Below are 248177 nucleotides of genomic sequence, written 5' to 3'. Positions count from 1 at the left end.
CAGCTTGCTCCTCTGAGCAGGACTGTGAGGTTCCACTGCATTGCTCTGACTCTTGACAGAGTGATGAAAGGAAGTTCAAACAAGTGGCATTCTGCAAAGCCACCCGGCCTGGTGTGACTCTCAATGCCAGTCAAGTTTGACTGGGAGAATATTTTGGACCCTCGGAGTTACACAACTGTGCTTTGTACACTCTGTGTCAGTGATGGAAAGGTATCTATCAGTCTCTCTCACCACCTCAGGAAATGTGCTTTTGGCTCACAGAGGGGGTGAGAAATTCTTTTGAACCACACAGTGTATTGAGGGCATCAGCAGCGCCTTGCAGTAAAAAGGTGGGTGGAAACGCAGCTCTGTCAACCTGCCATGTGAACCCCGGTATGCTGCAGACCCACTCGGTCTGAATTTTCTTCTTTGTAGAATGGGAATGAATATGTGCCCTTCGTGGGATTGCTGTGATGATTAAATGCATTTCTAAAGAGCTTATTAGCAAAATGCCCCGTTTCATACTAGGTGATCAAAAAATGTTCACTTCCATCCTTAAGTTTTCTTCTCCTTCTTTCCCTCCTGCACTACAGCCATGCGTGTACATTTAATCCACGTTCCGTGAGTGCATGAACCGTGTAATGTTTATCCTCAAATCAACAAGTATCCACAGGGTACCTAGGGCATGCATTGTACACACTTTAGAGGAGGTTTTAAGAAAAGACAACCCCTATCTCCAAAGGGGCTTCCACTCTTCCCTGGGTAACAAGTAACACACACACACACAAAAGAAACAAAGGACAGGACCTGATTAATAGGAAAGGGTCCCGTTTAAGTAGGAGTTAGCTGAGCTGGATTTTAGTCCCATTTTGTCACTGATTCTCATTGCAACCCTGGGTAATAGTCATGAAATTTATTGAGGGCTTCATATGTCCAACATCATGGATTCTCTCACTTACTCCTTACAACGACCTAGTAAGGTTGCTCTCACTATAATTCCCATTTTACAGATGAGAAAACTGAGACTTAGAGGCTAAGTCACTTGTCTGAAATCACAGTAAATACACACTGGAGCCAGGATTTCAGCCAAGCAGTGTGATTCCAGAGCCAATAGCCTCTCACTTTGCGTACTGTATGGGGGCAAGTCACTTAGCCTCTCTGGGCCTCAGTTTTCTCATCTAAATGAAAAGGAGATCAGATAGATGACATCTGGGGTCCCTTCTAGCTCTGACTCTCTGTGACTAATAAGAGAATTACAGGAAGACGATAAATAAGTTAGGCCCAAGGTGCTTTTAAAAGAGCGACATCCAGTGGATGTAGTTGCTTCATTTCACGTGGGTAAAAAGCCTCGAAAATATTTCTTATGTGTCCCTGGTTCCAATTTGCTACTCAAAAGCCACACAAAGAAATCATCCTCCAAAGCTTCCTTCTAATTGATTTAGAGCTCTGAAGCTAATTTTGACCACATTGGAAGGAGAAGCAGAAGGTGAGGATTGAGAAATTCATGGCTCCCTGCACAACAGATATACATGATGGGAAGTCTGCACGCGCGCACACACACATACACACACACGCACAACAGTGTTTGCATCGTCTTCCACTGAAACTCAGTACCAGTTTCTCCAGCCCAGTTGTCATGGCAACACCAGCTGCCAATGAGATCATGGAAGACAAGGTTATAATGGCAGTGGTGCCTTAATATTTTACCTGGCAAAACCACTTAGATAATAAGCTGAATAACCATAAATCATAAATCCATGGGAAGCCCAGGCACTGCTCATTGTGTTTAGTGTGCACTTGGGGGTGGGGAAGAGAAATGAAAGCGAAGGAAAGGGAACAAAAAGAAGGAGGGTGAAGCAGGGGTGGGGTGGAAGGTCTCTGATGCTGATCTCTGTTATTCCTCAGTGTCCTATCTGTACACGGATTAAGAAACTGATGTCTTCCACATTGACGAGAAAAAGTGGGGGCTCTCAGCCTTAATCTCAAAAGGCTTATAAGAAACCCAAAGCTACTGTTTTCAGAGTTCATACTAAGGGAGGAGAGAAACAGAAACAGCCCAGGGACAACATGGCAGATGATGACCCACCTGCAGGGTCACCCAGCAGGAAGCAGGACCCCACTTCTAAACATCTTGCTGGTGGCCTCCCCAAGTCCCTTGATGCCACCAGCTTTTACAGACAGGCTTTCCCTGGGCAACTGTCTGCTGCCCATCTGAACCAACTCCCTGAAGAGCAAATCCATTTGATTTAAGGGTTTCCTTCCTTTCACAGGAAATCAAACACAGTGGGGAGAGGGGAGGAGGGTGGTCTCTGGTAAGAACTTTGTCACTGGGGAGGGAGATTCTGCTTCACCAAACAGCCTTTTATGCCTTTGAATTTTGTACTATGTTCATGAATTACTTACTCAAATTAAAAAACACTAGCTGTGTCCACCTTCCAAGAACTAGACGTGTTGGCGTGATGGGTCAAGGGCAGGGCAGTTGTGACGCCTGGGTGGATCCGTCACCCTGTAACCAAACTGATGGAAGAAATGGTCATTCAGCTCTGCTGCTTCTCTAGAAGGGGCACTCCACCTCTGCAGTTTCCCCTCTGGATGGCTCTAGAACCGTCCAGTCCTTAAGGCATCCTCAAAGTGAAGATGAAATGGAGGACCTTTTCTCTTACTGAACAAATACTTCTACTCCACTTTCCATGTGCCAGGCGCTGTTTTAAGCTTATTTCAAATGAGCAGACTGAGGCACAGAGAATGTCAAGGTATGACCACGATCACACTAGAATCTACCATTACCAGAGCTAGGATTCCAACCTGACAGTCAGGGCTCAGACTCCACACATTTAACCCCTTTTCCGTAAGGATGGGACACTTCTCCTGGGGCTTCTCCTCAGTTTCTTCTTTTAGTCACTTCTGTGCAGCTGGAAACTCTATCCTCTATCATCTCCTTCCTCATTCCGCTGGGTTGATTGTTTCCGGTGTTCACCTGGGTGGCTTAAAGTTCCCATGGTTCCTTCCACCAGCATCCCTCCCCACCCCTAACTCTCCCCTCATCCCCCTCCCGCTAAGTCCAAGGAGACCAGTGACCCGAAGGTGGGGCACTAAGACCTCAGTCAACTAAGAGTGAGATTGGGTTTTGGGCCTGTGAGCTTGTGAACCCTGACATATGCACGGAATGACTGAATGGCCCAGTCCTTGCCAGTTGTTTAATTCTGGGCAATTCCATCATTCTGGGGAGGCTTGAAAGGACTGAGGAATACGTGATTTTATTTATGTATTTTAAAATTGTGCTAAAACACACATAACATGAAATTTACCATTTTAACCGTAGTTTCAGCGCACAGTTCAGTGGCATTAAGTCCTTTCACATTGTTGTGCAGCCGTCACCACCTTCCATTTCCAGAGCATCTCATCTTACAAAACTGAAAGTCTATTAAACATTAACTATCTCTTTTCCCCTCCTCCAGCCCCTGACAACCACCATTCGACTTTCTGTCTCTATGAATTCGAGTCCTCCAGGCACCTCCCGTAAGTGGAATTATACGGTATTTGTCCTTTTGTGACGGATTTATTTCACTCAGCATAACGTTCTCAAGGTGCCTTCATGTTGAGGCATATGTCAGAATTTCTTTCCCTTTTAAGGCTGAGTATTAGTTCACAGTATGTGTATGCCACGTGTTGTTTATCCATTCCTCCATCGATGGACATTTGGGTTGCTTTCACCTTTTGCCTGTTGAGAACAGTGCTGCTGTGAACACTGGTGTACAAGTATCTTTTCAATTCTCTGCCTTCAGTTGCTTTGGGTATAGACCCAGAAGTGGGATTGCTGGATCATATGGCAATTCTATTTTTACTCTTTTAAAGAAACTCCATACAATTTTTCACAGCAGCTGCGCCATTTTCCACTCCCACCAACAGTGCACAAGAGTTCCAATCTCTCTACATCCTCTCCAACACTTGTTATTTCCTGGGTTTTACAGCAGCCATCCTAACGAGTGTGAGATGGTATCTCTTTGTGGTAAATTATCATTTTTGTTTTGTATCTTAAAACACATTTTATAGTTTCTGTGGTATTTGGGTGCTGCCTCCATCTGGTACTCACCACCTAATATATCTTAGTTGCACACATACGTTCACACACAGGTGCGCCATTGGAAGGACAGCTTGCTTCCTAGGTATGTGGATTTGTGGATGTGAATACTGCAGAATCAGATCAACTTCTTTTCTCTCATGAGCTTGAATCCATTGCTGGGGACCACTGAGTTGCCCTCAGGTGAGTCCACATGATCTAAAAGGCTCCTCGATCATTTCATGGGCAGTTGGGGTTCAGTCAGGCTCACACAAGTGGGGAACTGACAACTGTCTTTTCAAACTAAGCTCTCTGTTATTCATTTGGCAAAATAAAATGTCAAATGACTAGTTTTAACATCCTGATTCACAGAAATGATGGACCACGCCAGTTTACAGAGAATGTGCCTCTGTAAATGAGTCTTACGAATGTTGGTCATTTTTGAGGCAGATCTCTTTGCATTGATAATGGAAAAAAGTTCACGGTATATGAGTGGAGAAAAGTAGGTTGCAGAATAGCATGAATAATGTGATATAAGCCATGTAAAATCACATATATTTATGCTTAAATATACATAGGCACGTTCAGAAAGGAGACTGAAAAGTGAACTCTGCTGATCTTTTTGGGGCCTGGGGCTCCAAGATGGGGTTTGAAACTTCTACATTTTTATACCCCTTGACACTCCTTAAATTTTTAGCCATACGCATGTGTCACTTTTATAATGAAAATTATAAAAAGTTTTTTAAACAGTCATTTTGCGGAAATAAAAGGGCTTATAAAAGGGACTAGCCTATTGATTTATCTCCTGCCTCCAGCTGTGGAGAAATAGACTGGTCCTGGGTCAGGTTCCCTGGAGGCAGAGCCTGAGGTGCAGCTTCGTGTAACGTGATTTCTTCAGGGAGTGGTCTCAGGAGACCCTGGGATGCAAGAAAGGGAGGAAGAACAGGGAAAAGGAAAATGCTGGGAAAGGATGTGGTTTCCGTGAAGTCTGGCCTGACCCCTCGGGGAGCACTGGAGTTTGGCCCGCCCTGGAGCAGGGGTGCCCTCTTCTCCACGCAGTCCTTAGCAGTGGATAACTGGCAGAGTGTGTGTGCGCGTGCATGCACGTGGGAGTGATAACTCATGCATCTCCAGGCAGGAAGGCTCTACCCAAACAAGCCGGGGGTGGGGGGCAGGGCCCAGGAAGGGCTGCAGGTGTGAGCCTTTAGCTTCAACACCTGCTGCAGCTGGGCTGGGCCCGCGGGGCTGGTACGAGGGATCCCAGGGGAATCCCTGGGCTACATCCCCTTGCCTCTGTGAACTAGGAATTGAACTGAAACTGGCTTCTTTATAAACAAACTTACAAACAATAGATTGATTTGTGAAATGCCGTGTGTGTGTGTGTGTGTGTGGCAAAGTACAGGTTACAGGACCTTTTAAAAGCTGAAATATTCAAATGAAGAGATAAAGGGTTTTTTAAAAATTGGCTTGGAAGAATCCAATCAGACTGCAAGATTTTTGCAATTGTGGGGAAAATCCTTAGAAGGAGCTCAGGGCTGCCGACCAGGGGCAGAGCTGGCTCAGGAAGGAGACAGTGAATGTTCTAACCCGGGGATCGATGCTTTCGGGGGGCAGGCGCTTTTTTTTTTTTAAACTTTACGGACACTGTATATCTCACCGTTGATTATATCTCCGTTGCTGCTTTGGTTGTTGAGAAAGTTCAAAGCCAGACTGGACTCCAGGACTAAGTAACCCAGGGAATACGGCCAATTAATAAAGGCAGGGATTAATCTTGGAGGATGCATTTATTATAAAGCCTAAAATTTCATGGGCTGCCTTGATATCTTTGAGCTTCACAGGGCCCCTAGCTGTGAGTCCCATGCTTGCAGCATATCTGCCTCTACCCAGCGGGGAAGGCTCCTTACCATCTAGTTCCCCGATCAGTCAGCCTGGCTACACCCCACCTGGTCCTCAACCTAACAGGTTTCACCTCCTGGCCAGCCTGTGAAACTACTCAGGCATACCAATCACGTCCTCCTGCAGAACCAGAGGTTACCCCGTTGTCTTGTTATTACAAAGCATGACCCCTTGCAGCCCTGGTGGTTCACTCTGTTCCCGCGTGTGACCTCCAAGTGGCCCTGCATCCCACGTTGTGTCCTCCCTGGGCTGTGAGTGACTCAGATGTGATTCATAAAATGCTGCCAGTCTCATTGGTTCAGTGTCCGAGGCTGTGTGTTAAGCCACCCTATTTAGGGCAGGGGACCCGTCCCTCACCACTGGGATGAATAGAAAGCGATGAGAACAGAGGGATTTGGAGTCGTGAGCCTTTCCAGGAGCCTGATTAGAATGTACCGTATGTGTGAATCCTTAAAACCACACCTGGTCTGGTCCAAGCCTGCAGAAAGTACCAGCTGCTTTTTCTTTTCCTCTGAAGTGGCACTTTACTTCCATCCAATGCAGTAAGAAAGTTTTAAACTTTAAAAGCTAACTGATCTAACAAAGGACGTGTTCTAGAGAAAACAATACAAGATGTATGTGAAAACCCACACCTCCTACCTCCCTTCTGCTGAATAGCAAGATGCTGTCTCCCGAGATAGCCGCGATCCCTCGGCTGCTCTGATACCTGCTGATCTGAACGCTGAATGACTGAATTCGATCTCTATGAAAGAGAGATCCATTTTCTTCTCAGTTCTACACTCAGAAAAAGTAAAATTACCACTAGAATCATTAAGAAGGATTTTCTGTTAATTCATTTTTCTAGACTCTTCACAACAAACTCATCTATCCACCTGAGGATTATGAGTTCTATGGAGCAAAATCTGCCTGGAACAGGCCCCTGATGGTCCGTGGCTTCTGCATACAGTCTGCCCCTTGGGAATCCCACTGGTTTAAGAACAAGCAATGCCTAGAGGAGTCTCTCCCCGAGGGCCCTCAGGGAGGCACCAAATTTACTTCAGCAAACTGAAAGGGCCCACGAGGAAATGAAGCACAAGATTCAGGCACACGAAGATGGAAGTTACTGACCACTTTGCCGTTCTTATCCTAAAACAGACAGAAATAACAGGAAATACTGGCGGTAACATATTGCCTTCATGGTTGCCACCAAGATGGGACCGTCCAGGGTCAGTAGGTGCCTCCTGTGTGGCCTGAGGGCACAACACATGGTTCTCTAACTCACGGAATCAGAATCAGTGGGGTCCCACAAATCAAAATACCTGCGGGCTGGCCGCTGCATTTGAAGCCCACCCGTGGGTGGTTCTGTTGGTTCTCTGAGGTCCGAGAAGCACTAGTGTGGCTGACCCCGCTGGAACAATCCCCTTTCACTGCGTTCAACAGCAGTTGGAACTGTAGAGTCAGGCAAAGAATAGGATCAAGGTGGTTTTTAGCACAGTGCCCAACATAGCAAATAAAATTAAGTGACTTCAGCATAGACTTTCTTTTTGATGCAGTCTTTTCTCAGAAGGGAACAACTGATGACCCCTCCCAGCCGTATGGGTCTGTTCTTTGAGTTTTCATACCTTCTGGAAAGTTCAGCTGTTCCCTTGTTCATTCCCCCAGAACATCACTACCTTAGGACGTTCTGCAGAGGAGGGATGGCCGTGTTTTGGGCAGACTCGGCGCTTTCTGTCTGCAGGGGTACGCAGCCCACTGGGCATCGTTGTGGAGGGGTCCGGGCTCCAGGGCAAGCTCACAACTGTGAGCTCGCGATGCCCATCTTCTATCAAAAGCCCAGGTGGGGGAGACAGTGTGACAGAGTCACACCGAGGGCCCACAGCCCATCACTCCCTACGCACTTCGAATGTCAGCCCTGGATTAAGCCAGACCTTCAGAGAACCACAGACATGGGCCATTTGCCTTGGCCCTGAACTTCCTTCCTGAAATGTGCCTCGTCATGACCATGTCACTGTCCCTTTGAAGGAGACCTTGGTAAATTACCATTCAAAGCCTGCTAGCGTGTTGGTGTAGCATGCTGATGATGTCACCCCCTGAATCACCCAGTGTCCCCTCCCTGAATGAATGCACATGCACACGGCCTTTTAGAACTGACCTGTATCTCTCCTGCGGGGGCATATTTTTTACTCCTTGGAAACTGCAAGTCATAGCTGACCTTCATATTTCCCTTTTTGCTTTGGTGGCAAGGAAACTCAAAGCTGACGATTTAGTCCAGGTTTTAGCAATTATTTAGGACCTATGCCCTATATGCTCCACTGTAAGGAGGGGGGGGGCAAATGAGAATGAGCTCCCTTCTTCACCACTCCCTCTAGGGTGAGGGGAGGGAAAAAAAGGTTGAGAATCTCTGGTCATTTTTCTTTTCCTATAGTTCCATTTTTCACTATATATTTTCCCTTTATTTTATTGTATCAAATAGAGTGTTTAAAGACCCTCCCCAATTTGTTGTGATATAAGATACAAATACAAACAGAGAAAGGAAGGAAGGAAATAAATCCTTTTCCACCAAGCCACATTTGGGACAGGGGATATTCTGCTACTTTTACAGGCATATTTGATTAGACATCACCTCTACCAAGAAAAAGATTTCTGCAACACTCCAGGAATTGTCACACGTATCAGAAACTGGGCATCGCCAACACTTGCGACCTGGCCACTGATGGACCCAAAACACTAGGCAGTATCCTTCATCTGCCAACAGCTGTGCTGATGCCCATGATTTTCTCGCAAGCTCTTTCCAACTTTGCCAGGGCGCTGTGAACAAAGCCTCGGAAGCCCTGGCATGGGAGGTGCCCGGGGCCCGGATCTCTGCTGCCCACAGGCGAGAGAGAGGCAGTGATGTTCTCCCTCACGGTGGAGAGGAGGCAAATGTGCAGCCTCCACGTCTCATTTTCTCTCCTCAGCCAGACTCCTCATGTAAGTCACTCACAAGGCCACCAGCAAAGTGTCTTAGTGTCACTCTGAGGTGAGGAGAGTGCTGAGATGCACCTGTCCTCACCGCATTTATTCTGTCTTCAGAACCCCAGAGTCACCCTCCATGGGAACATCTGGACATGTCTGTCACGGCACAGCTGTCACCCCTCCCCTCCCCTCCCCTCCCCTACCACAGGCAGGCAGGCTCTCCAGTTCCGGCACTGTGTGTCTCAATGCAGCCTCAGAGTCACTCCCAACCCAGCGGACAGCCATGACTCGAGCTAGCAGGAGAGAGCAAAGCTGCTTGCCAGCCTCAGCAACAGCGTGCCCAGGCCAGCGGTGTGGCCCCTGTGCTCCAGGGGGAGCCTGCCTCTGCAGGGGGGTGCCAGGCTGTGAGCACGGAGTCCGGCTTTTCCCTCTCTCTGTAGGCTTGGCTGACTTTTTTAGGCTGCAGCCTGGACATTCTTTTCAAATTTCCTGCTCAGGAGTCAGTGTCTGGGACATTAGCGGATATGTGGCCTGGGTTGACCTTAGACATGGGTTCCATTGGCTTTCAGCTGTGTTCACTTGTGTCCAAACATTAGCTTAGTAACTGGGAGTGACTGGCAAGTCATCACCTGGGGAAAGCAGGGTGAGGGCGCCCATGGAATACCTTGACTGCCCCAGAGTCTGAGCCTGCAGACCTTCCCTGGCCCCCATCACGGAGAGGGCAACGCTGGGGCACAATGAGAATGGCATCAGGCATCACAGATGAGGGCATGATCTGCAAGTTGCAAACCCTCTGATCTTCCATGGCTCTAGTGAAAAGGAAACCAGAAAGTACCCAGAGGGACAGGGGCAGGATAAGGGCTATCCCCCCTTTGCCCAGCAGAGGGCGCAGCCAGCACCTTCTTCTCACCTGGGAGGAGACCAGGACCAAACGTGACTCCAGGGGACAGATGCCTCCAAACTGAATGGTGACTTTCCATGGGACTTATGGGTCCTTTTCTCTTAAAGCCATGAAGAGGAATAAGCCTCTCTTGGTTTGAGCTGACAGTTCTGATAAAGGAAGGTGCCCCACACTGGCCGCCAACCGCACGCACGTGCACACACACACACACATGCAGCCCAGCTCCATCTGAAAATATACAGAGGCTGTGCATGTGGCTGGGATAGAAGTACAATTACCCCAGTGCCACACTCCCCCGGGCACTGCCCCTAGAAACACACATGACAGTCTTCATCCAAGATTCTAAGGTGTAGCCCCTTCCCTGCCGCCCAGGGGCTGACACCCTGACACAGCACCACAGCTCCCAGGAACCTCATCTCACAAAAGCGGCGAGAGGGCATGACAGTGGTGGCTATCATAGACATACAGTCATCACAGACCTCCAAACAAATGGATTTACAGAAGCTTTCCAAACCCTAACCTGCTGTTAAGTAGATTTGCTCCTGTATAATATTTAAACTCAGGGACCAAAAGCACCTACATTAATGACACTGCATGCAGTCTGGTCAAAACACACAGAACTGGTTTATGCCATCAGCGAATCAGAGAGATGTACACAGATAAGCAGGGAAAGAAGCAGACTCAAGGCCATGCAAAGAATCAGCGAGAGTACCATTCAGAGCTCACTGTGACAGGAATGCTCTCTCTGCGATGCCAGGCAGGTGGGCCGGACCACAGCCCGGACGGGAAATCTGCTTACTGACCTTGGCAGATTTTATAACTGTCCTTGGGATACCTGCCACCTGTCAGAGCGAACCCAGCTGATCTGGGGTTGGGAGAATGTGCTTCTTAACTTTCCCCAGAGGCAGCTGGACTCATTAAATAAGAGCACCTTTCTCCTTTTCATAACAAAAGCCGCCCTGGCAAGTAAAGCCAAGATGTGTCTGCGCTCTTTCTATAACTTCAAGGTTCCCTGGAGCTGAATGACAGCCCGGTGGTAGCAGCGGTAACAAGAACAAACTTCGCTCTCATCAGTCACTGGAACTGCAACGGTGATTTGAAAAGCTCTCCCATTCTTTGCCTCGTCCCCTTAAAAAAAAAACAACTGTGAAAACGCTTATGAATACAAAATCCTGGCTCTGAAAAGAGCAAAAGGGCCTTTCCCAGGTCCAGGCAGGCAAGCGCTTCTCTAGTCTGCTAGAACACTCAGAGCATTTTGGTGGTTTCTTAAATGCCTGCAGGGAAGGTTTTATTGCCTTTACAGCATGCCTCTCTTCTGCAACAGTGTGTGTATTTGTGCATGTGTATATGTGTATGCATGTGTATTTTGCATGTGTGTACATGTGTGTGCATGTACATGTATGTGTGCATGCATGTTTGTGTGTGTGCATGTGTGCATTTGTGCGTGTGTACATGTGTATACGTGCATGTGTATTTGTGCATGTGGTGCGTATTTGTGTGTGTGCACCTGCATGCACATTTGTGCATGTGTATATGTGTGTATGTATTTGTGCACATGTATGTGTGCATGTGTGTATTTGTGCATGTATGTGCATGTATTTGTGTGTGTGCATATGTGTGCCTGCGTGTGCCAGGGAGGGGGACACTTTTCAGTCTTCCTCGGCCACAGACCTCCACCTGGACCACACATAGACACAGCTGCTGCCCAGGACGAGTAGGACCAGCACGGTGTGGCTGAGCACGAGGACCCCTACCGCAAAGAGGTACAGGGTTTTGTCACAGTACTCCTGAGGCTGCTGGAAAGGGGGAATGAACTCAGGCAGGTAAACAGAAAAGACCCAGTAATTTCCCAGAAGGAACCAGAGGAAGAGGAAGAGGCTGAGCAGCAGGTGGAGGTAATACTTGTGCGCGTTCTGCCTCCAGGGGTACTCATCATCGTCATCGTCATCGATCACCACGGCCTTGGACAGAAGCCGCCTCATCCGGGTGGAGTCGTACAGCAGGAGAGACACCTGGGTTGTGCGGGGAGCCGGAGCCGGGTTGGAGGGCACAGCGGCAAAGTTGGGGAGGGAGGGGATGGAAGGGAGGAGAGAGACAGAGGGGGAGATTTACTAAGTGCACTCTCTGCAGTTGGAAATGCCACCAAGGAGTGAAATTTCATTTTGAAGAGTTAGAACTGGCAAGAATGAAGGCATCAGTCCTTAGCATCCTTGTGGCTTTTTTTTTTTTTCCAGATGTGTCAGTTGCTTTGGACAAGGGATTCATTGACTGAAAGTCATCCCTGCATCCAGAATTTCACGATTGCTCTGGTTTGCTTCCTTGGCCTTGAGGTCAGTTCCCTGGCCTCTCTGACCCCAGGGACCTGCCCTTCCTCCTCCCATGACCACCCCCTGGATGTGGTCGTCAGCTGGAAGTGCCCTCCTCCCTCCCCCGACCAAATGTCAGTTGTTTAAGCGGCTTGGTCTGTAGCATCTTGTTAGGGCAGCCCGAGCTGACTAGCACAGGTACAAAGTTCTGTTAGGTATGTTGCCTTATTTAAAACGACCCTATGGGATGCATATCACTTTCTTCACTTTAGAAACAAAGGAACAGAGAAGCCCCAGGCTGGCCATTCCAACAGTATGGAAGGTAGAGATGACTCATCCAGGGAGGGCTTCCTGGAAGAGGGGGTATATTCCAGACCCCTGTGAACAGGAAGAAGTGGGAAGGGGAATCCCCTTTGGAATGCAAGTGGCCTGGCAAAGGTGAAGGGTGGTGGGTTCAGGGAAGAGGAGAAAACCGACTGGAAAGAGCAGGGTGGCCGAGGAGGGCTGGGGAGTCAGGCAGGCGTGGGGTGCACACAAGCTCTGCCATTTACTCCATGTGAGTAAAACCCAAGAGAAACCACCCCTACGCCTCGTTTTCTCACTTGTAAGCTGGAGCTGACAGCACAGCTCAGGTGTAGGTACTCAGCACCCACTTCCCTTCCTGGCAGGGCCCCATCCCCTGGGGGGGATGTGTAAGGAGGGTGAATCCCAGGGCCTGCCCTCCCTGGGGGCGCTTCCCCATGCTCTGGGCACACCAGGAGCAGTCTGGCACCCAAGGTCCAGGGACCGGGACTGGTCCATGGGCACGTGACATCAGGAGAGAGGAGCTCTCTGGGGTTAAGTCATTTCACAGCTGGTCCAGGAGCAACTGTCCGGGTCCTGCTGCCCAGGCTTTCTGGAACAGGCTCTCTGGTCCCTTCCTCTTCCATCAATCTTTGGCATTGTGAGTTCTTCTACTAATCACCTCTTAGGTGAGCCAGAGCTGATTTTTTGTTCCTTATATTCAAAAAGTCCTTTCTGATAGAAGTACCTGCCTCAAAGGGGTGTTGGAAGGACTGAATGAGTTCACAGTAGGGGCCAGACCCTTAGACAGCACCTCATGGGGTGGCAGCAATTATCACTAAGAAGTGGGATCTTGGAAGATGAGGTGGAGGGTGAGGTAGATAGACGGCCGCTAAATCAGTGTTCTGGGAACTTTCTTCCAACACAGCCTTCAATAACAAGTGCACTCTACATCATGGGCTAGTAGTTGGGCGACAGTGTATCCTCACGGGCTCAGAGAAGTCCTGGTTTATGCTGTGTTTGCTGCATGATTATTATTAGCACCCCCTTGTACACCCAAAAGTGTCCCAGTTGGGATGAATAAATTACATGGTCAACTTCCCCAAACACACATGTGCATCACACAAGACTTGCTAGGCACTCCAATATTGTCTATTCTGTTTTTTTTAAGTGGTCACAACCTAACTAAATTCATTTCATGCTCTTTTAATGAGTCATGACTGTCAGTTCTCTTAGGTAACCCTGGGAAATGTCCACTCACTCCTCCTCCACTTTCTCTTCAATAAAGAGCAGTACGGTGGTACCACAGATGCACTGCAGAAAGGATGCCAGGCATCACTATGCAATGTTCTGAGGGGGTTAAATAGGAAACACTGGCCTCACTAGGAAACCTCTCTGTCTGGGGATTCTAGAAACCTGTTTGCTGTTGCTCTAATGGTTATGGACTCACTGTGTATTACCTCGCTGTGATGGGCACACAGATTTCATTTGGCTTCAAACAGTTTTAGATTGCCAGGAAAAAAAAATCAATGCTGTTTATTAGGGCCCTGGCTTGTCCATTAAAATAAATTACCTTTGGGTTCTGGGCTGGCTTTCATAAAGGAAAAATTCGCTGTTACTAAGAGGAGCAGACCCCATGGACAGTAACATCTCTAAAGGAAAAGTTCTGCCTCACAGCCTGATTATGAGATCGTCTAGTGAGAGAGGGTGGGGCAGGGGTAATTACTGCTGAAAACTCTGCCCTTGTTTTGGGCATCTCTATGGCATTCAGTCCATCAGAGCTTTCCCCTAACACTGTGGGGCCACAGGGGATACACAGCCCTGTTGATCCAAGAGCCTCTGGGTTTCCTTGGCGCTATATCCCACTGGGATGTTGTTAACAGAAAGGATCACATGTATTTGTACATTCCAGAACACTGCCCACAAGACCACCGCCAAAAGATGAGGGCATTTAATAGTGAGGTGATCTCAGACACAGAAGGCTCCAAACACTTGCTCCAAATCATACATGTTTCCCAAGACAGAACAGAGCTTGTGGCTACTGACTGTATATGAGAATAGCCATCTTGAAGACATTCCTCTGATGTCTCAGACCAACATCGTGACCAACGCCACTGGCTAGCCTCTTTTGAAGAACTCAAGAATCAGAAGAAAGCTGACAAAGAAACCAGACAGTGGGTCCAAATGAAATTTGATATATGACACTCTTCATTCTGTTTTTTCTTGAGTTAGCCCATCATTTTTATGAAACCAGTTTGGAAAAATGGACGCGTGTTTTCTAGCTTTTGATACAGAAAGCTTTGAAATGGGCTTAGATGGCTGGGAAGGGTCATTGATAAATGAAGGCAGACCTAAGATGTTTTAGACCTAAGGCACTTTCGGCAGGTGTGATATTTCTGTGGGCCAGGGATTTTGAAAACTTAATTGCAGGTTATGTGGGAACCTTGGTATTTCTTCTTCCATCACTTCTCCTGTTTCGACATATGTCAGCACAACCCATGAGCCAATTAGCTCCCTCTACTGACATTCGCTTGAGAGTCACAGAGAGACAAACATCACTCCCAAACATCAGAGTTGAACGTTCAGCTGATGACTACAGCTGATGAATTCTATGCTAGTCAATTGAGAACTAGGAACTGTGGTTAAAAACATAAATAAGAACTGCTAAAATCAAACACATTTTAACCAGATGCAAACGCTACTGCCCTCCACAGGTAACATTTTCAAAAGAATCACAGCCCAAGGCCGGGATTACACTGGCTGAATTCAATGGTATGATTAATTGGCAGTCTTCGACTCCTCCGTATCAGCGGTTGTCAGACCAATGCCACAGCTTGGCACCTTGAACTCAGGGCAGCAGGAGGGAGGCTCTGAGTGAATACTCCTCATCTGGAAAAACCCAGGTCTCCGCGGTGGCCTCAGGATCCACCCGGCCCCGTCGTTTCAACACCCCTGCGCTTAGAGGGGAGCTGTTCTGTGAGTAGCCAACAAGCAAAGGATGCCTGTGAGTTAAATTCCAACAAGAACTACAAACAACTGATAAATAGTCTTACCTTTAAGGCCCCGATGATCCCACCCACCAGCAAATATAGAGGGATGAGGGGCTGTATGGGACAGTCCTCCAGAAACTTCATTCCTGCAAAGGGGAGAGAACAGAAGACTGAGAGAAATTCAAGAACACAGTGTCAGCTGGGAAAATGAAGTAAACGTTTTACCAAAGCCAAAATATTAATCACACAAACTGCAGCTTGAGCTCCTGCTTGGAGAGCCCGCTCAGTCTCATGAGCCACCCAATCTCCAGGATGCTTAGTGGACCGAATGGCAGTGCATCAAACGTCAGACAGAGCTGGGATCAGACGTCACTGCACCGTCTGGGCACTAACTGGCTACAGGTGTGCTCGCTCTTATGACAAGCCAGTGTATGACAACCCATGTTTTTAATGATTCATTTGACCAGAGCTTCCAGGTCCTCTTTAAGGATCCATTTGACCAAGGATCCAGTTTAAACGTCCAGGTGTGCGATATGCTTAAATAAGATCCAAGTCGCTTAAATAAGATCACATTTCCAAAATGCATCCACAGTTTAATGGAAGGCCCCCATTTACTTCACTTCCAGGGTCCACGGGGCAGAGAGGAGCCAGCAGGGAACCTTTCCTTCACGTGCAAACCCTCTGCTGTATTCGTCTCCAGTGATCAATTTACTCACCTGACCCCAAGCTGGGACACGTGTTTGCTGACGTACCCTTAGCCACCATATTGGAAAACTATCAGATCCATTGCCTCAGACCCACAGCCTTTCTTAGGGAAATTTTTCTCCCTATAGCAATGCTTTATCTCCATTTCCTAGGTCCTTGTGTCTAGGCATATTTAACCAATGGTGACATGATATATTATTTAAAATCTAAGAAAGAAATGCCTATCTCCCTCAGTGACCAGTCTGGCTCAAATGACCAGGCTTCGGGTGGGTCCTAGCACATGTCTTGGCTATGCAGCGACACTGACGATTCAGAACATGCCTCTCCTTTTTCCAGCCCCTTGTGGGGACCCAGGGCTGTGGGACAAGTTCCAGCCAATGGACTGTGGAATACTTTGGGGCCAAAGAATTTAAAAACTGACCCATTGAGACAGGAGGGAAGGGGGCAGGGCACAACCACTGAAGGAATGACACAGAAATTGAGGACAGGACGAACTGGTTAGAACCAAGATGGCAGAAGATTCGACTTCCAGTAGACCTTGAGCCTCATGGTGCGCCCACAGGTGTCATGACAGGTCCTAGGCTGACCACGAAAGGACAAAAAGTAGGTGGGGGCCCAATTCCTGGAAATCCCTACCCCTTCCCCATAGTAGTTGAAATAATCTTCCTGCTCATTAGCATGTGCAATTAACCAGCCCTAAAACTAACAACGCTGCACCTCATGGTGGCTCTCTCTCTTGCCTCCTGAGATGCTGGCACTCTGTCTGTGAAGTGTGTACTTTTACTTCAAACTAAACACCCTACACCTCTCGGTCTCTCTCCCTCTTACCTTTTGAGATGGTCCACATTCTGCCAATGGAGTGTGTATCTCCTAAGCGGCTCTCCCTTCTGAGTCAGACGAACTGCCCTCTGCTGTGGAGCGTGTATCTCCCTGAATAAACCTGCTTGCACTTTACTATGCCTCGCTCTTGAATTCTTTCCTGCACGAGGCAAGAACCTGCTCTCTGGCAACAGCATGATCCTTGTTTTCCTCCCCTGCTTTGACCACCTGGACTCCAAGGGCTGAGATGATCAGGGCTCAAGACTGAAGCAGCTGAGAGTGTGATGTCATCGCATTGACTCGAGGAGCCCCGGAGAGGCCCTTGATCCACACTGGAATTCACATGAGCGAGAAATAAACCTTGATAGTAGTAAGCCACTGAGATTCCGGGACTGACTTGCTCCTGCAGCATAGTTAAGTTACCCTGGCCAACACGTTTGTCAGCAGAACCCAAGAAAGGGGATTCTCACTGTAGAACTAACATCTTCTGTTTAAATGACACAAAGTTTTTGCTTTGATTTGACATTTTACTTCCCACGAAGGCCTTGGGACTTAAACAAAGGAAGTAAACCATTTTCCTATGACTACGTTATTTTCCATGGAAATTAATAAAAATTTCCAAGTATAGAGAGACCTACAAAGTCAGGGCCCCAGAGTAAAACCAAATATCCTCAGCCTATGGAGATGTTTCTAGACACCCCTGATGTTCAGCTGAATCCGTTATTAGCTGGAAATACTTTCCAAGTCTCAAGACAACCTTTTCACACAAAGACCTTTAAATATTTGATGCCAAAGTTGTTGGATAGGAACTGCCTTTCCACTCAAAGCCCAGCTGTGAGATGCACATGAGTAACGACTCCCACACCTGCTCATTCCTAGTGAACAGAACCAGCTGCTGCTCACAGGAGTCAATCCGCGCACAGATGGCTTAAAGGGATCCTAATAAATTCAGTGGAAGTGTCCTCCCCTCTGTGTTCTTCGTGTACTGCTAGGACTGACTTTTCCCACCACGTTTCCTTCCCGTCTGACCTGTAGTATCACAATTGCTCTCTTCAGGCTTTAGAATTTCTCCCCAATACTGTTGGTAAAACTACCAGACATAGTGATTTGGGGCAGGGGGAGAGGGGCAATCAATATTATGGAAGTTTAAAAATTACTTTGTTTTAATTGTTTAATTGTTTGAATTATTTAATGTAATTTGTTTAATTGTTTTAATATTTTTGTTGTGATAAGACAGACATAACAAAATATGTTGCCATTTTAACCATTTTAAGTGTATAATTCAGTAGCATTAACTACACTCACAAACATGCACAACCGCCATCACTATCTATTCCAAAAGGTTTTCATCACCCCAAATGGAAACTCCAAAACCATTAAGCAGTAATTCCCCCAACATCCACTTTTTAATATCACACCTACAGGAACTGGCCTTGACCATAGCCCAGGATGCATTTTCACATTTCTCATGACAGGCTTCCACCTGGGGACATGCGGGCTGGGAAGGGTCCTTCGGAATTCACTAGCCCGGTGGCTCCCAACCTGGGCAAGAGGTACCAGAATTGTCTGGGGACAGATTTTTAAAAGCAGATGTCTGTCCTTACCCCAGACATGCTGCACCAGTATTTCCCAGGGCAGGGCCCAGGATGTTTTAAAATGTCTTTTTAAAAAGTTCAGCAAGTAATTCTGTGCAACTAATATGTGTCTGAAAATCATCGGACTGTCCAGCAAGTCTCAGCGCACATTTTACATTTAAAGCTGCAGGGCCTTGGTCCCGTGGCCACAGTGGCTGACCTGGGGCGCCCCGCAGCTCGGCAGCCAGCTCACCTGTGAAGGCCATGGACAGCGGCAGCGCCAGGAAAGTGAAGAGCAGAACAATGAAGCAGGCTGTAAGGAGAAGGAGGGGCGCCGGGTTAGAACACGGAGACTCTCGTTTCCTTTCCCCTGCAGTTGACTTACACATCCTGTGAAGGCTGACCTTCTCTCAAGTCAGCAGATGGCAGCGGGAGGTCACCGCTTGCCTGGGGCTTGCGCAGGAGTTGTGGGGGGGGGGGTGCAAACCACGACTTGCATCTCTGAGAGGGCTGACTGTCTCTTCTGATCACGCTGCCAATTCTAAGGCCCAGATTTCCCACGCGACCTCTCCGAAGTCTGACCAGCTTCTGGGAGTTGGTAAGCTGCTGCTCTACCAGTGCCAAGTTGCCAGGAGCCACCGGCATTCACGCCGCCAGGCAGGATCTACCCCGGGCTTCCTGGGAGCCTAGACCCCCGCAGGTGGCTCTTGCCTTCCCTGCACACGGTGCACTGACGGCTCGCTCGATCACTTACAGAATTTGGTTGTATGCCCCATAGCATATATTAGACAGTCTCCTAAAACTTCCTACCGATACACAGTGGAGCAGAGCTCTGAACTGACTTGGGGTCTTTCTTCCTGCTCACGCCACCAATTCACCCACTGCTGGTGGGAAAGGACGGGGTGTGGGAGTTAGAGAGAACTGCGGCCCACTCCTAGCTGTCACTCATGAGCCGTGCGGCTTTGAGCAAATTAGCTGGCCTCCTTGAAGCCTCGTTATCCTCTTCTGGAACATGCGTTAGCAGACGCACACAAGAGCTCGGTGTACGGCACCCATGACGAGCAGGCAGTCACTTCCCCTGGTTGGATCTTGGTTTCCCTGTATGTTACATGCCCTGCAGAGAGAGGTTTTGCTTGGCCAGAAATTTTTTTTTTTATTATGAATTTGAATGCCTTTTGGTTAGGCCTACACTCCTGTTCCCACTTTGAAAGTTTAGACAGCATCAACATTTATGATTTCTGCTAGGTCCTGATGCCAGCCCTGAGAGCGGAGAGAGGGTCTCTGAAGTGATGGCGCTGTAGCCTCCTGTGTCCACTCCGTGCTCTCTAAGCAATCACTCCACTTTGTTCCCGTCTCCCCACCTCCCCCCCAGCCCCGTTCTCCTATGCAGTTTATGTGCTCCAGCACAAGCTGACTCCCCCCCAGGCTTTGGAGAAAGCCATGAGGTTTAGCCCTAAGTTACCAGCAGAGCTGCACTCATTGGATATGTTATTGGTTGGTAGATGGGCTCATGGCTCATCTGGGGTCAAGGATACTCAAAGGGAGACCGACTGAGAGAAAGGAAAAAAGCTTTCTCCCTCTTCCAATAGAATTTCCAGGAACAAGGCTTCTCTCCCTCTCTGGACGTTGGAGAGGAAGCAAAGTGCTCTGGGGGCTGTTGGTCACCATCTTGCCACCACGAAGGGAAACCAGCCTGAGAATGAGGCAAAGAGGAGAGGCAACAAGCAACCAGCTCCTCGGTGGCGTCTGTCACCCACTGAATCACACCGCCCACGAAGCTAAACTACTCCTGGACTTTCCCTTGATATGAACAGATAAATCTTTCATTATTTGAGCCACTTTGAGTTGGGTTTTCTATTACTTACACTGAACCCACTTTAATTAGTTTAAATTACAAGGTCCACTCCAGTTTCAGATGGTCAAAGATCTCAGGTTTATTTGTGAATCTCAGTCATCTCCAGAGGAGGAAAGATCTAAGGCTGCAAGTGTTTGCACCTGGGACCCCGACAGTCACATCACCAAGTCAAGCTCTGACCCTAATTCTCCAAGCAGAGCAGGATGGATGGGGCAGGGTACAGCCCCTCGCCTTCAAGAGGCCCCTTTAAGGTGCCCTTCATGTCAATCTTGACCTTCACCTCCAGGAAATACAAAAAAGGGAGGGGGGCAGGCATGCAGACTGATTTTGCCCCAATTTTCACTCTTTTCCTCTGAATTAGCTGGAATATTTATTGATTATCAGATTATCTTCCTGGACACACAACCCAGGCAGTCCCACGGGGCCCTATGTTGAGGAGGACCTTGCTTTTGGTTTCATGCTCTGTTGCTGCTGTCTTGAGTGTCTTATTGAATTTTTCTTTGAACTTGTATTTTGTAAGTGAGTTTCGATAGGTCAACAGAGCATGTGTGTTCTGCTGTCAGACTTTGGAGAGGTCACGGGCATTCAGGAGGACTCAAAATGAATACAAGGTAAGTGTTATGTCTTCAACTGAGTAAGCAGGGACGCTAACAACCTGGAGAGGCGAACTTTTTCATCTGGACCAGGACTTGCTTCAAAGAAGGCAGTCGTGTTCAAAGTAACAAAAATGACCAAGGAATCCACTCATAGCCTTTCTTACCCAGGACACTTCCCTGTTTCAGCGAACAGCTCCCCCCACAAATGATGACTCAGCAGAAAGGGAAAGACAGCCCTGATCCGTTTCCTTTCAGCCCTTCCTCTCTCATCAGTCAGCAGAAGGGGCAGAGGAGGTTTGGTAGGAAGCACACATGTCAAAAAGCGAAATGAAAACTGTAGCATTAGTTTTGTCTATTATTTCCACTGTTCTGATAAAAACCAAGTACACATGCGCGTAAGAGCTATGAAACACAAATCGTGGGATTCTGGTGATTCTACCTCTCAGTTAAATGCTCGTATATTTGAATTTAAAACTGTCATTAGATAATATTAAGACAAAGAGTAAAATTTATGCTAATAATTTTAAGTTATTAATTAAAATCATTTTCTTTCTTCTTTACTTAAAATAACATCAAATGTGAAATGAAAAATACTATGACGGATCAAAAGAGACGGTGGGAGAAAGAAAAAAGCTTTCTGTTTCAGTACCTTGAACAGTTCTTTTCCTCTGAGTTTTTGAACAAGCATTTTCATTCGGCAACCTGGCCCTGCAAGTTCTGTAGCAGGCTGATCTGTTGATCTTGGTGACACAGCACGGCTGGCCATGTGGCCGTTTTAAGGGAGCGTGTCAGTCAATCTAGCCACGTCTGTTTTAATTCCCAGTTTACAATGGGGGTTGAGGAAGAAATTTCTTGCTAATATGTGATAGAAAAGCAGGAAGCTGATAAAGCCCACCTCTATTTCTAGCCTTGAGCTTGTCATCAGGATGATAAAGTGGTCAGCAACCCGGAAAACTCTTCACTGCACCGTGAGCTTGTGACAGATGGCGCCACCTGGCCGCATGTGTAATCCAGGTGTTTAGTGACACAGAGGCCCCTGCCACGCAAGCCTCCTACCTCGGAGCAAGGCTGAGAGGGAGGGCTGGGGCCAGAACATTCCTACAGACCCCCTGGAGGAGAGCATGATTCACCACCTGGAGCCAGACCGGCTGGGCTCACATCCCACTCCATGCCCCACGGTGTGCATGGCTGGACTCTTAACCCCTGAGGTTTCAATGTCCTCATTTAAGACATGAGCATAAAATTATAAGACTTTCCTAACAGTCTTGCTAAAATGATCAAATATCCTAACCCATGTAAGGCACTAAACACAGCACTGGCTACACAATAAATACTCTGTAAGTGTTGGCCATTTTCACCATCAATAGTATTATTGTCTCTTCATGATGGAAGGAATGTGGCTTCCCTTTTATCTCAAACAGCCCCCCGCCCACCTCTAAGGGATCAGAAGGAGAACTGAAGAAACAACAACCAAGGGAGACCCTGTGGTTCCCGTGGATTTTGAAAGAGCCGGATGGGATGGCTCTAAACCTGACTCGTGCCCTGACCCCATGTGCAGCCCGGGCCCCAGCCTCATTAGAGCCAGCCTCTCTGCAGCCCCACTGTCAAGGTCTCAGTCTCACCTCTACCCTCAGCCTTGGAGACATCACTCTCAGATTCCCTTCAGCCGCTGTGGACCTACGAAATCAGAGTCTCTGCAAACATGACCCGGGAACCTGTGTTTCAAAGCGCCTCCCAGGTGTGAGTGACTGTGAAGTAAAGGGTCCATGAGCCACCCTTGTACAGCAGGGCTGCGGATTCTTCTGCCAGGACTTCCTCAGGGCCTGTTTGCTCAGGGAGGTGTGAGGCGCTGGGGCTGCGCTGGGCGGTGGGATTTCACTGGGATGGAGGTAACCAGCAGTTACTCACACGGGGGCCTCTTTACCACTCAGTCCTAATAAGGACCACCCAAGCCACAGGCAGGGACTGGAAACCACCGCTGCCCCCCTGATCCCCCTGCTTCCTGGGAGAGCCGGTTATGCACTCAGTCTGGGTGATGAAAGCTGAGACTGGCTGAGTTTCCGCCAGCCTCACTCAGGCCAGGACTGGAGTTTGATGGAGATGACCACTGCCAACAAACCCCGCCATGCCTTCAAGTTTGCTCAACACCGATCCCAGCGTGGCTCCGAGGGCTGCATCCTGGCTTCTGATGAAAAGAGTTTCTATCAAGTCCATTTGAAAGAGCTGAGTGAAACCACTAAGTCAACCAAGAGTCCCAGAGGAGAAAATAATTCAGAATTAGAGCAACGGTGGGAGGGCATTAGATTGAGAGGTTGGTGCTGAATCATTCTTCATGCCAAGAACACAGATGAACTGATTCCTGACATGGAAAGCTGTGAAAAGAAAGAACCCCTGGAAGGTGGCCTCACGGGGCGGCGCCAGGATTAGCCAGCTCGGGGCGCCTGCTCACATCCTGAAGTGGGTTTATCTCTGCTGCTCTCACTGTTGCTTCTTAAAGACACAATAGCATCCAGCTATCAGACGAAATAGGTGGCCAGAATTATCCAAAGCATTTTTAAAAGGGGGAATCCTGGTAAGAGAAGGGGGTGGCTTTTAGCAGTCTGCTCTCCAGAACCTGGTTCCTTTAAATAGCAAGTGTATCCCCTATTCTCTTGTTTAAATAGTTTAACGGGGAAACTGAGACCAGGACCCAGTAGTATTTCCCTTTGGGGGTGCCACTCAGCTACCAAATACCCAGGAGGCAATTGGCAAAGAGTCCAGGAGGATAAATTCAAACAAAAGTCCTCTTTCTAGACTGCTCTCTACACTTCCCTGCATCTACCAAAGCACCAAAACCCTAGTCCTCTGCGCCACTTCTGCCCTCTCCTGGTACATCCAGTGATTCTGTCTCTGCCTCCTTTTTCACATCCTTCCCTCTTCTCCATCCCTGTATCAGCACCTGCATCACCCTCTCACCTGGACTGTTCCACAGCCACCCACTAAACTCACCCACACAGACCTCACAACCCATAAGGGAGATGAGACGTGTACCCAAGGGCCAATATGAATCAGTGCGTAGGGCCACCAGAGGTGCATGAAGCTAAGGAAGCCCAGAGGAGGAAGGAATCCTGAGGAAATCAAGGAATGCTCCCAGGAGGAGGTGATATTGGCACTGGGTGTTGATGGCTAGGGTAGGGTTTTGATGGGCTGGGTGGCTTTTCAGTCAAAGGGAAAATCCTACACGAAACAAAAGATTCAAGGAAGAAAAGCCAGGGTGGTTTTGGAGACTGGCAAATCCTCACATTTAGCTGAGCACAGGTCATCCATAACAGATGAATGGGAGATAAGACTGGGACCAGGTAATGAGAACAGAAGGCGTCTCCATTCTACATCAGGGCATCTGGATTTTATTAGGAAGATAAAGGGAGTTGTAGGATTTGGAGCTGGGAAGTGACATACTCCAAGTGGGGTGGTGATGGGGGTTGAGAGAGCAGTGAGGGTCCCGGCCCATCACAGCCTGGACAGCAAGCATAAGGTGGAGACTGGGCAGGGCCTCGAGTACCAGTTAGAGGCAGTGATGAAGGAAAGACAACAAGATGGTGAGGGCATTGGCAGGAACTCGAGGGATGGAAAGAGGAGGAACTTCCAGGAAAGGACGTGTGTTTGGTTCAGAATTCACTGCAGTCAATGTGCCAGGTGAGCCTGCAGGAATCTGAAGGCCCAGAGCTCCAGGATTTTCTAAAACCACTTCCATTGTCCATGTTCTTGACTTTCCAAAGGTCTACAGCTTTCAGATGTTCAGCTGTACAAGGTAAGACATAGTAAGAAGTACTGGACTGACAGGCTGTTAGAATCTCTTTTTCTGATTCCCTGAGGAGATGTGGCAAATTTCGCTCCTTGGAGCTCACTGAGGGCAATTCCCCAGGATTGTCCCAATGGAAGGGGATAAAGGAAAGTGCTCGAAGGGGAGGAGCAATGGATGGGGAGACCTCTGAAGCTGATGAGGAATGGCGTTCTTGGATGGAACTGTGGCTGGTAGCCCTCTTCCTTGTGGTGCCCAGAGGGAATTGCTACCAGCAGCATCTAGGAAGGGGCCACGAGGCTCCTAGGCTGGTAAAGACCCCAACATCCCAGGCCTGGCACAGGTGCTGGCCCTGTAGTAAGGGCATAGTGTACTGCTGGGCAGTGTGTGCAGGAAAGAGGGGCCTGGGTGAGGCTAAGGGCACGTGAAGGTGGAAATCCCTCTTGCCTGGAGGAAGAGATGCCCTTTTCTCCCAAGAAAAGCATCTGCTCCTAAGCTGTGTGTCCTTCAGGCGGCTCCTACCAGGAGGGCACTTTCTACAAAGGGTCTACCTAGGCTCACGAGGGCTGTGCCCAGAGAGCAGGAGCCTTCCTGAACCCCGCTCCCAAAAGACGTAAACAAGATCCCCAGCCCCTACAACCTGAATGACCGCAGTGCCCCGGACTGATTTTCTTGCTAGTTTGGCAAATGGGAATATGAAGTCACGTTAATTTTACCTACAAAAGGAGAAGTTTTAAAGTTTTAAAAGCACATTAAAAATCAAACAAAATAATATGCTATTTCTCATAGCCAGAACTGTAGGATAAAATTGCTGCTTGACAAGTCAGTATGTTGACTTTTGTGAGCCTCTCTGGGGGCTGAAACCCCTGGGGTCACGGTCCTTTGGTCCAGTCTCAGGGTGGAAGTCCTCTCTCTCAGGGATCCCCAGAGCGTGGCTTCACTGAGCCCCTTTTTGGCTACTGTCTCCGTGTGGAGCTAAATAGGGCTTCTCAGGGCACCCCAACAGGTGCAGATGACCTGCGATCACCACACTCGTTATGTTTAATCAAGTCATCCTGTGATGGCTGGAGGCCGGCTGCACACACCATATACACGTGCGTTCATCAAGATTTCATTGCTTCTTAGTTATTAAACTGGTCTGCCAGGCCAGCACCGGGGCCAGGGAGCAACGGCACTGCAGCAGAGTGGACGTGATGGAAAGAGCATGAGACAGAGGCTGCGCAGTGGCCCGGGAGAGCTCCGGACAGCTCTTCCAGGGGGGTCGGGGGGTTCTGAGGCTATGACAGAGCCTGCCCTGCTCCCTTGAGGGACAGACAAGTGGAAGGGTCACTCCTCCGAGGCCTCAAACCCCTCCACTCCCCTCCACTCTTTAGCTAACTTCCTACGTGGACGGGGGCCAGCTGCAAACCAACCTAAAGGGAGTATCTGAAGATTGTTCTTAAGACAGAACTTCTCTTTCTCCTAAGTATGTACTGCTTTACAGGAAATGTGGAAAATGTGGAGAACCATATAGAAGAAAATTTTAAAGTCATTTGAAAGGAAAGCACTGTGGTTGTACATGCCTCTAGTGCAGCATTGTTTCTAAGAAATCCTGGATAAGCTCAGGGAGGCTTTTTTCCAGTCTAAATTCTAAAAGCATTGTTCATTGCAAAAGATTCTTAAACATTCAGAAAAGCAGAGAGTCACAGAGCGAACATTCAGATACTTACCACTCAGTTTTCTGTCTGTATGTTTCTTGTATTAAGTTTTAAACTTTTTAGTTGGAAATAACCCCATTGTTTATTTCATAAGGATAAGGACATTCTCTTATATAACTTTAGTGTGGTTGGCAACTTCGTAAACTCACATTGAGAAAATGCTTTAATCCACCATCCATGTTGCATTTTGGTTTGACCCAATCTAAGTTCAGGTGCTGCCTTTTGTTGTTGAATTTACTGGTTCTCCTGAATCGAGCACATTTCCACAGCCTTCGTTTTATATGATGCTGACATTTTTGAAGAATCCAGTTGTTAGAGACTGAATGCATCATCTCTAAATTCGGGTTGAAACTCTAACCCCAAATTAGGAGGTGGGGCCTTCGGGAGGTGATCAGGATTCGGTGAGGTCATGAGGGTGGAGCCCCCGTGACCGCGATTAGGGCCCCTAGGAGAACCTAGAGAAAACCTGCTTCCTCTCTGTTCTCCATCACGTGGAGTTACAGTCAGAAGTCAGCAGTCTGCGACCTGGAAGAGGTTTCTCATTAGAACCCAGCCATGCTGGCACCCTGACCTTAGACGCCCAGCTTCCAGACTGTGAGAAATAAACCTTTGTTGTTGACAAGCCACCCAGTCTATGGTAAGTTGTTACAGCGGCCAAAGGACTAAGACAGCAGTCCCCTGCACCCTCTCTTAGAAGAACATTCCTCACTGTGGGTTTGCCTCCCTTCCCTTGTGTTTGGATTAAGGTCGTGTCTTCTTGGCCAGATCACTACACCGGTGACAGCCATCTGTCCCTCGTTGGTGATGTTAATTTTGTACCCCAGTCAGAGTTTTCCCCAATTTTCCACTTCATAATTACTAGTGTTTCTCCCTTCCAACCAACAATGCACTTTGGAAGGCCCAGGGGACAGAGGGAGCCTGGAGTTTTTGGAGAAGCAAAAATGTTGTCCGGCTGCATTTTCCAGTGTGAGAAGGGGAGGAAGAGGAGACAACATGTGAGGGGAGCAGGGGTCAGCTCACAAAGGGGCTTCTCAGGGATCTGAAGTTCATTTCTCTTCTGCAGGAATGGGCGTCACTGGGAGGGAGGGACTCTGGCCACATGTGGGGGCTGTGCTAAGGGGCCCGGACACGAGGCAGGGAGAGCACATAGGAGGCCCTGCCAAAGTCCCAGCTGAAGGCAGAGTCATTTGCAAGATGGGGGGTGAAAGCAGAGGGGAGGTCAAGGAGACCACAGATAGGGCAGGTCAGCCAAAAGCTTCCTATCACCTCTCAAGGGCATTTGAGGAGCTGAGGACCAAGACTGGGGTCTTTCCTGTACAGCCAGGACACTGCCCCTTTCCTGGGAAACCTCGAGAGTCATGCCTCCTCTCTGGCCAACCTGCCAGTGCCATCAGGGCTCTTGCTGCGTCACCAGGTGAGACGTGTGGAGGGTCGGAGAGCGGGGAGTTCATTTCAGGGGGATACAGAGCCACAGTACAGCCCACGGTGTCTCCTCCCCCTGAGAGCAGTGAACAGGCCCTTCCTGTCAGAGTGTCAGAGACCCTGTGCAGACGACCAAAACCACTGCCTCCACTCTGGCCCCCCGACAATAGGGGTGCGCCAGAGGTGAAGGGGACCGTGGGTCCCAGAGCCATTCTGGGGAGTAAAGTGTCAGGCTGTGCCTGAGGAGGGTGAGATGTGGGCACGTCGGCTAGAGGGGAAGTTCGTATTAGGAGCTGGTGTTTCATTCATCCGCCCACCTAGGCACTCAGTGGCCAGTGACTGTGCTCCTACTATGTGCTGGGCACCACTGGAGGTGCCGGGATGCAGCAGCAAGTGAGATGTCCTGGGAGGAGTTGGGGGGGTAGTTAGTGACCTGACATGGGCGTCAGCATGTCAATGCCGTAGTCACCAGGCACCCATCTGCCCTCTCCTGTTCCCCTGACCTTCTACCTTATTCCACTCTACCTGCCCCTGCTGTTTCCGATTGTTACGGCTCTAAGATAAGTTGCGTAAGGCTTCCTACAAGGCTCCCTTTACTCGCATTTCATCTGTATCAGAGGTAGACCTCACATCTCACCATGAGATAAATGCTTCCATCCCAAGGAGCGCAGCACCTAGGATTTGCTTTAAGGATGTTCCAAATGTCATGATATAACTGGGCCTTCTGTAATGGAGCCCAACCCCTCTGGGCACTAAGGGCCCCCCAAGAGCTGATGGGGGAAAGTCCAACGTGGCAAGGAGATAAGGTAAGGTGAGGGTTGGGGAAGCTACCCCTATCCAAATCCATTCACATCTCCCTGCATATCTCCCAGCTCTGCTGCCATTATACGTTGGTTCTATCAGTGACTCCATTCACGCAAACATTTTTCAAACGCTTATTATGTTGAAAACATGTCCTGTGCACTACAAGAAGCCTCAGTCATAAGCAAGGAGTGGATGTCGGGGCATCAACAGAGGGCAGCTGTCCTCCCAGCTCTGCCCTGGGGCCACCCCGAGCCACGTACTGACCATCCACATGGTTCGCTCTGGGCTTGAACAAGTCATGTGATCTCAGAGCCCCAAATCCTTCAAAACGAGGGCACTTCTCAGAGCCATGACTCACCATTGCTGGCAATTTTAGAAATGCACCGATGACATGCCTTCTCCACACCTCCTGGCATTGCTCTTGCTCACCGACAAAGTTCTGGGGAATCAAACATAATTTATTAGAAAACCTGTGGCAGGGCCGACTCGGCTCCAATTAACCACTTCCCTGTGTGTCATCTGCACCTGCAGGTGGCCTCAGTCAGCCTGGACTCTGGGTGCCAGCTTCAAGGCTGGTCAGCCTCCAGCTGTGGCCTCGTTAGCCACTCCGAGAAACACCCCTCATTTTGCAGATGAGAGAACCAAGCTCAGAGAGGTCAAGAGGCTTGCTCACTGATGCACAGCTAGGAAAGCACAGGGTTTAGAGGACAGGGTAATAACAGGTGTCCCTCACTGAGCACTTGCTGCGTGCCAGGTGTTGTGTTAGCGCTTCATTTACATCTTCTCGTATTTAACTCCCCCAAACCCTGAGAAGTACTATTAACTGTATTTCACAGGTGGAGCCTCGGAGACTTAGATAGGTTAACATTCTCTCTGAAGCCAGGGCCGGCAGCTGGCAGAGCCCAGATTTGACAGAACTGGAGCCCTTCTCACTGCCGCTCACACATGGAGCCTCCTCTGTGACAACACCACCCGCCGAGGTCCCAGGAGGAAGGATAAGCGTGGACCTGACCACAGCAACCTGGACAGAGACCGAGGAGGCCTGGAGACCCATCCCAGCTCCACTGTGGACCTGCTATGATCTGAGCAAGTTGACACTGGGAGACAGAGCTTCCCTTCTTTGGAAGAAATAGCTATAACTTTCAAAATACACAACAAAAATCCAACCAATCGAGTAGGACAGCAAATTCTCCCGCCCAGGGAAGGAGGTAGCCCTGCAAAGACATTAGGCTGGGGGATGGGGAGGGGGGCTCTGTCCCTTTGCCCCTAATGCCTGGGTGTGGGAGAGTTCTGTAATGTTCTACTGTTTCGTTGCTTGGGAGAGTTCGGCTCCCGGGGGTGCTGGCTGATGCGGTCAGGACCCGGGGCAAACATCCTCGCTTCGTACACAAAGTCCCTCCGGGAACCTGTCCTGAATGGGCACAGCTCCATTTGCAAGCAGGCTTTCTAAAAGGCATCACTGCTGGTATGCCGTGGCTTGCAGACTAGGGCGCTGCTTCATTCAGCAGTGCTGCCTGCAGGCCCTCCTGGTGGGAGTGCCTTCGTGCAGAGGATGCTGGCAGTGGCGGGGTATTTGTGGTGCAGGGACAGAGGTGGAAGTGACGATGGAGGAGGAGCACACACCGTCTGCAGCTGCGCTCACTGAGATCTACTCCACTGCCATCACCCAGCGTGGGCCCGTTGGCAGAAGGCCCCCTGGCAGGCTGCCCTCGCTCCGCCAGCTTCTCTCTCCCGCTGATCTCTGCTAACTCACAGGGAGGGTGATTGAGCCGACGCCTTCAGCTCCAGGGATTACAATGAGATATGGGGCTTTTATTCCCTATCACTTTGCTTCTAGGACATATCACACTCAAAACCCGGCTCGGTGTCTGCAGGAGCCCCTTGACAGCAAATCAGAGTCAAGGTGATGGGAGAGGGGTCAGTGTGAAACCAGATGCAGGTCACCAGTGCCCTGCCAAGGTCTTCCAGAGTCACCTCATTTCGTCCTCCCTGTTCCCCAGGAGGCAGGCTGGCTGTATTTTACAGGCAGAACTGGGATTCAGTCAGTTCACATGTTCAAAGCCGCTCAACTAATGAGTGGAGAACTGGGATTTGAAGTGAGGTTTCTGTGACTCTGTTTGAAACCTTGTCTCTGTGACTTCCAAGCCCAGTCTCTCCTCCTTACCATGGAGCGGGAGGAAAGGGGAAGAAACTCAGAACAGAAAGGCTTCCCAGGGAGAGTGAGAGGCTGCACGGAGGTCGGTGTGGCTTCTCCATTAGTCCTGGGGATGCGAGATCAGATTTCACCAGGTAAGGAGTATCAGCCCATTTCACAGATGAGGAAACAGAGAGTCAGAGGAGTTAAGAACTTGCCCAAGGTCACACAGCTAGACAGGAACTCAGGGGTCATAAGATCTGCTAAACTTGAGATGCCTGCTCTCACTTGACCAGAATTGGCCTTCATAGTTTTGATTGCAGTGAGAAAATGGGATACGGAGTTATCAGAGCTGAGCACGTGGGTGTCACACACCCTTTCTTCCCCACAGAATGCACAGAATGCAGTGCTGGGTGATTCCCAGCTAGCCCCCTGACGATTCTGCCTCCTGCTGCTGCCTTTCTGGAAGCAACTGTGGTAGATGGGACTGTGGCACAGAGTAGGTCTTCAATATATACTTAATGAATGATTCTGCGAACTACTATCCAAATGTCTCTTCATGAGGATGCTTTCTTTCTACAATGTGCAAAAACTGTCGCCTTGATGTCCCTACACGCAGAAAATCAGGGAAACTGCAGCCTCCTTCCCATCATTTATGTGGCTTTTCACAGACATGAAACTGGACCAGTTCTCTCAACTGATGGGGTTTGCCAGGTGCACAGCCTTCTGTTAAACAGGAGGAAGGCCCCTAGTCATGGCCAACTGCTTACTGAATGAATTACAGGTTTTTTTTGTTGGTGACACACTTTTTGAGGTCGATTACCATGGGTGTGCCACGTAAGCTAAGCCACTAAAACCTCATCTAGAAAAACATTCATCCTATACCCGAGGCCAAGCCTGGTTACCTAAAGGGCGGGAGGGGGTTACGGCCCAGCAGGGCTCCTAAGGGTCTTTCCTAACCTCACTCTTCCAGGTAAAGGACAGGTGTGTCCCCTGTTATGACACCAAGCACGCACTCTGTGCGAGTCTCATCACCTGCTGGGGTGTCCGAGGGAGAGAAACCTGATCCCCGTGTCCCTGGCAACACTACAGAACATAGGTACCTGCACACCTCACCTCCCATCTCAGTTCCAGGCACCCTGCACCCCTGCCCTCAGACGGCCCTCTGGAGTTTTAGGACTTGTGAACTTTAGTAACACAGGCTCAAGGTACCAGGGATGCAGTATGTAAATATCCTTTGGAAGCCGGTGGAATCTTCTTCTCAGGGGTGGTGTGGACCTCACATCTGGCCAGGGGCCGCAACTCTTCCCTCCTACATCAAGGAAGGGGAATAACAGAGCAAGGAGAAATAAATGCGAACGGTTCACACTTGTGTGACGGAGTTGCCACAAAGGCATACATTTCCTTTAAAATCACACATTGAGTGGTTCCTATCATATCTACAACCCAAGATATTCCAGTGTTTAAATCCACAGATAGTGGAAACCATCTGTACTTGTCTATGTTACATCATAACGCAAACATTTGTACCTTAGGCCACTAACTGGGGTAACTGCTTTAGTTTCCTGTGAACCTTGAAGGAACCCCCCCCCAAAACCTGTGTAGGGATGCAGAGAGATTTTTTAAAATTTTAATATCAAATTGACTGCTTGCTTTAGTCACAAACTGCAAATAATGGTAGAAACACCAATTCTGAAAAACCAGTGATACACTTCTTGGTAGTAACATCAGACCCAGTGAGGTGGCATCTAACAGGACAAACCTACACAAGCTACAGGTGTTATTAGATCTGTCCTATAAATGAGGCCATTCTTATCCCTGCAAGCCCCTTATTTTATAAGCTAGCAAGATGGATGAGAAGTAAAAAAGAATGATATGCTGCTAATTCTGTCATACCTTAAAGAATTGTAAATATTTATGCAGCCATCACAGGAGCACCAAAATATATAGAGGAAATATGAACAGGCCTAAAGGGAGAAACAGACAGCAATACCATAATAGTAGGAGACTTTAATACCTCACTTACATCAATGGATAGAGCCTCCAAACAGAAAATCAATAGCAAACATGTGCCTTAAACAACACAGTAGGCCACAAAACAAGTCTTGATAAATTTAAGAGTATTGAGATCATATCAAGCATCTTTTCTGGCCACAATAGCGTGAAATGAGAGATCAGTTACAAGAAGAAATCTGAAAAATTCACAAATATGTGGAGATTAAACAACATATTACTAAAAAACCAACAGTCAAAGAAGAAATTGAAAGAGAAATAAAAGATATCTTGAGACAAACAAAAATAGAAATATACTAAAATTTATGGGATGCAGCAAAAGCAATTCTACGAGGGAAGTTCATAGGGTTAAATGGTTACCTGAAGAAACAAGAAAAGTCTCAAACAACCTAACTTTACACCTTAAGGAACTAGAGAAAGAACAACAAATGAAGCCCAAAGTTAGCAGAAGGAAAGAAGTAACATCGATTAGAGCAGAAATAAATGAAATAGAGACTAAAAAGATAGTAGAAAAGCAATGAAAGTAAGAGCTGGTTCTTTTAAAAGATAAACATAGTTGACAAACTTTTAGCTAGACTCACCATGAAAAATAGAGAGCAGATTCAAATAAATAAAATCAGATACGAAAGAGGAGATGTTACAACTGATAACACAGAAATACAAAGGATAATAAGACACCATTATGAACAATTATACACCAACAAACTGGACACCTTAGAAGAAATGGTGAATTCCTAGAAACATGCAGCCTACAAAGACTGAATCATGAAGAAATAAGAAATCTGAACAGACTGATAACCAGTAAGAATCAGTAATAAAAAACCTCCCCCACTAAAAAGTCCAGAACCGATTAATTCAAAGAAGAATTAATACCAATCCTTGTCGAACTCTTCCAAATCCATTTTATGAGGCCAGCATTACCCTGATACCAAAATCAGAGAAGGATACCACAAGAAAAGAAAATTACAGGCAATATCCCTGGTGAATATAGACACAAAAATCCTCAGCAAAATATCAGCAAACCAAATTCAACAATACATTGAAAGGATCACACACCATGACCAAGTGAGATTTATTTTAGGGATGGAAGGATGGTTCTACATTCACAAATCAGTCATGGTGATATACCACATTAACCAGATGAAGGCTAAAAATCATATTATCTTTTCAAGAGATGCAGAAAAAGCATTTGACAAAATTCAACATTTATGACAAAAACTCTGAATAAAGTGGAATTAGAGGAAATGCACCTCAACCTAATAAAGGTCATATATGACAAGCCCACAGCTAACATCACACTCAATGGTGAAAACCTGAAAGCTTTTTCTCTGAGATCAGGAACAAGACAAGGAAACTCATTCTTGCCACTTTTATTCAACATAGTATTGAAGTCCTAGCCAGGGCGACTAGGCAAGAAAAGGAAATAAAAGACATCCAAATTGTAAAGGAAGAAGTAAAACTTCTTCAGCATTCAAAAACTTCAGTATTTGCAGATGACATGATATCATATATAGAAAATCCTAAAGATTCTATCAAAAAACTGTTAAAACTATTAATAAACAAGGTGAGTAACATTGCAGGATACAAAATCAATACACAGAGAGGAGGGCATAGCTCAGTGGTAGACCCCGGGCTTAGCATGCACAAGGTCCTGGGTTCAATCCCCAGTACCTCTGTTATAAAAAATAAATAAATAAACCTAATTACCTCTCCCCACAAAAAAAAAAAAAAGAAAAGAAAAGAAAAGAAAAAAAGGGATGCAAAATTAATATACAAAATTCTGTTGCATTTCTATACATTAATAAACTATCAGAAAGAGAAATTATGAAAACAATCCCATTTACAATTGCATCAAAAAGAATAAAATACCTAGGAATAAATTTAACCAAGGAGATAACAGATCTGTATACTGAAAACTACAAGACATTAAGAAAAGAAATTGAAGAGGATACAAATAAATGGAAAGATATTCCATGCTTATAGATTAGAAGAATTAATATTGTTAAAATGTCCATATTACCTGATGCAATCTACAGATAAGGCAATCCCTATAAAAATTCTAATATCATTTTTCATAGAAACATAACAATTACAAAATTTGTATAGAACCACAAAGGACCCCAATAGCAGAAGTAATCTTGAGAAAAAACAAAGCTGGGGGCATCACATTTCCTGATTTCAAAGTCTATTACAAAGCTATAGTAATTAAAACGTAATGGCATAAAAACAGACACATAGACCAATGCAGCAGAATAGAGAGCCAAAAATAAACCCACACATGTATGGTCAATTAATGTATGACAAAGGAGCCAAGAATATACAATGGGGAAAGGACAGTCTCTTCAATAAATGGCGTTGGGAAAACTGGACAGTTACTTATGAAAAAATGAAGCTCAACCACTGTCTTACATCATACACAAAATGAACTCAAATGGATGAAAGACTTGAATGTAAGACCTGAAACCATAAAACTCCTAGAAGAAAATGTAGGTGGCAAGCTCCTCGTAGATGATTTTTTGAATCTGACAACAAAAAAGCAATAAAAGTAAATATAAATAAGTGGGACTACACCACTAAACTAAAAAGCTGCACAGCAAAGGAAACCATTAACAAAAGGAAAAAGCAATCTACAGAATAGGAGAAAATATATGCAAATCATACATCTGAGAAGGAGTTAATATCTAAAATATATAAAGAACTCATACAACTCAAGAGCAAAAAAGAAAAAAAATATGATTAAAAAGTAGGTAGATTTGAACAGACGTGTTTTCAAAGAAGACATAGATGGCCAACAGGTACATGAAAACACGCTCATCAGCATTAATCATCAGGGAAATGAAAATCAAAACCACCATGAGATATCACCTCACACCTGTCAGAATGGGCTATTATCAAAAAGACAAGAAATAACAAGTGTTGACGAGGATGTGGAGAAAAGGGTACCTTCATACACCGTTGGTGAGAATGTAAATGGGTGGAGCCAGTGTGGAAAACAGGATGGAGTTAACCTCAAAAAATTAAAAGCAGAACTACCATACGAACCAGCAATTCCACTTCTGGGTGTGTATCCAGAGAAAACAAAAACACTAACTCAGAAAGATATATACACCCCCATGTTCATTGTAGCATTATTTATAATAGCCAAGAAATGAAAACAACCTAAGAGTTCATCCGTGGATTAATGGATAAAGAAATTGTGGTATGTGTGTATATATATGTATATATATGTAATAGAATATTATTCAGCCATATAAAACAAGGAAATCTTGCCATCTGTAACAACGTGGATGGACTTCAAGGGCATTATGCTAAGTGAAATAAGTCAGATAGAGAAAGAAAAATACCGTATGATCTCTCTTATTTGTGAACTCTAAAAAAAAACCCCACAAGCTCATAGATACAGAGAACAGATTGGTGGTTGCCGTGGTTGCCAGAGGTGGCAGGCATGGGGCTGGCGATATAGAAATGAGAAATGGCTGAAGGGGGTCAAAACATAAAACAGAAGCAAAAACAAAATATATATGTTCTGAAAGACCTATTTACTATTATGGTGGGAACATATGCAAAACCCACACAATCGAACCACACACACCCCCTAGCCCTTTAAAATGGAAGCTCTTCTAAGAGAGGGTGGACCCCCTATATAGAGGAGATGCTCAGTAGAGTAGATCCATGCTAATGATGGTGGTAAGGACCATTTTAGGCAACTTTTAAACTTTCTAACTACTAAGAAAATGAATATACTTCTTGCTTAGTAGAAAGTTTTCCTATCTGGTAGAAACCTGAAGCAGGAAGAGATTGGGGGAGTGGGCTAGGCAGCCCCTTCTCTCCAGTAGGAATAAACAGTGACTTGTGTTAAAACAGTGATGGGTTGTCTCCTGTTGCCTTCAGCATCAATAAGACGTGATAATAGCCCCTGTTGTGCTCTCCCCTAGAAATTTAGTGATAATAAAGGCATTAATTGATAACAGGGAATTAATTGATAATAGTCACCAAATGACATTCTTAACATACTTTCAACTTTCAGTCCACTTGTTGTATCTCAGTAGTCACCAACCAGGGGTAATTTTGCCTCCCAGGGGACATCTGGCACTATCTGGAGACATTTTTGATTGTCATGACTGGGGTGAGGGGGTGGCTAGTGACTAGTGGATGGAGACCAGGGATGCTGTTAATATCCTGTAAGGGTCAGGACAGCCCCTACAACAAAGAATTACCTAGTTCAAAATGCAATCATTCTGCATTTGACCCTTTTATACCTAACATGCCTAGTTTTAGTGTTCACATTTATAAAATACTACTTTACCTTAAACCTCTGGTTTGTGTCCTAATTCAACAGTGAGCCTGTATCTAAAGATGCCTAAGTTTTTCTTAACATTTAGCACTGCATCAGTATTTAGCATTACTTGTTTTCACCTCAGAGCTCCAACCTGAGCACATCTTTGACATTGTGATTGTGGTTTTTAGTGATCGACTTGGTAAATTAGACAGTTTATTTCTAAAATAGATACGAGAGGAACCCCAGCTCATTGCTTGGTTTTGAACAACATTAAATGTTAAACATCAACCATCTCCATACCTATTCCCCCAAAGGCAGATGTTAATCAGAATCGCTGAATATTTCCAACAGATGTTTCAGTTGCCCAGGACACAAATCCTTTATTATCTGTAGCTTTTTATGTATCTGATGCTCCATTTTCCCTCCTAACTATTCCATCCTGCATGAATTCCGTGGAGGTTAGGGCATACTTACTGGGTGCCTGAGTGACCCCACCACTTCCCTATGTGTCTTTCATCGTTTGGTTCCTATGAAATGGAAAATGTACTTCCTTTGAGCTCTGCCCCAATAGATGATCGCTCCTCACTGCCCTGTAGTTACCAAGTTGTTTCTAACAGCCCAGCATAACTTGCTTTCACCTGAAGTTCATTGTTCCATTACGACTATTCTCTCCACCAGAAAAACCATTTTCCTTAGACTCAGTGAAGATTATGATTTTCTTTCCCTCCGCACAATTAAGAAAAGCGCTTTCACGATGCAGTCATTCCCTTTCCAGGAAGCACACATCAGCGCGTTGTCATCTGCCTGTGAATGATTCTGAGAAACCATCTGCTAGGATGATTTCTCCGACTTGAAAGGCTGCACAGGGCTGTCCCGACTCACCTGAGCTTATGAAAGAGCCAGATCCCGAACTGGGCCGAACTCGGCCACTGTGGGGTCAGCGGGGTTCAGGGCTACATCTCACGGGCTCCTCTTCACTTGTGGGACCCCTGCTCCTGGCCGCACGCTTCCTTTCTCTGTTTCTCGCCTCGGATTTCTCTCCCGCAGCACGACAGCAACTCGTGGCTTTTCCCCGGGAGGGACGGATTATCTCCCGTTCCCACTCCTCTGTGCGGGGAGAGCACAGCCCCACCGCCGGCGCTAACGCCCGGAGTGCATCGCGGCGCCGGAAGGGGGCAGCAGAGCAACCCCTGGAAGTTCTGAAAGGTGGGCTGTTACAGTTCAGCGCCGAAGTTATAATTTAGTGGAGTTATAAATTACTCCATTTTGGAAACATTTCATTTCAGTGCCGTGACTTTTTTTAGTCGCTAGTGCAAGCCTGTTTAGCAGCCTCTTCTCCGTTCTTGCTCGCTCTCTATGCTGGTGGCTTGCGAGGAAGAGTTGGCTGAGCGGGGACTCCAGTAAGGAGGCGTAAGGTCCTCGAATGGGCTGAGGACCTGACAGCCGCCTTAAGTGCTTGGAGACTGCAGTGTAGAAAAGAGATGGAACCTATTCAGCGTCATTCCAGACTCCAGATCTGAGTGAAGTTACAGGGAGGCAGAATCGTGCCCAGGACGATAAACTCTAATTGTCGTTGTCTTTAACCTGAAGCAGCCTGCTTTGGGAGGCTGTGTTGCCTGTGACAAGTAAGCATCAAGCAGAAGTTCTCAACCATTGGTTTTTGGGTACCTGAGGCTCTGTATTAAGATGCAAATTCCTGCTCCACCTCCCAAAGATTCTGAAACTCTAGGTCTGGGCTTAGACCCAGGAATTTGCATTTCAGAACCTGCTAAATTCTCCCTGGACCACACTTGGAGAAGCAGTGACGCCCTATCACGTTAAAGGCATCCTCCAACCCTGACAGTCAAAGTTTTGTTTTGTTTTAATGGAAAAGAATGGTCTACAGGGGTGAGACCAGGTGGGGCAGAGAGGTACCTATTGTACATAATGTCAGGAGGGGCTCCTTTTAAACACTGACCCTGCACTTGCATGGCTTTGATGGCCCTGAGGGTAACGTCTTCTTCAATCTTGTGCCCCAGGTGCCTCTCTTGTTTCACCCTAGTCCTGGCCATGCCGATCTCCAACCCTGAATCCAGGCTGCTGACTTCACACCACATGGTGGGGTGGGGTGGAGGCAGGAGGACCTCTCGGAGGAAAGGATGGCATGTAAGGTGACCTGAGTCTTCTCTGCAACGTTTGGCCACACCTCCCCCTGAGCCAGTTGAAGTGTGGGGATTGTGAGCAGGGAGGGCAGAGCTTTAAGACTCCCTGACCCACCATCGCAGCCTGGAGCCGGTCGAAGGACAGCAGCCCTTTCTGAGCATGTTTCAGCCCAGGGGGCAAAAGAGACTAGACTTCAGGTTATAAGGCAGTCCTCCTGGGAGGTCAGTGAGAGAAGGAATCATGGCCAGGCTATTGGTAGCTTTTTCCGATGCCCCTGTAGTTATAGCAAAGGGTCAGATAATGTTTTCTCCTAAATCAGATATATATTTACAGAGATAGAGACATTTTTTGAAAAAGCAGGAGTCTTTGGAAAGTGATTATGAGATTCAGAGGCTAAATGACAGTAATAATAAGAATAGCTTTAACATTTAAGAAAACAGAGGGTATTTAATGTGGGGAATTAGTTACAAAAGTGATGGAAGAATGGAAAAGTTGAACAGAAGATGAGGTGGGCAGCCCAGAGATGAGCAACAGAGTGGAAGGAGCTACTGTTGGAAATGAGTGGACGATCACTCTTGGAAATACTGCCCAAAGCAAGGTATGTGCTATTATTGTCCCCATTTCACAGGTGAGTAGAGTGAGGCAAGGAGGGATTAAGTGACTACCCCAGGTCACCTAGCTACTAAGTGTATAATGAATTTGAACTTAGGCAATGTGATCCAGAGGCCACGCTCTTGACCACTCCAGTCATTGCCAGATGAATGAAGGCCACATGTTAGTAGAATTGAGTCAAAAGTTGAATTTAGAGCATAAATTTTATTATGCGTGTTGTTCCGTGAAAGTCTTGAGGTGACCTACATAACCGGTCCCTGCTGGTAAAAGTGAGCTCAATCATTCATTGAGTAAGGAGTGCTCACTCCAAGCCAGACACCAGGAGTAAAAGGATTATTTCAAAAAGTCCAATGTATCCCATAAGGAATTTTAATTCAAAAGAGTAATGAGTTAATGAGCATATGCCTGAGTTTAATTACAAAGGAGCCTGTGAGTTAATGAGGGTATGCCTGACTTCTTGACAGAAGGCACGGAAATGAAGGGAGGTATTAAAATTGGCCGAAGACCAAGTTGTGCACCACATAAAGAGCGATCAGGGAACCAATTAATACTGACTCCCCTGTTACCGAGTGTTTGTTCCTACCCTCCTCCCCTGACCGTGCAGAAGACTGTCTTTTATCATGTGTTATTCTCAAACAAACTAGATCTGTGTAACCATTCTCATTCTTGTCGTGCTTTTCCTTAGAGAACTTTCCATCCTGATGTCACTCTTCTATTTGAGTCACTTTTTCTATATTTACCATCTACTAATCCTGCCGGCTTCCTAATTTGGGAGAAAATGATCAGGGTCCCTCCCTTCAAGTTCCACCTGAATCAGAAAGCATTTTCAATAGACTTTCATTTTCTTTTTGACTTTCCTCAGCATTACAATTTTCCTGAAGATAATTTAAGAAAAAGAGAAGCAGGCTGTCTCCTGAACTCGTTCAAAGAAGAAGAAGAATGAAAAGATAGTCAACTCTGACCCATGCTGCAGCCTGGATGAACCTTGAAGACATTGTGCTAAGTGAAATAAGCCAGTCACAACAGGACAAATTCTGTATGATTCCACTTATGTGAAGCACCTAGAATAGTCACATTCACAGAGACAGAAAGCAGAATGTGGTTGCCAGTGGCTGGGGGGAGCAGGGGATGGTTTTTTTAATGGGTACAATTTCAGTTTTGCAAGATGAAGAAGTTCTGGAGATGGATGGTGGTGATGGTTGCCCAACAATGTGAATGTATTAACCAACCAACCAGAACAGGTGCCAGTGGTGAACAGTTGGTACAGCTATCAGTGTGCAGTGACACACATGACAGGCACACGGTAGGCCCTGAGTGTTTTCTCATCAAGCACGATGTCATTTGTTGATTTGCAATAGATTTTAAATAATATTTTAATTTTATTTTACCAAGAGGATTTTTCAGGAATAGAGTCAAGGATGTTCATAACTTGGTCTCAACCTATCTTTCCAGCCCTTTATTTTTCAACATGCCTCCACATGCACCCGCCTACTCAGAATCCTTCAGCAACTGTCTAGCATCCATAGGGTGCTGTGAAGTCACACAGAACAAGAGCTTCAGGATCCCAGCATTTCCTTCCTTCTCGTGGGCTGCTCTCCGTCTGGGCGACACTCCCCACTAACAACCTGGAAAACCACCCCACTTTCAGCCCAGACCTCCTCTCTGAAGTCTCCCTCGGCTGTCTCCTGCTTACTCCGCACCTCCAATCAACAATCAAGGAAAAGCTGGCCCCTTTCTCCTCTGTGCACCCCCAGTGGACCCTGAACACACTTCTGATGCAGTGCCTTTCACATGACACTTGTCCTTGTGTCTTCACATGGTCTCTGCTCTGTACGTATTTGTGTCCTAATTTACTCTTCTTATAAGGACCCCAGTCAGTTGTACTGGATTAGGGCTCACCCTAATGACCTCATTTTAACTTCATTTCCTCTTTAAAGACACAATCTCCAAATACAGTTCTTTTCTGAGGGGTTAGGATTTCAACGTATGAAATTTGAGGAGGTGCACAACTCATCTCATAATACCCACCTTCATGGAGGTTACATTCTGGGACCTCACATGGTGCCCTCTTACCAACACGGCGTGGCTGTGGCCATGGAAATGGTGGCATGCAATGCCCAGGGGAAGCCTGCAGGCCTTGACCTGGACTTCGGGGCAGGCGACCCCTGTGGGACAGTTCATGCTCCCCAGCTCCCACTGGATCAGGCTGTTGCTACTCTCCTTTCCTCCTTCCCTCATTCTCCTTTTCTCCAGAACTCATCCCCGATGGACCTCAGGCTCTGCTTCTAGACGCTTACATATGTAAGACAGTCACACTGTATTACATCTAGAGGCATGTGACATATGGTTGACCCACACTTTATGGTGCTAAACTGACCGCTAAAGAAGAAAGCCTGTCCTCTCCATCATGTATTGGTACATTTCATTTAGACATAGAATCTGTGGCGTTATTTGGAGCAATACAAATGTCTAGTTCCCCATCAATCATTCATCTATTGGTTTTGAAAAATACATACGAAAAATGCGAAAAATATCCTTAGGAATGTGAAATAGTGGCTTCTCTCTGATTTCATCTCTCCTTGTGCATATATTAGCCAAAGTTCGGCAAAGCTTTTCCACATCAGCTGGGGCTGTTTGGTAATTTGGTCTACAGTTTCTAAATGAAAGCCAGTATACATTGTTCATTCTTTAAATTGCCCTTTAATTTTCAAATATTTCTTTAATTTTCAAATTTTCAGAGATGTTAATAGCCTTAATTGTACTTTCAATGGTGATCAATGAGTTTTTCTGTCTTTTAAAATTGTTAGTATCATTATGGAGTCATGGATTTTAGAGATTGAATAGATTTCAATTAACCACAAATGTTATTCTTTTTGATGGTCAAGTTCTCACAGTTTTGGTCAGCGGGAACCTACTCAGATTGGCTCCTTTTGACATGACAAGACAGTGTCCTTGATTTCTGGAAAACCATGTCCCAGGTTCAGTTTGTACCTTCCTTTTCCTAGACCTAGAAGCAGTCATTTATCAGTGGACCCCTGGTTCATTTCAGTAGAGGATAAGGGACTAAGACCTGTGCACAGGGATATTCGTGGCTTCTGGGATATTGTTGCTCTCAGTCCATTACAATAAGCAGAGGTATGCGATGCATACCTTTTAAAGTCATGAGTTCATGAACATTTTTTAAATTTAAATGTAATATTATATAGCATTTTATGTGTCTTGCTTGATTTTATAATTGTAATTCCTTTTCTTTTACACTGAAAATCTTGATTCTGAATGTTATTACCACAATTACTTACATGCTTTGTCATATAATAAAGTTTCAAAACAACAATACCAGCACTACTGTAAAAATAAAACTACCAAGTTGAAATTCAAAATTTCTCTGTAGTCCTTTTTGTCCTTAGATTAAATCCTCCTAAGGAGACAGAGTCAAAACATATTACTATAAAGTTAGTTGAAATAAACCCTTCCTCCTCTGTACTGATATAGTACTATTTGATATATGGTTATGCTCATGTGTTTGTTCCCAATTTTAAGAATATTTTTTCAGAATAAGTAATGTATTTACATCACTCAAAGACCAAAACCTCCTAGAAAGGTATTCACAAAGGGGCCTTGCTTCTACCCCTGCCTCCTCCATTGTTCCCATCCTAAATAACCATTTTATTAACTTGATGTTTTTCATCAAGTATTTGTGCAAACATAAACAAGTACATAGGTATATATTCTTCCTTCTTATACAATATGTAGCAATACTCTGTACCTTGTTGTATTTCACTTCATATATCTTGGAGCTCTCTTCATATCAGCACGTGGAAACCTTTGCTCAGTTTTTATAGCTGTGTAGTACTCTGCTGTGTGGATATGCTGTAGTTTATTCAAGTTGTTCCCTATTGCTGGAAAATTGGATTATTTCCAATCATTTGTAGTTACAAAGGGCACCCTAATGAACTGAATAACCTTTGCGAGCACCACTGTTTACCTGTAGAAGTACACCTGTGGGGCAGACTTCTAGAAAGGGAATTGCTGAGTGTATAGGTAAATGCATCTATAATTTCGTTAGACACTAACCAATTCACCTCTCTAGGGGCTATGACATTTTGTGCTCCTACCAGCACTGTATAAGAGGGCTTAATTTCTTAGAGTTTTGCTAACAGAATGTACTGTTAAAATTTGTGTTTTTGCCAAGCTGATAGGAGAGAAACACAATATTTATTTTCATTTGCATTTCCCTATCATTGAGGTTGGAATTTTTTTCATATGTTAAAGGGCCATTTGCACTTGTCTGCAATTAATTTATTCACATTCTTTGGCCATTTGTTAGGCTGTTGATCTTTTTCTGCTTGATTTGAGAAGCACTTTGTAAAATGAGCACAGTGGGTTTAGCAGGAACAAAACAGAGTCTGCCTTCCAAGGCCGACTTCCCATGAATGATCCCTTTCTATGACTAGTGCTTCTAGAAAGAATTCTCTTCTCTCAATACAGAGACTGAGGCCACGGGCCGTGATGATTAATTATGTTGCCACTGTCTTCATTTGTGAGCAGTTTTCCAATTTGACCTACTCTTCCAGGGAAATAATCTATCTTCCTAATGGAAGAAATCAATTTCCAAAAGTAGAGGGATGTGTACTCTTGCAGTTATAAAAAAAAAAAATCCTGCTCTCAGAAATATTTAGAGAAATGGGGAAATTTTTGTGATACATTATTACATGGAAAGGCAAGCCACAAAGATTATGCACAACATAAAACCAATTGTTTAGAATATATCTACCTGTAAGGGAAGGAAAAAGATTGGAAAACTGTACCCCAAAATGTGCACTGTGGTTACCTCTGAGTGTTGGGATTACGAACGATTTTAATTTTCTTCTTCTTCTATTTTCCAATATTTTTAAACAATGAACATGTATTGCTTTGAAAAGTAACAAGAATGATAACACTATTTTTAAAAATAATAAGTATTGAACAAAATTTAAGTTAAACCCCATATCTTGAGTGAACAGAAGCTGTTGATTTGGTGCAAAGTATGGAGCGGGAAGCTTATCCTTTCCAACTCTGTGAGCTCATTAATGCTGAGGACCAATTTATTTTCAGTGCCCGATCACATTTAGCAACAATAATCTCGTTTATTATTTCCTCCAGAGACTGTAAGGTTTCCTTGGAGTAGCAGACATTTTATGAATTGTGAATCACTGAGGATCCCAAGATTTGAGGTGAAAATATTCCACCAACTCATCTAAACCAACTCCATTTGAACTTCAAATTTCTAATCAGGGCACAATCACTTTCTAGGCACTTAAGACCTGTCCTTACTTCCCCCATCTTCATCCCTTGCCACCACTTGACCACCTGCTGAATCTCTCTTGGAAATACTCCTTGTGGCTTTCTATTCCTCCCTGACTTCCCCGCGACAATACCAGTCACGACTTGGACTATCTGCTGCTTCCATTATTACAGCAACCTTCTGTGTCAGAAAAGAATGGCTAAAAAACAAGGAATTAGGACACTTAGAATGACTAAGTAAGGGGACAGATGGATTTAGAGCCCCCCAACTCCTCATCTCCAAACAATCGTCAAGAGTTGACTTGTCTGGCAGTTCACTGAAACGCTCCACCCCCGGGACTTGTCTTTATTTGACCTGACTTAATGCTGAGTTTGTGCAAACAGGGCTAAGCCTCAGGGCATTTGTCAAAAAAAAAAAAAAATTAGTGGTAATTGTTTATCACAGCTGCCTGGGGCCGTGTTACCAGCTGGGGCTAATAAGAGGCTGACCAATAACTTAAAAACTGGAGAGTAAGATGGAGGCTTTGAAGAGTTCTGACATATTTCTGGGAATCTGGAAGGTCACATGCATGTGAGTGTCCACATGCCCAGAAAGGCCAGAGGAGGCCATGATTTCTCACCTCCCGCTGACCTGGAGGCCCTGCACAAGGCAGAATTGTAAACTACCTGCATGAGCACTGAAGGCATGTCCCGACACACACAGACACACACACAGACACACAAGGCCCTTCAGCAAAGGGGGAGACCTACTAGTTCAAGGAGCACTCTTAATTCATCATTAGCTGACCACCAAGCTAACGCAGCAGACTTCAGTGGCCGCTCACAACAAAAAATACAGACGTTGCAGAATTAATCCAGGCAAGTCACTAAACAAACGGCAATAACTAAAACAACAACAAACCTGAGGAGGGGGAGTCTCATTCCCAGAGTTGCCACACTGTATCATTTGTAATATAACTATATTATTTTAAACATCTACTTTTAACAAAAATGTATGAGACGTGCAAAGAAACAAGAAAGAATGGCTCGTACACAGGGGGGACAACAGCCAATAACTATTTTCTGAGTTATCTTCTTTTTGGTTAAAGACTCTGTGAGGAAGTACAGATGTTGTACTAAACCAAGATATTGCATCAGTTATAAATATGATCAAAGGACTGGAAGAAAGCATGCCTAAAGAGTTAAAGGCAAGCATGAGAATGCTGTATCACCAAACAGAGAGTATCAACAGACAGAAATTATGTTTTAAAAAGAACCATATAGAAATTCTGGTGTTAAAAATAAAAAAGAGAGGGGCTCACAGCAGCTTTGAAGTGGTAAAATAAAGAATCAGTGAACTTGAAGGGAGGTCAACAAAGACTATCCAGTCTAGGCAATAGGGAGGAAACAGAATGAAGAGAGATGAGCAGAGCCTCGGAGACCTGTGGGGCACCAGCAAGCTGCTAGCATACGTGTACTAGGAATCCTAGAAGGAGAGGAGGGAAACAAAGAGGAAGAAGCAATATTTGAAGAAATAACCAAAAACATCTTAAATTAGAGGGAAATTTGTATCAAATCTGTACATCTAAGAAGCTCAACAAACTCTAAGTAGTATAAACTCGAAGAAGCCCACATTTAGATACATCATAGTTAAACTGTCAAAAGACAAGAGACGAGAGAGAACCTTAAAGCAGCAAGAGACATGATTCCTCACATAGGAGCCCCCACTGGAAGGTGATTTCCCAGAAGCCTGCTCCTGGACACAATCCAGGTAGAATGTGAGGTGACAATCATTTGTGAGTCATCAACAGGGCCAGCCTATTGGTGAAGTCAAAGATGGAAGACGAGGTCTTTCAAACCCTTCAAGTTCTGTTTCATTTGGGGCCCCACCTTGGCCCTCTCCACCCTGTGAGTCAGGACTGAGAGGGGACGGGGGTGGGGTGGGGTGGTCATTGCAGACAGTGTTAGGGGAGCCTGTGAAAACGACATCACTAGGGATCTGATGTGACAATGACTGCCTGCCCTCTGCAGGCTGCAGGACTTGCCCAGTTGGGAAACAGCTAAGCCGTAAGTAACTGTTGGCTTTAGACTGGATAGTACTGGTTCTAAGCATAGCGTGATACATAACATTTCCTTTAAAAATTAGTTCCTAGCTTTGGAATATAAGATTGAGGATTAAGCGTGTTTCTTTGATTCATGCTTTTATATTTATAGAGGTACATTAAACAGTAAAAACTGTTTAATGTTTACTTTATATCTAAATACTTACCTACATATTTGATATTGTACTTATTTTACCTCTTTCTCAAAGATAATTTAAGTGGTCACGAGAAAAACTTTGGAGATAAATTTTTTCCAAAATTCTAACCCAGAATGCTTGCCATTCATTCAGCTGACGTTTACTGAACATCTATTATGTACCAGACATTGTGCGGGATGCTGGATACAGAGATGGGAGATGAAGTGATTTTAGCCGGACAGGAGGGGCATAAGCCCAGTCTGAACTTGGTGGGGGAGTTTCAGGAGAAGCTGCCTTGGGAGAGGAGACTCCTTATCTGAGTCTTGACGCATTAACTGGAGGAAGTGGATTTAAGCAAGACTAGCCGGAGAGAGAGAACAGCATGGCATGGAATTGAGGAAAACTCGGCACGTTTGAGGAATTCCAGGTGGCCAGAGTTTAAGGCATCAGGGGAGACGGCTAAAATGGTTTGTAGGGGCAGGTTGTGATTGTCCTGGCATGCACATACAGGAGACTGAAAATGACACAAAATGGAATTATTCCTATTTATTGAGCACTTGCTGTGTGCCAGGCACTGTGCTAGGCACTCAACATACCCAATTTATTCCTCATAGGAGCTCTGGGAGGTAGGTACTGCATTAGATGATAAAGTATACTCTGTTGGGGAAAAGAGTCCACAAAGAGACTCAGAAAGAACCATTGGGGAGGCAGGAGGAGAACAGAATGGCCTGGTGTTATAGGCATCAAGAGGGATTCATGCCAGATGCTGCCGAGAGGTCAGTAGGATAAGGACTAAACAGCTAGCAGGTCACTGGTGATCTCAGCAGGTTTCAGGGGAGTTGGGGGGTTGCTGTAGGATGAGGGTGCATATGCAACCCAGGAATCGTGGTCAGATTGTAGGCTGCTCTTCTAAGAAGTCTGTTTAAGGAGAAGAGGGCTAGCAAGCAGCTAGTAGAGGGAGTTAAAGGATTCTGTTTTGGGTTGAGAGGATGAGAGAGACCTGGGCATGCTTGAGTGCTGAGAGCTGAGAATGAGCAGAGGGAGGAGGGGGAAGACCCGTGAGTGAGGGACCACGGAGGAAACAAGGTCACCCTGAAGCGGGGAGGAGACAGAGGGCCTTGGCCAGGAGCCCAGAGGAGGGCACTAAAGATGGATGTGGGTGTCAGGAAGGTGAGCTGGAAGCTGAGGATGTTCCTGCTTGTTCTGTTTTCTCCCCAAGTAGGAACGAAGATTCTCTGAGGAAAGGGCTGTCCCTCAATACTTGACTCATAATTTGTGTATTTCTATGATATATTTATTCAGCAGGTGTCATAAGCAGATTTCTCCTACTGCTGCCTAAGCGGGGAGTTAGATCCAGGGGAGAAATTGTATACGGTGAGATCTGAGTGCTAACTGACCCACAGCTTGTAGTTTGTCCTGTTCTCAAGGGGCTCCATGGCCTGAGCCAGTGGCCCTGAATTGACTTCTCCACTCAGCTCTCCTCTTGATAAATGCAGACACGCGCTGTTCCTTTGTGGGGAGCAGCCCTAAAAAGAAAGCCCGCCCAAGGCAACAATCGGTGTTATACCTGCGGAATATGTGAGGCCACAAAAGGCCAGAAAAACCTGGACAGGGTGAAATGTAGAACTGGGCAATAGTTGGTATCTGTGACAAAAGGAAAAGGGAACTCACTGAGTTCCCTGGTTAGAGCAAGCATGCTAACGGCGTAAGAAATAAAGCTTCAGCGTAATTTGGAAGGTGGTCACTTTGGGCGTTGGGGTATGTCCAGGAACCACTGCAGGAGAAAGTCAGAAGCCTGCACAAACGTTTCCTTATTGTGCAGGGGACACGCTGGGGACAGACAGGTCTCACACATGAAAGGGGACTTTCATGAACCTTATTTTGTTGTTTGTTGAAAATATATAGTTATTACCTTTAGTGATAACATTCAGTGTTTTTAAATTGCTTTTTAGTGTGGGTGTCTGTATAGTTTCCTCCAGCAGGAGGGGTGTATGAGGAGAGGAGAGTTTTCATTTCAAATGAGTGACCAAGTTGCTAACATTCTCAACCAGTCCAGTGCTTGATACAGATTCTCCCTCTTAGACACACACACACACACACACACACACACACACACACACACTCACAGTGAAAACATCAGCCCGACGGTGTTCACAAGTAGCACTGCTTGACTGCACAACATACTTCTAAACATGACCTTTGCCTTTCCAAGTCTTGACTTAATCTACTTAGATATTTTTATAGGTTTTTTTTAATTGCAGTAGAAATTAACACAACGTTGTATTAATTTCTAGTGTACAGCATAGTGATTCAGTTATCCATATATATATATATATATATAAATATTCCTTTTCATATTCTTTTCAATTATAGGCCATTACAAGATATTGAACATAGTTCCCTATGCTATACCGTAGGACCTTGCTGTTTATCTATTTTATATATAGTCATTAGTATCTACAAATCCCAAACTCCCAATTTATCCCTCCCCACGTCCTTCCCCTCTGGTAACCATAAGTTTGTTTTCTATGTCTATGATTCTAATTTTGTAAATAAGTTCATTTGTGTCTTTTTAAAAAATAGGTCTTTAACTTACTTATGTAATAAAATGGGGTTGATCAGGGTCCCTACCCCGCAAGGTACCTATCTTACAGTGTGAAGGGATTAAACAGGTCACACAGGTAAAGTGCCCTACATTAAAGGGCTGAATAAATGTGCAGGTAGGAATTGCTATTACGAATTATAGTTAGAGGGCTGGCTGTTGCTGACGGCTATCTGACAACTCTAGTTGACCCTGAGGCTTTGTTCACAGCTACCTAACCCACTTCAGCAAACACTTGTGTTCTCACAGCAGAAAGAAAGAAATGTGAGGACATGAAGGAGGTGCTTTCCCCCACCTCAAGATACTAACAGTCACATAAATAGCAGGAATAAGACAACCACACTACACTGTGAGTAGTCAAAGTTCCAAAACTCAACAAAACTCAGTTCACGTCAACCAACATTTTTGTCAATGACCCCAGATATGCACAGCTTTATATTAGATGCTGGGTTACTGGGCGTCTAACAGCAGCAAGGCGGGTCCACATCTGATTTCAATGAAGTGTGACACGTAAACGTCAGAGTGTGCAGGGACAGGTAGCATCAAGGAGGTGGTGATAAACTTTGACTGGAGGGTCTCAGGAGCTTTCAGAGGGGAAGGGATGAGCAGGAGTTCAAGCCCACAACAGGAGGGGGTCATCTCAGCAGAGGACTCAGCATGTCCCCTGGTGTAGACGCTGCAAACTGCAGGTCGTGTCCAGAGAATGAAGCTACTGAGGCTTAGCTGCAGAGCTGAATGGACACTGGGTAGAAAGTGAAGGGGGAGAAAGCAGGGGTCAGGCTGCAGAGGGCCTCAGTCAGACGTTTGGATTTGGCCTTTGGGCCAGGGGGTCTTCGAAGGTTTGTGAGCAGGTGGGATGTGACAGGCAGTGTTTTAGAACCACCCCTGGGGCTACAGTGTAGGGATGGATAAAATCAATACCATCCACCAGTTAGGCTGTTACAGTCATTCTGGCCTGAGCTGGCTGTGGTCAAGGAGATGGAGCAGAGGGTGTGGGTTCAAGAAATGTTACAGATCCTAAGGGGGAGGACTTGATCATTAATTGGAAGTCTTTGAGGAAGGAGTCAAGGTTGAGCTCCAGGCTTCTGGCTTGTGTGACTGGCTTGTATGACTGGGTGGATGGTGATGCCACCAGCTGTCCACAGCGTAGCTCCCATGTCTTCACTGTGCGCACACACACACACACACACCCCAGCTGTGCGTCCTTCCTTCTCCCCGACTCCCTGCTCCCAAGTCAGAAAGTAGAAAAAGGAGAAAGCCAGGAAGTCTGAAGGTGCTCCACAGCATGGTACTTGGTGGGACCCACTGAGAGAGGCCACACCCTGGCAGCTGCTTCCAGAAAGCTCAACATGCAAATTGATGCCCTTGCCATGTGTATGTACCCCTTGTCCTCCCCGCACTCTAACCACTGCCCCACCTCCAGAATTCTTCCTCATCTCTTAACCCACCTTTTGTTGTTCCTGGAATTTTTGTGGATGGTTCTGATATCTGATACCTCAGATAATGGCAATGGTTGGAAATCTCCCTCCCTCCTTCCCTCCTTCCTTCTCTCCTTCATTCCTTCCCTCCTTCCTCCCTTTCTTCTCTCCTTTCTTTCTTTCTTTCTCCCTAGCTTTTATTTTACTGTGAAACACAATGCATTTACTGGAGCACATAAAACATCCATTTCCAACTTAGCACATTTTTATAATGAACACACATGCAACTGCCACCAAGTAAGGCAACACAGTCCTACTCGCCCCTCAGAAGCCCCTCTTGTGTCCTCACTGAATCACAGCCCTTAGTCTCCTACCTCCCCACCCCATCCCTCACACACAAGTAATTACTCTCTTGACCTAATGGGACTCACTTACTTGCTTGTCTTTTTTGTGTTCTCACCCAAGTATATTTCCTTGAACAAGAGAGTTTCATTTTGCCTATTTTGGAACTCTTTCTTTCGAAGTCATTGATCCTGCTTCTTTCTTTCATCATTATGTTTACAAGATTCACCCACATTCTTCCACGTGGCTATGCTGTCCTTGCACGAATACACCCCCACATTTTAATTCCGTTCTATTGTCATGGTCATTGGATTGCTTACACTCCCAGATACATACCCGGTGGAAACTTTTGAACTGTGACCAAGTTACAGGCACAGGAATGTTCAGGCCGCTCTGTTCGTAAGAACTCAGTGGGTCTCATCTTCTGTTTCCCATGTGGCTTGTTAACAGAGGACACGCACACATTCCCTGCTGGGAGCATGCCCATCAGAAGGTTATAAGCAATTCCCAAGTGAGAGAGCCAACACTTTCAATGTATTTTGGTGGATTTAACACACATCACTTTGGGGCTGTGTACTTGATTATTTCAAAGCAAAACATAACTGTGACACATCTCAAGTGGTCACGTCACACTCGTCTGTTCAGACACCCTCGTTGAGAGCCACTACCCTTGTTGGCTGATAGTCTGTTATTTTGGCAGCCTTGAGCATGAATGTATTGACCACCTCTTCAGCCCAAAGTGATGACCACCCAGTGCCTTTCTCTACCAAAGCTCGTCCCTCACAAATACCACCAAGGGGACAAAGAGAACAATGGTTACAATTTCCCAAGTTAAATGGTGCCAACTCCAGGGCTTGCCCTCTGGGACATGCTGTTCACGGACGTGTTCTCTCTGGTGCCCCCACAGGGTTGGACCAGCTGACCTGCACTTGGCCAGCGCCCTGTCTTCCATCGCAGCCCCTCCGCCATCCTGGCTGACTAGGATGATGTTTCCCTTCAAGGTGAGCAAATGGATGGGGCTGGCTTGCTTCCAGTCTCTGGTGGTCTCCTCATCCAACATTCGCCAGAAGAAACTAATCCACAAGCTGCAGGAAGAAAAGGCGTTCCGGGAAGAGATGAAACATTTTCGTGAGAAAATAGAAGACTTCAGGGAAGAGATGTGGAATTTCCGAGGCAAGATCCATGCCTTCAGGTGCCAGATCTTGGGCTTTTGGGAAGAAGAGAGACCTTTCTGGGAAGAGGAGAAAACCTTCTGGGAAGAGGAAAAAGCCTTCTGGGAGACGGAAAAATCTTTCCGCAAAGAAGAGAAAGCCTTTTGGAATAAGTACCGAATCTTCTGGAAGGAAGATAAGGTCTTCTGGAAAGAGGACAATGCCTTATGGGAAAGAGACCGGAACCTTCTTCAGGAGGACAAGGCCCTGTGGGATGAAGAAAAGGCCCTGTGGGTAGAGGAAAGAGCTCTTCTGGAGGAGGAGAAGGCCCTGTGGGAGGATAAAAAGTCCCTCTGGGAGGAAGAGAATGCCCTCTGGGAGGAGGAGAAGGCCTTCTGGGTGGAAGATGGCGGCCACGTTGCTGAGGAGCAGATGGTGGAAGGCGGGCACCACAACGTCAATGGGGGGCCACAGTCGCCGGCCGCCTCCCGAGGCAGGGCCTGAGCGCAGGAGGTGCGGGCCACGGGGTCCAGGCTCTGCAGGATTGGGACGCAAGTCCAGGGTGACCCCAGGTGCTGAAGGAAATATGCTCTTATTTGTCTCCTGGCTTCAAAAGATCTAATAAAGTCCTGAGGAGAGGTTTGGAAAATCAGCTTCTTTAAGGAAGGCCAGCTGTAGTTTCTCCAGGTTTGGTGACTCTCTGAGGTCATGGTCCCATCCTCCAGTCTGTATTGCTGTCCATGGAGCTTGGGATGGGGCAGGTCATCGCGAGCCTGGCAAGTGTGGGTGGGTGTGAGTGGAGACCCTGTGGCTCCTGAAAAGACTCAGAATGGGAGGTGGGGGGGGCGCTCAGACAGTGCCAGCGAGAGACAGCTAGGGCTGGAGAGGGGAGGAGACATCTCTGCCACTGTCCTGCTGTGGGGCAACCATTCTCCTCCACTCTGGGCAGTCCTGGAGGACTGCAGGAGGCTGACAGCATTCCAGAAAAGGCCACAGTGTGGTTAACAGGGCATTTGTGGCTTGTCCTCACATGGCAGGCCATTTAGAACACATGGCATAATCCCCTAATGGTCCACAAGCTCACAGTTCTAGGTTTCCACAAACTTCTCAACTGCCCATTCTGTGTAGCGTGAGAAAGGGGCGTGGCATTAGAGCTCCACCCACAGAAGCACTTCCCTTCCCTGGTGATGGGGTCCTGAGGACTGGGTAGGGCCATCTGGGAGGTGTGAGGGAATCTTCCCTGCCCCGAACACTCCCATTAACATGGGTCTCACACACCTACTCCTCTGCATTATCAGTTCCTTTCTCTGTGTTTCCCTCCTTCCATCCATTAAAAATTAAAGTGCCCCAGGGAGGTAATGCATTAAATGAACGTATAGGTGTGTGGTCAGCAATCTAGCGCCCACCTTCTCTTCTGTGATTAGACCATCTATAGGGGCATTGCTATGGAAGGAACCACAAGGTGGGAAGTAAGAGATGTCAAGCCAGCATCTCCTGCTTTCCCTTCTCTAGAGCCTGGCCCACACTGTCATTAACGGAGCCATTTACCCCGCCTTTGTGCTCCCCTCACTGCATCACAGCACGCTCACCTCTGCCAATTCATGGACCCTTCACCACAACTCTGTGGGTTGACAGGGAAGGGACACAAACCCATTGTGAAGAAACAGAGACCTGGAGAAGTGGAAGGACTGCCCCTGGCCAGGCAAGAAGCAAATGGAAGATCTAGGACTAGAGTCCATATCATCTGCCTGTTGGTCCTGTTCCTTTTCTAGTGCAGCCTCTGGTCACAGGATTTGGTTTTCCAGCAGCTCAGCCAATAATGATGTCAGGGCTGGAAGAGCCTGAAAGCCCCTCGGGATTTCACCGTGGTTTGGGTTGGCGGTGGAGAGACGGGGAGAGGAGACGACAGGGTCCCCCTAGGTGTGCCGAGCAGGTGTCTGGGTACCGACTTCAGGAGCAGCCCCTATGGCTCCGTATCACTCTGGGAAAGTTGGGGTTCCTTGCACGGCCTCTGATCCTCAGGGGTCAGGGCTGGGGCCGTGGGAGCACTTTCTCCTCTCACTCACCCAGCCTGGTATCCTCCGCTCCCAACAGGCCCCTGGGCAACAACTTCAGCCAGCCGATTAACACCATACTAGTGTGGAAAATCAGAATTCAGGGGGAGACAGTGGGGGCCCTCACTCGAGAAGACCTGTCCCATGGATGGTATGGAGGATGGTAGGCAGCAAGAGCTGCAAATTCCACGATTCCAGTGATTCTACCACAAACAAAAAGCAAATCAATTGTTGATCTTAAGCCCAAAGAAATATAAACCAGAGGGAGGCTGGGAGTGGGCAGCTCCCCCAACAACAGTGTCTCCTAGAAACCACTGGGAGAGACAGCTGTCATTTGAAGGACTGGAAGAGGACAGGTGGGGCCGTCTGTGATCCACCCTTCATCCAGCAAGCAGCTGTAGACTTCCACTGCCCCCAAGCTGTCCTCCTAGGTCTCGGTGGTAAACAGACCAGTGCATCCCAAGGTGGTGAGGGCTGCAGGAGACAGCTCCAGGGAAAGCTCCTTTGGTGTCTTTTAACCAACTCTGGCAGTGCAGGGTGAGTGGCTGGGATCTGGGAAGTTTGTCTGGAGGTGGTGATGTTAAGTGAAGCCCAACAGTTCAGTGGGAATTATCTAAGAGATGGGGGCTGAGAGGTAGGAAGGCATTCAGACAGAGGGAACAGAGTAGGCGCACAGAAGAGCAGAGCAATCTGAGGAACTGAGAAAACTTCAGTGAGCACAATGGGGAATGCAGACCAATGAACTGGACAAGAAGGCAGGAAACTGATGGCATAAAGTCTCAGGGGCAATAGGGAGCTACTGAAGACTTTTAAGGAAGGAATGACGTATTAAGATTTACATTTTAGTAATGACATCTGACTACTCAAAGTGTAGTCCATGGACCAGCAGCGTTGGCCTCACCTGGGAGCTTGTTGGAAATGCAGAAGCTCAGATCCTGACCTACTGAATCAGGCTCTGCCTTTTAACAAGGTCCTTGGGTGACTTGTATGCACTTTAAAGTTGGCGAGACACTTCCACGGAGGAGTGAGTGGAGGAGGCCGGAGTAGACGAATGTGAGATCATTGGGCAGGTGGTGTCAGTAACCAAGGTAAGAGGTGCTGGTGCCCTGCCCCTGGCGGCAGTGGGGTGCGGAGGAGCAGGCAGCTTGCAGAACTACTGGGAGGCAAAGCAGAGTCCACTGGCTGAGGGATGGGTTGGGTTTGGGTGGCGCAGGCAAGACTGGTGTCAAGGATGATGCATAAGTTCCGACTGAGACACTGAGGGGGGTGGTTGTGCCCATTACTGAGAAGAGGCCCAGGAGGAAGAGGAGGAGGGGGGCTTTCTGGGTGAGGGGAGATGAGGAGTGTAGTCTGGGACATGCAAGATGGCAGGTTCCCTTCACCTGCTGTGTAGGGCAAGCTCTCCAAGCCTTGGGTAAGGTCAGCTTTCCCCTTGTTCACCCATCCAACAAGAAGTTGTGCAGCCAGCATCCCTTTGTTACATAAGTCTTTTACTCATCAGTTAATTCACCCTCCCTTTACTCATTCAACCACCACTGTGCCTTGCTGGCAAGATGCTATGTCTGGGAACATGTTGGTTCCCACCTACATGAAGCCTGAGTCTAGTGGGGGAAACAGATAATCAAATAATCATAATGTCATTATTTGTAAAATTCAACAAATGCTGGGAAGGAGGAGGGTACACAGGGTTCCCCTCCGAGTGCAGTCCAAACATGCCCCACATTCCTCTCGCTTACGTTAAACACAGAGCACAATCTGTAGAGATAAGGAATAAAACCAAATTTTAGGCAAAAGGAAATTAACCTAAGGATAAGTAAGCTGTGTACAACTAATAACTGGGCCCTCACATTGGTTCAGTTGAAGGAAAGAGGCAGACAGTTGTCCATGAAAGTATCTTCCAACTTCTGAGTTGTTATTACTTCTGTACCCTTAGCATAAATGGAGATGGATTTCTCTGCAACCTCAACAGTAGCCAAAGCTGGTTTCCTCCTTCAGACGGCACCCAGGAGAAGGAGCATCATGGAACTCCTGAGAGACTTCCTGGGTGTTTCATGACTTCAGGTGCTAATTATCAGAGACACGCAAATCAAAACTACAATGAAGTATCACCTCATACCAGTCAGAATGGTCATTATTCAAAAGTCCACAAACGATAAATGCTGGAGAGGGTGTGGAGAAAAGGGAACCCTCCTACACTGCTGGTGGGAATATAGTTTGGTGCAGACATTATGGAAAACAGTATGCAGATTCTTCAAAAAACTAAAAATAGACTTACCCTATAATTCAGCAATTTTACTCCTGGGCATATATATATGGAGGGAACTCTAATTCCGAATGACACCTGCACCCCAATATTCACAGCAGCACTATTTACAATAGACAAGACATGGAAACAAACTAAATGTCTATCAAAAGATGACTGGATAAGGAAGTTGTGGTATGTTTATACAATGGAATACTATTCAGCCATAAAAAAGAGTAAAATAATGCCATTTGAAGCAACATGGATGGACCTGGATATCGTCATTCTAAGTGAAGTAAGCCAGAAAGAGAAAGAAAAATACCATATAATATCACTTATATGTGGAATCAAAAATAAGACACAAATGAACTTATTTACAAAACAGAAGCAGATTCACAGACACAGAAAACAAACATGGTTACTAGGGGATAAAGGGCATGGGAAGGGATAAATTGGGAGTTTGAGATTTTCAGATACTAACTACTATATATAAAATAGGTAAAGAACAAGTTTACACTGCATAGCACAGGGAACTATGTTCAAGATCTTGTAGTAACCTATAATGAAAAAAAATGAAAACAAACATATGTATGTATATGTATGACTGAAACATTATGCCGTACACCAGAAATTGACACAATATTGTAAACTGACTATACTTCAATAAAAAATATAAATTTTAAAAAATTTAAAAAGAAATGGATGGGAAGATAAAATTGAGAAATTCTCTGAGAAAGATAAGCAAAAAGATAAGAAAATCAGTTAGTGGAAGTTAAAAAAAGACAGAAGTAAGACTAGGGCCTAGGACTTCCATCTTCCAAATAATGAGACCCAGAAAAGAAAAGTAAAGAAAAGGAATGCAGGAGAAGAAATCATCAAAGAAACAATTCAAGGCTACATTCCAGAACATAAGTTTACAGATTGAAAAGTCCCAAAGTGCCCCAAACAGTGGGTGAAAACAGATCCAACCAGGAGATATTACTGTGGAATTCAGAACCCTGGGGGCAAATAGAAGGTCCTCAAAGCTGAGAGAGAGAGGAAGACTAGAAACAGGAGTATCTGCCGATTTCCTGCCGCCACCACACAATGGCACATGGAGGACAATGGAACAGTGGGAGAGAAATGATTTCCAACTACGGGTCCTACACACAGCCAAACTATCAATCAAGAGTGAGAGTAAAATAAAGGCATTTTCAGGCACCCAGGATCTCAATTTACCACTAATACATTCTTTCCCGAGAAGCTCCACCAAAATAAGGGAGCGGATATGGAAATCAGGACACAAGGGTTAGGAGGGGGGAAGACCCCAAGGTGACAGCTGTGGCCCAAACCCAGACAGGATCCCAGGACAGACTGGAACAGGTCTGAGAGGGTTAAAAAAGAGCTGTAAGTGGTGGAATGCTTAAAGTAAGGGAATGGATTGGGAGGATATTAACACAGCTGGGGAAGAGCTGAGGGTGAATAAGTGGTAAGCGGGGAGAAAACTGAGCAAGTGGGAAGAAAGCAATAGTCACACACTAGTGTAAAACACAGTCTCGCGCAGAGAAGGAAAACTAGCGTAGTGTATTACATGCTCGGCTATGCATACATTTACACAGTTATGTAAATATAAATACTGATTGTGATCCAAGCAAAACTATGATACACAACCTTGGAATAAGAAGGGAGGATGGGAAATCTCTTTGTTTTCCATTGTGAGAAGTCAGTATGGAATGGCTAATACTGAAAATGCAAAAAATAGCGATACCCGCGTGTTACTGAGAGCAATGTTTCTCACACTTTAGCCTACGTCAGCCACACCCCTTCTCCAGCCACTCAGAAGTCTCTCCTTCCCTGCTCTTGAGCCCCTTGGTGACTCTGAGTTTTTGCACTTGTCCCTCCTGTAATCAGGAGTGCCCTCCTCCCCTCAGCCTTCACCTTGATTGATGAGCTCACACTCTCCCTTCAAGTACCAGCCTCCTATCACTTGCCCTGGGTCTCCTCCCCTGACCCCACCATCTGGGCGCGGATCCTTCTGTGGGTCCCCTCCCATCTGTACTTCCCGGGCACAGCACTCACGGTTCACACTGGACTGTCCTCTCTAGCTTATTTGCCCGAATCCTCCAGCACACTGTCAAGGTTGAGAAGGCAGAGACAATGCATATCCAAAAGCTTTGTGGCGTTCCTGGATCCCAGGATCCCAGCACCTTTGGAAGACCCTTTTTATGTCTGGGGAATTTCTAACCTTCTAAGGGAAGGCCAGAAGTTTATTTCCCAGCCTCCCTTGCAGCCGGGCTCAGACATGTTACCCAGGCCCCGCCAATCACATGCATCCACGCCAGACTTCAGTGAAGAAAAGGATGCCAGGTGGAAGTCGTTGTGTGATGGTAACAGGAAACGAGTTCTTAGAGGCAGCAGGACTGAGGCCCCGGCAGAGAGATTCCTGCCTGGAACGGTGGCCGCAGAGCCCAAGCCCAGCCGCAGGGGCCGTAGGGGCTCCTCTGGGGCAATTTGGAACTGTGTTCTGGGCAACATTCCTAGCTGTGTAGCCCCTAGCCCCAATTCTCTGGCTGTTGGGGAAACTCTGTGAGCCACCTAGTATCTTTCAATAAATACTTTATCTCATAAACTAGAGTGTGTTTTGTTTTGTTTTGTAACTAAGTACCAGGACAAGGTGGAGAGAAACGGTCTTGCTTAGGCTTTATTCTCAGTGCCTAGCAAATCTTGGGCACTAAGTACTCAAACATATTTAATGATATAGATGAATGAATGAATGAGTAAGGGGAGAACACGTCCCCTGAAGTCAGTGACCCTGACCCTTGACTTTCGGAATGTGGACCAGCGTAAGTGCTTCCAGCCCTGCCCCTTCTCAACTTGGAGCCACAGTTCCCAGGCCATCCAACCCCAGGCCTCAAGGGGGTGAAGGAGAGATACCCCCTTGTTCTTCAGGGACTCTCTGAAGACGTACAACAATCTCTTTAACTCCAGAGAAAGCTAAATCACACGGGTGACTTCTCTCACTCCTGCAGGCGGGTGCAAGCGCACATCACCACTTGTTTTCTTATTTTTTTTAATTTTCTTTTTGCCTATTGTGAGCCCCTCCAGTTGGAAAGGTTGGTTTTGCTCATACTTGATGACGGTGCTGTCTGCACTGCCTCCTCCTCCCCCACATTTGAAATGAGTTTTAAGTAACATAAAACAATGCTTAGCAACAACCTGACTGGGGCTCAGTTCCTGGAGGGGTGGTCACTGCACACCCAGCTTCACTTTTTGCAGAACTCAGAGCTGGTTGCTTAGCAACAAAATGAGATGCCAGTTTAACTAGCTCTAGATCTACATTTTCCTAATCGATGCAGAAGAAAGACCCAGCCAAGCCTTGAGAGGAGAGAACGATTACTCACGTGGGTGAGCGCTCACTCTGCTGTAAGCACTGTGGTAAGTGCTGCCCACTGTGTTCATTATGGTTCAGTTAATCATCCCAACAAACCGGTGAGGTGGCACCAGTACAAGCTTCAATTACAAATGAGGAAATTGAGGCATAGGGAGCCCCGGGGGACACAACCGGCAATAGGTGAAATGGGAATCTGGACCCAGCTTGTCTCTGCTCCAGAACCCAAGTTTCTGCCAACTAAATTAAATGCCCCCATTCAGTAGGCCATCCCAGACGACTTTCCCTTAAAGCAGCTAAGGCGGAGAGCTCTTCCAATGGACCAGATGAGCATTCTTCAGCCACATAAAAAGTTAAGCTAAGCTCAACAAACTTCTTACATCTCAGGAACTCTCATCAATGAATGACCTGGTTTTGATGGCAGCCCCTCCCCATGACACATCACCAAGGAGATATTCTGATGACAGTTCCCTTGACTCTCCACCCACCTGCTCCTCTCCAATCTCAGCAGAGTGTCAACCAAATTCTGACATGGCCCAGGGGAAGCATTTCTTGACCCACTGTCCCAGGGGACTAGACCTGGTTCTGGATGATGGGAGGCTGGCCTGTGTCGGGGTTGGGGGGTGGGGGGTGGGTGGTACTGGCTGGGAGGAGAATTGGGAGAAAAGAATCTCCTTGCAGGGGCTACTGACCTGGGGTGATCACACCCCTCTCTGATGCCAACCTACACATCCTTTGTTTATTACATCCCAGTTAAAAAAGAGCTGTTGGAGGGAGAAATACCAGAAGAAAACAGAAGTGAGTATTTGTCAAATCTAAAGTGTTCTATGGAATTAAACTATATTTGGTACAGGGAAAGAGGTAAGGACCAGAGATATGTTTCTGAATTGCTAAGTAGGAACTTCCTCACAATGTATTAAATAACTCTTCCTTTTTCTGTGTGAAGGCTCCTTAGTTATAAATTTATATGCAATAATGATATTTGTGTCTGTTACTTCTATTAATGTTTTAGTGTGTTAGTCAGAATTTCCAAAAGGGCAGATATAAAACTGGTTAACATTGGGCTTCATGGTTTGGTTTTGTTTCTAATAATGTGTTGATCTGAATTTATTCAGAAATTCTGGGAATTGAAGGCTCACAGCGAACCTCCCTTAGCTGAATAAGAGAGGTCCTGGTCCTGGACCTCACAGATCACAAATGCCAACAGACAAAAATCGTTGTTATTGTTTTCATTTCAATCTTGTTAGAAAGATTCCTGAGTTTTGTGACTGCTTTGGTCAGTGGGAATCACAGGACAGGGAGCTATTGGCAGAACTGGGCCTCCCACGGGAGGAGATGGTGAGGACTGCAGCCTTAGTTAGATGGAAGAGTAACTCCAGGGTTTTCGGCAAGGGGCATCTCCCGTTCTCTGGGAAGCAGAGAAAACCAGCCTGCAGCTTACGGAGAGAAGCAGGGTGAGAGCCAGGGACAGAGACTCCTGGGCTCTGCAGAGTACACTGCTTTCTGGTTCCTGACCTTCCATGATTAGGCCATTCTATGAGATTCTCTGGTGTTCTCTTAAGACTTTCCTCTTGCTACTTACATAGTGGTTTCTCTTTCCTGAACCTGAAAAAGTTCTAAGGAACAAGAATCGCCTTTCTTGAGTGACCAAAGGTTTTTCTGTCTTCATGATGGACTGGACAAGCTGTCTATGGCCACTGTTTGCAGAAGCAATCCACCAAACGAGGGATGGGGAACACTGCTGTGATGACTCTAAGGTGATCCTTGGGTCATTTGAATCCCACGAACAGAGAATGTAACAATCTAAAATTTCTAAAATTCAGAGGAAGACTTGGAACCGGGGTGAAGTTAGGAGGAGAGATGGCAGGAGAGAGGCAAGTGAAAAATGTGTCCTTCATCTTCCCACCCCCCCACCACTGCACACACATACACAACCCTTCTAGTTCCATCAGGAATTTCAGATCACCTGTTTCATGCCAGGCACTTCGGAGAGTGAGACTTAATTTCAACAGATTGTCCTACATGATCAGAGAGAGCTTTGCCAAGGATGCTTTGGAGTATGGAGAAAGGTCATTTAAGCCCAACAAGGGGGTCAGAAAGGGCTTCCTAAAGAATAAAAGGAAGGAAGGGATAAAACAGGGCATCAAGTCATTAAGGATGCCTCAGGCTGACAGCCTCACTGACAGCAAAAAGGGTCTGATACTCCAAACACCCTCTTGGCCTGATGGAACGTGCAGTGAGGGATGGGTGATCAACAGAGCTGTTTTCAAGCTCCGATTTGGTTCGAGAACATTAGTAATAGAACAGGCACAGGTAATAAATAATAGTCTGTAGTCTTCATGGTAATTATTTCTGGGAGGTGGTAGGCGGCAGCAGTAATTTTGAAGATCCTAGATTGCTGACTTTTAAATTCAATTCCTTCTACCCCAAAGAAGTAAGAATTCTAAGCTGAGCTGTGAACAAAGAACTGAAAATCAATTGAAACCCTTGAAAAGACCGCTGTAATTATTACCCTCCTCCCTGGATGTTTTTACCAGGAGGGATGGGCCTGTAATATTAAAATAGTTGGCGATTAATAATTGGTTGTTCTTTGGAACCTGACTGGGATGTCTAAGACATTAAGTAAGGATGGTACACATGAGGGAATAATTTTGTTAAAGTAATAAAAGGTACTTTTTGTTATCCACAGTTAAACAACAAAGAAGAAACAGGGGGAAAAGTCAGTCCCCACTCTACCCCTGCATAGCAATCCCACTCTAGTGGGAAAAAAAAAAAGACAAACAAATACAGTCCTCCTTCAGTGTAGGGGTGTGGGGAGGTTGGTTCCAGATAACAAAATCTATGCATGTGCAAGTCCCTTATACTCGGGTTCCACATCCACAGATATGGAGGGCGGACTGCCCTGATACAAGAAGAGATCTATATGTGTAAATGCTTCAAAACTGTATTTTTTGTTCACTGGGGTCACATTTTTTAAACTTAGGCAACAGGCTCCACAGCCCACAGCTGCCACGAGAAAACCACAGGTCCTTCTGGTTAATGGGATCCAAATTCCAGCCAAGGTCCTGGAGGAAGTTGGGAAGCAGGGACTACAATGATGAAGGCTTATGCTGAGAGGTGAGACAAACTGAGATTGCTCTGCCTGAGGAGAAGGAGGCTGAAGGTGACCAAGTAACAGTCAAGAATCTGGGTTGTGCTCAAGTGACCACTCACGGCAGCGGGGAAAGTTGTGGGAGCAGACTTAGGTCCCACAATGCTTGCGCTCCTACCTGGATAGTTGTTCTCTCCTGGGGAGGATGCAAAATCCCTTCTCTGGCCCTTCAGGAACAGAACGGGTTGTCAGTCACAAGAGATAACTGAATATCAAGGGCCTGGAAGGGTATAGAGAATATGACACTCCTTGATAATTTATCCCTATTTTTCCCAATGTCTTTTTAAAAAGCAATCAGAGAATAAGAAAGAAAGGAAGGACTAGAAAAGTTGGAGGAGGAATGGGAGAATCTGGAATCTATCTTATCAAATGGAGAAAGATTGACAGAAAGAGAGAGAGAAGACAGGCCTTTTGGAGAGGGAGTAAAAACTTGCCAGGCTGGATCAGAGCAAGAGGGGTGCTAAGGAATGAGAACCTCCTAAGAGTCAGGGTACAAAAGATTTGGGAGAAAAAGAAAAGAGGATGTGAAGTGTTAGCAGCGGTTGTCAGGTGTAAGCATGAGTTGTCACTGAATATTTCATCTAAATAATGTAAAGAAAAATTTACATCATTTTATGCCACTGAACTGTCTTTCAATGTGACACTGTTCTAGGACTGAACTGTGCGAGTCTATGACCTCACTGGGGTAAGCAGCCACTCACTTAACTCATCAAAGCCTCATTAGATGTCAAATACGCGCTGAGCACTGTGCCTGAGATTCTGTGATGATGTAATTTAATGACCCTTGGCTGTATACAATAACTAATATACACATTGTCCTGTGTATGCTTAGCAACATTTTGGAATCTGACAGCTGGGTCTTTATATTGCTGGTGCCTCCTAGTCTCCATTGAAAGTAAAGCTGGATATATTATCCCCAAATACAAGGAGAATTTGTTGTCTGATCTTAAATAACACCTTGCAGCATTAGCATCCCAGACGATTTTCCTTAAATTGTCTTACTCTCTGGTTTTATACATTGCTAAAGCAAAAATTAACTTCCTAAGAATTAAAACTCAGATCAAATTCATTCTTTTTTCGTGGCGGCATGGTCTCTGGTGATGTGTGTCTCACTGTAATTTTTTAATCAATCACCTCCCATCAGTGGACATTTACGTTGTGTCCAGGTGTGGCTGTTTGCCACTATGATGGCACTGCGGTAGCATCTTGGACATACGCCCTTTCTTACCGGTGGTTTTCAAGCTATGGGATAATTTCTTAAAGATAAAGTGCTGAGTAGAAGAGTATATATAAATACACACACGTATATATATGAATACACACACACACATATTTAATAGACATTACCAAATTGCTTTGCTAAAAAGCGATACTATTCACACTTTTCCTCATATCCCCCCTGTTTCAGGCTAAATTGTGCCCCCTCTTCAAATCATATGTTGAAGCCCTAACTCCCAATGTGACTGCATTTGAAGACAGGCCTTTAAAGAGTTAATTAAAGTTAAATGAGGGCATAAGGTGGGGCCTCTTCTCTACAAAATTATTTCCCAAGTTCCTGTGGGTGTAACATTCCCATCCACTCCCTGTTTAGCACTGCCTAATCAAATTGATTTTTTCCAAATAAACTCTTAACATTATTAATATGCCTCAGTTTATCTTTTAATGATATTAATCAACTTGTTCATTTTTCTCTTATAAATCCATCTTGTATTACAGGGGGTCTCAGCCCAGAACTCAGAAGGTTAAAGGGAAAATTATTTTTCCTCTCCTACAATTCTTACTAGCCAGAACCTCGAGAAGTTAGAATCCAGATTTTACATCATGATGTTAGAGACTAGATTTGGGAGGCATTCTTCCCCACAGCTCCAGAGAAGGAGACTCAAAACAGCGTGAACTTGAGTCTGCGAAGCCCCCAGGAGAAGCCCGCATCTGGCAAGCTGCCGGGGAGAGGGTACCAACAGAGAAGGAGGGGTGCAGATGGAGGGGTCTCCCACAGATTGCCTTCCGTGCATGTCATGTCCCCTGGGGTGGAGGTGAGGGCCCAGGGAAGGCGTCACTGAGGCCATGTCTCTCTCAGGAGGGTATTAACGAGGGAAGTGACTGGGTTACTGTTCAGACATGAGTAATAAGTAATGGCCCATGTTTGGGGCTGACATGGAACATGCTGGCATTTATTACCCAGTGATCATTCAGCAGCTTAAAGCAAAGGTTCTTTCATTCTCTTTCACTTCAATCTTCTCGGAAACTTCTGTCAAGGAAGGAAAATTACCAACGGAAAAACCTTGCTACCTGTTTAGAGTTTACAGTTGGCAAACCATTTCCAAACTGATTATTTCATTTGATTCTTTCCCGCAAGCCTTGTCTGGTGCATAGGGAGTGCTTGCCTCAGCAAAGGTCACACAGATCGTAAAATTTAGCAATTTTTGTGGCAAGTCTAATCTATGTTCTTTCTGTCTGCTAACAGATTTGCTAAGGAGTTTCTGTTATTTTGCAGATTGCCCTGGAGTTTGCAATGGCCCAGGGATTCCAAGAATGTGCTCCAGGGTCCCCAAGTTGGGAGAGGTGGGAAGGGGGTGGGGGAGCACTGAGGCTTCTGTGCTTTGTTTTGTGTATAATTTTCCTCAGGGAAATGCCATTGGCAGAGAGGCTTCTGCAGGGGTGGCTTGGGGAGGAGGACCAACTTCATAGGGAAACAGGAGAAAGAGGCTGGGCTGCGCCTCATTCATTTTTAAACCCGCAGCTTCAAGTCCTTAGTAGATGCTCAATTAACATTTTGGGAAAGACTATTTGGAGGGGGAAAGGGTGGACTTGATCATCTCTGTTGAAGAGGGACAGTCGACGGAATGGAAATGAAAGTCAAATAAAAGTTTTGTAAGGTCAGTGATACTTGTAAAATATTTGTAAACTTGGGTTAACGAAAATCTGAAGATCAGGTGGATTAGTCATGTTAGGGATTTAGTTTTCTCCCAGCGGTACTATGGTCTTTCTTTTTTAAGACCAATAATGTCTTATTTTCATGCCCAGAGTTGGAAGGAGTGAAGGAAATTGGGGTCAGGGAGGGAAACTGAGAGACTGGCCTTCCCCTGCCTCATCTGAGCCCCTGCAGCAGCGAGTGGCTGTGGGGAAACTGAGGAAGAGGAGGATTCATCTTGGACTCTTGGGAGATTGGGATCTTTTATTCCTATGAACCATCTAGACAGTCTGTGTCCCCTGAAGCCTGGAAGCAGGAGCATCCACTCCCCAGGACACTGCATTCATCATCACCACCGTCATCTCATTTCGGCCAGGGGCGTCTGCTGGGCCCCCAAAGTACCACAGACTTGTGTGGCAGGAAATAGCTGGCCCAGGTAGGCAGCTCACCTGCCTACTTGCTTTCAGACCCATCCTTCTCCCGCTGTTGCCCTCAGATTGTGGGGGACTGGCCCCTACAACCTACAGTCCCCAATTTCCTGTGCCTCCTTGCTGTCGGTTGGGTTCAGCCAATGGGAGGCGCGGGTGAATGAAGGGGAGATTTGGTGTACACCGGCCCATCGCACCTACCCGCTTCCCCAGCCTCATCTGGGGCAGTGGCTACATCTCTGGCAGTGACCACTTTTCCTCCTTGGACCCAGGTCTGCTACGCAGCCCTTGCTCTGCTTCTGCCCCCCGCCACCCCCATGGCCTTTCCCCCACGGTGGCCGCACCTGCCTGGCAGCCAAAACCACAGGGCCCTCAGGCAGCCCCTAGTCCATAGTTCCAGCCTCCAGTTCCTAGGCTCTGAGGGCTCAATCTCCTCCCTTTGTTCCTCCAGCCCTAGGAGTGGAAGCAGCTTCCTGAAGTCGTCCATCTCCGGGTTCCCTCCCCCTCCCCTGGTTTCAGCTCTGGTAACCCCCTTGTCACCAACCTACTGTAGTAATTCCTTCTCCTAAACTCCCTGCCCTGGGACCCGCTTTCCTGAAAGTCTACTTTTCAGATTAGAACACAGGAGCCCTGAGACTCCGAGGCTCTTGCTACCAGTCTCTCTCAAGGGCCCCCTGACCCTCCTCCTTTTTGCATGTTACATCCCTTTCCTGTGAATGGTGCCTGCTTTAAAGCAGCTCTTTTCATCAGGGAAAACAAAGTATATTAAAGGTCTGTGAATATTCAGCAAACGCTGGGGCGGCACTACAACCAGCATAAGAAATTCCAACATTCCACCTCCCAGGATGAGCCAGCCTGTGGGAAATCTAACCCAGCACACGAGAAAGTGTCAAACTTCCTTCATTCTCCAGCTCGTTCCAGCAGAGCCATCGGGGACAGTCTGGGAAGGATAAAGGTGTTCAAACCCTATCACAAGCCATACAGCTCTACGTGTGTGTGTGTGTGTGTGTGTGTGTGTGTGTGAGAGAGAGAGAGAGAGAGAGAGAGAGAGAGAGAGATGTATGTGACATAAATAGAAGATTTTTGCTGTAAATATTGAAACTTTTTTTTATCATTTCAGGGACTGTTTTAAATTTGAGAGGACTTTATCAGCAGCAGCACTTCCAGGAGAGCGAGCCCTTGCACAGCTTGGCTAAAGCACTTGGGGGCAAGTCCACGGTCAGCACCATCACTGCTCTCTGGGGAAGGCTGTTCTCTGAGAAGTTGCAGGTGCACATTCCCCACCACCTCACCTGACCCGATGCCCTGAGAAGATATGAGACTCCTGGGTCAGAGACAAAGGACTTGATCACTCACCGCACAGCAAGCAACACAAGCTTCACGTTCCAGTTGGTTCCCTTGTTCCTCGAGTACTGCAGGGTGACACCGAGTGGCGCAGGCGAAACTGGGCACATAGTGGGTTTGTGTCACAGCAGAGGAACGCCACGTTTAAGGAACCCACATCTTTCAAAGGGACCTCAAGCGAACCTGCCCCACTTTGACACCAGATTGAGACATTATCTTCATTATCCTAGACACCAAGCAAATCTGCCCTCTGCCCTGGAAGGAGACATTATTTAGGTTTCCCAAGGCAATTTAATTATAATCTTCCTTGAAAGGATAGTCTAGAACAGAAGTGCAGTGCTCCCAACTCAGAAAACATGTCAAGACACAGAGACCCACGGAGAACTTTCCCCTAACACACCCCTGGTTAAGGATCATTGATGCAGGATATTATTTCTATATCTAGATGCTCTACATGTTTCAAACAACAAATTGACAAATGAGCTTTTCTGATCCTGCCATATGGGTGGGGAAACGGGCAACTGCCTTATGGTTGAGCTACCACTATATGAATATATTTTATTTCTGTATAAAAAAATAACCTGATTCAAGTTTGCAGTGTAGGAATCCAGCGAGGGTTAAATTAAATAATACATGCAAAATGTTGGTACATAGCAGGCAATACAACTGGGTTCTTCACTCTCTTCTTCTATGCTTTGCCTGCTTCACAGCCTTGCCTGAAACTCTCCTGGCTGCACATCAAGAATGGCTTAGATTTATGTCGTTTTCCTGCTACTGGTAGCAATGCTTAAAGGAGTCCATTGAATTCTTTAAATGTGTCCCGGGGGAGGCACCCAGCTTACAATAAGGGCAATAAAAATGACTGCGCTGTCGGCAACCTGTTATCTGTAATTTTATGATCTGCCACTCACTTGATTCTACCATTTCTCCTGATTTCTCGTCCTGCCTCCATCCCCATCCCATTCTGTTGGCCTTTTCAAGACCACCTTCTAGAAACTGTCTACACCCTGTGTTTTCTGCAGCCACAGCTCTTTTGTTTATTCACCTAGTAATAATTTGCTGATGACATGATCTCTTATATAGAAAAGTCTAAGGAAGTCCATTAAAATAATTATCAAACCAATAAACGAGTACAGTAAGGTGACAGCATACGAGATCAACATACAAAAATCAACTGTATTTCTGTACACTAGCAGTGAACGATCTGAAAATGAAACTGAGAAAACAATTCCATTTGCAATAGCACCAAAAAGAATCCAGTACTTGAGAATAAACATAACATGAGAATCACAACGCTTATACAATAAAAACTATAAAATACTGTTGAAAGAAATAAAATAAGGCCTAAATAAATAGAAAGACATTCATCTTCATGAAGCAGAAAACTGAAGTATTGTCAAGACGCTAATACTCCTCCAAACTGAACTACTGATTCAGCAAATCCCCTCAAAACCCCAGCTAGTACTTGGCAAGTTGACCTTCAAATTCACATGGAAATTCGAGGGATCCAGAATAGCAAAAACAATCTTTAAAAAGAAAAAAATCTCAAGGGGGAGGATATGGCTCAGTGGCAGAGCACATTCTTAGCATGCTCTACGTCCTGGGCTCAATATCCAGCACTTCCATTTAAAAAGTAAATAAATAAAAATAGACCCAATTACCTCCTCCCCAAAAGAAAAAAATCTTTAACAAGAAGGATAAGGCATGGCTTCTAATGAATACCAGGATTTGGCGGGGGGGGTGTGCGGAGGGACTGAAAATGCTGTAAAATTCAAAAGTGGTTATGGTTGTACAACTCTGTGAATACACTAAGAAACACTGGATTGATTATAAACTTTAAAAGGCTGAATTTTACAGCAAGTGAATTGTATCTCAATAAAGCTGTTACCTACAAAAAAAAAAAAAAAAAAAAAAGCAAGGCTTCAGACTTCTGAGATTTGTGATACTGATAACGAGGTAACCTCCCGTGTACTCCGAAGGTTGTGAAGGGAGAGAACCTGGTTCTGTTACACACTGACACGCTTTAATGGAGCATGATTCCTGGGTGTGGTTGCATCCAGACCAACTAAAAAACTGTGCCTGGCACTTGACCTATTAAGAAGTCAGGTTCCACACGGGGTTATTTCTGGGCTTCAGTGCAGAAATAACCCTGGTTCTATAAGGAAACCACTTCAGCTGGAGAAGATGGTACCCTGGTAGAGCTGTGTACACCCATCTCGCTCACCCACATCTCACACCTCGCTCAGCTGTCGATGGCCTTGGAACAGGTACTCCTAGAAGTTAATATAGCCACAGAAACTCAAAAACAAAGAATAACCCAGTAAAAACCACAGAAGCACACTCGTTTATCCGGGTAAATGGCATCACCAGCTGCCCAGGGAGAAATCTTGGACACGTCGCCAATGCCTCCATTTTCCTTACTCCGCCCCCCCTCCCCCCCCAGTGCCTGCTCCATCTAAAACATCCTTCACGTGCTGTAAGTTCTGTAGTATTTTTGCCTAATCAGTTTCCAGAGGCCCCTGATTTTTCTTCGCTAGGTACCAGTTTGCTGCTCTGAGACTGGGCCTGCAGTCTTAATAGTGGGGTCCTATTAACCATGTTAATCGCATTAAACATATTAAAGTCACACCATGTCTTGCCTCTGCTCAGACTGCCACTGCTCCTTGTCTCACTGAGACTCAGAACGACTGAGGTTCCACCCCACTCACCACCGCACCCTACCTTCACCACCAGGCTCCGTCCCACACGCCTGCCTCCCAGGCCTCTTTGCCTCTCCCTAAACACGACAAGCGCACTGCTGCCTGGGCTTCTGCACTTACGGTTCCCTCTGCCTGGGCCCCGCTCACTTCTGGGACCCACATGATTGGCTCCCTTGAAAGTTTGCCCAGTGTCACCTGCCAGTAGGCTCCCCCATCCCCACTTCACCCTGCACTGGCTGCCTCATTTCCTTTGTCTTTCTCCATCACCATCTGACAGACCATAGATTTACTTGTCTGTTGATTGTCATCCTCTCCCCATCATTACATGAAGGCCCAGAGTTGCATTCACTGTTTGTACTTCCAGAGCCTGGACCAGTGCATGTAGCAGATATTCAATTCATACCTACAAGTGACTGAATGAACGAGAGGGATGTAAGGCTCCAGGACCTGAGCTTTCATGCATTTTCTCTGTGTTGCTGCCTGTGACTTGCCTGCAAGCAGCCTCCTCTGTCTCATGTTGGGACAGCAGCCTCAGGGGTCACCCACACCCTTCTTGAGGCAACAGTCAGCACAACCTGTGCATCATGGACAGAACTCCCAGCCCACAAAGCCCTCCCGGGAAATGGATCTCTAACTAAAGACTCTGGGGTGGGGGGACTGGAAAGAGGGTTTCCATGAAGCAGAGTTTACCTTAATAAACAATCTCCCTTTAAACGTCTTTGTTCTTTCTCCAAAGCTCCTTTCTAGGCAGCCCTACTTATTTATTAAGGTCCCTTCCAGGGAGCCTGGTCTGTACCCTCTCCCAGATCAAGTAGGTGCCCCAGACCCTGGGCATCCCCCCAGAGTGGCACTGACCATGCCATCCACGTGTCTGCCTCCCACACCAGCTCATGAGCCACTGGAAGATGGGGGCAGTATCCCCAGTGCCTGGTGCCATCCTGACACACAATCCACATTTAATAAATGCTCACTGAATGGATGAATGGGTACATGAGTGAGTGAAGGAGAGGATACTTTGGGATCTGAAAAGCAGACTGATGGAAATGATTATGAAGAGGATGTTCAGAGTTACGGAATTCACCCTCCTGAGCCCAGGGTTCTGTCTGACATTCAGAACTAACCGGTGTCCATTAAATAAAGCTTTCCGAGGAAAGAAATTTCACAACTTCCCCTCTTCCTCTCTCTGGCCACAAAGGCTGTTGATTCAGACACTGAATTAAGAAATAGATAAGCAGACAAATTGCATTGCCAGGGCTCGGTCTGTGCTCTTGTTGTCCTGAAGCTAATGTTTCCACGGGATACAGTTGAAGTCATCTCCTCCCTCTGCTCTTGGACTCCCCTCTTCCCCCCAAAAGGCAGGGCCAGGGGCCTCAGTCCATTGCAAAAAAATTCTGAGATACATAAAATCCTAAACAGATAACCAAGAAGCTAAGGAAAGCAGTTTGCTTTTACCTGTAGCATTTTGAAATTTACCAAGGAGTTCTTTCTAATTGTACTGGCACCAAAGAAATGGGAGGGCTGCCCCCTAAAGGGGCAATTCAGCAGAATGAATCTCTTGGAATGACTGTAATTATATTGTCTGCTTGCTCTCTCTCTGCCAGTGACAGCATGTGCTTAAGCGAGCTGTTCCCTGGTGAGCAGGTCCTGCGTTCTTCTTTCTCTGGATTTGCAGCTGCATTGCAGAGGCAGCTTAAAATAACCCAAATTGAGGCCAGGCTGCACCCTGATGTGGAAGTCAGACCCTCAGGGCTATAGAGCCTGAGGCAGGACCATCCTGAGTCTGCAGCCATTACAGTGCATGTCCTTCTGGGGGGCGGTAATGGACAGAAGTCTGCAGAGGACTGGGACCGCGAGGAAACACAGCCCGCCCCTGTTTGTTGGCATTTTCTCCTGGAAAATGTATCCACAGGACAAACTCTGAAATCTCTGAAAAAAATCTTGCTACATGTGCTCGAAAGACAATAAATAAAATCACCGAGGCGTGTTGTCCTCAGGTAGGCCCGTGGTGATTAAGCAGCGGAGCTGGGATTTGGGGAGCATTTGGGAGATCGGAAACAGGAGGAGAATGCCAGAGGCTGTCAGCCTGCCACACAGCTGCAAACACGCTGAGAGAGTCAGACAGGAAAACTGACATCTGTCAGGGAACAGTTAGCTGCCGTCAAGCCCTGAGCCTCTGCTCGGTGCTCTGCAGGGTTTGAGAGGTTTCCAGATGTCCTTTTGTTTCAACACAGTCTCTTCTTAACACACATCAGGAAGAAAGAAGCCCGGGGTGCAGGCTGTAAAAAGCACTGAATTGACTGTCGAGTTCAGCTTAGCCCAGGGACAGCAAGGACCACTTCCAAGGTGCGATGAGCCAACAGGAGTAGGGTGCTGGAACTCGTCACACAATGCCTCATTTAATCCAGTAAAAATCTGCGAGGTGGGTCACTTTAAGCCCATTTAAGGAACAAGGAAAATGACACTCAGCAAGGCTAAGGAACTCTACCCCAAGAGGGAGAAAGCCAGGTAAGAGGGGTCAGCCAGGTACGTCTCTGACAGTGGAAATGCCAGTGCTCACTTGCTATCTGGCCTCTCTGGAGGATGCACGCAGCACCCAGGGCCAGTCCCAAGGTGAAGAGGACTGGGAGGGAAGAGAGGTGTGGGAGGCTCCCCGCCAGGGAAGGTGGCTGGGGGGGTTTCTCAGGGACACAGGCTGACTCCTGGGTTGCTCACGTAGCACACCTGTCACCAGGTAAGGGAGGCCCAGAGACGTGCGTTCAACCACTGACCCTGCCACCTTGAGCAAGTCACATGACCTCTCTGAAGGGCAGTGTCCTTGACCACAAGAGGGGGATGTGCCCCTGGCCGCCGAGTGGTCAAGAGAGTTAGTGACAGTCTACGGAAACCACTCGGCCCAATGTAGGACCTCCATCAAAACATGCAAGGGAAGTTGGGTAATAAAGCATGTTAAAAAAATTTCTTGCCATAGATGTCTCCAGGGCTGGAGAGAGGGGAAGGGGACTGTTAGTGAGGAAGTCAGGTGAGACATCCTGTTCGTAAAGAGGCAATTACAGTGACCTAATCATGCTGCCTGAGAGTCAGACGGGTCTTGCATTAGCTTAGAGACCCTGCTTCCCCAGACCGTGGCCCACAGAATAGTAGTGGTGCCACCTGGACCCAAGCCCACTTCTACTGCACCAGAATCTGCACCTAAACAAAGCCCCAGGTGAACAGGTGCGTGCTGGGGTCTGAGGAGCGCCGTGAGACCAGCACTTGGACTCAGGATTCGGATCCTGGTTGGGCTGGATCCATCCCTAACAGAGCAGTTAAGTCACAAGATGAAGCTACAGTCATTAAGTGGCCCAACGTGCTCCTGAAAGAGGCGACCGTCGCCATGGACCTCAGCAGGGCATCTTTCCTTCCTCCTCTAAAGGCTTTGTGATGGATCCGCTACACCTGTAGGCCTCCTCTTTCTAAACACCTGGCCACAAGCTGGTGGGGATGTGCCGCTTTGGGCCAAGGGCAAGGTCAACTAACCCCGGTGTAGGCGGAGCCCAGAGAGGGCTGTTTGCTCCAGGAACTTCAGATACAGCAAAGCCTCAAGGTCAAGGATGGAAGGACATTCCTAAGCTCCCAAATCCCGAACCCCCGCCACCTCTGTCCTGCCCGGGCTTCCAGGTGCCTCACACACCTGAGCCAGCTCAGCCGGCTGTCTTCTGGGAGATGAGCGGTACCGCGGGGAGCCCTGTGGTTGAAGGACAACGGCTCTGAGGGCCCTGCAGACGAGCCCTGCGGTAAGAGCAACTGTTGTTTACTCAGTGATGGGGGGGGGGGGGTGGCAAGTGCTTAACATCCCTGAGCTCACCTCCCTGAGCTGTGCAGTGTGTGATGAGGATCAAATGAGATCAGGAACATGTCTGCCTTGCAGCAGGTACTCAGTAAATCACAATATAATGACAGTCCTGGCTTGACTCCTGGCCTCTTGGCCCACAGGGAGTTCCAAATTCTCATGTTGCAAACAGACACTCAGTGTCCCCCCAAAATGTCAACCCTCCTTCCTCCCACTTCTAGATGTTTGAGTAATTTCATTCCTGTTTACTGAAAAAGTAACCCCACTATCCTCTTTCTCCCATTCACTTCTGCCCATCCAGGAATTGGCTCCACCAATTATGCTGCCTTTTTCTTATCTGTCACCTGAGACACTAAATTTGATCTCTCTCCATCCTGAAAATACTTTCCTCATCCCTGCCACCCTCAGATGGCATCCCTTTTCTCCTCCTTTTCCCCATCGCAATTCTCAAAACGGTGAGCTGCATTTCTTGCACCTGCTCATCTCAAAGGCCTCCCATTGCCCAGCAAAGCCACCGGGGCCGGCACCTCCTCCTGCCACCTGGCACCCTCAGACACGTCCGTCCTGGCACCTTGAACTTTCACAACAGCCCCTTGGTCCTCTTCTCTCTCAAGTTACCTGCAACATTTAATGCTGCTGACATTTCCCACCTTAAAACTCTTTCTCAACGTCTGGATAGTTTAGAAAGGCACACCGCAGTAGGGATGGAAAGGCGTGATGTCTGGGCTGTGCTTTAAATCACTTCAGCCAACCAAAACAGTCGGGGGAAAACAGAAAGCAAAGAGGAAATGGAAGAAGCAATCTGACAGTCTTGACAATTATTTAGTTCAAGGAGAGGTTCAGGGCTGGGTGTGGGGATTCCCTGTGCTATTCTCTGTATTTGTACACACTCTCAGCAGCCGACATTTTTCATTATAACTTTTTTTTTTTTAATTTCTTTCCTGGGCCACCGCATCACATACCCCTCCTGGCTCTGTTTCTCCTCTTGCTTCATCTCCTCCCTTAAAAATAAGTGTTTCCCGAAGTCTTTGCCCACTTTTCCTGTGTCAGGACTCAGCGTGCAGGGCCTGCTCGCTGCTTTACCTGAGCTCTCGGCACAGATGCCCTGACTCTACCCTCCAGTCGTGGCTTCTCTCCAAACTCCAGACTCACATATATTTTTTAAAAATTTATGCATGTTAAAAAATACATATAGAGAGAGAATAATATAGCAAAAGTCATGTACCCAACACCCAGATTTAACCAGTGTTGACACTTCAGCAAATTTCCTTCATAGTTTTAGAATCAACATGTTACAAATATAGCTGAAGAACCTCACACCCTAACAAACCTCTCCAGCTCTGCCAGTTCTCTTCCCTTTCTCCTGAGAGGAAACCCCTGTTCTGAACTCAGGGTGTATCTCCAGACCATATTTATACTTTGACTACTGAAGCCTGTGTCTACAATATATGGAACAATGTTGTTTTTTAAATTTACATAAAGCAATTTCACTATATGTGTCCATCTGTAACCATTTTCTCTCAACACTGTGCTTTCCAGAGTTACCCATATTGACACACAAAGACCTAGTTCGTTCATCTTGAAAGCTGCAGAGCATCTTGGTGACACCTAGCACAACTTTTCTCCTTACTTCCCTATTGATGGACATCTTGGCTGTTTCCTATACAAACAGTGCTGCAGCGACAGTCTTTTGCAGGTCTCCCTGTGTACACATGCGTGAGCATGCTGCTTTCCTCTGTGCACATCTACTAAAGGCCATACAAAAACTACTAGAGTTGATAAAAGAATTGGGCAAGGTAGCAGGGTACAAGATTAACATACAGAAATCAGTGGCATTTATTTACACTAACAATGAAATATCTAAAAAGGAAGGTAAAGAAACAATCCCTTTTAAAATTGCATTCAAAAAAATAAAATACTTAGGAATAAATCTGACCAAGGAGGTGAAAGACATACATGGAGAACTACAAAACATTGACTAAGGAAATTAAAGATGACTTAAAGAAATGGAAAGATAGCCCTTGTTCTTGGACTGGAAGAATTAATGGGATCTCTATCAAATTAACCAGGACATTTTTCACAGGACTAGAACAAATAATCCTAAAATTTATATGGAATCACAAAAGACCCAGAATTGCCAAAGCAATATTGAATAAAAAGAAAGAAGCTGGAGGAATAACCCTCTCAGACTTCAGACAATACTACAGAGCTACAGTAATCAAAATAGTGTGGCATTGGTACAAAAACAGACCTATGGATCAATGGAACAGAATAGAGAGCCCAGAAATAAGCCCAAAAACTTTTGGTCAATTAATCTTTGACAAAGGAGGCAAGAACATACAATGGAGTAAAGACAGTGTCTTCAGCAAATAGTGTAGGGAAAACTGGACAGCTGCATGTAAATCAATGAAGTAGAACACTCCCTCACACCATGCACAAAAATCAACTCAAAATGGCTTAAAGACTTGAACATAAGACAAGACACTATAAACCTCTTAGAAGAAGACAGGCAAAACATTATCTCACATACATCTCAGCAATGTTCTCCTAGGGCAGTCTACCCAGGCAATAGAAATAAAAGCAAAAATAAACAAATGGTACCTAATTAAGCTTATAAGCTTTTGCACAGAAAAGGAAACCATAAGCAAAACAAAAAGACAACATACAATGGGAGAAGATATTTGTAAAAGACAAGACTGACAAGGGCTTAATTTCCAGAATATGTAAACAGCTCACACAACTTAATAATAAGAAACAACCCAATCCACAAATGGGCAGAAGACCTAAACAAGCAATTCTCCAATGAAGACATACAAATGGCCAATAGGCACATGAAAAGATGTTCAATATTGCTAATTATCAGAGAAATGCAAATCAAAACTACAATGAGGTATCACCTCACACAAATCAGAATGGCCATCATTCAAAAGTCCACAAATGATAAACGCTGGAGAGGCTGTGGAGAAAAAGAAAGCCTACCACACTGTGGGAATGTAGTTTGGCGTAGCCATTATGGAAAACAGTGTGGAGATTCCTCAAAAAACCAAAAGTAGACTTAACCTATGATCCAGCAATCCCACTCCTGGGCATATATCTGGAGGGAACCTTAATTCAAAATGATACATGCACCCCAATGTTCTTAGCAGCACTACATATAATAGACAAGACATGGAAGCAACCTAAATGTCCACTGATAGATGACTGGATAAAGAATTTGTGTTATATTTATACAATGGAATACTACTTAGCCATAAAAAGAATAAAATAATGCCATTTGCAGCAACATGCATGAACCTGGAGAATGTCATTCTAAATGAAGTAAGACAGAAAGAGAAAGAAAAATACCATATATCACTTGTATGTAGAATCTAAAAAAATAAAAGACAAACAAACATTTACAAAACAGAAACAGACTCACAGACATGGAAAACAAACTTATGGTTACTGGGGTTAGGGGGATGGGGTGGGAAGGGATAAACTGGGAGTTTGAGATTTGCAGATACTAACTACTATATATAAAATAAACAAGTTTATACTGTATAGCATAGGCAACAATATTCAATATCTTGCAGTAATTTATGGTTAAAAAGAATATGAAATGAATATGTTCCTATGTGACTGAAGTATTGTGCTATACACCAGAAATTGACACAACATTGTAAACTGAATGTATTTCAATAAAAATATTTTTTAAAAATATATACATGCACCCCAATGTTCATAGGAGCTCTTTTTACAATAGCCAAGATGTGGAAACAACCTAAATGTCCATTGACAGATGACTGGATAAAAAAGCTGTGGTATATTTATACAATGGAATACTACTCAGCCATAAAAATAATACAATAATGCCATATGCAGCAACATGGATGGACCTGGAGATCATTCTAAGTGAAATAAGTCAGAAAGAGAAAAAAAAAAAAAAAAGACAAATGAACTTATTTACAAAACAGAAACAGATTCACAGACATAGAAAACAAACTTACGGCTACCCCTGGGGGTGGGGTGAGGGTGGGAAGGGATAAATTGGGAGTTTAAGATTTGCAGATACTAACTAGTATATATAAAATAGATAAACAACAAGTTTATACTGTATAGCACAGGGAACTATATTCAAGATCTTGTAGTAACTTATAGTTAAAAAGAATCTGAAAACGAATATATGCGTGTTCCTGTGTGACAGAAGCATTATGCTGTACACCAGAAATTGATACAACATGGTAAACTGACTATATTCAATAAAATATACATATATAATATATATAAATATAGATATAGATATATATTTTTATATATATATTATATATATAATAAATATATAAAAGACTAGGCAGCCAATGGCATTATTTTGTGGAAATACAGGTAGAAGTTGGTAGTGAGGAGTCCAAGAGGCATTTTAATAGTGATTTGTATGCCTGCGATCAAGGAACACACTCCCAGCATGCTTTTTACTAGGTAGAAAAATAAAGCCACTGTCTGTATTTTGCTATAGTACTTAAACAGGCTTCTGATAAAAGCCAGTTAAAAACTATTTTGTGTAGTTTTTCAGATGAAGTGAAACTACATTGTCTTACGCCAGCTAAAAGTAGACAGATAAAACACAAGACTTTGTCAATTTTAAAATAAAATAGGCAGTTATCTTACCAGCTCCATGAGTTTATCTGGGAATAGCAAGAGGAATCGAAATTTGGGAAAAGAAAGCTCCAGCTGACCGTGGGCAAATCCAGAGAAAAAAAGGAAGAGAGCTCGCTTTTATAGCGGAAGGGGGTAAGTTGGAAGGGGCTGCTCCAAATGAAATGATTTCACTGGAGGAAATAGAGTTCAGGGTGGTGACAGCTTCTCATTGGCTGAACTGCAGCACTTCTCATTGGCTGGGCTGTTGCTGGGCGAGGAGAAAAATCTTCCTTCCTCATGCTGGGGTAACCTTCCCGCCCAGGATTGTAAAGTAAGCTGCGGTAGATGGTGTGTGCCTTCAGGGCTTCCCGATTCCATTTGAAATGTGGTTTGTCTTTATGAATTTTCACAACATTCATGGTCATTCATGGGCCTCGTTTAAGAGACCAATTCCTGGAATCCCTCCCGCAGTGGTTTTGCTCTTCCTCGAGGCTAAGGCAGAGCAGTTGCCACCCTTGCTCACCTAGGCAAAACCCAGCTGCAACACCAGCCCCTTGTCTGGAAACTTCCCAGGCACCAGGGGAGGCCAAGGTTCCTGGGAACCCTCAGGGAGAACCACTTTCCCGGTTAACGGCCCAGCACCACGCGGCCGGGAGATGACCTAGGAGAAAAGCAGTAGATTTAAACTGAAAGCCCTGGAGGCTCAGTGGTTGCCTAAAAGTTTAGGCTCAGAAGGAAGGGAAGGGCACGTAAGAGGCAAGACAAAACAAGGACTCTTCCTAGTTTGGGTGTGTGTGGGAGGGTGGTCGTGAGTGTGGCAGGGAAGTGCGGGGAGGCGGCTGGTGAGGGGTGAACGGCGAGGGGGCTGGAGTCATTTGCACCGAACATTCTTTGGGGGACAGGGAAGCAGGGATGACTGATGAGGAAGAGGCAAGTTATTAAACATTCCCCAGAAATGGGTGGGGCTTTAAATGGAAGATGAAGCCTCCATCCTGAGGCATCTAATATTTTTTGTACTTTACAGAAAACTCCACTGATCCAAATTTAAGTGTCTCTAACTAAAGTCAGAGACGAGCAGCATGTGTCTCTTTTGGATTCCTAGAATAAAGTTCAAAATTTAGCTGGGTTCTAAACACATATGGATTTAGCCTTAACCCTGATCGTTAAGCAAGGAGAATACAGAAGTTTGTAAAACATCCATATTCCTCCAGACCCAACAAGATCCTCGCTGAGCACTGCTCCCCCCAGTGCCCTAGTGAGGGCAGGTGTCCCCGTGACTAAATCTGCATGACGTCAGGTCCAGGTCGCCTCCACCTGGGTGATGGAGACACCACACCTCTGTGATGGGGATGTATTTAGCCCCTAGGGCTGAGTCATCAGAAATAGCCGAGCACAACTGTTCCGCTTTAATCAAATGTCAGTGCATTCTCTAGGAAATCATACCTAAAGTGACGGAATTCTACCCAGGAGAGAAGGGAAAAAATCAAAATAGATTTGTGAAAATAATCACATTTCTAAATATGATGCAGATAAATTGAGTGAGACAAGATCTCGCCCTCTAAACCAGACTGAACCGACATGTTAGAGAAACCACCTTACTTTTCACAACTTCTGTGCACTGGCACCCATCGTGGTCATTTCCTAATTCCCACTGGGCACCTGCATCATTCATTCAGTATTTTCTAGGAGCCTGTACCCCATTGCAAGACAATCCCGGAACCTCTCAGTCTCATCACGTCAGTGTCATATCACATCAGTGTCATTCTAACAGTGACGTCTGCCGGTCAGTACGCCAGGCATTCACGTCCACAATTTCATGCAACCTTCACAAGTTTCCTTCTACACCGATCTGGAAGCTCAGAAAGGTGGAGTGACTTTCTTGAGGGGGTAGCATCAGGTTTTGAACTCAAGTCTGCCCAACTCTGATGCCGATGGATGGAATTTCACTGATGAGTCATCCCAACAGTGTACTCTGCACAGCTAAATGCAGATTCGGAGCCCTGGGCTGCAAGCACAGACATAAACACATTGTAGAGGCACCCTGGTGCCAGGGCTGGACTCCAGCCTCACACTCTGCCCCATCGCCCATTTCATAATGATGAGTTTGTTTGAGTTTCTAGATGTATTAAACACACACACACACACACACACACACAAAACAAAAAAACCAAAAACAATCAAGAGAATTTGGTCTGGCTTCAGACTGGGAAGTTGTTTTGGTCACAGAGACTACCTGGTGGCTCTTGAGTTCAACCACACTGTCCTGCCAGAGGACAATTCTCTTGCCCCAAGCACAGCACCACGGGGTGCCAAGGAAGCCCTACTTCTTCTGAGGAGACCACGCAGTGTCACCTTTGCAGGGAGGTGGGTGGCCCGGGGGGCACATTGGGTGGGGGCTTTGTGGTTGGAGCAAGCAAGTGTGGACACCCACTCAAGCTGTCTCCTGGACAGTCAGCTTGACTGTGAGGACTCGCTGAGCAAGAGTGATGGACCCAAACTCAGCACCCACAGGATTTGAACGTTGTCTGTTCCTTGACCTACCGGGCCCTGGGTGCCCGTCAGTTCACAGCCGGTCCATCCTGGGGCCCATTACAGCACCTCTGTGCTCAGATGGTTACAGTGTGGCCAGGGAGATGGGTCCCCCATGGGTAGGCAGGCTCTGCTCCCTCAGTGCCCCAACGTGGCCCACCACAAAGGACACCCCTCCATGAAACCACATCCATGGGGCTTCCTTTTTGGGGGTGGGGCTGTCTCTTCCCCCTCTTTATACACTATTATATGCTTAAATTTTTCTCTATGAGTTTCCTGTTTATATTAAGAAGAAAAAACAGCCATCTCCTTTTCAGAGGAAAAAAACGTTAAATTTCCATCAGTTCTTGTTTTCATCTCAGCCAGCCCTTGGATGATTTTTCCAACTGTTTTTTTTTTAATCTTTTCAAACAGAATAAAGGAGGCTCTGGGATTTTGCAGTGTTAACATTCTCATATTCTATCCTGTAATTTCAGCCACTGCCATTGTCTTTACACAAAGGAAAACGGCAGACAAGCAGACATCTCCCTCTGGAAGGAACCCAAACAATGGTGTTCACGTCCCTGCCCAAGCTGAGGTCCAAATGAAGAAAGCAGAGTGGTTTCGTCCCTCCCAGCTCCGCAATACTTTCCAGTACCAATTCAGCCTTCCCACAAGCCAAGGAAATCTGAAAGGGAAACAGTGTCAGCGTGAGGGTTGCTTCAGTAATTCCTTCGTATGTACGTGCCTTACCTTTTTATTTTTTTTTAACAAAAGACGCAGTTAAGAAAAAGCTGTATGCAAATAAAACTTTTCTAACTCAAAAAGAATTTTATATGCATTAAGAAATTTATCTATTGAAATATCATCATGAATTTTTTTAAAGCCAAAACAAATCCTTCTGTAATTCAAATAATCTTTCTCTAATTCATCTATTGGACTGGCTGATTTTGGCCTATGCTGGATTTCCTTAAAATAAAAGTCACTTTTATTAATCTTGGTTTCTTAGTAAACTGGCAGAACAATTTGGGGACCTATTTTTTGACATGTTAATTTCCAGATGGTATTTAAGGAAAAAAGACACCTACAAGTGTTACATTCATTTACTATTAGGTGATTCTATCTCAACTCTTCACCAAGGTCTTAAATACTGAAAAGTTATCAGGAATGGACAGATACTATGATTCATTCTGGTACATGTGGAATCTTTTCAGAGAAATTTGCTCAAGTTTTAGAAAGCACCTATTTTCAAAAGAAATGGACTCCTTTCCTAAGGTTGTTATCAAGCCTCCCTTTCCACAGCGGAAACTCCCACAGCTGGGCATCCAGGAAAGGAGTCCAGCGCACCTGGAGTGAAGTCCTACCAGGTGTGCCACGGGGCACTGGGCGCACCAGCAGGTGGCACGGTCCCCACTGAACCACAAGATAGTCACCTCAGTGACTACAGAGAAGTGTTGGTGTCAGGATGTGACAAAGGGGAAAAATCTCCAAATCTGATAAAGGACTGTCACCAGCATGTCTGCGGAACCTACAATTAGAGCAAAGTTCTAACGTGCTAACAGTTTGTGTTGGTGACGAATGCAAAATGTCTATTTCCCCTTTAAGGCAGGTGACCACATGTCCCAGTTTGCCTGTGTAGTCCCAGTTTAGGCCAGCTGCCCTGGCATCATTAGTAATAGCACCTCCTTTCACTCTTAAAAGTATCCTGGTTTGGATGATGAATTACACTGTCACCTCACTTAGGACTATCCTCCAACTGCCCCCCCCCAAGATGCCCAGCAGAGTCTTCCGGTCCAGACTCTTCTACTCCTCCTCCCACCCTACTCCTTCAGGGCCAAGGATCCCAAAACATAGCCCTCCGGATTAAACGGTGTGCACTGAAAACAGCCTTTTGTAGACAATCACTCTCAACCAGGGATGTGCATCTGATGGGGCCATGGGGTCTAGGTCCGTGTCTGAACCAGCAGGACAGACACCCCAACGGGGGTGCTTTCCAGAGTTCTCCCCACACACCACAGAGGCGGGCATTTGGGAGAGGGGCTCACGCAGTGCAAGGATGGCCCATCAGAGGGCTCTGGCCACCCTCACAGCCTCCACTGTTAAAACCCCATCCTTCTCTCCCCTGAAACCTGAAGAGGCACCCAGCAAAACCAGCCCTCGAGGTTCTCACTGTAGACGGCGCTGCCCCAGCCCCCAGCAGGTTTCTCACTCAGAGCCAGCCCAAGGCAGACTTTTAGATGAATAAAAAAAGAAAATTTATTCTACTATAGCATGGAAAGTTTCTGAAGTAGGAATTCTTCTTTTCTGACCAAAAATTCCTTATACTTTGAACATCTAAAAGGTTATTTTCCGTACAATTATATAAATATTCTCGTGTCCCTATAAACATGACATTTATGGTCCTAAAAGCTTTTTGAAAAATCAATACAATTAGATTCTTCAGACAGTGATCAGCCTAGTTACAAAACAAGAAACACCCCCAGCACAGCCAAGAGTAAAGAGAGGACAAGACTGGGGACAGAGCAGGAAGGGGCTGGGAGGGGAGGGAGGACTGGAAAGTAAAAACACAACAAAGCGCTGTGCATGGATTTTTAGAGGGTAAGACCCAGCAAAAACTAAACTGTATGGAAATGGAAAGGAACCATCCCAAGGGAAGGTGATGCGACCTTGTGATCGAATTTCACTCCAAGTCCATGAATCTATCACCTGGCAGATCCCTTCTTCCAGGTGCAAGGGCCTTTTTCTTGTTTATTCTTATCAAGCAAACTATTCAAGTAGAGGCCAGTTGGAGAAAAGACTTCAGAGCCAACAGACGTGGATTCAGACCCCTGCTCTGGCCTATACACTGGCTGTGTGATTCTGGGCAAGATCACTAGCCTCTCTGAGCCCGTTCCCCCCTGTGAAACGTGGACATTATCTACTTTGCTGGTTTGTTGGGAGGATTAGAGGTAATTTATAAATAGTGTTTGTATCCCCCTGGAAAATAGCTGACACTTAATAAATAACTCAAATGACTGTGTGTGTGTGACAAGGCTTCATCTCAGAACTGGGAACAGGCTCTGCTCTGCCTGTTCTAAGACTCTGATCATACTAGTCTTCCCCCGTGTGGTCTGCCAATCACCACCGACCTCAGAGTCTACAATGGCCCTGTACCTGCCCCTCCAATGTCACGCAACCACAAAGGCCACTGCAAGTTAGAAAGACTCTCCCTTGGGAAGTTGTGGTCACCCCTTTCCTAAGGCACCAGCTCAGCGTGCAGAAGTCAAAGTGTGTGGAGGACTAGGGTGTCCTCTCTCTTATTTGGGTACCACTTCCTTGGAGCTGCACGACATTGGGGTACTACCTCCATGAATTCTGTATTGGACCCTGTGAGGCCATGTAACTGAAGCCCCAGGAACTGGGCCAGCAGGTTCCTGCACCACAGGCCTCCCGGGGTCCGTCTACCTGGATCCCACAGGAAGACAAATTTCTCAAGTCTCAGGTTCTGAGACCTCACTCCAGCTGGGCAGCGACAGTCAGCAACAGCACTCGGTTCTGTGGAGTGAGAAGCCACGACTCCACGGAGAAGAGGCTTGGCAGCAAGAAAGAACTCTTCTCGCCCTGAGGACGCGTGGCGAGCTCTCCAGCGGGCGTGTGAGTTGGGGGTGCAGGCAGGAGCACTCAGGCCCCTCGGAGAGGCACCCGAGAACAGCAGCGGGGAAGCGAGGACGGCAGCCCTGGCCTCGGATGATGGGGTGCCACACCCCCAGTGTCAAGGGCAGAAAAGGGAGAGGCGGTGCCAGCAGAGCTCAATGGGTGCACTTGAGGTAAACTGGTCTCAGATACACGATGCACACGGGTGTTGTCAAAAAGAGCCCGACCCAGAGGTTTTTATTAGCTCCGTGGAAAGGCCTGGCTAAGGTTCTGGTCCTGATAAGGTCTTCCTCGTGTCACGAGCAGTCATCCCAAATGCTAAAGCAGAGGCTGTGCAGAGGGCTGGCTGTCCCAGCAGGCTTCTGACAAGCCCTGCCACAGCACGGGGGAGGACGCCTCCCCTGAGCCCGTGGGGCCGGGCAGCACCATCCACATGTCCAGGACGGGATGATCAAGGAGGCCCGGGGAGCGGGAGCACCAGGGCTGGAGACGGGCCCCACGACCCTGCTGCCGGCCGCTGGTGTCGCGCCTGCTGGACTCGAGCCTCGGCCACGGGGAGAGGGGCCAGGCCGGCTGGGGTCTGCACCTGCCTGCGGCTTTCAGATGCACTGCTCCTCATCCCGGTCATTCAGGAGCAGAGACCACTTGTCCCCTCTGTCATTGGCCGCAGTGCTGTGCCGAGACAGCTTGTCGGACTTGAGGGAGGACAGGGACACCTGGCTGATGTAGCTGACCTGGTCCCAGGGTGTGGCCCGGGGGGAGTCCCGCCGCCGGTCGTCCATGCCGATGTGCACGCTGACCTGGGACGCGGTCAGGGGCTTCATGCGGCCCTGTGCCTGCGCCGCGTACCACTCCAGCTCCGGCTTCTTATAGCTGTAAAGCAAGAGACCAAGAGCACGTGGGCCATTCTGGACACACAAGTTGAACCCCGGAGAAGGCCCCTCTTCAAGTCTTTCAAGAACAGGCAGTATCAAAACTTCATGGGTTTTAAATGAAAGGCCACTGGACTCTGAAGGTTCAGGCAAAGTTCGCCCAATTGAGAAACTTCCTATCCAAACACCTGTACACGGCAGGCTGTCGTTAACTTTCGTTAAATAAAAGCATGAATAAACAAACATCTATTTTTAAAAAGGAAAAGTGGTAGCATACAGGGATCCTACGCCTACATATTTACATAAACAGCCCTTGAGCGAAATAACTGGAACCTCCAGAAGCGTGGTGAGCTGTTTGCTCCAGGCGAGGATGAATCATTACACCAGCACACGCTGGGCTCTGCTCCGGGCAGTGCTCTGGGCCCGGGAGGCCCCTGTGCTCAGAGGACGACACCGGCTGCTCGGGGACTCACCACTTGAGCTGCAGTGACGAGAGGACCACAGACACGGAGGAGGCCGCCATGGCTGCCGAGCCCATCCATGGCTGCAGCACGACGCCAATGGGCATGAAGACACCTGGCCGGGGAGGACGATGCTCAGGCCGCAGCCCAGGGCGGAGCAAGGAGGGCCCAGCCTCACCGCCCACCCAAAGCTCTCCTTGTCTGGGTGGCTCAGACCATGTGCCAGCAGGCCTGAGGCTGGCTGTCTCAGACCTGGGCAGTGAGGACTGGGGTCCCCCACCTGCCCTGACCTTCCTGGGACCGTCCACAGGTGGCATCAGCTGTTTCGAGGAAGCTACAGAGGAGCAGGGCATCCTACGGACCCAGATGGGCAGCACCTCGGACTGGGTGGCCACGGTCCCCATCTACATGGACTGTCCGCCCTCAAGGGCATCAAAGCATCTTGAAAAAGGGCAACAAGACCAGGTCCCAGGACAGAGCCAGGAGACTCGGACCACTTAAGGGCAAAGGTCCATGGCAGAGGCACAAGCATGAGAGGGACTCAGCCCTGAGCCAGCTCTGGGGCCGGAAGGACACCGGCCTGAGCTGGGGCTGAGGCCGACACGCTGGTCCACCATGTGAATCAGCACTGACCGCTCGGGCACAACAGGAAAGCCTAAGGTGGGAAAGTCATGTTTAAAAATAGGTCTCAGCCCAAACGGGAGCTTTCTTTGCTGAAGTGTCTGGAACTTTTATCTCTCTGGTGACACAGATTCAATGGGGGAAGGAGTTAGGAAGCAGAAAACATCCGTCTCTTTTCCTGGTTTATTCCTGAGCCAGGGTAAAACCTGGGCAGGATTAATTTCTAAGATAAGGCTCTGAAGCATCAGGCCCTGTGCCTGGCAGACAGCAGGTGCCCCATAACTGTTAATAATCATTATTCTTCAGACTGTCTGTCTTAGTAATGTTTCAGAACAAAGGGCCACAGTAAAGAGTGTCAAGCATCTTGGCCAGCTTTGCAGAGAGGCCTGGAGTGAATGAAGGCTTGAGTCCTCTCTGCAGTTTCTCATTCAACTTTAGAGGCTTACAGAGCAGAACATAATAAAATCAACTCTTTATACAAGGTTCTGGCCCCAGTTGGGGTCAGAGGGCACAGGGCAGTGAGGGCCCACCTGCTGCGATGGGTATCCCGACCAGGTTGTAGATCAACGCCAGCACCAGGTTGAGCCGGATTCTCCACACAGTCCTCTTGGAGAGATGAATGCTGGCCACCACGTCGAGCAGGTCGTTCTGCAGGAGAGGAACACGCGGTGAATCGGGAGCTGCCCTGCGGCCCTCACCGCTCCCGAAACGAACGACGGGGTGAGGGAGACGCAGCCGAGCTCACTCTGATGAGGACGACGTCAGCCGCTTCGATGGCGACATCCGTGCCCGTCCCGATGGCAATGCCCACGTCGGCCTGGGCCAGGGCTGGGGAGTCGTTGACCCCGTCGCCCACCATGGCGACCCTCCTCCCCTCGTTCTGGAGCTCCTGGACCTTGGCCACCTTGTGAGAAGGCAGCACCTCTGCAAAGACTTTGTTGATGCCAACCTGAAAGGAAAAGAAAACAGTCAAAAAGTAATTACATGAGAATACCCAGTGTTGGCAAAGGGTAGGAAGAGGCGGAAAAACCCACGAGCCATCCCACCTCCCCTCCCCTCCCCCTCCAGGTTCTGTAACCAAGCCCTGCAGATTATGGGTCACATAGTAACCAGATTCCCTGCTCCCATCCCAACGCCCTGCAGTGGTCTGGGACCCTCACTGGCCTCCTGCCCACATCCCGGCCTCCTGACACTTTTCTCCAGACACTGTCCCAATGATCTTTCCAAACAATGATCATTTGGTCACCTTACACCTGCTCGAAGACCCCACTTCCTGTAGGACAACATCTGAACTCCTCCGTCCATCAGCTGAGGTCCCCCGAGAGCAGGGAGCTGGGCAGGAATCTGACCTGCTCTGCCCGGGCCCAGCTCCCTGCCCTGGGGCCCAGTGGGTCCACACTGCCCTCTCCAACTCACCGCCACTTTGCACCTGCTGGCAGTGCTCATGCTGCCTGCTCTGTCTTGCGAAGGTCAGTGCTCCTACCACAGCCCTCCCCTCTTCTTCACCTGACAATCCTGACTCAGGCCTCCTGTCCCCAGGGAGTGTCTTGGCCCCTGCCATGCTGAGGTTAAGCTGGCGGCCCCCATGCATCCTGTGCACTCTTCCGCTAGAGCACCCAGCACTCGGTTTGTACTTGGTCCCTGGACCACCCTCGCCACGGGACTGTGAGCTCCTTGAGGGCAGTGTCCTCTTCACTCCTCCCCGCCTGTCAGGGGGATGACTCTTAATAAGTGCTTGCTGAATGCACAAATGAGTTTTAACTAGGAGGGGAAGGGGCTTCTCAAGAAGTCCATCATTAGCAAGGATGGCTGAGTAAAGAGAGGGGCTGCTGCTCCCCTCTTAAGAAGCAATTCATTTCCAAAGGCCAACAGCCTTACACACACTTTTGGGAGGGGTGATACATAATTTTCAGGAGGTTGCACTGGAGCCATTCCCACGGGGCAGGCCAGGCAGACAGCAGTGCCGTCCTCATGCCCAAACTCAAAACCAAGGGCCGCAGGAGAACTGCCAGGATCCAGTCATCTATCCAGTGCAGAGTGATAAGAGCTGGGCCAGCAACACACTCCTGTAACATAAGGGCTACAAGGTTGTCTATTTCAGCCCTCAGCCACACTCTTTTCCTCACGGCAGAGACTGGGAAATAGAGAATTTAGAGCTGCTTTTCCAGGGCTGCAGCCAGTTGTGCACGAATGACGACACACAGGCCCCAGTGATGTGATCTTTGTGGCAGCAGCAAGGTGGCCCCCTGCATGGTGCACATAGCTCAGAGCAGATCAGAGCACAGGGGGAGAGAAGCCCCCAGAGAGGGGGAAAGACCAGAAGCAATGCTGAGGGCTGGCCGCACTAGGGCTTACTTATTTTCCTCAAACTGTTTCTGCCAGCTTGCAACTGCTTGTAATTTCAGAGTGGAAGACATCCCTGGCCCCCGGCCGCCGGCCCGTACCTGGGTGGCGATGGCTCTCGCTGTCTTGCGGTTGTCCCCCGTGATCAGAACCACGTCCACACCCATGCTCTTCAGCGTGTGCACGGCCAGGGCGGCCTCCTGCTTGACGGCATCCGCGATGGCGATCATCCCACAGAGCACACCTGCAGGAGACGCCCCCAGGTAAGTGCAAGCAGAGCACTGCGCAGCCCAGGCCGAGCAGCAAATGAGTCCTCAGAACGGGAACAGTCTTCATTGCATCGCGTTACATGCAAAACCCAAAACACCAAGTTATATGACAGAATATGGCTTTGATTTTTTTCTAAATTTAAATACATTTATAGATGCATACAAAAGTTTGGAAGGACTATCAAAAAGTTAATAGTAGTTCTCTGAGAAGTAAGATAATAAGGGATTCCATTTGCTTTACAGTTACTGAAATTTTCCAAATTTTCTGCAAGGAAAATCTGTAACTTCACAGAGTACCTGGCTTGTAATAACTCAATACCTGTTTGCTATTGAGATATGAGAAATATAACTACAAAAAACACTACTTAAAAAGTGACAAACGTCCAAAGAGCTAGAAAGTCAATCCTTCCTTTTTGTCTCTTCCTACAGAAAACACCTGTGTAGAATTTTTTTTTTTTTGAGTGAATCTTTAGATACTGACAGGAGGCATCTGAGGACTGAGGTGTGATGGGAGCTGCGAGGGTGAGGATGTGTAAGAGGCACTTTGTGCCAGTGCTGGCATGACGACCTGAGGGACTATGGGTTTACAAGGACTCAGGAGGTGTGGTGGGCGGAAGCAGGAACAAAAAGAGAAAATGGGAGAGGAGGGGCATTCAAAGTACAGCAGCTAAATTATGTCTTATTTACATGTAGTTTTACTTCTCTTGGCAGAAACTAATGTTAACAAAGTGATATTAATCTACCTGAGACGTAGAGCCCAAGATATGCCCTGAGTTAGATCTAAGGCACACGCGATCCCGAGCAGCTCTGTGAAAACTGCAGGGGATCCCGGCACGCAGATCACCCTAGAGTTTACACATCTTGGAAAGGCGACTACTGTTTCGCCTGCAGTGATGGATGAGAAGGAAGGCTCTCAACTGCCAACGCAGACAGAAGCAGACGAAGACGGTGAAGACAGTTTAGATTCCAAAGAGTAAGGAGGCAATGCCACCTCTACTCTGGTGGTAAAGACGCAGGGGCAAGAGGGAACTTGGGACTGCGAATCAAGTGAAAAAGATGGCGAGACCCCCTTTTTCCAAAGAAGAACTAAAAATTAACAGAGGGGAAGGTTTATTTTTAAAATAAGAGGACTCTCTTTCTGCTGGACACCTCCAGCGTCAGTGGTGGGCGCACGGAGGGTAGGGCAGCAGGGAGGTACCGTCGATGGCCACCAGGATGGCCGTCTGGCCCTTCATCTCGTGATCGGTCATGGCGTCGCTGACGTCGCTGGTGACCGTCAAGCCGTTGCGCCTCATCCACTCCCGGTTTCCGATCAGCACAGAGAAGGTCTGCGGGGCCGCATCTGCTCACGAGAGTGTGTGGTTATTCCCAAAGAGCCCGATTTCACTGTGAGAAAGCACTGAAAACCATGGGATCCTGTTAACAGCAAAACGTCTACTTGACCACTCTGGAAAAGCTACAACCTATTAAGGGCCTCTTGGAACACCATCCTTAAAGGACCAGGGGAAAGAGAATAATTAACGGGCAGAACCGTGGTGTGAATTAAAATGTGTGAAGATGTTACAAATGTATTAAACACAGCGTAGTGTCCCTATTTGCCTTTAGAGGCGCCACCTGCTGCTGCTTCTACAGGGTTTAGAAGCCGCTAGTTATTTGTCCAGAACCAAAAGCGAGTGTTGACTAGATTCATCACTGCTCGGTACAGGTGTCCTGAGGTGAATCAGCAAATAATCACACAGCCTACACGTATGAAATGCTTTAAAGCTATATGTCCTAAAAGGCCTGGTGAGTCTTACACCTGTCACCTCTAGCTACATGTGCCACTAACTCAGGCGTCACTGCACACAGATCAGTCCCCGACAGGCAAATGAGACACCTTCTCCGCGGCAGGGAACCACGGGGCGAGCCTGGCGTGGCGCCCGGTGTGGCTGGGCCCAGCACCCGTGGGCTGAGCAGTGGAGATTGAGGCCAGGGGTACCTGTTTCCACGGGGATGCTGCTGACCCCATTCAGGTGAGCGGTCCGTTCGTTCTGCAGGCGCTCGCCCTGCGCCAGGATGCCCTCCACGCTGCTGACTTTACAGCCGATCCCACAGCCTGGCACCGCCTGGAAGTCCGTGCAGTATCCCATGGTCTCTGTTCCAAGTTCCTGTGCCAAAAGGGAGCAGAGAGGAGGCAGAAAACAGAGAGGTGAGTTGAGGGGGTCAGGACAGAGACCGGGGTGAGGGCAGGGGAGAGAGCAGCAGCCACTGGGAGTTAGGGGGGAAAGGAGGGTGGGAGGCAAACTCCAGGGAAAGGTGACGAGACTGACTATCAAGTCAGCAACTCTCTCTCTTGTCTGACACAGACATTTAAAACATCCTAAGCTCGTCTCCTGGAGTTCAGATGCCTGGTGATACTGATGTGAATTGTTTTTCTCCTTTCTAGACTGCAACCTGTCCAGTATCACCTGGCATCTGCATCCCCACCTGCTCCAGAGGGGCTTGTTAAGTGGTTTCCAGACCACACAAACCAAGGCCTCCAGGGGGCCAGTGACTCGGATGCCAGTGGCAGCAAGGAGGAAAGTCCTGGGAAGAGGAAGGAGTCAGGAGGTTTCCAGCCCAGCTGGCGAGAGTGGGGAGGGCGGGAGGGGCAGGGCTGAGCCACACCCAGGTCCACCTACCTCTTTACAGTATCTGGTGACTGCCATGCCCAAGGGGTGCTCACTGCTGGCCTCCGCGGTCCCCACCACAGCGAGAACCTTCCTGAGGGGCAGTGTGGCCATGTCCACGAGCAGGAGGACCCGCATGACTTTGGGGACCCCATGGGTAATGGTGCCAGTTTTGTCAAACATCACAGTCTTTATCTGTCAAAACAACCACATCTCAGTGACCAAAAGCCAGATGGCAGGGACTCTCAGAGTCCACACAACTGTCACTTAACCCATCCCAAACAGGGAACAAGATTCCTTCATGATACATAACAGAATCCCAAGGTTCAGCCACTTTTGCTGCAAAAACATTGTTTCCCTCTATTCAGTTAAAAGAATCCACACTCCTGTGGCTTAACCTTGACCAGGCTGAGCCAAGAACTCTCACCCTGATGTAACAGGTGATGGCGTGGCCTGTCCCCCGGACAGGAGTACCATGCAGGTTTCTCCTCGGGTCGGGTCGGTAATGCAACCCTGGAGTCTGCCCATCTCCCTGTCCACTGCTACCTGCAGAGCCAACCTCTGTTTTCTCTGGCCTGCATCAGTGCTAAAGCCTATGGAGGACAGGGCTCCTGACCTTCAAGCTCAAGAAGGAAGGGAGAGCTCCTTGGCTATAATAACAAGCAACCACAGAGCAGTTTGGGGACCCACCCAGCTTGGTCAGAATCCAGAGTCCACCAGTCCCTGAACTTCATGCTCCCCCAAATGCTCTGTGGGGTCAGCGGCTCACTGTGCTCAGACTGTCCCACAGCCTTGGCTCTCCCATTTAGCAAACCACAGACTCAGCTTTTGGTCCTGAGTGGGGGTTTCAACGCTATTAGCTGGCTTGCCTCCAACAGTTCTCGCCTGCTTTCAGTCCAGCCCTCACTCTGCCGCCAGGGTGCTCTTCCCAACACATGGGGTCACACAGGTGCTTCAGACCCCTCCGTGCAGCCCTGATGTTCTTTGGTTAAGTTCCGGATCCTTTCCTAAACAAACCTCCAAGGCCCTTCGAGGCCCACTCTCCCCTCCTTCCTCCCTCGATGGCCTCATCTCCTGTCAGTTTCTCTCTCGATGGTTTCCTTTCTGTTCCTGACCTCCATGTGCCAGGCACTGGGCGGAATGCTGGGACACGGTGGTGGGGAAGTTCATGGCCTCCAGTCCTGTGGAGTCTGAGGCTGGGTGGCACAGCCTCCCCGGGTCCTTTCCATGTGCTGTTCCCACCACTAGGACACTCTTCCCAGCCTCCACTGTCCGCTAACGCTCGCTCCACTGTCAGATCTCAGACTAACCCTGTGTCTCCCTCCCTGACCACTGCACCACCCCTACGCCGTCCAACACACACAAGTCTACGTCAGGCTTTGGTTAAATGGCGCCTGCTGTTTACTTGCTCCATGTCGGTCTTTCCCACTAGGCTGTAAGCTCCTTGAGAGCCAGAGCGCACACAATAAACGCTCAACAAAGACCAGAGACGTAAAGGAAGTAACGGGAAGGATGGAAAGCTGGGGACTGCTGGGAGTCCAGAGGCTGACCCTTCACACACACTGCCACTCATGACTCCACCCTGTGCTCTCGGGCCCTCCCTCATCCCACAAAGGCAGCGCTGCTTCCTTCCGGGGAGCCCGGCCACCTGGGTGTCAGCCCGGCTCCGCAGGCCTTTGGCAAGTTACCTGGCCTCCTCCTGATGGAGTTCCCACACCCGGAAAACCACTGTTCATAAAGCACTTAATGTTGTTCCTGTGGCCACTCCCAGTTAGTCCTGCTTCCTGTTTTACTGAATTAGCACTGCTAACCCCCACCCTCTTTCAGGTTTTCCTCCTCATATGAAATTTAAACAGATACTACTTTCCCTGAGACTCTGAGGTAGATACAAATCGCGCAGCACACAGCTGCAAGACCATGCCAGCCGAGACCCCAAAGGAAGCCGGGGCCCACCTTGTGGGCCATCTCCAAGGGCTTGCCTCCCTTGATGAGGATGCCATTCTGGGCGGCCACACCGGTGCCCACCATGACGGCCGTGGGCGTGGCCAGGCCCAGGGAGCAGGGGCAGGCGATGCACAGCACCGTGATGGACGTCTGGAACGCAAACCGGAAGACCACCTCCACCTGGGAGATATGCTTGTTGGGGGTCTGACAAGAGGAAAGAGACGGGTGCAGGTTGAGCATTAGTTGAGGCGTCACGCAGAATTCTGACCACGTAAGAACATGCCAGGGCAGGCAGGGGACCCAGGATGGCGTGATGAGCTGGGGTCTAGAACACGCGGTGTGCCCCACTCTGCTCTGGTGGCATCGTGTGGTTCACGTCACTGTTCTGTATCCCACGTCTCCAACCTGATGCTGCAGGCTTTCCCCGGGGACAGGCATTATGAGAGGAGAGAGTCACTTAAAAATCCCTGCTCCTGAAAGGAGCAGACTCTAGAATGGGACCGTGCAGGTCCACACTCTGGCTCTGACACTAACTTAACCTCTCCGTGTCTCAGCTGCCTCACGTACGAGATGGACATGAAAATATCCATCTCACAGGTGGTGGTAAGGACTAGGTGAGATATATATAAACACATATGAACATACAAATATACTTAGGGCAACACCTGGCATAGGAGAGGCGTCTGAGAAATTTTAACTATTACATTATCATGTCTTTTATGTTATCATTATTATTTTTAATTATTATGGAAGCTATAAAAAAAGTATAGGTCTCCAAGGAATCTACTCTAAGGTAATAATAATACAAGTGGGAAAAGATACAAGGATATTTATCACAGTGCTCTTCCATAATGGCAAAAAACTGGAAACAACCAATAAGGGACTGGTTAATTAAACTGTGGGCATGGCATGCATAATGGGATGTTATGCAAATATTAAAATGATGATGTATACCTATACTTACTGACATGGAAAGATATCAGTAACATTGCTGGAAAAAAAAAAACAAGCACAAAATGGCACATGTTATGATTTAATCAGTGCAAAATTATCTGCCCTTATCTGTATATAGCTTTCCAACAATCCTGGAAAGATGTTCACCAAAGTGCAGAAAAATGCATTGGAGGGGTGGCATCTGGACCCATCTCTTATTTTCTTCCATTTTCCACCATTGTTTTCTTCATAAATCCAAAACAAATGAAATACAGGGCTCCTTCCCAGTTACCTGGTGGCACATACTGGCATTATTATTTGCATTATGACATCCTGAGTTATCTTGGTTGATCTTTCAAAACAGCTGGCGTCTCTGGAGTACAATGGAGAGACGCTATATTCACTTAATTACAGTAAGAAGCATGTTTTCCAAATCAAGGCTACAGACTGCAATTCTTTTCCACCTACCCTTTGTTCTTTGACTTTGAAAGGCAGGATTCTAAAATAAGATACATCACTTGGGGTCATTTAATTTTTATGGAAACTGCTGGACTGAGGTAGAGGGACATGCTGTCTAAGTCATAATGTGGTTTTTAGAAGTAAAGAGGAAGTGACTTTTTTTTTTAAACCCAGAAATTCTTGTCAAAATGACACCTGGCACTCTGAGGGGACGGGGTGGACTTCCAAAAGCTGACTCGAACCCTGGCCCTACAAGCGATGCTCCCAGAGCAGAGTGGTAACAGTGTCTTAAAGGAACATGCGGTACCTCTGTTGCCAGCATCCTCCCTGATGTTGTGGAGAAAAACAAAAGAAGCGAAAGTAAGATGGAAACGCAGGGAACAGCAGGAAGACATGTATCCCAGCTTGCTTAGGACAGAGTTTCCCACAGCCACGTGCCAACGAGCTGCTCTCCCACAAAAGCCACAACAATAGGCAGTCAGGTGCCGTAACAGCCCTGGGAAATTCTAGGATCACAGGGGGACTCTTAGAAGCACTGAGATCTCCTTAGACATCAGAAAGTGTTTAACTTGGGCATTTTTCATTTTAAGATAGGAAATCTGAGGGAGAAAATAACATTTCAGTGAATGACATGCACCCTAGGAATATATGATGTGCCTTTAATTATGGATAGAAATTTTCTTAAAAGGAAAAAACTATCCATTCTGTATTTGCAGTTTCTTATTTTATGGCTCTAAGGAAAAATACACATTAGATTGGGCTAAGGATGAGATATTTTTTAAAATGAGGTAAAACATTGTTCCTCTCAGTGGGCAGTTATCGAACACTACTACGTGGGCTATTAGCTCTTCATGTCCATCAAGGGGACACCCTCAGCACTACTGACATCTGGGGCCGGGTCATTCTTCGCCGTGGGGGCCTGTCCTATGCATTGCAGGATGTTTGACAGGGTCCCTGGGCTCCACGTGCCAGATGCCAGTAGCACCCCCTTCTCAGTCATGACAACCAAAAACATCTCCAGACACAGCCAGACCAAAATCCCTCTCAACTGCGCAGCGCTGAGGTACAGTTCTTGTTTCTGAAGCAGAAAAGCTTTTTTGCATTTTTTTGAAGTTTTATAAAACTATATTTCCTAAGATAGTATTCTACGCCCACTTCTTAAACTCAAAAATGTATATTCTGTTGCCTCATATATAATGTTCAATAAATAATTATTATAAAAAATTAGCATTACTTGGGAAGCTGCAAGGTTAGATGGTATATATGCACATAGACAACAAAAAAATGTATTTTTTTTCTTAGAACTGGTTAAATATTATCATGCCATCAAAATTGTGACCTTACCTATCTTCCATGATGTGTTCCCCATAACCTCAAAAATAGCCAATAGTGCAAAATGCAAATGCTTTAAATGTTAGAACTAACAGTCAATGGTGTCTGAAATTATCAACCTAGAAAGCAAATGGCATCTTTAGTAAAAGCCTGCAGGGGAAGAGTGACTGACTGTCCCACCCTGGTTAAGATTTTGCTGCCAACAAGTGAAGCAAGCAAATAAAATGTAATGGGTAATTAAAGCCCAGTGAGTCTCAGACATGAAAAATATAGGATTAATGGCAATCGACTGTTTAAAACCCAACAACCATACTGCCCACAGCGTTCAACTTACAGGAAAGTATTTCTGAACAACACCAAAATCGATAAAACCGATTACAATCCATACCACCGACGTCAAAGTTGAAATGATGATGATAAATGGGACAAAATATCCACTAAACCGGTCAGCCAGTTGCTGAATGGGTGCCTATGGAAATAAAACACCAAGACCGCGGGAAATTACTTTCTCCAAAGAAATAAAACACCACAAGCCTGGACTAGGACTTGGATTCCTAGCTCCCTCATTAACTACGTTTATTAGTCAATAAAATCTGCCTGATTCTATGGGACTCTTGGAATGACTTCTAAAAAGAGGAAGCTAAAGTTATATTAAGACTCCTTAGTTACCTTTGACATCTGAGCCTCTTCCACCAGCTTCACGATCTGAGCCAGGGTGGTGTTGTTGCCCACGTGGGTGGCAGTAACGAGCACAGAGCCGTGGGCGTTTATGGACCCGGCGATCACCGTGCTGCCAGGTTTCTTGGTGACCGGCATGGCCTCTCCTAGCGGCGGAGGGGAGACCAACACCCCGCGCTCAGCCTCACTTGGCACCCTGGGGTCTGGCCAGGGGGCTGACACCCACTCCGAGGGATGTGCACTGGTGGCCTCACCTGTGATGAGGGACTCGTCGGCCATGGTGCTGCCTTCCAGGACTTTCCCGTCCACCGGGAACTTGCCCCCGGGGATGACCTTGATGGTATCGCCGCGCTGCACCAGCTCCATGGGCACCTGCTCCTCCCTGCAACAGCCGCCACCTGGTTACCCCCGGGACGGCGCACGGCGCTCACCCTCCCAACAAATCGCCGGGCTGGTTACACTACACTTGCTTTGCACTGAGTGGCAGTGGTCATTTTTTCTGCCATTTACAGGCTGAGTCGATATTAATACTGTGTAGCTGCTAAGTACCAGGCACCATCCTCAGCCCTGGGATACAGCTGTGAGCAGGACAGCCAAGTCCCAACCCTCATGAAGACAACTGTGGAGGAAACAGACAACAAGCAAGACACTTTAAGGCATCAAATAAGTGCGGTGAGGACAATACTGTGACTGGAGGGCTTCTCTCAGTGGCGGGGGAGGGGAGAGAAGTCGGAAGGCCTCGCTGGAAGATGACATTTGAGGAGAGACCTGCACACCAAGGGGGTCCAACATCCAGAGAAGGAAAACTCCAGGGAGGAAAAACAGCCAACGCACAGGCCCTGCAGCGGGAAGGAGGGCGCCCCTGGGCGACAGGCAGCTGGTGAACACGGCTGGAGGGACCTAAGTGAAACAGGCAGAACCCAGGTCATATCGGGTCTTGCAGAGTAAAGTAAGCACTTCGGATGTGAGGTTTTGGTGGGAAAGTGACACAAGCCGGTTCACATCCTCACGGCACCTCTCCGGCTGCCACACGGGCACGGGCTGTAGGGGCAGTAACAGGAGCTGAGAGAGGAGGGTGGCTATGGCAGGAGCCCAAGCAGAAGAAAGCAGGGCACGGGCTGGGGACGAGGGACGGGACGCCGGGACCTCTTTAGGGCAAGACGCACCACGGAGATGCGCACACGCGCTGAACATGTGAGAAGAGATGCCAGTGCCAGCTTTCCTATTTCAGTCTGAGCAACTGGGTGGATGAGAGGACATTTAATGAGATGGAGACAACTGTGCAGAAGTGGCTGCAGGAGAGAGAAGAGAAGGAGGGAGATGAGATGAAGATCTCCATCCCAGCACGCCGGGTCTGGGATGCCCACCTGACTGCCACGCAGACACGTCAAGCAGGAACTCGACAACAGGAGTCGGGCTGAGGGAAGAGGTCAAATCTGGGAGCTGTCAAAACATCGACGGTTTCAACAGCCTGAAATGGTATGAGCTCACCCAGGTGTGCGGCTGGGGGAGACCTCGGCCCTGGGGCACTGAGCAGGCGGAAGGGCCAGCCAGGGCTGTGGAGGAAGAGAGAGTGAGGCCCCGCGGGAGGGGCACCCATCCCAGCGAAGCAAACACGTAGATGTCACTACGCGGACGCAAATACACGTTAACTTTCATCAGGTGCTACTCCAGGGATCTGTGGACTTCAGTGCAGGGAAGCTACATCTTAATAAAAAAGAAGACAGGTTTTAAAAGGGACAGAAAATGGGGGAAATGTTGGTGAGAGGCTGAAATGAGGATTAAATAAAAGCAATGGAAATTACTTGATGTCTCTGGCAAAAGTGATTTCAGAAATCAGTGGAGGAACAAAGCCAGCGAGGAGAGCACGGGAGGGGAGGAAACAAGGCAGCAGCTGAACACAACTTACAAAAGAAAGTTCTGCTGTGAAAGGGAAGAGAAAAACAGCAGAAGAGGGCGTGGACTAAGATAGGAAACTGTGAACTGTGCATATGTGTGAAGTGTCTGCAGGGGAAATGGTCTCACAGAGAGCGAGAGACAGACGGGGGACAGAGGGGAGGGGTGACAGGAACGGAGTGATCCAGGGAGCAAGGCTGGCCTCTCTCTGAAAGCAGCACATGGGCTGAATTTACTTACTTATATAAAGAACATTGGCTCAGGAACAAATGGTGATAAAGTCAGAAAAGTATGCGTGCAGAACACGTAGGGCTTCAGGGTTATTTTACACCTTCCCTCCATTCTACAAAGACTACATTTAAAGGATCACAGAGAGGAGTGCACAAAAAAGCCACCCTATCTGAGAAGGACAAAGATGCACATCTCCTTGTCCTCAGATCAGTGGAGTAGCCTGTGCCCTGGTGGTCCTGCCGTCACAGGCACTTCAAAATGAAAGGCAGAAAGTAAAGGCAGTCGCCCACGGCTTAATTTCCAATCTGAACGTTTTCACATCTCAAAAGCTCTCATGTCACTAATTTATAAGAGGAAAAAACAGCCAAGATGCACAACCACTGAGGAGTGACTGAAGCAATCACATCCTGAGGGGGCCCTAAAGCACCCGCTGCCCGGTCACACGGGGTCCTCCTGTCCAGGAGACAGTTTAGAGCGGGGCTGAGAGCACGGCTCTGGGTCTCCAGGGGCCCATCCCTGCTCTGCCACACCCCTGCCATGGACTCTGGGCAACCAATTTCCCCTCACAGAGATGTGGGCTCCTCCTGGGAGGGGCACGGTGGCACCCACCTCATGGGGCAGTGATCAGGGTGACATCAGTCTATTTGCAGTGCTGGGTAGTGTTCCTGGAACACAGCAAGCTCTCTGATCTCAGCTATTACTACCATAGTTCTGATTCTTATTTAAAAGCCAGAGTCTAGGCAAAACGCGGTGCTGCTGCGCTTGGTCAGCCTGTGCCTCATAAACTCACTCACTCACGTCTCACTCACTGGTCCATGGGCTCAACAGAGGCTCACTCAGTGCCCATGGGCGCAAGGGACCTGCCTCGGCCTCAAAGGGCCGTCTCTCGGAGACATGGCCAGGAAGCCGGCGACAGTGTGATGAATGCGCAGCACACAGTGGGAGGGGACACCAGTGGTTGCTCAGCGGCGGGAGAGCTTGGAGCATATGTCGCACTGGATGGTAAGAATCAGCAGAGACAGGGACACTGGAGATGGGTGAGAGTTCCACAGAGGAAGGCTCCTGAGCAGAAGCCCCAGAGAGAGACGCCTCCTCCCCCACTGGAGCAGCGGGGGAGGCAGCTTGGTAAGCTGAGTGACAGCCGGGTGACAGGAAACTGATGGATTTCCCATCGCAGCTTCTAATTCCAAGTCAGAAGTGAGATCACAGACCAACAGGGAAAGTGGCAGGGCCAGAGAGATTTCAGGAATGCGAAGAAGGCCTATAAATAACCACTGCCTAGAATATGAAAATGAACCTGACCGGAGAAACACAGAAGCCTTAATTTGTAAAAACGATCGTGTTATTGAATAATGCTTTAAGAGTCAGTATATGTAAGTGCTAAGAACATGGACTCTGGAACCAACAGCACAGGTTATGTTCCGATTCCGCTACTGAATACCTGTGTGACTCTGGGCCAGTTGCTTAGCCTCTCTGAACCTCAGTTTCCACATCTGTACAATAAGGGTAACAAGAGTTCCTTTCTCATAAAGTACTTTTTTTTTGTTAGATTAAATACAAACAGGTTGGGATAGTGTCTGGCAAACAGTAAATGCTATATAAGTTCCAGCAATAATGATAATAGTCATTATTGTTTTTAATATCTGCCAACCTTATAAAGAAAAAAAAAATCCCATTTTTATTCCTTGGCAAGTTGAACCCCTATCTCTCAGCCTGTCTGAATCCTCTAAATCTTGTAAGGGAGACTCAGCTCATACTCCATGTTCTGTGAAGTTTTCCTTGACCATTAGCCTTCCTCTTCCAAGTCCCAGAAATACTAGTTGTCTGTCCCTCTCATTTGTCATTCTGCATACACACCCGCCTTGAACACTTGCTTATCTTTCAAAGTATGTAAATGCCTTGTTCACCTAACTGGATCCAGAGGAGGGATCTTAGCACACAAGTCTCTGCTGGCCCTCACGAGGTCTCACACAATGTCATGTACATGACGGGTGTTTGATGTGCGTACACCGACTGATATAAATTGATCAAGGACTTCTGATGAAGATAACCCACCTGATGATTAAGCTGTCTTCGCCGAGAGTCACGACGGTGGCTTCCGTGGCTTGCAGAGACATGAGTTTGGCAAGGGCTTCTGACGTTTTGCTCTAAGAAATAAACAGAATATAAAATGAGGGCTACAGTAAGCTGACCTGTGCAAACGCAGAGCATCACTCACAAAGCTGCTGTGAGAGAAAACCCTGCAGAAAAAAGCTGACCCTTAACACAGCCACTCCACATGCCTGCAGACCCTCTCAGGATGGGAGTTGCTGCCCGTTGGCACACAGCCATGCCAGCTCCACTCTGAACGTGCAGCGCTGCCAAGTCCTATGACTGCCATTCAGAGTGAAGAAACAATACCCATCTGCCCGCTGACTGATGTCTTTTAGATTCAGTGGAATTTCTCTTTGGACACGAGTCCTGCTCTTTTATAAGATACGCTGAAATCTGGGTGTTAAAAATGGCAGGACCCCATTGTAGAAATGTGGATTTCTAGACTAGTAAGTGTCACGCCCAGTTAGGTACTAAGAGATGACGTGAGCTCTGACCTGAAGCCCAGGGTTCTTCCCACTGCACGATGCACCTGAACAAAGGTTTTAGTAATTAACCAGATTAGCTGGGATTTCAGAAGTAGTGACCAATTTGGAGATTAGTGGTCAGAGCACCTAATTATATGCAGGGCTCATGTTTCTTTAAGTCTTGCAAGATTGTGTATAAGCAGTAATTCTACACACGGTGTTCAGACGAATTAGGGCTTGTGTTACTGAGGAAATAGCTCTCCCTTTGACCTGAGGCTGCAGTTACCTTTGTCACGTGTTCCAGCCACCGTCCGAGGGCAATGAACACGAAGAGCATGGGGGGGGTGTCGAAGAACGTCACGGGGCTCCTCTCGGCCTTCTCAGCGATGGCCACCACCAGGATGACCAGGGAGTAGATGTAGGCGATGCTCGTGGCCAGCACGATGAGCACATCCATGTTGGCCGCCCTGTGTCTCAGAGACTTGTAGGCCTGAACGTAGAAGTACCAGCCTCCGAGGAACTGAAAGACGGCCAGGGAGAGGGACGGCTGCAGCTCATGGGCAACCGGAGGCCCCTAGGGGCCGCAGATACCCTGGGCTCGCCCACAGTTTCGAGGTTACTTTTCCCTCCGTAATTGATGTTTATGAGATGTACCTCCTGATTCAGAGGACTTCTGGCCACAGGCATGGTCAAGGGAGACCTTTAAAACTCAGAGGACTACCCAACCTAAATGTTTATCTATACAGAATGGTGAAAATGGTGAAAGAAATCATGGTGCGTTTATACTGTGGGCAGTGCTCTGTGGTCCCTGAAGAGAAGGTGCTAGGGCTGCTGGTGTTAGAGATGCACGTAGTACACGGTAAGTGGGAAACACAGTTGTTAATCAGTATATCCAGTAAAATCCTATTTCAGCCTAAAAAAAGCCAGCGTCTGTATTACGTGAATTACATATACACACATACATATCCGCATAAATACAAATTTTCTCTATATAGATGGAGATCTGGAAAGACACACCCCCGACAAGTAATAATACTAAAGTAACCCTGGGCGCTGGAGGCAGGTATGAGTAACGGAAGAATACCTTCCCCTTTTCTTCTACTTCAGAAGAGTCTGAATTATTTACAAGAGATGTACATTTGTAATCAAAAAGGAAATACTGAAAAAAAAAATCAGCCTGCAAATATTTGCCCCAGATAGTCCTAAACTAAACATTCTAATATTAAATAAATCAAGAGCCTTATTTTATATTCCAAAATACATGAAGACACACTTCCCACCGGAAACACAGCTAGTTCCTTAATGTGGTCCTCAGGCTAAAAATCCCGTGAGGCTTGTCCCTGCTAAATTATGATGTCCTCAGGACAGTTCAGTCAAGACAGGATGCTGCAGAGATATGAGAGCTCCAGCCTGGTCCAGCTGCCACTTCTAATAGCAGAGGTGAGCTCAGCCACACAGGAAGCAAACTGGAGACACACGGGATCACCATGCCTTGCAGCAAGGGGGCTGCTATTCTGGGGGTGTTCGGTCATCTGTGGAACTGAGAGTGAACCAGGTCCCTTCTAGCCCCCGTGTCAGAGGACGCCCCCCTGCTGGTCACAGGGCACAAGGCAGCAGTGACGGGCTGGGTGGTGGGGAATGTGGCAGTGAAGCGGTGCCTGGAGCACACCGAAGGGCCGAGCTGGCCCCACACAGGCACACGGGGCAGCTGTGCCCCTTTCTGATACGCACCTGGACAAAGGTACACAAGATAAAGAAGATGAGATTGAGGATGGACAGTCCTGGGATGATGTTGTGGTCCAGGACCATAGACTCGTGCAGCTCGTTGCTGGGTATCAACATGTAGATCATTAAACCCATGACAGGGATGCCAAACACCAGGCTGCACAGGAAAGACTTCTTCCACCTGGAAAGCAGCGCAGCAGCACCGACATGTTAGGTACCATCTGTCGCCAGGCTTCCGGGCTGGTCCCCTCCTGAGAACTCGGTTTGAGACTTGTCTCTGTCACAAGTCTGGGACAGACCACCAAGGGCTCAAGTGAAAGGAAGGCTCCCTCCCTGACACCGGCCGTCTGAGGGGACGTCAACGGTCTAAATCTCGCTGCTGCGTCCAGAGAGGTTCAGACCAGTCCCCGCCTGCCCAGGGCTGGTGAGTTCCCTTCAATCTACAGGTGAGGCCACCAAGGCCCAGAGCCGAGAATTCAGCCCCAAAGAGGCTGACCATCCTCAGTCTACTGCTCTTTTTCCAAAACACAATCATATACAGACTCCCAAGAAAAAAACACATAAAAGCAACATTTTACTGGTATAAATGTACTTATACATTCAACTTTTAAACTATTACTTAAAATAGACTCAGTGTGAACAGTGCAGCTGTCTTGATGAAGCCTGGTGACAGGCGACAGCCACGTTCTCACGTGAACAGCAGCATCCATGAAACTCCAGCCGAGCGGCTGTGAGCCTGTGCCTGAGCCCTCATCTGAGAACCACGGGCCCGCGAGACTGAGGCTGCGGCCCCAGGCCCCGAGAGTCAGCCCCCACCAGCTTTCCAGATGCCTCTCTGGCCAGTCTCCTCTGTGCTCCAGGCAGGCCAACGAGAGCAAACCACATGAGTCCCTAGAGAGCCCCCACCTCCCACTCCCTCCCTCAGTCCGACCAAGTGCACTCATTCTCTGAGGCTCAGATCACATGTCCCCTGCTCGTCAACTTCCCAGACCTCCCAGAACCCACCTGAATCACTGCTCGTCCACTCTTCCCAGCCCGCATATGGGCTCCTCTAGGGTAGGGATGAATGGCATCCTGTTCATCCCTAACACCCAGCACAGTGCCCTGCATCCAACAAGCAGCCTCGGGTTTGTTGAATGAATAAGTGAATATCTGCAACAATGAATGAACCTGGGTCTACTGCTTCCCTGGCAACTTTCTTTAGCCATGATTCCTGTCCGCGGATCCCAGTTCTAGAACCCATTCAGATAAAGTCTTAAAATATTATGAAAGAAAAAGACCCACACTCCCTTCCCCCCAACCTAAGTGCTGTCCAATCTATTAGCCACCTGCCCTAGATCGCTATATTAATTAAAATTAGTTAAAATTAAATGATATTAAAAATTCAGTTCCCCAGTCACACTGGCTGCACTTCATACCAGGCAGTGCAGATATAGAGCGTTTCTGCCATCACAGAAGCTCTGTGGGGCAGCGCTGTTTTAGAGGATGCACAGCATAAGGGTAAAGGGTACTGATCCAGCAGAAGGTGCCATGGGAGGGCGGCCGGGGCAGCAGGGACAGCAAACAGGACAGAACAAGGCAGTCAGGCCTGGGGTAGGGAGACCCTGTGACAGAGGTATGGTTGATATTTTCTGTTCTACCTACTGCTTTATCTCCACCTTGTGGTCCAAGTGATGAGCGGTGGGGTTCCTCTGGGCCGGGGAAGCACGAAAGCCCATTTCCTTGTTATTAAGAAGAGGAAACAAGAAAAAAGGCGCTTGGTTAAAACAGGCATCGGCAGAGAGCATTTTACATCCTTGGAAATGAGAACGTTAATCTGAAATTGCCTCCAAGACTGTGCTCGTTTTTCCGCTCGCGACTTCTTTACCCAAATCATCCTCAGACCGCGTCAGAGGCTCAGCGCCACCTATGCCTCCGGGCGACCCCTGCCCCACGCTGACAAATGCTGAGTTATAAACCCAGGACCTGTGAGTTGAGGAATCCCCGGGATGGAGTGGCCAGGGGCGATGGTTCTCTGCATGAGGACACTGAGGTCAGGGCCTAAGCCCCTGTGCAAAGCCCCAGTGTCGTCGGAAGCGCCGGACCCAGCGTCAGGTCTCCAGGCTCCAGCCCAGGCTCTCCCACCCAGCAGACCTTGGCTCCCTCAGTCTCTGTGGTTTTTTCAGGGATTCTCTCAGGCACTTCTTGCTCCTCCACCCTCTCTGCCTTCCTGGGTCTGATCACTAAATCTCTGACTCCTTTTATGAAATCACACAGGAAAGGCTGGCAGGAAATGTCCTGTCAGCACAATATAAAGAGGGGCCTTAAGAGTCTGATGTTGGGATGCTATGCAAAAATTAAAAGTTATGGTGGGAGAAAAAGCACATAAGACGGTCTAAAGACAAATCTTTACAACTAAGACTGGCCTAATTCCATTAGGAAAAGATGCCCAGAGGTGCAGGAATGGGGGCCAAACACTGGTGATAACCCTAAGAGGGCAGCGGCCGGCGGGGTGGAGGCCAACACGGGCACTCTAGACAGCACGGGCCCGGAGACGTGCTGGAAGCACCACCTGGACTCTGTCCATCGTCAGTGCATCAGTCCACTTCTCAGCCAACGTCTTAGCCTCACTGAAGCTGTATCACTGCTGTTCTGTGAGCCCTGTGGTGTGGCAGGAATGGAATGCCCCCCGAGCTTGCAGCTGTGAGATCTGGGGCTGAGCACCAGTTCCGCATCCCTCAGCTGGGTACCAGGGATCAGAGCCTCTTAACCCCTCTGGGGAGCTCTCCTCATCCGATAAAGCAGCCATGCTGCCTGCCCCTAAGACTGATGCACTGTCTCTACAGCAGGAGCAGGAGCTGCATGTCAAAGAGCTCTGCAAGGCCGTGGAGCGATATCGCCCCTAACACACACGCACGCACACACCTGTGCACACACACAACACACACATAACACACACACAGACACCGTTAAAGACATCACCAAGCCTGCTACAAGATGTTTCATTTCATAAGCAGTTTCATAAATAGTTCCTGCTAAACTTCTCTCATCCTTACCGTTAGTTACTACAAGTTAATCTTGTTCAGTTTTGACTCTCTCAACCCATTCAGATCACTATTAATGCTCATCCTCTTACAGTGTGATGTAATACAGACCCGAGAGAGGAGATGGAATGTCTGTGGACAAAGTGAGGAAGGAGCAGGGGGAGGGGCACATGACACTAGTAGATTTTCCAAAGCAGAGTGACTGAACCCTCCCAGGGCACAGCAGGCCCAGGACAGTGGTCAAACGCAGCTAATTCCTCCCAACACCAACATTGCTTTGGTCTACAGATACTTCGCACAGACATAAATAATACTTAAAAATTACAATTGGGCAATTTAACACCATGTGCCATAGAATCAGTGATACTGCTGTTTCTCAGGGAATATCTGAAATTAAAACAGGAATAATGTCTTTTCCTCCCATGTCTTTCTTACCCATTCACTGCCTTTCCTGCTCCGATTATCTGACATTTACTTAACCTCCCTTATTTGCATGGGAAAACTTGAAGGGTTTTAGATGAGGTGACTTTCTTTTCTTCTTCTTGCTTAGCTGTGTTTTTCTCATTTTTCTACAATGACTATAAGTCAGTTTTTAAAAAGGCAAGTATAATATTTTTTGATGAATGACTTACCCCAATAATTCTGACAATATCCCGCGGGCCGATTGTTTCAGGATCAAACTTCACATGGGCTTTGCTGGTGGCGAGAGCCACAGAGGCGTAGGTGATGCCGTTTGTCCTTGTGAGTCTGGACTCTATGTTGTGAACACAGGAGGTGCAGGTCATCCCCGTGATCTGCAGCAACGGAAGACAAACATCCCATCACCCAGGATCCAGAGGAGCCCGTCAGAGGCACACAGGGAGCTGGGCTGGCAGTGTCCCTCCCGAGATGCTGGACTCCCAACCCCGGGTGCAGGATTTTCACCCTGAACATTCCCCCAGGGGCTTTGGAGATACAAACAGTGGTTATTCCCCAACTCAGGTACAGGAGGCCAATCACTAAGCAGATGGCAACAGACGGGGGCTTGACTCCCAGCTCTGAAAATGAAGGGCTTTCGCAGCCCCTCTCTGCCCGGTCTCGGTTATGTGTTTCTGCTGCCCAGTGCTGTGTGCACTGATGTGAGAAAAGGAGTTCCAAATAAGCCAGCCACCCCTGTGACAGGTATCAGGCCAGCCAGACAATGCACTCTTCTGAGTATCAGTGGTCAGCACTTCCCAGAATATTAACTAAATACAGGCATAAAATGCCTGAACACATGATGACAATGTAACTATTGATACTGCTTATTTAAAACAAAACAAAACACACACCATAAAAAAAAATTGTTCAAAATAACTATTTCCACCTTTCCCACTAGCAGTCTTGATCTAGATTCTCCCCGCCGTGGCTGACGCAGAGACGTGCACATCTGGACCTGGAGGTCCGTGGTGGGGCCGATTCCAGCTGCAACCCCGCAAGCTAGACTCGCCCCTCTGCACACACCGAGGCCCTCCAGGGCAAAGGGTTTGCTCCACAAAGAACACCACTTATCAGAAGCTCAAAGTGCCACTCATGTCCTCAGTGCTTTTTCTTCAAACATTTACTTACCGCTAACAGCAGTGACTAAACAGTGAGGAAGTGAAAGACCCTTTTCCCTCAGTAAACAGCATTACTCAATTCTTTATGGGTTCCTTCTAAGTCTCCCTTTATTTGTACAAAAAGAGCTTCACGCAGAAGTGCTTGTGAACACAGCATATTCGAAATATTAGACGTATCTGTTGTATTTGCTGATTTGTTGACGTGTGCAGCTGGCATCAGGGGACAGTCAGGACATAAAGCCCCCACCTTGTGCCTTCCCTCCCAGCTGCACCGGGAACAGCAACCACCCCTGTGTTCACCTCGGACAGAGCACCGTGGGACACTGCGGTCACCGATCACCTTCTAGACTCCCCGTGCCTACAATCAAGCCCTCTTGGTCTGCAGTGGCACTGGTGGCACTGGCCACTCCAGACCTTCTGACAGGCCAGCTTGCCTCCTGGCCTCGTGGGAGGTGTTCATATTCAACTGTCTCAAACCACCAAGCTCAGGACAGCCGCCACTTCCAATGCCTCTTCCTCCAACCCCACCGTCTCTCCTCCCGATAGTCCAATGCGCCCAGTGGGAGGCAACCCTACGACTCTCTGACACTCCTTCACAAAATGAAAAAGTCCTTGTTGCTGGCTTCAAAGGAAACTCCCACAACAACGAAAAGGACCAATGCAAGACGGGGGGAGTGTCCCGATCACAGCCCCGGCTGCTGTCAGAACGCGTCTGCAGGCTGTCGGAGGCCTGCGGCCCTCTGCCCCTGCTCCAGCCCGGCCATGGGACATACGATCAGCTCCAGGTCGCTGTCCGAGCCCGCGTAGTCCTCCATCACTGCTGCCTCGAAGCCCAGGTCCTGGATGAGCTGCACTATCTCCAGGGGCTGGATGACTCCCGGGTTATACTTCACCTCTGCCTTCCCAGCCATCAGGGCAACCAGCACGGAGAGAATACCTGAAACCACCGGGCTGCAGCTGTCACACTCCAGCAAGGTCACTGGGATGATGTGTTCAACATAACCTGATGAAGAGAAACGTCTGCCCCAGAAGCTTCTAGAACAGTGGTTCTCACGCTTGACTGTTCATTAGGATCACCTGCGGGGGCTTTTAACACTCATTGTGCCTGGCCCTTAACCCAGACCAATTAAATCAGAATCTCTCAAGAAAAGGCATCCTTTTTGTTTTTAAAGCCCCCAGCTGATTCTAATGTACAGCCAACTGTGAGGACCACTGTTCTAGAACAAGGCTCCTCTCACTTTAATGGGCACGTGAATCACCTGACGACCTCGTGCAAGCACAGACTCTGATTCAGTGGGTCTATGGTGGGGTTGGAGGGTCTGCAGGGCTACCCACCTCCCAGGCAAAGCCCACGCTGCTGGCTGGGCCTCTGAGCCAGGCTCTACAAGATCCAGGTGGGGCAGACACCTCAAAGCAAGGGACAGCCTGCAGCTGGCAAGGACTGTTACATAAAGAATGTACTTTCTTCTCCACCTTGACACACAGGAGGAAAAAAAAGATAATTTTCAAAAGTGGTTTTCCTTACTCTTTTTCAGTTTTTAATCAGTTTCAGGAGTGAAAAAGGAATCCCACAGACTATCTTGCTACCACGATGAAAAAAAGGCTCATTCACAAAAGTGAAAGAACAACGTGCTTTAGAAAGGATGCCATAAGGGACTAAGACAAGGGGCTGGAGTCAGGGAGAGAAGCATGGGCCCCGTAAGACACAGGTTAACTTTGTCCTGGGATGGACGAAGGAACTCATGGAACATTCGATGTGAGAACAGCCGTTCTAGCTCCAGGAAGCTACAGGCTTAGTGAGCAAGAGGCTGGAAACGTGTCCTTCTGACCTAGGGTTGATTCTGAGGGCCAAGGAGTCTGGGCAGAAAGACACACGAGCCACAGGAAGAGGGAAGGTGATCCTGAAGGCCAGACAGAGAGTCACAGTTAAGATATTTTCCAAATAAAAAAACTGGGGCAGAATTTTCATTGCACTTTCAAGTGTAAGAAATCAGACTGGCAATGTCATTTAGAGGACAAAACTCTGGCATTTCCACAACCTTCTATGATTTACAGGGACAGTGAGACAGAATATTTCAAACTGGAACTTCTGCACAAAATGCAGGCTGTTTATTTATTTGTTAGTAAGAGGCTGATGGCTTCGGAAGGGGAAACTCAAGACTACAAGCTAGTTGGAGAGGCCCCCTCCATGAAAGTACCCTGGCCTTTCAACACGGCCAGCTTACTCAGAGACCCATTTTACCTCAAACTAAATACCTCTTAAAGAGCAGAATGCCAATTGCCCCAGAACATTAGACGAACATCTGTACTCTGATATGAGGAACCCGCCAGCAGACCATCAGGAAGGACTCCTGACAACTGCGGGCAGCGGAGATGCCCACAGAGAGCGCACTGCCTGCTTCTGCTGGCTGCGGCGTCAACAGTCTACACTCCACAGTCTGCACAAGCATTCCCAACTTAACGCAGTGCAGACCTCTTACCAGCTTCCTTCTGCAGGTTTCTCTCTATGTTGGACACACAGGACGCACAGGTCATGCCGGTGATTCGTAGGAAGCACTTCTGCGGGGCCGCTGTCTCGGAGGCCGGTGGGGACTCGGACAAGCGGCCAGGGTGGTGGTTTTCAGGGAGTCCCCCAGGGTGGGGAGCTGCCTCCTGCACAGACACGGGGGGGCCAGCCTGCCCCGTGGAACTCTCAGCACTGTGGTTCCCAACATGGTTGCTGGAACGGTTTTCTAGGATAAAGTGTCAGAAATCATTCAAATTAGAAGAACAGATTTTTTTTTTCCTTTTGGAACGATAGGGTCCAGCCTGATAATGCTCAGATGAGAGCTCCCTGAAAACCACGTGGAGGGTCAGTGTTTCCATCACGGTCTCTCCCTCCCGCCACCAGACAGAGGCACACAATCATAGACAGATGAAAATGTGCCGATACTTCAAAGACAGAATGTTCTGGTTAGATGGATGGCCTGATAAGGTGATGGTGGTGGTGACAGCAGCGATAAAAACTCACCAGGCCTCTGCTAAGCACACGTATGACCTCCTTTAATCCTTAAAATAGGATGGGGTGTGCTAAACACTGCTACCAGCCCCACTTTGCAGAGAAAGAAATGAGTTACAAGAAATTAGACATTTTGTCCCAAACCCCTCAGGCAGTGAGCACAGAAGCTAGCTTCCAGGCCAGCTCTGCCCTTTAACCACTATCACAGCCTGCTTAGCAGAGGTTCGCCCCCGCCCCAAGAGAATCACCTGTACTGAGATGGGTTTGGGTCCTCACGGGCACCCCCTTGTCCGCTGTGCCCACTGCGAACATCACCCCCCGATCTGTGGTTTGTGTTTTCATCCTCATCTAATGGTATCTCTCTTGATAAAAGAAGTCCTTGATGTTAGTGAAGCTCGACTTCTAATCAACTAAACCAGTTTGCATGGTTAGTGCATTCCGTGCTCTAATAATAGACGTGTCTGCCTCAACACTGAAAATATTCGTGACGTTTCCTTCTAGCTGCTCTGTTGTTTTAAATAAACTTCCACGTTCAGGCCACTGATACACTTCAAATTAACTCCTGTGTAGGTCTGAGGTGATAGTCAAGGGTGATTGCTTTCCACATGGATTTCCAATCGGATTTCCAATCGGTCCAGCTCCAATGCTGAAGGGGCCATCCTTTCCCCCAGGGCTCCAGGGACCAGGGGGTGGACGTCTTTGGGGGCCATTACTCCACCCACCACACACGCACAGACAGATGTGACTCATCACCCATCAGATCATGACAGAGAACATTTTCATCACTCCAGAAAGTCACACTATTGTGATGACACAAAATACCCTGAAGAATATGCAGAAACGAATTACATCTTTTGGTGATGAATTGCCATGATCTGAAAGCCCACAGCTGCCCTAGACAGAAGGCGTCATTTAACCTGCACTGACAACAGCCCAGGACTTTAAGTTTCTTTTCTGAATAGATCTCACATAGTGGGATGTTTTGCTCATTTTCTGGAAAACGCTAAAACTATTTCCACTCACTTTAAGAGTGCAGGTGATGGACACTACCAGCACCTTTGGCGAAGACCCTCCAGTGCTCTGGCCTTACAGGCCCCCTACCTTCTGGATGCAGAGACCATTGCCCCACCCAGCACAGCTTTCCTCTCCTGGACTTTGCTCTTCTTCAAAATGACTCCACCCCTTGGATCTCAAATTCACAAAATCTCTGCTGTGGCTACAACCTCTTAACATTCTACCTTCTGCCCTTAGCACCCACCAAAGCCTCCAGCACTTGTCCAGGGCCCCTATTTTTCCAGTCCTTCACCACTTTCTGGATTCACCTGCCTTTCAACCTAAATATTGTGGTCGACAATTTCAATAGTATTTGTGATATTCAATGATATTACAGAGAATGTCAACCCCCTTACTAACTGACAATTTGCATGTTGCCATTCTCCAACATTGAGGTATAACCCAACTCAATTCTGGACTTCTGGAGATTGCTAAAGAAAGTTTAAATACAAAAAAAAAAAAAAAAAAAGCCTATGCTACCGGGTCCTTGATCAACCTATGCTAACACTACGGGTGGGCACATAAATTGATTTGGCTTTCTGGAAATCTGCTTGACAGTATTATCAAAAATGGTACCTCTAACTGCTTGGAGCTCGGTAGAGGCACAAAAAATATTTGTGATGGAATGAAATCATGTTGCTGCCCTATGACCCAGTAACTATGCTTTTAGATATTTATTACAAAGAAATAATTAAGTATATGCAAAGGGGAAGCAAGTTACATGGTTTGAAGACTGTGCCCAAGGACAATTTTATTTACAATTACACCCACACAAAATAGATGAGACAAATAAATAGGAAACTAAGTAATGGCACATCCCTATGCTGAAATGTTATGCAGCCACTGAACAAAGCCACTGCCCTTTTTTGCTGCTGAAATCCTAACCATCCTGAAATCCCAGCCATGCCCAACTCCAAAGCTACCTCTATATCATGTCCTCGGGAGCTTCACAACCAGACAAGGGAGCTTCTCCTTGTCTTCTGAATCCCAAGAGTATCTGACTATACTTTCCTTGCCACATTTATTCTAACCTGTCTCAACGATGGGTCTCTGTGATCTGCCTCCCTGTCGGTGTGAACTGCCATGGGCAGTACTGGACCACCTCTGAGAGCTTCACACAGCCAGCGCAGAGCCTGAGCCCCAGAAGACCCCCATCACGTGCAGGGATGAGGGAATGGTACCTTGAAAGTGATGTTACCCATTTACAAGGGCGAGAGGAACATGTTATACGTGACCGGTGACTTTTCTTTACTCTATATTCATATATCCATCCATCCATCCATTCACCTATTCAGAAGTACTTCAGCCATGCCAACGACAAATGCTGAGCTGCCTTCTAGATAAAACCAGATCTGAATGTGTTTTTAGCTGTCAAGTAAGTGGCTGAAATTCAATGCCTCTGTCTCTTGCCCTGGCGCCTCAGACCCCTCCTTCCCTCCCCCTGCTCCACTACTGAGGGGCTGATCCTTGCAAACCCCTTTTTCCGGGCTCCCTTGTCAACTGGCTTCTGATTAAATTTGGCACATGGGAGGTAGCAAGCAGGAAACGACAGGATAGAAGGGGGAGGACCCACGTGTTTGCTGCTTATCCACCTGGATCCCGGCTACCGCCACTGCCTCTCCCTTAGCAGCTCCAGAGAGGCCAGTTCCACCAGGCAACCTCAGCCCCTGCAGGTGGTGGCTTCCGCTACCATTTAGCTCTTTTTCCTTCTCAGTTCCTGCTGGTTTTTCGGCTCTGAAAGTCTCTGTAAGGAGCTCCCTGGGTTAAGCCCCCCCTGGGCTAACCTGAGACCCTGCTTGTCACAGCCCACTGTCACCTTTCTCTTTCGTCTCCTTCACAAACACCTCCTGTGTGCAGGGTGCTACTGAGTCCAGGGAGAAACAAATCACATGGTTTGAAGACTGTCGTCAAGGAGCCCCTGGTCAATCCAGAATGACTGACCAAACACAAATTATGCCTTTTTAGAAGTTAAGTGGCTATAAAAGCCTATGGTTTATCCTAAATTAAGACTGCCAAGTAAAATACAGGGCATCCAGCTGAAACTGAATTTCCAATAAACAACAAATAATTTTTTTAGTATAACAACGTCTCAAATATTGCATGGGACATACTAACATTAAAACATTATCCATTATTTATCTGAAATCCAAACTTAACTGAGTGTTGTGTATTTTTATTTGCTAAATCTGGTACCCTAAATACTTTGTGAGCGAAACATAATTGTCATAACTCTGGCCAATAAAAACCCATTTTCTTTCTAGCTTTACTTAGCAAGTGCAATTATTTTGGATTATGGAGTTCACTGATAATTCCTTTCTCCTGCTAATAACTTGATTCCACTGTGGAAAGACTTCAGATCTCACACAAACACAGCAGATGACAACTCCACGCTACATGTCTTACCTTCTGAGTACAGGATTTACTGTTCCACTCTTTTCTTTGTTGATTTTTGTTTAAACTCAAAAACAGCAAAACTTCCTGAAACTTCGTACAAAGACAAAGCACAGAATGGGGCCCAGTCACTCCACAAGACTTACCCGCTCCCCTCAGGGCGGGGTGTGCAGACACCTGAGCCTCACCACCCCCTTCACCCCCAGGGCTTGGGAAGGGCTCCTGTGTAGGGTGAGTGGAAATGAGCCCTGAGGGCAGGCGATGGGGCCAGGCATCTGCCAACTTCCATGGGTCACTCTCCCCCCAAGCCCAGAGCCGCCTTTCCCAGGCCCCAGGGCAGGGGGGACTGGGTGCCCCACCCCTGCGCCCACACCCGCTGCCCAGGTGGTCTGCTTCCTCCTCCTGTCTGCCACAGAAGCTCTCAGGAGAGACTGCCTTCCTGCTCAGCAGCCCACAGCTCAGCCAGGCCTGGAGAGTGGCAGAAACGCAAAGGGCGCAAAGGGAGGGGACGGAAGGGAAAGCCAGCAAGTGAACGGCCACTGGGTAGCGGGTCAGTGAGGGGGGAGCGGGGGCAGCCACCACCCCAGAAGCTGTCTAGTGATGTGACATCAACCCTCCCCTTGTGAAAGCTGTCATGCCCGCCCCTCTCCATACAGCCTCGGGGCGGGGCTGGGGGACACGGAAATCACCATCACATCCTTCCTTAAATCTCGCTTCCTACAGAATGGGCTCCAGGCGGTGAGACCAAGGTCCTGTTGTCTGCATTATTTTGTTTTGTTAGCAGAGAGATCTCAGAGAAAATGATGACAGTGCCTTTGGAGAGAGAAGGGCCAGACATGCCCCTAGTACTCTTTAAAAAAAAAAACCACAGTATCACTGTTCTCCTTAGAAAAGACGCCAAAAATCCAAGGAACTTAGCATTTTAGTCCCAGAGGCAAACCCTAACCACCTGGGAGCTCTACTTCCTCTCTCCTGACAAACACCAGGAAGGGTTGCAGCAATCCTGCCACCACTCACAAGGCAGTGGGTGTGGCTCACCTCGCCCACCAGGTGGGAACCATGTGGTGGACAGGAGGGAGGAGCCGCCCCAGAGTCCCTTCACGCACATCACGTACCAGCCAGGACGGACGCCTCAAATCCCATGTCCTCCACGGCAGCTCGGAGTTCTTCTGCGCTAGTCACAGACGGATCGTAGAGAACCATTCCGGTCCCTTCAGCCAAAGAGACCGATATCCACTGCACCCCTTCCCTCTGGGAGACCAGGCCCTCGATGGACTGGACGCAGGACATGCAGGTCATGCCGGCGATGGAGAGCACCGCGGTCCAGTGCGCACCGGGCTCTGGGAGGCCCTTGGGGGGCCCGGGGGAGCGGCGTCTGGCTTCTGTTCCACTCTCTTCTGCTCCATCAGGAAGAGAAACTTTAAACTTCCCAGGTGGAAGAGCCTCGATGGCCCTCTGCAGGGCCCCCGGGGAGATGCAAGAAGGGTCGTACTGCACTTGGGCAGATCTGTCCTCCAAGGACACATGAATGCTCTGAACTCCTGGGAGCTGGCCTATGTTGTCTTCGATATTCAGGACGCAAGACTTACAGTGCATCCCATCCACGCCCAGGTGCAGGGTGACCACCTGGCTCCCCCGGTGCCCCGAGGTCTCTGAGTTACTGCCATTCTGATTGCTGGAAGCTAGCGGCACCTTTGGGTGGGCGCTCTGCAGCCGTCTGACATCGATCAGTCCCAGGTTCATGGGGGCCCCCTTGTTCTTGATGATGGCTTCAAACCCCATGTCGTTCACATGGTCCCTGAGCTCTTGGGGTTGAATAAGGTAAGGCTGGTAAGTGATGACTGCCTCCCGGCTGCCGAGCGAAACGCGGACCCTCACGACACCTTGCAGTTTCCCGATCTTTCCTTCTATGGAGCTGACGCAGGACTGGCAGGTCATGCCCTCCACCCGAAGCTTGACCACGGCCTCTGGGACGGGTGAGGACCTGTACGGCCAGGAGGCAGCCTTTCCCTCCGCCACGCTGGCTTCAAATCCCATGTCCTCAATGTGACTGCAAACCTGAGGTAGGCTCAGGACCGACGGCACGTACTTCACAGCCGCGCTGCCCTGTTCCAGGGAAACCTTAATGCTCACGATGCCCTTCAAACTGGAGACCCTGCCCTCGATGGACTGCACACACGACTGGCAGGTCATGCCCGCGATGCTGATCGTGCCGGTGGCCGTCTGAGAGGGGCACATGCCGTCCAGGCCATCCTCATAGCCAGTGTTGTCAAAGGCAAAACTCTGCTTCATCTCTGGCTCCCAGGCTCGAGCAGTCCAGGAAAGCTTAGACAGGATCTAAAAGGAAAAGAAAGAACATTTTTTATCCTTAAAACTAAACGTGTTCTAAAATATCCCAGCTTGTCTGGCACTGAGAAAATGGAAAACAATACCACTGGTGTCACGACACCCCAAGAGTACAAGAACGTCAAATGAGGGAAAGAGCCATGAAGAAATCACTTATCAAATGAATGGGTTCAGGCTGGGGGAAGATCCTTCTAGCCTTGACTTTCTGTGATTCTGAACCCAGAAGTCATCGGCACACCTTGGTGAAATGTTTTCCTCCCTAGAAGACGTGAAGGCTTCTGTAGGAAACGTGAGCATGATAGAGCTGATGTGCACAGAACACACACAGCAGGCCCCCAGCAGAGGTGGAGAGCATGGCGGTTCCACCAGAGCTCCCCTCTCTGGCTGGTACCTGATGTCTCCCTGAAGGACTTGGCCCTTTCGGCCCAAACGCTGGGGTCCTGCAGGAATGCAAACACAAAGAACAGGCAACACCCTAATTCTGCATCTCTTTCTAGGGGTGTCTCTGTCATTCTCTTAACAGGGGTTAAACTGCAACCACAGGGCACATGTTCCAAATGCAGACCTCCCATCCGATGGGGTTGGACCTCAGTGCCTGTGAAAAGAGGTCTGAAGCACGAACACTTCTTGGGCCGGGGATGAGCACCAAGAGGTGCTGGACCAAGAGGAGCAGGGGCGGGGAGGCTGGAAGAAGAGGAAGTTGAGCCGAACAAGGCACTTCTCAGTGCCACCTCGGCTGAGTCACTGCCCCACCGGGTGCTCGGGACAGCTGGAGTCATTACCTAAAATTACAAGTACTTCACCAAATTAAATGGATTTTTAATGTATCACAGCTCAAGCGTAATTGCCTGATTTCTTCTCATGATGATGTGGCCTCAGTCATTTTATTAACAAAATTGCCCCTTCACAGGGTCCCAGTCTCATCTCTCTCTTAATCAGATACAGTTTTTATACCAGTACTATCACATGCTTCAGAAACCTGGGAACAGGCCCTTATACGTGGTACATGGTAATAAGGCATGTCTCTCTCTACGCCTACACAATCCTACTTATCTTCAGCTGAATCTCAATTACATGGATTGATCTCTGTATCCCTATGCATCAAATGCGTATCTTTCCAATTCCAGCTTTTGACCAGCTTAACAAGATGGAAGTTTAAATAGCTTTTAAAGCAGACTATAAAGATACATTTGTATATTCACAGAGGAAATCATAAGCTAGTTTGGGGTCAGTAAGTATAAGAAATTATTTTTAAAAATAGTCACTGGAGCATTTTCTTAAAATAGAGAAAAAGGAATAATTAAGTAATTTATGGGACAGCAACTCAAAAGTTTGTTGAATTCAATAAACATACTGAAATTATCTACGGTGTAAATATGGAAATGGATATGGTAAGGACAACAAGGGATAACAGTATTCACGGACCTGGGTAGCCACCTGGGAAACCTCTTTGGAAAAATATAAATGTGGAACCTATATATATCAGAAGACATTTCACATAAATCAAAGATGAGGACACAAAAAGCAAAACAGTAAAAGAAGTACTAGAAGAAAATATAGGAGAATATCTATCATAGTCTAAGAGTGGGGAAAGCCTAAATATGACCAAACAAAAACAAAATTCAGAAGCTATAAAATAAAAGACTGATATATCTAACCACAATAAGAGGAAAAAGTTGTTCAAACCAAGGTAGAAGATAAACCAAGTGAAAAAAAGGCTCGCTTTCACATTAAGCAAATTAAGAGCTAATGTCTTTTATATATAAAGAGCACCTTCAAAGAAGAAAAAGGCCAACAATCCAACAGAAACAGAAGGCAGTTCATCAAAAAGAAAATGCAAACGGCTTTTCAATATACGAAAAATACTATTAACATTCCAACTTCACTGTGGCACGGTTTTCACCATTCAGGTCGGTAACCACTGACTGGTTTCCCCAAGGCTAGTGAGAGTGTAACCTCTTGGGAGGGCAACTTAGCAATATCTATTAAAATTACAAATTCACATATTCTTTGACCCAACAACTCTTTAAGAATTTAGCCAATAAATATATTTGTTTGCATACAAAAGGAAGCATGCAACAAAGATATTAAATGCTACAAAGGACTGGAAACAACATAAATGTCCATCAGTGACAGGCTGATAAATTACTGCACAGATGTACAATGGAATACTATCGAGCTCTGAAAAAGAAGGGGGCAAATCTATACATACTGAAATAGACAGCTATCTAATATACAGTTTAGTGAAAAAAGCAAGGCACAGAATATATAGTACATCTAGTGTTTTAGTTATCTGTTGCTGCGTGACAAGCCACATCTAATGGCTTATAACGACAGCTCACAGTTTTTCAGTTTGGACAGGGCTCGGCAGGGAAAGCCTGTCTCTGCTCCACACAGCATCATCTGGGGTGGCCTGACTGGGGCTGGAGGTCCCACACGCAAGAAGACGGTTCATTCATCACATGGCTGGCAAGTCGATGCTAGCTGATGTTGGCAGGGACCGCGGTTCTCTTCTATGTAGCCTCTCCACATGGCTCGGCTGGGTGCCTCACAGTTGGGGGTCTCTGGGTTCTGAGAAGGGTGTCATAATAGTGAGCATTCCCAGAGAACAAGTCCCAGTGCAGAAGCACTTACCAAGCTTCTGCTTGCATCACATTTGCTAACTCATCACTGGCCACAGCCAGCCACATGGTCATGCTCAGTCAACCTGGGAGAGCACTACAGAAGAGCTTACACACAAGGAGGTGCAGTTCATTGGGAGGGCCACCAAAACAGTCCATCACAGTGCACTAGCACTACTTGTGTAAGAAAAAGAATATTACTCACATCGATGTGTATGCATGTATGGAGTTATCTCTGGAAGAACGTGTAAGACACTGGTACAGAGTCTGGGGACTGGCAGCTGAAGGGGTCAGGTGGCTGGGTTACAGGAGTGAGAAGGAAGAGTACAACTTACTGTACAGTTTACATCTGCTACCAAATACTAAAAAATAATTAATTTAAAAATTAAAATAATGTGAGCATAAAGGAGATCCACAGCAATGGCTTGACTGCAGTTAGTATTAATCAAATACTTATCTAACTGAAAAAGATGAAGGAAGAACTAAGAACGTTCTAAGAATATTCACTTTGATGCAGTACCATACAGAGTAAAGCAGAAATTACCTCCTTGTAAGACATGACCCTTAATCACTGAGTCTGTTGTAAAAACCAATCCCTAATGATTTCCTACCTGACTTATGTTTCTTGGTCCTAGGTCTAGCTACAACTCACCAAACCCAAGCCACAATGCAGGCTTTTAATCCTTGGACTGTGTTCCTGCCAAAGGGGGTTGCAGAAGTGCTAGAAGCTGTTTACTTGGAGTAAACAGTACTCAGCGGTCCCCCTGCTAACAGGCACGTTTCTAACAACAAGCAGTTACAGAAACAAAGCTTTGCAAATAATGCGATTTCATGAAACACCAGAGTACCTGTTGGTTTAGAAGCGGCCTCATCACAGCTGTCGGGTGTTTGGATCTTTTTTAAGTGCACACACATGGTGTGGGTGCTTTTAATTTTGCTCTTCAATTTCAAACATGTTTAGGTTTAAGGACTCATCAGAAGCAATCACGGACATTAGAAAGTGGGCCCAGGATATAAAGTGTGTGTCCAAGAAAAACCTGGTGGAATTTCCAGTGGGGCCTAAGTCCCACTAAATTATATACTCCTTGAGGACAAACATCCAGGACTTCTTCTGCAGGCCCAAAAACAGGTTGCTAGCTTTTGGACTTTCAATAAACTATTAGCGTGGCAGGCATCAGGACTGGAAGGGCCGGGAAACACCGGAGGAGAGGGTCATCCCACAGAGGGGAATCCAAAAATGAACGTCAATTCTTTGCTACCTCTCTAGGCACCCAGGTCACACAGAATTTGCTGAGAGTGCCAGGGCGTCTAAAAAAAAAGACAAGGAATATAAACTATTGATTCACTAAGATTGGGCCAAGAAAGGAAAATAAGACCTTTAGACAGGCCAGCCTGGTATGAAGAAATGGAAATGGGGTGGTATGTTTTAAAGAACGCTTTGAAGTCAGACTGACATTGCAAAGCCTACGAATGACATGCCTTGTAGGAAATGGCTGTGATCACAAGCCAAAGAGCAATACTACCACATGCACGAGAAAGGACCACGACAGCTCTTCATTACACCTGGATCCCCATCATCCTTAGATAGGATACCACCCACCCAATTATCCTGGGGCTCCTTTCACTTTGAAGCGTGTGGAACACCCTTAACTCATGAGGCAAAAATGTTATATAGGCACGCAACTTTCCCAGTATATAACCTCCACCCCATACAACCCTCTACCCCAGAACTTGCATGGAATTCAAAACACAGGAAGGTCCTGATTTTTTTTCATATGTAAACAGATTCAATAGTAGCAAATAGATAATGATTCTCAATGTTATTTTATGAAGATGGCATTTTATATCCCTAATGCCCAAGATAATTCTGTAAGCAAATATTCTTATCACCATTTTGCTGCTGAAGCAGACTCAGAGGTTTCTTCAGGGGCATTTAAATGAACTGAGCTGGGATTTATATTCTGCTCCAAGTCCAGCAGGCTTTCTATTTCTTAAAAAAAAAAAAATTTAAGTTTACTTTTTCTTTTTAGCCACGTTAATCACAGGAAGAGACTACAATGCAATAAAGCAAAATGAAGAAAATTAAACAACAGCCACATCCTACTGTAGGGGAGACATAATTGCCACCCTATACTATGTCCCTTTGGCATACTGTTTTAAGCTAGTTATTTTCTGATAAACAGCAGATACTAAAAGGGCTCTTTAAACCAAATAAAAGCTGCATTTCTGTAGGAAACAATTATATTTGCTAGGGAAATCTCCATTTGTAAAGGTATCTACGACCCAATCTCTAGAAACTTGATTTATCAACAGAGAAGGAAATGACTTAAATGTATACCACAATCACCCTTGTTTACTGTGTTTTTCTTGGCAACTTCCCCAACTGAGTCTACCCACCCTCAACATCCTCTTCCGTCTTTAGCTGAGGATGGTATTTAAGGTGAGGGCTTCGGCCATTTGGGTGAGTTAGTTTTCCTGGGTCTTTCCCGTGCACACCACGTTACTAAGCTTTTGTTTGATTTTCTCCTGTTAATCTGTCTCGTGTCAATTTCATTCTTAGACCAGCCAGAAGAACCTAGAAGGGTAGAGGAAAATGTCTTCCTCCCCGACAATACCTGTCAGGTAAAAGGCAGGCTACGTCTAGACGAGTGAGTACAGTTCGGGGGTGAGGGTATGACTAAGGCCACTTGGTGGCCTGCAACCCTTAGTGTCTGCTCTCCTCTTATTTGAGGATTCTCTGGACATCATGGAACCGAGCAGAACCCTGCAGTGTCCCCTGCCCCCACCCTGTACAAAACCGAGCAGTTAGCGATTAGGACGACAGAGTCACAGGCTCGGTGTCTGATGCACACTCCTGAGTTGTTTTACAGACTATATTACTGCCACCAGAGCGGGGGAAAAGCTGACCACACTGTAGACATGACCTAAGCGGCTCCACCTTGAGCAGCAATGAACCCTGGTTAGCACAATTCCAAGAACTGGTCTTAAGAGAATGGGATTAACATTATTGCTCATAATAATCTATGTCTTTGTGACCATTAAAATACATGTAACTTGCTCTGCCTGTATATGGATGTGAACAACGAAAACTGTCAGCAAAGAGATGTTACAGAACCATGTTGTCATCATCCACTCTGAGAACACGGTGCCCTATGTCAGCATGAAGAAGTTACAGAAGATGGACCTTCACCCCTCACCCCATAGAAATGGAATGATGTTGGACAGTAAGGGACTGAAAGCAGCTTTTTTGCCCCTTTCCTGTTTGCTCCTTTCTTTCCCCCTCTAACCTTAAAATAACCTAATTATAGGAATGAGATCACTAAGCAATTGAAACAACTCCTGACTTACACTCTTCTGAATGCACACCATGCTTTGCCTAATCTGTTGATGCTCTTCCTAGATAAGAAAGAAGAATGAAGAATTAAGCAGTTAAAGAATGATTAGCTCTCAACCTCCAACAGCCCTTAGCAATCCTGCAGGCAGATCACACTGGCAAGATAACAACTGAAGAGAGTCAGCATGTCTGCCCAAAGCATAGAAGGATGCAGACCCCAGCCTCCTGCCTTGATGATTCACTGAGATTCTTCCCCCATTCTTCCTTTTAAAAACTGTCATGGCTGAGCAGAATGTTCGGAGTTGGTCTCTGGACACAAGTCCACCTTCTCCCCAGACTGCCAGCTTTTCTGATTAAAGCACCTTTCCTTTCTACTGACACTTGCCTCTCAGTTATTGGCCTTTGAGCAGCGAGCAGCTGAACCTGAGTTTGGTAACAATCAGATTCACAGGGGAAGGAGGGTCAGAAGACATTGACTCAAGAAAAGATCCCACCCAAATTACCCCAGGGTGTCAGTCTCTAAAACCCCCACTGAGGAAGAATCAATGTCCCCATGTTAAACCTGTATGTATATAGATTTAGACAATACATATGTAGGTATTAATACATAAAAACTGAGGTTATCTATGGGTGGGTTATGAAATTCTGACTTTTCACTATGTGTCTATATTTTCCAATTTTTAAAACTTAACTTAAAAAAGCAAACAAGTACTTACATTTGAGAAAGGAAACAAATGTGGTTTTTCAGTTTCTCCAAGGCAAGGAAGAAAATGTTTTGTTAAGCCATACTAGTTAATATAAGCAACAATAATATTATCACTGTGAAAAAGATGACCACAATGATGAACCAATGACATATTTCTTTATCCTATAAAGACATAATGGCTTTATCCTATAAAGAACATTTCCACATCTATTTGTTAAATATTTGATCTTCCTACTTGTGAATTCCTTGAGGCTGTATCTGACAGTCTTGGGTATGAATTCCAGCCTTGTCTGAGCAAATCCAAGCCTCAGTTTTCTTAGGTGTAAAATGAGGTAGCAACAATGCCCACCCAAGGGTTCTGCAGGGAGGCCTGAAAGATAAGAACCTTAAAAGGCTTAACGTCACAAATGTTTGAAAATGAATGACTATGAAGACAAATATGGCCTCATTTGATCTTCAAAAGCAGCCTAGGCAGAGGACTTATCATTTTCCACTATTTTACTGATAAGAACTAATCATTAAAACCAGTGTAAATGTTCCTCCAACCCCCACTCCAACCCTTTCAAACTGTCCTTTAACATCGTTTCACAAAAGTCCAGAAAGAGCTTCCAATGAGAATTATTTACATCTTATCTACTGAGAAAACAAACCGAATCTCTGGCATCAGTTCGAACACTGACAAAGGCCCGCTGTGCGCCTGGGCTGTGTGTGTCACAAGCTGCCCTCTGCCCTCAGGCCACCCCCCAGCCCTGGGGTGGGTGGGTGGGGTCTAAGCTGACCATGCACCTTCTGGGAAAATACATACAAACCACCAACTTACTGCCCATTTCTTTCCCTTGACCACAGTGAGGGAAAATATTAACCCTTTCTGAGCAACCAGAAGCGCATATCCTTTGTTTGCCCAGGAGAAAAAAGAATAAAATTAACAACAAAGGAAATTAACAAACCTCAATACATATGTATATACAACATAGGCTGTTTTCTACATACAATTAAATAAAGTTTAGAAATTCACAGACTATAAGGTCTCTCCAAGAAGCACTTCCCAACAGCAGCTCAGAAAACCCACTCACGGTCTCAGTCCACACAGCTTCAGTGTCAACCGTTCCAGAGAATCCCATCACTTTTAACTTATGTCTACTGTAACAACTATTCCATCAGACTTTTATCAACCAACAGCATTTTTTCTGCTTCAGAATCTTCTCACTATTCACCCAATAGGCTGGCAAAAATTTTCAAGTTTGGTGATACAGTAAGAAAGAGTGTAGGGAAAAGTAATTCTCAAGCACTGCCGGTAGAAAAATGGGTTTATACAATCTTTCTGAGAGTGCTTGAGCAGTATCTATCAAAGCACTCAATACCCACTGCACACTTAGTTCCACTTCTGGGAATGTCATCATATGGAAACATCATGACACAGGAATGCCCACTGCTACACTTGGTGGCGAAAGCCCGGAGACCACGCTACACGAAGTATCCACCCAACACAATTTTATGCAGTGGTTTTAAAAAATAAAAAGGTGATTTACATGTAATAATACGGAAAGACATCCATGATAGAAAAAGGGAAAAAAAAAGTTGCAAAACTGTGTAAGAGTACATGGTAATATTCTATGTTTCTAGGGTGGAAGAAATCCACACTTCCATACTCTGTTGTTATGTTTATATCCAGCAGATGCTAATTTTAGAGGAAAATAAAGAAATACAACAAGTTTTCTAGAAATGCAAATGATATTGTAGTGTTGCTGACCATGATGGCTGGGTGACGATCTGTTAGTAACTTCTCTAAGTGACTAGGCACACACCTCATCCGTTTTCTTCCCTTTACTTAGCAGGGATATGCCTGTGTCCGCTGGGTCATCTTGATCTCATCTAGGCAAAAAATAAAACCCAGCCTCACCACCCCTCACCCAGCACAAAATTCTCTGTGTTGCTTTCTGAAATGGTTAAGCCCACAACCCAGCACTCTCATCACAGTCATCCAGCAGCAGGTCAGTGTGTCCAACGTCAGCCCGCCCTCCCGCAACATGAATCCACTTTTGGTTTACACACTTGCCCTTGATGACTGCAGACAGATGTGCAGTCCAACATGGGCAATAAAGACAAATAACACAGCAGCCAAGCTTGGCCAAAGCAGTCAGGAGGGCCGTGGGTAAGGAGGCCTGGGCAGGCGTTTCTGAGGGGAAAGAGGAATTCTTGAAACCCTCCAGCTGGAACAGGGGTCAGTAACCGCTACTTCCCGCAACTCTCCCAAAGGAGCTCTGAGAGGTAGGAGCCTGTTCCTTTCCAGGTCACCGTCCTGGACCTGAGAGGAAAGAAGAGCCTCAGGGAGGCAGCCTGTGGACACAGGGCCAGAACACCCTGGCCAGGGCACTGAGGCCCCTGCTGCTCCTCTTTGGTCCGCAGGGTCCCAGCTGGGTGTGAGTGGCGGTGCGGCAACCGCCTGGGAGCCTCCCCAGGCTTAGCCCCAGCCGCTGAGCCAGCTCACACCAGCAGCCGAGAGGCTCTGACACGTGCGGAGGGAGCGATGCCCCCTCCAGAACATGCTTTTACCAGTTACACCTTAAAAAAGACCTCTTTCCCCCTCTGTCCAAAACATAGAAGAACCCGACAGCTTGCTCAGTATCATAATTCCATTCCAAATTGTACATAACGTACTCTGTATTGTACAAGAAATGTAAAACACAAGCACCCAAATCCACTAACCACAAACACAATTTTGAAATGTTTTCTTCAGAGCAATTACCTGCATCTTTTGTGAATAATGGCACCACCGGAGAGCTAACTTTCCATTCACCTACAAAATTAGCAGCTCTCCAAAACCCAGATATTTTCAAAACTCGATCTCACCCAGTATGTTAAATAATACTTCCATGTCCCAACAGAAAAGGGGCTTGTCCTCAGACAGACCTGGGATTAAATCATTCAGGCAAATTAACCTCTTGATCTCAGTTTTCTGTCTGTTAAAGGAGGAGGATGATTAAATAAGGTGACACGGGCAAGTCCCTCCCACATACCAAGTACTAAATAGCTCTCAAACAGATCCAGAGTGTGATTCATAACAGACTGAGTCCACACTCTGTTAACAGTGAACAAGTATTCAATTGTAATTGACATTTAGTTTGGTTTTTAGCATCATAAACCAGTTACTAAAAATTTCCCCCATTTGGGAATAATTAAATTATATTTTGTATACATGTATATATATATATACACACACATACACACAAAATATTCACTAAAAAATACAAGGTATATAATACTATGAACACAGACTCACTTGTGCAGTGGGAAAATGGCTGAAACACATGGCTGCTTTCATTTTCCTTCTATTTTTCTACATTCCCCTTGCCTTATGTTAAATTTGTTTCATATAATGAGCAGGTGTTACTTTTATAATCGGGGCTTTAGGAAGAAAAAAATAGTTGCAACTGTGCTCAGAGGGATTAACCGGTGGATATAGTTCAACCAGACATTCAAACATGTCTCCAAGCTGAGAATTCTACTGAAAATCATTTTGGCTGAAACGGTACCATTATGCGTTTATATAGTACTCAACAAGGTGCTTTCACAATCCAAAGAGGCAGGCCTTCTCTTTCCACTTTGTAATGAGGAATCTGAAGCTGGAGGAGTCCAAGGCTCACCTGCCAGGTCCCACAGCCCAGCAAGGGCAGGACGCAGATCTGCACCTGACTTTCTTGACCACAGCCTCCACCCGGACCTCTAGCCCAGCCTCTACCTTGGCCTCCAGCCCAGCCCACCTTTCTGAAAGGATCCTCCAGCCAGGTTCAGGTTGTTTTCCTAGTCACATGAGATTAGAACTGGCCATTAAAAACCCTTAGAACATTTCACAAACACCTCCAACATAGGCTGGATTTTGTCAAGCAGTGGTTTGAACATAAAGAAATACTCTCAAGCATTTCAAAAAAATATTTAATATTTTGCTATCTTAGACACTCAACTAAAAATATAAACATTGATTATGCACTGCACAAATGGACATTCATAAATCTCCCATCAACATACATAAATCTCTTGCAGAGTACATTTCAAAAATTTCTATTCACAAAACTTACTTTAGTTTTAAGACTTTTTAAACAATTAACACCAGAAGAAACAAAAATAACTCTCTAGGGAGCAAAGGACTTATGAAAACTTTCCCTTATGTTTAAGCAGTATTTTTTTCCCGTCTACTCACATCAATGAAAAAGACCACCAGTCCCACCTGGAAATGATACTGACACATCATTTTCACAAAATGTTAGTTACATAGCCCTGCTTTGAACATGACCTGACGTCTGGGTTAACAAACCTCTCATCTGCTTAAGAAGAGCTGCTTCATCTGGAAGCAACATTTTCAAAATGTTTACTTAGTTGAAATGTGAAGGTAAACAAAATAAGGTACACAGTTAAAAAATAAAAAGAGGGGTAAGATCAATTTTTGTCTGATTTGTGTTTAGGGAAACTTTTGCTCCACAGGGGCTTACAAAATATCCTGAAAATAAGAAGCAAAAAACCCCACGTTTTACCCACCAAGGACTTAATCTCTGGAGAATCACCTGGACTCCTGGCTCACTCACTACCCAGGAGTGGCTCCCCGGCCCCTCTTATGAAGACACGGGGGAGGGGAAACCTCCAGCTATAACCCAGAGCCCCCATTCCTGGCTTTGTAGCCCTTCTGTGATTGCACCCACCTGATCGGAACCGATCTCCTGTGTTCCATTCAAAACCTTTTGTGAAAATCCTCCCTCCTCTGGACTACAGCCTTCCTCCTCCGAAGTCACTGGCCTGATGGAGCCTCTGGCTCCAGGGCTTCTCCTGAAGGACCACCGTTTGTGGACAGACAACAGGGTCACCTGTGGGTCAGCCAGAGTCGCCAGGAAGGACGGCTCAGGGCTCCCAGACTTCTCACCCCCAGCTCTCTCCATCGCCAAGTCCGCAGTCACACCTCCACCTGCCGCAACAGCAGTTCGTCTTCGGGCTATTTGGTCACGTCAGAAGAAAACGCTTGAAAAGTGTCTTCCTAACTAGCGAGGGGGAGGCACCTGCTGCCCTGCCCCTGAGCCAGCCCGGGGAGGCTGCCAGCCAGGCTTCCAGGAACCTGGGCAGGCTGCACACTGCTGTATATGTATTTGCTCTTGTTTATCTACACCCCTCAAACCAACTGGCATCCTCTTACTCATCACACTGCATTTATTTGGCCCTAGGAATCTCTGTACACAGTCCCTCGCACACGCAGAGCTGCTTGGACACCCGGCCAGCGCGTACAGGAGCTGGGGGACACGTCACTTCCTTTTATTACCAAACTTCGAGTGCTTTCTTGGAATAACTTCAGCTGCCTCTTCCATAGCTCCAGGGCCGGGGGGGTGCAGATCAGTAGGGGAGAAAAGTACTTCCTAGGCAATGTGACTTGCATTTTCAAGAAGATGTAGGCAAGTTCCATGTTTCCTGCTGCTATGTTCTCCCTTGGACCAATGGCTTGACCTGAGTCAGAGCTGACTACAGAAACTCACTGGGTAATAAATCATCCGTATTTTATACATGGCAGAATAGGCAGGAACTGAGACACAATTCAGGCTGCTCAGGCTCCACAGGAGGATTAAGAGGAGACACATGACAGCAGGGTGACCCAGGCAGCCTCCTGCTCTATAGGGCAGCACTGCCTCCCTTCCCACCCCCACCCCCACCCCCTTGGAGAGACAGGAAGGAGGCGACCTCATTCCCCATGGGAGGAACAGCCACTAATCCTGGCAACACCTCCTACTGCAAGGATGTGTGGAATGTCCACACTGAGGACGGAATGGAGTCTCTCTGGGTCCTAGATTATTCCCCTCCAGCCGAATGTGTCCTTGGGGGCGAGAGGGCCACAGGGACATGTACCCAATGAGGGCACTTAGAACACATCCCCTCTGCTCAAGGTCACTGAGGACTCTGCCTCTTTCCGGGTTGCCTACAATCACCCCTTCTCTCCCATTACAACTGCCATTGCTGCCCCCAAGAACTCCTGACCAAGAAGAGATCTGCTCTCTTTGAGGGAAGGTGGGCTCCCGACTGGTCCAGCCCCCATGGGTCGGCCATTCAAGACTCCTCCTTATTCTTTGGCCCCTCATTTAGCCCATGGAGATTTAACCACTTGTTTGCTCTCACTTCTGAAACACACTCAGGGCAGCCAACTCTAAAATGTATCTGGGTTGGCTTATCTTCTCTGGGAACAAAAAAGAATCCACTTCCATTTCCAAGAAACGCCATTCAAATCAGTGACCCAAAAAGGAAAAGCATGTTTGATGCCAAGGTCCATGGGCCCCAAATCCACACAGGAGTCCGTGGGGATGAGCCTGGTGTACCTGTAATGGCTTTCTCGTGATCCCTCAAATCTGCTTCCTTACCTGCTGCCTTCATGCTTCCTGATGGGAACTGTCAGGGTCTGCCCACGCCTGCGGACCACCTCACACTTCCTTACTGGGCATCCAAGTCAGTTTCCGTCTCTTTGAGCACCAGACTTTAAAAATTGTTTTCTACCATTTTGGGTGGAAATTCTCCCCAAAGGTCACTTATCTTTCTGCTGCCTTTTCAAATACGGGGTAGTATCCAAAGTTCACCTTCTCCTTGGTGATGTGGGATCATTATCAATATAAACGCTGCTTCTGTGCTGTAGCTGTGAGTGGTTAATGAGGGGAGCACGCTCGCGTCATGCGTCCCAAGTACTGCTAAACAGTCTACCCTGTTAGTGCCATAAACTATGGAAGAAGCTTTACAGTGAAACACTGTAATTTCTCCTAATGGTCACTCAGACCCAGAACACAGCCAGAAAAAGGAAGCTGGGCCAGATTAGGCTGTAAAGGGTATGAAGGTTAGACTTTGTCCTGTGGACTAGGGAGAACCAACCACCTGTTTTTAAGCAGAGGACTTACATGACTACGTCGGTGATTTAGAAATCATTTGGGCAGGCACATGAACTCGGGGTGGGGGGGGGTGTTATAGGGTTACAAGGAGCAGAGAAAGTGAACAGCAGAATGGGATTAAACACATGAGGAGGCCCTCCGGGCTCAGCGATCAAGAGAGCCCAGCAGGTGACACAGAGAGAGGACCTGAGGGGGACGATGCCATTTCCTGTTCGGCTGAGAAGAGGAGGAACTGGGTTAGGGGCAAATCTGGGGGTGAAAATGGTGGATTCTCCCTTGTTCCCATGGAATCTAAGGGGCCTGTGAAACAGTCAGGACAGGAGTCAGCTCCCAGACTAGAGAATCAGGTCCAAACTCCTCTTTCTGGCACCTTCCCCCTTCCTCACACCTGACCCTACGTTTCCGCCCCCTCCCCATCTAATCCTCATTATCCTTTAAGTCCTGCTTCTCAGTGGAGTTGCCTCTATCCAGCCTGGCAGGTTCTCTCCCTTATCTGAATTCCAGTATCACAAAGGCCAACACTGCAGACCTGGCAGGTCTGGAGCTTCTGGAGAACAAGTCCTCTGCCTCCACCGCCCTTGTTGCACTCAGCTCAGTCCACACTCATTACTGAGGCCGAGCTGCACTCAGCTCCAAGAAACTCACTCAGCTCCAAGAAACTCCTTAAGCTCCTAGAAGACAAGGTTCTTATGTCTTATCTGCCCACAGATGGAACAAGGTGATGAACAAATACCAGATGTTAAATAAATACTCACTGAGCTGGACTACAGACAGATCAGAATGTGCTTTGTACCTGGAATTTCACGGTGTTTTTATGTCCCTCTTATCATGATGCCAAGGGCAAACTCCTTTAGCGTCTCACACACCCCTTGTGGAACCACAGGTCTTCAAGTGCCTCCTAGCAATAAACTATTCTGCCCCCATATGCACAAATTCTATCAGCTCTTTTCCAAAATAAAATGCAACTTGTTTATCTCCAGCCCACCTTCCCAATATCTGTGAATCTTTTCTGTATAAAAACAAAAATTCCTGTGGTGCCCTAAACATTCCTGTTATAACCTGAGAAGCCTGGGCCCAGGGGCAGATGGGCAGCTTGTGTTTCCATGAACGTCTGAGACAGAGCACCCTGCTCGGGGACGACATTTGGTTCAGATGTCTCAGCACTCACAAAGATCCCCCCTCCTCACCCCAGCGGGAGGCTCATACTGGGCGGGGTTTCTCAGAAAAAGCCAGGGGGCCAGGCCTCCTCAGGCAGGCAGAGGGGCCGGGATCCTGTGACGGGACAGGATGACAACCTGACACTAAGCTGCGCGCTGGGAAGCAGTGGCCCGGAAGGTTCCCATACACGACGCATACACAGTGCTAATAATCAAAGATAACTTAGCAACTGAGAGCCAAATATTTCAGTGCTTCGGCAACACAGGCTACAAGAGACACTTCTGCCCTTGGAGGGTATTAGCAAGTTAGGAGAGAAGAACAGTAGAGACTGATGTTAAAGGAGAAAGAAATCACTCAAACGTTAGGTGCCGCGGCATGGGGAGCTGCTGGCCCGAGCTCCCCTGGAGGACCAGCGGGGAAAGGGCTGGTGGGCCAGGAGGTCTGCTCCTCACACCCTGGGAACTGGCCATTTCCGAGACTTAAACAATGAGCTCGGCGTGACTTTTACACCAGCTAGTGAACAGGAGACAAAATAAAAACAAAACGCCAAGCTCACTGGAGGGGGTGCTTTTCCATAAAGCCACACTTGGCTCAACAGCCCAGAGTGAAAAAAGTTACGACAGTTCTGAACTATAGAGACTGGACAAGGCCAAAAAACACCGAGATTATATCAGAGTCAAAGCCAATGTTTCAGCTCCACAGTTCATCAGAGGTGCCTTCAACTGCCCCAGCTGCCTCCTTATCTGGGGCCAACACTGCTTACCTCCAAGTTCCAACAGACTCCTGGTGTCTCCTCCCAGCTGAACAAGGCTGAGATGAAACACATCCAGACTGGCTGGTCACGCTCTGACCCATGACCATTAACCCGGGAGGGCCTCGGCACTCCCGGCAGTCCAGCGACTTCTCCCTGGTCCTCCGGCTCTTCACTCTCAGGCTGAAGATCCCCCACCTCCTCCCTGTTCCTCAGACCCCCTACCCTCATCCGCCATCTCCAACGACGAGCCTGCTCCCTGCTTCCTGAAATCAAAAAAGGATCAGAAAAAAATCCGCAGACTTCTCAACCGCCCCAGCACCTGATTAGTGCCTTCCCACTCACTGTACCCCAGGGTGGCCTCCGTGTACCCACTGCTCCTGGTTTTCCTCCTGCCCACCGACAGCTCCTTCTGAGTCCTTCCCAAGAGCCGACTAGTCCCCAAACCTCTTAGGGCTGGAGTGACTCCTGGCTCAGCCCATGGACCTCTTCCTTGTCTAGATGCCTGGGTGATCTCATTTACCCCAGTCAGTACAAATACCACCTACAGCCAACAACTCCCAAGCCCCACACTTACGGACCCAAATGCTTAACTAACACCTCCTGTTGGATATTTGATACGCATCCCAAATGTTAAGTTGTCTAAAAGTGAGCTCCCGATATGATGTCTGTAAAGAAAAATATGTTGCCTGTCTTTGCAGTTCCACAAGGACCCAGCCATCGGCCACTGCAGCCGCCCACCGACAGTGCAGACAGCGCACAACGGTGCAGACAGCGCGCGACTGTGCAGACAGCGCGCGCCCAGGGGAATCCAGGAGGGAGAAAACAGGAAGCACCCTGTGCTCTGCATATACTGGCCCCTTCGTAGTTAAGATTCGTATCTATGGAAAAATTTCAATGACTCCAGGTTCTTGCAGCTTCCCATACATAGAAGAGCACGAAAATCATTAACTTGGAATGTCAGTTCTTTGTGATTAACGGTGATCTTTCCATGTTTTTTTCCAGCAAAAAATTCATATATATCCTGGCTCCATCCTTACCGCTTCAGAGTAGTTCCTCAGAGCAATCTGAAACGCTGTCTCCTGGGCTACAGAATTCAGTGAGGTCCCTGAGCAAAACAGAAACTCACTGTGCTCAGTTGTGCTTTTTTTCAGTCCACATGCCCCTTCCCTGCTCCTCCCACAGTCTTCCCCACCTTAGTAAATGGCAACTCCTTCCTTCCACTTGCCCAGGAAAAAAATCTTGGATTCAACCTTGATAAGAATCGTATCCTTCTTTCAAACCCACACGTAAATGTTCAGCAAATCCTGTAGATTCTATATTCAAACTACATCCAGCGTCCAACCACTTCTCCGCACCTGCACTATAACTCTGGTCCAAGCCACATCTTACTTGCATTATTAAAATCATCTCCTGGCTTCTGCTCTCACCTGCTAAAGTCTATTCTCAAAACAAAAGTCAGAGGAATCCTCTTAAGAGAGTTCAGATGATGAGGTTCTCCTAAAAACCGTCCGGAGGGTTTCCATGTACTTAGAGAAAAACCTGAAATCTTTACAGTGACCTATAGGGACTTGTAAAGTCAGCCCTTTCCCTTTACCTTTCAACCTGTCCTCACACCCCTCACCCCTCTGCTGAGACCACTCTGATGTTGCTGTTCCTGGACCCAAGCAGGGTGTGCTCCTGCCTCAGAGCCTTTGTCCTGGCTGCTCCAGCTTATAAATATCCCTTTCCCCAACACCCTGTTGTCCAGATGACTCACCCTCTCCTTCTAATGTCCCTGCTCAAATGTCACCTTCTCAAGGGCCTCCCCAATTACCTTGTGTACAGTTTCAAACATTCCCACTTCTATGGTCCTTTCCTACTGACTTTTCTCCAGAGTGCTCAACAGCTGCCTGATACAAGAACATATATTTTACTTATTTGCTTACTGACTGTCTCCCCAGTTAGGATGTAAGTTTCACACGTGGAAGAATTGTCCATCTTCTTCACTCACCGATGTATTCCCAGCACGAAAACTGTGCTTATATTTTAAAGTTTCTCAATAACTATTTGTTAAATGAATGACTGATAGAGAATACCAAGCAAAAACAGCTCACTTTATTTGCCTGCTATAAAATACGGACTGCTAGCCTTTCAGACAGATATTCAACATTCAGAAGGTGGTGCCCCATGCAAAGCTGGCTCTCTCCTCCCTTGCTTATTCATTCCTTTTTCCCTCCAAGCCAGCAGTCTAAGCTCAAATACTACTGTTAACAAGAAATAACAAGCCCTGAATGCAGTCACTTGCCCCCTACTACAGCAAATCAAGGCTTAACTGCAGTTTCAACCCCTCCCAGAAATGTGACCTTTAAAACAGTCAATCTGAAACTTCCTAATCAACACTAGGGAGATAATCTGCATGATAACATTCCCTGCCATTCCCTTCCCTCCAAAGAGAAGCTCTAGCCCAAACTAACCCTTTCTTCCTTCCCTTCCCTTCTTTCTTCCCTTTCCTTTTTTTTTTTTCCTCGCTGATACCTTCATGCCCCATCCTTCTGCCTGTAAGAGTCTTCCATTTTGAACCCCCATTCCTTGGAGCGCCCTCCTAGTACTAGGTGGGATGCTGCCTAATAAAGCCAATTAGATCTTCAAATTTACTCCGTTTTTTAGTATCACCAAGGGCAGACGCTGACCTACATGAGCACATGTTGGGGAGGAGTTGCGGCCACAGGAAGGGCTCATGCTCTACCTGTAAGAGGCAGCTCCTCCTGGGCTCCACCAACTGCTGTCAGATGGTCTGGGGTCACCAGACTTTCCAAGAGAAGGGAAGCAGCCAGAGTTTTACACAATAAAAAAAAATCTTCTAATTTTAAAATGTTGAAAACTAATGCAAAGTTCTGGCCAATGAAATATAAGGGAAAGCCGTCAGGGCTCCTGAGAAGGCGCGTTGAGAGAGAGAGAGCAGGTTTGTCCTTATCTCTTCCCCATTTCTGCTGTGTGCAACAGGAATTAGAGGGCTGGGGTCCATCTCAAGGTCATGAGGTAGCAGGAAGCTGGAACAGACAGATAGAAGTTGTGCCAAGAAGCAAGGTCAGAGGCTTAACATGGGGTGGGGGGGTGGAGGTACGAAAGAGACCCGACTGAAATAATCTAGCCAGTCACTAAACAATAAAAAAGCAAATAACAGTGACAAACCCCTTGGGAGTGGCAGTACCCAGAGTTGTCTAAAACATCCAGTTTCTAACAAAAAGTTGTGAGACATGCAAAGAAACAGCCAAGTATGACATATATACTTGGGGGGGGGGGGGAGCCAACAGAAACTGCCTGTGATTGCAAGGATTTAATATACAAAGACACTTACAGACCTAACTGACGTCTACAGAACCCTCCACCCAACAACGGTATAATATGCATTCTTCCCAGGTGCACGTGGAACATTCTCCAGGATGGCAGTGCTAGGCCATTAAACAAACCTCAATACATTTAAAAGAACAGAAATAATGCAAAGTATGTTCTCCAACAACAACAGAATCAGAAATCAGTAACAAAAAGAAATAAGAGAAACTCACAAATATGTGGAAATTAAACAACACACTCCTAAATAACCAATGGGTCAAAGAAAAAAATCAGAAGGGGATCAGGTAATACTTTGAGATGAATGAAAATGAAGACATAACATACCAAGACTCATGGGATGCAGTGCTTAGAAATTTATAACTGTGAATGTCTACATTAAGTAGGAACTCAAATCAACAATCTAAGCTTCTGCCTATGACACTGGAAAAAGAAAACTAAACTCAACCTAAAGCAAGCAGAAGGAAGGTGTATCAGTCCCAGGACTGTAACAAAATACTGCAAACTGAGTATGAGAAATTGATTCCCTCACAGTTCTAGAGGCTAGAAGCCAAGGTTTTCCTTTTTGGGACTCTGAAGGAGAACCTGTTCCCTGTCTCTCTCCCACCTCCTGGTGGTTGCTGGCAAGCCTTAGCACTTCTTGGCTTACTGAGGCATCACTCCAATCTCTCTCTCTGTAGTCACGTGGCTTTCTCCTCTCTGCCTCTTCATGTGGTGTTCTTACAACATCGGTGATTGGATTGAGGGCCCACCATAATCCGGTAGGATCTCATCTTAACTAAATAGATCCTCAAAACCCCTATTTCCATATAATACCACATTCACAGATACCAGGGCCCAGGACTTCAACATATCTTTTAGAGAACACAATTCAAGGCACACAGAAGAAAGTAACAGAGTGCGATTGAAAAAACAAAACAAAACAAAAGACTCGAGTGGGTTAGAGTAAAACAGAGAATTGAAAAATAGAGGAAATCATCAAAACCAAAAGCTGATTCTTTGAAGAGACCAACAAAATTGACAAACCTTTAGCTAAAATGACCAAGGAAGAAAAGAGAGAAGACTAAAATTATTGGACTTAGAAATGAGATGGATTATTACCACTGATCTAACAGAAGTAAGAAGGATTATATAGGAGTATCACGAACAATTGTATACCAACAAATTAGATACCTTAAATGAAATGGACAAACTCCTAGGAAGACATAAACTACCAAAACTGACTCAAGAAGAAGTAGACAATCTGAATCAACCTGTAACAAGATATTAAATTAGTAATTAAAAAAAAAACTTCCCCAAAAGAAAAGCCCAGCTTAGATGGCTTCAACACTGAATTCTATCAAACACTGTGTCTTAACTCATTCTGAGGCCAGTGTTACCCTGACACCAAAACCAGAAAAGACATCGCAAGAGAAATACAAACCACTATCTCTTATGAATACAGACACAAAATTCCTCTACAAAACAGTAGGTGACCAAATCCAGCAACACATAAAAAGACTACATGCTGTGACCAAGCAGGATTTGTCCCAGGAATCCAAGCTTGGTTTAACAGAAACATCAATTAATGTAAGACACCGTATTAACAGAATAAAAAACAAAAGACACATGATCATCTCAAAAGACACAGTGAAAACATTTGCCAAACCCAAAATCCTTTCACATGAAAACACTCAACAAATGAGGAATTGGAGGGAACTTCCTCAACCTGATAACGAGCACGAAAAAATCCCGGCTAACATTGTACTTAATGGTGAAAGGCTGGAAGCTTTCCCCTAAGATCAGGAACAAGACAGAGATTCCACCTGTACCAAACGTTCACAGCAGGCGAATCTACAGAGACAGAGAGCAGAGCAGTGGTTGCTTAGGCCTGGGGGTCGTGGGGAGACGGAGGGTGACAGCTAAAGGGTACAGGGTTCCTTTGCGAGGTGATGAAAATGTTCTCAAATTGATCGCAGTGATGATTGCATGTGTCTGCGATCTGTATGGTATGTGAATTCTATCTCAATAAAGCTATTTGTTTGAAAAATGTAGCAGAGAGGCTACTAAAATAGGAATTCCACTGGTATTCATGGAAGCCTGAACACAAAAGGTTTCGGGAGAGTGGTGAGGCAAAGAGGGCAGACGGCAAAAACCTACAGATGGCCCCATAACCTCCCAGGAGAAGGGATAAACTGTGCTATGTTCCTACCATGGCACACTGCACAGCAGTGGATCTCAGAAGTGTAATGTGTCGTGAGAAAGGCTAGTCTATATATATATATTTATACATGTAATTATTTTATATCCAATTAACTGATAAAATAATGAAGGGAAAATGTTACAGTGAACGGAGGTGTGGAAACCAGCAAGTGCAGGGGATTCTTTCTGAAAGACTGAGGAAGAGGAGGAGGGGAGAAATAGCACAACCGCTACTGGGAGACCCAAGGCAATAAAAGAGACTTCAGAACAAAGGCAGGTCGGCTGACTTTACAAGCTGAAGCGGAGAAGTTTGCAGAGAGAGGGAAAGACTAGAGGTGAAGAAGATAAGACCTCATCAGAGCAGTGAAGGCTCCAGATCAGGCGGCGAGGAGGGGGCAGAGGTCCAGGACACTGGGAGGGGAGAGGACCTTGAAAGGAAGTGGGCCTCCTGAGATTAGAGATGAGCAAGTGAAAATGGACACAGATCTAAACAAAATTTGGGGAGAAGATGCGTAGAGACAGGCAGAAAGTTGAAGAAAATCATACAGAGTGGTGTTCGTTTTCTGGAGGTGTGAATTGAGGTCATTTGTTGAGACTAAGGGAGGCGGGGGCCTTGCAGAGGGCTCCCTGCAGTGGGTGCAGGCTTGAAAGAGTCACACGCAGGATGATAAAGATAAAGAACGGCCAAAGGCACATGCAGGCACCGTCGAGATTAGAAACAAGAAATTGCTGGCAGCACCAACCACGTAGTTGCCTGAACTTCCCTGGCGATTCTGTTGCTCTGGTGCGGCACTGACGCTGGGGCAATGGACAGATGAACGGGAGAGTCCAGGGTACGGGTGAAAGGCTGCTTCATGCTATAAACCAAGAGTCTGTCAGGTCAGGGAAAGAGAGGCCGCAGATTCAGTAATAATGATAATAACAGACTCATCAGTGGACAGCTTTTAAAACTGCTTTTTAAAAGGATGTCTATAATGTTAGCACCACTGGGCTTAGACAAAGAGTAAAAAAAAAATGAAGAAAAGAGAGACAGGAATGAAATATGCCAAAAATGTTAATACTGGTTATATTTGAGTTGCAAGGATATATTTTTTTTTATTTCTAAAAACTCCTATTAGATGCAGCAAAAGCAAACAATAAAGGAAGTTTACAAACATGCAGACAAGTCATCCTGTTAAAATAGAAACAAGCCCCAAATGGAGTCACCTGTGCTTAGCCCCACCTCAGCAAACCGAGACTTAATTCCTAACCTAATTTCAGCTTCAGCCTCCCCCAGGAAAGTCATGATTTTCAGCCAGTCAGTCTGCAGTCACCTGGTCAGCACTAGTGAGGGAACGTGCCTGACAGACCCCTGCTTTCCCCAACGGGAAGGTGACCTTACCTGAAACAATCCACTCTTTGTTGCAATAACTCCCTTGCCACGCCTCACTCTGTCTATAAGTCTTCCATTTTATACAGCCCCTCGGAGCTCCTTTCCTTCTGCTAAGATGAATTATTCATGAACAATTAAATAACACCAATCAGATCTTTACTCAGTTGAATTTTGTTTTTTCAACAATCCTAAGAGTGGCAGGAATAAAAGTAAATTTTCCCCTTATGGTCTTTATTTTCTAAATTTGGATTAAGGAGTTAAATTACTTTTATAATAACAATTTTCTAAAGAATTTTAAATGTTTCTATGCCCAATGCAGAGTGACTTTTAGTTTCTGGAGGAATTGAGGCTTTTAACAAAATAGCTACATTCTAAAACAACAGATCTCACAATGACTGGTGTTTTTAAAGTCTTACTTGCTGAGTTAATTACATCATAATAAAGAGTTACTCTCTTCTTTGCCTCCTACTTTATTTCAACAACCTTTGATCTGCTCAGATTTTCTCCTTTAACCTAGTTAAAAAAAAATCACAGATATTCCAGAACTTCACGTGGCAATGATTCCAATCCTATAGATAAAAATAATATTGCACACACTTGAACGTGGATACGTCCTTGCTACCTATGCTCTGGCACCAATGAACAGCCTCCTGTGATTGGCCATCCCCATGCCTGCAATGGACAAGAGAACGTATGTCAGATAAAATGCATTTAAAAATCCAGCACTCTCACCTCCATGGTTTATCACCCAGTTACTTGGGTACCAAGTATGCTCTGCGTTGTCACTGTCAGGACTACGACTGGCTTCTGACATGAGGGCACTCAGGAGAGGAGACTCCACAAGGAAAGCTGACTCCCTGTTCTTTTATAGGCTTTTCAGCCACCTGCAGTCTGGACGGGGCTGGTCACAGTCCAAGGCCTCTAGCAAGTCTCCAGCAGCTCCATTCCCAGCTAACATCTTCTTTTAGGAGTGCCTCAAAGCATGTTTCCTCATGCTCAAACTCTCCAGTCTTGGGTATAAAATCCAACTCCCAGCCAGGGCCTTCCAGAATCACTTTTCCAGGCTGGTTAAGCCATTCACAGCACCCCCAAATCCATCTTTCCATCCGATCCTTGGACCTTGGCACAGGCTAGTCTCTGCCAGCGACATCCTTCATTCCACTCCACTGTGTCCAACCAACACCTGCTCCTCCTTCAAGACCTTACTCCTGCACCACCTCCCCCAAGTTCTCTATGCATCCTTCCCCCCAGGAAAGGCTGACCGTCCCCGCCTGTGGGTGCTGCACTGCGAGGGCACTTCTGCTCCTGCACCCTGACTATCAGCTCCCAGAGCACGGGGCTGACCTCTGTCCATCTCTGCGTCCCTCTGTGTGGCCCAGCACAAGGCAAACAGAAGGTGCTCTGTAATGTTTGTGAACCGAAGGCTGAAGGGCCAGGTCATGGGCCACCAGCCTCTCAGGGTCACTGCTGCCCCACGGAGAGGCCTCTGAAGAGAAAACACAGTGAGAGGATCATATTCTAATTCAGTTATTCAGGAGCACCTGTGGCGCACCTATTATGTGCCGTGGAGTACTTTGTAAGTGATACTAACTCAGTCCCTACTTTCAAGAAGCACAGAGTTGCAGAGAAAAGCTCTATTCAGACAAGTTTAATCAAAACCATATGGTGGGACCAACTGTCAAGTTAAATTTGGAAGAAAAACTGTATCTGAGAAAGTGAGACAGGCCTCACTGGGACTCACTCCCAGATCTGCCTCTTACCAGCTACAGGACTTCAGGAAAGTTACTTAATTTCTCTCTGCCTCGGTTTCTCCATCTGTAAAGATGAGGAACATGGACCTCACGCTCCACCCCTTGGCTTCCTTCCCTCTGCTCCAGCCTAGCATCCTTACTGTTCCTCAGTCAGGTCACTCCTGACTCAGGAGCCTGCCATCTTCTGGTTCCTCAACCTAGAACATTTCCCCCCAGATCTGAATCATTTGGGTCTCCACACAAATGCCACCTCCTCAGAGAAGAATTCCCTGACCACCTGCTTAAAATGGTATCTTCCCCTGCTTCCGTATCTTGGCAACTATAAAGAATGCTGCTGTTAATAGCGGGGTGTATGTATCTTCTTGAATTCTTATTTTGCGGTTGGGTTTATTTCTTTGATAACTATGTAAGTTTAAAAAGCTAAAGCTCTAAATGTTCTTAGAAATGATGAACAGTACACATGTAAATTTTTAAAAATATGTGCAGTATATTGTATATATGTATTTACATGCAATATGTTGTATATGTGCAAATTGTAACAATTCTACCTAATAAAACTGAAAAGTGAAAAAAATAAATGCAACTATGAAAACGTAAAAAAAAAAAAAAGATATCTCCCTCTCCCATGTATTTCTGATGTCATTTCTCCTACGCTGATTTATGGACTGTCCGGCACCTCTCAGCACCAGAAATAACACTATTTCTTTACTCTTTTTTCTTTTCCTGTATCTCCTTCTAGGATACAAATTCCTTAAAGGCAGGGTCTTGGTCTTAGCTGGATCTCCAGTGCCCAGCATGCCTGGCACACAGTAGATACAGGCAGATTCATTTTCTTGTACTTCACAGATAATGCATTTTTTTTAATAAATTAAAGGTTTGTGGAAACCCTGAGTTGAGCAAGTCTATCAGCCTCATTATTTCAACAGCATCTGCCGACTTACTGTCTCTGTGTCACATTTTGGCAATTCTTGCAATATTTCAAGCTTTTTCATCATAATTACATTTTTTTCTGGTGATCTGTGATCAGTGACCTCTGATGTCACTATTATACTTTTTGTGGGACACCACAAGCTGCTCCCATATAAGCTGATGAACTAACTCGATAAATGTGTATGTTCTGAGTGTCCCACCAACCAGCAGTTCCAGAGCATGGGCCTAACTCTCTACAATTCTGTGAAGGCTGAGAGAGGTTAGGAAGCTGCAGAAAAGTCTGAAGCTAGCAGAGGCTGCTTCACAAAGTTTAAGGAAAGAAGCTGTTTCCATAACATAAAGTGCAAGGTGAAACAGCAAGTGCTGCTGTAGAAGATGCAAGTTGTCCAGAAGATCACACTAAACAACAGAGGTTCAACACAGACGAAACAGCCTTCTACTGGAAGATGTTATCGAGGACTTTGAGAGCTAGAAAGAAGTCAATGCCTGGGTTCAAAGCTTCAAAGAACAGGCTGACTCTCTTGTCAGCCTGGGACTGACTAATGCAGCTAGTGATCTTAAGTTGAAGCCAATGCTCATTTACCATTCTGAAAATCCTAGGAGAAATATGCTAAATCTACTCTACCTGTGTTCAATAAATGACACAAAGCCTAGATACAGCACACCTGTTTACAACATGGTTTACTGAATATTTTAAGCCCACCTTGAGACATATTGCTCAGAAAAAAAGATGCCTTTCAAAATATTATTGACCATGCAGCTGGTCACCCAAGAGCTCGGATGGAGATGGACAGCAATTAATGCTGTTTTCTTCATGCCTGCTAACACAAGATCCATTCTGTAGCCCATGGATCAAGGAGTCGTTTCCACTTTCAAGTTTATTTAAGAAATACACTTCATACGGCTATAGCTGCCATGGATAGTGAGTCCTCTGACTGGGCAAAATCAATTGAAAATCTTCTGGAAAGGATTCACCACTTTAGATGCCATTAAGAACACTGGTGATTCATGGGAAGAGGTCAAAATGTCAAAATCAACAGGACTTTGGAACAAGTTGATTCCAACCCTCATGGATGACTTTGAGGGGTTCAAGATTTCAGTGGAGGAAGTAACTGCAGACATGGTGGAAATGGCAAGAGAATTAGAATTAGAAGCTGAGCCTGAAGATGTGGCTGAACTGCTGAAATCTCATGATGAAACTTGAACAGCTGAGGAGTTGCTTCCTATGCATGAGCAAAGAAAATGATTTGCTCAAAGGTGAAATCTACTCCTGGTGAAGATGCTGTGAAGACTGTTGAAACGAAAACAAAGGATTCAGAACATTACATAAACATAGTTGGTAAAGCAGCAGCAAGGTTTGAGAGAATTGACTCTGATTCTGAAAAAAGCTCTACTGTGGGTAAAGTGCTATCCAGCAGCATTGCTATCAAACAGAGAAGTCGTCCATGAAAGGAAGAGTCAATCCGTGCGGCAAACTTCACTGTTGTCTTATTTTAAGAAATTGCCATGGCCGCCCCAGCCTTCAGCAACCACCACCCTGATCAGTCAGCAGCCATCAACATCGAGGTGTTGACTAAAAAAAAAAGCACAATGTGAGAGTTATGAGTTAAGTTTTATTTGGTGCCAGGTGAGGACTACAGCCTGGGAGACAGCCTCTCAGATACTTCTGAGGAACTGTTCCAAAGAGGCAGGGCAGGGAGGCAGTATGATTTTCGTGAAAAGGGGGTATGTGTGGTCAAGCACACATTTTAGCAGAAGGCTGTTACTAGTCACAAGGAGAGGATGTCACCATTAATGATTTTAGTGCTTTCCTAGATATGAGAAAATACAAGAAACTGGGCTCATAAAATCTCCTGAAAATATCTAACTATCTGAAGGTCTGTTCTGCCAGTTTTTCCCCCGAGCAGAGTGCCCACTTCTTGATCTCCACCCTGGACTCCTTTCAGGTCAGCAACTGCAGTGACTAGTGACTTCATTCTTGCAGAACCAAACGGCAAGTGACAATTTTCAGTTGGCAGTGGCAAGATCCTCCACCAGTAAAAAGATTACGACTCACTAAAGACTCAGATGATGGTTGACATTTTTGAGCAATAAAGTTATTTTTAAATTAAGGTATGTACATTTCTTTAGACATAATGCTACTGCACACTTAACAGACCACAGCAGAGTGTAAAAATGACTTTTATATGCACTGGGAAACCAAAAAATGTGTGTTTGCTTTATTGTGGTCTGGAACTGAACCCACAGTTTCTCCAAGGTATGCCTATGCTAAAAAAAAAAAAAAAAAGCTGCATGAAAGGTGATGACAAGAAATAATACCTACATCAATAGGTTTTGTGAGGATTAAGTAAGTACACAGAGAGGAATATTAAATGCCTAAATAGAGTACTCAGCACATAGAAAGTTCAATAGGGTTGGCTAATACCATATCAAAGAAATCCAGATGAGGGTGAGGCATGGCTTGGGAAGAGGCAGCTACAGAAAAGTTTCAAGAAGAGGCAGGTCTTGAGCTCCATCTGGAAAGGTCAGGATTTTTCTGATAGGCAGAGCAGCAGGGGCCTGGCAGGGGGTTCAAAGAGTCTCCTCTTCCATGGGAGCCCCCCTCTTTCCCACAGGTGCTCTCCCAGCACCTCCACTTAATGCAGAGTCATCACACTAAGAATCAACCAATGACTAGCCTCTCTCTGCCCATCCATTAATCCGTTTATCTTTCATTTCTACATCACCAGGGCCTAGATGAATATCACCCCAAGAGAACACGCAATAGTGTTGAATTCCAGAAATCTGCAGAAAAGGCACAGCCTACTCTTCAGACCAGCGATCCTAGCCTTGGTGTCTATCCTAGAGAAATACTCAAAGGTAAGCATGAAAAATCACGTACAAGGAAGTCCACTACCACATGGCTTGTGAGGAGGGGAGAAAATACAGAAGCAACCAGAATGTCCACCCAAGAATTAACAAATAAACATGCTATGGTTCACCCACACTCTGCATAGGTTAAACTAACTAAGATAGCGGCTTATATATCAATATGAAACAATCTTCAAAATACATTGTTAAATTGAAAAAACAAAAAGGTTGGAGGATTCACACTATGTGATCTCATTTCCATAAAACAAACAAATATTTTAAAACCACACACACAATAACCTAAAGATTGCCCAGGAGATATCCAGTGGTATCTCATTAACCACTGTGTTTTCAGCTTTTCAAAATTGTGCCTGAAAGATGTTAAGCTTTCAATAAGTATATATTGAAATGAATATATTTCATTTCAAGACATATGTACATGACCAAGAAAAGACTGTAAAAGGATCTGCTTTTCGTGCTAAATATTTCTGTACTGTTTGCATTTTTAAGAGATCGCACTAATGGATTACTTGTATAATTTAAATGAACTCAAAATAGGTCTTTAAAAAAAAAAAAACACTGTTGCAGGATTTGGGTAGACCATTACCGGATCTATGCAGCAACTCCTGAATAACTTTTCAAGGTATCTAACTAATCATATTGAGCAATTAGGGATCTTACACAGAAACTCAACTCTCACTCTACCTCTCCAGCATCAGACTCCTTAACAGCAGACGAACAGAAAAGTGTTGGGTTTTCCATTATTCCTCAAAACCAGTTAATGGCATGCCTTCCTAAAGGCATGAACGACGAACCACGACTCTCCTGGCGCCGGAGTCTCGCGCTCGCCTTCCCCGCGCACACCCAGGAGCACAGTAAGGACCGCAGACAGGCGTGGAAAGTCCTCCAGCGCCCGGGGAAGGAAACTTACTCTCCGACTGGCTTCTTCCCGATCTATAATCCGTCTCTCCTGCTCGGGCTTCATCTCCCCGAGGCACTAATTTCTTCTGTAATGCAGCCCAGAGCCCAAGGTCACCTGGTCAGGGGAGGAGAAGAGCGGTGTTAAAACCCAGGGAGAAGAGGAGCGCGGTGTAGATGGAATCCTTGTGGTTCGGCTCCAACCCGAACCCGCCCTTGCACTTGGGACGGGGAATCTGTAGCCCTCACCCCATCTGTTAATTCAAAGTTGCGCGCCACTGCGCCCATGGCCCTTGGGGGCGCAAGGATGAGCACCGGAGGGTAGGGTGGGCCGGCGACCCTCACCCACACCCGAAGGCCGGCCTGCTGGTGCCCGAGCGTCCTCGGCCGAGCCTGGACCCTGGCGGGGTGGGCCCGTCCCCCTCCCGCTTCTCCGCTACCTCTGGGGCTGGTGCGCTCTGGCCTCGGTCTTCAGCCTCTGGCGCGTGCCGGGGAGGAAATGAAAGAGAGTGAGCCGCGTAGACCCGGCCTAGAGATGTGGATCCCCAGGCTCGCCCACTGCCCGCGGGGAAGGTGCGGCGCTGCGGGCGCCGGCTTCGAGTCTCCTCTGCGCAGCTCCCTCTCCGGCTCCGCGCCTGGCTCCGAGGTGCCGCGGGTCCGAGACGCCGCAGCGGCTGCGGGAGTGAACTCCGCACCAGGAAAATCGATCCGAGACGCGCAAGAGCCTCCCATTGGTCTCCAACGGGCGGCGGACACTGGACTTGGGGCGGGGGCGCCCGAGAGGGGTCTTCCAGTGGGGGAGGGGCCCGAGGGTGGGAACGCCAGCTGTCCATCACAGGCCACGCCCTTCCCATGTGCAACTCCCACTACGGCTCCGCCCATGGGGGGCGGGACCCAGGTACGCCACGCTGAAAACTTGTCCACGCCCTGGGAGATTTTATTGGCTGGAAGGCCGTGGGAAGGTACTATCAGCAACCAATTGGAGCGCACAATAGGCCACGTGTGGGCGGGGGAGAGCCGCACGCTTCCTCAGGAGCCAATAGAGAAGAGGAACAACGAAGCACTTCCTGAGTTGTGGGTCGGCGGAAGATGGCGGCCGCCGAAAGGGGTTGGTGCTTTTGTGAGTTATTGAGGTGAGGAGCCCGTGATGTGGGCTCGCAGGTGTTTTCTGTACTGCTGCGGTACTTGTCTAACCAGTGCAACTAAAGTTTGTGGGGAAGGGCTTTCGTTGCACGAATCTAGGCAATTTTCTCTAGTCCAGTGAGCGTTTCCTCTCCTTTTGGGGTCTTATAGATAACAGACTGGAACAGGCTGGGTTAAAGACTCCGTTTACCGCGTTTTCTTCGCCTGCGCCACTGCTGGCTGAGGGCTCGAGTTTCCCTCCCGCTTCAGCTTTCTCTTTTTCTTGTTCGCACTCCAATTCGCCTGTCATAAATTGTTTTTTTCTCGTTTTCCTTTATGATTGACTCACGAATCATTTTCCAATCTGTCATGCTCTTTTCGGTCAAGAAGAAACCGGATCTTCCTTCCCTTGTCTTTGTCCTCTTTCATTCACGAAAACTCATTGTTGACACTTGCCATTTAAATGTCAAGTTTATGTTGAATCCTCTTCTTGATTATCCATTGATTTTTTTTCTGATTGATGTAAGAATAGTTATATAAAATATTTTTACCTTTGTCTTTATTGCATAAGTAATACGTTGTTTCTTGTAGAAAAGTTAGGAAATGAGCAAAAAAGGTCTCCAGGAATGCTACCATCCAGAGATAACTGTTGTTAACGTTGTGGTGAAAATACTCCCAGACTTTTTCCACAGTTGTTGTTGTAATACTACTGTATTTTACATGTGTTGACTTACTAACAAAACAGAAGGCCTAGTGTATTCTACCTACATAGCTCTTTTAACACCTGTGTATTTTCGTTCACGTTGAAAATTTACCATTAATACGATAGCATCCTGAATAGCAGGATATATGTATATTCTCTCCAAAATTCAGGTATTATTTCTTCTTCATTGTTGTCCCCTCTACTTCAAATTCTGTGATTATTTAAAACATTTTGAACAGGAAAGTACTTTCAGAGCCTTCCTAAGCTCCCTGCTTTGCACATAATAATGACTAATTAAAAGTTTGCTGAATGGAATGACTCACTATTGATTACAGTTATCTTTTTAAAGTCTTGTGTTTAAATATGAATAAACATTATTTAATGGCACACATTTTAATTATATTTAAACAAATACTAAAACGGGTAATTTTGATGTGCAAGTTACTGTAGGATGTTTAATAAATTTCTTTAAGTAACCTGTATATATATCTTTGAAACTAACAGACTCAAAACAAAGGATAGTTCAACTTTAGTCATTAATATGATTTTTCTGATTTTAAGTTAACTAGTTCAGTTTGAAAATCCCATCACATTAATTTTCTCACTTAAGTTATTTTGAAGGAAATACCATAAAAATCTTTGGATTCTGTGAGTTAGCAACATTTTTAATTAAATGAGCTTTCATCTCGTCCTGGGAAAGCTAACTATCCTATATAGCATTGCTTTTATAAACTGATATATTCCAAATGTTAAGTAAATGACAAATCTTACCACTTCTGTCAAACTCCGTTCATACTTTAAGGCAATGGTTCTCAAAGTGTGGTCCATAGACTCCTACAAGTCCCCAAGACCCTTTCAGTGGGTCCTCAAGATCAAAACTACTTTTATGATAATATTAAGATAACATTTGCCTCTTTCATTTTTTGACATTTGCACTGATCACTGTAAAAGTAATGGTGGATAAAACCTCTGCTTAGCATAAATCAAGACAGTGACATCAAACTGTACTAGTACTCATTGTTCTTGCTAAAGTTTTTAGTGTGTCCTTGATGAAACAGCAAAAATTATTACTAATTTTGTTAAATCTTAACCCTGAATACATATCTTTTCAATATTGTGTATAACAAAATGGGGGGGAATGCATAAAGCACTTTTCCATACTGAAGTACAATGATTGTCTCAAGGAAAAGCTCTTGTATGATTATCTAAATTGCAAACTGAATTAGACACTTTTTAATAGGACACAATTTTATTTGAAAGAACGACTGACAAACTATCATTCTTCTGACTTGGTTATTTGGTAGACACTTTCTTGAAAATGAATGAAGCAACCCTGTCACTTCAAAGAAAACAAGTGGCAGAATTTGTTGCTAGTGATGTACTTTGAGTTTTCAAGTTGACTGTTAGGAAATTGTCACTTGTCTAATTTGGTATAGTATTATAGAAGAATATCCAGAGCCATCTGAAAAGGCTGTTCAAAAAAGTGCCTCTCTTTTTTCCTGCTACATACGTGAGAGAGCCCGGATTTTCTTCATATACTTCAACCAGAACAATGTGTCACTGCAGACTGAATACAGAAGCAGATATGAGAATCCACTGTCTTGTTAAGCCAGACATTGCAGAGATTTGTACAAATATAAAACAGTGACACCTTTCTTACTAAACAGTTTTTTTAAAAAATAAAAATATATTTATGTTATGTAATGACTTTATTGTTATTTTTAATGAGATCATAATTTTTTAATGTCTCAGTTTTAATATCTAAGAAGTTAAGTATTGGTAGATATGATCAGTTTAACAGTGGTTCTCAACCAGGAGTGATTTTGCCCCTGCAAGACATTTGGCAATGTGTGAAGATATTTTTGATAACTTTCCCTGGTCCTGACTTTTCATTATTTAAGTTTTAGTATTTTATTGTTTTTATGTCTTTTAGGCCCCTCAAATCCTTTATAAAGGGTAGACAGGGAATAAAAAAAATTGTTAGGTACTAACTATATTAGGCAACCCTATGAGGAAACCATACCTTGAGAAAATAATATGAGACATCTGAGGAGGTAATAACATTTTGCATTCAGTCAACAGGTATTTATTTATTGGCTACCTTCTCTGCCAGGTCCGATGCTCGGTGTTGGATATGGTGATGAACAGGCCTAGGTCCTTGCCTGTGCAGAGCTTCAGTCAACCTGGCAGGAATAGACAATTTTTCAGCAGTGACTCTGGGAGCGAGTCTGCCTACTGCAAAAAGCAGCACAGTAGTGGATTTTTGGCAACTCATTCAGAGGCACATAGGGAAGGCAGTGGTTTCTGTAAACACATCAGATGCAGAACTCAGGATAGAACTGGAGAAATATTAATTCCATTCCTCTTACCTCAAAAATTGTTCTACTTGTGGTGAAATGAGAGCATAAAAATGATACAGTATCTCACCAAACTTTTAACAATGGAATACTGATCATTCAGTAGACAGTTCTTTGGGTTACATATTGTCACTTTGAGGGTCAAATGCCATTCCCACTCTTATCTTGTTTAGGTTTATAATTAAATTTATTTTAACCCTTTAACACAACACTGAGTTAGGGGGAAAATGGCTCAACATTGATTTTTACTGCTGATTAAAAAGAAAATGTATATTGAATGGCCAGCATGCTGTGGAATTAAAGGGGACTGGCACTTTTGACATGAGGTATTTTGTAGCATTAGAATTTTAGTAATTATTTTGTTAGCAGACTTGCAAGCTATAAAAATTCCCTTCCTTTGCTATAAATATATAAAGTGGTTATGTGAAAGTAGACTTTAATTTGTAGCCTTTCTTTTTTTATGGGCATTATATCCAATCTCACCCTTCCCCTCTCGTTTCAGATTTTTTTATTCATTATTCTTCCCCGGGCTAATTTTATGTGGAACTTTATGTGTGTGTTTGCTCATTGTCCTTTGGGGAATCAGACTGCTGCTACAGAGAAAGAAAAAGTCGGCACCAACTAGCAAAAATGGGAAAAAGCAAACAGTGATTGCATTTTTCCATCCGTACTGCAATGCTGGTGGAGGAGGAGAGAGAGTGTTATGGTGTGCCTTAAGGGCTTTGCAGAAAAAGTAGGTGTGCATCTTTCTTAGCTAATTTGGCATGTTGTTACTGTTTTTAAAAAAAAAAATCATTACCCAGAATGTATCTTTCTCTAGTACCTTATGCATAGCCAGGAATTCCTTTTTTTTTTTTTTTTTAACTATTCTTTACTAAAGAAACACTCATCTCATATGCCAACCTGCCTTACAAGATCCTGTAGGATTTTACTTGATATGATTAAGAAACAGAAAAAGTATCTGCCCTTTTATGGCATAATGTAGTGGGATACCCAGTCACCTTGGGAAAGTGTGTGGAGTAGAGACTGAATAATAAACAGAAATATAGCAAGTCCTGTGGAGCACTTTAAACCTGAATACTTTTAGTCCGTGTGGCAGACAGGAAAAAAATCTCTATAAAAGCATTTATTTGATTCTGATTTTGGTGCAGTTATGAATGGTAGAGTCTTAAGTGAGTTACCATGTTAGAAAGAATTTGGTGTTACACATCTTTTAATGTTTTAGGCTTCCTTCTCTCCACCACTATCCTGGAAGAAAAGAAAAAGTGTGGCAAGATATAGGTTCCAGTACTGTTTTATTATATCACCTATTATCCTCCTACAGTGACCCTACTTCCTGGCCCTCCCCCCTTGCTGGACTTCTTATATGACAACCATCTCCCCTTTGAGTGAAGTAGAAGTTGCCAGTCTCTTACAGTCTGGGTTCAGAAACTGGCACAATGTCACTTACGCCATATTCTATTGTTAATATGTCACAGGGCCCGCTGTTACTTCAAGGGTGGAGACATAGATCCCACCTCTCAATGGGAAAAGTGTCAAAGATGTGGCCATCTTGAAGCGGCCAGAGGTGACAATCATTTTTACATTTTAAAAGGATCTATTCAGTTGCTGAGACGGGGCTGGAGAAGAGTATTTAGATGCTCATCCTTTACATGCCACAGCATCCCAGGCTCTTCATCAGCACAAAGCATGTTCTTTGTTTGTATCTGTCTTCCTCAGTGGGATGAGCTCCTTGAGGAGAAACACTCATCCCTGAATCCCCAGAACCTAGTAGCTCACAGTAGATACTTCATAAATGTTTTATAACTCAGGATAATTATAAACACAACCAGAGTGAGGCCAAAGCATTAAAAGTCATAAGAATGTACTTTTCCATATTTACATTATAATCATATCTAATTGTGATGCAGGCATAAGATCTAGCTTTCAAAACTTTTTTGCATTTCTCAGATTGAAAATATTGAGTAGTGGGGAGGGTATAGCTCAGTGGAAGAGCTCATGCTTAGCATTCATGAGGTCATGGGCTCAACCCCAGTACCGCTGTTAAATAAAAAAATAAGTAAACCTAATTATCTCCCCCCACCAAAAAAAAAAAAAAAAACCAAACTAATAAAAATACTGAGTGATGCTTTAGTATTTATGGTCCTATCTAAAGGTACCTTTAGTGAATTTTAACTCTTGTTTAGGAGTATTTTATTAATATTTCATTACCATTTTATACTGAGAAAGTTGTCAAAATGAAATTTTTGAATATTTCTTAAAAATGAAAATATCTCATTTATAAATCAGCGATTTTGTGGATGTCTGTCATATGCAAATCTCCTAGTGGAGGGAATAGCAAAGAACCAGAAGTGTCCTTTGAAGGACTAACAGATGTAGGGTAGTGGGAAACTCAGGGTAAAAAACAGTGGGAAACTTTTTTTAGTCTAAAAATAAGCTTCTTTATGATTGTGGGAAAAGAACTATCTTTTAAACGTTTTGCTTGATTTTAACCCAAACTCATGAAATTCTGAACTGTTACATCCTATTTTAGGTACCCTGAGGCAGTCTATGTTGTCTATACTGGTGACGTCAATGTCAGCGGTCACCAGATACTAGAAGGTGCTTTCAGAAGATTTAACATCAGATTAACGCGCCCAGTGAAGTTTGTTTTCTTAAGGAAGCGCTACCTTGTGGAAGATTCACTCTATCCTCATTTCACACTGCTGGGCCAAAGTCTAGGGTCCATCTTCCTTGGCTGGGAAGCTCTGATGCAGTGCGTTCCTGACGTTTACATCGATTCGATGGGCTACGCTTTCACACTTCCTCTGTTTAAGTATTTAGGCGGTTGCCGAGTTGGAAGCTATGTTCATTATCCTACCATCAGCACTGACATGCTCTCTGTGGTGAGGAATCAGAATGTCGGATTTAACAATTCAGCCTTCATTACCAGAAATCCTTTTCTCAGCAAACTAAAGCTCATCTACTACTATTTATTTGCTTTTACGTACGGGCTTGTTGGTTCTTGCAGTGATGTCGTCATGGTCAATTCTTCTTGGACACTAAACCATATTCTCTCCCTGTGGAAGGTTGGGGATTGCACTCACATTGTTTATCCCCCCTGTGATGTGCAGACATCTCTGGACATTCCCTTACATGAGAAGAAGACGGCCTCAGGACATTTACTGGTTTCGATTGGCCAGTTCAGGCCCGAGAAGAACCATGCTTTGCAGATCAGAGCCTTTGCTAAACTGCTGAAGAAGAAGGAGGCAGAGTCACTTCCTTCACTGAAACTTGTCCTCATTGGAGGTTGTCGTAACCAAGACGATGAACTTAGGGTAAACCAACTGAGACGGCTTTCTGAGGATCTAGGGGTTCAAGAAAATATGGAATTTAAAATAAACATTTCATTTGATGAATTAAAGAATTACTTGTCTGAAGCAACAATCGGTCTGCATACCATGTGGAACGAGCATTTTGGAATTGGTAAGTTTGTCCTTTAAACAATGTGTTTGGTGTCATGTGGTTTTGATAAAATGATAATACTCTGGAAGTTTTCATCAAGTCCCTGTTCTCTTCCCCGAGTCCCCCAGGTGTGCTATCCTCATCGGAAACCCTGTAAAACATGTTACATAATGTTTATTGGCCACTCACTGTTGTGGGGGGTCACTCTCAAGGTCTTTACAAGTATTACCTGATTTAATACTCTCTACAACTTTACTTGATAGGTATTATTATTATTTCCGTGTTATAAATTCAGACACAAAGAGGTTTAGAACTTGCTCAAGGTCAGTAAGAAGTAGAGCCCAGATTCTAATCCAGACATCCCTGCTCTTAACTACTGCATTTTCTCCCCAAACCTGTCCCCATCTCTGCACCGGTGCCGATTCCTGGGCCTCATCCTAATCCCGCTGAAGGGCCGAATCAGCATCTCCGGGTGCGGCCCTGGTGCAGGTGTTTTGGTGAAGCCCCTCAGGTGACTCTGTTGTGCACCAGGAGCTGAGACCGCCTGTCTCCAGGTGGGCTCCCCACGGTCGTTATTTGGGTTCTTTTATTGATTCCGTGCTCCTTATTGCAATGGCCCCAGGTGTTCAGTTTGGACACTGTGTGAATGGTGATGGCTTCACTGAGAGAGGGAGCCAAAGACAGAGGCCGAGTTTCCAGCAGGTGGAGTAGGAGTTGGCTGAGGCACGTGGAAGGCTGTGCGTCCAGCAGGCGGTGGTATTTGTGAGTCCGAAGTGCAGGAGAGGGATCTGGTCTGGGAACACAGACTGAGGGTTGTCCTCTTCCGTGGTTGTGCAGCCTGTGGACGGGGACGAGGCGGCCTCGGAGAGTCTGTAGAGGAAGAAGAGGCCCGAAGTGCAAAATGCTGAGGGCAGTGACAGTTCAGCAGCGGGCAGGAGAGGAGCCGGTGAAGGGGAAGAGGAGGAAAACCAGCCAGAGCAGCACTGTGGAAACCAAGGGAAGGGAGGGTTTAGGGAAGGAGGGGACGGACAACAGATCCTGTGCTGCCCAGCTGCTGGGCAAGGTGAGGACGGGGCAGGCAACCTGGCAGGAGACCGGGCAGGAGCTGCGTTGATGCAAGAGTGGGCTCAGGAGTCCAGGTGCGGCGAGCTGAGCACCGAGTACAGATGAGCAAGTGGAGTTAGTGATGCAAACCACACTGGCCGTGAGTGTACCTGTGGAAGGGAGGGGAGGACTTGGGACCTGAAAGGCGGGGGTAGGAGGGTGCACATGCTCGTGCACTTTGTTTTTACAAGTTTGAACTAGCTTAAGTGCTGATAGGAAGAGGCCAGTAAAGAGGGAAAAGTAGAAGATTCTGGAGGGAGAGGGTAAAATCGGTAAGATCGAGGTCTCTGAGAAAGCACAGAGGAATGGTATCCAGCCTGGAACAAAATACTATGGTATAATCCATATTTTTCAAATAAGAGTTCAAATTAAAGCCTCAGCAGAAAATTCTGTTCTATAGAGATTTCACCAGTGTTAAAGAAACACTGGTAATGATTTAACTTCCCTTCTGTGCAGCTAGGATGGTAACAACTCTGTACCATCCTTTGGAAAAGTAAGAAAACAGCCAACTAAACCATTTTCTGAAGGGCTTAGTCCTCACTAGAAACATGGGTAAGAAAGTCTGGCTGGAATAATTTATATCCTCACCTACATTATGTGGCAGAAACTGATCAGAACTTCCATGAGGTTCAGCACTGCTGTTGGGCACACAGTAGTCTCATTTTTGCCAGAAATCCAGGCAGTAACATAGGCACCAGCCTTACTTAGTGTGCATCACTAGAGTGGCTTACTTTTTTCCTCTTTTCTCCTAATACTGTAATTTTAACTCTTAAAATTGTATTTTTGATATTTCTTATTCCTTTTATTTTTAATATCCATTAATTATCTACCATCTTGCTAATAACATTCTTTAGTCTTCTCTTTGTTTTATCATCTGCAGTATATCTATTTTTATAGACTCTTCTATCTACTTGTCTGTTTTAATAAAGAACAAAGCAACATTATTGTGAAGCTCTGAAAACTAAAAAAATTAAAATTATTTTATTTTGCACCAGGGAAGTTAAATGAGTCCATTTGCAGACATGCAGACATTTACTTGAATGGCTCATGAGTCTCAGAATTTGTTAAGGGTTCTGCTCATCCTTGTTCTTATGAACACAGTTAAAACCTTAACGACATGATTTCTGTTTCTTTCTAAGGAATTGTGGAGTGTATGGCAGCCGGCACAATTGTCCTTGCTCACAATTCGGGGGGCCCGAAGCTTGACATTGTCATTCCTCACGAAGGCGAGAGGACCGGATTTCTGGCTGAGAGTGAAGAAGGCTATGCCGAGACCATGGCCCAGGTTCTCTCCATGTCCGCGGAGAAGAGACTGCAGATCAGAAACAATGCCCGTGCTTCCGTCAGCAGATTCTCCGATCAGGAGTTTGAAGTAACATTCCTCTCGTCTGTGGAGAAATTATTTCAATAATGCCATATCTGTACAAGTTAAAGACATTTTATGTCAAATGGTTAGATACCGTTGTATGTTACTATTTTTCTAAACTCATTCCCTATTGTCATAAAGTTAGTCTAAGCAAGGCCGTAGCAGTATGTGTATAGGCAAGGTATTTATGTCAGTGAAAAAGGCAAAGTTACCTAAATGGAACTGGGACCCTTGTATAGTTTAAGTGTGAACATTTAAGATGAGTGTTTGGTCTCAAATTCTGAAAAATATGAAAGAAAGAAATGAACAATCCTAATTTTGGTATGATCTATATTTTTAAAATTCTATTTGTCAAATCACTTTACTTTAGAAACCAGGAAAGAGATTTTCCTTTTAGAAAAAAGGAAATGGAGGCGGGGAATGGATGACTGATAATTGATTAGCACTTCAGAATTGTTTTGACATTTTTGGAACGCAGCAAAATTCTGGTACATTTAAATTCAAAACAATATCATGGATAAACTTTTTGAATATATCTAATGATTTTAAAAGAACAACGAAACTTTAAGCGGGCTCAATCATGTTCTAAAAGCATATAGTCCAAAGAGAGGCTGACTGATTGCTCAGTAGGTACGCGTAGGTGTGTAGAGGCTGGTAATCCTTTCCATAACTAGGTATTTGTGAAAATAGTGTTCAGTTTAGTGCTGCCAGTACATTTTTATGGGCCTCTCATTATCCGTTAACATTTTCACATCCCAGAGGCTGGAAGTCAGCTTTTTTAGGTCATTCAAGAGGCCTGAGTCAGAACATCACCGTAAGTTGTTTTCTGACAGTGGTGACGCAGGATCCGGATCCATCCACGTGGTCTCCATAATCAGCATCGTGCATCATAAGATGACGAGGTGGCATCTTGAGAAGAGCACTGGGCTAGCAGTTAGAATAGCTCAACCTGACCCCACCTTCATCGTTTACAAACATCCGACCTTGTGACACAAGAGCTGCTCCCAGATCTTTTGAGTCTCAGCTTCTTTCTCTGTAATCTGGAGAAGGTCGTGGGTGTCCTCACTGCCTTCCATCGTTGTACTGAAGACATGGAACATGGAAAGTATGTGAAAGTACTTTGAAAGTTATAAAGGTGACTTAAATGAAAGGTAACAATATATAGAAAATGTCTTCTGTGATCCAGTCTATCTGTCAATTCTTGGTTACTAAGCCAGTAGCTCAGAATCAGTGTAATTTAACTGGACTCCTGTCCCGAATAACTGGCATGGAAAAGTGAATACATTTGTGTGCAGATATGGCTCTTGAGACCTACAACTTCTGGCACTTTCTGCCTACATAATCAGTTCCGTCTAGTTCAGTAACGTGATCTCCTTCACAGTCTGATACACCTTGTGTGAGGGGCTTGTGAAAGAAGTGCATTTTCCTTTCTGATCTCCTGTCGCCCATTCATCAGTCCAGCCAGCTTCATTATCTGCTTCCAGGTACATCATTGGATTTGTCTGCAGGCCGTCTTCTGTCATCAGATCGAAAAGCAGCAAAACAGAGCCCCAGGATGTTCTGACACGCCAGCCTAGCGTAGCTTTGTGTTGGAAAGTATTCAATTTAGAAAAGAAAAAGAGTCCCTCAAACATCACCAGGAAAGTAAAGGCATAAAAGATGGGACACATCCTGCTTAGGGAAATCCTGATACTTGGATTTCCCACATTTAATAAAACTATACCAAATGTAAATACTAAGCAAACCTTAGGAATAATCTGACCAGCCCCTAATCATCTTTATTTTCTTGGTTCAGCAATGTATCAATGTGCCATTTTTGTTTTGTTTTCATTATAGAGTGGATATTTCAGGCAGAATTCTATGACTTAGAAATATAACCATTCTGCCCTTCATAACGGCAGATACAGTAAGTCAGAGAATATCTACTAAGCCCCAGGTACATGTTCAACACTGGGATTGTTATAATAAAAAAAAAGTTTAAGTCTAGGTTCCTGCCTCAAAGAGCTTATAGTCTTAATGAGGAAATTGTATTAATATTGATTCAGTCAAGAAACATTTCTGGCACTGGGCCTTTAAGCACTATATATAAAAAGACCATCATAAGAAATAAAGACCAGATATAGTCCCTACCTTCAAGAATTTTATGATCTATACATTTGAAACTGTTAGAAAAGAATTCAATGGAACGTAATAAAATGATTATTTGGTACATAATTGACATGCCTTGTTCCTCTCCTTGCTCAATTACCTTACTCTTGTAAGTGTAAATGTCAGCTTCAAAAAAGTGTATTCAGTGTACCTTAAGAAATTTCAAAACCACAGTTTTATAAAATGACAGATTCATTATTTTAAATGAGTGAATTTTTACATTGTATTAGTTTTCTATGGTTAACAACAAATCACCACAAACTTAGTCAAAACAACACAAATTTACTATCTTACAGTTCGGTAGGTCAGAAGTCTACAGTGGATCTCACGAGGCTAAAATCAAGGCATTGGCAGAGCTGCATTCCTTCTTCAAGCTTTAAGGGAGAATCCGTTTGCTTGCCTTTCCCAGGTTCTGGAGGCTGCCTGCATTCTTTGGCTTGTGGCCCCTTCCTCTGTCTTCAAAGCCAGCAGCATCAGGCTGAATCCCTCTCAGCTGCCACCTCTCTGATTCTCTCTTCTGCCTCCCTCTCCCACTTCATGCTTGTGCTTACGTTGAGCCTACCTGATAACCTCCCTATTCTAAGGTCAGCTGATTAGCAACCTTAAGTCCACCTGCAACCTTAATTCCTCTTTGCCTGGTAAAAATATATTCATATCTTTGGGTGTGTGTGGGTTGGAGGGAGTCACATTACTCTGCCAACCACACATAGCTAAAAGATTTCTTTTTGTTTGTTTGTTTTTAGGGGGAGGTAACCAGGTTTATTTATTTACTTATTTATTTTAATGTAAGTACGGGGGATTGAACCCAGGACCTCACGCATGCTAAGCACACGCTCTACCACTGAGCTATACCCTCCCCACTGAAAGATTTCTTAACAGAAATGTTAAAGTAAAAATATTAATGTCTACACTCAAAAGTCAGTCCTATTGTCTAAATTGAGAGAAAAACTAACAAAGCCTTGGGATTACTGGAAAACCCTTACAATAAATGAATATTTACAACTTGCACCCAGAGACACCAAGTCAATAGATACTAACATTACTTTTAAAAAGTTCAATAGTCACACTTGGGTATTTTGACTGGTTGGTGACATTTCTTGGTCTTCGTCAGCAGTACAGATTTTGTCATTAGGTAGAGTAGAAATATTCTCCAAACCTTCGTTTAATTCTGCATACTTGTGCATGCTTATCCTCTCTCTTTTCTCTAAGTTCTCAGCATCCTTAGAGGAACCAGAAGCCACTTCTGTTTTTTCTGCCTCTTTGGAAGTAGCAAGTTTTTCCAAGGATTCTACTATTTCATTTCTCAACTCATCTTCAGATTCTTCAAAATTTCTGAAATAAATAGTAAAAATCAACTTTGTGATGTCAAAATACTGACAAATACATATGAAAGTTAGTTTCACTTCTCCTGCCCTACCCACACTTGAGCGATATGAAAGTTGCATTTTCCTCCAGGTAATAAATTATTGTATCAGTCTGGTTTTTCCTAAGGATAATGAACAACCAATGTTGAGAGAATCAGTATTCTGTTTAGTTGGACTTGTGTTCAATAACCTTTATTTTATCTATTAATACCCATCTATTATGTTTAAAAGAAGAGGAAGAAAGAGAAAAAAAGAAAATAATAATAAGATGTCTGCCATATATTGAGTCCTTACCATTTGCCAGTCACTCCCCTAGAGCACTTTACACATACTGTATTTCGTCAGATAATAACAACACTTGAGGTGGACATTACCATCCTTGATTGATAAAGAATCTGAGCTAAAAGAGGTTTAAAAAAAAGTGCCCAAGGTCTCACAGCTACTAATTAGTAGGACCAGGAATTGAAATTGTGTCTAAGACTGCAACACTGATGCTTTTAGGTAACAGAAATAAAATTTTCAATAAATGGTGTTGGAATAAGTCAAGAGTTACTTGGGAAAAAACAAGTTGGAGTCACACCTTGTGGTTATGAGTAAATAGAAAATTAAATCATGAAAGTACTTTAAAAAATTTCAGTATCATTTTTATGAAGTAATTGATCAATCTAAGGCAGATAGAAATAAGAAATTTCCACATGGCACAAGTCAATATAGATAAAATCAAAAAGCAAACAAAAAAGCTGGAGAAAATATTCTTGAATCATACTACAGATAAAAGACTAATTTCCCTAAAGTACAAAAAGTTCCCCAAGTCAAAACAATATTAATAGCCTAAATTTTTAAATGGCTAGCTACGTACAAAATTGTTTTTCCAAAGGAGGAAATAAAGACGGATCTTAAAAGCATATAGAAAGACAACCTCACTCACAAAAGAATTGCTAATTAAAATTAACCTGAAATGTCATTTTTTAACCTATCAACTGTGCAAAAATCCATCAGTTCGGTAGCACACTGAGCAAGGAAATGTACAAGGAAACAGGCACTTCCATACCGTGTCGGTGGAAGTGTTCACAGATGTAACCTCTGTGAAGGACAACGTGACAGTATCCAATTACAAATGTAGATACTCTTTGACCCCAAACTTTGCTGTTCTGGGAATTTAAACTATATGTATACTACTATTTGTATATTATGATATGTATTCAAGATACACTGTTAAGTAATAAAGTTGCAGGACAGTATGCACACTATGAAACTTCCTATAAAAAAAAAGCAACACACTCACATACACAGGATAGATATATTTGCTTACATTTTAATGGAATTCCTTAGAAGTAGGCACAAGAAGCAGGTTAGATTGGTTGACTCTGGGGAGGGGAATTGTGTGGCTGAGGTAAAGAGACAGCAGGAGACTATGAAGAGTGTAACTTGAATTTAGAACCATGTGAATATATTACCTATTTAAAAAGTCAATTATAATAAAAAAATTTTTAATTCAAAGGACTTCAAATTTTAGAACTAATAAGAGAGTTCAGTGAGGTTACAGGATACAACATCAATAGTGTTCTATACACTAGCAGTAGCCAAGTTGAAAACACAGCAAGAGAAAAACAATGCAGTTCATAATGGCAACAACAAAAAAATTAAGTGACAACTATATCATGAAGAAAACTACAAAAATACTGAAGAATATTTTAAAAGGCATGAATACATGGAGAGCTATACTATATTCATGGATGTTGACATTTATAATCATGAAGATGTCCATTCCCATAAATTAATCAACAAATGTAATGTCATTCTCATCAAAATCCCAACGAAGTTTTTCATGACACTTCACAAAAGAATGCAAAAATGTGTATATTGAGTGAAAAGCAGCAATTGCTAAGATTATTTTGAAGAAAATGATATGGAAACTAGAAGGTGTGAGGACTAGCCCTACCAGATATCAAAAGGTATGGTAAAGCCACAGTAATTCAGACAGAATATCATTACTGCAGAGATCGAAAACAAAACCACTGGAAAGGAATGGAGAGCTAAGAGACACATCTGTGTATACAGGAAAATTTGGTCTCCTTAGCTAGGTCTTTGAGGCTATCTTCTATGTCTCAACAACAGCATTGTAACTTTTTACCATTTTTACTATATCCAGTGCTTCGTTTAGGCACCTGGGTATGACCTACTTACGTATCATCATCATCAGATCTTGGTTCTGGTTGTTCTTCATCTACCTCAATGTCAGAGGCCACTGCCACCTTCCCCTCATCTTCTTCAGGACGCTGTGGTTTTAATGTTCCCACTGTTAAATGACAGGAAGAGAGATTAAAGCATCCCAGCCTATACACCTCATGAGGGGCATATATCAAAAATTCTGCACTAAACGTCAACCACAACAGCAAAACCTTTGAATAATTTCCATTAAAACAGGGAGTAAGACAGGGATGAAAGCTGACACCAACTATTCCATATTGTACTGAAGGTAGCAGACAACAAAACAAGACAAGAAAAAGAAGTGAAAGAAATAAGGATCAGAGATGAAGAGACAAAATAATCCCACTTTGGGGGTAGATGCTTTTTATAAAGGCATATATATTTCTTAAATTTTATTAAAAAATTTAAGAAAACCTTGTAAAAATTTAAGATTTGCCAACATTATTGGACTTACTTTCACTATTTTTATAAACAGTCAAGACTCGAAGAGGGGGAAAAAAACTTTAATGATGGAGGAGCTGCAAAGTCATACTGCAGAGGGCATGGATAATGGGGAGAGTGAAGGACTGTGCTCATTTTTGTAATCTACCATAATACACTTTTCCCACACGGACACTACAATCATCTGGTGCCTAAGTGTCAAAAAAGGGCTTCACTTTAGTCTTCAGGAAAAAAATCCCTATACCCTCTGTTAACAAGTGGGACTAGAAATAGGAATTTCCCTCCCAAGGTGAAATTAAAGTGTGGTGTTTTTTTTTGGTAACGTGTTTTGTGTTAACATGACTACTCATGTATACACCTAAACGTAGAAATGTCACCACGTTGCAATTAAATATTTACCTATTTTTATCAACATATTTCACATCAAATTATAGCCCATATTACTATCTAAGGTGCATAAAATAAATGAAGTAGATTGATACATGTCGTCTATGAGGTAGTCTGGCTAATTAAAAGCAGCCTGCGTATTCCTCTTGGTGTGGGAATCTGATAGTTTTTGTTTTCCTGTTTTAGGAAGACAACTTTAGGAGGCTCTTATTTTTGCTTAACAGGATAGAAGAAACAATGAAAGCCTAACTACAGAAATGGAAATCAGCTGTTATCAGGATGTGCCACTATGATGTTACCAAGGCAACTATGTGGCCTGAAAACGTACACAAGAAAGAGGTTACCTTCCCACCAAGGATTCCCTTGGAGTGGTTAAACCATAAACAAAATTACTGACCTGAATTAATTATGCACATGTAAAAAAACTTGTCTTCATTGAAAAAGTGTAGCTTTTACTAGTAAGATTCATTTTAAAAGATTTTATAAAGTCTTGCTATTTTAAACTTTTAAAATTAGGATACATTAAACAAGTAATTGATAAAGCCTCATTTTTAAATATAGTTTAGAGCTAGAAGCAAAGGAATTTATTTTCAAGGAGCTGAATATTTAAGCTAAAGACTATTGATATATGAATTGTGCTTAAATGAATGACAACGAATCCTTAATGCCTTTATAAATTGTCTATTATACCTGTAATCAGCTATTAAAATTTACACTTGCAGAAGGTCTTTATGAAGACTCTATACAGCTGTAAGAATTATTTTAACATTGTAATTTCCTATTCCAAATGAATAGCAATACAAATATTGGCAATCACATGCCTTTACGTAAAGTGATAGTAAAAATGTGCTCTGACTATATTCTCATTCACAAAGACATAGCCACCTACTAAGTTCTCACTATACCAGGCACTAGGGATGGATACGCCAAGTGGGGTAGGGTCAAGACAAAGCTCTCGGAAGAGGGGTAGAGTATAGCTCGGTGGTAGAGCACGTGCTTAGCATGCACAAAATCCTGGGTTCAATCCCCAGTACCTCCATCAAAAATAAATAAATAAATGTAATTACCTCCTCCCTGCCAGAAAAAAAAATTAAAGGCTACCAAAAAAAAGTACAAAGAAATGAGTGAAGTTATTATTTAAAAAAAAAAAAAAAAAGCTTTCAGAAGATGGTAAGTCTAGTGAGGAAGAAAGATATTAAATGGGAAATTAAAGTAAACTCTATTTTTATGATCAGAGAATTAGAGGGTCTTATAGGATATTAAGCAGGGAAATCAAACCTAAAGGAAGACAAGGTGTTTTCTAAAGCATTTAAAACAGTGGCTCCCTGTTACTGGTACACAGGCAGTAGTCTGAGATCCAGGTTTTCTATAGCAATTACTAAAAATTCAAATAAAATTGCTCCTGCATCTTTTTATGACCCAAATTTCAATGATAAATATAATAATGCAATGTATTTCATGCATTTAATAAATATTTGAGTGTGAATGAATTTGAGCATGAGACTGAATGAATGTGAAACTGTCAGAGGCAGTGAACAGAGAAAAGACAGGGAGACAGTAAACATACTTGAGGATTTACTGAAAGCTTATTAGAATTTTATAAGGGAACCTTCCTACACAGCTGGTGAGAATGCAGTTTGGTGCAGCCACTATGGAAAACAGTACGGAGATTCCCCAAAGACTAGGAATAGACTTACGATACGACCCAGGAATCCCACTCCTGGGCATATATCCAGAAGGAACCCTACTTCAAAATGACACCTGCACCCCAATGTTCATAGCAGCACTATTTACAATAGCCAAGACATGGAAACAGCCTAAATATCCATCAACAGATGACTGGATAAAGAAGAGGTGGTATATTTATATAATGGAATACTATTCAGCCATAAAAACCAACAACATAACGTCATTTGCAGCAACATGGATGCTCCTAGAGAATGTCATTCTAAGTGAAGTAAGCCAGAAAGAGAAAGAACAATACCATATGAGATCGCTCATATGTGGAATCTAAAAAAAAAAAAAAAAAAAAACCAGAAATACAAAACAGAAACAGACTCATAGACATAGAATACAAACTTGTGGTTGCCAAGGGGGCGGGGGGTGGGAAGGGACAGACTGGGATTTCAAAATGTAGAATAGATAAACAAGATTATACTGTATAGCACAGGGAAATATATACAAGATCTTATGGTAGCTCACAGCGAAAAAAATGTGACAATGAATATATATATGTTCATGTATAACTGAAAAATTGTGCTCTATACTGGAATTTGACACAGCATTGTAAAATGATTATAAGTCAATAAAAAATGTTAAAAAAAAAAAAAAGAATTTTATGGATTAAAGGGAAGCACGTCAACCAAGTTTACTGGCTCCTCCAGTCATTCATTCAAATGATTAACTTATTAAGAATCTCCTGTTTTCCAGACACCTTTGCAAAGCCCTGTCTAGCAGTAGAGGGAACTGTAGGGACAGAAGAGTAACTACAGATAAAACATCATGACAGAAACGAGCAGGAGGTTTTGCCGGAGTCCCGCTCCAGCAGGTCCAGGAGTACCTGGGGATGGACAGCGTCGGCGAAGGAGTGAGAGAGCCAGTCAAGGTTTAATCACCATGCAGGCAACTCTGCAAGGCTTTCTTTATTTGCGGCATTTATACAATTTTATCAAACAGGTGATTTCACATTGTGGCCAGGTTGACTCTTACATCTTTATTGTTTACATTGTTAACCTTTTTCCATACCCAGGATGTGGTCATGGGCCTTTTTTGACTTGGCTGAACGTCATCACCCTTATGATTTTTTAAATTTCCTCTCAGCCTTATACTTAGTTAATCATTACCCCTTAACCCATTCTCAATTCTATCCCTAAGAACAGCTCCTAACCAAAAACTATTTCACAAAAACAAGCACGAGAAGAAAAGGTCATGAGGGTCCCAACCAACTGGCGCCTAGAACTCAAACAGTGGGCTGATTATAGTTTCTATCACCTACAAGGAGAACAGCCAACCTAGAGATATCTATCTTATGTTTCTTACAGAGCTGACGGCATACATTGTCTTTAGGGCTTGAGGCATGACACACCATGGGGCCCCTGATCTTTTGATTTGTTTCCAAGTACTTTCATTGAAATTTCCATTGTTTAAATTGTCCTGCACAGTCATCATGATAGCCCCTATTATTTCCCCAGATTAGGAATCATCCTGTACAATTTTCAAGAAGCCAATGTAGCCCAATCCAATTATAAGCACTATAAACAACAGAAGGAAATGTCGGTATTTTCCAGAGTGAGACTGCTTTGCAATCTGCACAGCCGTTTTGCCCTGACTTTGTCAAGGGGCATCGACATCGGTGGAATGGCTCCCAGCAAGGTTTCATCAGAGTGGAATCGTACAGGAGAAATCACTTCGGCAAAGGGAGTGTTACGGAAAAGACAGTCCAGCCAAGAAACAAGCACCACTCGGAGGGTTGGAGTACTCAGATGTATTATGCCGGCGGGCTCAGAGGGGCTTCTGCTCCGAAGCTCTGAGCACCTCCAAGACGTGCGCATGAGGTTTTATAGGGTTAAGTACAAGCTTGGGGTATTCGGCCAATAGGCATGGAACAGCTTTAGCAGCATCATTATCACAAAAGAGGAGGCAGGGAGGCAGCAAACCAACATTCCAAAGCCAGATATATATCTTTGAAAATCCAGCTGGCTAGCAAAAAAACATGAACAGCAAATCAACACTAATTAACTCAGATTTACAAGTTAGTCCAGCAGAACTCAGATCAGTATTCCGATACTTAGATTTGTGAGTTATCTTGTTAGCCCAGCCCAGCCTCTCCTTCACATTCCTAGACTTGTGAGTTATCTTGTTAGACCAGCCTGGCTTTTCCTTCACAGGAGGGAGGTGTGCGTTCTAAACAGAGGGAGGAATATTTGCTGATGGAGAATTGCTGGCAACTCTAGTGTTGAGAGGGGCCATCCAATCTTTTAGGGACTTAGAGTCTGCATTTTCCTGAGGGGAAGGGAAAGTCTCTGGCAGGATTTGAAGCAGAGAAGAAAACTTGGTCTGTTTTAGGATTATCGGCAAGGATGCAGAGGGATTGCTGAAGGAAGAAAAGATGACCAGAGACAGGAAGCCAAGCTTGCTACACGGATAGGAAAGGAGAGGGGAGGCCAGCGACAGAGTTAGAGGCTGAAAGAGCGAAGCACAGCGGGGTGGGAGGGGGTGCCTGCACCCTTAGCAGGTTACAACAGAAACTATCTGCACTTTGCTTTGAATGCCACCCTTGGAGGCAAGTTCCTGTTTCTAATCCCACTCGTTAAATAACTTGCTCATATATGCCTAGTGAAAAGCCATCCATGCGAAAATGCAGTTAAGTTCATGAATTCATTTAGCATGCAAGATCAAATGAAGAGTTGTCTATGAGCCTCTCCTACCTGGTGTGGGGACCCGGGCCTTGGCTTCTCCACCAAGCCAAGCCAGCCCAAAGCTTCCTCCTCCCTGGCCTCCAGCCCCATCCTGAGAGACCGTACTTTTATCCCAGGACAGAAGGAAAGGCAGCAGACAAGCAATCACATTGCAGTTTGTGGTCTGAAGGTAGTAGATGCATTTCTCTCTCTTCACCTTTCCACCAGCCGCCTTCAGTTTTAAAGGACAGTGTCTCAGTTGAGATAAGTAATAATACCGAAGGACTTCATCTATTCGGAAGACTCCGGCCCCTTCTATTGCTCCTGGATTTTAGTCATATCGTCTTTCTGTCTCCTGCACAGGCTTGTGGATCAACAGGTCCTCCCCACCAGAAATGATCTTTCTTCAGTAAAATGCTGTGCATCCTTTAAGACTCAACTTTCACAGATTCCCCTTTCCTTGGGCGCCACAAACCAGTGGACTCATTCTTCAGAAACAGCCAGTTAGCTCTCTTGCATTATTCTCAGTGTTGTGCACGCTTTGTCAGCATGTATCGGCACCCATTACTCTCAGGTTTGTACCCAGGCCTCCCTGCCCGCCTCAGCCTCACATCTCTGCCAAACCTCGCCCTGCACAGATGCTCCTTGTTTGCCACCTGGCCACCCTCAGTGGCTTTTCTCCTAACAGCTCACACCTGCAGACTTGATCGAGGCCCAAATCTCCACTGTGATATGGATTTCCTCAAACATTAGAAAACAACAGTTGGTTTCCCTTAAAGTTAACACAAGCATAATCTTGCTAAAAATTGGAGGCAAAAAAAAAAAATTCCAAAGCCAAGAAAACTATATTAAGATGTATGTTTATTGCCCATAGGATAGTAATTTGTGTCTGCTGCATAAATGTCAGAAATCAACGGCCTCTGTCAGGCAATGCTAAGCCCTAGCTCATCCTCTACAAAGTCACTAGTCCTTCCTACCTAACTCTCCATCACTTGTCAACCGATCACATTAAAGAAAACTACCCAACTTTTCTCAGAAGTTCAAGTCTTTCGTTAGTGGCATTTGGGACAGACTTGGACAAAGCGAATCAGCTTCTGAAGAGGTTCAGACATCCTCCCAATGCCCTCTCCAGGCTATTTTTAGCTCCTTTCTGCATGTACATATCTGACAAAATTCCTTGGGGGACTGGTTCTGTCCTTAAAAATAAACTACTTACCAAATTCTCCATCACTGGCAGAAAACGAGCTCCTTGTTAGATGTGCTGCTGCCAAAACACTCATTAAGGTTCCTGGTGCTTCGCGCCGCCACTGTTTCCTATTTTCTGGAACGCCTTCAATCACGATCACCTGGCCATCTGAAGAGGAGACTGGATTATCGAAAGTAAAAATGCTAAAAATTGTGCTCTACACTGGAATTTGACACAACATTGTAAAATGATTATAAATCAATAAAAAATGTTAAAAAAAAAAGTAAAAATGCTTCTTCATCTGAGTTTTTATAAAATCACAGGATGTGAGAATCCTGGAGGTCACCTAACCCCAGCTCTCATTTTGTTAGTAAGGAAACTGAGATATACAAAAGCTCATTGTATACGTGACTTATTGTCACATAGCTAACGAGTTAGCTTTGTAAACTGGCTATTTGGCTGTGTTGAATTTCTATTGCTTATTTTGAATTAGGTTTCCCTTCATTGTCTCATCGGTTTAGGACGGATTAAATTGTGTTACATTTGCAAGCCCTTCTCATACGTTTGATGACATATTTTGCAACAGTGTAAGTCCATTCACACACTTTTATTTATTAATTTCAGTGATATACTTATATATTTCAACTTGTAAGATGAGTATAAATTTCAGCTCTTCCCCAGCCCCATGTCATTAAGCAGAACACGGTAAATAAGCAATAGAAATCTCCGCCGCCTGTAAGGTAACACCCAGATGATGCTGGGACTCTTTTCTAAGGAAAGACTAGGCCAGCAGCTCAAATGTAAACGAATTCAGGTTGGAAATACCATCATATTCTAAACACACCTAACACTGAAATAGCACACTGGCTTATAAAACAATTTTATATGTATCTTGGCATGGTTAACTCTCTAAGTCTCGTGCTAATATTTCAATTTTGATTTTACCAATGAAAAAATGACCCTCCAAAAAAATGCAAGGGAGTTATTAGACTGATAGGGGAGGGCCAACGAAGCCAACTGCTCCTTCTTGGGAAGAAGGTGGGATCCTGGACCTTTCCTCCTTCACATTCTCGTAGCTACAGTGGGCAATCGTCTAGAATAATCAGTAGCTGAGTCTCTGCAGAGGTAGGGGAGAACCCAAAAGAGTATCTTTGAAAGGGATTTGATACAAATCCACAGGGACTGTACTGAAAAGGGAGAGCTATTACATCAGAGTGAGCACTAGCATTTGGGGTGAACATAGCAACATTGGGAGCCTTGCCCTCCTCTGGTTAAGGATTTTTTTTTTAATTTACTTTTATTGTATTACTTGTTTTTTTTATTTTGGCAGGGTTGGGGAGGTAATTAGGTTTGTTTATTTTTAGAGGTACTGGGGAGCGAACCCAGGACCTCGTGCACGCTAAGCATGCACTCTACCACTTGAGTTGTACCCTCCCTCTTTGCTGACGATTTATGCCACGGATGACAGCTTCACCCTCAGGCACGGTGGAGCGGGAGGTGACATCGGCCTCCGCCATCATTTGTAGCAGAGTCTGAGGAGCGCCAGTGTCCCATTGCCTCCTGTTCTCTGCAGCTGCAGCGTCCTGAATGAACAGCTCTGGGTGTAAGAAAAGAACACCTTAATTTAAAAGCAGCCAAAGTGTGACGAATTGCACCAAATAGTTCTTAGGAAACCTGGAGTCTATCGGCTGGTACATTCAAAACAATAATCGCCACCCTCATTCTAATACAGATTGCTACAGACTGAATGTGTACCCCTCAGATTCTTACGCTGAAACCTAACCTAATGCCCAACGTGATGGTATTAGGAGGGGCAACTGTGGGGAGGTGACTAGGCCATGAGGCTGGAGTCTCCTGAATGAGATTAACGCTCTTACAAAACAGACACCAGGGAGCTAAGTGAGAACGCAGCAAAAAGGTGGAATCAGGCCCTCACTAGACACTGAATCTGCCAACACCATGATCTTGGACTTTCTAGCCTCCAGAACTGTGAGAAATAAATGTGTTATTTATAAGACACCCAGTTCACGATATTCTGTTAGAACAGCCTGAACTGACTAAGATACAGGTCATAACTTACAAGACTGAAATTATAAAAACATTTAAAATTGTTTCACTTTTATTAACATGATTGACTAGACAATATATTTAATTCTCAAGAACTATTAATGGCACAAATGAACAATTTCTTGAGGCACTGATGAGAAATTTGGTCAGTGTCCACGGAAATGCAACTGTTCCCCACCTTAACTTTAAAAATGACTTGTGTTATTATTTTCCTTATTGCTATGTTTCATTACAGGAAATTTGGAGATCAGGTAAGTAGAAGAAAACAAAAATTATCCATGATCCCACTGTCCTGGGACTATTAAAATTTCAAATTTTCCTTCTTATAGTTTTTGCTTTGTTTTAAAACATGCTCCTTCATAATTTTCTCAACTAGCTACATCATATCTGGATTATTAAATATCACTTTATACCACCATTTTAAAGCAAACATGGTATTCTGTTTCATGGTAGAATTTAACTAATTCTTTTTTGCTGGACTTTTAGATTGCTAGAGATTTTTTTACTATTATAATACTATAATGAACTCATTTGTAGCTAATCTTTTTTGGACATTTATGATTATTTTCCCTAGATAAACTGTTAAAAGTGACATTCTACAAGCTAGTATTATTTGCTTTACCAAAGCCTTTCATTGTTAAAGTTGAATCTATTACTAATTTATTGTGTGATTTTTTTTCCTATATATTTTGAATAGCTAATTCTTCCCTATCCAAAAAAATACATACGTATATTTTCTTTACTTCATTTTCTAATACATAATTTCATTTTTTACATATAAACACTTTGATTTTATTTTGGGATTTGTTTGTTGTACCATATAGGGTCTGATTTCACTATTTTTTCCAAATTGTTAATTAGCCTTAGAGCATTTATTTGAGTAATTCTTTCCCACTGACATATGATATGCCTTTTAGCATATGCTAAATTATGATACATACTGAAGTTTATTTCTAAACTTCCTCTTTTTTATTTTTTTTATTCTGATGCTAGTATCACACTGTTTTAGTAACTATAATTTGTACAATATAGTTTGATAGTTGGAAGGGTTAGTGCCCCTTCACCACTTTTTTTCTAAATTTGTTCAACTAATTTATTAAACTAAGCACCTAGTATATCAATTTTCACTTTAGTCCTCTCAATAACCCTGAGTGGCAAGTACTATTATCCTCATTCCTAACAGGAAACTGAGATTCAGAGATTTGAAGTAACTTGTGAAAGGCTGCACAGTCAGAAAGTGGCTGCACCAGCTGGGGTTCGACCTCCTGTCTGTCTCCAAAGCCCAAGGGTTGCCTCCCATCCACACGGCTGAGAGATGACAGGGCAGAGGGGATGAAGGAGAAGGAAGCAGACGCAGAGACGTTGCAGGGGAGAAATGACCCTGGGTGTGGCAGCAGGGCAGCCAGCCGGTGAGGACATCCCCCAAGACAAAGCCTGGCCGGGAAGAAAGGGCTCAGAGGTCTCGTCACACATGTGCTGAGTCTGAGATGCTAGTGGGACTGTCCGTGGAGCTTTCCACATCATGAGAGAGATGGATGATGTGGAGCTGCTGGCCGGGGAGGAGTGTAGGCTGAGGCAGTGGGGGAAACTGCCCAAGGAGACAGTGTGGAGCAGAGAGGACACTGAGACTCAGGATGTGACCCCGCAGGAGTGGCCCAGGGAGAGAGGCCGGGTCTCCGCCCAGCTCAGGGAGAGCAGGGACAAGTGACAGTCAAATCGAGGGATGCGAGTGAGGAGAAAATTCAAGAAGAGTTGCCAGTAAAACTGTTCCTTCTCATCTGCAGCTTTCAAGAAACACATACCTGCTTCTGGGCAACAGAGTTTTTCAAATGCTTTGTCTGTATAATCCTCATGCTCCTTTACACGTTTATATTCCTTAAACTTCATGCCGTCCTCAAAGGTCAACGTTTCATTTAGTATATCCATTGCCTAAAGCAATTCCATGGTGTTTCATAAGATACAAGCCATATTTGGGGGGGGGGTTAAAATTATTTTGTGTTCCCAGTAATAACATTTACCAAGATATGTGATAAATATTCAATATATGTTTACTGCATAAATCAGTAGGGCTTTAAAACAGGAACTATGTTGGAACAAGATAGAAAGAGGAATGTGTTCATTTCTTCTCCTGGTCAGCATTCACAAGCACTGATCCCATTTGATGCAGACTTTCTGCCTTCAGTCATCACTTCTATGGTTGGTGCCCAGCTATAGAACTCTCAGAGTTAGCTCGCCCACACCCTGCCTGAAGCACACAGTGTGCCCAGTTGGGTCCCTAACACTGCTCCTACTGTTCTACAGTTGATATTAAAGTGATCACTCTGTTTTGAACAGATCAAAGCAGAGAATAACAAGGGATGAACACTCTGGTGGACAGAACTTTTTGGACTCCATTCTTTTATTCTAGTGCCTGACTTCACAGAAGCACTGTGGCCGGACCCGTCCTCAGGTCCCAAACCAGACACAGGTCCCCAGAGCTACTCCCTCTGACACTCACAGCTCTGGGACACATAGAGGCCTAGTGGTTAGATGTGAGCACTAACTATCCCCACTCGACTGAAGTCTTCATGTAGCAGAGTGCTGTGAAAATCTGAACCGTACGTGGAGCACAGAGGGTTCTCAGGGCAGTGAAAATACTGTGTATAATGTTATCATGTTGGCTACCTGTCGTTACACATTTGTCAAAACCCATAGAATGAGTGAGCCCTAGTGTAAACTATGGACTTGGGGTGATTATGATGTGTCTGTGTAGGTTCATCATTGTAACAAATGTTCCATTCGGGGGGGATGTGGATGGTAGAGGGGGCTGTGGGTGCAGCGGCAGGAGCTATATGGGAAATCTCTGTACCTGTTGCTCAGTTTGTCATGAACCTAAAACTGTTCTAAAACATTTGTTTACAAAATTGATCCTTCACCCCCCACCCACACACACACACACACACACACACATCTGAAAGAAATGGTAACATAAAAAAGTGTTAAGCCAATAAAAAATATGAAAGAAAGAAATTGGGCACATAATTAATATCATATCATATAAATATATAGATCTACACATATTCATACTTAACTTTTAAATTTAAAAGGGAAATTCAGAGATGGTGAAATGGAAACACAAATCAGTTACTTTTGATATTTGTTAGTAGAACTGGATATTTGTTAAGTAAAAAATGCGATTAAAAAGCTGTTGAAATCAAGTAACAAAATGAGGTTTGAGTTTCCTGTGTTCCTGCATTTATTGCTGTTTCAGTGAGAGCCCAAGTGCACAACTGAAATTTACCCAAAGACCGGTGCAAAGTTGTCAGGAGCCAGTCGAGATCTAAAGTAAATGCACATGGGTTCAGGGTACCTGCTCGTTTATTTTAGGTGAGTGTATTAGTTGTCGACTGTGTATTATGTCTTCTATTTTAATCCGGCTGTAATGAAAAGTTACTATTATGAGGAAAATGGCTCCCTTATAATAGATAAATAAATTACAATGGAATAATTCATCTATGGCAATAATCTCGATTTTAAAAAGAATGGGAGGATAAAAAATATTTTGGAAGACTCATTTGAACACTTGAGAGCCTTCTAGGAAGATTTTAGAAAATTCTGCCTACCCTCCATGGGAAAATTCCACGAAACACGGTATTAAGGTACCCTTTTTCTCATCCCTACTAATGAAAGTATATACTTAATGGCATACCTCTTCCTTTTGGAGGGTGTTTTCATCAGAAATACATTTGTCTAAATTAATTTCAAACTTTACCCCTCTCTAGAAGAAAGAAAAAAATATTAGTTTAGCAATCCAATAAAAACCTTAAAATTACAACTCTCAATTTGACATTACAAATAGGTAAAACCATTAATCTAACATTACAAAATAAGGCAATTCCATAAAATAGTAGGGGGTTAAATCCTATAGGCAACCCAGATTGCAAGGTTCAGACCCCCAGCCAGTTTTTTAATATGAAACTTTAAAATAAAATGTTTATTACCTTAGCTTTATATTTTTGTTCTGGAATTTTACCTTCCTTTATGCTCTCAAGTCTAATTTGTTTCAAGTCTCTTTCAATATCCTGAAAATTTAGAGGCAAATTAAAATCTAGCATTTAATACTGATCAAACAATTATATTTTCACAACCCCTGAATTCACAGCAGGGTCTGTTTACATTATTTGATTTCTCAATTGAATCAGATGATTGATTTGAGAATAAAATCACATCTTTGTAAAGGAAAGCTAACAATAGTCCACTAAAAATTAAGGCACAGTGTCCCTTAACTTGAAGTATTAATACAATTAACACTGGCATTGCAATGGGCAAAACTCTATAATGTGACAGTGCCTACCACTCCAGTCCAGTACAACCTCATCTAATTCAAGAACATAATTTTGATTATAAGATCCCTCCCTTAAGAGGCTGATGATTGTAATCAGAAAAACAAAAAAGTGCAGAGCTCATGATAGTATAAAGCAAGGAGAGGGCTCTAAAAATTGATGGGCAACATCAAGGAGGACGAGAAGAAGATTGTAAAAGTAACGACAAGAATTTCAAAGGAATGATTGAGAGGTGAACTTTAAATGCTGGGCTTTCTCAGGGTTCAGTCCTAGGCCCTCTGGCCTTCTCTTCCTCAGTACACGGAGAGCTCAGTAATTCCCATGGATTTAAATGCCATCTTTATGCAGTGACTCTTAAACGCATCCGTTCGGGTTTGATCCTTCCTCCCCTCTGAGCTTCAGACTCACATTTTCAGGTGCCTGTTTGGTACCATCTTCACTTTAACACTCATTATACAAATTCATACTGAGCGCCCACTATGGGCCAGACACTGTCCTACACAGTGGGTCAGTGCAGCACGTGACCACAAGGTCCCTGCTGACACAGAACTGACCTTTTCCTGGAGTAAGATAAGTAAATGAGCTAGCAAACTAATGACATCATTTCAGAGGGTGTTAAGTGATGTAAAGAAAATAAAATAGGGTAAAAGCATAGGAAATGAGTAGGGGACAAAAAAAAGCGAAAATAGCCCATATGGCATTTGATTCAAGCCCTGGAATGATACTGGACCTCGGCACATGAAAGTCTGGGCAAAGCGTGTTCCAGGCAGAGTGAGCAGCAGGGCACAGGCCTCGGAGCTGGTATGCCACCTCTCATACCTTCCTGACTCCACACATCCAAAGTGGACCCTAGAGTGCCCCCACCACTGGCTTGCTCCCCACCCTTCCCCATCTCGGTAAATGGTGCTACTCCTTTCGAGCCAGAAACTTATGAGTCTCCTTGGGGGTATATGTGTGTGTATTTCTTAATGCTTTTTCCTCTCCATCATTTTACCTCCCCTTAGAATTAATTACCGTCTCATCTGTGTACCACACTCTTTGTGTGGACTTCACGTACCACATCTGTCAGTTTGAATCATTACCGATTGTTTGCCCTGCAACCCTGGGAAGGGTGTTTTCCTGCCTTGCAATATTGTGCACTCTGAAGGCAGGACTATGACTTCTGTATCTTATTTATACTTGTGAGGTAGGTTGTCCGATTTGACTGTGTGGCCTGGTTATCTCAACTGCATGAGAAGTGTCATATTGCTTTATTTCCCTCAAAATACAACTCTTAGACCCTTAAGCCCCATTCACCCCACTGGGTGGAAAATTCGACTTCAGTCCACTCTAGAGCTCTCGACACCTGTAAAGGTCCCTGAGTCTTTCACAAAGCAGAATACTCAGGGAGGCCGGTTAGCCTTCACTCAACAGGGGTTCCTCTCACCTGCCCTCAGTCAAGCCCTCAGGGCACCTTGACCGTGAAGGGGAAAGACCTCCCAGAAGGAAAAGAAACGTCTCTTGCCATGCAGCTCTGCCCAGTTCCCTACTCCTGCCAAAAGAGGAAGTTTGAAACAGAGAAGAAATTAACCTTCAGGTGCTCTGACCAATGTGTCTGAGGCTCTGTTTCAACCACCACCAGAAAACGGAACTTTCATAGCTCATAGGAACAGTTCTCAAACTTGGCTGCGCACTCACTCACCCAGCCAGCTCCTGAAAACAGGGTGCCTGGGTTCCACCACCGGGGGGGGGGTCAGAGCCTAGGTGTTTGAGATTTTTGAAACTTTCGCACATGGTTCTACTACTCCGGGAGGGGTAGGAACCACCAGGATGGAGCAAACTCCTTGGGAACCCAGCACCATCTAACAATAGCCATCACCTGCACGGGGGCTTCTTCCTCGGGGGCCTCCTGGTGGACGGGCAGGTTGCTCTTCTTCACCAAATAGGTTTTAGGATTTATTTTTGAGTCCTCCTTCAAAATAAATTATACACAGTCAGCAAGATTGGCTCTGAAGGCCCCTTTCTGAACCTAGGCTACTAGATCTGAACCGGATCTGGTGAGGACACACTGGCCAGGGGATGGGCAGGGAGAGTGGCCGGAGGGGGCCCTCTCCGTGCTGCTTTTCCCTGTGGCTGATACTGGTACCACGTGCTTCTCTCCTGCTCTCTCTAGAAAAGTCTGCTACCCATCGCTCCTGGATGTAGGCTTCCCATAGCAGACCTGCCTTTAAAATAGGGCTGGTGATGGCACGAGGCTCCCCACCATCAACCAAGCCTCTGCTCTGGAGAGAAGCACCTCCAATCTGCCCCTCTCACCGGGCATCCAGGCCTGAAGCTTTGCGTGGTTCTTTCCCGCACCCTCCGCCTCAGCTCTGCCTCTCCAAGTTCTACTCTCCCTCTCAGAGCCAGTTGGGCCCCACCTCTTTTCTATCATAAAAACCCTCCACCTGCTCATCCTGCCCATCACTCCCGTGAACTCATAGGGTTTAACTAGATTCAGCCTTATTCCATCATTGCTTCATCCATGTGTGTCTCATCTTTCCAATTGTTTATGAGTAGAAGGGTCTCTGCCAGGAAGAGCAGAGGTCTTAGAATCAGACGCTTACTTAGTCTGCCTTTGTAATATCTAATATCTGCCTTTGGATGAGGCATTCAGCTTCTGTTATGGGAAGTAAGGGAGACAGTGTATGTGAAAGCTCTAGTTCAGAGCCCAGTACGTACAGCTGAAGTGTAAAGTGTCCCTCATGCTCATTTCACCTGTATTAGTTCATCCACTGCACTCAGGCGTGGGGGGGAGGGAAAGGTTAATTTCAGCAGTCAACAAGTGTGTAGTTCAAAGGCGTGTGAGACCGGAGGCCAGCTGTGTCCTCGGCGGTGCTCGGTGCCCAGAGGCCCTCATAGGAGGAGCATCCCAGGGCACTGAGGGTATTTCTAGTGTTTAAATGTGCATGTGTTTTTCGTGAAATGTGGTCTCCAAATACAGGCCAGCTACCTCACCTGGAGCTCTGCTGAAAAGGCGATGATCTGAGAGATGGAAGAATGAGAGTCCAACGTGGTGCCTTTAAGGAACTGCTCTCAAACGTTGCCTGATGCGGACTTTCGAACCTTACTCCTGCATATGACTGTGCCAATATAGCTGAATTCAATAGATGCTTGTCTCTTCCTACCTTGCAGGCATGAACTTACCTCCTGCATCTAATCCAGTTCTGGGGTAAAGGAGCTGCTCAGTCAATACCTACTGACTGCTTCGTGGGGAAGACAGTCATCCAGTACTTTTAATAACAGCCACTCAACTGAGAATCACAGACAGCCCCATCCCCCTGTGTAACCGCGAGTAAACCATAATAAAGCGAGGCTTCCATTAAATCTGACAGCTTTCCTATTTAAAGAAAAAGTTTACAAGATAAAGTTTATCTTTTCTATAAGAAGATCATGACTTTTAACACCTGCTCAATTTATTTAGCGCTAAATCAACAGAGCAAACCTTTCCTTTAGGAGAGTAAGTTGACTTACCTCCAGTTCACATCCCAACTTCTTTCTAATTTCCTTCATGTCACTGTGGTACTGTTGGCGTATTTCTTCTAACTGCTTCCAATATTCCTAGAAAGTAATCCCAATCCCCAAATTTTAAATGTCTGTGAACAACTTGACAGGATAATCTCTATACATCCTACGATTTTAGAAATGTGTGATTTATCCTAAGAGGAAGGCTGTTACTCCTGAAAATGGCAACCTGCCTTACGCTTTGGCTGTGGTACTTCACCCCCAGTGAGGATAAGGTCTCTTGGGACGATCTCACTTTGATATACAACCCCAAATGTGTTAATGACAGACAATTACTTTATACATCCCACTTCCACATATAATTGCGGGTTGAATCTGTCCACCCCCCATACCAAGAAAGATACGTTGGAGTCCTAACCGCCCGTATCTCAGAATGTGATCTTATTTGGAGATGGGGTCGCTGCAGATGTGATCAGCTGACCTAAGATGTGGTCACACTGGAGTAGAGCAGGTCCCTAAAGCAGTATGACTGGTGTCCTGTTAAGAAGACAGCCAGGTGAAGATAGACACGCCGGGAGGATGCCATGTCCAAGGGCAGAGACTGGAGTCATGGAGCTGCAGGCCAGAGCATCCAAAGATTGCCAACCAACCACCAGAAGCTAGTAAGAGGCAAAGAAGGATTCCCCGCCAGGTTCCAGAGGGAGCATGGCCCTGCTGACACCTTGACTTTGGACTTTAAGCTTCCAGAACCCTGAGAAAATAAATCTCTGTTATTTTAAACCACCCAATTTGTTGTACTTTATTAAGACAGCCATAGGAAGCCAACAGAAATTTCAAAAATGTTAAGGATGGACAGTTTATTAATCCAAGGGAAAAGACTTATGAATGCAGCCACACTGCATTCTCTGAGAAGGTGAAATGCAGATCTCCGTCTCCCCTAAACCCTCAGGATGGTGCTTCTCACCAGCATGTCCAACAAGTACTTGGCTAACGCGCCTTCTCGGGCAACACCTCATTACAGCACAAAAGACAACGAGACAAATACAATGGTAGCCCTGGAAGAGGACTGTTTCTAACCTGTTCCTTCATTTCGTTTCTCCTGAACTGCAGTCCCTGGAATCCAGGCTCTTCTCCGTTACTTCTTAGCTTTTGTCTCTGATTGTGACTTGGCTCAGCAGAAGACGGACGAAGACCCTATCATTTGAATGAAATAATTTACAAAGCGTTCTTGCATTCTGGAAACATCTTACGATTTGACCTTGTCCTTATTCTTTAAATAATAATAATATCATCAATCCCAGCATTTGGGAGATATTTTTTATAGTGAGCCATAGAATTTTCTTAGTTTAAATGTAAAATATTTTAAAAGTAAAGAAAATGAATACAACCATTTGTGTTGTTTATCCTAAGCAGTCGATATTTTATGCTACCATGTGAGATGCCTGGATTCCTTTCCTGAACTGGTAAACTACAATTGTGAAATCAAAGTTCTGTAAAAGTTTAGCAACTCCTGGAGCAGGGGATTAAATAGGGAAGATAACTAGAGCTGTTGAGCAGCTCAAAATAAGAGCAGTAGAAATAAGATGCATATCCAGTCTCCCTCAGCCTCAGAATTTTGACACTATCCTTAAGAATAAAGGTTAACTTTCATTTCCAATAAAATACAATAGTCATTTTCTAAAAAACATGTAGAATTCTAATAAAACAGAATGAAGAATTGCAGCACTGAAGGGGACCGTGAAGCCCATCTACAGCTTTTATAGAAAAGGAAATAGAGGCTCAGAGAGGTGGTATGTCCTGCATAAGGTCACACAGCAAGCGGTGGAGCCAGGGAAGGAACTAGGCTTCTCAGCCCCTAATTGAAGCCTATTCCCCTTTAGCTTTAAAAACTGGGGAAGCTGAAGGGTAGTCTTAATCTATGTGGAATGAACTTTGACTTCAGGATCCATGAATATTTATGAACAAAGAAACTAGCAGAAAATTCCTGATGGCCTCTTCAATTTGGCAGTTTACTTACCAACTGTTTTTCCACTTTCAGCTTATATTGTTGAGCTTCAAATTTCCTCTGAAGGTATTCAGCAGGCCTTAGGAAACAAAAACATTCAACTTGAGTGGAAATTTTAACTAGTCTTAGGCACCGATTTGACAAGTGAGTTTTCAGCTTTGTAATAGGATTCACAATTCACCAGTGGCTTGAAATTCCGAGTTCAAGAAGTAGTTCAAAGTCACAGAATGTGTACATTGGAAAAGAAGATCTTTGGAATCAAGAAGAAAGAGAGGTAGAAAGAACAGTGACAACTGGGGATACAGGAGAGGATAAAAACAGAAAAATATTGATCCAGTGATTTTTCTTCAGGGCAGGAGTCAGTCCACCCATAGTCTATAATATGTTGGAGGGAAAAAGGAAAAGCCCATAGCAGGATCTTCTCATGCTGCGTGCAGGTGTCTCATCTACAGCCTTGTCACGCCGATTTGACTAACAGTTGCTTGGCTATTTCCCGCAGGACACTCTGAGCTCCTTTTGAGCAGGATGGGGGCCCCTCCCTTCACCTCTGCTCCTCTCGTGGGCACACAAATGCTTAATGAATACAGAGACAGGCTTTAGCCATCTCTCACAATATTAAGTATTTTTCCAGCACAGTTCTAGTCAATTCTGGTCAAACTATTTTCAGGTTTACACCTATGTTCTAGATACCTATCTTTCTGCAGAATTTCCTGCGAAGAATTTCTGTCATTACTGATTATTGCTACATAAAACCCACCACATTTCAGATCACAGTACATTTTATGTGAGAGTGTAGGAGATAAAATCATATGTAATCAAAATAATTGATAGTTTGACAGCTCCCATATCTAGACAAAGAGTGGAAGACACGTTTTCCCAGGGGCGGAGAAAAGGGAAAGGGAGTTTGGTGGCTGCACCTAGTTCACATGTAAAATATATGTCACTCATTACTTGAGTCCTGTATGAATCCTGTAATTTGAACTAGTGTAATACATAATGCTGGTGATCATGGTGATCATTAAAAATGTGTTATGAAGATGGATAAAACCATAACAGCACCCGTAGCTTTAAAAATAAAACATCTACTAAAATTAATTAATTAATTAATTAATTAATTAATTAAGAAACAAAATAAAATATAACATCTACTTTTCCCATCATGCATTTCTGGAGAAATCCTTATTTTATTGTTCTGACTTATCTGATTTTCATTAGCTATCTGGTGAGATCACCAATCACATAGTCTTTCGTATTTTTTATTATTCATCCAAAATTTCAACAATAAATAACCATAGACCCCAAAAGTTAGCAAATTCCCAAACCTGAAAAAAAAAATGTGAGGGCAAAAACATTATTAAAAAGTGACTCTCAGACTTAGGTCTTCAGAGCTGTGGATGGGGGTCAAATATTCTGAATACAAGATCCCTGACATCAGTGTGAATGAAACACTAAAAAATACCGTGGATCTGCAGAAACTTGTTATGGAATAAACTTTTTAAAAGGCCACCATAAGAGCAGTGTAATTATATTAGTTTCTTTCTAATACATCCAAACTCCCAAGAATATAAATGCTGAATGAATATGTTCACTTTTCAATATGTCTCAAATTATCATTTGACAACAATTCAATTATTATTGATTAATATTAAAAACCTCTTTGGAAAATGATACATATACAAATATTTTCATCACTCCTGGATCGTGGAATTTGCTAGAAAACAGAAAAAAACATAAAAAATTCCAGAGTATGAATCCATGCCCACAGTTAAATGTCTACATGAGTAAGAACAGCTACATCAGACCTGAGATAAAAAAGGGTCAAGGGAACTGTGAGTTAAGTATTTTAAATGAAGAGTCTGTAAGCTCTTCCCAGATGTTTTAGGAGAATTTGGAAAGATTTCAGAATAAATGTTAATCTGTCAAGATGTTTTCAGAGGACCAAAGTTTAAGTCAGACTACGACATTACCATTGACCTGGAGGCGGACTGTGGCGTTCTTCCTGATTATAATTCTCCTCAACTCTGGTATCGTTTTGAGGAACATAGTGGTAATTTGGTCCGTGGGCTCTCTTCCTCAACAAATCAAGTTGGGCATAATAATAATCATAATGTCCACACACAGCAAGTTTGGTCCTTTCTGCCATTTTTATCTGAGGGATTAAAAAGAAGAGAGACTTTTAAAAACACATGATTAAAATCTCACTGCTAAGATTAGCTGAGATGACCATAGCTAAGGCAGGGCATTGAAGAAGGTATATTGTTGTTTTTGCCCTGGACTTGTTTTCAGAGTAAAGTAGTTTTAGAATCCCCAAACCCTGAACTGAAAAATATTTTAAAAAGTCTAAGTACTGCAGCATAGAAGTTTATAATTTTGCCAAGGCATGACTATGGATCATATATAAAAATACTTAGTGAGTATCTATCCAACCCAAGATCTGAAACTAAACTCAGCATTATTATTTGCTATCTTTTGTAAACTTACTTATACTTTTCCAAACTTTATGGGAGAACACTGTACTTTACTGTGGGCCTCGCAAATTTGGAGATTTGCAACACGTTCTGATAAACTGGCTAAATACAAAATGGCAACATGACTCGAAGGAAAGAAGATGCCGAATCACTCAGAGTCACTCCTCCCGCGTAAACACAGGAAAGTCCTGTAGCAGCTCCGGACAGGCATGTTACCATCCCAAGCTCCATCTCTCCACCCTCCCAACCAGAACAGGAAAAGAGGAGGAGAACCAGAAACAAATGTTTATCTTAGACTTCATAGAGGCCACTGAGCTGGAAGACTAGAATTAGACCAAATTAACATATGAAAACCAGTCAAGACCCTGTTGCTAAACAGCAAAGTAGGGTCTATTTAACACTGTGACAATGCTGCCTGCTTAGCGGTGGCTAACAAAAGAGAAAAAATATATATCAAACCGTTGGAAAGGCCTGGAACTGGTAGCTGGAAATATGAATAACCAAACAAAAAGTTAAAACTGAAATTTCCTCACTGTAAAGAAGTAACACACTATACTCTGTGCTCCTGTCAGTGCTGTGTGGTTCATTTATATAAAGACAAGATTGAACCATATGGAATGGCAGATATTTGACCATCCTTAACTTAAAAAATGGCGCATTCCTAGAGTTCTATTCAAAAATTAAAGTAAATGTATAAACTTTGGCTTCTTAGCCTAAACATGTCACATATTTATTTTAAAAATCTTTTAAAGTGTGAAGTAGTTTTCTTAGTTTTACAATTTTTATCTATGTACAGCCCCAAAGAAAGTACTACTAATTACTTGACAAATGGCTAGAAATGGAGAAAAGTGTTAGACGGAAAAGAAAAGCTACTTTAGGATTTTCTCTAAAATCTCAAATGGTAATGAGAACACCAGAGGTGGTTCCTGTAGAGACCCATTCGTTTCAGTGCATTAGCAGATTTCAAAGGATTAAAAAAATGTCAATATGTTCTCCTAACTTAATCCATCCTTGAGTCTTTTAGATTTTTTTTTTTTTTGTCTCCTACAGGTTTGCTATAGAGTATTCTAAATCACAACATACTCTCAAAATTCTTTAATAAAATTAAATCACATTTTATCAAATAAGAGGAATAATTTAACTAATAGTTTCAAAAACCTATCTACACACCCACACATGTTCTAAAATGTCTACATAGCAAGTAAAAACTTAGAAAATATACTTCCAAATGTTCCTCTAAATATACTATGAGTCTCCTTTAAAAATAGAATTCTTTAATTAAAATACAGTAGCCATTTCCGTGTACCAGAAACATTTCACTAGCATGACCTAAAAGATTCAACACTGCTGAAGTGGATTCAAATAACTGGCATAAAGAAACTCTGGGGGAAGTAAAACAATGACTACGTAATAAAAAATTTTCAATTATATATACACATCAGAGTTAAAATTATAAAATACATAATGTTTTCTGCTGCTGTGCAGAACCTTATTTATTCAAAGAAATTAAAAGTCTTTGAATTATAAAAAGAAAACTGAAACTGATGTGTAGAATACTTAAGAAAATACAGCATTGTTAAAAAATACATAAAAGCTAGAAGTTGCCCCATGAAGTGCCACTTTAATGCTCATTAAAGAATTTTATTACAAGCACAAAACTAGTGAACCCCCAAGTAATGACCTTGTACCTCATGAACACGTACAAGTAGTTCTGTAGAACATACCATCTACTAAAAACCCAGAGGAAGGGTTCAACATGACTTACAGATACTGGCTTCAGGGCTCCAGCTGGTGGTCTCCATTCATTTCTATATAATACGTCCTTCCTTTTAGTTGGCACTGATATCTTTGATCTTGGTAGGCACTTTCCCTGGAATCTCACTTTCTGTATTTTAGAATCTTATTTAACCAAAATAAAACAATTTCAATTTTTAAAAATTTCCACGTCTTTAATATTACACTTGTGAGAGCATATGCATCAGAGGCAATGCATAACACAGTAAGTTCACCTTAGCCACGGAGAGAAGTGCTGATGGAAAATTACTACGCATTTTCTTTGAATGGAGGAAACCATTTTTTTCCAGGGTTCCTTTATGTATTTCTAGTAAAACGTAATGGTACTTTTTAAAAAATTTAGAAATTAATATTAACATTGACAGAAACAATGTATGTAAGATAATGGCACAAGTAATTAAACGTAGTCATCAGAGCTTGGGTCATCAGGCCACATGGTTATGTCGCCTTGTTGTTGGAAAAGGATGAGTGGGTCTTCTGATAAGTTTGTGTCTGTCACCTCCAAAATTCGTTCTTGTTTTCCTGTCTGTCCCATATTAGAAATGCAGACAATGTGCTTTCTCTCGTCCTCTACTTACCTACTTTCTAAACATTCTCGGTCTAGGCCAATATGTCAAACCAAATTAAACATGGAGGAATCAATCATTCACCACCCCTTTATAAGTTTCCTCAATTTTAGTGGGAATATTTCCTTATCACTGATTTCTTGGAGAGATTTTCTACTCCTCATCCTTGAAGTTCAGACATTTGGTTACGGCTAATCCTAAGGCTCTTATTTCACAGTATCAGTTGAATTAGTAATTTTTCTATTCTTGAATGTCTTCCTGTCTGTCTGTTTGTCTCTCTCTCTCTCACACACACACACACACTTCATCAGCTGATTCTCGAAACCACTACTAGAATTGCTTGTCTATTTATCATTGCCATAAAGTATCGCCTGCTTTCTTTGGGGATCACATAGTAACTGTTCTCCCACTGTTACTGATTAGGTCCAAGATCCTATCTTCAGCTCCAATGGGTCTCTGCAAGAAAACTCTTAATTGCCAGTCCATCCTCTCTATTTCAAAAAAATAAGCTTCCTCCCATGATTCTGTGTCTGTCTGTGGATCTTCTCTTACGCTCTATCCCTTCCCTACACAAAAGTTAGGTTTGGATTCTAGCTCTTCAAATATCTCTTTATCAGCAAATCCACTGCTTCATCAGATTTTCCTGACCGATGAGAAGAGAGAAGGTGAATCCTCCAGGCCAGGCATGAGCTAGACACATGGTCACACCCACTGGTCACCACTCGACAAGATGACTTTTCTCCTGCCTATACTGTTCATATCTTTTAAAAGTTCACATTCAATATGTTTGGAGGAATTTCCCTCCTAATGTTGTCAATCATATATTATAAGTCACTGTGTTGAGACACATAACACATGGTTTTCTGACTGCATGGTTAAATCATTCTTACCTTGGACCACCTTTCCAGCAGGTTGAGAAGCAGACGCTCTTGCTTTATGTATGAGGCTGTGAGTGAATTCTTCCTGAATGACCTGAAACCAAACATCTGTGTCAGGGCCTGCTAGCCTAAATCTCTGCCAAAATCCAGAGTTGCCTCAAAACTCACCTCAGGAGTCAAGTATTTGCCAATTAATTTCTCTAAAAATGGCCTTTTCAAGATGGAATTAATGGAGGGTCGATCTGGAGGAGATACTTCAAAGAGCTGGGATATCAAGGACTGTAGGTCCCGGGAAAACCTTGGAGATATTGGGGCAACATGTGCTTGACAAATTTTCAGAACCAGCTGGTGTAAGTTGTTACCCTCAAACTGAAAGGACAAGGAATGATGATACTAAATCAGAGAAAAGTTCAATACTAGTATTTAACGTCAAGAAACAAAGCCATGTTTTAAAGCTTTAGTTAGCAGTGCTACAGTCCGCCCTGAATTTTCATCAACTAATCTTTCATGAGTAGATATTGTAAGCAGTTATTCAATGAGATGTCATGTTATTTAAAACAAGGTTTCTTTACCTTTAATTTTTCTTATCAAAATATTTACTCATTATAGAAAACTGGAAGGTATAGGAAATTATAAGTAGTAATTATAAATAGTCAGGGAAATGTAAAATTGTACCACTCAGAAGTACATTTCCTTCTAGATTGTTTAAAAACAATGTTTATTTTACAGAGTACAGATCATAATGACCAGTCACCAATAAGAACCCAGGGCACTGGGTCTCTAATGAACTTCTCTGCTAAATAATATTTCACACGTATTGTCACAACTTATTGCTGGAGAATCAGTGCATCCGATGTTACTCTTCTGGCAGAGGTTCCTGGGAGCTTGTGCCTGGATTTCCCATGCATCCTTTCCCTTTGCTGATTCTATATATTCACATACAATTTATTTTTAATGGAAATATGCTACATGTACTATTCTCCAACTTGGATTTTGTACTTTATAACACAGCTTGGACATCTTTTCATGTCAGTATATATAGACCTATCAGTCTTCTTAATAGCTTGTCCACATAATTTTTAACAATCTAATAAAACTAGTATTAACCTTGTCCTCTCAGAGGTTAATTTCATTTATACAGTTTCAGTAATTCAAGATTAATCTGGTGATTAATATACTTACAGGATGTCTGAGTGTGCAGAGCTCATATAAGACACAGCCAAGAGACCAGATATCCCTGGGGAAGACAAGAATTTACACGCCAAGAAATAGTGATAATTCTCAACTGAAAACTCTATCCTTATGGTGCCTTATACTCGTGTATCTTTACAATTTCATATAGGTGACTAGTTTTTACAAATGCTTTCAGATACGTTATCAATTCTTATTCTTACTAAGATTAAAGGTAAAATGAAAACAATTTGTAGTCTGTCAGATTCCTAGCAGAGTCAGGGACACGAGCCTTGCTACCATCTGATGGTTTAATACTTCAATGTCATGTGCTCAGACAAAATGTGTGCATGGATGGAATTCTGAGCAATTTGGAGGAGGGTGGCAGAACTCAAACATGGATTTGTTTTCATTCAAACGGTAAAATTTTATTGATTTAGAAAAGTATATTCTATTCAAGGCTATTGACAGAACCAAAAGTTAGCTTAAATGATGAACACGTATCTGGTACTCAACGAACTTGAAATAAATGTGCTTATGATATATGACTAGTGACTTGCTCTTTGGTAATTGGTACTTAGTACTTAGTATTTATGTGTGATTGGTTTAATAAGAAATTACCTTAGAGAACAAAAAGCACAATTAAATCCAAAAGCCCAAAGAAAACCTAATGAGAAGTTAAGGAGGTAAGAAGGTGGTCAAAGAGTCAAACAAGAGCGATTCAGTAAGGTGGAGCAAACAGCTTCCCTACTCAGCCGTGTCTGTAGCACAAACGCTTCCTTTGAGTCTGTGTGCGGGAGAAGCAAACATACTAAATGTCTAAGTACAATAAAGGGTGATTACAGACTAGGTAGCAAACTACTTCCACCTGGTTTCTAGAGTTTTTCTAGAGGGTCTAGAAACTAATGGACACGTCTCACCACCACACGGAATTTACACTGGGTTTTGTCTTTACCGGTCTTCTCTGGGTCCAAACTCCTCCCCTGTCCCAGAGCGCCCCCTGGAGCCAGTGTGGTGAACTCAGATGCTACAGGGGTCCGGCAGGGAATGAAGCCGCGGGGGGTTGGGGGGGAGGAGGAATCTGCATGTCTTACACCACCCTGGGTGTGGTGAGGACTGTGGTGAACCCCGTCTGAAGGGGGCATCGCTACCCAGCTGATTATGAAGCCGTGCCCCACGTGGGTTCACAGAAGCTGGTGACCAGCAGAAATTCTTAAGTCTGTTTTATATAACAGTAGATAAGGGGGCAGCTTGTTAAAGCCCCTCCGTTTGCAAACTGCCTTCACGGATTAAGCTCGTTTTAGTTATTTTTCTCTTCTTTTCTTTCTCCTCTGTCCTTAGTCGCATACCGTCCAAGGCTAGGTAATATATCACAAGACTCCTTAACCACCCCACAGATAACACCTCTGATGGGTGAGCTGCTATGTAAGGAGGGTTTAAGTTGCTTTTCAGGAACTTGGAGTCAGCTCTCGCCCAGTTCAAGCCAGCTAAGACTTGCTGGGACACTGACCCTAAAACTGGGCCTGTGGAACTGTTCAATGAAGGACCTTTTGACCTCAGAGGGCCAAAAGCTCAACCCTCGGGTCACGCTAAACACCTCCATTTTTGACCATACATTCCATACAGAAGCATGACTCAGATTTTCTCACCTCTTCCCTACCTCCAGTCCCCTTCCCATGCCTGAGACCACTCTGCTTCTTCATCCCATAAATATCTCAAGCCCCTTGCCTTCAGGAAGGCTGATGTGAGACTTGTTCTCCAGTCTCCTCGTTTGGCTGCTTTATGAGTAAACTCCTCTGTTGCAAACCTCGGTGTCTCAGCGCTGGGCTTGCTGTGCGCAGGTCAGAGGAACCTGGTTTGGTAACAATTACTGCGAGGCGCTTCCAGTGATCAGAAACACCAAATCAGCATATTTGAATGTTGACTCAAATTCTTAAAAAGCAGTACAAAGAGACAAAACAATGCTGCCGACCTCAACCTCGGGATCTCTGCAGCCCAAAGCTCTGCTCTGGGCACCTGCCCCTCCACTCAGGCTACACTACCTGTGTTCCTGCTCAGCTTCAGGCCAAACCCCTTCTAGACGTCAGAGGATAGCTCCCAAAATGCCTGTTCTTTTATTATGTGGAGAAATATTTACTACTTTTTTTTTTTTTAGGGCTTTGCCTTCCATTTACCTCTTTCAAAGTCAAACAGTCAAATATCCCTTAGGTATTTTCCTAAACAGACAGACAATTAATGCCCAGAGGAATTGTTTTCCTGCAAGGCCAACAGGTTCAACCAGCAGCCAACTTTGAAAAGTGAAATGTTTTCCTTTTCCTTCCCTAGAAGTAAGAACGACCTCTTCCTCACTTTTTATCACTGCGTATATTAACATTAGTCCTCAACAGCAGGCTCTGGTACTACATACAAAAAAAAAGATTTTTAAAGCTGGGAGATGTCTTGACATTATCCAGCCAACACCCTCTTTGTTACAGGTGAGACAGGAGAGAGGGAGCAGGGCACAACCATGAAAACAATGACCCAGCAATCCAGGATGGGTCATAAACTGGTTAGAACCAGTGGAGGATTTGACTTCCAATGGATCTTGAGCCTCCTTATAGCTCACTGAGTGTGTTAGCATGCTAAATGACACACCCACAGGCACCATATAGTTCCGAGGCTGGCCATAAAAGGCAAAAAAGTGGTGATGGCCCAATTCCTGGAAATCCCCACCTCTTTCCCCCAAATAGTTGGAATAATCTAGTTTGTTAGCATATGAAATTATTGAGCCCATAAAAAAGAACCCCCCACACACACCGTGGGGCCTCTCGCCTTTTGAGATGGCCCGTATTCTGCCTGTGGAATGTGTATCTCCTGTCACTCTTACTTTCCCAGATGACCCCCTGTCCCGGGGCCACTCACCCTCCTGAGACTGACCACATTCTGTCTATGGAGTATATCTCTGCCTGAAAAAAATCTACATTCTCTTCACTATGGTTTGCTCTTGAATTCTTTCCTGCGCAAAGCAAAGGACCCTCACTTGGCGGGGTGCGTCCCAGGGACTCACATATCCTCTCTTGTTCCATTTTCCTGCAACACAGATAGGGGAACTGAGGCCCACAAAGATCGACTGACTTGGTCAAGCTGGTGACTGAGCCAAGACTAGGATCCCTGGCGCCCAATCCAGTGCTCCATCACCAGACCTCACCACCTTCTACCTGACCCATCATCTACAAGACTTTCCTGTAATAGACTAAACAGTGCTAGAGAGTATAAGAATCAAACATAAAGATGGACATCACAGTGACTGCAATTTTCAATGTTATTCTTTCTATCACTTGTATCTTTAAATCAAGAGAAATGTCTTTTCCTAAATAAGTTCAGAAAGCTTCAGGGAATGCTGAGGTAGTCAGAGCCAGTCACTGGGATCCTCATTTCATATGTGAAGAAAATGAAATTATAAAAGTACCATGAGAAGGAAACCATCAGATTTTCCTAAGACTTTCAAACCAATAGTCAGCAACTCACGTTTTATTGTTGTAGGGTTTATTCTGACAGATCTCTGGAGACAGGTAGTAAGGTGTTCCAACACAAGTTCTAGCAAGTTCCATGGTACTAGCAAAATTATATTAAATAATAAAATAACATAGTTTATTATTGAAGTAAGAAAAGGCTTAAGACATAGATATACATACAAGAAAAAAGTGTAAAAATGGATAACACAAAATTTGATGCATACACATACTAAAATAAAGCAAAACATATTGCATATTAATAACAGAGTAGTGAAATTAGTTGATTTTTAAGCTTATAATTCACTTCTCCAACGTTTACATGTTAAAAAAAATTATGGCTTAAAGATTCCATGAAGAGATACAATTGTTATATTGCATAATTCTCACATGTAAAAAAAAATTCCCTCTTTTCAATTATCAAAGTACTGTAATCTCATGATTTAAAATTTGGAAAAAACCAAATGTGAATAAAGAAGAAAAAAATTACCCAAAATCTTATCACTCCAAAACAACTAGTATTAACATTCTGATATATTTCCTTCTGGTCTTTTTCCATAGATATTTTTCACATAGCTGTGATCATAGTGTATTTGGAATTCAGAATTCCTTTTTTTTAACTGAATATAACAAAGTTTGTTCTCACGTTATCAAGAAGTCTTCAAAGTCATAAATGTTAGTGGCTGTATAATATTCAGGTACATGGCTGTACCAAGTTTTATAAAATTTAACCATTTCCCAATTATTAGGCATTTAAATTACTCCAAATTTCAAGTTATTCCCTTGGAATAAATTCCCAAAAAGAGAACATTTAAAAATCTCTTGATGTTGATTTCACCAATTTGCCTTCCAAAACAGTTGCATCAGTATACTTCCCCCAGCATGTATGAATTTACCTGTTTCACAAAATGCTCACTAGTTTTATGTCTATTTAAGTCACATCTCATTTGATTAGCTTACATTACACTATACAACATTGCCACCATCCTTCTACTATGCCGAGGTTTATCTTGAGAATTTTAATCTCAAAGTATCAATTGAATGATTTAATTAACTTATATAAAGAGTTATCTAAAATTATTTGGAAACTAAGCTTTTTAATGTCATCTTAATTCATGAAATCTAAAAATACATGTATTGGCTATTACGAACAGAAAGAAAAATGATTTTAAAAAGTACTTACTTGTTTAGAACTCTTGCTATACCAAAGTCCCCAAGCTTTGCAACCATTCCATTCTTGCTAAGAAAAATGTTCTATAAATGGAGAAAATGCTACGTTGTTGGAGGTATTTCAAGAAAACCAAAGATCGGTTCTGTCTTGCTCTTCTCTGAGCTGAACTGTTACCTGGGCTTTTATGTCCCTGTGTAAGATCTTTCTGTCATGAATATGTTTTAATCCTAGAGAAATCTGTACAAACCAACTCAGAATCTGCAGAGGGAACATAAAACAAAACTAGTGAGTAGGCTGGTGATCACTCAAACGTCATCCTGATAACATGCAAGAAGAGAGAAATAGTCTATTTATGCGTGTGTACTTATATGAATGAAGCTAACAGAGGTACCATCTTATCATACTATTTTCTTTTTACAGCTAGAAAAATGGAGGTGTAAAAAGCAGTCCAAATGAGTTGGTATCAGAGGGAATGCCAATACAGAAAAAGGTAAACAGAAGCAAGAAAGAGAGGGAAGGAGTTCCAGATTTTCATTTTTTTCTTAACACTGGGTTGCTGACAGAGTCAGGAGAGCAGACCAGCAGCTCTGTTCCCTGATAACTCCGGTGCCGCTGCTTCCTCCTCTTCAGTGGAAGGAGGGGGCGGAGGGCAAAGAAAGAAAGAGGAAGACGTGGAGAATCCGTGAGGTTATTAAAATTTTTAATGCAATATCAATATACATGTAGATAATATAAAACTAAGAAATATTTTACTTTTAAACTTTTTAAAGCTTAATTTTATTTCTCAGCTATGGCTTTATTTTATCTTGGCTGGCCATGAGCCTCTTTATTAAAATGTGCTCTACACCTATAGAGATTTATTTAAACTAATCTAAACTATCATCGTTCTTTGTCTGCTGAATGACACAGAAAGAGGAAAACAACAAGAAAAGAAAGCTATATTCCAGATACCAAGATTCAGTTGTAATTTTACTTCTTTCCCAACAAAGGAAAATGTAATTCAAAACTGTGTAGAGAAAAGTATTTTTATTAAATGTGGCAAAATAATACATAGATAGAAAGAAAGGAGGGTTTCTACAAATATGGAATTTAATGGATAATGTAAATGAGCATAGGAAGAATGCTTGATTAAACTTACAGAGGTTAGAAATATTCATTCTTTACTCATTCATGCATTTGCAATATTCAATTTTAACTCTAGGAGGGAATTATTTGGGCCTGATGCTCTTAAATGCTAAAAGAGAACAAAGAAACAGATGGCCTAGAGAAAGATCGTGGGCCATCCTGGGCGCAGCTTGAGTTGGTGGTCTTTCCCACCTACCACACAGGCCCTGCGTCAGATTCTTCTCCGCACACACACACCTGTCTCCATGAGTACAACTCCCAAGATAGTATCAAGGAAGCTCAGAGTATGGAAGAAAATTGTTTGTGCAAAGAGAAAATGGGAACTGAGGCCACTGTTCTTCACCTTTTCTCTCCTCTCTCTTAATAACCAATGAAACCAAAAAGCCATTGCTAAGAAGAGCATCTATCCTCCCTGACAGATTGGGAGAGCTGTTTCAGAACAAAAGCACCAAACCAAATGGTAAAAGGATGATGAGTGAAGCTACAAATATGTCCCATTTAAAATGGCGAAGGAACGTCCACGTTCACTTCTGTTTAGATGACGCTTTATCTCAGCGGCATCCTAGATGAGATTGTCCAAAAATAAGATGCTATCTTTTGTCAAAGTTCACTCTCAAAAAGAGATTTAAGTTCAACTGCAAATATGTTCTGGACTTAAAATCTATCAAGGATATTGATCCACTATTTTATGGTTTGAAATTCTCATTCAGAAATCATGTTTCATATAAACATAGTTTATTACTTATCACATTATAAATTTAATCCCCCCATATACACTGAAAGGCAAATTAAAAGTTTTTACCTGATCTTCACGAAACAACACTCCCCGTTGTCTCTTGATCCTTTTCATGAGATCCCCTCCATCACAATACTCCATCACAATAAAGAGCCTATTGTCTTCTGGAAGAAAAGGCATCATTTGGATGCTGGAAGGGTTTCAAATATTTACTAATTATTTTCCTTTCAAGTTCTAGAAGGCGGAGAATATAATGGAACAATGCGGTCTGGAGTAGTTAAAGGCTCTGGCTGCAGAATCAAGGTGGACTGCGCTCTCATCCCACGTCACCACTTAAATTTCTTAGCTCTGTGACTCAGGGCAAGTTATTTTAATTTCCCTGGGCCCCATGATCTCATCTGTAAGATGGAGATAATAATATAGAAACTTCTCTTGGGTTTGTTGTATCTTTCCTCATTTAATCCTTTAAATGAGTTAATCCATGTCACATACTTAGAACAATAACCTGCACGTAATGAGAGTTCAGTCAATGTGAGCAATTATTATTAAGACATTCTTGCAAGAGATTAGAAATCTGCTGTAAAACAGCAGCTGTGAGTCTTTTTTCAGCACCTCAGGAAAGATGAATAGACCCTTGAACTTGGGTGTAAACTTTTATTTATCTGGCACTTATTCAACCATGTTGTTGAGTAGAGTAGGCACCCTTCTAACTGACCTCCGCCTGACCTACTTACCAGACTGATGGGCACTCTGGCTGCTGCCTGCTCAACGTTCCCACTGGTGGCTCCTGGACTCTTGTGTGCCCAGGCACCTCTGCTCCCACTGATTCCCACCAAGATCACTGTGCTCATTCCCAAACCAGTTTATGCCAATCATACGTGTCACTGTAATTATTATATAAACTGATGAAAGATGAATGGGAAAAGATGTGATTGTTTCTACAAAAACTACACTGAATGCTGTGCAGGACTCACTAGAAGTAAGTAGCTTCCTTTCCACCAACCTCAACTCACTCAGCCTCACACTGGCTTTCAGTGGAAGAAATTAATTGACTGATTCAGGATTAATCATGGCTAGACCATCCTGAAGGAACTATTCAGGTCAATGAGCATCATTTGGCTCTAAATACACATTTTTTCCCCCACTAGTCATTGTTAATTTTTATATTGAATAGGGTTAGAAATGTCTGGAAAAGTCAGTTATGCTCTCAAATTTTCCAAGTGTTTAAAAAAAATTAAGTACTGGGGTTGGGGAGGGGAAGGTATAAGAAGCAATTCTTACCCTCATGGAGCTTCCAGTCTCATTGAGGGAAATAAAGAATACACACTAACATCACAACACAGCATATTACAAATGCCACACAAGTGATACGGCCGGGAAGACTCCGGAAGTGCTCAGAGCAGAGGTGAGAGAGATCACTGTAGGTCTGGGGATGGGGTCTTTAGTCTTGAACATGCATAATTATTGTAAAACTAAGAAAGGAGGAAAAGGACATTCCAAAAGAAAGTGCATGGCTTCCTATAGGGCAGGAGTTTCTAGAACTACAAAGCTCATGGGTCACTGACATTTCAGAACTGTTGGAGGGCACTTTTTTTTTTTTTGGCCAAATTCCAACATTGAAAGAACAATTACTATAATTCATTCATTCTAAAATGGACTTTTTAAACATCAAGATAGCGTCTTAACAGACATTGGCATTTTCTAATCAGTGGCTGTGGGTCCAGTAGTCTTGACATCATCACTGCCTCATTAATTGTTAGAATATCTTAACCAATTTAATTTGCTCATATTTCCTTTCTATGCATGCACAAGAGTAATAAAAGTAAAACTCCGTGTTTAAACAAGTCTAAAAGAGCTCTTAATGCACATGAGATAAAAACCGTGATAAGAAAGCATTGTGCCATATAGTCTAATGGGCAGTATTTTTCCTTTTAATTAGCACATAATGTTTCTTACAACCAATGGCCTCTAGATTGGATGAAATGAGAGATCACCACTATCACCATCATTACATAAAAATAAAAGCATTTTAGCGCCAAGAATCTAGGAGGGACACAGAATCAGCATAAAGAGTAAAAATACTTTCTGCTGTCCACCCTTCTCACTGCACTCCCCCCACAGTGGCTTCTAGCAGGTTCTGCCACAGGTGTGAGATGCCACCCCTCTCACCAGCCTGTGACTATCACACGGATGCTGGCAGAGGACAGGAGACCCCCGGGCCAGAGACAAAGGACTTTATGATTCTTGGCCAAAGCAGCTCTCAGAGCTTCATGTTAGCGCTAATTCTGTGTCCCCCCAAATTCCACGGAGGCAAAACAGACATTTAATGAACTAGAGCTGTAGTTCTTTTGTTCAGAGATAAACTGTTTGAGGGTAAACAAGGGCTCTACCCACACTCCCTGACAGTCAGGAATTCCAAGGATGGCTGAGACTTTCAGATAAGCTTGCTGTTTCCAGTCCCAACAATCTGCCAGGCGAACTCGAAGGCATCACAAGAGCTCTAGTTTTCCTAAACACAGAGGTGCTCTACTTAAAAAAACAAAAAAGGCTGCCATAAATTTAAGCTTAAATATAAAAAAAACTCAGGGGAGATTATTTATACTGTAAAAAAAAAAATGACCTCTAATTTTATAACAGTATCCAGCGTAAATCATTCTCAAATATCCATTTTGCATGTTGTACAGACAAACTCCACTCTGCTAAACAGCCCGGTCCAGGCACTCACTCAGCAAACACCTGTATGCTAGACGCCAAGGAGCAAGTGGTGAGCAAAAAAATTCGTTAACTTTACCGTCTTAAAGGGAGACAAATATTAGACCAATTCTTAATTTTGTATGTAAATAGACACACACAGTACAGAAGTGCTGTATAAGATCAGTAAAGGGGGGCTGGAATTTGAATTGTGATCTCAGAGAAGGCCAGACAATGAGCAGGACATACCAGGTGGAGGGAGTTATAATAATAACCCACAGAAGGAGGAAAAGGATGTTTATGGCGTTGTTGTTAGGACCCAATGAGAGAGTGGGTATAGCTTGGTGGTAAAATGCGTGCCTAGCATGCACAAGGTCCTGAGTTCAGTCCCCAGTACTTCCATCAAAAGTAAACAAATAAACTTAATTACCTGCCCCACCCCTGGAAAAAAAAGGAATCAATGAACAGCAGTGGAAGGCACGTTACTCAGTGACTGCCCTCAAATGTTGCTCAATACAGCTCCGTTCCCTGCTCGCATGTACTCTCAGGAAGACCTCGAAAGTGTTCTGAGAGCTCTTTCAAAGTACCCAGGTTTAATCTGTAAGAAACACCGTGCCCTGCATGGTGTAAAAGCTCAAAAAATAGCCCTTAAAATTTACTGATTTTTAACACCCCTGATGAAAATTCCTGCTCCATTAACTACTTTCGACCTGTGAATTCAAGCACCCTGGCTGCTGGGTGCTGCGGTGGGGCTGCTCCACGGAGAAGGGAGGGCATCTGCAGCCCTGACACAGCCTGATCAACACCTGACGTGCTTACGTGTCACTGTCTGTCCCTTCCCACTACAAGGTAAGCACCACAAGGACAGGAGCTTCTGCCTGATTTGTCCCCTGCTCTATTCCTGGCACCTAGAACAATGCATATAGTAAGCACTCGATATAGATATTTGTTAAGTGAGTGGATGGTCTCTGACCACTGCTCCTTTCATGGTTTTTTTTCCTTATCTTTGGAGTTGAGTGATGAGTGGAGGCAGAAGAGATGTACAGAGGAAGGGAACAGCTTCCTTTAAGTTCTTCCCCTCTTTCCTGGCCGTTTGCTGGCCATCTGCAGCATCTCTGTGAGAGGACTGTACAGCCCCACCCGCTGCTCTGGGACTTGCAAGGACACCCAGAGGCAGAGCGTACCCTCCCCCACCATCACCTCATTCTCAGGGCTGACTGCCTGGCTGCTTTGCACCAGGAATGTGAGCACATAAGAAACATGCCCCATCCTAGCCGGGCCCTGAGAGTGGGGGTGTGATGGGCTCTGTGTTCTGCTCTTTTCTCTCGCTCAGGAGAACAGCGTGTTCCATATCTGAGCTGCTCCTTCAGCCTGGACCCTAGACTTAAAGACCCTGCCCACCCACAGCCAACGTAATATGAGTGAGAAATAGATGGTATTGTTGCAGGCCACTGAAATGTAGGGGCTGTAATCCATCCATCATTAACTATTTGAGGGAGTGAGAATTAAAGCGAGGTGGGAAAACTTAAGAAAATTTAGGAAAGCTATCTACAAAAATTCACGGGAGAAGAAATAAAGATGATGTCTCAAATTACAACTAAGTAAACAGGAAAATGAGTCCATTTACAAAAATTAATTTAGATGCAGTTCTCAGGAACACACCTTTTATAAAAGTCTACATGCCTACATTTTATTAAAATACTTTAAGAATATTAGAAAGTCAAACCTTGAAAGGAACTGAAGAAGGTTACAATGTTGGGATGTTTCATCTTTGCCAGAAGAATGACTTCTTTCTTGGAAGCTTCTTTTTCTTGGATGGGCATCTAAAATATAGAAAGAGACAGAGTAGTCTGTACAGATAAGTTGCTTTCAAGAATGTGCTTTCTGCTCATTGTCATCTAAAATTCTCCAGGATTTCACTGGCTTTTAATGTACTTCCGAAATTGATCATTCAACAGCAGGAAATGGTATTTCTAGAATTAGCACAGTGTCATACCTGGTCAACGGTTGTCAGTGACAATCACAAACAAGAAAAACAAGTGTTTCTGGTGAAGTTTTGCTGTATTAAAATTTCAGCTAGATTGGTGGTACTGTGTCAATTATTTAGTCATTTGGAGGAAAGTTATTTTAATATTTATTTTTCAGCAGCAAAGGAATTTACAAAAAATGCAATGTTCCAGTACCAATCACTGCTAAGAGGAAACAAATGAAATCTAAAAAAAAAAAAGTCATTTATCACATAAATCAGACCAGTGAAGTTCTGTGTTAAGATTGCTACACTTTTATACTTAATATCTTCTAATATATCGTAAGAGCTTATAAAGTACATTTATGCATGAAAAATGGCCAGGAGAAAAATTCACCATAAGGTTAATAGTGGTGAAGAGAGAAGTTATAAGTAATTTTTATTTTCCTCTAAATAGTGTTATTTTTCCCTACAGTTTTTTTCCAAAATTTCTACAATGAACATTTTAATGTTTATAATCAAGAAAAGAGACAACACAATTTTGAAGGCAAGAAATAAAAGAATATGCTTGATAATGGTAGGATAATAAGAGAAAATACAAAGTTTTTGGACACCTGTGAGAAAATAAGCAATTTAAGTTCTGGGGTCTAGAGTTTGTTTCGTGGAGAGATGCTGGAGAGATGAGAAGAAATGTAAATTTCTCTAGATAAGAAGTAATGAAAAGCTACACTAGAGTAGAAAGGAAGAAAGAAGCAATAAATGTTAATACTGTGACACAGATGTTGCTAGGCAAATTTGATAACACAAAGAGATACAAGGAAGCGACAATAACAAGGCCTAATACAACATTCTACTTATTTATGGCATGAAGACAAGGGTGTTTCATGAGTAAAAGGACAAAAAAAAAAATCAGTGCTGTATTAGAAATATATAGTCAAGTTTTTGCTATCTATACTAAAGAATGGGAGAGATGCTATAAAATGCATTAATATATATTTTTACAGAGGATTCACCTCCCAAATAGTTTTTTCCTTTACTTAGGATTTAAATGGTTTTACAGTTCCTAAGTATGTACCAGCTTAACAAGAGAGCCAGAAGGCCTGAAAGTATCTATCCATTGAATTATTTACCCAATAAGGATTTATTGAATGGCTACCGGTACAAAGCATTATTAGGTGCTGTATGGAACAGCAAGACAAATAAGACATGGATTCTGCATGCACAGAGCATACCATTTATTAAGGAGGAGAAGGCACAAAGTACACAGCTAAAGCACATCAAGGTAGAAAGCAGTTGGCATCATAACAGCAGTATGGACGAAAAGCTATGGAGTTTACAGAGAAAGAGAGACTACTTAGAGTGGGAAAGTTCTGGAAGTTATCCTGGGGCTTAGCAAGTGGGATCTTGGTGCTTGGAAGAAAGAGCCCCTTGGGCGAGCACAGAGGCTGGCGTGTGAAGGATTTGTACTTGGAGGAAAAAAAAAAGAGTATGTGAAGGGGAGGTTGAAAATGGAATTTGGGAACAAATCAGAAAGGGTGTCAAAACTAATTTGAAGAGTGAAATGATATGAAAGTACAAGGTAACAATTACTCATAATCCCACACTTCACCTGGATAATAACAATCTAGCATGTCTTTCTTACATGCATGTGAATATATGTGTGAGAACATACAGACCTATATACAAAGACAGTGCATATACTTTTACAAAGATTGCATCATTCTACAAATAATGTCTCCTCAGTTAGCAAAAGTCGTTCCCATGTCAATACTGCAACTACAACATGATTTCGAAAAGCTGCTTAGTTTTTCAAAAATCTCTTAACAAATCCCCTACTCTTGGACATAAGTTGTTTTCTGTCTGTACATTTCTGGGTATTTCCTTGAAATAAAATCCCCAAAGTAGAACTACTGGGTCCTAGGATGTGTACTTTTTTCCTTCTCTTTTTCGAGATGAAGATTGAAGATAGCTTTCTCTTCTTATATAAATAATACAATTCATAATTTTAAAGAACATAGTATGTGCTGCCTATTAAAAATTCTGACAGTGCAGAAAGAAATGATAAAATCCCACCAACAGCAACAACCACTGTTAATGTTGTGTGTGTAACAGTACACATGTATGTACACATACACAACTTTTTGTGGCCTGTTTTTTTTTTTTTATCTTTGCAACATATTGTGGTCCTTATTCCTTGTCAATAATACAAACAGGGCATGGATCCTTCTAAGGCTTCAATACATTTTGATAAATTCCCCTCAGGATGATACCAGTTTACCTTCTTATCATCAGAATAAGAGGCTGCCCGCCTCCCCCACTTCTATATTCTTTTTTATCCTTTCCAATTGTCTAAGCAAAAAGTGATATCAATCAACAGATTTATTTTACTTTTCTTAGTTTACTAATGAGTTTGGAATTTTTGTATGATGACTTCTTCAGTTATGATTTGCTTCCTTTTATAGATTTATAAAAGGCCAGCAGCTTTTAGTCAACACTTGCAAATATTTTTGCCATTCTGTCGGTTTTCTTGCCATTTACTTATGATGGTTTTTTTGTCATACAGAAGTTTTATATTTTTATGTAGTCAAAGATGACAATGCATCCAATCATCTTTTCCCTTATGACTTCTGTCCCAGAGAAGGTTGGGGGCATAAGGAATGAAATGAATTCAAGGGAGAGAAAAGAGTCAACAATATTTAGCAAATTAGTTGGATATGCAGAGAGGAAAGAATTCACAGATGACCCCAAGGTTTTGAGCCTGGATAGCATAAGAATACTGATGTCATTAACACAGAGCAGCACACAGCAGGTGACATGGGTCTGCCCAGAAAAATGAGAAATTTCTACTTTGTTTGGGGTACAATTGTGGTAGCTAGCTTCCAAGACGGTCCTCAGTGATCCTCGCTCTGAATTCTTAGTGCACAGAAACTGTGAGAGCATAAATGTTTATTGTATAAACACCACTATTTTCAGGGTAATATGTTACACAGCAACAGATTACCCACACAGATAGTACTTGAAGCTGTCTAGCTGGCAGGTGAAACGTAGGACCAGGGCTCTGGAAGATAGCAGGCCTGGAGAGCATTTTAAGAGTGATCCGCTTAGTGGTAAAGACTGAAATGAGTTAACTTCCAGGTGGCACTATAAAGAGAGTCAGCAAAGGACAGATGGGTGGGGACATATCTGGAGGGAGAGGAGAGGAGACAGAGAGGCCGGGGAAAGAGCAGTCGGATAAACAAAAGGGGGTGAGCAGAATAATGTCACAGAAAGAGGTTCTGTCAGGCCACCAGAAGAAGAGGACATCAGCAGAAGTCTGCCATGCGCCTATGAAAAGGACCCTATATTGGTAACAAAGCATGTGCCCTGAAGCTAATCATCTACACCTGAATTTTAATGTAGGTTTGGGAAGTCCTCTTATTTTTTTTCCAATTTAAAAAAATTATGGTAAAATATATATAACAAAGTTTATACCATTTAACCATTTTTAAGTGTACAACTCAGTGGCATAAGTACATTCACATTGTGCAGCTCGAGTCATCCACTTTGCACCTGTTTTGCATGGAAGTTTTTCTGCTCTCATTCATAAATCCTCTAGAAGGCTCTCAACCTGAAAACTGCCTTAAAGTTAATTCTAGCCTATCATGGACACTGTTGTCCCAATATATTTAAAATGAACACAAAGCCACTAGAGGGGGTGACATAAACACTGACCAAAAGGAGCTGAACAAAAATGATTCCTTTTAAATTAAACATATTTAGTTATTCTCCAAAACCATTAGACTAACAATAACACAGTTTTTCTCCATTCATATTCCATAAATATTCCATAAATATTTTTGAGCACCTATTATGGGTCAGGCACTGTTCTGCATGTTGGAGGAGACAGACAATAAACAAGGCAAGAAATAAGTGAACAGAGTAATTCCAGATCATTATCAGCACTAGTAAGAAAATAAACCCGGGGGTGTGATAAGCAGTGACTGACACTGGGGAGCTATCTTAGCTAGGAAGTTTGGGGAAGGCCTCCTGTGGAGGTGACCTGAATAAGGAGAAAGCTGGCCGGAGGAAGTGCACCGCCCCAGGGCAAAACAGGAGTCAGAGCCATTGGAGCCAAGGTGATGCCGTCTTTCTTTCTTTTCTTTTTTAAAAATAAGACCATTGGTTGCTATTTAAGACAATGGACTTAGGAGACTGAACAAACAAAAGTCAACTCGTTCATGTTTGTAAAAGAAAAAAAAGAAATGTATTTCCTTAACTTAAATTCTTAAAAGCCATCTTAACATACTTAATTATATTGCTGTAAAGGAACAGGAATTTGAAGTTCTTAACTTTACCTTTGCAAAACTGATCTCTTTTATAACACAGAGTTTGCTATCTGATTTTCCTTTGGCTAAGTATGCTTTCCCAAAGGCACCTTCCCCGATAGCCTTAATCACGTCATATTTATCCATGGTCTCCAATGCACGGAGGTTTCTGAAATGACAGCAGTGAAATTTTATTGCACACTTTTCATAAACATGAACAAAGTCAGAAAACTGATCACCAAATTGTAAGAGAACTCATTTTCCAAAAACTTGCCTTCGAATCCTGCCAATATTGAGTCAAATAATTTTCCTTGTGGCCACAGGTAACAACAAAAGTGAGACAAGAGCTCAGCGGGATCAGAGGTCGGACTTGGGCTGCAGCTCAGCTTTGATACACCATGGAGTTGCGATCTTGGGCAAGTCACTTAACTTCGCAAAACCTCACTTTCCTAATTTCTAAAATAGAAATAACAGTACCTGTTTTTGCAAGTTTGTTCTGAGAATGAAAAAATATAATACCCTCGTCTTGGCACCTCTAGGAAGCAGGAACGTCTTTTTGCTCACGTGTTTTTACAGTCGAGCCTTTCTCAGTGGGGAAGTACTGCCCCCTACAGGACATTTTGGAAACTTACGGAGGTTTTTTTTGTTTGTTTGTTTTTTTCCCTGTTCTCCGCAGAAATGGAGAGGCAAGCACCACCGCAATTTAGAAGCGGTTGGGGTCTGGGATACTAAGATTCTGCGAAGGAAGGGATGGTCCCGCATAATAAAAGGACTGTCCCGCGGCCATGCAGCCTGAGAGAGTCTCCGCACACATTTCTGTGCGGAAAAAATTGGTTTCTAATTATCTGTGACTACAACCAAACTATTTTACATCTCAATACAAAGTATATTTGCATAGTTTTAAATAACACTGAGTTTTCGAGGAATGCAACTATGTAAATCAAGATTTGACTGCACTTTGTTTTGGTCAGAACTTTGCTAGGAACTGTTTATCGTTTTGGAAAATCACTCCCCCACTGGCCACGCTGCCACCTATCAGTTGGCGGCCGTCACGATCAGGTGACTCCCTGCTACTTCAATAATATGAAAGTAGTTCTTCAGATTTAAATTATAGTAAACAGAGGCACTATGGCGTTTCGATTTGTCTGTTAAGATTCGGAATGGCAGAATGGCGTGTGGACCAGGGGGTACAAGGGCCCCACCCAAGATCTACCCAGTCAGAATCTCCAGTTAAAAGGCCTAAAATTCCCTTTGGTGCTTAATCTCCTTTGATTTGGGTTTGTCACCCTCAGCCCGGAGTCCTGGCTTCTCGAGGTGAATTCCTTGGGGGTAGTAAATGGTGTGGTCCCTTCCCCTTTACTATTACTTTGTAACGAGGGTACACCCTCAATAGCCCGTTGGCAAAACAAAAACAACAAACGGGCCAGTAATTCCCAGTGGGGTTGTTTCTGATTTGTCTTCTGCAGGTCCCGGCGGCCCAGCACTCTCCTCCGACCACCTCCTACCTCTCTGAAAGCCACTGGGCCAGGAGACCCTTGGCCAGCCGCCAGCCACCTGGTCTTTGCGTAAACAGTTACATGCTGATTTTTAAAAATTAAGCAGGCAGGTTATGTTTTTGAGTGATTTGTGTCAGTGCAGGAAGTGGGGACGATCAGGTAGGATGGGGCTGGGAACCAGCACCGCAGCCAGAGAAGGCTGGGGACACAGGAGCACCCGGTTTGGGGGCAGGCGGATGCGGAATCCGAACTCAAAGGCACCAGCGCGGGAACTGAGGGGCCGCGACGCTCCCGCCCAGGTGGTACCACAGGGTGGAAGTCCCCAGCTTTCGGGAAAAGTCCTTCTCCCTTAGGAACACTCCGTGAGGCCGCCGGCGAGTGGGCAGCCAAGCTCGCGCTGGGCGGAGAGCTGGGCGCGCCGCGCGTTGCCATGGACACCGACGCGGCCCGGGACCGAGACCGCTCCTCTGGCCCCCGCGTTTTCCCCGGCGGGGAACTGGGGCTCCACCCGTCACCCCCACACCCACCCCCAGAGCCCTGGGGGCAGCTCGGGGCACAGACTAAGGGCGCCGCCAGCAGCATACCTGCTCCGCGGGCTCCACGGGGCGAGAGCAGTGTCTCCCGTGGATCCGGGTTCCCGGGCCGCCGCGCCTCTGGGCGGGAGGGGCGGAGCCGAGCGAGGGAACGCGGGGCGGGGCGCCTGGATGAGCGGCGAGAGGTCCGGTCCACACAGTCCACCCTGAAGAGGGGTCGGGGACCGGGAAGTCTGGAGACCTGGCCGTGTCACCTCCGTTGCCTTAGGCCGGGACTCCTCTTCTGACACTGAACAAGCACTGTTCTTGTTCACCGTGTACCGGATGCTTTGCGTACATTATCTCTGTCCTTGCAACAACCTAGCAAGGTAGTCCTCTCCAAGTTTTACAAATAAGCTAGATGAGAAAGGAAGAGTTTCTTCTGCAAGTTCTCAAATAGTGTCAAGATATGGAGACTGGGATGGAATCTTCCTCTTTTGGCCACAGCTGGCGGTATCCCTTGGGGTCTTCTTACAAAACTGGCTGCTGCCCAGTGGCCTGCAAACACATCTCACCGTCTCGCCATCGCTCCCCACCCATTCCTCATTCCTACTGCACACCAAGCTGCTGTCTGAAACACTCCATTACATGTTTAAGTAGTTGAAAGGATGTAATTTCCAGCAATTATAAATACTGACACAGGTAACACATACCCAATTGAATCTAAATACCATGGCAATTTGAAACCCACCATCATCTATTTGAAAAAAAAAAAAAGCCCTTCTTTAAGAATCAGAAAATTTACATCATTCTTTTCTCTCCTTGAACTCATATCTTCATATGTTACCTAACACAAGCTTGTGTGTCAAGTGCACAGTGAGGCCAAACAAACTGAAACTTTAGAGTCGGGAGCAAACAAAGGTTTATTGCAGGGCAGAGCAAAGAGAACCACCAGCTGGTACCCAAAAAACCCTTAACTCTCAGAAGGGTTTCAGCAAAGCATTTTTAAAGGCCAGGTGAGGGAGGGGCATCCCAGGGCCTGTGGGCTCACGCATAATTCTGATTGGTTGTTGGTGATTAGCCTGGTACACAATTGATAAAACTAAAAAAATCATGAATTGATATTTATTAACTATCAAAAATAAAATTGTATTGGAAATTCAACTCTTAAAGACCTGAATGGGCTTTCCTCTTCAACCCCCTAGTTGGCTCAATTAGTATCCATCAACGAATGCTAACTTTTTGCTAGAATAAACCAAGTTCAACACTGATTCTGTCAATGAAAAATTAATCAATATTCAATCTAAGGAACAAATGAAAATTTTATTCACACTAAACTGAGGATTATAATGCCAGAGACAGTCTTTCAGAAAGCTGAGGACTGTTTCCTGGCTTAGAGGTCAAAGCACAGTTACGTAAGTTTTCAAGACAAAGGGTTATACAACAAAGTAACACTGACAGTTTACATAGTTCAACAAGGTGAGCAGAGGGTCATCATGACCCCTTATAGGATTAAGAAAGGAACGTTCTAGCCTAAGGAGTTAGCTGATGTATAATGCAGCTGCACAATGCACACCAAAAAGAGGTGGTAGTCCAAACTGCTGGAGAGAATTTTGTGTTTAAAATTTTCCTTGTCTTGCCTTAAAAATAATTTTATTTCATCAATTTTTTTGTATTTTCTTTTTGAATCTCTTGTTTTAAAGCTGTTAAGTGCTGAAAAACCCCATTCATGTAAGTAAATAAATAGGAACTGGAAGTTTTGTTAAAAGTGACCCTTAATTCTTGCCTTGTTGTATGTCAAGACTCATATAGTACTCTAGTACTAAAAATGATTTCTAATCATCCATTAGTCTCTTGAAATTTTATTAAAAGCAAAACCCTGCAAACCACCTGACTTCTGAAAAGATTTGTCATCCAATCAAGATTCATTCAGTCTCTCAGTAACTAACTATACATATTTTCAAGTTCCCTTTGTTAGTTTGGACATGTTTACACTCTGGGGTAACGCTAAGATGTATCTATTTGATACAGTATTTATGGACATTAACTACCTAGAAATATCCTTAAAACTACCCCTGCCTACCTTAACTTAAAGACAATGGTTAAAAAAAAAAAAGGAAGCTAACATAAGTAATTCTGGGAAATGTTGTTTTGACTAGAAATTGTAAGGCTAAAGACAATAGGAACAATACATAAACTCTGTACTTTAGTTGGTAAATTTGTTCCTCACAGGGGTATGGGTTAGTAATTTGGAAACTGCTTTACATGTATACCGGAACTGAACTAAGTAAGTGGATGGTGAAGTTAAGTTTCTCACTGTCAAAGAAAGAAGCCTCAGAAAAGTAAGGGGAGGAAGCTAGAATGAACCTGTGGTACTGGATCAGAGTCCAAGACATCAGTATAAACCAACCTATTCTTAGCTTAATATACATACAGACGGGGAGATACAGAAGTTGACTATAGATGCGTGTGCACACAGGATAGTAGGCATACATGTACTTCCTAACTGTCTGCTGGGAGGGCCAAGAAGTTGTGACATCTCAGTAGCCACAGTCACACCCGGTACCCAGATCCTGGTCTCTGAACCAGTGAAAGGAACCAGGGGTCCTGGGAGAAATGGCTAGTTCCGGGTCTGGGGCAGAGAAGGCACAAGATGAGCCTGTACCATCTTCCTGGAATGCCGGAAAGCAAGGACGTACTTGAAACACAAAAGGAGGAGGGCATGTCAAAGGGACACAGGTGCCAACCTGAAACCACGCCCAGTGGCCAAAGCTAGGACAATCTAAGCAACAAAACAAATGACTTAGTAGTGGATTATTCCCCGCTTCAAGAGCTGGAGCTTAATTCCTCTCCACTTGAGTGTGGGCTGGATTTAGTGACTCACGTGGAGTGAACAGAACATGGAAATGGAAAATCAGCAACTTACAGTGGAAACCTTGGCAGACACCACCTTAACCATGTGGTCAAGGTTAACACCACCAGTCGTGGCGTGTGGAGATGGCAGACCCCCGATACAATGTGACGGGAGGGCACATCACCTCTGGGCTGTTCTTCCTCCCAAACCCTCAAGATCAGGCCCCTCAGGAGACAAACATCAGACAAACCCAAATCAAGGGCCACTCTACAAAACACCTAACCAGTACTCCTCAAAAATGTCAAGGTCCTGAAAAATAAGGGAAGATGGAGAGGCTATCAGAGAGGAGACCAAGGATGACTAAATGTCTGAGTATAAATAACAAGTGGGGGGTGAGGTCTATACCACAGTTATATGTTAAGATTTTAAAAATGCCTAACTCTTTATGTATTTGATATTTCAGCAGATCTTTATTAATGATCCTACTGTGGTATCACAACTATTTCCCCTACTGTTTACTTAAGCATTGTTCCCTATCCCAGGTCAGGCTTATGCTGTTCCCACACTTGCCCCTGTGGGATCCCCTGGGAAGAGCCTGTTTCTTTAGGATAACATTCTCCTCTCACTAACGCATCATAGCATTAAATGACAAGACCCAGCATGCTGACATACCATGACACACCCACGCTGGGATCCTGTCCCCGCCCCCCCCCACGACTAGTTCCACAACACTCTATAGTTTCCGCTACTTCCTGTGTGGACTCCCATTCCTTTCTCATATACAGGACCGTCAACTTCTCATGAGATCTGAAGTTACCCCCACTCGTCCCACGGCTGATCCTCAGATCCGGGTTCTTCTGTGCCTCCTGTGAGGACATCCTATTGTGCATCCATGTAAGGACAGCTGGTAGCTGGTGAAGATCACTGAAGATCATTGATGTCTTAATGAAACACTGCACACATCATTAAGTTATAATTAAATACATTTAGATCTTTAAACCTTTAGGAGATATAAAAAGAGCTAGAAAGTAATACGCACAAATCACAACAATGCAAATAACAACATTATGGGCTGCTGTAATGGTCTGTGGTCAGCATCCCCGTGAGGTAGGCACTATTATTCTCATTTTACAGTTGAGGAAATTCAGGCTAAAAGAGGTTAAGTAATTTCCCACAATCAGACAAGCAATAAGTGGTAGCATTCAATTTCTGTTCCACCTGACCACAAAGCCTGAACCTCACACCCAGTTTTCAAACTCAGAGAAGTTCTAGATTTTTTTATAGCTTATGATACTAACCAGGAACAATTTAAAATATCCACAGTTTCTCCCTCTTCATTGTGTTTCCAAGGGGAAATATACATCCCGTGAGCTAATTACTATCTGAATGTCAGTTCCTCATGGTCAGCATCCCCTCAATGTGACTAAGGGACATTTCCAGTGCATTATCCACTGCACACTTCTTGCCAGCCAGCTCGCTGCTTCAGTTCTGATACCCAGTCAGGGCTGTCGTCTTCCTCAAAGTCCCTGTGGGGGAAAAAACAATTTGAGTATTAAGTCTCCATAATAGGGACACAGTAATTATTTGCTGATGGGTGCAGAGTAGAACACGACCATAACAATATTTACATTTTTGAAAAATGAGCTCCATAAAGCAACTGAACAGAGAAAAAACTTAGCCTTCCAAAAGATCACTTCTTTCACTATTTCTATAACTTTTTCAATATAAGACCTAGTATATTAAAAAATAGCAAGTCCAAGCAGAACGATTATAAACATACAGCTCAGTCAGGAATTCTGTGATAATACCATAACACATTACCCATGCCAGACAAAAGATCAAGATACAAATATTCATTTGTGATGCAAAGTAATATAACCAGCTCCCACTCAACCAGAACGTATTAAAGTACAATTTAAACGACATGCGCATCATGTCAACTATCTTGGTACATTGCACATACGTGTCCTCCTCATCAAGTCCAGGTTCAAGTCTCTCTAGATCCAAAATGACAGAATCGTGATCTCCATCGACATCGTCCGATGCCTCTGTTTCCTCAGACAGGGGGCCTTTCAAGAACCCTTCTGCACCTTCAGAGGAACAGTAATAGAAATTATGCTAAGTTAAGCAATATTTGCTTATTTCATGCACATTGGACTAAATTCTTCCAAAGGTATTTTGGCTCATTGAAGGCAATGCCATGCTCTGTATTTTTTGTTGTGCCCCCTCCCCGCATTACCCAGCATGAATTCTGGCGTAAACCAAGCCCAGTAAGCATCAACATGTGTATTAAATTTTTAAACAGTACTTTATGCAAAAGAAAAAATTCAGAAAATTACAATTGAAACCCTCAAATATAAGAACCCATTTTAAAGCATTGTTTTTCCTTTAACCTTTCCCATCCCCCCAAGTTTTCCCAATGTAGTGGAATAAAATTAGGGAATTAAGACCACATGCATGCTTTTAAAATTTTTTCCAGATGGTAATTACTTTCAGATTTTTGCTTACAAAGCAATAACCTAATATAAAATATGTAGGCTAAATCTTTACAAAAATTCTTTTACAATAGAGCTATGATCTATTTTTTAAATAGTGACTTTGCTAAAATGACCAAAATTTCATCAATGAATCAGAAACCTATAATCCAGGACCTATAATTGCTAAAACAAAATTCATAATCATTAATCTTCCTTAACACTGTCCACTCATGCACCTCCCTTTCCTTGGGGCTCGTAACAGTCTGCACACGGCTCTATCAGAACACAGGAAACACAGCTCTAAATTCTTTGCTTGTGTGCTGGTCTCCCAAATGATAAACTCTTTCAGGGAAATAATTACTGTTTTTATTCTTTTTTTTTTTAAATCTTAACCTAGCATATGTTAGGCGCTCAGTAAATACTGACCAAATTAACAAATACAGCTAAAACTGTTACAATAAATACAGCTGAGACTTGCCACACCATTATATGTTCTACTTGGCATAACTGATCTTAGATCTTAAACCAAGCAAGACGGCTTTAGTAACTGAATTATCAAAATTATACACACATGCACACATGCGTACACATCCTTACTGCAGTCCTTTGGTCTAGGTTCCTAAGGATAGGTTATGCTGATGAGGAGTTTGGGATTAACAGACACACACTACTCTACATAGAATAGATAAACAACAAGGACCTACTGTATAGCACAGGGAACTATATTCAACTTCTTGTAATAAGCTATAATGGAAAAGAATCTGAAAAAAAAATATATGTATGTATAACTGAATTGCTTTGGTGTACACCTAAGACTAACACTGTAAATCAACTACACTTAAAAAAAAGGTTATGCTGTGTAATTGTAATGAAAATATCTGTAGAAACAATAAAAATAATCAAATAGTAATTGTTCATCTTTTTTGAACTCTAGTCAATGCAACAGAATTCAAGTACGGAGACAAAGAAATGAAGTTCCTCGAAGTTTACTAGGATAAAGTCTGAGCTACAGAGTCACTAAAGCAGGGGTATATTTGCATGGTAAAGAACAGGCCACTTGTCAAAGTGGTCACATGATTGTTAAAACAAGTGAACAATAATCACTGTTTATCATCATTAAAATAATGAACAAACAGAAGGAATGAAACTCTATGGAAAATTAACCATGGCTTCAGACTGGAAGCTAGAAAAGATTCAAGAAAACCTAAAAATACAATGCTATGAATTATTTTCTAACTTTAAAATCAAAGGGTTTCTGGGAGGCAGGGACAGGGAATTACTATCTAATGGATACAGAGTTTACATTATGGAAGACGGGAAAAGTTCAGGAGATGAATGGTGGTGGTGGCTACATAATGTGAATGTACTTAATGCCCCTGAACTGTACACTTACAAACGGTTAACATTGAAAATTTTATGTTATGTATATTTTACCACAATTAAAAAAAAAGATCAAAGGGTTTCCACAGTTAAGGAACAGACATGCATCACCTGGTCTGTAGATGGTGTATGTTTGAAAAGCCAAGCTGAGATCAGCATTCCTAAGGATGCTCAACAAGGTTTCGGGAGCCTCTCTGAGCCACTGCTTCCGGGTGTTATTTTCACTGTACTTTATTACACAGCCACCTGGATGGGAAAAGATAAAAAATCAGTGCCAAAGAGAAAAGATTTTCAGCATATATCTTCCAGATCATATTTCACGCAAAACTAATTGTATTTTACTCTCTACCCAAATCTGTTTCCCTCGCCTGCATGAGCAGTGCTCTGACGTGGGACACCAAATATCCTTCACAGAGTGACATTAGGAAAAAAAAGAAACTCTCATTAAAAACTATTAGCGAATGTTGTATAATAAAATAATAGTATTCAACCTGACTACTAACCTCCACTGTCCTCTGCTGTTAAACTGGAGGTGAGCACGGGTGCATTTCCCAGAGCAGCAAGAGCTGTAGTGGATGCATTTTTCTCCCACTGTCGCCTGAGAGGACCTGGCGAACTGGCTTTGCTCCGAGGGATGGCTTTGTTATCTGATTTTAAAATGTAAAGAAGGATTGCTGAATATGTTTATTTATTCATCTACATCCACACGTGTATTTCTCGAGCAACACTACAGAAGCATTTCTTTTCTCTTTTAAACTCAGATCTAATAAGTGTTTTTTCAAGTCTAAGTAGTAAAGGAAATGAAAAATAATCCAAATGAAACAGTAAAGCTAATCATTAAAGTGAGCTTTTAAAAATAATATGTATATACTCAGATATTACACAATGTACAAGAATAAAGCCCCGAGAAGACTTAGGTACACACTGTATGCCACGCTTTTTGTGGTGCAGAACGCAACAATTACCATTTTTTTCCCAAGCTTTTACTAATAAACACTATTTTCTCTTTTTTTATACATAAATAAAATATTCCTGTGAGATTAAATAAATTACTGGATAAGCAAACACAGATTCACCTGTCTACTTGCTTATGACACCTCACGACCCTGTGAGGTGGAAACTGGTTATTCCATCTATATTCCCCAGCTCCTCACTTACACCATGATTAGAATTTGAATAACAACTTACCTTTCTCTTCTCTGTTTACTCTCAATGTATTTTCAATCAAGTTTGTATTAATGCTTTCTAAATCAGTGTGGCTACACTCTCCACCTGGTTCTTCCCTTTGCTTTAAAAGACATTAAAAATAAAGATAAAAGAGTGCTCGAATTGCTACAAAAAAGGTAAATGTGCAAAGACAGCTAGTTTAACTTTAAATAAAGATTAATGAATCAAACAGTAATAATCATAGACCCCCATACAGACATGTTAATTTGTAGCCATCTACATCATATATATGTGTATATTAAAAATCACATATATGTTTACATATTATACATACATATGCATGTATATTAATAGTCATACATTAATAGCCATTAATATCAATCATTTCAAATATGAAGAGGGTATATAAAAATGACAGAGATATTTGAGAGGTCTTTATAGAGGAAATGAGCAATGAAAAATTTCAGTATGATTTGCTATACTGGGCTTTTCATGCCGGAAATATCAAAATAAAATATTTTATAAAGTTGCTGTACAGATGGTCCCTAAATTACAATGGTTCGATTTACGATTTTTTGACTTCATGATGGTCTGAAAGTGATATGCATTCAGCAGAAACTGTATTTCAAATTTTGAATGTTGATGTCTTCCCAGGCTAGCGACGTATTGTATGAGCCTCTCTCGGGATGCTGGGCAGTGGCAGTGAGCAGAAGCTCCCATCAGTACTTGATCATGAGAGTGAACAGCCAATCCACTCACAACCATTCTGGACCCAGACAACCCCTCTGTTTTTCATTTTCAGTACAGCATTCAACACATTACATGAGATAGTCAACACTTTATTATAAGGAAGGCTTTATGTTAGATAATTTTGCTCAACCAGAGGCTAATGTAGGTGTTCTGAGCACGTTTAAGGTAGGCTAGGTTAAGCTAGATGTTTGGTAGGTTAGGGGCATTAAATGCATTTTCGATTTGGGGGATGGATTTTCTTTATCTTGATTGTGGTAGTGGTTCTATAACTGTAAAAATTACCAACATATATCAAAATGCATGCTAAAGATGAGTAAATTTTATTGCATACAAATTATGCCTCAATAAAGCTGGAAATAAACAGATATTACTATGCAAAGAAAAAAGTATAGGGGCAGAACATATTCCATTTGTAGGAACATAATGGGGAATGGTGTTATTTGTTTACAACCTGAGATTCATTCAAAAAATTTATAAGTTTAATTACTAGTGCATTCCATAAGCAGAATAATTTGTTCTTAGTACATCTTTTCCTGTGGGAGTTAAAATGTTGATTAAAATAATGAAGAAGCAAATTAGCAATAGGACATGAGTTATTGGGGTGGGTGTGGCAACACTGGGAAGTGGGTTGCCTGTTACTGTCCATGACTTAATTGCAGCTATGGTGTAAAAGGGCTCACAGCTGCCTAGGGCCAAACAAGACGAACAGGACCATGAATGCCAGGCTGAAAAATATCTGCTTGATTAGTGGGATAATAGGAAGGCACTAAAAGTTTTTGAATAGAAAAATGTCAAGATTAAAATAGTGATCTAAATATTACTTAGCCATAAAAAAGAAGGAAATTATTATACGGGTTATAACATGGATGAACCTTGAAAATATCATGCTAAGCAAAAGAAGCCAGACACAAAAGGGCAAATATTGCACGATTCCACTTTTTTGAAATATCTAGAATATGCAAGTTCTTAGAGACAAAAAGCAAAGTAGAAGTTGCCAGGGGCTGGGGTGGGAGTCAGGGTGGGGAGGAATGGGTGGTTATTATTTAATGGGTTTCTGTTTAGGGTGATAGGAAAGTATTGTGAATGCGATTAATGCCATTAAATTCTATGCTTAGAAATTGCTGAAGTGATACACATTTTACCACAAAAAAACAAACTATCCAAAAGCCAAGCTAAAATAAGACTTTCATAACTGTAAGCAGGGCTAAGTTTGCTCACATCTATATTGAAACCACTTGTCATCAATGATGAGCAATAAAAAAACAAATAAAATGGCTCTCAAGTGTCTCAGCTGGCAGTGCAGAGCCACAGCTACCAGTTACGTCACAGGCCCAAAGGCAAAAAACTCCTGAAGCCAGGGACTGGGCGACAGTCTTTCAAATATCTCACAGCACCTAGTGATGCCTGGTACCCAGTAGACGGTTATATAAATTTAACTTTAAAGCACTTACCACTGTGCTTGCTTCACTTTGCAAAGCAATCCTGACTCTGCTGGGGTCTGATTAAAGACAAAAGAGAAGGCAGAAAGAAAATTCATAAAGATTCCTATTGTGAGTTGCATAAAGCTTGAGAGACGCATGAAGACCAAGTTTTTAAAGTCCAAGAACAAAAAATCTTAGCCTGTATAGAGGTATCAACCTTTAATCGCCTAATTATACATACACCTCGGCTGTTAAAAGAGGCTATTTCTGCTGTTTATTCCGAACGTTAACATCTGAAAGTTAAGACACCTCTACTCACTTACGCCAACCCACTTATGCACCAAGGGGTAAGACGCTCTGCATACTCGGAATGTCCTTATCACCGTTTGCACAAGCTAGCTACCGAGTCTGCGCTTTCCCTGACAGCTATTACAGCAGGTGGAAGTCATGACTTGTAAGAACTCGGCTGCTTATTCCCTGACGAGGGCCCAGCAGCGAGCAGTCAGGCAGAACTCCAGCAACTGATCCCTTCGGTGAGGATGGCTCCTGCCAGATTTTCTGCTGGCAGAGCCCTGCCGTCCATGTTCCTTATTCAATCAGCATTTTAAACAATTGCTATTGAGCGTCGATGATGACAGGCACTGAGGATACAACAGTGACTAAATCAGACACGGTCTCTGTCCTCACATCGTTTTCATTGCTCTAGTCTCAGTCTGCAGATTAGATGGAGACGCCACCAGACACACGGTCCCGATATCCTGGCACCTCCCTGCTGGTTTCTCCCTCTCTTTTTAGAAATTGTAAAACTACATTTCCTAATCTTGAAACTTTTCTCAGAGTGTTTTTGTTGCTGTTGCCTAGCATTTTAAAACTAATTTCCCGCTACCCTGGGACGTGAACAAAAGCTACAAAATAGTATGCAAAGTAAAGTTAACACTAAAACTGCTGAAGCAAAGGTAACTGACCACCCTTTAAGTAACGGATAAAAGGCTGAGTTACAAGACTGAAGAGTTTACATCACTAGAAGGGTTTACATTCTTACAAAAATACCATTTAAAATTTAACTTTAAGAAAACAGTACAGTTTAGAAATGTTTCTCTTGTAGTATATAACACTAAGATAATAGGTGCCAAACAACTGAGGTTTTACATGTCCTTACCCCTTCTCTCTGATTCTGGTCGTATCTACTATTTCAATTCCATTTCTAGAGATAGAAGGCCTAAGTCATTGATGAGAAATGAAAAGGAACAAAGATAGCTTTGAAAAAATTAAGAGATGACAACTGCCAAAGAAATAATAAATTACATAGGTAATCTGCTCAGGATTGACTATAAATGTATAGAAATTTTGTGTAGCTATTATGTAGACAGTTCACAACTTTTGAAAAGGCTCTGCTTTTAAAAATTTGCTTATAGCATGGTTCTTTGGAAACCTGGGGATACAATTTCCTATAAGACGAACATTACGTTTTCATGGTTAGATTCCTAGGCTAGCCCACAGAAGCCTTCCAACCTGAGTAAATACGGTTCTAACAATGAAACAGAGAATAATCTTTACATCACTAAAATCTTCACACTAGGCTTTTTCTGATCCCTGGCAAAACAAATGTATAAATCAGTACAGAATTATGTCTGAAGGAACAAGAAGAAAATTTTGATTTGAGGAGTATCTCTGGAAATCATCTCTAATAACTTGAAAATTCTACTTTCTTTTTTGTTATACTACATTTTAAAAGAACACTTCACCAAAAATAAGCTTTCCAAAATTCTTACCCTTTTTTCTTGGTGTACTATGCTTAGATTTTTTGGTTTCTTCTAGTATCTGTTCACCATATTCTGTGATGATCTGAAAATTTAAAGCAGAGAATTTAAAGATTTGAAATACACTTTTCTTTAGACATTGCCATAAGGTCATTTAATTAACATTCTTTCCCACAATCATATTTAAAGTTTTAAAGCGAAAGGGCCATTTTGAAAAATTCAAGTAATTTAGACAGACAAAGAGACATTTATATACATCCAGAAAAAGATGTGGAGGGGATAATGCAAACTATACCCATGACTATATTTGGGGGAATAGCTCCGTGGAAGGGAGGAGGGAAAGGAAGCTTTAACTTTTTATTTTTTTGTATGTCTGCATCATGTGAAGTTTTATAGGCACGTATAACACGTAGTTGTGTTTCAAAGATAACTAACACTTGAAAACTGTTCACAGTCAACCCCACATGCATCATACGTACCTCTGGGGGCAAGCATTTCTCGATGCGCCGAGCTAAAGAGCCTCTGGAGAGAAGCGTTGTGGCCGAGGGGCGATGTGAGGGATTCTTTTTAAACATCTGCTTGATTAGATACTGAAGCTCACAGCAATAATGGGAGGGCAGTGGGCTCAGGGACCCCTGACATATTTTGAGGATAAGACTCTTCCAACTATTTGCCTGAAACTGAAAAGGAAACCTGAACTGTAAAAGCAGATACAAGGAAAGAGAATGGAAATAAGGAAACACCAGTGGAACTGAATTGATATGAATTATTTTAATTTTAGAAATTTTTCTTCCTAGAGGCGTTGTTGAGGTACTGTTCTAAAATGTTACGGTTCTTCAGGAGAAAGGTAAACTTCAATAGTAAAAGATGTCCCCACCTAGAGGAACTCTTAGCATCAATGCTTGATTTGGGTACTTTATGACTCAAATCAATGTTTTTGCAGATACACATTTTTAATATATTTTAAAAATCACATAGGGCTTTTTAAAAAGTCAAATGAGACTAAGGCTTATATTAAGTGTAACATCTCTTTGCTTTCCTCCTCCGCAGAAATCCCCAGGCCTGCTCCCTGATAATACGCACTTTAGGCTTTTCCCATTTTAAACTTCTACTGCAAAACCTTTTTCACCTCTTATGTCATCAAAGTAGTTATTAAAATTTGGCAAGTAATAGAGTGGGATAGAAAGTGACATACCAGAATGACATTTAAAAAGTTTTCATTGTATAATAAACATACTGGAATTAACATCAGGTGTCAGCCTTGGTTAATATTTATGTAAGAGCATGATGGCATTCTGCCTTGGAGGTGCCCTACCCTATTAATATATAAAAGATATGAGAAAGGAAAAATCAACACGTAAGTAAGGAAAAAAGCACATAACCAAGGGAAAATTCAGGAAATGAAAAATAAGGTTGAATCTCCTTTACCTCAGGTTTTTTTTAACCATTATACTGAGTTTCTGCATTTCCTAAAGGTTTGAGAACTGCTTTTGCCTTTTTTAAAACAGACAAGAGAACAGATCCAGTGCCAAATACTCAGGGCACTGTACTCCTTAATACTTATTCTTGTTGCAACAAATAAGAACATGTATATGAACATTTATAAAAAAAAGACAAAATCAGGGAATATAATCACAAAAAAGGTACTGAAATTTAAAAAATAATTTTGCTTGTACACAACAGTAGTTCTCCACTTGGGCTACACAGTAGAATCAGCTGTTTTAAAAACATTAACGTCCCAGGAAAGAGCATAGTGTTGTGGGTCAATTATACTTCAAAAGCAAATAAATTCATAGAATGGGAGATCAGATTTGTGGTTATCAGAGGCGGAAGTTTGGGGAAGGGGGAACTGGATAAAGGCAGGCAAAACGTACAAACTTCTAGTTATAAGATAAATAAGTACTAGGGATGTAACATACAATATGATAAATATAATTAAAACTGCTGTACATTATATATGAAAGTTGTTAAGAGAGTAAATCCCAAGAATTCTCATCACAAGGGAAACATGTTTTTTCTTTTTCTCTTGTTTTGCATCTCTGAGATGATGGAGATTCACTAAACATCATTGTGATAACCATTTCATGATGCATGTAAGTGAAATCATTATGTTGTACACCTTAAATGTATACAGTGCTGTATGTCAATTATGTCTCAATACAACTGGAAGGACAAAATTTAAAAAAAAAAGAATGCTCCCAATGAATACAAATTAAATGGAAAAACAGAAACAAAAACCAAAACCACTAGTGTCCAGGACACCTTCTGAGATTTTAAATCAATGAGTCTGGCGTGGGCCTAGGCATCAGCATTTTTAAAAGTTGCCCAGGTTGTTCTAATTACTCAGCTGACGTTATAAGCCACTTATATTCAGAGGAGCTGACCTCTCATTCATGGAGCATGCCTTCCCTTTGAGTTCCTTCATCTAGTGGTGAAGGATTCTTCTCAGTCACTCACTCTCGTGAGCTCTGCATGCTCTCAAGCACGTCTGTAAAAACACTCGGTAGAGCCAAGTTTTTTAATCCATGCCCAAAGAACAGAATTTAATTCTACGCCAAGCTAATACTTAATAGGGATCAGCGCTGTGATTGTTAGTTCTGTGTAATAAACAAGGAGGGCAAATGATTTAACCTCTTTTTAAAATATCTTAGAAAAATACGTAGCATAAAGAAGCAAAGTCTATTTTCTCGTGATACTTTAGTTAGAGAAGAAACTCGCAGAAGTGAAATCTAACTGCAACAAGATAAATGCGGTACAGCCACTCTGGAAGGCAGTCTGGTGGTTCCTCAAAAAGCTAAATGTGCAATTACCATGTGGCCCAGCAATGTCACTCCAAGGTATGTTCCCCTAAAACTGAAAACAGGGATCCTAACAGATACTTGTACATGCATGTTCACAGCAGCAAAAGGTGGAAACAACCCAACTGTCATCAACAGATGATGGATAAATAAAAAGTGGTATAAACATACAATGGAAAATTATATAGTCATAAAAAGGGATGCTACAACACAGATGAACACTGAAAACACTATGCTATGTGAAATAAGCTAGACAAAAAAGGAAAAATATGGTATAATTTCACTTGTATGAAATATCTAGAATATGCAAATACATAGAAATTGAAAGTAGATTAAAAGTTACCAGTGGCCCAAGGGAGAGAGGGATACGAAGTTATGAATGGGTACAGAGTTTCTATTTCAGGTGATGGAAAAGTTTTGCAAATAGTAGTGATGGCTGTATAATATTGTGAAGTAATAAATGCCACTGAACTGTACATTTAAAACTGGTTAAAATGGCAAATTTTATGTTACATATATGTCACCAAACTAAAAGAAGTTAAGGATACCCACAAAAAAAGGAAAGAAGGGAGGGAGGGTGGGTGGGAGAAAGGAAGGAAGGCAAGCTAAGTATAGAACTACAAATACTGCATCATGGAAATATCCTATTAGGATATGCTACAGTAGTGGTTCAAGGCAAAGATGACAGCAGTGGAAACATGAAAATCTTATAACGGAGGGAGTGTATAGCTCAGTGGTAGAGCGCATGCTTAGCAGGCATGAGGTCCTGGGTTCAATCCCTGGTACCTCCAATCAATCAATCAATCAAATGATAAACCTAATTACCTTCCCACCCCACCCCTAAAAAAGAAAAAATTTCAATTCGCAATATTAAAAAACAGGAAGAAAATATTATAATGAATTCATCGTAGGGGAGCAAACTGCCAGCTGGAGTCCGGCACATTACTTAGGACTTGGCCCCACACGACCTCTCCCATTTTGCATGCCATACTTACTGGATGTTTAAGGGTACAGAGTTCATAGAGGATGCATCCCAAGGACCAGATGTCACTGGAAGCATAAAGAAGCAATGAAATGACGGATAGGTTATGAGTTATCATACTAAAATATATGTATTTTATAACACAAAAATTTTTTAAAAAATCACTCGACCTTTAATAAGGATAGATATCACAAATAATTCCCAGCTGTTGAAATAAAATATATGGCAACCTGGGTCTAAACCTTAGATGCTGACTAACAGTAACATTCACAAGAGAACGCTGCTCCCCAGCTCTGCTCCCGCACATCTGGGTGATGCAGGTATCACTTCGGTAGTTCTCGCTGCAAGAGCGGGTATTCGTGGACTCAGGTGACCACAGCTGGAAGAAGGACTTTAGGGGTCACCCCGTGCAGCTTCTGTCCAGACCATCTGGGCACAACATCAGGCCTCTGCTCGCACCTCCTGAAGGACAGCCCTCTGTGCCCCCGCTGGATGGCTCTAAGGGAGAGCGTTCTTATTCTTCCACAAAACAGCTCTTTAAAAATCAGTATAGAGTTCACCCACCCTTCTTCATACTAAGCCCCTCCAGGTTCCTCCGTCATTCTCACCACCTACTTGTCATCCTCCAGACATTTTCCACATGATATTCTTTTTATTTTAACCAGGATTTTTATCAACTGTTTCCCCCAACTTTTAATTTTTTAAACTTTGAAACCTACAGAAAAGTTATAAATGCCCACATGCTCCTTCCTAGGCCCCCTGTCATTAACACCACGTTCACCTGCTGTTCCCCTCTTCCATCTGGATCTGAACCTCTTGAAAAAAAAGGTGGCAGACATCAAACACTTCACCCCGATGCACATCAGTATGTATCTCCTAAGAGCAAGGACACGCTCCCTCATGAACACAACACCATTATCACATCCAAGAAAGTTAACCTTAATTCAACACTACTATCTAAAATTTGGTCCAACCTCAGATTTCCCCAGTTGTCCCAGGAAGTCCCTTTATAGCAGTTTTGTCTCCAATTCAGTCAATTTTACTCTTCAAGGAGACTATTCAGCCTGGATTTTCATACCCTTTTCAGAAAGCAATTTGGCAGAAGGTAACAAGAACCTTTAGGTGTTCCTGCTTCTAGGAATTTATGCCAAGAATGTGCCAGACAACAATGACATGTTTATGCATAAGAGGCATTACTAATCACAGCACTGTTTAGGACACTGACAACTGGAAACATGTCATAAGGCCAACAACAGAGGAATGTTAAATAAACTTCAGAAGAGTCACGTAGTAAACTATTATGCGACCATTAACAATAATTATGAAGAGTTTAGATATGGCGTGAAATGGATATGATATAATACAAAGTGAAAAAAGCAACATACTAAATTTAATATACAGTATATTATCTAAGTTTAGTGGAAAAAGTGAATGGATGAGGAAGAAAACCCAAAATATTATTAGTCATTGTGTAAAAATGGGTGATGTCCATTTCACTTCTTGTGTATCTCTATATTTCCAATCTCTCCTACCCACCCTCTCCATCAGTAGGTGGGCATATATTACATTCAGAAAAAACTTATGTTTTCAATCATAAGGACTTCATACCATTTTCTCATAATCAATGAGAAGTGCTTATTACCTGGTCCTATAAATGTTAACTCAATGACATAATCCAGTGGTTCCCAAATTTTACTGCACGTTGGAATCACTTGGTAATCCTGGAAAATTACTGATGTCTGCTTCCCATGCCAGACATTTGGATTTAACTGGTATGGCTACAACCTGTGCTTTGGGATTTTTAAAAGTGGGAGCAGCAAAGTTTGAGAAGCAGTAATATAATTCATATTGTTCCCAGAAATGACTAGCCTTTCTTTCAGCATTTACATGTAGCTCCTCTTAGCTCTGATCAAAACAGCTGGAAAATTATGACTTTCATCTAGAAGCCTGGGAGTTTAAATTCTACACTGCTTTGAGATATATTTTTTTAAAAATAAAATTTCATCCATTGGCTACAATGCCTGTCACCAAACAGCCACCCTTGTACCAACTAAGTCATCACTTACCTTTTATTGTTGTAAGGCATGTTTTCCCAAATTTCTGGGGGCACATAATAAGGTGTTCCCACGTATGTACAAGCAAACGCCATGGGACTAAAATCACAAAAAGGCAGAGAATGATTACAGGGCATTTCTGAATAATGGATATTTTTATTACTGTCACTACTATAGACTAGACATACATACTTGGAAAGAAGTCGGGCAGATCCAAAATCACCCAGTTTTACTTTTCCATTTTGGGTGAGGAAGACATTCTGCATGAAAAAAAAGAAAACCTCAAATTACATCCTCCATCATTCAAACACAAGGCAGAGATCTCTGGGAGAAGCTGTCTTTCAGAGCCTGCTGATGATGGAGATGAGGAGTAGAAATACTGACAGCCAAGTCTCCGAATGAACACAAAAAAGACAAGATACCGTCTTGACAGCTACACATCCCCTTGCTTGGGAATTCAGGATGTCTGTTTAGAAATCTAACAAGCGAGCTTCAGACTGTATCAGCACACCCTGATCGACCAGGAAAACTGTATCAGGGTAACTCCACATGGCAGGTCCTAGTCTCAACCATTTTCCATCTGAGCACACGTGGTCTCAGTAAGAAGTCACTTAGAGAGCCTGGAACACATTAACATATACTACTAAAGAGATTAAATAACCCTTTCTCAGGTAGTACTTTATTTGGCCAGTACAAATAATTACATAGACAAATATTCCTAAACTAAATAAAGATGCCCCCAACAGAAACAGAATAACACAGAAAAAAGACTGAATAAAATAGTTTGGGTTTGTTGTTTTTTTTTTTCAGGTCCAAAATGTATTTCATTTACCTTGGACTTGATATCTCTGTGTAACACACGTTTCTTGTGAATGTGATTTACTCCAAGGCACATTTGTGTAAACCAGTTAAGTATCTGTGAGAAAGAAAGCACATGAATCTGTAAGAATGCCGTAAATGGGTCAGGGTAACCCCAAATTCTCAAGAATCATCTCTCAGCCTTGGTTGACCTGGGTTTTCCATAATACAAGTATAGAACTGCTAAAAGTTACATACTTCAACTAAGATTCAGTGATGCCTGGAGAAATTCTGAAAAGCTGTGAACTCCATTATCATTATCTTATGTGTGATCCAAAGAGCAATTTATTTTAATAAAACTCCCACTATATTTTTCTTATATTCAACCAAATAAAAGAATTTCTTAAATGCAGATATAAAAGTAGTTCACTACTTAGAAATGAATATGCTATAACTTTTTATACTGTAATCATTACATCAGATTTTCATTTACTTTTCCAGACTATTCATATGTTAAAAGATTTCATTACATTATCAACAATCTTTTGAGGTCAGCATTTCAGCTTACAAATCCCCAGTCAATAGTACCCAAATTTCCAGGTGCCCACAATTAAATGTCAAACTGACCCTTTTTAATCCCTTTTTTGCTGTGAAGATTCATCTATTTTAAGCAAAACTGACCTCCTACTATGGAATCCAGGTTCTTAACAACACAACTTCTAAATGAAAAATACTTATACCAATATACTTTCATAACATGTTATACCCTATATCACACTAAGCCCCAGTAAAGTTGTCTATGTAATATTTTCCTTAGTCAATTCATTCCATTAATATTTAATATGTAACTTTCCATTAAAAAGGCAGTAAGCATATTAAGGGAATATGCTAAATTTTAGAAGGAAAAAGACTGAGAATAGGTACTCCCAAAAAACAGAACTGCAGGCTTCATTCTTCAGATGATCTAGAAATGCAAAAAAAATCCACCTGGCTTCTAACATTTCAATTCGAAAAAATAAAAATTTAAAATATATCTAGTACAAAATATGAATAAACACAATTTTGAATTTCTTCTAAACATGAAAGTTTTATTTCTAGATATTTTATAAACTTATGTCTATTTTACTTCCTAAAAACATCGCAGGCAGCCACATTGTAACGACACACGCAGCAATAGGATGGATGCAGAAATTAGTCATTTCTAACTAGGGTGTCACGTAATCATGTAAAATCACATACAGATTTTATGAGAAAAGGTGCTTCTAAACATTGAGGGAAACTAGGTGTGTCAGTCTCTCACCATATCTTCAGGAAACAACTTTCCTTTCTGATGTTTAATCTTCTGCATTAGGTCTCCTCCATCACAATATTCCATTACAATATACAGATGTCCTTCAGCTGAAATAAATGGAAGCCTCCTTAAGAAAGCCATAGTGGCCATGAATCAAATTGAGAAATGCTTATATTGGGGGAAATTCATATTTACCTTCAAATGATTCTTTAAAGGCAACAATATTGGGGTGTTTCATCTTGGCTAACAGAACAGCCTCCTTCCTAGAATTGTGTGTATCAGAGGGAGACTAGAAAAAGATTTTAAATAAGGTAAATGTAAAACTTCATTTAAGAATAGATAGGTTTACCACATGATAGTATTTTGTACGTTTCACTGCTAGACGCAGTTCTGTAGCACTGCGCTTTGACCCAATTTAAGTCGATCAAACGCCATGAGAAAACACGTGGGGAATTTCCCAACTATCGTTACACATATTTTGCAGGCTTAATCTGACCTCTTATGTCTTTACAAGCACAGAATGTAAACGAGTTTTAACAGCAGCCTAAGCGTATCCTAACTTGTGGAAACAGCATGCATCAACAATGGCAGATCCTTAAAGAAAAACTAGGGATTTCATGTTTTTACTGTCTGCATCACTTTATCAGTCCACTGGTGCCTTACACCAGCAAGGATAGACAAAGACTATATGCAAAGTAAGTTTCCAAAACTGCTTATCCCCTAATTTACTCTATGAGGATAAAATCCTGAATGACTTCTCTTACAATTAAGAAACTGCAACTGATGATGTCCTACCACAAGGGGTCTCAGAGCAGCAGCAGCAGCACCAACTGGGAACTTGTTAAAAATGCAAATTCACGGGCCCACCCGGACCTACTCAACCAGGCAGTCTCAGCAATCTGTTAGAACACGCCCTCCAGGTGATTCTGATGCCCACTCAAGTCTGAGAACCACTACACAAGGTCAAGAATGCAATGGGAAAATAAAAATACTCATTCTGAGAATTTTATTAAAGTGTATTTTAAAAAAAATGATCCAAACACTATTAAGCAGCCTTCATAGCATGGTTCTTCCATATGACAACTACAAGGGTCACATAGTGAGTGATACGTCATATAGGTCACACAGTGATGAATACAGCTGACTCTTGAACAAGGTTAGGGGAACCGACTCCACGCAGTTAAAATTCTGAGCACAATGCATAGTCAGCCCTCCGCACATGCGGTTCCTCCGTATCCAAGGTTCTGCATCCACGGGTTCAACCAGCCTCGGGTCGTGTAGCACTGCAGTATTCACTACTGAACAAAATCTGAGTCTAAGTGGACTCGAAGCAGTTCAAACCTGTGTTGTTCAAGGGTCAACTGTACAGACAAATCAGCACCTATAAATTAAGAAAACCGACAAACTAATCCACAGAATAGGTTCCTTGATACCGAAGGTTAGCGTTTTAGGTCTTGAGCTAGCTGTTGTTAGGTTTATGTTCCTTTTTTTCATCAATATTGCACCTGAGTTGCTTTTGGGCATCTTCCCTACACCCTTAGGTATGCAAAATTGGAAATTATTACAAATTATTCACATTAAGATAAAATAAATAGCAATCACCACCCAAATCTTGATTATTCTTGTTAATTATGTCTTAAGAATCACAAAAGATGTATCAAGACCTTGCAAAGATCTTTATTATATGAATAAATCCATGAAACCTTTGGCACAAAGGACCACATTAACGCTCAAGAATTTATTTTCCCCTACAAATTACATGTACACGCTCAACAAGAGCTAACTGCTTTAGCAGTCACCTTGGGAAGCCTTATTTCTTTCATGGCAAACATCCGATTACTGCTTTCCTGATGAACCAAAAGGGCTCTGCCGAAGGAGCCTTCCCCGATCACTCTCAGGACTGTGTAGCCGTCCATACTGGGGCCCCCTGCTGCAGTCACCACCGGCTCTCCCAAACTATATTCAAAAACAGAAACAGCTGAGCATTACATTTATTTTCAAAGGACAGAATGAATTCAAAGTAGCTCTAACCACCATGATAGGACAACTTATTCCTTTATTCATTCAACAGGTAGACACTGAGCACCCATGCCAGGTTTTATAACCTGGAACAAATCTCTCACGGCCCAGCCACATGCACAGTCCAAAGCAGATGGGACCACAGACCTAAACAAATGCAGGGGGGCAAGTCTTCCAGGAAGAGTCATGCTGGTAGATGGCAGGAGTATCCTGGGGAATTAGGAAGGTGATTTTTTTTTAATATTAGAGGATTCACTGTATTTATATTACTCTGTGTTGCTTTTTTTTTTTCATTTTTTTAAATTAAAGTATAGTCAGTTTACAATGCTGTGTCAATTTCCAGTGTACAGGAAGGTCTTATTTAAGCTGAAGCCTGAAGGAAGAATGGACGTTGACCAGGCAGAGAGGACAGAAGAGTGTCAGAAGCAGAGGGAATCACATATTTAGGAGCAAAAGGAGGGGGGTATAGCTCAGTGGTACAGTGCATGCCTAGCAAGCACAAGATCCTGGGTTCAGTCCCCAGTACCTCTGTTTAAAAAAATAAAAAACAAATAAATAAACCTAAAATTACCTCCCATTGAAAAAAAAAAGAGCAAAAGAGAATGTATTCAAGAAATTGGAAGAGGACTGTAACAGGCTGGTAAGGCAGGCAGGGCCTTGTCTGAGAGCCATCATTAAGCCAAGTTCCAGTTGTTGGATTTTACCCTCAGGATAATTAAAGGGTTGTCTTGGAAGAGTTTCAACCAAGAGAGTAGATTTACATATTAGAAAAATCACTCATTCTGTCTGTAGAGCAATGTCCCAGACAGGGGAGAGGGGAGGCAGACCAGTGTAGGACTCCTACAACAGAAAAGGCAGGAAAATGATGGAATGGAATCAGGTGGTGGCAATGGGAAAAGAAAATGGAAGGGAAACATAGAAAGAATTGGCAAGATTTTTGGTGATAGATTTATGGGAGAAGTGCAGGGAGGAGGGGACAAGGCAGACTCAGGTTTCTGGCATAAACTGGGTGAATACTGATACCAAAAGGAAAGGCATGATGGTTGTGTGTGTGGTTTTCGGTTTGATTTTTGGGCGTGGGGTGGGGAAAGGCGTGGGGAAGGGAGACAAGCACTCCTTTGGGGACACGCTGAGTTGGAGGTGCCTGGGACTAAGAAGAGATGTTAAACAGAGTCTTCGAACTTCTGTCTCCCTTCTGTATTTCCCGGATGAAGCAGCTCTCTGGACTGCTTAATACATTACAGAGAATGAATATAAGTAAAGTTCCTGACACTCAGGGGGCCCTGAGTAAACGGCTGCTATTATTACTATCAAAACCTTAGAACTAGGTGAAGCTTTTTTTTCATTACAGAAAAACACTGGAATTAATTACTTGGTTTTCACAAAGCTTACTTGTGTCTTATGTGTGTCTTATGTTCATAAAAATCACACCACAAAGAATTATGCGGTCCACAGAGCATGGCAGGTAAAGCAAAAACTCACAAGCCCAAACCTACAGTCTAGTGACCTATAAAACTTCGTTTGTATTCCTGTTTATCTAGAATTACCAGAAAACTCTAGAAATAATTTCTCCATATAACCAAACCAGATACAAGGTCTTCAAAAAGCACTCTTTTCCAGGACAGGTAGGTCTATCATTAGATTCAGGGATCTGAAAGAAAAAAGTTGTTTGCCGCTATTCTAACTGACCCCTGGTACTATTACACGATTTGACAAGGAGGCTTAGTTTTCCCATATTTTTATTCTTTTTTTACTTCAGGTCTTTAGTCTATGAATGGACAGTCACTGATAAAGAAGAGCAACCACTGACTTTCTTTAGCTGAAAACCACATTTGGCCCTTTCTGCCCACATCTGCCCCTGTTACTCAGTATTACACCCATAAGCTCAAAAGACCCGTGTATACTCTGAATGTGACAAAAGCGTCCCTTCGCAGGCCTATACCATCAAAAACTAATAAAGTGATTTGCAAATGCAAATTCAGGATGCAGCTCAGAAGGCGCGCGCGCCCGCCCGCGCGCGATGCCTGCATGACGGGAATACCCGATCCCCACTCTCCCAACTAGGGGAGAAGCAGCTCTGCCTCGCAGCCCCAGCGCCCCCGTTCCCCCCGAGCCCGCGGCGGGCGGCTGCGGGAGCGCCACCCAGGCCCGGGTCCGCGAGCGCCGCAGCGGGTCCTGCTCGCCCCTACCCCGCGTGGCGTCGCCCCTGCCCGCGGGGACCGCTCACCGGCTTCCCTCGCGACCCGAAGCCGCTGCTCCGCCGCCGAGGCCGGCGCGCTTCCGCGGGGCGGGCCGGCGGGTCGTCTCTTGGGTTGCCGGCGAAGTTAGCCTGCCAGATATGGCGGGAGGCGCTGTTCTCGGAGTAGGCGGGCCTACGAAGGGCGCGTTTTCAAACTGTTGTTCCATGTTGCTCCAGAACAATGCCAATAATATAAAGGGACGCCGTCCCCCTCGCAGCCTGAGTTCTGTCTCTTGTTTATGCGAACAGCCCATGTAGGTAAGTTTCTTGGGCCCAGCACTTAGCTTACCAGCTGTGTGAACTAGGGCAAGTGTGGACGGCAGAACAGTGGATCCCCAGAGAGTCCACGTTTATTATTACAGATAACGTACACTAGTTATGAGGGGCTAGGCACTGTTTTAAGTGAGTTTTTATGTATAAAGTGCTTAGAATAGAGCTAAAGTGTTAGCTATTGACTCAGAATCTTCAAAACAACCCTAATGGTAGGTAGGTAGAATTATGTCTGAGGTACAGAGAGGTTATTTGCCTCAGATCCCACAGCTAATAAGTGGTAGAATTAGAATTAAAACCCAGGAAGTATGGCTTCAGAGCCTGACCCTTAACCACCACACTGCAATAATGTTAGAGACGTTGCAGTGATGAACAGTGAAAAAAGCTGACCAAGGTGTAAAGTCTGAGGAGGGCCCATTGGATGTAGCAACAGAAGGTCATGGGTAATCTTGAAGAAAGTGGTCTCAGTGATGTGATGAGGGAGAAACCAGATTGTGGTAGCTGAGGTGGGTTGGTCAGAAGAATCAAGGAGTGCAGGATACTTTCAAGATACTTATTCATGAAAAGAAAAGAGGGTGATAACCATGAGGAGAAGGAAACATAAGATTATGGGAGTATTTTATTAATGGGGAAGCTATAGTTATGTTATAGTTATGTTGAGGGATAATAAACCAATGGAAGGAAAGAGGCTGAAAATACTAGAGGCAGGGGGAAGGTCTAGTTGAGATAAAGGGATGGTTTTTAGAGCCCAGTAAAGGATTAGCCTTGGACTAGATGAGGGACAGACAGATTTGCTTCTGAGACCAGAGGAGAAAAAGATGTGGATGGATGTAGACTAGGGAAGGAGAAGGAATCTTGAGAGCCTGAATTTTCTCTATGAAATAGAAAATTAAGTCATCTATAGAGTATGAGTGTTGGGACAGAAATCTTGAAGAGGAAGTTTTGTTTTTTTTAATTAAGATTTTTATATTTGTTCATTAGTTCTCTACAGTAAAATTCGGAGTAGTGAGGTTCTGATTATTGTTGTCAGAACATGGGAAGAAGCTTATATGGAGAAAGACTATTGAGCAGCTCAGAGGTGATTCCAATCTGTAGTTGTGTAATCATCTCTAGGAGTGAGAAATTTGGATTAATCCAAAACTGGGATTATGTGCACTATGTTGAGGGTGTTAACGGTGCTGATGTAAGGATGGTGGAAGTGGCACACCTTGGTATTCAGACTGAGTATCACAGTGAGGGAAGTGGAGTCTAGAATGGCACCAGCCAATATGTGCGCACTAGACCTGTGTGGCTACTGAGCACTTGAAAAGTGGCTCATGCAAATAGAAATGTGCTCTAAGTGTGAAACACACAAAGAATTTCAAAAGCTTTCTACCAAAAAAAAAAAAGGTAAAATACCCTATTAGTAAGTTTGTATATTAATTTATGCTGAACTGATATTTTGAATACGTTAAATTAAATAAAACATTGTGAAATTTAATTGTACCTATTTAACTTTGAAAAACCATAGCTACTAGAATATTTTAAATGACATATGAAACTCGCGGTGTATTTCTATTTCTAGTGCTGGTCTAATGAAGTCAAAGAAGCAGGATGGCGGGAGCAAGGGAGACAGAAGAACTGTGAAGAAAACAGGACCATAATGTCTCAAGATTTCGAAGGTGGAGCCATTCTCGGCAATGCCAAAGTCCGTGGTGCAGCGTAGGAATCAGTTGCTGAAGTGGGAGGCACAGTTCATTGGAATGAGAGGTAAGATCACTAGATTGCCCCTGATTGAGAACCACCTATCAAGTTGGATGCTCTGCGCCTCAAAAGAAAGTAGAAAAGCACTGGACTATTGGGCTTTTTTTTTTAAGATATAACTGACATACAGCACTGTATGAGTTTAACATGTACAGCATAATGATTTGACTTGCATACATCGTGAAGTAATGACCACAATAAGTTTAGTGAATGTCCATCATCTCATACAGATACAAAATGAAAGAAAAAATTTTGTTTACTTGTGATGAGAACACTTACTATTCACTCTCTCAACAACTTTCATTTTAACAAACAGCAATGTTAATTATATTTATCATGCTGTACATTACATCTCTAGTATTTATTTATCTTGTAACTAATTGGTTATTTGTAGTACTTTTTCATTTATTTATCTATTTTTAGAGGAGGTATTGGAGATTGAACCCAGGACCTCATGTATGTTAAGCATGCACTCTACTGCTTGAGCCATACTCCCCACTGTAGTACCTTTTGACTGATTTTATCCAATTCCCCCTCCCCCTACCTCCTGCCTCTCTGGTAACCACAAATCTGACCTCTTTTTGCATAGGTTTGTTTGTTTATTGAGGTACTCTGACTTACAACACTATGAGAGTTATGGTGCACAACACAGTGATTCAATATTTCTGTACATTTCAAAATGATCACCACCATAAGTCTAGGAAAAGTAATGGTCTTTAGGTGATAGTAACACACTAGACACTTGCAGACAGCACCTCTAGCTTTGCAGTGTATGGTGTACAATGAGCAGCTAGGAACTGAGTCTGGTTTCTGTTCTGTAAGCTATGTAGGTACTACAAATATTTTTTAAATCTTAAATTGTTAGGATGCCCAATGATCTTTGAATCTCAAAGTTAATTTTCCTAAGTTCCTAATAAGATAATAGTTTCACATTCCAGGGCTTTTTTTTTTTTTTCAGATAAGCTTAAATTTTTTTTTTTCTTACTTATTTTTTAGGAGGGAAATAATGATGTCTTTTACTCATTTATTTACTTTAATGGGGGTACTAGGTATTGAACCCAGGACCTTGTGCATGCTAAGCATGTGCTCCACCATTGAGCTATCCCCCTACTCCAGGCCTTGCTGTTAGAGAAAAAAAGATTGTCTTAATCTCGTAAACTCCACCTTGTGTATCAAGCGAGTTAGGTCAGAGCATAGTTCCACTAGCAGCCATGAATGCAGAAATGGGGGAGGCTACAAAGGCAGTCTCAAGCAGGCGTGAAACTTCTCTACTTCTCAAATTTGGCAAAAAGAAAGAGACTAAGTCAGACCTGAGAATCTTCTCCACTCGGCACCAGTGGGGGCAACTTGAAGGCTGGGAGCTGCAACCATCCGAGAGCTCGCTCATTCACATCTGGCACTTGGGCTAGGACGATTCAAATGGCTAGGGCTCCTCTCGCGTCTGGTTCCACGTAGTTAACGCCTTGGAGTTGAAACTTCGTCACGTACCCCTATCTCCCCTCCCCATAGTGGTTGGAGTTACATAATCTATTTTTTTTTTTTTGTGAGTATCCTTATATTTTTAAAGATAAGCGTACACTGTTTTGAGGTATAATTTACATATAATAAAATACTCCCATTTTAAGAGTATTGTGATAAAATACCCGCAATACTCACACTTCAGTGAGTTTCGGCAAATGTATAGCTGTTTAACTACCATTTAAGATACAGATGTATTTCCATCTCTCCATAAACGTCCTTCATGTCCTTCTGAAGTCAGTTCCTTCCCCCAGCCCCTGGCCCCAGGTACCCACTGATTTGCTTTGTCAATACACGTAGTTTTATCTTTTCTAGAATTTCACATAAATGGAATCATATAGTAGATACTTTTTTTGTGCTTCCCTTCTTTTACTTAGTATGTTTTTGGGGTTCATCCATGTTGCTGTGTTTATCAGTAGTTCACTCCTTTTTCTTGATGTGTCTTCTCTGGCTTTACTTCCATTAAGTGAATATCATACAGTGTTCTTTTATTCACCAGTTGATGGACTTTTGGGTTGTTTCCAGCTTGGGGCTAATATGAATAAGACTATTATGAACAACTTTGTGTACGGTCTTTGTAGGGGCATGTTGTTTCTCTTGGACACTTAGGAATGGAATTGCTGGGTCTTACCCTTACATTTTATATTTTTAATAATTAAACACCTACTTAGACAAAATAAACATGAATTTCTGTATCCTGCATCCAAACATGACAAGCTTATTAGCAAGATAATTAGCTTTAATTCTCTACTTTCTTTTTTTCTGTCCTTGACACCTCTCCTGTTGAAATCATTGGAGTGTTTTCATTTTCTATAATGTTTTATAATCTGCAGTTGTGCAGATTTCACTGTTTTTTGGATTTGTTGTGCTTAACAATTTTTTAAAATCTTAGATTTACTTTTTAGTTCACTGGAATAAAACCTCTAGAAATACTTTCAGGTAAGTTCACGAGCAGTAAACTGAATCCTTGCATGTTTGAAAATTACTGTTGTTTTGCCTTCAAATTTGCGTGATAGCTTGGGCATAACATTCTAGCGTCACAATCCATTTTCTCACAGAATTTTGAAGATCTCAGGTGTGGTAGCTGGTCTGGCTCCTGAATGTCTTGCACTGATCCCCACAGAGGTGGAGCTGGTCCTGCTGCTACTGAGCGCTGCTAAGTTCCATCAGCTCCGCCACGCCTTTTAGTGTTCAAGATTCCTTTATAAAAGCGTCTTGCTTAAGAAAGCCCCCCAGGTCCTAACAAAAAAATTTTGTTTTCTTCTAATATACTGTCTCTTCTACCTGGAATCTATTTTTGCAAGTGGTGTAGAGATTGAAATTTCTTGTTTTCAAAATGGATGCATAACTGACTCACAGTTTTTCTCTACTGTTTTGAAATGTGTATTTTATCATTTACTAAACCCCCATGTAGTCTAAATGAACGTTACATTGATCTACATCAATGAAAAGTTCCTATGACTTAGAAAGTGCAGAACCACACCATTTATATCCGACATAGAAAAACAAAATTCACACACATGCATACATGTTTATATGTATTTATGTCTGTGTATGCATGGTAAATATACAGAAAAGGATTTGGAAGATTGCCATTATTAATATTACATTAAAGGGTAGTGGATTGGAGTAGAGGAATTTTGCTGTATTTGTATTGAAATTTAACAAGAAAATATTTGGATACACCACTGACAGGCTCTAGAAAACCCCAGGCAGGAGTCTCTGCTTTTCCCTGGGTAGTAATAACTTCATTGTCCTCTCTGGTGACTGGTGACCTTTCTCCCCAACCTCCATATGGTCACCCAGTGCCACCTATTTACATTACTCAGGTCTAATTACTTAGAAAAGACTAATTCTCAGTCCTGATTACAAATACCTACAGAAAGGACTCTGACAGTCCAGCCTGAGTCAGTGCACATTCTGGCCATTCAAACGGGGGGGACAGGCAGATAAAATGATACAACATGACCAAAGGAGACTATTCCATCTTACCCTTCAGAAAGATGAGGTTCATCTAAATAACTTCTCCATGGTCACATAATTTTTAAGAGAAGGTAGCAGCTGAGATTCTGAATGTAGGTCTGTTGGACTTGAAGGCTCATACTTCATACATCACATTCTTAAAGATATTTAGCTTGGAACAAACCTAGGTCAGACACATAACTACATAACTGTTCTTACTCATCTGAAAAGGAGTTAGAACTACGTCTATAAATGTTAGAACTATGATTACTTAGATTTTCCCTTAGTAAAGGGAGGAGGGAAAAGCAGCACTCTACAGAGCCTGTCCAAACATGGAATCGTTTATCTCAAGCTCTCTTTCACTGAGATATTTCAAGCTATGCTATATGCCAAGTGAACCATATGGTACAGATACTACAAAACTGAGAGCATAGGCCAGCCTCACATTTATTTCAAAATGGCATGTTTTATGCCATTCATACAAAGTACAAAAACACTAAAGAATTAAGGTGAAAATTAAGGTAAGTTTTTAGATGAGAACATCAATAATTTTTCAAAAGGAAATACACCATTATGCACACACTTATTTTTAAGTATTGAAAAACCTTAAGTCAAATCTCATCAGAATGTTTTCAAAGGCAAGGTTCAAATTTATTCACTGTGGTTAAACTACATTTTATATTTGTTGAAAAAAATGTCACTGAAATATCATTATATAGATATTTTAATTTATTGTATACATATTAGGTACACAACTTAAAAAGGAGTAAAAATTCTACTCTCTAGAACATAAGACAATAAATAGAACAAAGATAGGTGTTTTACAAATAGAATTTAATGAACACAAATGTGATTTTTCACCACGTTCATATTATGCAGTATTAAAAGTATAATCTTTTACGACGACCAAATCCTTATTTGAAACTAGATTTGGTAGAGGATGTGTGCCATTTAAGTATTAGTTCAGAGACTTATAAAATGATTTTATTGGTGGTATTTATGTGTAGAGAGAACTGTTTAGTGTGTATGACTATCATGTTTTAGGAGACATGATTTAACGGTGAAGTTTTTATATTATAAGGAAGAAGTCAATTTTAAGTGTTAGTTATTTTAGAAATACTATCTAAACTAGAATGACATTCATTAAATAGTGCATATTCCTTCTCTATCTCCATTCTAATAGTCTATAAACTGTATCAAATGAAGCAATGGAAGTTAAAATTTTTAAATTTTGGATAGTCAAGTTACAAAAGGAAATAAAGAAAGGAACTCAGATTTAAAGTTCCGAACACCCACTAAGTTTGGCACATTTTCTTTCTTAGCACTGAATACCTTCTCTTAGAAATGGAGTATTTAGTTAACTGTCCCTCTTGGTGACCTCAGTTACAACAAAAGAGGCCAAGAGACCACAGGTGCAGACTCACTGGCACTGATGGAAAGTGGCAGCGAAGAACCAGGGGCAGCCCAAGGCACACGGGGACCACAGCAGTCTGGGGGACTAGCACTGGGCGAAAAAGTAAGCTAAATCTGTCTCGACAAAATTTACCTGCCTTAGGGAAACACTCAGTCTACTGAGATTGACAAGGTAGGATTAGCTTATCACACACAGAAGGTAACACCTGCTATAAAGTGAACACTAGTAAAAGCGCCTACTGCCATGAATACTTAGGTCCCTGGCAACTCCTGATCTAAGGGAGGTACAAAGGCACAACAGACAAACCGACAGAACACCCTCGGAAGAATAAAAACCCCATCCTCTCCTCGTCAGGGCTTCACTTCTCTTCTGCTGGGTCAGTCTCCACGTACATGCGGCACAGGGCCACGTTGGGGCGGCACACAAAAGCATCAGTGTCACTTCCCAACTCTCTTAACTGTTCCAGTGAAGACACACTAGGATAATGGTCTTTTAACATATCTGGCAATTTAGAAGTCTTCTCTTGAAGACGCCGAGAACGTCTAACTGGTGTTAGAAACTTCAGCTCTTTAAATGCAGAATTTGTTTCGTCAAACTGTATCTTCTTTTTTACACTAAAAAGAACACAGAATTATTCCCCAAGTTAAAAAACATGTTAACATTTTCACTTTGCACTTCTTTGCTATTCATCATACTATATAACCTGTATGTTGCAACCATGTGACTGCTTGTCTTATAGAAAGAGGTACTGCCAGCTCCTTGAAGGAGTAATTTCTCTACTTGTTGTTATTATGTTGTACACAGTAGATACCTGAATATCTATAAAATTGGCTAATTGCTCAATTTCAAAACCTACTGTTATCAATAATACAGAGATTAAAGTACAATAGCATAAAAGTGTTCTTTTTAAAAATGGCAGTATTTAGGGAAAAACAAAGCAAATTAGTATTCAAAGGGCAAAAAATGTTCCAATTTTACTCAATTTATTTTAAATCTTTCTATTAACAAATAATTCTAATTGGAAGCTATTTTAAAGATTTTAAAATACCGTATTTATTATCCCTAAGCATTAAAACAAATCACAGCATATTACATTTTAAAAGTTTACCTTTGCAAGTATGGCGTTGTAGACACATTATATTTAATCAAGCAACTCGCCCTAGTTTCTGTTTTGGGGGTTTTAACATCGTTGGTCGGATCTTTTGTTTTGTCATCTCGCTCCTTTTCACAGTCTTGAAATACCACACTTCGAGGATGCTTGTTTTCCATTTCTGGCTTTCCAGACCCTAGATTAACACCTGTATCCTCAGTGTTGACTTCTTGGATTTGTTCCTTGGTTTCACAAGCCTCTTCATTATTTTCTCCTATAGAAAGATTCACAGATTAAGCTTTTGGTCAAATTTAAAGAGCAAAATCAGAAGACAAAGTTATTTATAGTTGGCCACATTTGCAAAATAATAGACCCAAACTACCATCCTAACCATGACTTTTCCTAAGCAAATACCGCGACAATTATTTAACAAAGATGTACTATCTCCTACGTGTTAGGGGTTATAGATACAAATCTAAGAAGGAAATCATCCCTGTCCCTTATGAAGTTAACATTCCATGGAAGAGACATGCTTTAAAATAAGGAAAATGCTGTCATTGAGGTAAAAACAAAGGGAATCCATAAAAAGAAATAGTTGACTTTGCTCATGGGACAGGAAAATGGCGAGGGAGGGCTTCACAAATGACATTTAGGGGAGACCTTGAAAAATGAGTACTTGAAAAGACCAAGGAAGACAATCTTGGCATGAAGCTTAAAAGAAAATGACCTAGTAAGACAGCATTAAAGGGCTAGTGTGCTTCGAATAAGGGTAAGGAGCAAGGTGGGAATGTGGGAAGGAGGTGATGTGTTTAGATAGGTAGGAAGGTTTGGTTAAAAAAAAAATTCACTGGAGAGAGATACAGTTAGATTTGGTCACTGTGAAGAATGGTTTAGAATGGCAGGCAGCTGAACGTATGACCAGTGATGGTAAGAAGACAAAGCAGAACAGTCTGAGCACGGAGGCAGGAGGCAGAGGCACCCAGTGAGAAGGAGGGGGCCCAAGTTCATTCCCAAGTCAGGACTTCATAAACATGTGTACGTCTGAATGCATGTGTACGTCTGAAAAAGTGTGCCCGTGTATTAGGGGCATTCCTTCCAAAATTTCTTCTTAGGAGTCTTTAATCACAGAGGAGGATTTTTTTTTCTTTTTTCTTTTTTTCCTTTTTTGGGAGGAAGAGATAGAGGTATGGAGAAGCAGTGAGGGAAGTCCAAAATAAAACATGTCAGCTGTGAAATACTTGCGAGACATCCTTGTAAAGCCGTTGAGCTGGAAAGACCTTTAGATTTATTAGGAGATTATTGGAAATTTTTTACTAAGAGATGATTTAGTTACATGATAAAATGAATGTGGTTAAAGTGAGGGGAAGTTGAAGAGGAGAGAGAGGGAATATCGATTCATTAATACAACAAATATTTAAGTGCCTAGTAACACACCAGGCATTGCATTAGCACTGGGGACACAAGGGTCAGGAAGATCAGACACGGTCCCTGACAAGAGGGTTTAGAGTTTAAAAGATAAGACAGACAAGCAATCACGTGCATCAAGTATTGCACAGAGAAAAACAGCGAGCACAGAACTCATCTAGTTGGGTGGAGAGGAAAGATGGACATCAGGGAAGGCTACCTGAAGGAAGTGACATTTGAAATGAGGCCTAAAGGATAAATAGGAATTAGGTTAAAAGTAGAAGACAGGCTTGGAAAGATCCAGAGATAATAAGACAGATAGTATAGCTCTTTCTAGGAAATAAAAAAAAGTAAAGAAATTCAGGAATGTGGCAGAAAGGGAGCGAAAGAGAAGAGACTGGGGTCAGGAATTTAAGCAGGTGAATGACGGGGCATTTGAGGTATCCTAGTCTTTCCTGGTTTTTCCTCCTGTCTCCCTGGCCATTTCTTCTCAAGCTCCTTCATTCCATGTAGCTGCTAAGATCAGATCGTATACATCTTTTGCATGGTCAACTGGGGCATGTTAACAGCAACCATAAAGAGAAATGTTCTCTGCTGAACTAAAAAAATCTTTTTAGCGATCATTCAGTCAAACTGCCTCATTTTGAGACAGGAAATTAAGGCCTAGAGAGGTAAGGTAACTTTCACAGACATGCGATAACAAATTTGGGTTTTGAACCAGACCTCCTAATTAAAAACTATTTATACTACATAAAACCAATGAATTTCAAAGGTACATCAACAGAAGTATGAGGAAAGGAACAACCTCCATATTTAAGAAGTTAAAAAAGATAAAAATAGTTCAGCAGAGACAGTTAATAAAATCACAATTCACTTGAAGGAAACAAAAGAAGCTAACTTACCTTTAACTTTTTCTTGATTCTTCATTGTCAGAATGTCAACAATTGCACGTCGCATCTCTTCAATAGGCTTAATTTTTTTTAATGAAGAAAGCACACCCATGTAAATTTTATATTCTCAGATATTAATGAGGTTGTACAAGTTTAAAACATTAAAATTAGTGATTAAATTTCATATATATTTTTTAAAAAGGCAGTGGTTCCTGTGCCATTTTTCTCAGGAGACTTATTTTGCCACTCAAGTTGAAAAAAATGACTTTTTTTTCCCAATCTATAGAATAAAAGTGAACTTAAGGGATAGAATTTCATCAGCTAAAAATTTTTTCCATAATTTTTCTTAAGCCTAAGATAATTATCACTGCTTGCCTGACAGAAACAAAAAAACAAGTAGCAAATTAAGACTGTTAATATCTAATAAAGAGCTGATTATATTAAGTTTACTCTAAATTTATATTAGTTTACTCCTTTGTCCTACATTCAAGTTCATGGTTATTATTTTTGTTTCACATGCTATTAAATGCATCTCTGAAGAGTTCACGGTTGATCAACCTAATATATTTCATTCATTCAAAAACTCAACAGTTCACTAAGTGTCCATTATACGTCAGATATAAGCATTTACTATTCTCCTTTGAACTGCAATGCCTGCAATGTAATATATTCAAGACATGATAAGGAAGGGAAGCTCTGGTTGATATTCTCCATTCTAGAACTTAGTCCTGAACTACCCACCCATCTGGCTTTCAATTTTCTTGGCTAATTTTGAGCCTTGTTTTCCAATTTCTGCTCTGGTATCACATCTTTCTCTTTCTACCACTGCTTTCTATGTGAACTCCTGGCTCCACTTTTGTACCCTCACTATACTGCCATCAGCTGCCTTAATAATGTCCCTTCTGGTTCAGTGTAGTCGGGACCTAACACTGGGAGTCCAGGTGGGAAGGGTCCAGGTGGGATTCCGTCAAATACAATTATGCTTCAGCAAAGTATTTTTACACATAACAGCCATAGAGAGAATATCTGATGAATATATGATTTTTGATTCAGGCGAAAGATCAAATAGCATTTTCTGGCTTTGCTGAGACTAAAGGATTTAGGCCTTTGTTAAGGAAAGGCTAAAAAGAAGAGTTTTTTTTGTTTTTTTTTTAAATTTCTTTGTAAACAATTTCCAAGAATGCATTTCTGAGAAACCTGGTCAAAAGGAAATACATTTTAGGAACATTTGCCCATAAAAACAAACAAATAAAACAACCAAATAAAAAACCTCAAGATACAATTTATTCTATACCTAGGGCTTTTTGTAACAACACACTAGGAAGAGGTGAGAGGCTGATATCAAACCACTATGGTGGTAATAATGTCAGAGAAATTAGTTTATTGCCATTTTCTATATGTGACTGGACCAAACATGTAGCATATAAATGTGTCCATAAAGATATAATCCTAAAGCAAAAGTTCTCTCACAAAGCCATCAGAGCTTGCTAACATTTAAAAAGTTAATTTAATTCCACTTGGTTTTTATTCAATAAATACATATTAATATTAAAAAGTCAATTTCCCAGTAGATTTCTCAAACTAGGAAATGTGCAAAATGACTTGTTGTGCTAAAATCTTTCTCACAGCAAGTTTCATGAAATGCACGTTTTGGCTTATATCCATTTCCTAAGATTACCCCTAGCACAGGAGTAAGTCTCAAAAGGTTGAGAAACAGCCTTTATAATATGCAATCCTTGTGGCCTTTAAACATCCCTTACGATTACATATATAACCACAACTTTATTTTATTTATTGTGTTGTGATGTGTTCCAGAATAATTCTAAATCATTATTAACACTGCAATAATAAAGACAGTTAAGTTTTAATTTCACCTGAGCTCCTGCCAGAATGGCCTCCTCATAGATTGCGATAATATTTTCAATAGGACCTGTGATTGGCTCAAGACGAGCAAGGCATATCCAATATTTAACAAGTTTTTTGGCATCTGGAATGTTTTTAATCAGGTCATTCAGTGTAGCCAATACTTCTTCTTTTGGACATCCCTAAAATAGCAGGAAATAAAGTGAGTGAACTCTTTGAGCCTACAAATTATGAACAACTAAATAAGCTTACTATAATCAAGAGCAGTGATACAGCGAGGAAAAGTGGGTAGGAAATTATTCACAAAGTATTCACTATTATCCTCCTCACTCCAAACTTATTCTGAATGGCTAGCAAGAAGCGTATCAGTCAAGAGTAGGAGGCAAGAAAAAAAATACTAGTTGAGAAAAATATTATTTAAAAAGTTACTAACACTCTACTTGGTCTTGATGTTTATCCTCACATATTGTGCGATTCTATTTGTTAATACTTTATTTAGAATTTTTGCACCTACCAAATGCTTATGAGAATAGCTTGCAAGTTTTTTTTTTTAATTATCTTTGTTGGGTTTTGATAGTAGGATTAAAATGAATTTGTAATTGTTTAAGTAATTAAGAGCTATATAAGTTAAATAGTGGGGCGGAAAAATTCCATAGTATCACTAAAAAACCCCAGCTGAGCAGAAATCAGAATAGAATCGGTTTCCCTGACTATAATTTCAGCTGGTCGTCAGAACCACAAAAAGTTTGAAGGCGCTTATGAAGACTGGAGTAAGGTCTGAAATCATACTCTGTATGTTCAGTCTTGCTATGGATCATAGACACTAGTAAGTGACCAAAGCAAGATTAAAGAGCTGTCAGGAAAAAAACGAAACATTCTGAAGTTGATTGTCATACTCTACAGAACTCTGGTCCAAATCATAAACTCCTACAGTTCAAGACCATGATGAGGTGGTTTAGATTAATGGGATTTTGTTTGCAAATATTTTGGTCAACTTAAATTTAATCTGTAATAATAATGACTCACTAATTTGTGTTGCTATGGAATAAAAATATGGTATGAGTGGTAAAATATGGAATGAGTGGGAAAAATAATTTGTAAATATACTGAATGAATGTAAAATAACAGAAGTATCAGAGTGAATATCCACCCCCAGCCCATTCTATATTAACATCTTAGAGAAATACAGTATTTATAACTCAAGTAAAAATCTAGTTTTATCTTTGATATACTTATATGAACTCAAGGAAAACGCAGTCCATTAACACGTTGATCGCCCACTGTGGATCGGGTACCCCTGAGGAAACACAACTGTCACCCAGATTTGGGTGACATGATGATCAAAGTGTTAAAGGCTATAGAGAAACAACCCCACAATTACCATTACCTCTACATAACACCGCTGACACATCAATTGGTCAAAAAAGAATGACAATGTAATTTAAAGAGAGAATGTTTATGAAGGTAATTTGCAAACTATAATCTGCTACACAAACATAAGATAAAGACTCTACCTCATTAATCAGGTTCAGGCATTCAGAAAACGTCTTGTTTACTTTTTCAGTAAACAGTCTTTGTTCATCTTCTTCTGCCATGGTAGTCCAGAAGGACCCAACCGGCTTTTCATCCTGTCCTTCGGGCTCAGGCTGGGTAACTACTGAGCTCGGAGGCCTTTTCAGCACTCTTCCTTTGCCAGCTTTCCACTCACTCAGACGAGCTCTACAGTTAGAAGCAGCATAGAAACATTACTGTGATACTGATGATAGAATTCTGTCAAATAGAGCAAAAGTTAAACAATAATTTCAGGTCTGTAGGTAGCTCTATATTGGTGGCACATACATAGTTCACAAGCTTGAAGAAAAAGAAATACCGAACATATCAATGTTAATTATATGCTCAAAGACTCCAACAATGCATTTTTTAAAAGGAGAGGTTATAAAATATTTCCCAATTTCATTAAGCATTTTAACTTAGATTACATAAAACCACCTAATGAAACATACTCAAGCACAGTAACTTAGGACATACTCTTCCGTGATATAAATTTGCTGAAATTGACCTGCATATGACTGATGAGAATCCATGCACAAAAGGTTCTAATACATTCAAGGAAATAAGTCAAATTCATAAATGGTACTACTGAAAATTAAGCCAATAAAATCACACCTACTTACTTTCTCTCCTCTGCAGTTTCTTTGGGCTTAGCCCATCTGCTGTCAATAGCTGCTTTCACGATCGTATGTCTGCGCTGGTCAATGCCTTTCGACTTTCCTACCGGTTTAGTATTAGAAGATGCAGCAGGCTTGGCTGCCATTTCAGATGTCATGCTTCTTGACAGTGTCTTGTTTCTTTTTATGTCCTGAAAAGAACTAGTTTTGATACTAGATGGAACTGCCTTTAATTGTAATAATTCTTTCTCACGAGGCCCTTTCCGAATTGTAACATTGGCAGATGGTCTGCTGATGCCTTGTTTCATGGCGTCTGGGGTATTACTGTGGTGGCTTCTAATAGGAGGTCGCACAAGCTGTCGGTTCTGAGATGTAGTGCTCACAAATTTAGTGGCAGTCGTCATATTTGAGGCTCTGTCACTTTTCACGGTTGCACTGCTGGGGTTTACAGACTGAGGCTTTGTGGCTTTGGAGACAGTGGCTGAAAGTTCCTTTGTAGTTGCAGAACCCTCATCTTTGACTTGTAGAGGTTTTCTAAATGAATTGATCTTAGACTGAACAATTTGGCCACGATAAGATCCAAGCACAGGTTTCTTGGGCACGTTAGCATCTTGCTTTGGTTTTTCTGTAGTTGTTTGTTTCTTTTTACTATTGTTTTTAAGGTGATATGCTTGGCTTAATGTCATATGTTGACTTTGGGGGTCATCTTTTATTGGTAAAGATGTTTGATTATTGTCCTCAAAATTATGTGTATCAATTGCTATAGCTGAACTGGTTAAATCATTAGAAGGTTTTAAAGGCATACTCTTTTTTTCCATTATTGTATCATTTTTGATCCCAGTTGGCCTCCCGATATTTTCTTTATCAGCCTAAAAAAGTTATTTGAGACAAATCAGTATTTCAGAACTCATTTCTTTCAGAAAGCGTTTGGAAAAAACTTTCTTTAGGAAAAAGGGAAAAGGGACAGTTTATGAAGGCTATGTCCATATCTTACCATTTTTGTCTTCAGTTTCAGAACTTTTGTCTCTTCTTGGATCTGGCCTTCAGATGGCCTTACTCTCTGGTCTCTACTACTTAAAAAAAAACAACAAAAAAAAGACTGTACCAAGGAAGTTTCCTTTTTGAGGGGAGGTATGGGAGGATATTAACAATTATTTTATTTTGTCACTTTAAATTGAGTTAAGAACGGAGCTGAGATTTATTTGTCCTAAGAAAACTTTTATTATAGGGTGATCTAATAGTGTAAACAAGGTGCTTGAGGAATTTTAAAGCTATTTTCTTACAAGTCTTAACACCCTCCTCCCATAGATTATGTAAACATTTAATAATCTCACTCCAAACCATTCTTCTCTAGTCATTCAAACAAGTCTTAAAAAATCTTTATTAAGCCACAATTTCTTTGGTTAGTTTTAAGTACTTAGGACCAGACTTACTTGAAAAAAAATTTTTAAATAGCTCTCCCAAAAGAGATCTAAAATTTTCCATGCACACACTCACAACTTAATTTATCAATTAATGTGGAGTTTAGTTTCTAGATGGCATTGCATTTAGAATATATATCCAAAACAAAGGCCTCTTTAAGAATTTAACCTAAACTCCTTTTTACAGATATAGGCTGGTTAGTACAGGCTGTGACAATCTCTTAGCAAGTGATTTGTGTATTCCATGAAGAAAGGAAAAAACAGGGTCAATCGGACATGCCATTGATTCTAAGGCAGATTCCGAGTTCAGAGACGCTAAAATGTGAACAAAATGTACATTTTAGAGTCAACAAAATTTGGTCTCAATAGTTGACAACTTGGGTTACACTGCCTTTCACATCTTTGTGCTCATGCTTTGTCTTCTTGGAGAACGGGCAGAACTTTGACACAGCTTGTGCTACACGTTTGAGTGATGGCAGGTAAGGGTCAAGATGTGCCACCGAACAGGCATACTGGTAGCTCTCTTCTGAGTGTAGGTGCCTCTTATTTCTCGCAGGCACGCCAGCCGCCCAGAACACAGCAATGTCTCCCCAGTCTAAGCACCTGCATTCACTACCTGATGGCAAACAGTCCTCCTCTTATTCCCGGGCCTGCCGTCTGACAGGAGTGGGAGGAGATGATGCTCGGGGTCCACCTACCAGGCTCCTCCCAAACAGGCGCTGGAACTAATCAGGCCCCACTGCTCTCCCTCTGCTTCTCTTACTTCTGGGCTTACAGTACACTGGGAAGTTACCTCACTGGGAAGATGAGAACCAATCTCAAGAATCAGCCTATCTTTCCTCTACCAAAGACTAGCAGCCTGTCTGCCTCTGTGTCCATCCACTCTACCTGCCTTCTAACAGATGAACTGACACAGGCTGGACCGGTGTCACACTCTCCACATGTGCTCTCCCTCGTGGCTACTCAGGGACTTTGTTCCTATGATTTAAGGAGTTTCTCTAGAGTGGTGGGACAGATTCCTGATAGGCACAGGCTGAGGAGGGAATGGAACATGGCAACATGGAGACAGTGAATGCAGATAGCTCCTTTTGAGGAGTTTTGCTGTAAAGGAAAGAGAAATGAGGCAGCAGCTGAAAGGAAATGTGAGGCTTAAGGCTTTTTTAGATGAGATATAATACATAGTGTTTCTATGCTGATGGAAATGACTTAGTTGAGGGACACATTAATGATGCAGAAGAATGAGCAAACAATCATAGGAACAAAGTCCCTGAGTAGCCAAGAGGGAGAGCACACGTGGATAGTGTCAGATCTCTTTAGCTGCCTTTAATCTGGAAGATTCAGGATCATCTTTAACACCATTCTTTCTTTTACATCCCACATATAACCCATCACCAAGTCCTGACAGCTTTATCCCCTAAATACAGGCAGAATCTGAGTACTTTCTACCATGGGGAAGGGTCTGAAGCATTCATAATGACAAGTATATCAATAAATAAAGTACCTAACATAAATGCAAATTAAAATACTGGATTAAATAAAATGTAATTAAAATTCATTTCATGTTAAAAAAACTTTAAAAATGTGTCTACTAGAAAATTTTAAATTACGTGGCTCACATTACACTTTTATTGGACAGGTCCAATATAATTTGACAGATGTACAATGAAAAAATTTGACCTCACCTGGATAATATCGGGTTTTCCTGTTTGTATGCAAAAAATGTTTTTCTTTTTAACAGATGCTCCTTGAGTTTTTGTCTTCTTTGCTCTAAATAAGATAAGAGTGACAGGTAAGCATCAGTTACAGTAATAACATCAAATAAAATATTGACTAGATGAAGATTTTTACTTCGAAAAATGTTCTACTTGAGATCACATCTTGTATATAAGACAATTTCCCAATTCAGTACTGCCCTTTGAGAAGTAATCCCATTTTCAAGTGACTATTACTAGAAAAGGTCCCCATAACCACTCTGCACAAGAATCACATTCTCTACTGTCTAAAAGTGAAAAATCTGGAGAACATCATTTTCAACACGCAGTTCCTGAAAGTCAAGATTTAAGAAACTTTACATAGTAGAGACGAGATAGTAGACTCCAAGTTCTAATTTTCCAGAATTGGGTGAGAATTTCTTCCTTGTTTTCCCATGCGTAGGACAAAGAAACGCCTGTCATTTCTGAAGGCCTGGCCAACCCCAGATTTTTATAAACTCGAAGGCGAATGTGTTAACTTTGAAGCATCAGATGAAATTCACTCCCGACCCGGAGGCGGCAGGGTCCTGCGCAGGCGCGGTCAGCTCCCGACGCGGATGCGGCCCCGCCCCCGCGGGCACGGACCCCCAACGCGGGTCCCCGCACACTCCCGGTCGCTAAACGGATTCCCGCACCGCAGGCCCGTCTCCGCCGCCAGTGGGCCGCGGCCGCAGAGGAGGCACTCAATCCGCACAGTAACAGCACGGCACGGGCATCACTCCGATTGTCCAGTTCACAAAGGCCGAGAACCGGGCCGCGAGGGGCCGAGCGTCCGCAAAACTGGACGGGGCTAAGGCCCTGACCGCCGTGCCCGGGCCATCCCCCCGCAGCCGCCCCCGGCCCCTCCGGCAAAACACCCGCCTGCCGGCTTGCGCAGCTCCCGCCCTCGCGGCCCTCACCTCTGAACGCGGACTGGGCCCTCTGACTCGGGGGCAGCTGCAGGTCCTGGGGCACGGCTGGGGTGCTCATCGCAGCTCTGGGCTGGGAGTTGCGCCACCCGCTTGACCGCGCCGACTCCCTCCAGCCGGTGCCGCCGCACACTGTCGCTCCGCGCGCGGACCTCGGCCCCAAACTGCGCGGCCGCCGCCTCCGCCCATTGGTGCCCGGCGTGAATTGAATGGACCAATGGGAGCAGGGGGCGGGGGCTGGGCTGCGGTTGCCGGGGCGGGGCTTGCGTCTGCCTAGTTCAGTTAGGACTTGTCTGGACTGAGTCCCTAAGTTTTCAAATCCAAACAGCGCTCTTGGTCCTGGACTTGCGGCATGGGAGGAGTCGGCCTACTGAGTCCCTGCTAAGTAGCAGATAGGTCTTGTCTTAGACGGTCACAGTGCCTTGAGGAAGGCAGACAAGAAAAGCGTTGTTTTCTGTTTTGGGAGGAGGAGGATTATAAGCACCGACAACTGTACCGAGAGCACGTGTATTTCTCGTTCACAAATACTGCTTCATTGCCGCATCACAGCTCTGAAGTGGGAAGTTATCT

At 43.8% G+C, this 248177-nt stretch overlaps 7 protein-coding genes across 18 annotated transcripts; 2 read left to right on the top strand and 5 right to left on the bottom strand.

Annotated features, from left to right (window-relative positions):
• Nucleotides 1-9102: 9102 nt before the first annotated feature.
• Nucleotides 9103-85632, bottom strand: TMEM272 (transmembrane protein 272). 2 transcript variants are annotated; one of them, XM_074378113.1, is made up of 6 exons: nt 79465-85632; nt 31948-32047; nt 28960-29040; nt 18700-18759; nt 15412-15494; nt 9103-11782 (listed from the first exon to the last, which is right to left on the bottom strand). In XM_074378113.1, the coding sequence occupies exons 3-6, from the start codon at nt 29015-29017 to the stop codon at nt 11420-11422; spliced, it is 564 nt and encodes a 187-aa protein (XP_074234214.1). In that variant the 5' UTR covers nt 29018-29040; nt 31948-32047; nt 79465-85632; the 3' UTR covers nt 9103-11419. The 2 variants fall into 2 exon arrangements, with proteins under 2 accessions (XP_074234214.1, XP_045369931.2); XM_045513975.2 differs by lacking the exon at nt 79465-85632 and adding an exon at nt 37910-38276.
• Nucleotides 52631-53299, top strand: CCDC70 (coiled-coil domain containing 70). The gene has a single exon (XM_010951446.1). It carries the CDS (start codon nt 52631-52633, stop codon nt 53297-53299), a length of 669 nt encoding a protein of 222 aa, XP_010949748.1.
• A 151-nt stretch (nt 85633-85783) lies between the features above and the next one.
• On the bottom strand, nt 85784-147578 carry ATP7B (ATPase copper transporting beta). Of its 4 annotated transcripts, XM_010951448.3 has the most exons (22): nt 147181-147578; nt 146754-146858; nt 116703-117924; nt 111626-111877; nt 109919-110082; nt 108201-108362; nt 106190-106266; nt 104552-104726; nt 103107-103340; nt 102318-102409; nt 98390-98517; nt 98127-98281; nt 97792-97926; nt 94743-94937; nt 92802-92984; nt 92120-92288; nt 91340-91483; nt 89974-90116; nt 88275-88478; nt 88060-88177; nt 86921-87023; nt 85784-86448 (listed from the first exon to the last, which is right to left on the bottom strand). In XM_010951448.3, exons 2-22 carry the CDS (start codon nt 146805-146807, stop codon nt 86175-86177), a joined length of 4383 nt encoding a protein of 1460 aa, XP_010949750.1. In that variant the 5' UTR covers nt 146808-146858; nt 147181-147578; the 3' UTR covers nt 85784-86174. The 4 variants fall into 4 exon arrangements, with proteins under 4 accessions (XP_010949750.1, XP_045370033.1, XP_010949749.1 ...); XM_045514077.2 differs by lacking the exons at nt 146754-146858; nt 147181-147578 and adding an exon at nt 130981-131163; XM_010951447.3 differs by lacking the exons at nt 146754-146858; nt 147181-147578 and adding an exon at nt 129289-129873.
• A 159-nt stretch (nt 147579-147737) lies between these two features.
• Nucleotides 147738-159054, top strand: ALG11 (ALG11 alpha-1,2-mannosyltransferase). The gene is made up of 4 exons (XM_010951450.3): nt 147738-147873; nt 151425-151655; nt 153456-154387; nt 156610-159054. Exons 1-4 carry the CDS (start codon nt 147830-147832, stop codon nt 156879-156881), a joined length of 1479 nt encoding a protein of 492 aa, XP_010949752.2. The 5' UTR covers nt 147738-147829; the 3' UTR covers nt 156882-159054.
• Nucleotides 159055-159250: 196 nt separating this feature from the next.
• Nucleotides 159251-205373, bottom strand: NEK5 (NIMA related kinase 5). 2 transcript variants are annotated; one of them, XM_074378112.1, is made up of 23 exons: nt 205288-205373; nt 203238-203376; nt 198664-198760; nt 194313-194410; nt 192560-192643; nt 192398-192468; nt 191231-191317; nt 187736-187790; nt 186722-186922; nt 186566-186647; nt 185081-185214; nt 182815-182996; nt 180860-180926; nt 179920-180036; nt 178852-178938; nt 177218-177310; nt 175018-175098; nt 174726-174794; nt 172840-172966; nt 170445-170567; nt 169001-169150; nt 162536-162647; nt 159251-160316 (listed from the first exon to the last, which is right to left on the bottom strand). In XM_074378112.1, the coding sequence occupies exons 2-23, from the start codon at nt 203352-203354 to the stop codon at nt 160046-160048; spliced, it is 2505 nt and encodes an 834-aa protein (XP_074234213.1). In that variant the 5' UTR covers nt 203355-203376; nt 205288-205373; the 3' UTR covers nt 159251-160045. The 2 variants fall into 2 exon arrangements, with proteins under 2 accessions (XP_074234213.1, XP_045370035.2); XM_045514079.2 differs by having other exon boundaries at nt 169001-169138.
• A 754-nt stretch (nt 205374-206127) lies between these two features.
• NEK3 (NIMA related kinase 3) lies at nt 206128-229312 on the bottom strand. 4 transcript variants are annotated; one of them, XM_074378110.1, is made up of 18 exons: nt 229194-229246; nt 228514-228617; nt 227114-227176; nt 226747-226903; nt 225143-225236; nt 224957-225054; nt 223691-223774; nt 223051-223118; nt 222871-222957; nt 220818-220872; nt 217504-217704; nt 217037-217109; nt 215295-215341; nt 213115-213214; nt 212430-212573; nt 212038-212172; nt 210033-210159; nt 206128-209595 (listed from the first exon to the last, which is right to left on the bottom strand). In XM_074378110.1, the coding sequence occupies exons 3-18, from the start codon at nt 227152-227154 to the stop codon at nt 209514-209516; spliced, it is 1593 nt and encodes a 530-aa protein (XP_074234211.1). In that variant the 5' UTR covers nt 227155-227176; nt 228514-228617; nt 229194-229246; the 3' UTR covers nt 206128-209513. The 4 variants fall into 4 exon arrangements, with proteins under 4 accessions (XP_074234211.1, XP_074234212.1, XP_074234209.1 ...); XM_074378111.1 differs by lacking the exon at nt 227114-227176; XM_074378108.1 differs by lacking the exons at nt 227114-227176; nt 228514-228617 and having other exon boundaries at nt 229194-229312.
• A 6092-nt stretch (nt 229313-235404) lies between these two features.
• CKAP2 (cytoskeleton associated protein 2) lies at nt 235405-247790 on the bottom strand. Of its 4 annotated transcripts, none has more exons than XM_074378106.1 (9): nt 247599-247790; nt 246631-246715; nt 244522-244600; nt 243534-244396; nt 242874-243078; nt 241371-241541; nt 239509-239575; nt 237221-237476; nt 235405-236726 (listed from the first exon to the last, which is right to left on the bottom strand). In XM_074378106.1, the coding sequence occupies exons 1-9, from the start codon at nt 247666-247668 to the stop codon at nt 236471-236473; spliced, it is 2052 nt and encodes a 683-aa protein (XP_074234207.1). In that variant the 5' UTR covers nt 247669-247790; the 3' UTR covers nt 235405-236470. The 4 variants fall into 4 exon arrangements, with proteins under 4 accessions (XP_074234207.1, XP_074234208.1, XP_045370037.1 ...); XM_074378107.1 differs by having other exon boundaries at nt 244522-244597; nt 247599-247789; XM_045514081.2 differs by lacking the exon at nt 247599-247790 and adding an exon at nt 247021-247465.
• Between the last annotated feature and the right edge of the window lie 387 nt (nt 247791-248177).

This window comes from Camelus bactrianus, chromosome 14 (genome assembly GCF_048773025.1).
Source record: "Camelus bactrianus isolate YW-2024 breed Bactrian camel chromosome 14, ASM4877302v1, whole genome shotgun sequence".
Classification (NCBI taxonomy): Eukaryota; Metazoa; Chordata; class Mammalia; order Artiodactyla; family Camelidae; genus Camelus; species Camelus bactrianus.
This window is presented reverse-complemented; position numbering and strand designations above follow the sequence as displayed.

Coding starts and splice junctions, on each gene's coding strand:
- CCDC70 (XM_010951446.1), top strand. CDS start 52,631: ATGTTTCCCTTCAAGGTGAGCAAATGGATGGGGCTGGCTTGCTTCCAG.
- ATP7B (XM_010951447.3), bottom strand. CDS start 129,522: ATGGAGAGAGCTGGGGGTGAGAAGTCTGGGAGCCCTGAGCCGTCCTTC. Junction 108,363..109,918: donor ACAGCGACCTGGAGCTGATC/GTATGTCCCATG, acceptor CCGTTGCTGCAG/ATCACGGGGATGACCTGCAC. Junction 91,484..92,119: donor CAGCATCCCCGTGGAAACAG/GTACCCCTGGCC, acceptor TCTCGTGAGCAG/ATGCGGCCCCGCAGACCTTC.
- NEK5 (XM_074378112.1), bottom strand. CDS start 203,354: ATGGATAAATATGACGTGATTAAGGCTATCGGGGAAGGTGCCTTTGGG. Junction 192,644..194,312: donor TGTTGTTTCGTGAAGATCAG/GTAAAAACTTTT, acceptor TTCCCTCTGCAG/ATTCTGAGTTGGTTTGTACA. Junction 174,795..175,017: donor AACAAAAATATAAAGCTAAG/GTAATAAACATT, acceptor TCTTTCTTCTAG/AGAGGGGTAAAGTTTGAAAT.
- CKAP2 (XM_074378106.1), bottom strand. CDS start 247,668: ATGAGCACCCCAGCCGTGCCCCAGGACCTGCAGCTGCCCCCGAGTCAG. Junction 244,397..244,521: donor TGAAACTGAAGACAAAAATG/GTAAGATATGGA, acceptor TAACTTTTTTAG/GCTGATAAAGAAAATATCGG. Junction 237,477..239,508: donor GAATCAAGAAAAAGTTAAAG/GTAAGTTAGCTT, acceptor ATCTTTCTATAG/GAGAAAATAATGAAGAGGCT.
- ALG11 (XM_010951450.3), top strand. CDS start 147,830: ATGGCGGCCGCCGAAAGGGGTTGGTGCTTTTGTGAGTTATTGAG. Junction 147,874..151,424: donor TGCTTTTGTGAGTTATTGAG/GTGAGGAGCCCG, acceptor CTCTCGTTTCAG/ATTTTTTTATTCATTATTCT. Junction 154,388..156,609: donor GAACGAGCATTTTGGAATTG/GTAAGTTTGTCC, acceptor TTTCTTTCTAAG/GAATTGTGGAGTGTATGGCA.
- NEK3 (XM_074378110.1), bottom strand. CDS start 227,154: ATGACTCTTCCTGGAAGACTTGCCCCCCTGCATTTGTTTAG. Junction 215,342..217,036: donor TAGTACACCAAGAAAAAAGG/GTAAGAATTTTG, acceptor GTCTTTAATCAG/ACCCCAGCAGAGTCAGGATT. Junction 212,574..213,114: donor AGTAAACAGAGAAGAGAAAG/GTAAGTTGTTAT, acceptor TTTTAAAATCAG/ATAACAAAGCCATCCCTCGG.
- TMEM272 (XM_074378113.1), bottom strand. CDS start 29,017: ATGCCAGGAGGTGTGGAGAAGGCATGTCATCGGTGCATTTCTAAAATT. Junction 15,495..18,699: donor GCTGTCCATGGCCTTCACAG/GTGAGCTGGCTG, acceptor TCCCCTTTGCAG/GAATGAAGTTTCTGGAGGAC. Junction 11,783..15,411: donor GGATCATCGGGGCCTTAAAG/GTAAGACTATTT, acceptor CGCACAACCCAG/GTGTCTCTCCTGCTGTACGA.